The sequence below is a fragment of the Natator depressus genome, chromosome 4 (genome assembly GCF_965152275.1).
Source record: "Natator depressus isolate rNatDep1 chromosome 4, rNatDep2.hap1, whole genome shotgun sequence".
Lineage (NCBI taxonomy): Eukaryota > Metazoa > Chordata > Testudines > Cheloniidae > Natator > Natator depressus.
This window is the reverse complement of record NC_134237.1, coordinates 122,927,209-123,215,566: the sequence shown is the minus strand read 5'-3', so window position 1 is coordinate 123,215,566 and position 288,358 is coordinate 122,927,209. Positions and strand designations below refer to the sequence as shown.

General features: G+C 41.7%; 2 protein-coding genes and 1 long non-coding RNA gene across 11 annotated transcripts; 1 reads left to right on the top strand and 2 right to left on the bottom strand.

The window, feature by feature from the left end:
• Window positions 1–30,987: 30,987 nt before the first annotated feature.
• Window positions 30,988–101,204, bottom strand: LETM1 (leucine zipper and EF-hand containing transmembrane protein 1). 2 transcript variants are annotated; one of them, XM_074951827.1, is made up of 14 exons: window positions 100,929–101,204; window positions 94,734–94,791; window positions 86,202–86,655; window positions 73,185–73,328; window positions 68,912–69,049; window positions 54,569–54,772; window positions 52,777–52,896; window positions 52,147–52,278; window positions 49,099–49,278; window positions 48,273–48,428; window positions 42,469–42,603; window positions 41,535–41,725; window positions 39,455–39,593; window positions 30,988–35,540 (listed from the first exon to the last, which is right to left on the bottom strand). In XM_074951827.1, the coding sequence occupies exons 1-14, from the start codon at window positions 101,005–101,007 to the stop codon at window positions 35,391–35,393; spliced, it is 2,280 nt and encodes a 759-aa protein (XP_074807928.1). In that variant the 5' UTR covers window positions 101,008–101,204; the 3' UTR covers window positions 30,988–35,390. The 2 variants fall into 2 exon arrangements, with proteins under 2 accessions (XP_074807928.1, XP_074807927.1); XM_074951826.1 differs by having other exon boundaries at window positions 30,989–35,540; window positions 39,455–39,611.
• A 25,733-nt stretch (window positions 101,205–126,937) lies between these two features.
• LOC141985991 (uncharacterized) lies at window positions 126,938–133,267 on the bottom strand. Its single transcript, XR_012639090.1, has 3 exons — window positions 133,234–133,267; window positions 131,045–131,287; window positions 126,938–127,119 (listed from the first exon to the last, which is right to left on the bottom strand). It is a non-coding gene; the product is annotated as an uncharacterized LOC141985991 (long non-coding RNA).
• A 750-nt stretch (window positions 133,268–134,017) lies between these two features.
• On the top strand, window positions 134,018–281,700 carry NSD2 (nuclear receptor binding SET domain protein 2). 8 transcript variants are annotated; one of them, XM_074951819.1, is made up of 24 exons: window positions 134,048–134,185; window positions 137,534–137,668; window positions 153,211–153,839; window positions 180,457–180,622; window positions 188,230–188,396; window positions 188,838–189,329; window positions 209,412–209,556; window positions 210,590–210,667; window positions 212,176–212,294; window positions 214,995–215,067; window positions 216,119–216,243; window positions 231,137–231,268; window positions 237,559–237,682; window positions 238,689–238,889; window positions 241,455–241,634; window positions 243,967–244,123; window positions 250,683–250,888; window positions 256,072–256,175; window positions 259,540–259,809; window positions 260,061–260,177; window positions 266,996–267,137; window positions 267,887–267,993; window positions 271,108–271,312; window positions 279,391–281,693. In XM_074951819.1, exons 3-24 carry the CDS (start codon window positions 153,240–153,242, stop codon window positions 279,657–279,659), a joined length of 4,179 nt encoding a protein of 1,392 aa, XP_074807920.1. In that variant the 5' UTR covers window positions 134,048–134,185; window positions 137,534–137,668; window positions 153,211–153,239; the 3' UTR covers window positions 279,660–281,693. The 8 variants fall into 8 exon arrangements, with proteins under 8 accessions (XP_074807925.1, XP_074807918.1, XP_074807926.1 ...); XM_074951821.1 differs by having other exon boundaries at window positions 137,534–137,694; window positions 153,214–153,839; XM_074951820.1 differs by having other exon boundaries at window positions 137,534–137,694.
• Window positions 281,701–288,358: the final 6,658 nt, after the last annotated feature.

The following is a 288,358-nucleotide window of genomic DNA, read 5'->3' as shown; positions in this document are numbered from 1 at the left end:
GGCATTTCCTTTAACTTTTTCCTCCATTTCTTCAGTGGAAAGATAAGATACAGACTGTTTCCTTCCCACTTCCTGCCTTTAGGAGACAGGTACTTTGGAGCTCTCATTTAAAGATACAGTTTTCCATGAAGATAATACACTTCACTGAATGTAAATTTTGAGTTAGGATGACCTTTCAGACAGATTTCAAGAGTATAAATACCCTCTGAAAATAAAGTTTCCTCTAATAACATGTGCATTGTTGTAGGAATGGATGTATTGAAGGCTATCATCTACTGCAAACATTTAAGCATCTGAATATCTCTGGTCACCAATGAAGCCAATAGTCCTTCCTATGAGAGTAAAATTATTCATGACCTTTTACTGCAAACAAACACTTATGTGTGGGGATAAGAGTGTCTGTTGCACAAACAAGAAACTCTGAAACACTGAAGTCAGGATATAAACCAACAAGGAAGTTTAACATTATTTCATTTAGACCATCACTTGTGCAGTTAAGCGTTGGAGGACAGACTGTACTTCACGTTATACATTGTTTCTAAATCTTACTGGACATAACAGGTGAGTTAAGGACAAACTCAGCGGTAGTATGAATTTCCTGGTTGCCTTTTCAACCTTCACTAATTTTATTTAGAGTCATTTCAAGGGTGCTTACCCCCATCGCATGCAGGCACCTTCACAGTTCCTTTCCCACACAATTCCATTTATTTTTATTTTTTTTAAATTTACTTACTAGGAAGATTTAATTTTAGAACAATTAAGAGAGGCTAGATTTGTTGAATTAAGAGGATTAGCCAGAACATATACAGAAGCACCAACAATTTTTTTGAAAAGTTGGGGAGAACAGAGCAAGTTAGAAAGGCCAGCAGGGTTCCAATTTTTAACTAAGGAAAGCAGAGTGTTCTTGGAAGATATCGTATAGTAACAACTTCAGTCATTAGTAAAATAATGAAACAAATACTAAGGTTGTGATGCGGGGTGGGGGGGCGGAAGGCGGAAGAGAAGGGGATGACTACATATGTAGCACAATGGTTGCCCAGCCATGGTCTGAAGAACTTGCTGGGGCTTTTTTTTTTTTTGGGGGGGGGGGGGGGTGAGAGATTACAGTAAAGCTTAGAGGCCCCACCCAAGACAAATGTCAATTGTGCTAGGTGTTGTACTTTCATATAGTAAGAGAGTAACATCGCACTGGGAGTTTATGTTCAGCGGATTATTCTGTAAGGATGGCCTACATGTATACATCTACATACACATATTGCTTACTTTCACCCAGTTCAGAGCGACCTGAGTCACTTGGTAAAGCAGTGACCTGTCCTCTTTATTATTCACCACTCCCTCAATTTGTGTCATTCAAAAACTTTATCAGTGATTATGTTGTTTTCTTCCAGGTCATAGATAAAAATATTAAATAGCGTAGAACCAAGAATCCATCCCTGCAGGACCCCACTAGAGATTAATTCACTAACTGATGATTCCCTGTTTACAATTACATTTTGAGATATATCAGTTAGCCAGCTTTAAATCCATTTAATGTGTGCCATGTTAATTTTATAGCGTTCACATTTTTTTAAATCAAAAAGTTGTGAGGTACGAACTCAAATGCCTTATAGAAGTCTATGTATATCACGTCAACACTATTATCTTTAGCAAACAAACTTGTACTCTTGTCAAAAATAAGATGTCAAGTTAGTTTGACAGGATGCATTTGATATAAACCCATGGTGATTGGCATTAATTATATATTACCTTTCTTTGATTATGTATTAATTTAGTCCCAAATCAGCTGCTCCATTATCTCATCTGGAATCAGGATCAGACTGGCAGGCCTGTAATTACCCAGGTCATCCTGTTTACCCTTTTGAAATATTAACACATTAGCTATCTTCCAGTGTTCTGGAACGTCACCAGTGTTACAAGACTTACTGAAAATCAACATTAATGATCAGGTGAGCACCTCTGCCAACTCTTAACACTCTTGGATACAAGTTATCTGGACCTGCTGATTTTAAAATGTCTAGCTTTGGTAGTTGCTGTTTTACCTGAGATACTAATGAAATTGAAAGTGTGTTCTCATCACCATATGATGAGAATAGATCTGTAATTTCCTCACATACAGAACAGAAATGTTTATTGAACACTGCTCCCTTTTCACATTATTATTGATAATTCTACCATTCCCATCTAATAATGGACTAATACCTTTGGTAGGATTATTTTGTTCCTAATATACTTTAACTCTCTTGTTGTCCTTAACTCTGCTGGCCATATATATTTTTCCTTGTATCCCTTTACTTTCCTTACCAATTTTCTATTCCTATTTTTCCATTTATATTCATTATAAACTTCCCCTCTTTCCATTAGTTAATATTTATTTTTTATAGCTGCCCTCACTTCACCTCTAAGCCTGGTTGGTTTTTTTAAACCAGTATGAACTTTGATTGTGGCTTTTGGGACAGTAGTCAACCGTTCTTGAAACAATTGCCAATCATCATTTCCAGTTTTCTGATCAAATTCTTTCTCCCATCTGATTTGTCTTAATTGTTTTCAGCTTTGTGAACCTGGCCCTATTAAACCACAGTGTGTATGTGTGTGTGTGTATATATATATAAAATTATATTACATTCCAGGTCTGGACTTTATTCTCTTTGCACATTATAAATGTGAAAAAGTCATGATTACTTGTACATAAGCTACCATTAATTTTTAGTTTCATTACATAATAGCTTAATAATGAAATCATTAAAATTCATTCATGAGTCACCAATGTACCTAATAGAAAATCCTTAAAACTGAAGTCAGTCATAGGGTTTTATGAAAGTATCCTGAATTCTAGTCCAGTATCTTAATCACAAACCACCCTCCTCTCAAAGGAGAAGGCACTGGCCTGGGACTCAGGCACTCCAGGGAGAACTGACTAGGTACATAGTGCTGGCTCCCCTCCTGGTTTCCAGCTGAGAGAAGCAGCACAGACAAGAGGAAGGAAGAGAACAAAGAAAAAAAAGGAGCAAGTGTGATAAGCCACTTTCCAAAAGGATAACAAAGACTTATTGCGTTAGAGAAAGCAAAAGCTATTTAAATATCTTCATGAAATGACTATACCTTGTAAGCGATTGCTGTAGCTGCTAAAGCAATAGTAAGCAATTGCAAAGTTGTGGGCAGGGGGGTGGGGAGGGAGGAGATGGTCCAGGCAAGGGGAAGATACATAATGTGCAATAATTTTATCTCTATTATGGTATAGTCCACAGTATGAAAGAGCTCAAGAAGCCCTAATCTAGAGGATAATGGAACCAGACTTTCCAAGCAGCCACTTATGCCAGGCAAACTTGATTTAAAAAACATTGATAGACCATCTCATGAAATTGTACTCACCGAAGTTGGTCCTAAAGAGTGTTGAGTTTTGTTAATGTTTATAACGTGCTGAAATTTTGAGGAAAGGTTCTTCTACAACTGCACAGTATTCATTCACAGAGGAAGACAATAGAAATATTAGACCAAACAAACATTAAACTAAACCTGATTGTTTAGTAAACAAATTGTTGGTAAAACAGAGAGCCAAACAGGAATACCATTCACTCCAGTTAGTAAAAATACTAAAGTAAGAGCAACAAAAGAGGAAAATACATATAAAAATCCATTAAAATCTTTGCTCTGTAGGTCTAAAAAACCCCAGATTTACTGTTTTAGGAACGTATCCCAGGTCCAGAACATGCATGCTCTATTTTAAATAGAGCGGATAAAGCAGTCAACTTTAAACCCTAAATACTAGGGGTAATACCAACCAAATAAAAATAGCAGTAAGTATTTTTCTGCATTAATGCACTGCATAATTTATTAAATCTGGAATCAGCAGAAATCATGAACTTCTATGTTAAGCATTAACTACGTGGGGCAACAGTTTTGAACTAGAATTTGTACTGAGGCAAGAGGAGAGGGAGGGACCCTGAAACTGAACTGTTGCTTTAATTTTGAACTATTAATTCTCTTTACAGCACACACCAGCATGCCAGGTGTTCTGCAGTACAAATACTAGAACAAGGACCCTGCTACCAAGAGGTAACCGTGTAATTTTAGATGTGACACAGTACGTGGGTGTAACACAATAGGGAGGCAATGAGCAGAGGAAGAACAAGAGGTACCAGCAGGGTCTTACAATTACTTGTGGGACAGATCCTCAGATGGTGCAATTTTACAGACTTCAGTGGAGCTATGCTGGTTTACACCAGTTGATAATCTGGCTCTAAATTTAGTTTACTTTGTACGAGATTATCCACATTTCACAGCTAGGAAAAGCGAGACAGCTTAAGGTTGGAATATTCAAAGGAGCTAAGAGTTAAGCACACAAGGCCCATTGAATTAAATGGTTTGTCTAAAGTCACACAGCAAGTTAGCTAGAATCCCCCGTTCTAAGCCTTAACCATAAGACCTTCCCTGTCTCCCACTGTTCAAATATATTTATAGTACCTTTGTATAAAAAAATTGCAGGAGTCTTTAAAAATGCATTCTAGAGACCCAAAGAGATCATATACTTCAGTGTATTAAAAATGGCATCAAAACTACTCTTTATTACAAAATATTATGTATGCATGCTAATGAGCAGGAATCAGTTACTTTTAAAACTATGGACTGGTGGTGGAAAGCCAACTTATAAACAGGAGATCCATTGTAAAAAGTTGAGTTCCATGAAGTTTTGGTTGCTGGCTGTATCTGACAGCAAATAAGAGAGGGTGAAAAAAGTCTAAGAAGAGATGTGAGCAGCCAAACAAGTTTAAATGAGATGTTGAGGATTGGGAAGATAGCAGAATAAATGCAATTTCTGGGAATTTTTGCAAGATGTGTTGGTTTCTATGATCTTTGATTCCCCCTCCCCCCCCCCAATTTTTTGATACCGGCTATACTGGGAAAATCCTGAGATCAGCAAAGCAGTGTGTGTGAGGCTAAAGTATTTACCCAGGGGTTGGCCCAGCTCTGCAGAAATGATAGCAAATACATCATTTCCCAACAGGAGTGTGAACAGCACTCCTGACTTTTGTTACATCTTTACTGCAACTTAGCCAGAGAGGAAATCTCTCCTCTGTTGCATGTTCTTATGATGGAGAAAACTAAAACTTGTAAGAGCTTAAGTTGTCAGTTTCTCCAGTGTCCTTTATTCTGACAGACCATCCTCATTTTAGCCCTAATTCAGGAAGGTAGCTGAGCAATGAGTAGCTAAGTGCTGGAGTCAGTAGACTCCTCACCTGCACAAGTAGCTTGATCAACTGAGGCTTTTTCCATAAGATTCTTTTACTCTGTGATAGGACTCACACCTTACTTGTTTTAACCCTTACCTTTCCTTTCCCTACCCCCTTCCTGTGTCTCAGTTACCAGCCCCTGGCGGTGTGCACATCACCTGGCCCCAATCCTGCCAGTTATTCCATGCAGGTGAGCCAGCAGTGACTCGCTGATCACTCCCATAGCACCACAGTATTCGGGGTTCCCTTGACCATGTTTTTTCACTCTCAGACCACTGTTCATTTTAGCAGGGAAGGGCAATGCAGCCAGCCAGCCAGCCAGCATTAATTAGATCTATCAGCCCTGACTCTCCTCCAGCTGCAGCCTAGAAGGTTAATTGACCCTTTAGAACCTGCTCAGGCTTTGTGGGGGGGTGGACACCCCTATCACAAATACACTTAAAACTAATAAAAGAAATCCACAACATTTTCCACAAAGTGCACATTTAGTTTGTGTAACTCATTGCCACAGAGCATCATTGAGGTTAAAAGGATCAGACGTTTATGAAGGTAATGAGAACATCCAGAACTAGTAAGGATTGGGGAAGGAAAAATATAAAAATCAAAGGGAAAATTTGGTTTGGGTAGGAAAAAAGAATTTCCCCTTTTCTGGAGTTGTTCACATTATATTTCCCCAGGTTATTAAGGGCATTAGCTAACAAACACTGTACCACTTTAAAAAAAAATCCATGAAATCAAAATACTAAAAGACTGGAAAATTACAGATGTAAAAAAATATAGTTTCCCATCTCTATGTGGCCTAGTAAAACACTTGACAGATAGAAGGTAGCAGAACCTGGAGCAACATAGCATTCAATGAAGCTGAAAAGCAACACTGACAGGTTTCACTCACCGCTGGGGCCTGGGGATTAGCTCTCACCTGGTCTGGCACCCCCTTCTGTCGGTTCCTCGCACTGTGGCCCCTCTCTCACTCTGGGACTCAGGGTGTTCCCTCTTCATGACTCCAGCCAGGTCACTATTCAGTCCTCCCCTCCCGGGGGTTCAGAGTCCCCCTGGGCAAGCTGTCCCATGTTGTATCAGGCAGTTGTCTATAGTGTAGTCACTTTCCCAGTGACTGGCAGGGGAACCCAGGCCTGCCCACTACTCTTGAGTTCCAGCCCAGGGAACTGCCTAGTAACCACAGTCCACTCAATCTAATACCATGTTGCTATTTCCCTGGGCTCCTTCCTTCCCCACATCTCTATCTCCTGGCACACTTCTAACTTTACCAGCCAGAGCCTCCTCCGCTCTCAGAAGCTACTTCACTCCTCTCGGCCTCTTGCCAGACTCTTGTAGACCAGGGCAGGATCCCAGGGCCTACTCTTCCCCCTAGAATGCTTCCTTATCCCAATCTAAACTCCTTTTTTCTCCAGAGAGTGACTGCTGAGCTACTGCCTGCAGCCCCCTCTTGCTCTCACCTTGCTACCTTGATACAAGCATAGCCTGCCTCTGCCCAGCTGGGCATCATCAATTAGATCTATCAGCATTGACTCTCCTCCAGCTGCAGCCTAGGTTAATTGATCCCTTTTAACCTACTCAGGCTTGTGGGGGGTGGACACCCCATCACAAATACATTTTAAACTAATAAAAGAAATCCACAATATTTTCCGCAAAGTGCATATTTAGTTTGTGTAACTCATTGCCACGGAATATTATTGAGGTTAAAAGGATCAGACATTTATGAAGGTAATGAGAACATCCAGAACTAGTAAGGATTGGGGAAGGAAAAAATAAAAATCAAAGGAAACATTTCCAGAAGTGGTTAAGTGATGTAGGCCCCTAAGTCACTACTAGAGTGACTTTGAAAATTTTAAATCTTTCAGAAGGGATATAAACCTTCCTGCTTCAGGATGTAAGCCAACATCGGGGGGGGCGGGGGTTAGGAAGAAGCTGTCCCTACAAGCAGGTTATTTCATCACTGCCAGGTTTCTTGCACCTTCCTCTGAAATATTTGGTACTGGTGACTGTCAAACTATTAGACTAGTTGGACCACTAGTCCGATCCAGCATGGCAATTCCTACATTACTAGTTAGTAGCACGATTTTGTAGAGAACAAATCCTGCCAGACAAACTAGATAGCTTGGGGCAGGGATGGGAGTGGGATTACAGAATTACAAAGTTGTGGGGTGAGTGGCATACACAGCAGATGTCATATATTTGGAATTTAGTACAGGATTTGATACGATCTTCTGAAATCTTAGGCTCAAAAATAATTCAGTTTGGTTTGGGTAGGAAACACTGTCAGGCAGATTGAAAATTGCCCCCGGAAGACAGGGTAAAGATAAATGGCAACGTGTCTCACTGAGGAAATTGCCTAGTGGGATACCGCAAGGATCTGGATTCAGTCTGTTTTTATTTAACTTCTTCATTGGTGATCTGGAAGAGGGACCAAAGCCAGCTTTAATGAAATTCACAGAGGAGGCTAAAGGGAACGGAGTTGCAGACACCAGTTGCGACAGAAAAATAATCCCAAAGGATTTGAAGAGATTAGAAACATTGGTAAAAAAAAATATGATTCGTTTTGGGAAAAAATGCAACCTAATATACCTGGAGGAAATAATCCAAGAGGGTGGACACAATGGAAAGGAGAACCCTAGATGGCAGTAATGTTAAGAGAAGCCCTGAGGCAATTCCCATTCTGTCTCACTCAAACACAAGCCCAATAATAGCATTATTGGATCAAGGCCACATACTAGCACAGAAAATCACTTGATCGTGCCAGTGGCTGTATGGGCTGGGTGTGCCCTGACATGTGCCAGCAGCAGAGTTTTAAGGCTTGGCTGAAATAGCAATTGCAGGAGATGTTATTCCATGGTGCCTATTCCAGTATAGCGCCCTGCGTTGGAACTCTATTCCAAAACAAAAAGTCACTTTATTCTGGAAATTTTCAGGCACTTCTAAAGAGGCACATTATTCTTGAGCAAAGTTACTTTGATTCCAGAATAGAGTGTTCTTAGCAGGGAGCTATTCCAGAATAGCTAATCCAGTCAGTTTCCCCATGTAGACACGTTCTTAAACCAGGACACTCTTGGTCCATTGGGTGAGCCAATCCAGTAGGTCTGCTAACTATCACAGCTGAAAATTGCTGAGCCACCAATTCCTGGTCCCAATTAAGTCAACGGGAGTTTTGCCTTTTATTTCAGTCGAACTAGGATGTGGATAGAGCTGGCTGAAAAGATTCTCCTTGAAAATGGCTTCTTTTTTTAAAAAAAAAACCTAACTGAACATTTCCACTTTGGTCCAGATTTACTGTTCAGGTTGGGCTTTTTTATAAACCAAAAACCATTTTGTGGTAAAAGTTTTTGATTTTTGTTTGTTTAAAGCTTTTAGTTTGGTTGGGGGTAGGGGAGGTGGAGTTGGAGGTGGAGGAATAATTTGGGGAGGAAACGTAGGGGAAAGTGAGAAGTTTTTCAGAAAGTTTCCTGTGGAAAAAACAATGGTCAGCCAGCTCCAGATTTAGTCCTCCTTTGCATCATGTAGGCCCACTTGTTGAAACAAAAGCCTTCCAAAGGTTTGGACAGCCGTGTCTCACGGAGAGATGATATGAGGTTTCTCCCTATCTTCTGGCTAACACTCTTAGTGTCAGAATGTATGTTCACACTGCTACGAGAGGTTCGATTGTAGTTCAGGGTAGGCATACCCATAGCAGCTAGCATGGCTAAAACCAGCAGTGCAGCCACAGCACTGCAGGCGACACAAGCCCTTCCTGAACTCTGGTTACATACCTGCGTTGCTAGCCTATACCGTGGTCACGCCCCTGTGGCTTTACGGCTATAACTGTATAAACACCTGCATGCACACTATGGCTTTGACTAGCATAGCTAAGTAGGTTAAAAATAAGTTGAAAAATATCACACCCCTAACTGACATAGTTCTGCCTGTAAAAGCTTAGAGCAGGTTCCTGTACAGTGGAGATAGCACTTTGTTACCTCACAGAGGCGCTCGGAGGATAGATACATTAAATAAGTGTAAGGTGCTCACATAGCAAGGGCATGGGGACATATCACAGACAGACTGACGTCATCTGCTGGGAGCTGTTCTGAACGAATCTCTGTATTCAGGGTGAACAGAGAGTACAAGTATTTGCTCCAGGAGCCTGATTTTAAGGCCTGGTCGACACTTAAAAGTTTAACCAGCATAACCATGTTGATTTGGGGGGAGAAGGGGCAGCTCTTACTTACATAGCTATGCCAGTAAAAAGAGCTAGTGTGGATACAACTATAACTGTGCTTGTACTGGGGTTATGGGAACCAGAATAAGATACATGGGTATAAGCACTTTTACAGTGATCTATAGCCACGTCTACACTACAGGGTTTTTCAGGGATAGCCATACTTGTAAACCCTCCTAATGTATATAGGGATTTAGCATTACATCCCTCTCCCCCTCACTCCCCAAAGAAACAGAACCAAACCTCTGACTTAGGTCAAATTTCAGATAGCAAGTACTCACAACAGGCTACTCACAAACAGTCTAGAGACCAAGCATCGTTCACAAAAAAATAACTAGCAAGTAAGTTGAAGAAAAAAAAAAACAAACTGGTCATGGAGAATTCTCAGAACAAGAGGCTAAATTCATCAAATCTGTTCTTTGCTACATCTTATTCACTGGGTTCTAATCATGGGTAGTGCCACCTGGTACACTGCTAACACCTGGAAGGCAGATCGTTATAGGATCCCTTAAGCTTGTGTCCCTTGGAACTCGGGAATTCTAATCCACAATGTTACTTTTCAGTTTAGGAAGGAGAGATTACTTCCTCCCGGGCTTGGCATTTGAAAAGCATAACATTTATGTATTATTCATAGAAAAGGGCGACATTCAAATTCTATCTGGGTCCCAGCCACTACATTACATCTTTTTAGTGGTTTCCCAACAGAAAGAGAATGCCATTATGGCTGATGGAGTAAGGGAGGTTTTTCCTCCCCATCTGATATTAAGAAGCAATTTATTTTAAAAAGGAAAAAATTATATATCTGCACTAGGTCTATAATACACTTGAACTCTCCTTTTGTATTTTCCTACGGGGAGATGACTTACTCTTACTTGGTTCCTGGAAAGAAATTTCCTCCCCTCATAAAACACCCCAAACTATAAACCCTTCAATGAACTCCACATTAAGGGTTTTTAAAGTTTTATTTTAGCAAATCATAACAACAAACAACTTCCATTTTTATAGTGCCTTTCATCCCAAAGGATTCCAAAGTGCTTTACAAGTTTAAACTGATACACGCAAGCTATATATATGGATCATTTCCTCCTCCACATAAATGCGCCTGTCTCTAGGGTGAGAGAGCAGCTTTCTAATAGCACACAACAACTCTACACAAGACAGCTAGTGAGAGAAAGGGAAGAATACTGTATTCAGTTAAAGTGCAGAATAATCAGGTTGGCAGAATGCAATTACCAAAGTTAGAACTTGGCCAAAACACTGGTGCTTTAATTCCTCTGATCTTACAGAATGTGCCACAAAATTAATGACCAAAAAATGGTATCTACAGCACCACCCTGTCCTGTAATATTAGTCTGGGACATTGGTTTACTACTGATCACCAGTGCTCATTTCCTTCAGTACCTAGACGTTTCTTCAAAGTCTCCCTCTGCATGCTATAGGAAATGCTGTCAAGTGACTGAGGCAGCAGCTCTATTCCCTCCAAGTCATAAATGAGGTAGTGTCCTGACCTGCTGTTTCGCTGGGGAAGGCAGCCCTCTGTGTTGCTGGACCTTCATCTTTTGAGATGGTAGAAAACAGTGGTGCTGATCTCCTGTGAGAGTTTAACACCTTGCTTAAGTGGAAGTGGAAGTGGTTACAGTGCAGGATTGGGACTTGGGGGCTGGTTTCAGTTCCTGGCCTTGCCCCAGACTTCCTCTGTGACCTCAGGCAAGTCGTTGCCTCTCCATTTGCCTCACACACAGACCTGAGTAAGATGGGTCTGTTATACCTTTCTCTACTTTGTCTATGTATAGGCTTCAATCTTGGTTGGCTGGGACCTCTGGGCATGAACAGAACACAAGTAATAAATATTAAGAGTAGGGATATTTACTCAGGTTGTAGTTTGGGGAGAACTCTGGAGACCTTTCACTATGTCTACCCAAGTTTCCTTTGCAGTTTCAATTTTAAAAAGGTACTCTTCGGTTCCTACCTGTGACTACTGCCTAGTGTTACTATAGGCTGCTGAAGAGCTATTATGTTTAACCCCAGAGGGGGCAGCAGTTCAATGGTAGATGAAGTGAACTCTGGGTGTAGATTGTACATAAGTTTGTAAAGGTTGTGCAGCTCTTAGGGACATTACAGAGAGAAATGTTCTATGCACATGTAAGATCATTCTCAGATTCAGAGAGCGTAGGGCCAGAAGGAGTCATCAGCTCATCTAGTCTGATGTATAGATCACAGGCCTTTAAATTTCACCCAGTTAACCCTGTACTGAACCTATTAGCTTATGTCTGGCTAAAGCATAAACTTCCAGAGAGGCATCTAGTTTTGATCTGAAGACATCAAAAGATGGAAAAATCTACTACTTCCATTGGTAGTTTGTCCCAGTGGTTAGTCACCCTTCATTTCCATTTTCTTCATTGCATTTTACGTATACATTCCAGGAGCTTATTCTATAAATGAGCAACTGAGAATGAACTGCAATGTAATTCAGAGACTCTGTACTCTAAAGTTTGGCAGATATACCCAAAGTAACACTCCATAATCAAGGCCTTCATGGACTGGAAGCCTGAGGAGTTTGGATATGGACAATATAATTATATTTCCTTTCATTATATGACCCCATGCGGTAGATTCACCACCAGTTGTAGTCACTCTAATCTAGATCAGTGTCCATATTAATGAGGGACTGTGTTTGTGAACCTAGAATAGCAGCTACACAAATAGGGAAGAACATAAAAATTAAACCATGTATTGTTCCCCTGAGATCACAGTTCTCCACCTGGTATGTTGAATTCCAAGCCTGCTTCTGCCCTCTCTTACTTCTGTAGTGTAAACAGCCCAAGTTCATTAAGTGGATCCCAAACCACCTGCCTGAGAGAATCACATTTATCTCCCTCTAGGCCCAAACCCTTCATTTCCCTCATACAGCTGTTGAGGAGGCAGGAATTTACCCCCAAAATAGAAACTGCATGCAGCTATAAACCAGTACTTATCTGGGGGAAGACATCCCTTGTAATAACTGAGGGTATCGTTTGGATGTCACACAACTTCCTCTCCCTCCCGCAATAGCACAACCAACACCTAGATACACAGGTTACACCCTCCAACCCAACCAAGAATACCTTCTGTGTCCCATGCACAGGACACTAGTGCTGGGGCAGCGTGAGCAGAGACGGGCAAGTCCCAATCTCTACTGTATCACCTGCCATCTGTCGTCACCAGGAAGGTCAGCACTCCTGTGCAGAATCTGGATTGCTCCTTCAGCCTGGCCAGAGCTATGCCCCTGACCCAAGTCCCCAGGCCAGTCCCTTAGCCCTGTGTTAAGACTGTCGTTGAGCCTGCTACCTCCAGCGGCAGCAGCTACTACAGCAGTAAGGCCTGAGTATACGTGCATCCCCTCTCCAGCCCCACCCTATGTCAGCTGATTGGGCCAGAATCATTCCTATCCCCACCTGGGCAGATCTGAGCTTCTGTTCTGGAGTAGCATCCTTCCCCTGCAATAGGGAGCAGGCTGGCAGCAGGGAGTTGTGGTGGGATTTCCTCCCTTGAGCTCTAGGGCCAGCTCCCCACACTGATCACCCTCAAACCAGGGCTGGGGCAGACCCTTTCACACGGCTGCTGATCTGGGGAGTGGGGGCGCTATGCTGCCAAAGGGCAAAGAAACAGCAGTTTTGGCTTACTGGAGCATGAGCAGATGGCAGGGAAGGAGGTGGCATCATCCAGGGAAACTCATGATATTATACAACAATGGTTAGTCAGCGGGTACGCTGGGATGATGGATTCTCATGGTGACGAGTATTGTCTCATTGTTACCGCAAGCTCCCTTGTCTGTTTCGTGCATCCACCCATCATCTTTTCTTTTAGATTGTAATCACTTCAGGGCAGGTGCCATTTGTGTGTTCAGTGTTTATACCATGACTAGCTCAATGGGGCTAATCCCATGATTCTGGCCAATCCCATGTTTGCACTACTGCAATACAAATCATGACCAACCACAGGCATGTATATTTATATAGCAATTCTTAGCCCAAAGGCCATACAATCTATGTAAAGATCACTTCACCCATTACTGAACTGCACCCACCTTGTGCTCCTGTACCCAGCATTGGTAAGATCATTGCTAGAATGCTAAACATGGCAGCTGTTTATGGGCCTACTGTAAAGCCCACATATATCAATAGAAAGATTCCCACTGACTTCACTGGCGTTTGGATCAAGGCCTACCACCACGCAGCAATACTACACAACATCCTTGTATAGCAAATAAAAAAACTTCCAAATATATAGTACAAAATATTGCAAAATAATACTTTCTACCGTTACAAAATTTAAATATAGAAAACAAAAGTCATCTAAGAATATTCTTATAAGTTCAAGAACCACTGTTTCCTGCCACACAAGTAGTTTAAATAAAATCCTTTAATAAGAAATGTCATTCATAACTCATAGGACTAGGGTGACCAGATAGCAAGTGTGAAAAATCGGGACAGGGATGGGGGCGTAATTGGGGCTTTTTCTTAAATAGGCGTCTAATATCGGTACTATCCCTATAAAATCGGGACGTCTGGTCACCCTACATAGGGCCAATATGTAGAGTGTCACATAACTTTGTCAATTCATAGTGCTTTCATTCTGATATGAGTTTCATTATTCCATCAATCATAGCACCAGAATGAGCATAATTGCTTGAAAAAAGAAAGTGAACTGCCCCCACAAAAGTAATGAGAACAGAGTCAATTGCAGCATTTAAAAATACAATTGTAATTGGTCATCAATCAGAAAACATTCTGTTTGGACTTGATTAAGTCTTCCTAAGGGAAGCATTACTTTTTTGTCGTGAGGTTCAATTCTCTATTTTTAGATTACATTCTAGTCAATTAGTTTAGCACCTTCGCATTTGACCCAACCGTCTATTAATTTTTTTTTAAAGCCTTCCTCAATGGTACTTGGTATTTTCTGTTTGCTATACAATAACAGCATAAGTTGTCATCAGTTCCATATCAATAGTTAAATCGGTTTTGCCCTTAAATAGCCTTTGAGAATGGACATACTAGGTTTATTGCTTTACATTTTGTTTTAGCCAAGTGACCTCCCTCTTGTCATTTAAATCCTTCCGTAACATACTTCCTCTGCAAGCCCTTTCTCCTCCACCACCAGACTAAATTTTAAAAATATACATGAATCACTTAAAGGTCCAGTGAATCATATGTTTGACTGGACCCCTAGAGTCAAATAAAGGGTCCAATCCTGAAAATACTGCCAAGAGAAGTACAGTCATGAACAATATACTGAGTAGTCAGACTCTGATCCTCAAAGTTATTTAAGGTCCTAACTCTCATTGAAATCCAGATCCTTTGAGGATCCGGTCCTAAATGAGTGATACACTTGTAAACGCCCTAAGGCTAGGACTCTATATAAACTCTGTATCTTCCTCTGTTTAAGGCCAGAAGGGACCACTGGATCACCTAGTTTGACCACCTGTCTACCAGGACACAATTTCACCCTGTTACCCCTACGTAGAGCCCAATAGCTTGGGTTGGACTAAAGCATTTCAGTTCTTAAGAGACTAAACTGCGTGCCACAGGAAAAGAACCAGAGCAACCAAGGTGCCACCAGTGCTGGAGGTTGCCATGATGGCAGGGAAATGATTAGGTGGGATATGCCGAGATGATCCTAACAGGCAATCTACACTCCATACTACAGAGTAAAGTAACCTGTGCTCCTCCCCCGAGATCCCAGCCAAACCAACCTGGGGGGAAATTCCCATGCCACCCCAAATCTGGCAATCCATTAGATCCCAAGCATGTGAGCAGGACACATCAGCTGCACATCTAAGAGAAAGGATTCTCTGTGCCTCAGATGACTGGTCCACCCTGTCCAGTGTGCCATTTCCAGCTCTGGCCAATCCTGGATGGAAAAAAGAAATACAAAAGCCAGAATACATCTGGTCAGTTGGGGGAAGTGGGGGGGGGGGGGGAGGAAATCCTTCCTGACCCTGCAAGCAAGCCCTGAAATATGAGATTTGGTTATAGTCATTGCCTTAATGCAGAGCTGCAAGTGTTAGGAGCATGTTGATAGCAATGCAGAACTTCCTGTTCTTGCCACAGCCCAGGAGGGAAAGGAATGAACATGGGAATTCACAATCCCACCATATAAAAAAGGCTGTAGAATATCTCCCAGAAGCTGGATTAAAGTATAGCTTGTAGAAAGACATCTAATCTCACTTTTAAAGATACCAAGCAATAGTCAATCCCACAACCTCCCTGGTAAACTGTTCCAATGTTTAGTTACCCGTACTGCTAGGAAACGGCATCCTACTTCAAAGCTGAATTTGTCTAACTTCAACTTTCAGCCATTGGATCTTGTTACGACTTTGCCAGCAAGACTGAAAAGCCCCTGTAAGCAGTTCCACTCGCTGCCATAACACATCCTCTGGCATCAAGTCAGGGCTTCTCCTCCAGAACCCCCCCTTATCTGTCCTTCTGGGGTCTGCACCTTCCATGACCCAGCCCTCTGGCTGTCCCATCTAGTCCAGATCTCCTTGGAGTAACATTCCAAATACCCCAACAAGAGATCCTTTTGCCCCATTGGGCTACCCTCAACCCATCCTCTGGGCTCAGTCTTCAGCCCCACTCTGAGCTCTATAGTCCTTATATCACGGCTTTTACAACCCTTCCTTGGGGCTGGTAGGGGAACCCAGAGCAACCCTGTACTCTGGATGCCAGCCCAGGGAGCTAGTGTTAAGCAGCTAGGTCTGCTCCTCTGGACATGCTGCTGTTGCTGCTGCTTCCCTTGGCCACCTCCTACCTCCAAGGCCTTAGGCTGTTTCCCAGTAGCCTATGGCTAGTACAGCCTCTCCTCTGGTCTCAAGCCTCTTAACTCCTTGTTCCTTCCATAGAACACCAACCCACAGGCATACTTCACGGGGCCTTAGCCCTTTTCCAAAGACTATTACAGGGACTAACTCCCTCCCAGCATTCCTTCACTCACACACTGACCCTCTCTCTGAGCTAGTTCCTCTCTCTGGGTAGGCCTCCATGAACCTTTCACAGCCAAAGTCACTAGTGGTAACTGAGCCACCAGATCAGGATCAGCTGCGGGATAGCTGCTACCTCACAGGCAAAGCTGAGGCCAACTCCCTTTAAAGGGCCAATCAGACCTATTACAGCCCCCAGTATAAGATAGGTTTTCGATGTGAAAGAAGGGGAAATGGATTCTTCCTAAAAGTGGGGGGCCCATGAGGCCCTGCTCCCTCCATAGCCCCCCCCCCACCCTGAGGCCCTGCCCCCGGCCAAGCCAGAAGCCATAGCAAGGCAGCCTAGGCCCTTCCACCTGCCTTGGGTGGGCAGCCCGAGAGCAGCCCCCAGCCTGTGTCCCCACCCCCAGGACCCCGGCCCAGGGCAGGTGAAGGGTCCATGGCTCCCCGGGCTACTCTTATCCTGGGCCAGCCTCCAGCTTCAGGCCTGGCTGTGGGGCTGGGGCCTCGGGCCTCAGGGGGAAGAGGAGAGGCAGGAGACCAGACCCATGGCAAAAAGTGGATGGGCCTGGCCACTTTCAAACATGGGAGGGCCATGGGCCCTTGGTCCCCCCTGTTCTAGCACCCCATGTGTAAGTACCAATACCCAGTGATCAAGTCACCTCTCGCTTTTCTCTTTGAGAAGGTGAAAACGTTTAGCTCCTTTAAGCTTCACATCACTAGGCTTGTTTTCCAGCCCCTGGATGATTTTTCTGACTCCTCTTCACGCTCTCTCCAGTATTGCTACACCCTTTCGGAAGTGTGGACACCAGAATGGGACACAGCATTCTAGCAATGGTCTTACTGGTCTTTACTTTGTACTTCTACTTGATATTCCCCTTTCCTTACAACCAAGGATCACATCAGCCTTTTTTGCCACAGCACCACACAGAGCTCAAAGAGTTATCTGTAAAGACCCAAGTCCTTCTATGAGTCACTGCTTTTCCAAGGCAGCCTCTCATCCTGCCGATATAGCCTGCATTCTTGGTTCTCGGGTGTATTACTTTGTGTAGGCTGTATTAAAATGCATTTTGTTGGACTGTGACTATTTCACCAGGTGATTCATATCGCTCTAACAGGAAGCTACCCTCCTCATTATTTACTGCCTTGCCAATCAATCTCATCTGCAACCTTTCCCAGCAAAGATGTTATATCATCATTGATAAAAATGTTAAACACTGGACCAAGACCCAATCTCTTGGGGACCCCATCAGAAACAGCCCCACTCATTTATATCCCCCATTAATAACTACATGTTAAGATCAGTTAGTGAGCCAGTTTTTAGCACATCCAATGTGTGCCTTGTTAATTCTATATAATGCAAGTTTTTAAATCAAAATGTCCTGTGGTACTAAGTCAAATGCCTTGGAGAAATCCAAATATACTAATGTACATAGTTGGCTTTAGCAACCAGAGAAATAATCATGCTAAAAAAACCCCAAAACAGGTTTGTTTGACGAGACCTACGAACCGTGAAACTATGCTGAGCGGCTTTAACTATATTTTTAGTCTTTCTTTGTTAATAAAATCCCAAACTAACTGTTTCATTATTTTTCCCACAATCAACATCAGGCTAACAGGTTCCTTTTTAAATATGGGAACTACATTGGCATTTTGCCAGTCCTTTGGAATTTCCCCCATTTTTCCAGATTTGCTAAAATTAACAGTGGTTTGGAGACCTCCTGTGCTAGCTCCTTTATGACTCTTACGTGTAAGTTCTCCAGGCCTGTTGATTTGAAAATGTTTAATTTGAGCAGATGCTGCCTCACATTCGCCTTTGTTACAGATGGCGAACTTTCTGTTCCATCCACATGGGAGAAGGATACATCACCCTGCTCCATTCCACATACAGAACAGACATATCTATTGTCCATTTCGGCCTTTTCAGCATCCCTATTTCCAATTTATGCAGGGCTGAGGACAATCAGCTCAAGTATTATTTACACTGCAATCAACATGTGGTAGGCACTGCAGAGTCTGGAAAGACATGGCCTAAGATTTTCACAAGTGTTTAATAATTTGTAGGTATCTAATTTAAGCAACCTTGCAGGGGCCTGATTTTTCAGAAAGGGCTGAGCACCCACCCACTGAAAATCAGAACCCTTTTAGGTGGGTCAAATTGGGTGATTAAAATTGAGGCATCCAAAAATCACTAGTCACTTTTGAAAATCTTGGCATGAACCCTGTTCTGAAGAGTATATAAGATGCAACAAACAAAAGGGAGGAGCTTAAAGTGAAGCTGGGTTACTCTACTAAGATCAGATGGGATAGTGTAGCTCTTGATGGCCACATTAAACAGTAAGTTTACACTTCTCACGGGCACTCTGCAGGGAAGTATACCTTAGGAAGAATCAGATTGGTGAGCAGGGAATTCAACACATGGGGGAAATATGAAAAAAGAGGCACCGAAATGGGAGAAGGAAACCAATGGGGCATTGAGCCAGTAGCATCCTTGATGTAACAGAAGGGGAGATATGGAACATGATAGGAGACAGGGAGGCATGGGACACTGAACACAAAGCTACATGTTTGAACTGGATACATGTGGTGAGGGAGACACAGGAGTGGCATCAAACAAGGGAGGGGAACATACTCCAACGGGGCAGGTGGGGAAGATGATTTCAGCAGCTGTGTTTTAGGTAGACTGAAGGATGGCAAATACAAGTAAAGAGGATGTTTAGAGAGAGCATGAGGTAGCAATAATGAAGCCAAGCACTGGGAAGGGCCTGGACAAGTAGTTGGGCAGCTAGACAGGTCTGAAGGATCAGATTTCTGGTGTTATGTGGAGGAAGAAATAGCAGGAGGGTAATAAACATCAAAGTGTAGGAGCAACCTAGGGCTTTTGTGCTTTGAACACATTTAACTTCTTGGTGTCTTTATTCTTTGTAGTGACTATTCTGAGAGTCATAGAATATCAAGGTTGGAAGGGACCTCAGGAGGTCATCTAGTCCAACCCCCTGCTCAAAGCAGAACCAATCCCCAATTTTTGCCCCAGATCCCTAAACGGCCCCCTCAAGGATTGAACTCACAACCCTGGGTTTAGCAGGCCAATGCTCAAATCACTCAGCTATCCCTCCCCCCAGTCCAGTTTCATTGGAGTAATGTGATGTTATGCCCACTTACACTTTATTTGTATTACGCTCCAGGCACTAGAGCACAAATAGGCAACTACTACTAAGTGGTCATGGAGCGCCATCTAGTGAAAACAAACATTTTATCTGGCTTTACAGACTCACTAGTGGGTGGTACTCGTAGAGGACAGGACACAGAATCTATGTTAAATCTAGACAGAAAGACAAAGAGCGATTTTTCTGAGCATTCTTGGGTCACACCAGGTCATGGGTTTTTAAGCAGATTCCCCCATGACACGAATGAGTTCTGCTTAAGAACTGACAGCACAACATGCACCCTTGCATACATGGATTTATACAGCATTGGCAGTGCTTCATTTTCACGATATGGCCTAGCATTTAGGGCAGGGGAGTGAGATTCCATTCCTGGCTCTGCTCAGACTCACTGTGTAAGCCAGGATGGGTCACTTCACCTTGTCTTATTCTTCTGTAAAAGGTGGAAAATGACTCACCTGCCTGCGGGGAAAGCTCTGTTAACCAATTGCCTTAAAAAGCCTTTAAGGGCTTGATCCTACTCTACTGAAGTCAAAGGGACTTTCACTATTGACTGCAATGGGAACAGGATCAAGCTTCTGATAAAACATGCTGCATTCATTTACCTTCCTCAATATAGTTCTCTTTGTATACACAAAACAAACAAGAAGCATAGTGCTTTGATTAAAGTACTAAGCAATATAAAGTCAAATTAGGGGAGGAAAGATGGTCATGTGGTAAGCCCACTGACCTAGGACTCAAGGACAAAACCCAGCTCTCCTGTCTCTGCTGTGGATTCCTTCTGACCATGGACCATTCAACCTCTGGGCATCAGTTCCCCATCTATACAATGGGGACTATACTAGCCTAGGTCACAGGAAGGTGTGAGGATTAATGTAGGAGAAGTGCTCAGATTATTTATTTAGATTTCATGCCAAAATAAGAAGTTCCTAGTGCAGAGCATTCAGCCAGCGCTCTAGCCACCCTAGATAAGAGATTTAGGTCATGATTTTTAAAACTGACAAGTAAGCTTGGGGATGCCTCCACTTTTGGGTACCTAAACTGAGACATCTTAAAGGGTTTGATTTACAGATTGGGTCCTTTGCACTTGCTGGAAAGAAATCAGGCGCCTTTAAAGGTGTCTCAAGCTAAGCACCCCAAATTAAGCACCACGTCACTAGATACTTGTTAAAAATCCTAGCCTTCAAAAACACTCCTGTTGGAGTTACAAAATTTGGGGTAACATTTTCAAAAGCACCTAAGTGACTTAGGAGTCAACATCTCATTGAAAGTCAATGTAATTTAAGCATGTAGAAAGCTATGGGAGTTAGGCCCTTAGGACTTAGAAGCCTAAGTCATTTAGCACTCATGAAAGTTTTACTCAAATAGTAAGTATAATCCCATTCAAATTCTTGATTTGTGTAACAAATGTCACTCGGTATTTGTCCAGTGGCAGACAGTGAATTACACTGATCTTTGATATTGGGCCCCACCATTTACATCAATTATAACACAGAACCCATTCCTTGTTTCCTTACATCAAAAATGCGAAGCTCTCTGATTTCTTTAGGCTTCTCCAGCATGTATCCAACAGCTGCTGTGCCCAGGCAATCTTTGAAACAAAATTCGTTCTGTGGTTTTGTTCCATCTACTGGGGCCAGAGTTTAGGTTGAGCGCTCATCCTTAGCTTCCTTGGCTGGGGTCCCACTTCAATAGAGCTGTGCATCTTACAACCCCAATGGAGTCAACCTTGAAAGCACTGTGCAGTCAGCATGCTGACCTCCTGGCACGAGATAGAATGTAGTTTTGATGGGGTTCTGAGGAAACCACTCCCAAGGCATTTACTGCAACACAGTCTTTGCTGGTGGGATTGGAGCTGGTAACTAAGTCAGGACAAAATGGGCAGGGAGCACACAGACCCACTACCAAAAACTTCTGATCAGTAAGAAAATGAAGGGAATTATCTTGCTCCCTGGCTATTTACTGACAATACAAGCCTGACCAAGCAAAGGTCCTGAATTTCAGGCTCTCCAGGCCAGGATATGCCCCTGAAATGCACAGTGAAGCCAACCTAAGCCCCAGCGTAGACAGTGTTAGGTCGACAAAAAAATTCTTTTATCGCCTCTCAGAGAGGTGGATTTATTACAGCGAAGGAAGAACCCCTTCCATAGCTGTAGTATGTGTCTACACTACAGTGGCACACCTGCAGCACTGTGGATGAACCACTGCAGTGTTTCTAGTGTAGATGTACTCAGAGTTCAGGCCCAGAGGCTGAAACCGGTTACAAGGCAGCAGTATGCCTCTCCCCCTTTGGCTAATGAACAGAGAAGCATTGAAACATATTCTGCAGGCAAGAGGATCCAGCCCCATTCAGCCTTTGAGGATAGTGGGAAGATAGATCAAAATAAGGAGAGCAAAAAACCCAACAAAAATAAAATAGGGATCTTAGAAAAATTCTCCCTTTCTCCAAAAAGAGTAAATCTCTATTTACTGTCTAGGAGGACAAAGAACAGATTCCCTCCCAATATTTCATTGTGCCTTACCTTTGTTTTGTGTGTAGTACAGTGATCTAAACATACAGGTGGGAGCCAGGAGCTCTTGAGTTCTACTCTCAGCTATGAACGCTGACTCCCTTCCATTACTTTGGACAGACAGAATCACATCAAGTTGGAGCGAGGTTAGGAATGAAGTATTTCAGGGGCCAGTCTGAACTGCCCCTGGCATGTACATTCAGATTCAGAAGTATTTTTGCAGCTGAACACAATCCCTTTTCTTTACTATTGTCAAATGTCATTGGGGGGTACGAAAATGGAACGGTTGTGTGTTTCAACAGCAAGTGTAAACCTACTCCTCCGTACTACGTCGGTATCCAGTTAATTATCTGCCTATACCTATGTAGGCAGTGAATATATTTACTTGATACCTTTCTCAACCAAACTAAATCTTATCAAAAAAGGTAATAGTATTCCAGACTCCAGCGAGAGACTGTTGAATTGGAATTCATTTGCAAATTGGATACAATTAACTTAGGCTTGAATAGAGACTGGGAGTGGCTAAGTCATTATGCAAGGTAATCTATTTCCCCTTGTTTTTTCCTACCTCCCCCCCTCAGACGTTCTTGTTAAACCCTGGATTTGTGCTGGAAATGGCCCACCTTGATTATCATACACATTGTAAGGAGAGTGGTCACTTTAGATAAGCTATTACCAGCAGGAGAGTGGGTTTGTGGGGGGGGGGGGGGAGAAAACCTGGGTTTGTGCTGGAAATGGCCCAACTTGATCATCATACACGTTGTTAGGAGAGTGATCACTTTAGATAAGCTATTACCAGCAGGAGAGTGGGGTGGGGGGAGGTATTTTTTCATGCTTTGTGTGTATAAAAAGATCTTCTACACTTTCCACAGTGTGCATCCGATGAAGTGAGCTGTAGCTCACCAAAGCTTATGCTCAAATAAATTGGTTAGTCTCTAAGGTGCCACAAGTACTCCTTTTCTTTTTTAGTATTGACACAATATACTTAGGATTATTTAAGGCATTTGACTTGGTACCATGTGACATTTTGATTAAAAAACTAGGTCAATTTTTAAATTAACATGGCACACATTAAATAGATTGGAATACTTGTGGCACCTTAGAGACTAACCAATTTATTTGAGCATAAGCTTTCGTGAGCTACAGCTCACTTCATCGGATGCATACTGTGGAAAATACAGAAGATGTTTGTTTTTATACACACAAATCATGAAAAAATGGGTGTTTATCACTACAAAAGGTTTTCTCTCCCCCCACCCCACTCTCCTGCTGGTAATAGCTTATGTAAAGTGATCACTCTCCTTACAATGTGTATGATAATCAAGGTGGGCCATTTCCAGCACAAATCCAGGTTCTCTCTCCCCCCCCCCCCCCCGCCACACAAACCCACTCTTCTGTTGGTAATAGCTTATCTAAAGTGATCACTCTCCTTGTTGGATCATATTAAAGAAGTTCTGTGTTAAAATCACAAATGAGTTTGATTCCCCATAGTTTAAATTCCAGGGTATTACTAATTAAGAGGTCTCTTGGTTTTTGGTACTGTTTCTCTCCCTCTATGTGTGAAACTTGCAAGCTGCTAATTGTGTTAGTACATTCTGAGACAGTCTGTTCTCAAAGCAATTCACAGAGAGAGAGACTCAAAGCAATACTCTAACAACAGAAACAGCACCCAGAGGCTCCCTGCCCTTTTGTTGTATTAACAATTGTGATTAAAATAGAGATAGAGGATGTATGTGGATGGATGCTTGGTGTGGATAATAACTGAATGATCAGGGAGGTGCCAGCCTAAGAATCCAGTGTCCATCAGCTGAAGAAGGCATCAAGTGGAAATAACCAGAGGACCCCCGGAGGGCAGACTGGAATCCACCCAACAGCCTCAAGAATGGGAGAACCAAAGAACAAGATAACATCTAGCAGCACGGAGCAGTCAGGAATGTGCTATCTGCTGATTGATTCAGCAACAGCATGATGAAGCAATTCCCATAGACTGGCATAGGAAGAAATTCCTATAAAAAATAGACTCTAGAAAGTGAGAACTTTGGGGTCTGATTCTGCAAACCAACTTCCAGGAGCATCAGATGAGTATCTAACAAGGCCCTGCTCCCTCCTCATGTCCAGGCCACCTGGCCAGTGGCTTCGCATGAGCAACTCTAAGGCTGGTAACTATGATAACCTTGCAGAATGTATGTATGTATGTATGTGTGTATGTATGTATGTGTATTAATGAATGAATGTGTGAATAAATATGAGATTGAATGGAATGTTATAGCTATAACCAACTGCTTACTACGATTCTTTCTGTATTCATAATAAATGTGGTATTTTGCCTTTTTCCCTTTAATAAGATCCTGCTGGTTTTTATTTTATTGGTATAACATCCTTACAATGTGTATGATAATCAAAGGTGGGCAATTTCCAGCACAAATCCAGGGTTTAACAAGAACGTCTGGTGGGGGGGGGCGGGGGAGGTAGGAAAAAACAAGCGGAAATAGGTTACCTTGCATAATGACTTAGCCACTCCCAGTCTCTATTCAAGCCTAAGTTAATTGTATCTAATTTGCAAATGAATTCCAATTCAGCAGTCTCTCGCTGGAGTCTGGATTTGAAGTTTTTCTGTTGTAATATCGCAACTTTCATGTCTGTAATCGCGTGACCAGAGAGATTGAAGTGTTCTCCGACTGGTTTATGAATGTTATAATTCTTGACATCTGATTTGTGTCCATTTATTCTTTGACGTAAAGACTGTCCAGTTTGACCAATGTACATGGCAGAGGGGCATTGCTGGCACATGATGGCATATATCACATTGGTAGATGTGCAGGTGAACGAGCCTCTGATAGTGTGGCTGATGTTATTAGGCCCTTTGATGGTGTCCCCTGAATATATATGTGGGCACAGTTGGCAAAGGGCTTTGTTGCAAGGATAGGTTCCTGGGTTAGTGGTTCTGTTGTGTGGTATGTGGTTGCTGGTGAGTATTTGCTTCAGGTTGGGGGGCTGTCTGTAGCCAAGGACTGGCCTGTCTCCCAAGATTTGAGAGAGTGTTGGGTCATCCTTCAGGATAGGTTGTAGATCCTTGATGATGCAGTGGAGAGGTTTTAGTTGGGGGCTGAAGGTGATGGCTAGTGGCGTTCTGTTATTTTCTTTGTTAGGCCTGTCCTGTAGTAGGTGACTTCTGGGAACTCTTCTGGCTCTCTCAATCTGTTTCTTCATTTCCACAGGTGGGTATTGTAGTTGTAAGAATGCTTGATAGAGATCTTGTGGGTGTTTGTCTCTGTCTGAGGGGTTGGAGCAAATGCGGTTATATCGCAGAGCTTGGATTAAATGGATTAAAAACCAGCTAACTGATAGGCCTCAAAATGTAACTGTAAACGGGGAATCATTGTCAAGAAGTTGCATTTCCAGTGCAGTCCCACAAGGATCGGTTCTTGGCCCTATGCAATTTAACATCATCATCAATGTCTGGGAGAAAACATAAAATCACCACTGATAAAGTTTGCAGATGACACAAATTGGGGGAGTCGTAAATAATGAAGATAATACAGTATTTGGCACTGGTGCAACTGCTGCTGGAATATTGTGCCCAGGACTGGTGCTCACAATTCAAGAAATTGACTTAATTTCTCTGCACCTCAGCTCCCCATCTGTAAAACAGGGATAATACTTCGTCTTGTCTACTTGAATTACAGACTCTCCAGAGAAGATATTCTGTCTGTACAGTACCTCATACAACATTTCAATGATTTTGGCTGGGGCTATAGTTCCTACTGAGATACAAAGGATAAGGAACAGTACTTAATGATTTCTATGGTTAAGAAATCCTGGTTTTCACTTCCTATACACTATATATCACACGAGTGAGAGTGATCTCAGTTTTTAAATATTTTTCTGAACTCTGAGTGGAGTAGGAGAATGTTCGTAGTAGGTTTCTAATCCTTGTGTACTCTGCATTCATTTTTGTGTATTCCTGGATATAAAGGTTTCTCTGAAGTTTATATATCCTTCACAGGTCAAAATTCTTCTGTGGCTAATTAGCATGTAAAAGTTTACATGCACCAAATCTACCATGGTTTTCAAGTATTAATTTCTCTCTTCCTGCTGGCACAAAAGATTTCTGCTATGTGTTGTTTTTCTCTTAAGTCCAGTGTGGCAGCATTCAAAGAGATGTCCTAATTTTTACTACTCAGATTGTTGCTTAGTCAGGCCCATCTCTCAAAATCTCTGACTTGAGAAGACCTTCTGTGAGGAACTAAGTCAACTCTTGAGAACAATCTTTTAAAATGATTTGCTGGTACTTCAATATCGAAATAAGAACTGAGTAATTGCAGCCAGTTGTGGCAGAGAACGTCTGTGCTGCTTTTCCCTGCAGTTTAACTCAGACTTTGAAATGTTAAAGTTTCCACATTTAATCAGGTGATATATCCTGGAGAGGTAAGAAAAACACCACCACCTCTTCCCCTCCCTCATCCAAATATATTTGACTAAGTAATAAGAGATGTATAAGGTCCTTGTTTCACTTTGACTTCTCGGTAACATGCCTTACACGGTAGGATTAGACTTGAGACACCATCTGAAATCACTTAGGGACTATTAAATCCTTTCCAGTCAATGCCTCCTAGTTTCTTGAGGGTTTTCAGCACTTTGTCTACGTGAACTCCATAATCATTAGTCAATGTTAAGCTGGGCCCAGTCTCATCATGACTATATGAAAGAAGGAACTTACTTCCTGAAGTAAAATTGCAGAGGGATCTTCACAAAGAGTTACTTTTGACTACTGAATCTAGTTTGTGTTTCACTATTGTATATTAAACACACAATATACAAAATCCCCTCCAATAAAATCTAACAGGAGACTTCAGAACCAGCATTACCTTCCAACTGTATACACAAGTGAGCTAATAGAATGCACACACAAAAATTAGGCCAACTACATCCCTCTGTGTTTTTCCTTACATCAAGGTGTGTCCAGAAAACACTTTGTATTTAAAACAAATCTAGTTTATAGATGTAAGAGAAATGTAAAGTACTCTCTCATTTACATTGTATTTCCTACAGATGAATGCATATCTATCAGTAAAGACAATGATGGATCCAGATTTCAATGTATTTTGAGAGTATTAAAAACACCTATCATTGTTGTAATTAAGTCCTCCTCCACAAACTAAACTATAATTAAATGAAACATTATGATAAAAGCCAAAGGTGTAACTGAGAATTTGGCTCAAGAACTGTTTCATTAAAGATAAATGTTAATCCTTAACCCACCTCATCTTATGTATTTAGGTATTTTAAAACTATCTGCTGTCTGGAGACTCCTTTATCTGTTGCAATACTTTGACACTTAGGCCCCAATTCAGCAAGGTACTTTTACATTGTAAGATCTTTAGGGCAGGGTCCACCTCTTTGTTGTATTCAATGATGCCTACCAAAATGGGGGCCTGGTGCATTAGTGGAGATCCTATGTGCTACTTCAATACAAATAACAAACGTTAAGAGGAATACAAGAAGTCCCACTGATTTGAATGAGGCTACTAATATGCTTAGAATTAAGGATGTTCTTAAGTGCCATTCTGAATTGGGGCCCTAACTGCCCTCCCCCTGCCTCAATGTTTGCAAAGAAGAGCAGGTAAATTGACAATAAATCATAACAGCTCTTTCATAAAAAAAACATTTATTTTGTTATTTATTGGATATACTGTAGACTTCACAAGTTTGCCATGCTAAGTCATTATTACACTAACAGTATTAAAGAGATTACACACCGTATTTCATATTTCTGCTCTCTCTCTTTTTTACTTCCTTCCCACCTAACATTGCCAAGAGACTCATTTCGGCTTGGAACAATTTTTGACGGTCAAGTCATCAGTGTCTGGTGACAGACATTTAGCTTTTAACTACTGAATAACGGCGCTAGAAAAGAATGGCTAAATCCTGCTCACCTTACTCAGGCAAATAATCCCCCTCAAAATCAATGGGACTTTTGCATGAGTAAGGAAAAACCGGTTACCTACCTTTTGTAACTGTTCTTCTTCACGACATGTTGCTCATGTCCATTCCTTGTTAGGTGTGCGTGCGCCACCTGCTCTGTTGCTGGAGATTTCCCCTCCCAGTGGTATCTGTAGTACCGGCTCTAGCAACCGCTGGAGGCCCGCGCTCATGCAAAGATCCTGCGCCCCTCTAGTTCCTTCTTGCTGTCAACTCTGATGGTGGGGCAGGAGGGCAGGTCATAGAATGGACATGAGCAACAATCTCAAAAAACCGTTATGAAAGGTAGGTAGTTGTTTTCTGAGTGCTTGCTCATGTCCATTCCATGTTAGGTGACTCACAAGCAGTGTCTTTGGTGGTGGGCTAGGAATTCACAGGTGCGCCGATTGCAACACAGCTCTCCTGAAACTAGCATTGAGGCCTGAGGTGTTTTCTCAAGACCGCCAGTGTATAGAGGCCCAGGGACTGCAACATGGCTCTGGAGTCTTTAAGGCCATGCAGCTTTGCATCCATCTGGTCCAAGAACAGTGAGGACCCTTTTAATGGAAGGTCCTGCCCCAGCTGCTGCATCTCCTGCAACAGCCCCGAAGACTGCAGCCACGAACTGCGCCTCATAGTGACTGCCAATGCCATCAACCTGGCTGCCGTGTCCGCTGCATCTAAGGCAGCTTAGAGGGAGGTTCTGGCCACCGTCTTTCCTTCCTCCAAGATGGTTGAGAATTCCTGCCACGTGTCTTCGGCCAGGGAGTCTTTAAATCAGGCCATGGAGTCCCAAACACCAAAATTGTATTGCCCCAGCAGCACCTGCTGGTTCGTGATGTGGAGTTGGAGGCCTACAATAGAAAAAAACCTTTCTACCAAAAAGATGTAAGCGCTTTGCCTCTTTATTCTTTGGGAGTAGCACTGGCCTGGCCTGGCCCGGCCCTGCCTATCCTGCTTGTTGGCCATGGCGACCACCAGAGAGCCTGGGGGTGGGTGGGAGAACATGTATTCAAACCGTTTTGCCGGCACATAATACTTCTTTTTTGTCCTCTTAGAGATTGGGGGCAGAGATGAGCGAGTCTGCCAAAGCACCTTTACCAGTTTTAAGTACCTCCTGATGCATAGGCAGCACCATCTTGGCGGGAGTTGTAGACACCAGAATATCAAAAATGGGGTCTGTTGTCTCTGAGCTCCTCTGCCTTCCAGGCCCAGGTTGGCAGCCTTCCTCTTGAGGAGCTCCTGGTGGGCTCAAAGGTCATCGGGAGGCATGGGGATAACTGGACCCGCGGGCGTCCCACTCGGGGCAGATGAGGAGGATGTCACCGGTGGAAAAGGGGCCAAGTCCTCAGCCTCCCCTGGGGCCCTCTCAAATGTGGCTGCCACGGGGGTTTTTGTACCATGGTCTGAATCTGAGGCTGGTTCTGGTACCGACTGGGACAGGGTTGTAGCCTATCGCTCAGAGATCACCACACGGAGTGTGTGAAAACTGTCCCAGTACTGCTGGGAATCCCCACTGGTTCCCACTGGGCTGGCCACTGCCCTGGAGGCCATGGGCACGTCAATGGACTGGCACCAAGTCTGCCTGGTATGATGATGGCACCTCTTCCATGAGGGCACTGTCTCCCTCTCGGAGTCACACGAGGATCACTCGTACAAAGACCAGGGCAGTGCTGGAGAGTGAGGCCTCAGTACTGGTGAACAACTACGGGGGGCCGGTGTCTGGTGCCAGGACTCCGGTATCCAGCACTGGACCTCAGGGGACCGGTGCCAACTAGCTGGAAACTGGCGTCGGATCTCTGGTGACCGCTGCCTGGGGTCAGGCAATCGGTGCCTTTGCTGGGGCGACTGGTGACAACCTGCCGGAGACCAGCATCTTGATGCCAGCAACCTGCTGGGAAATGAGATCCGTGACAGGCTGGGGACCACTGTGCCACTGTCTTAGGTGGCTCCCCAATGGCAGGCTGGTGGTCCTTCAGTGTGGGAGGAACCGGTAGGACCATTAGATCCCTGGCGGCCCGAAAGGCTTCTGGCACGGAAGGTTTCTCACATGTGCCATGCCTCTTCTAGTCCCAGGTGTACGGGGTAGGTCCCTAATGGGACTAGGTACCATGGGCAGGGTAGCCTCTGCAGCCATACACCCTTAAGTGGATGGCGAGTGGCCCAAAGCAGGTCACATCTCGCTCCCCACGTCTCCTTGGGTCATGGAGGAGTGCCCTCTTTTGGTACACTTCTTGTGCCACTTTCCCAGTACCACAGATGTACATCGGTGATGAGAGGGTCCTGGTACTAGGACGTGCTCGATGCAGAGTCCAGTCAACTTAGCTCGGAGGCCGGTGTTAGCATGTCTTCTGCAAGCCGGGCTTTCAACCTGATACCCCTGTCTTTTTGAGTGCAGGGTCTGAAACTCTGACAGATCCTGTACTTATCTTTCACACGAGACTCCCCCAGGAACTTTAAATAGCTGGAGTGAGGATCACTCACGGGCATGCGTTTAGTGCATGCAGCACATGGCTTGAAACCTGGAGACCTGGCATGCTCCGTCTTGGGAACAACATCCCTTAAGGGGACTAACTAACAACTATAATTAACTCTTTACAGCAATGTATCAACAAAACAAAAAAACAAACCACTGGTAGAAGGCTTGCTGAAGCAAGAGAGAAGACTTTTCCAGCAACCGTCATGGGAGTAAGAGGGAACTGGAGAGGTGCAGGGTAGGCGGTGCCCCTTATACCGGCGCACGAGCGTGGGCCTCCAGGGGGTGCTATAGCCGGCCCTATGGATACCACTGGGGGGAAAATCTCCGGAAACAGTGCACCCAGAGCACGCACACCTAATATGGAATGGACATGAACAAGCACTTGAAGAACCAGTATTTTAGACCTTAGTACTTTATCTGCCCTCTTTCATCCTGTAGTTGTAATCCTGGATCCGCCATTTATCAAACCTGTGGCTGGTAACTCATCTAAGCAGCAATAAATAAGAGTCAAGTCATAAAAAGAAGCAACATCTCTGGTGTAAAAATATTACAAGTTTATTAAAACTGAAGACATTACACATTTTAATAAACTTCCCCCCAAAAATTTATATTGTACTGTGGCAAGTTTAGGACCAGTATGCTCAGAGCACAGAGAGCAAGTGACCTTTAGATAGTGTTATAAAATGGGCTGAACTCCTTAAACTGCAACAACAAATCTCAAAAAGTAGAATTAAATATGGGACTTCTTTAAAATTAAAAATATACTGCATAATTTGAAATAAATCTCAAGTTCAAAGTAAACAAATGCTTTAAAAATATATACTAAAATATCTAAAAGCGTAAGTCACTAGCAGCACATATGTTTAGATATATATAAATTACATGTAGTATTCCAAACTGCACAAATCAGAAGAGCCAGTCCCTTTCACAAAGCCTACCATTTAAGGCAAAGAGATCCATGCCTGCATGCAGCCCCAATGAAATCAACATAGCTCTGTACAGAGGCATAGGTCTGCCCACACATTTCTCTTTGCAGGATCAGAGGCCCTAGCTATACATTCTAAGCAAAGATATTTGAAAAGCATTTATATGCCAAGACCCAAGTTTAATGTTCTGTGTTTCTCCTACATGAATGCAGCTCCCTGCACACTTCAGGAATTAGTGAGGTCATCTATTCTTACAAGAAAAACAATGAATCTCAAAAACTCAGGTCTTGGGAATCAAAAAGTTTTCAGACTACTGGTTTGTAATTGAAAGTTATTCATGTATCCTGTCAGCATTTAAGATCTTGCTTTTCTTCCCCCCCCGCCGCCAATTATTTCATATACTCTTTTAAGATATTAGTTCAAATTTATAGAGCTTTATGAATTTCTTTAATGCTTTTTGGTAGGGTGTAATGTACACATCAAAACAAATGAGGCAAAAAAAGAAAAAAACTGCCTTTTTCAGGTCTGATCCAATTCCTACTGAACTCAATGGAAAAACTCCCACTACCATCACTAAAAGTTAGATGTGGCACTCAAACAGAAAAACAGTTAATATTAGTATCTTTTAAAGATGACAAGTGCTCCATAAAATTAACCTTCTGGTACTGAGCTGGCAGACAGATTTAACAATTGCATGTGATTGCTGATGAAGAGCTGAGTGAAAGTGGGTATCTGAAAGAAACATGAGCTGGAAAGAACTGTTTAACGGATGAAATATGACTAAGTTACAAAAGTACCTAATTATGTCATAGGCAGAAGATAAAGGACACACTACTTTGCTCTATTTCACTAACTCTGCTGTCAAACTGGAATTTTTTGGTAAGCCATAAGTAATAAAGATTCATATGTAATTTTCCCCCTAAATTGTTTATCAAATCAGATCGTTACCTGAACTTGAAACAGATATAACAATGATCTTACTGCTTGCCTAACTGTGAGTTTGAAGGATCAGCTTGTGTAACTCATAAGCTCATTCAAATATCATAAAACCTTTCAATAAAATTTAAACAAAATATGTAGACCTCCTGATTAAATAGTTCATAGAGGAGCAAGTTCTATGACCAGCTATTGTACATCTAAAAGCCATCAATCCCTTCTGAAGTATTTTATTTATTCTTTTGGTCTAGATAAGAGGCAGTAAAGCTCTTGATTTGAAGCCCAGTCCTGCCAAACCCCCACTCCCATTAACCTGTGTAGTTTAAAAGACTTCCATAAAACTACCCAAGGAAGGGTTTTGCATTTGGGGCCCTTGGTGATTAACTGAAGCGTGCCAACATTTTTGAGACCTGCAGAACATGCAGTAAGTCTAGCTAGTCATGGATTTGCCCATTTACTATATAAAATGGCAGACAACGCTCGCCATTAAGAATTCTAGGCCACATATCTTGGATGTCCAATATTTTTCAAAATAAATTAACACATTTAGCTATTGCTGATTTATACATGATTTATTTAAATCTCTTTAGATGACAGGGGAAACTGACATTGGTTATTGAAATCGGTGCTTTTAAATTAACTGATTCAAGTATCTCAATATATCAGTTTTCAGGTGAGTCCAAGAGGAAAAACGTTTAGCCATAAATGTATCAGAATGCATTTAATAAGGATGTTGTTTAAAAACATCCATCACCTACTTTAGAGCGCCTTTCTCATTCACTCTACCTAATATTTCAAATGAACAAAAGACACAACCAAACTTACCAGGGACAAAATGTCTCAATGCCTTGGTAAGTACAGCCCACAGTATGGAATACTGGGCAAGTTTTAGCCTTGAAGGTTATAGTCAAATTATAAATACACATCTTGAAACTGACTTCATGCCGGAATCTATACCTCACCCTTACTTAAAGGAAAGCAGATATGCCCATCCATTAAAAAAAAATACAGTAAAAGAATCGCAAAGATCATATTACTTTGTAATTTCAACCTGTCCACAGGTGGAATACAGTTTACTCAGTAAGATGCAATTACAGTGCTTCTCAGGAGAATCAGTCACATTACCCATTGTAAGCATCTTTCTTTACAAACTGCATAGTTTACAGACTTAAAAATGTTCTACAGCTGTGAACTAAACATTTTTACCCTGCTTCTAAGATTAGCTAACAAACTGTACATTGCCACAGCAAAATGTACAAGAAGCAATTCAATAAATATAATGATCCACCATGCAAGTGAGAATGCCCAAACTATATTCTTTTCCACTAACTTGGAGTTTCTATAAACATTTTAGTTTACAGTGTAGTTGTAGCCATATCGATCCCATGTCTCTATAAACATTTTTGTCATTCTAATTCAGATTTAACACAAAAAAATAAAGAATTACACTGAAATGTGTTTGGGAGTCAAAACTTTTGAAACAGTACGTAATTTTTACTATAGAAAAAAAGGTACAGACTCCATTCTCCTCCATGTACAGCATTCTAGTTGCAGGTTTAACATGTATAAATATGATAATTACAAAAATTTGAGACTATGACCTACTGGATGCAAAATGAAAAGAACACTGGTGAAAGTCATAATATTAGTATTCCTTGGCAAATTAAATCTGAAATTTCAGAAACAAGGGGAAATTTAGACTGATCAGAAAATATACTAAAATTGTCAATATTTGTGCTTTAAATCTTCAGTTTTTAAAAAAAGACATGGAGTAGTAAATCCAGATCCACTAGTTGCGAAAATTTAATTTATTACTTAATTAAAGAAGAAACTGAATAAAAGAACCAGTTAATCAGAAAGCAAACCATGTACTCAAAACATTGTTTATACCAGATATTTGGTAACACTGCAGTAAGTAAGGCCATGAGATGAACAGATTTACATAATGTTTTCTGACTGTCACGTGGTTAGTGATTTCATACCTGAGATGAAAAATCAAGAGGTAAAAAAGCCTGTTATGTTGTATACAGGATTCAGGAAGATGAGAACGAACATTTTGTTATAAACTGCAATTTTTAAAAATATATGTAAAATACCACCATTGGCATTTTCCCCTTCCAATTACTTTAGCTACTGTATTTAAATATGCACTCTCCCATTTATGTGTCAGAACACATTCTGAAAGTATGTTAAAGGTTCCTGTTTCCCCAATGCTTTAATAATTCATATGGAATTATGAGAACTGCCTTAGAAGTAACCACTCCCACTTTTCAATCACAATAAGCTTAAGGCACCCATAAAAATCATTCTTCATTGGAGGTTTCAGTTCTGCTGAATTTCTCTTTCATAAAAAAGTGACAGATAAAACAGTTGATTTAACACAAGAGATCAGAGTATGCCACATTCTGTATTAGTAAAGCAACAGTTTAGCGGACGGATATGAAGTTCAGAAAAATTAAATAATCTAAACACTTACTATTGATGCCACAGCCCCTTCAGTAGTGTCAAGGGAAAATGAAATATTTTGATGAAAGGAAAAATTTATATTAAACTATGCAAAAAGCTCAAGGAGGAAGCAGAAGAACAAAGTTGGACCTTGTTTAACGGTTGCTGATCAGATGTTTACATGATGCAAGGAAATAAATGACATTCACACACGTTATTCCATGATAGATACACTATTTATACTAATGTTTTGGAAACTATCAAGTTTCGTGATTCACTACACCACAATGATGACTGCAAATACGCGATTCCATAGCAAAGAACATGCTCTTAAAGAATCATATGGTTTTCATCTTCATGAATGATGGTAAAATCACTTGCTTGATAATAGAAATTATTTGATTCCATATTCCACAAAATATACCTTTGATTTGCCACTAGCAAACTCATTTAACAGACAAAGCATTAACATTTTTCATCATCACAGAACCTCAACTGATATATATACAGGCTTTAGTACACTGGAAGATAAGCTGTATTGGTTAAATTGGACTTTACTTCAGATTCTGAAGTTTAATTATTTACTTCCACAGCTTCTTTCTCAACCTTTTCTTTTGCCTTCTCTTTTTCTTCCAGTTTCTCTTCTTTCTGAAGCAGTGCCATAATCTCAGCAACCTGACTTGTAGAGATATCAATGTCTTCTTTGTCAATTAATTCTACCACCTACATGAACATAAAAAAGGAAATCCACAAAAACATTAATTTTTACATAGGTGAAGTATTCTGACACCCTAAATCTAATTAGTAGAGAAATAGCTCTCTCTCATAGGTCTAAGCAAAATAGAGTTATTCCGCTGGTTGCATGTGATCGTATACTAAAATCCAGTTTTACAATATTTTTAAAAATTATAAAATCCAGTGGCTTTTTGATGACTCATGTAAAGTGGCTGGAGATCTACGCTCAGTTCCTAATGAACTGTCCTTGTCAAGTTCTTTTTGCTATGGACATGCATGCAAACATTAAGGACCAGATGCACAAAAGCTTGTCCCTCAAGGTGCTTAAGCTACAACAGATTGCATTCTCTACACTAAATAAACCTAGAGTGAATCTGACCCTTAGAGCAGGGGCGTTAGGCATCGAGGCTGCTTGGTATAACTACGTGGGCAGGCCACATGACATTCAGATTCTGAATTTTCATTTTTTAAAATATTAGTGGGCCTTACTGATTGTGAAGAAAGCCTTCCAAACATGAATCGAGTGTAAACCTCATGCAGTGGTGTCTTCCTAAGGCTGCAGGCAGCCTAAAAAGATGATTCAGGTTTGAACTCTTCCATCGCACATTATCTCATTGAGGTATTTGCTCAAATTCCAATAATGACAACATTTAAAATCAGCATGAAATATTACACTGCTATTCATTTTAGTGGCTGGAACTGAAGGACACGGGGGGGGGGGGGGGGGGAGAGAAACTGAAAGTTGCCGGAGAAAAAGAAATTAAGATAGAAGAACAGGAGGAACAAGCAGGAAGAGAAACGAAGGGCAGAAATACTGGTTTCTCTAAAGCTGACTTTTTTCCGCACTGAATGATGCTAATGCAACAATAAAGTACTGAGCAAATAATACAAAATGTTCATAACTAAGGACCTGATTTACGATTGTGTTATTAGCTGTAAACCAGTGGAATTATACTGGTGTGACCCTATAATGCAGTGGTAAAGCAGACCCGATATTCATTAGTACAAAAAGGCCACTTTCTGCACTTGATCTTAGTGCAGACCTCCAAATGAAAGGAAGTGGGAAATCTGCCATGGACTGAAGATAGTACATAGTCCTAAATTTATACCCTGGCCCACAGACCATAAGTTAAATTCAGCTTTTGTCTGCTAAATGAGTGTGACACTTCTGCTTTATGTGGACTTGCTTTTACCAAAATTTAAAAGCAGGTTGTATCCTACAAGAGTGATCACCACTGTAAAAATCAACATTTACCAACAGCTAAAATATAGTTGTCTCAAACAGACTCAAATAATGATGGTGTCTCAAATACTACCATATATGTCACAGATGTGTTTTAAGACACTTAACATCTTCCTCTTGAGTAAAATCAAAGAGCATTACCAAGTTAAAAAGAATACTAGGTTTTAAAATAAAATTACTAATTAAAAGTTTTAATCACCTGAAAGCATGAGGAAAATGATGAGACAATAGCATTTTAAAAAACCCTCACTAGTTTGATTTTTTTAAAAAAAACAGAAGAAGAGCTCATTTCAGGATCTGTAGTTTTTCTGAAGTAGCTTTTTTAAAAATAAAATTTGACATATAAAAAAAAATTAGTATTATCATAGATGAACATTATTAACAAACATACGATCCTAAAGCCCAGGCAAACCAAATGCAGAGCAAAAAATCACATTTAATTTAAAAAAATTAAAAGGGTTTTCAATCTTTTTGAAGACAAAGGAAGAAAGTTAGTTATCCCTGTATAAAATACTATACAACTTCACAATGGTGATTTCAATCCACAGAGATTTAAGGATAACTTCATCTCTCGTATAACCACCTAAGTCTCTGAAGTTAATGGAATTACATCAGGAAAGGATTCAGCATTTAGTCTTTATTTAACTTGATAAATGTAGTTCAATGCAACAACAGCTCAGAGCCGCCATGAAGGAATTTTTTTAAAAAAACTGAAGGCCTAAAAGAAGTGGACTTTTACTAAAGAGGAAAAAAGGAAAAAATTTGATTCAGCAGACCAGATATTGTATTTTCTAGTCTGCTCTTCCTATATTCACTGCTATTATAAGTCATCACTTGTGTAAAGCAGAAAAATGACTTTCAAATGAACCAATCTAAATGTTTAACAAGGGTTTCAGTACATCCCTAGAGCTGCTTCCACACCACTGAAGTAACAGAAAGGAAAACAACAGGGGAGGGCCAGGAAAACTGTGGGAAGGGAGAAAAAAATGGAACACGACAGCTAGAAGGAGAGGAAATGGACAGTATTTACAGCACAACCCAGAATATCCAAAGTGCACTAAATGGGAAGCGGGCATGATGCGCATCTAAAAGAAACTTGGGAGGGTTCAGACTATTGGGGTCCCTGAAATTCTGTTTCAGAGTAGCAGCCGTGTTAGTATGTATCCACAAAAAGAAAAGGAGTACTTGTGGCACCTTAGAGACTAACAAATTTTTTTGAGCATAAGCTTTCGTGAGCTACAGCTCACTTCATCGGATGCATTCAGTGGAAAATACAGTGGGGAGATTTATATACACCCCACTGTATTCTATACTTCAATCTCTTTGGTCATTTGATTACAGACCTAAAAGTGGCGATTCTTCAACAAAAAAAACTTCAAACACAAACAGACTCCAATGAGAGACTGCTGAATTGGAATTAATTTGCAAGCTGGATACAATTAATTTAGGCTTGAATAAAGACTGGGAGTGGATGGGTCATTACACAACGTAAAACTACTTCCTCCCCTACTGTTCCTCAGACGTTCTTGTCAACTGCTGGAAATGGCCCACCTTCATTATCACTACAAAAGGTCGTCGCCCGACACCCCATCCCCCGGCGCCGCTCTCCTGCTGGTAATAGCTCACCTTACCTGATAACTCTCGTTACAGTGTGTATGGTAACACCCATTGTTTCATGTTCTCTGTGTATATAAATCTCCCCACTGTATTTTCCACTGAATGCATCTGATGAAGTGAGCTGTAGCTCACGAACGCTTATGCTCAAATAAATTTGTTAGTCTCTCAGGTGCCACAAGTCCTCCTTTTCCTTTTTGTGAAATTCTGTTGCTACACAACTCCTAAACTCCACAGGATTAAAGTTTCAAAACTGAAGAGATTCTGTAGCTCAACAGCAGAGGAGCTTCAGAGACAAACAGCTCCCTTCTTAGGACGACTCTCATTGTGCCCTGGCTTAAGAAATGCAGGGCACAATGAAGCATCTCTCATATATGTTCGTATGGTTTAGTATTCTGATATAGTAGGGAAAAATTTTGGCTAATACCAGCCTTAACGGTTTGTAGTCATTAAAAATCTCACAGCACTTCTCTTCAGAGAAGGGAACAAATACTTCCTCCCTTGCTACCCCCTTCCCAATTGCCTCCTCAAATACTATTTTAAACTGTATTTTCATATGCCAAAGCATTGTGCATAAACTCAGTTAATTTATAAATATCTAGCATAATGCTTTAATTAAAAAACAAGCTGTCAAGTTGGCTGGACAGTAGGAGAGATGGGGAGCACCACCAAAAGGCATCCCAGATGATATGCTCATCTGTGGAGGGGAGGGTTAGAGCTACAGATGTGGTTTTTACTAGGAAAGAGAACCTTCTGGTTTAAGGATGAAGAGGTGAATGCTGGATATGGGGCAAATCATGAACACATCCCCCAAACCAGTGGTAAAAAGTCTCCATTAATTTAGCAGTGGGTAGTATGAATTAAAAACAAACACAAAAGAGTGATCTATCCTTCAGATATTCTAAATCACAGCAGGATCAAAATAAAGATCTGGGCAAAGAAAACAATATGAAATTAAGTGAAAATTGTAAAATGTAGCCTAACTCAGCAGTTCTGTAAGTGTGTAATACCGGTTTTATTTTATTAAACTACTCTGCAGACTCACCTTGGCAACATCATCTATATCAATCTTGCCGTCCTGGTTTTCATCTAATGCCTCAGCAATCCTATTCAGTTTGTTCTCTGGAAACTTCTGGATTTGCTTCATCACACTAATAAGCTCGCTGATACTGATGAGATTCTCCCTAAAGGGGAAACACAACCTGTATACAGCAAACAGTTACTACAAAGAAGTAAAGAAGGAAGAGAAAAGGATAGTAAAGGACATGTAATTGTATTTTATATTGAACAAAAAGTTTATAACCTGATCAAGAATTGAAAACAAAAAAGCAGAAGTGAATTATTTATCAGTTAGAGTTTTTTAGATAGGTCTTTATCCTCCAGACATATTCACTCTTACGGTTTCCACATGCTGATTTGCACAAATACAAGAAGCCACTGACAACTGAAATACGTTTGGTAAAGTGTGTGTGCTCCTCAGCACCTAAAGACCTTTGTCCTATTCATTCAGGGAGCACTACCCTGCCTCAGTAAACAAACTTGTTTGTCTTAGCGACTGGCTGAACAAGAAGTAAGACTGAGTGGAATTGTAGGCTCTAAAGTTTTGCAGTGTTTTGTTTTTGAGTGCAATTATGTAACAAACAAACAAACAAACAAAAGATCTACATTTGCAAGTTATACTTTCACAATAAGAGATTGCACTACAGTACTTTTACGAGGTGAATTGAAAAAATACTGTCTCTTTTGTTTCTCATTTTTACAGTGCAAATATTTTTAATCAAAAATAACATGTGAGCAGTGTACACTTAGTATTCTGTGTTGTAACTGAAATCAATATATTTGAAAATGTAGAAAAACATCCCAAAATATTTAATTTAAATTGGTATTCTATTGTTTAACAGTGCGATTAAAACTGTGATTAATCATGATTAATTTTTTTGAGTTAATCGCACGAGTTAACTGTGATTAATTGACAGCCCTAATTTACACCTTCCAACCCAGGTCACACAGAGATGCAGAAGATGATGAAATCAACAATCCTTTAAGATAAGTGGTTTTTATTAGTACGGTTTTAACTCCATATCTGCCTAACCTCAGGTTTTTGGCCACAGACTGATTTTTCAGAAGGGGGAGGATGTTTCCCTGGACCATCATTAAAAATTCCTGGACTTTTGCCGATGCCATGACAATCCTGAGGCTATGGAGGTCATTGCAGTGACCAGACTCAAATAGTAAAAGTAACTTGAGGCCACAAACATTCAGCAAGCCCAGATTAAAATATATAGGCCATTCTTTGTCAGCTAAGACTGATCATCAGCTGTTTTTCCCTACAACTACCTTTAATCATGTTTGTCTTAATCTTACGATAGCACTTGAAATAATTTATATTAAGCTAGGAACTCAGTGAAGACTTAATAAAAAAGGGAATACTCATCCTTATTTAGACTATAAATTGTTTGGGGGTACAGACTCTCTTTTATATTTCTACACCAAGCAGCAGAATGAGGCCTGAAACTTGATTCTGCAGCCTGGTTGCAACATTAATCTGAGAGACCTGTGGTGTTCCTTAGTTTTGAAGGTGGGGGAGGGGCAGGAAGAGAGACTCCCACTGAAATCAGAACTGCACGAGTGTCTGAGGTTTGAATTTTGTAGCATATCTGCATAAAAAACCATTATGGAATTTGTTTGGAAGTCAGAAAGCGCGCCAAGATAAAGTGTTGGTGTATTCTGCACAAATGTAACTGAGGGCATGATTTGGCCTGCAGAACCTTTACTACCGGTGTCAAGCACAAGAAGGCAAAGTCCCAAAGAACCCATCCTGACTCAAAGCTCAGACTGAATTTGCAGGACTCGGAGTTTGGGGAGAAACCCATCTTTTTATTTGTATATTAACCAGATTTGAGATGGAGATCACCGAGACACTGAGATTGAAGCCCACAATGCTTTTTTGCAGTCACTTTTCAGAATTAAACTGAACGTCAAACTTTTGAAACAAAGTAACTTCCTTGCTATTAATTTTTTTCCAAACCAACCTAAGGCAAGAATTCATGTTTCAGCCTACCACACAGATTGATGGCGGTGAATGAGTTTTTTGAAAAGGAAGTGTGTTGCCATCATTCACTTACCCAATAGGTGGGCTAGCACCACTGTCCAACTGTCCATCCACCACCTTTTGGTCTGTCTCTAATTCATTAATAATTTTGTCAATCTGTCCAATCATTCGGTTCACCCTTTTGGTCAACCTCTTGCTTGCTTTAGACTCTTCCACCACATCCTCTTGTCCTGTTTTAGATAGCTCCTTTATCTCTTGCAAATCCTAGAGGAGATGTTCAAGCAAAAAAGCATTAATGAGAAGATAAATTTGCAACAACAAATACAGTAATGTCTAACAGAAAAGCAGGAGTCATATGCAAATCAAAAAGGTTGTATCAGGAGAGGAAGCAGTTATTGCTGTTATCAGACACATGGGAACAGTGAAATTTAGAGACTAAAAATGAAGGTTAATTTTAGACATTAAATTAACATTGTGGCTAGTTCTACATGTCCCTTACATAGTCCTAAGAATCCTCAACTGTTCCCCTCCTCCCAATTAAAAACCTTTTCATCCATCCTAGGATTTCAACCCCACATCCTTCCAGTGTCGTACAACTGGACCCGGACTTCTTTCAGCCAGCACCAACACCACTTTACAGATTTAAGAAATTGTTCTCCATTGATTCTAAGAGGCACTCCATTCCCTTCCCATATCATACTACCTCTAAAGCACAGTCAGCCCAGTGAGCATGGAGTTACGACCAGAGGCCAGATCCTCAGCTGATGTAAACTGTCATAGTTCCATTGACTTCAGCTGAACTTCAACAACTTACACATGCTGAGGATCTGACAGTCCTGCATGACAGTGTACCACACAATAACTGAGCAAGTAGGCCTCTCCAACAATTTCCAATTTGGGTTATCTCAGCACACAAAACAAACTGTTATTGTTTAAGGTTAGTTTTTCCAAGAATATGTATGGACAGAGCAAGCATATAAATAGTCCTTGTACACCCCATTCTTTACCTCACTATATTCCTGAACATCATCCTTTAGCTCCTCAAGCTCCTCCTTTTCTTTTGTTAACAATTTCTTCTTTTCCTTCAGTTTGGTGCAAGCATCACTCAGCATGTCAATCTCCTCCTTGGTTATTTCCTCACCCTAAAAAGTGAAGTATCCAAATGAGCATAGGACACATTTGTGGTTTCTTTCAGAAAAAAAATTGACACAGTGAGAGTCTGTATTCTTTTAGGTTTCAGAGCAGGTAAAATACATAGACTGATATTTTGAGATTGGTGCATGGATGTTAGGTATATTAGAACAATCGATCTACTCATTTTTAAAAAGTGAATTAAAGATAGTTTTTGTTACTGTAATTGTCCCTTAGCCCCTCAGGCAATTTCTGTGATTTTCACAGCCATATTTCCCCACTGTTTAAAAAGTGTTTCTCTCCTACTTGTTGCTGTGTGAAAGAACACAAACAGAGGAAATGACTGACAGAAGAAACAATGAAACTGACTCTATGAAAAGTTCTGAAATGCACATATCAATTGAAAAAAAAATGTTCCTTCCTCCTCTAAGCTCTTTAAATTTATAGTAACCTTTGGTAATACTTGTAAAATTAGCAGATAACACATTTCAAGACAGATGTCTGACTTATAAACTGGTGTCTTTTTAAACACCGAATATTTAAAAGTAAAAAATCCTAACCTTCAACTATCCCAAAATGAGAACACCAGAAGCTAGACTCGAAAAATGGCTCGTCACAAACAAACAGAACTAGAGAAAGGCTAGAAATCTCTTTGTCTTTATTTTAATTTCCTGGCTTCAGCTAAAGACATAAGCAAACACATTTGCATTAATCCATAAGAAAAAAATTGTATAAATACCATTTTAGCCTACAAAAGTAGCACAGGCTGTAAAGTGCTATAATTATTTGTGACATTTAGCTCTAATTGCCCATCTTATGAGAAAAGCATTTCACCCAGTTGCTTCATGGGAAAGTGCCTGTTCACTTCATCACCTATCCTTCCCCAGTTCACTGATAAATGAACACTGAGCACAGATCATAATGTACTCTCCCAATAATTAAATGATAGCTCTGACCCTTCTTGGTGAATGTACTTGCTGAGCAGTAGCACGAGGAATCAACATATTCTCCTGCAAAAATCTGCAAGAAAATCAGGCTAGAAGCTTTGCTTTTTTGTCAGATCACCATAGCTGCAATTCCCAACTTAACAAGTGGTACTTAAAGAGTGTGTGTGGGGTAGGCAAGCCATCAACCATTAATATATCAAAGTCTCTTTTGCTAGTCCATTTAACACCTTATTCCATTTCTGACAGTGAAATATGCTTCTTTATTAACTGTGTGTGTTTATTTTGGAAAAGTCATGTTTGCACAAGATTTTGAAAAAACTTTCAGTATTCCACAAATCAAGTATACCAGTGTACATTCACATTGTACATTCACATTGCGGGGAGGGACAGCTCAGTGGTTTGAGCATGGGCCTGCTAAACCCAGGGCTGTGAGTTCAATCCTTGAGGGGGCCATTTAGGGATCTGGGGCAAAAATTGGGGATTGGTCCTGCTTTGAGCAAGGGGTTGGACTAGATGACTTCCTGAGGTCCCTTCCAACCCTCATATTCTATGATTCTATGATTGTTTAGACACCAACCAGTACTGGGTTTTCAATGCTAGTGTAACTGATTTTACATCTCATTTACTGCATGAATCATATCAAAGAGCGTCTCTCTCTCTCTCTCACTCACACATCAAATAACCAGAGATCAGCTCACAAACAGTGAGAACCTTCTTCATGTCAAAAGTGAGGTTCTGGCAGTCTCTTAATTTACAAAAAGAAAAGGAGAACTTGTGGCACCTTAGAGACTAACAAATTTATTTGAGCATAAGCTTTCGTGAGCTACAGCTTACTTCATCCGATGAAGTGAGCTGCAGCTCACGAAAGCTTATGCTCAAATAAATTGGTTAGTCTCTAAGGTGCCACAAGTCCTCCTTTTCTTTTTGCGGATACAGACTAACACAGCTGCTACTCTGAAACCTCTTAATTTACAGGTAGCATCCATCTCCCTACACATTTTCAATGTAGTTTCTAAAATTTATAACATAATAAAAAAGAAAAAAGTCTCAGAGCTAAGACAAAATGACAGTCAATTAGCACAAACTCATCCATGCATGTTCTATTTAATGGGTTAAAGCAATCAGTTTAAAAGAAGCCATTAAGTTGTTTCAGAAAGTATCTAAAATTACTCATTACTCGTCTAAAACAGTAAGTTTTTGCCCCACAAAAAAATTGTCTGGAAAGGTCTCTGACCAAATGTGCCAACTCTTTTTGGGTTCCCACACCAGATATATTTCTCAAATTATTTTCATCATCATCTTCACAATCTTTTCCCACTCCAGAAACTAATCTTGGTCTCCCTTGGACAGATACTTTGTTTCTGCCACATATTTACTGATATTCACATGTAGTATTTTTGCACAATTTCTTCTTTGCTTCCATTTTAGAAAGATATCCCAGAGCATTTAAACTCTTCACACGTGGGAAAAAAGGGTATCATTTTAACTGTATGGGTTACCTTGATGCCTCTTCTAAGGAAACAAAATCCAATTAAGTTTGCTTCCCCTTCACATCACAGCCAAGATTCTTGGAACCGGGCATTATATTAGTTGCCCAGTATCACCCCTTTCCAAGGTCACAGTGAACTTCTATGGTATAGTAAGCAGTATTGTTCAGAGTATTCCAGATGAGGTTGAATCAGTACCTTTTAAGTGACTACATAATTTCTTTGTTGGAGTTATCCTGCTATTAATACAACCTTACTTATTTTCATTTAACTAAGGCAGTGATGATTACCTAAAAAGGCAATTTAAAATATTCATTTAAAAAGTTAGCAGTGATGTTGATCTGTAGGAGCACTGGTGTCCAGAGAAATCTGATCATATCTCCTGAACAACAGTAAATTTTACAATAATTAACCAAAAAAACTAAGAAATTCAACTATAAGTTAAATTTAAGGTGCGTGACTAAGTGGGAAAGCCCATATACATTATTTTACTCCAGAAAACACTTCCACAAATGGTAGAAAACCCAAACTGAGCATCACAAAATATTTGATTTTCTACAGCAAAACACAAAGCATTAATAGATCCTTAATCAGCTAAATAATTCAATTTCTAACATTAGAAATGTAAAACATGTTCCTAACCTTAATACATAGGTACCACTGCCACTTTTCAAACTTTGCAGCATGTAAGAGAATAGTAACTAGTAATGTAAGTTGTTTGAATGAACACTAACTTAATGCAACTAATATATGAAGCAGATGCTCTATGCTAGTCTAAACTGAATTAGAAAAGGCACACAAACATGCACAAAAACTACTACTGTGAATAATTTAGTTCTCAAAATGTTAAACATCAGACAAGCTAGAAAATGTAGAACATTATTTAGAGAACTGCTAATGAAGAATTCCTCAAAACAAGTATGGGCGGGGGGAGGAGGAAGAGTACAAACTATAGAGAATATACAGTCTAGAAAGTGACATTTGTATTGCTTTTAGGAAAAATAGTTTATAGAAAAGTTTCCTTAATTGTGACAAAATGCCTGAAGCCAAGAGCACAGTCACATTTTCAAACAAGATTTTCCACAGGGCAAATCTGACAACCACTGAACAAGATAAAAAAAAAGGGATAAACTAGTTGTTTGTGTGTGTATTGATCAATTCATAACTTTCCCCCTACAACTCCTTTAAAAAAATTATAATTATATTCTAGGTTTTTGGGGTTGTAACAGTTATCTTTTTAGAGAGTTCTCTGAAATGAGAGCACCGAGTTCACCATTTTGTTCTACGATAGTGAGGTTAGTCTAGTGTGCATGAATCAGTGTCCTAGCAGGTCAGTTTTCAAGATCACAGTACAGATGCCATTGATGGGGTCCACAAAAACCACTCGGTAGTATATTTCCAATATTTTCAGATTATAATAATGTAATAAACAACATATAGCATTGTTATTCCTGATTGAGATGGTCCCATTTTCCTCTTTATGAATTCAGTTCCCTCCACGAAACAGTCTGGATTTTCAGAAGCTTGTAAAATTCTTCTCTTAACATAATATATGTATATTAGGCCCAAGATCCAGCAAAGCACATATACCTAGGCTTATGGCCTGTGCATGTTTGGGGACAGTGAACCAACCATCATCTAACCCCCACACCCGTCATTTTATAACACTATAATTTAGCTATTCAAATCTTGTGTTAAGTAGCTAAACTATAAAATGGACACCCCGAGAATGTTTTCCCTTCATCTTGACAATTCCTTTGCCACAACCAGGTAAACTGATCACAAGTAAAAAGAAAAGGAGTACTTGTGGCACCTTAGAGACTAACAAATTTATTTGAGCATAAGCTTTCGTGAGCTACAGCTCACTTCACCGGATGCATCAAGGTGCCACAAGTACTCCTTTTCTTTTTGCGGATACAGACCAACACGGCTGCTATTCTGAAACCTGATCACAAGTAGTATCAGAAGTGCACAGCTACTCAAGGTAAAAGGTTTTGCTACAATTGATTCTTCGCCAAGGGATGCAATGATGAGACTCATCTCTTTAGAAAACTGAGCTGTTAAAGTAAAAAGGAAAAGCTTATAAAAATGGGAAAATACCGAGTATGGTCAAACAATGTTGGGAACAAAAAAAAAAACATTCAGTTCCCCAGGGACATTTTTAAAACTTAAGGGGTCCACAAATGGAGTCCAAAGTAGCAATTTAAAAGAAGCCAAGCTAGAGAACAAGATTTAAGAGTGGAGAGAGGGACACTTCAAAAAGATTCTGGCAAATTCAAATAAGCCTCTGGCCTTGGGTGAATTTCAATAGAGTTGATTTGGACAAGCTCCCTAAATCACTAGACCAACACCTAAATGAAAGGTGGTAAGTTCAATAATCGCACTGAATCCTGCCAACAGAAGCTGCTTGCCCCACTGAAAAAAGAAGTGAGTTTATAATGATCCCGGCATTCTTCCTTTTAGCTTAAGATACTGTTTGGCAGCTGTGTAAAGCTAGTAACATTTTAAAGTGCTCTATTCTTCCTGCAGGCTGTAAGGAAACCTGACTGGGTCAAAACTTAGCTCACAGCTGATTCCTGTATTAATGAGTTTGTTGTACATGTAAAAGATTCCAATACAAAATATTAGAACATTAGGAATTACACCATGATAGAGACAAGGGGCCATATTCTTGCTCTCAGTTACCCAGTCTACACACAGAAAAAAACATAATTGAGATCCTGAAGCTATACATACATCACTGTAACAAAGAAGTCTCCTAAACCATCATCCTAATTCTAGAAGTTAGTAATTCTTCCATCTTCTGACTATGCTCTTCAGGAAAGAAACCCATTTTTATCTTGTTTTGTCAACTGCCATACATATACTCCTGCCCAATGGTATTATATAAATAATAAACAGTAAAAATGGAAGTGCAGCGGTCAAACTTCTAAAGCCATGGCAAACAACCTCAGAACTAGGTATATCAGCTGCACAAAATGGAAACATTTTAAGATTGTGGACAGGCTTAGCAGTTCTCTTTGTCCTAGGCCTTGCATGCAGGCAATCTAAGGGTTTGGGTCTAGACAGATTTCTCTTCAGGAGGTAAGACAGCTAAAATTAGCAAGTCTGCTAAGATTTTCCTCAAACTCACTGAACTGTGTTGAGGAAATTCAGTTGCCTCTAAAGACAGTGATATTTTTATACTGGATCAGCTTACACTTTTCAAACATGGTTTTAAAACCGGTCTTTGATTCCAAAATTTACCTTAATGCCTTCTAACACTGGTGCTGTATCTTTCAAGGTCTCTGAATGCAGTGTCAAATCCACGCTAGCCAGTTCATGTTCAGTATCCACAGCTATCTGGCTTTTCTTTACATGTGCAGCAGCTGCTTCAAGATCCACTGCAGACTCCATCTCTTTCTGAATTTCAAAATCACATTCAAAAAGACATTCATTAATACAGAACAGCATCATGTTTCTCTGTTTTCAGAATCATCTCCTTAATTAGATACAGGTTCCATGACTCTACAAAAGCAGTCTGAACATCTCTGCCAGTTACAAATTGACTAATTTCAATCACAATGTCTAAGCCCATTTCATGAAAATATTAATAAAATTATGCCTTTTAAGATATGGCTTGATACAACAATAATATTCAGTTTCCATAGACAAGTAAGCCAAACACTGTTATAGCAAGTATATTCACTTTTTTTAATGTTAAATATTAGCAAATCCAACTGCAAAGGATATTTTAGGTTAGAAAAGTTTGGAAACTGTTTAAAGAAACAAAAATATCTCCTGTTGCCTCTGAGTAACAGAATCAAACATAACAGACGGAAATGACATTTTAGGTCATCTAGTCAATCCCCTGAATTGCAGGATTGTTCTCTATATTTCTTTTTCCTCTGCCTTCCATGTTTTAAGATGCCCCACATCTTCCAAATGTGCATTTTGAAGTCTTTTTGATTACAGACAAAACCCAGAATAGAGGCACTATAAAATTCCAAAAGAAACACAATGGAGTCCACAATGGGCTAAGTGTTCATGCTACTGATGCACTTAATTCTCAACATCTGGAAGTTGCACTTACCCTTGCTGCAACCTGAAGGATTTCTTTGGCTTTCTCAGCAGCTTCAGACATTCTTTCCATCTCTTTTTCTTGATTTTCTTTTCTAATGGCTTCTTCTTCCTGAAGGGTTGCTTCCAGCTTAGCTTTATTATCTACTTTTTCACCCTCAACTTCTGCTGCTTTGACTTGAGCCTCTTTGGCCTAAACAGATTGGAAGGATGACATATGAACAAACTGCTACATTTTGAATTATGTAGCTCAAAGGTCTTAACACTTCAGTGAACACACTGCCAAACAAATAAAAATTATACTACTAGTGCAGTCCACAGAGAGAATTCTGTTTATTTTGAGAAACCTACAGAGCCTTTCTACTTTGATATTGTTAAAGTTTTTCATTCTCTAAAATCACTAAGCAGCTGTGCAAGTCATTCCTTTCTCCTGTCCCCTATATGAATCTTTTTCAGGACAAAATTGTAAAGAAGTTTTGAAAACCCATTCCTTCAGAAAAGACATGTTTGGCAGAGCATATTTTTAGATTAACTTTTACCTCAGTAACCTCCCCCAACATGGTAGACCATACACATGGGAAGATGCAGTCCCTACACTGAAGAGCTTACAATCTAAGTCAAAAGCAACATCAGAAGGGTGAGGAAGATAAATACATACAATAGGAGTATAAATTAAAGCTAATTTTGATTATTAACTACACTTGTCTGCCCCCCCCCCCCCCGCCAGCTGTTCTGAAATTTTGCCTATTTCTTGTGGTATCATGGAGGAAAGGAGTCTTTTAAAAGGGATTTGAAGACAGGCAGTTCCATGAATAGGGGACAGTGCAGAAGCAACACAAAGATGGTTGTGAGACACACAGATGGTTAAGACTAGCATTGCTAACACAGTGGGAACAATGTAGTAAAAGCTGTAACTGAATAAATATTTCTATAATCACATCTTTGAAACAGCACCTACAAGTCTGTTAAAAATAAATATGTAGTCTTTAAATAAATACTGTATCAGTCTTTACTAGTTGACTTAAAACCTTGAATAGCTTAATTTTTATAAAATTAACCCAATCAATCAGGGAAAAGAGGTAGATGAATGTGACTCTGTACAAGAACTATGTGGTGTTTAGGTAATTGTGTTTGGAAAGATATGTAATAGGTTCTGTGTGGCTGCCTTAAAGATGTAATGGTCAACTGACAGAATGATAGCTACCACTGTCAGCATACCCTGAAAATGAAATGGCTTTAACATTACAGCCAGTCCTCGGACTTATGACACAATTGGTTCCTGAAAATTGAGTCCTAAGTTGAAACGTTGTAACTCGGAACCGCAATCCACTCCACTACGGGACCGAGCACCATAAAGTCGAAACCAATGGTCGTAAGTTGAATCAGGGTGTCAATTCAGAAAGGTCGTAAGTGCCGTTCGGCTTAAGGCGAACGTCGTAAAGTTGAGGACTGCCTGTACTTTCAAATGAGAACTCTTCTACTGAAAGAGACCGGATGAGACAGATCTGGCTTCCAATATCTGTGACCCACAGACAACTGAACTCAAAATTATGACTGGAGCAGCTACTATAGTGGGGACAGGGGCACTGTAGGACAGCTGATGAAGGATTGTTAAGGTTTACACAGGTCTACACTAGCACTATAGTGATAAAGTAGGTTGACTTTGGCTCTGTCTCATTTGGGGAGGTGATATTATTGTGTCAATGTAATGGGGTGCCTATGGGAAACAAATTCAGGTGTGGATACATGCAAAACTAAATTCATAACAAGACTCAGGTCAACATAACTTGGTAGTGTAGATCAGACTTTACTAAATATCTATCTCAAAGCCTGGGGACTTTTAAGGTCTTGTTTATGGAACAAATTGTCACCATGAGTAGGGAGCAAGAGAAAATATTGGCAAGATCATTAAAATGAAACCAAACGCAACCTTCAGGGATTTGGGATAAGATTATTCTCCAAATCTGGAGAAGATTAAAACGTTGTGTCTCAAGAAATCTGTGAGAAAAAAGTGACTCCCAAGATACTCGTCAGAAAGCTTAATTATAACCGAGCCAAGTAATGATGATTCCAAAGAGGAATTAGTGTGTTTTGAGAATCATGCTGATCTCCCATGACTAATTTCTAATGCAAGATTTCAGATACAGCATGCTCTTAAAGTGCTTCACTAATGAAGAGTTGGCCAGACTCCCTCTCCCTCTACAAAGCAGAAGAACAGGCAAATTTTAGTTTCTCCTGCTTACTCCAGGATTTTGGACATCAGAGATACATTTCAGTTAGGCTCACCCAATATGTTGCTCTTAATGGAAGAAGAAAGAAGAGACAGCCAGGCTGCCTCTTATTTATTTTTAACTGGAAACCAGCAGAGAAACTTGAATTTGCAGATAGAGAAATTTATACTTTGCCCAACTGTGCGTTGCACAGGAGCTTGCAGGAGTCAGGGGGTCACAATCTGCATAACTCAGACTGCAGCCACCCTCACTGTACCCATCTTTAACATGGCAGTGGAGCCTGCAAAGGCTACATACCTTAAGATCTTTGTCTCGCTCACTATGTTCTTTACCTCATACTGAGACGTAGTACTGCAAGCTTAGACCTATGGTTTTTTGCCTGTCATGCCTGTGGATTAAAAATGAATGTGCAGCAGGACACATTTTGATTTGAGGATCATTCTTTGGTCAGCCCTTCAGTACATGCCAACTTTCTGTGTGCGCTTTCAAGGTGGCTCAGAGCCTCCTGTTAAGGACAGTTAGGCTTTCTCCATGACTATGCATAATAAAAGTCTTCCAACTGCTGCCTAGTCACTCTGACCTGCAGTAGTGCATACAAAATTTTCAAATGCTGTAGCTGTTTTTGGTCAGCCAGTCATCCAGCTAAGCAAACTAATACATGTTTCATCTAAGTACATCACAGTGGCTACACTTTTTACCCAGGGCCAATACAAAGCTAACACTTAACACTAATAACGTGATTAGTACGTATATATACACAGAATGCCAGTTTTTAGAGAAACTAGTTTTTGTTGAAAGATAGTGTCCTGGTTATATAAAGTAATACATACCACACTCGCTGGTAGTGTCTGAAGTGTTGTTTTGAGCTGATCAGCTGGTGAAAGTGTATCCGGAAGATACATAGCTCTGGATAAAATAAGCAATGAAGTGGGGATTTGTTGGTCCAGGTGCAGCTCTAGCCACTGTAATTCAATAGATATACCTATACAGTTATTTTTATCACACAGAAAAATAGGCATTCCACAGCAAATTGAAAGTTACCACTTATTTTCTAGATAAAATATAATTTATACTTTTGTGTGTGTGTATTTTATACTGTATTTTTTACCATTACTAATGTATTCCAAACAGAACTGAGATCTTTAGATGAAAGCCGCTATGTACAATAAATGCCAGAGCTGCGTTCTTTTAAACAAAAGGTATACATGGGATCAAAAAGTGACAAAAAGTGGATCAGGTGTACATCAACTTTAGAACTATCTGATTAGACCCAACTCACAATTTATGAAAGCTCTATAATTTTAGTCTGATTAATGTATATTACTTTATACCTCAGAAAATAGTAACAGGTTCAGTAAAGGCCAATACCCATATTGTTCATCTATATAATATGCCTACACAGAACAGTATTACTATTTTATGATTAAACAAGTACTGAAGTGATCTTACTGGACATATACCTGTTTAAGTTGTTCCTTTAGTCGTTCTTCTGTTACGCCAAGAGCTCTCATACCTCTTGCTCTACATGCTGCCTGCAGTTCTTTAACAGTCAGACTGTCAACTCCTTCCTCCGCAATCAGCTATACAAGATGTAAAATAAACACCTCACATGTAATGAACATGTAAAAATGTTAACAGGAAAACAATAAGCACATAGATGTTTAGAATGACCAGTAGGGGCTGCTGTGATGATAAAAAATAGAGAGCCGCAATATTTGGAAAGAGAGAGTTAGACAACATTTATGTTGCACATTTCAAGCAGAATTAATTGTTTTAAAAGTTCCAGAGCTGCATGGGTTTTTGGGTTTTCTTGGTAAATATTTTAAAATCATTTCTATGACAAAGTTTACACTTATAAAAATATTTTTTCTTTCATTCTAATGAGCTACTCCTATTGTCATGAATGGTAGATACAAGCACAGATTAATGGGGGAACATACAGAAATCAAAAGATTAAAATGGTATTGTGAATGTAAAGGAAATAACCTAGTGTTAATTTACATATAGCTGAACTTTCCAAATGGATAGTCCTATCAAATCCATGCTTACCCCTTACTTCCATGGATCCCTATTTGACAGATTTTAAGAGCTGGAGAGGTGGGTTAATGAGCTATAGTTACAGGAGATGATTCAGAGCTGTACTGCCCGTATTGGTGAATTTATTAATCAGAAAACTGCAGTATTTTTCACTGACTAATATTTATCTGTCTCTAGAAGTCCTTCATAAAACAGGACTTGCCTTCCCAAAACTTCCATAATTGAAAAGTAAGTCTTCCTTCAAACACGAGTGGCTTTTCAGAACAAATCAAAGCTACTGGATTTTGGCACTTATGAAAAGTGTTCAATTAACAATATTGTTTGTGTAGGCATACACTATGCAAGCTTCTCCAAAACAGTTTTGTCAATGTAATCAGACCTAATATATTCATAATTAACATGAAACATTTCAGTTCTAGCCCTCCTGGACAGAGAGATTGCCAGTCATGGTAAAGTGTGTAGTGAGGAAAATGAGCGCAAATGGCTAGCGAAAGACACAATGAAACCATCAAATCCATCTTCCTGTGACCACACCAAATCTGAAATCGACTCTCAATAAATTTAAGATTAGTGCACTAACCGAATGTTTCCAGTACCAATGCTATACTTTGCCTTATTTTTAAAGGGCCAGCAGTTCTTTCCTAAATTGAGGAAGCTCACCTAATTTTAAGGCTTCAGCGTTTTTGCTGAAGTATACAATTAGTATTAATAAAGCTAAGACAAAAATAAGCAGATGCCTAGAAACAAAACGTTTGTATTTCAGCTACACTTGATAAGATTAGATTTTTATCCGTAAATGTTGGTAAACATCGATTTCACCATACACACAAACCAGTATTTCCATCAATAATCATTTTTAAAATGTACAGATAGGCAAAGAAAGAAATATACTGCTTAAAACTTATTAAAGTTTGATTAAAGATATTTACCATATATGTTTTGACATGTTGACATTTTATGTTAAAGATTATAAAAAGTTATTACTTTTTGAATCTCAACATGTCATTAAATAATGACTGTCTTCCTCCCCTATAATTTCCCACAACTGTGAAATTTTAATTCTACAAAAAATTTTAAAAAGCTTTAAAATAAAATTGATAATATCCACCAGAAATATAAATATAAAAATCAAATTCTGCCAAGCTTAATTATAGCATTGGAACAGATAAACATTTTTTTTTTTTTTTTAATCAAAGCATGACTAAAATGACTTACTTTGTCATCTGCTTTCATGGACCTCAACCTCATGATCAGCTGGAAGCGCAGAAAGTTATTTGTCCCGATTGACTGAAGTTCCAACAGTTTACAGAGAGCCACCAGCTGAGGCCTAGTAAGATTGTCCAGTGTAAGCTCATCTTCAAACAGTTTAGAGAACCGTAAGATCTCCTCATTACTAGGTCTTTCACCAGTCTCTCGGATCTAAGAAAATTAAAAAAAATTATCTCAAAGCAAATTTACTGGATAAATATCGCTTTTAACAATAAGTACTGTACAGTTCTTAACTAAAATATTTTGTTCCAATTCCGATTATTCATAATGTTTTCACATTGTGTATTCAGAGACAGGGTCTTTTGTCTTTCACAGCAAATAAAAGGTTGTCAACAGAACAGTCTGCATTGTGTAATCTGAATGGGTTGGTATACAAATAAATTAAGTGCTCTGATACAGTACAGCACTGATTATCTAGGAATACGTAAGCATATTTACTGGTTTTACTGTAGCTATATTATCTTGAGTGGTGACCTAAACAGATCATGAGCTAAGCAGAGTCAAGCCTAATCAGGACTTGAACATGGCATCTGCAAGAAAAACCCATGTACTACAGGAAGTGGTGATAACAACTGCTCTCTTTGATTAGGTATGGAGCCAATATGAAAGAATGTTAAGGAGTGCTGTGCTGTTGGAGGTACAACAGAAATCCTCATTTGTGATTATTAAAGATGCAACAGCATTTTTTGCACCTGATAGGTTTTCATCTCCGGTATCCTCGTCAAATGCTAAATTTGGGTAATTATCTAAATTCTCCTTACAGTTGCAAACGGATATGACATTACATTTCACTTCCTGTCCTTACCTACAATATTATCTAGTTTGTAATATTGCTATATACTGTTACCACATTCTACAGCAGAGGAGTCTGTACTTCCAAGTGACACTATTCCTGTGTACTAACAGTAATTTGAAAACCACCTGGAATCCTTCTGGATGAAAAGGCACTGTCTATTAAATGATTAACATCACATTTACAACTATATACTATAACGTCTAATGGCAGCTGAAAGTAATTTAATTCAGAAACTGGAATAAATATTCAGAGAAACAAGAGGATTTCTCAATTTTTTTTAAACTTGCTCCCAAGAACACAAACATGCCATGGCTGAAGATTCATCTTCATATAAGCTGCACTTTTTTAAAATTTAAAAATTATACATCATCCATTGTTTAATGCACTACCAGTGATATGGAGTTCAAAGAACCTTACAGGTTAATGATTCCGTTTTATTTAGAACCCTGATCATTCCATCATAGTACTTAATTAAGGCTACGTCTTCACTAGAGTACTGGGAATCCTAGTCTGCCTGACAAATATTTGAGCTAGCATCTCATGCATATTCAGACACCTAAACAAAACCTGCACTATGAAGTTTTGTCATTGAATCATCCAGCTGGAAATCTGGGAATTTGTTCATCCTCTGAGAGGCTGATAGTTTTCCAGTCATCAGATGAACTTTTATTAACGAGAGAACACAGAAATTTGGAAGGTAAGGAAGGCTATGAAAGCATCAACCTCAGGAGTGTCCCTACATTGAAGAGGCTATAAATTGGAGAGAGGGAGGTGAAACGAGAAGATGCATTTTACAATTTAAGAGTGCCCTTCTGCTCTGCTACATTAGCTTCAGCAGAAATTAGGAACACCGATCCACTACAGTAGCCTGCAAAAGGGATCTTTATAACAGGAGTATTTTCTCTTCTGTTTTAGTTTGAATTTCACCAGTTTTTATGATCATCATATCTGTCAAAGGCAAAGAAAAAACTATAGTCTGTTACTTCCTGTCAAGGTTCCTTCCCCACTCTGAACTCTAGGGTACAGATGTGGCGACCTGCATGAAAGACCCCCTAAGCTTATTCTTACCAGCTTAGGTTAAACGCGGCCACCAAAGTGTTACACAAAGAACAGGGGAAGTGCCCACTTGGAAATGTCTCCCCCACAAAATTCCCCCAAGCACTACACCCCCTTCCCTGGGGAAGGCTTGATAAAAATCCTCACCAATTTGCATAGGTGAACACAGACCCAAAACCTTGGATCTTAAGAACAATGAAAAAGCAATCAGGTTCTTAAAAAGAGAATTTTCATTAAAGAAAAAGTAAAAGAATCACCTCTGTAAAATCAGGATGGTAAATACCTTACAGGGTAATCAGATTCAAAACATAGAGAATCCCTCTAGGCAAAACCTTAAGTTACAAAAAGACACAAAAACAGGAATATACATCCCATTCAGCACAACTTATTTTATCAGCCATTTAAACAAAACAGAATCTAAACACATCTAGCTAGATTGCTTATTAGCCCTTTACAGGAGTTCTAACCTGCATTCCTGCTCTGGTCCCGGCAAAAGCATCACACAGACAGAGAGACCCTTTGTTTCCCCCCCCCCTTCAGCTTTGAAAGTATCTTGTCTCCTCATTGGTCATTTTGGTCAGGTGCCAACGAGGTTATCCTAGCTTCTTAACCCATTACAGGTGAAAGGGTTTTTCCTCTGGCCAGGAGGGATTTAAAGGTGTTTACCCTTCTCTTGATATTTTTGACACTTCCAAAATCTGTTGAGGGTGCAGAAGTAGCTTTCCCAGTTCACAAATGCATTAAAAGATTCGGGAACTCCCAAATCACACATCACATAGGGCTTTAATCAGTGGCTCCGAGAAAGATAAGTATACCACTAATGAAACACCTAAAATATTTGGATTAAGAAAAAAAGGAAAGCAGTCTAGCCTTTTATTATTCTGGTATCTACACTGTATGATGTAAGGAAAGTGAATGTGATATGAAGTTTGTCTTATATTGCAAATGATTAAGTTGTAGTGTGACAGTGCGCAAACACACACACACACACACACGGCAAGCCTTGAAAAATTCTCTTACCCATCATCACAGGGAAGTAAGAAATATCCCTAGTGAATATGGGGACCTATGTCATCAATTTCTGAAGAAGTTAACCATATTTTAAATTGCTACTAGCTTTTATGGTAGCAACGTTAACCTTCCCACTGTGAATCAATGCAGTGGTATTCTTCCTGTATCTGCAAACAAAGTTCCAGTACCTCTTCTGCTGCTCATAAGTCTGCCAAGAAGCACCAAAGAAATTAGGCAACTCAGTTTCATTATTCCTGTTCAGAATCTTGGGAGCACAAGGGAAACTGCCAAAAGTCATGCCAATTTCCTACTACTCAAAAAAGCTATGTCCAGGAGCAGAGGAAGACATTGAACTTATTTGCAAGGGAAAAAATGTAAAGGACGAGAAGAGAAGGTTACTCACCATATGCAATAACTGATGTTCTTCAAGATGTGGAGGTATATGTGCATGCTGACATTTCTTCCAGGATTCTGTCCCTAGACCTTGCTTGGGTGTGCCATAGTACATAACCTCTGGGTAATAGGTTTATGTTAAATTTGTAGATTCTTTATCTGCAAGAAGGGAGGAGCATTGCTTTTTTCCCTTGCCTTCCTCAACCAGAGCCTCTTGACTGTTGCAAGGGTGACAGTCTGATACTCTGTTCTTCTGTCAGAACAGTCTGACTTTCATAAGACAGGGTGAGGAGGCAGGAAGGAGAACAAAAAAAACCCAGCCAAAAACACGGCAGGAGGACAGAGCAGAAGGGCTACTTCTTCTTCGAGTAGGGTCCCTATGTGTGCTCCACTGTAGGTGCAGCAGTGCCTCCTGCACCTGGTATCGGAGATCTTCGGTAGCAGTGCCCATTGGGCCAGATATGTGCTCCTCCCCATCTCGCACCAGGTGGGGGGAGGGGGAAGAAATCAATATATTGCGCTGTCTGGCCCAACTGCCCTCAGTGCCTTCTCTATCACAGAGCTTATCTTTCAGCTCCAAAGCAGAGGGGAGGAGGGCAAGTAGCACCAATAGGGACACACAACTTGAAGACATTAGTTACTGCACATGATGAGTAACCTCTTCTTCTTTGAGTACTATCCCTATGGATGCTCCACGGTAGGTAACTGTAAGACCAGTGCTCCTACAAGAAAGGCTGGGGCTTCAGAGTGGCGTCCAATAAGGGCATCTGAAACTGCGGCATGGGTAACTGCAGGTGGTCGCTTTGCAAATGTCAAGGACCAGCACATGGTTGAGAAAGGCAATCGAGGTGGAGAGAGTGAGTGGAATACACTCAAGTTCCAGGTGGATGCAGCTGGTTGTGCAGTTGATAACAAAGGTGTATGAACTCTGAGATCCATTTGAAAAGGCGTTGTTTGGATACAGCTACTCCCTTCAATTGTTTGGCAGTTGAGAGGAATAAGTGTGGCAATCATCTGAAATTTTCATTCTATCAAGGTAAAAGGCTAATGCTCACCTAACGTCCAAGGTGTGTAGTGTCGCTTCATGTTGGTTGGTATGTGGCTTTGGGAAGAAGAAGGGAAGATGGATAGGTTGGGTCAAATGGAAGGAGGACAGCACAGCACCTTGGGTAGGTGTTTTGGATGCATGTGTAATGTGACCCTGTCCTTATGAAAAAGTGTGTATGGGGATATGCCAAGACAGCCCCTATTTCTCCTACTCGTCAGGCAGAAATGCTACGAGAAGTACTGTTTTCATGGAAAAAATAATGTAGGAGCACATTGCCATGGGCTCAAACAGTGGTCTGGTGAGACAGCTCAAGGTGAGGTTGGAATCCTGTACATGAGGGTAAAAGTTCAAAGGACCTTTAAAGACTCTCTTCACAAGCGGGTGGGTGAATACGGAATAGCCATCTATCTCGGGCTGGAATGCTGGGATATCAGTGAAGTATGTACGAAGGGAGCTTGTAGACAGACAGTCTAGATCTTAAAAGGTCAGGCCTATAATCTAGAATGAGTGGTAACAGGGTGTTCATTGCTGAGACATGATTGGATGTGCACCAGGATCTGAATCTTTCCCATTTTTGGAGGTAAGTATGGCAAGTCATGTCATGTCTGCTATTTAAGAGAACCTCTTTTGCTGTCTCTGAACAGGTCATTTCTGAATCCCAAAACCAGGAAGGAGCCATGCCTTCAAATGAAGGAGACAGATGTGGGCCGAATCCTCCAGCCCAATCCTGAGAGAGGAGGTACAGAATCAACTGCAACGTGATCGGAGAACATACTGTCATTTATAGGAGGTAAGGATACCAAATTTGTCGTGGCCATGTTGGGGCTATGAGGATGACTCTGGCTCATTCCACCTGTATTTTATGAAGTACCTTGAACAAGTAGTGAAAAGGTGTAGAATAGTGGGGCATCCCATATAATAAGGAAAGCATCTCCCAGAGACCCATGGCCTAGACCCACTCGTGAGAAGACTTGAGAGCATTTGGCATTCACTACTGTGGCAAAAAGATATCTATGTGGGGAAATTCCCAGTGGCTGTATATGTCCTGAAGGACTCTTATCTCTAGTTCCCACTCGTGATCTTGAGATATTGTCTGCTAGGGGAGTCTGCCATGGTTTTCTGGTGTCCAGGAAGATATGTGGCCGAAATGTTGATGTCATATTGAATACACCAGTTCCACTATTTCAGTGCTTCTGAGCATAGGGAGTGGGATCTTGTTCCGCCTTGTCTGTTGATGTAGAACATGCAGGCGATATTGCTGGTCATTACTTCTATGGTCCGATGTCTGATCAGGGGTAGGAAATGTCGGCACCCATTGTGAACCGCTCGCAGTTCTACAAGATTGATATGCATGAAGGATTCTGCGGAGGACTACATTCCCTGCATTGTGTGGGTCATAAGGCATGCTCCCCAGCCACTTAGGGAGGCACTGGTTGTTAGAACGAGGGACTGTGCTGGTTGGAGAAAAGGGACCCCATACAGACGTTTTGGGGTTGTGTCCATCAGTGTAGTGAGTCCTTGATCTTGACAGGCATGGATAAGAGTTTGTGAAGATGGTTTCTGTGAGGTATATACACCATGTGTAGTCACGCCTGCAGACAGCATATGTACAACTGTACGGGGAGATATCAGCAAACCAGTAAAGTGCCTGAAACCACTATGGCTTATTGCTAAAAGTAGCCAAGTCAGCAGGCTGTAAAGTGTCCATGTAGCAAACTCAGCTTGACCAAGGCAGGAGGGGAGGGGGTTTTGAGTGCCACAGAAAGGGCAACTTGACCCACGTCCTTCCTGATAAAAATTGTGTTGAAGTTGCTGATACATGCATTTTAGAAGAGCAGGATGTGCCCCAGGAATGTCTATTGGGGTCTCAAGGCTGCAAACTCTGGAAAAACCCACACCTCGTTAATCAATAATCAGAAGGAGCCTCTTGCTTGCCCATTGGAACTGCTTGCTTAACAAGTTTTCTTTAAGGGACCTGTCATTCTATTACTAATGTATAATAAGGGGGAAAAGTTTGAGGTAGTGGGACTCTTCAGGACTGGACTCTCCCTCTGGATACATCTTGTGTTCCCCACTGGCAGCCGCCATGCCACTCGAAAGCCACACTCAGCTTCGGTAATTATCGAGGGTTGGGGGTGTTTTATTAACCTGTTGCGGACGTGTGCAAGTGCTTGAGACTAGGTAAAGTTTAGCTTTAAGTGAAAGCACTCGTGTTGTCCTGTTTGTGCCAGCCATTTATCGGTCGGACAGCCGTGTCTCCCCTGATTTATTTCCTGACACCACCTCGCACAGAGTAAAAGTTACCCAGAGCTTTGGGCTGAAAGAACCCTGAGTAATGCAACCTGGCATGTTTTACCACGAACCTGGCTGCTGCCATATGGTCAAGTAGTTGGAAGCACATTCTGGTTCTCACAGAGGATACGAAGTTGACTATTGTAAAAATCTGTGAGCTGGAAGGCAGGCTCTGGCCTGTATTGCGTCCAGATGTTCCCCAATAAACTCCAGACGTTGTACCAGTGAGTGTCGATTTTTGTATGTTTATTTGAAGGCCGAGGTTCGAGAAAAGGTGCATCAACTTTCATATGGTGTGAACTGCATAGGGTTTGGAGGGAGCCTTGAGGAGACAGTAGTCTAAGTATGGGAATATCACAATGCCTTGTGTGCACAGGTAGGCTGCCACAACCACAAGGACTTTGGAGAATACTCGAGGGGCTGTAGAGAGCCCAAAGAGTAGTACCCTGTATTGGTAACGATGGGTCCCCAGATGAATCTGAGGAATCATCTGTGAGCAGGGTGTATAGTGATGTGAAAATACACATCTTGGAGGTCGAGGGCTGTGAACTAGTCCCCCTGTTCCAGTGCTGGGATAATGGTTGATAGTGTGACCACCTTAAAGAATTGCAGTTGGATAAACTTGTGGAGGTTTCATAAGTCTAGACTGGTCTCCACCTGCTGGATTTCTTTTGGATCAGAAAATAGTGGGAATAAAAACCTTTCCCTCTGTGTTGGGATGGGACCAGTTCTATGGCTCCCAGTTGCAGAAGGTGATTTATTTCTTCTCATAAAAGGTGTTTGTGAGAGGGGTCCCTGAAGAGAGACGTGGAGAGGGCTGGGAGGGAGGTATAGGATTATTGATTATTTCCAGAACCCACCTTGATCATCACTACAAAAAGGTTTTTTTTTTTTCCCCTCCCCCCCCCCCGCTGGTAAATAGCTCACCTTACCTGACCAGTCTCGTTACAGTGTGTATGGTAATACCCATGGTTTCATGTTTTCTGTGTATGTAAAATCTCCCCACTGTATTTTCTACTGCATGCATCCGATGAAGTGAGCTGTAGCTCATGAAAGCTTATGCTCAAATAAATTTGTTAGTCTCCAAGGTGCCACAAGTCCTCTTTTCTTTTTGTGGATACAGACTAACACAGCTGCTACTCTGAAACTTCTCTGAAGTGGTTTGCCGCCATGATGGATAAAAGGGGACTAAACGATCACCAAACCGGCAAGTTGTTAAAGATGGCTGCAGCAACTGGAATGGGCGGAGGCTTCTTGGAGCCAACCAAACCTTCAAAATTGTTGTTTCGATGAAGATGCATGAGAAGTAGCCCACTAAGGCGGCGTCTGTCTGCACTTTGGATGGGATCTCTGTCGTCTTTGTTGCGTTCCATATGACAGTGAGGAGTGAAAGGTGGAGGTTGGGATCTTGGGGTATACCGATATTTCCCCGATGTCTCATCGGCACTGGTGTATATGTGCCAAGAGAGTGGAGTCATTCTAGAGTCCTTTGGAGAATGTAGGGATTCATCAGTGTGCTCAGCAAATAGTTTGGAACCCTCAATGGGTAGATCCTCAACCATGGTCTGCACCTCTTTAGGGAATACGGAGAGGTGAAGCCATGATTCTCGTTTCATTACCACAGCTGTTGCAATGGAGTGGGCAGCCGTGTCTGCGGAAGCCAGGGAGGTTTGTAGTGCCATGTAGGTGAGAAGGTGTCCTTCAGACATGAGTGCCTGGAATTGCTCCTTCTTTTCATCTGATATGGCAAATGTTGATAGAATTCCTGTATTTTAGAATACAGTAGAACCTTAAAGATACAAACACCAGAGTTACAGACTGACTGATCAACTGGACAACACGTGAAACCAGAAGTAACCAATCAGGCAGCAGCAGAGACCAAAAATATATTAAAAAAGACCAAATACTGTACTGTATCTGTATTGCATCTTAAAGGTAGGCACATCTGGGCTGCCTGTCCCCACCCCACCCCCATGCGTGGGGTAGTCACTTACAGCTAAGACATGAAGATGCTGGGGCTGCCAGCCCAAGGCAGCCAGAGCCAGCAGAGCAGGAGCAGCACTGGGGTTGGAGCCACTTTTACCCCACCTCACCCGGACGTGGGACAAGCTTGAAAACTCAATCCGACCCAGGGAAAGAAGCTGCCTGCAAGGAAGCTTCCAGAGGTGAGGAGGGAGCTCAGCTGCTGCTGAAACCTGGCCTAGAGTGTCAGCTGCTGGATCTGGAGCCTGAACTGTGCTTTGTACAGAGTTATGAACATTTCAAAGTACTGACAACCTCCATTCCCAAAGTGTTCGTAACTCTGAAGTTCTACTGTAGTTCATATGATTGTATTTGGCCATAAGAGCTTCGTAATTGGCGATATGGAACTGGAGTGTCGCAGAATAATATACTTTGAAACCGAACAAGTCTAGTCGCTTCCAGTCCTTGGGGTGGTATTGGTGTCCCTTCTGGTGTACTGCATTGATGACCAGGGAGTTTGGAGTAGAACGGGGGGAAAAAAATTCTAAGTCCTTAGCAGGAACATAGTATTTTTTGTCCATTCACCTGCAGGCTGGCGGGATGGATGCTGGGGTCTGCCAGACCTTGACAGTGTCCAAGAGGGCCTCATTAATAGGGAGGACTATCTTTGTCCACGTGGAGGTGTGTAGGATAATCGAGCAGCTTGTGTTGTTGCTCTTTGACCTCTCCAGCAGGATCGAGAGAGATGCTCTGATTCTGTGGAATAGTTCTTGAAAGTGTCTGAAATTGCCTGCAGACATAGGAAGTGTTGGCACGATGGCCTCATCAGGGGAAGAAGAGGAGAAGTGGAGCTTCCTCCTGCTGTTTGTCCGTCATTACTGAGCCGACATCAGGTGGTTGAGAGATGGATGAGGATGGTGATAGTGCGTTTCTGGCTCTGCTTTATGGGCGGTTTGGGAAACTGTGCCAACGTGGAAGAACTGGCATGTGGGTTGCATCCATGGACGTCTGTACCAGGGCCCTGGTTTGGTTCTGGGTTCCAGATAACACAGACCAGCAGCTGATTGTCTGCATGTGTGTTCTGGATATGTGGGTAGAACAGAGTACTCTTCGTTCTCTTCCTCTTCTTCCTTGCTGGGAAAGGGTGGATTCATAGAATCATAGAATATCAGGGTTGGAAGGGACCTCAGGAGGTCATCTAGTCCAACCCCCTGCTCAAAGCAGGACCAATCCCCAATTTTTGCCCCAGATCCCTAAATGGCCCCCTCAAGGATTGAACTCACAACCCTGGGTTTAGCAGGCCAATGCTCAAACCACTGAGCTATCCCTCCCCCCAGCATCTTAAAGGTAGGCACAAGGGTGGTGCGGTTCTAAGTGGTGAAGTGGAGTAGTGTTGTGACTTCAGGGGAAAACATGGGCTATAGGGAGCTCTCTACAGAGAAGCAGAGACTCAGGCATATCAAAGAAGATCAGGTCCCTTGGATATATGAACTGCTGTGGAGCAGGCAAGCATCATCAGCACCGGTGGTTGTTTGGAAAGTGAAGGAGCTATTGGTGCCAAGGGCAGAGTGCATTCCCTCAAGTGGCCAACATATGGTACAGATGGCTTATTTGGTGCCAAGATCTTGCCTGGTGCCAAGGATTTGGTCAGTGCCGAAACAGCTGTCAGGGATGAAACACATGAAGTTGTCTTGGATGAGGCACTCGGTATCATTTCGGAAACTCTTGCACTGTGCTGCTCGGTCCTGAGAGACAGGATGTCTGCCGCCTGGTGCTGCCCATTTAGGGTCCTTGGACTTCTGTTTAGCTCCAGTACCAGAAGTATCTAGATGGTCATGGAAGCCAAGTCTCACCCCGATGATATTGAGGCTACTGACCTCGCAGGGAATGGCTTCTCTGAGGTGGTTCCTTACCAGGCAACGTAGTAGTCTGTTTCTTCCTGTTAAGGGTGTCTTCCTGTCTTGGATGACCGCGGCAAGCTGGGGTTGGACGATGACTAAGCCAGGGGTGAGATCCATGCCAGAGAGGTATCAGAGTGAGGGTCTGAAACTGGCCATAGAGAATGCTCTATGAGGAGAATATTTAGTCTGAGTTCATGGTCCTTTTGGGCCCAGGTGGTCAAGCTGGTGCAGTGGGTGCACTTCTGTGCGATGTGGACCTCACTGACGCAGCAGATGCACTGTGAGTGACTGTCACTCATGGGAAAGGCCTCTCGACAAGAGAGGCACCTCTTGTACCTGGGAGGTCCCAGCACAGTCCCGAGGGGAAGAGCAGGAAACAGGGAATGCATAAGGTAACGGGAAGGGCAGAGTAACTAAAATATTTTATTTTGGGGTTGGGGGGAGGATTAACAGAAAACTGCTAATCACTACGAATGTAAGGTAAGTTAAGGAGAGTCTCTGAAGGTTGAGGTAGAAGGGTTCTGCTCTGGATTCCGTCCCAGACCAAAGGCACTTGGACAGGACAGAACATATACAGATGCTGCCCACAGCACGAGACAGGGAGGAGCGCATATGCAGCCCAATGATCTCCAATCCCAGGCACAGGAGGCGCTGCCGCACCTACAGTGCAGCATCCATAGGGATACTACTCAAAGTAGCAGCAGCCCTTCTGCTCTGTCAGCCTGCCTCTAATTTTTTCCTTCCTGATCCCTCACCCCACCTTATGACAGTCAAAATGCTCTGGCAGAAGGAAAGAGTATCAGACTTTCACCCTTGCAGCAGTCAAGAGGCTCTGGTTGACGAAGGCAAGGAAAAAAAGGCAAAAGTCCTCTCTTCTGCAGCTAAAGGATCAACAAATTTAACATAAACCTGCTACCCAGAGGCTATGGACTGTGGAGCACCCAAGCAAGGTCTAGGGCAGAGGTGGCCAAACTACGGGAGGCAGTCAGGAAGGAGAGGAGGGGTTGGATGGGGTGGCAGTCAGGGGTGGAGGTTCTGGGGGCGGTCAGGGGACAGGGTGGGTGGATGTGGCAGAGTTCCCAGGGGAGGGAGGGCAGTCAGGAAGGAGGGGGGGCTGGATGGGGGGGGGGGTCAGGAAAGAGAGGTGGGGGTTGGATGTGGTGGCAGGGGTCAGTTAGGGGCAGCGGGTCCAGGGGCGGTCAGGGGACTGACAGCAGGAATCTGGGGGCGGGGGGAAAGAGCCCTCAGGGGGCGAGAAGCGGGGGGGAGTGGGGGGTTGGGTTTGGACAGGGGCCGGGCCATGCCTCCATACAATTTCAGTAACCTGATACGGCCCTCAGGCCAAAAAGTTTGCATGCCCCTGGTCTAGGGACAGAATCCCAGAAGAAATTGCTGCATGCACATATAACCCCAACCAAAATTAGCATGACAGAGGAGCTGAAATTTCTCAGAATGCAGCCCCTAGACTTCACTGGTGGGCGCTCCCCTCCAGCCCCCCATCTTTCACACCTACAGATTTAGTCTCTCTCTTTCAGCCAGGGCTCAAAACATTACTAGGTGAAAAGAGCTGATGAAACATCCTAGGTTACAGAGACCATTAGTACCAAAAGAATTTTAAAAAACAAAACAAAAAAACCCCACCTATACTTAACTTTTTGCGTTTCTCCGAGATGGGATAATGGGAAAAAAAAAAAAAAAAAAAAGGTCAGTTTCACTTTTGTTTATACTCCATTTCTAATCAGTGTCCCTGGCAGTCTCTTGCACATTGCAAAACATTAAAGGGGAATGTTAATTCAAGACAGTTCCCACCCCCTTTTTTAAAATCACAGAAACATTTCTACTGACGTTAGGTTCTATAAAGCTTTACATTTCAGGTCAAATTTGATCAGACAACGTCCCTTTAGTATGATGTGGTGCATCATAAACAAACCAAGTAGTGCCAAAAGATATATAGCATGTTTTATCCTTAAAAATGCAAGTTCCGTACCTCTGCTTCCCATCACAATCTGAGTGTTCCATTAGTATAGAGGTGTGTACATGAGCAAGACATTGTGTTATTAATTTTAATTGGAATACCAACAGGAAGAGAAAAGTATTTAAGTTTAAAATTTACAGAACTGATCTAAAATATCTTTGCTATGCGTTTATCTTTTACTAGCACCTCATTAAATTACTTTAATGCTGTTTAATAATGCTCCCCTTCCCCCCATTAATCCTCCTACAAATCAATTATGTACATGAAAATGATATTATCTGTTCGATAAAAGTGTATGTGTTTCCTTAAATCGGAGGCAGTGTGGTCTAGCATATAGAGCTCGGGGATGGAAACCAGTAACTCCAGAGTTCTAATTGCAGCTCTGCACTCAATCTTTTGCAGGGCCTTCACAAGTCACTTAATCTTTCCGAGTCTTGTATCCCCCTTGCACCCTGACAGGCAAACCAGGAATTCTTCCTTAACTCATGGGTGTTGCAATGATAGTGCTTGTACAGTAGTTTTATAGAGTAAAAGACTAAGTCACTACTGCCTGGCACTGGTTAGTGACTACTGACATCATTAGTTAAGGTACTCAGATGGCTCCATCAACTTAGTATTTGATTGTCTACAATCTCTAATGTATTTATCCTCACGACACCCATGTGAGGTAAGAAAGCATCATTTTACCCATGAAGAATTGAGGCAGACAGATTTAATGACTTGTCCAAGGTCATAGAGGAAGTCTTTGTCAGAAGAGCAGGGAACTGAACACCAATCTCCCAAGTCCCAGGCTTTACCACATATACTGAATCATCCTTCCTTTTCACTGTAACTATTAAGTTATGTAATCACAGCTGTCTACTGTTATTATCCCACTATCCTGCCTGTCATTTGTCTGTTTATTCATCTGTTGCATATTAACTAGTTCGTGAACTCTTTGGGGCAGGGACTGTCAAAATTTGTTTGAAGAGTGCCAAACACAAAGGGGGCCTAATGCCTGCTTGGGGACTCTGAGCACTGCCAAAACAGAAATAAATAAATGCTGCATATATTAGTAAACCCAATGGCTCAGGCAGTCTAGAACCAGACCATTTGCTCTAAAAAAAAAAAAGTGTATTCTAAAGGCCAATTCTTTTGTCTGTACAGTAATTACTATATCAGTTAGGGGTGTGGTTTTTTTATAACATTTCTACACCAGCAAGAGCCCCACATAGGCAGTTATGCTGGCAAAATAAAAGCTTTCACTAGTATAGCTTACTTCATTCAGGGAACCAGCATAAGCTATATTAGCAAAAGCACTTATGACAGCATATAGCTATACTGGCAAACCTTTTCTAGCATAGACTACAACTAAGTAGGCTGGCAAAAGCCAGTAGGTCTGCACTGATTTCTCTACTACCTCAAACTTTAAAAGTTTATCTGGCTACAATTAAGTAATTTCTAGCCAGTTGACCAGAACAGAATTTACATTTTTCTCTCACTTTTCATATTCCATGTCCCTGTGCTAGCCACCGTGTACAGTAATATGGAAGCTACTACGCATTCAACATTTGAGAATTAAAACAGAAATGCATTGGATTAAGTGAAAGTGCCACTTGGGATACTGAAGTGAGATCTCAGCACAATAAATTGTAACTGGAAGAACAAAACTTCTGCGCACCTTTTGTTCAGCATACGTCACGCACGATTCACTTAAGCCCAACATAATGAGTAAAGACAGGTGACTATGGTATAAGTAGCAACAAATTATGCCACAAGCTTACTTTTGTTCGTCACCACTGTCTATTGCTTAGTAAGATAAAAATATCAAGCTATTCACTTTTTATGTGAACAGAGTACAAGGTTATATTTTTACCTTTTGAAAGAAGGTAGAAAAATCTTTAGTAACATTTCCTTGGGCTGCTTTGTTTTTTAAGGCCATCTCCTCAATAGTGTCTTGAAGAAATTTTGCCACTTCAAGTTTCACTCTCAATTCTTTCTTCAATCTCTCCTCCTATAAAAAACAAGAGCATGTTTGCTTTAAGATGTCCTTTCCACAATTATACCCATCGAGATTCCCTTCCCCGCCACCTGTAAACCTTTCTCTGGATGAGGCTCCAGAGGTTTTTCCAATACTAGAGTATGTTAGATGTCATTACACCACAGCATTTGATCAGTTGCCATTTATTTTCCATCTATAACTTGTTTAGGAAGGACTGACTAGGCAAAAGGGAGGGGGGAGAGTGGCACTCTGTTAAAAATGGCATTACCTGTTTTGGAGTCACTAACTAGGAAGTAAATTATCTTGAATGCTATGGATCGATGGTCTAACAGACAATCACAAGATGGAGTACCAGTTTGTGTCTGCTACAGACCACCGAATTACAGGAGGGAACAGTATGACCAGCTCCTTAAGCACTTATGTGATCCAGGAGGTCTTCAATCTGAGTGACAAACTGGACATCTCAGGCTGCCAATACTAAAATGTTCTTGAAATTTCTTAAAGTTATCTATAACTCAAAAAGGTTTGCATCCAACACAGGGTAATCTGAATTTTATATTAGATCTCACCTTGACAGCTAAAGAGGAACTGATCACAGAACTAAAAGTTAGTGGTTGCTTAGGCAAAAGTGCTCCTGACTTGATTATTCTGTTTGCACATAATAAATGTAAAGTCCCAACCAGTAAAATGTATACTTAGCACTTTCAAAGCAAAAATTTCAAAAAGCTGAAAATTATGGGTCAGATCACCTGGGAGAAAATTTTAAAAGAAAAATGTGAATGATCATTGGAATACCCATTTAAGAACTTTTTACTAGAAGCCCCAAAGGCTGCAATCTCCCAACTGAGAAAAAGACTACAATGATTAAAAAAACCCAGCTTAGCTAAGTGGGAAAAGTACAATATACAGATATAAAAATAAAACAAATGGAATAAAGGAAAAGTTCATATCAAATCAATCAATATAAATGAGAAGCTAAAAAAATTTAGGAAATAGATAAGGGAAGCAAAAGACCACAAATAAATCTATGACTAACAGAGTTAAGGACAACCGGAGGGAGACGGGGAGAGGATAGGGGGCTGCCACCTGGGGCTCTTTGTTGTGGGGTTTTTGTTTATGTTTAAGTGTATCAGAGAAAAAAAAAAGAGCCCTAACAACCGTATTGGTTCATTACTAAATGAAAGTGGTAGATTTTCCAGTAATGATGCAGAAAAGGCAGACGTGATTAATAAATATTTCTATTCTGTAGTTGGGAAAAAGCCAGATAATATCTCATCATTGTAAGAGTAAATACTTTCCATTCCAACAGTAACTAAAGAGGGATGTTAAACAGAAGCTACTAAAAAGTGTTTTTAAATAAGTAGGTCCATAAAACTTGCATCCAAGAGTTTTAAAAGAGCTATCAAAGGAGCACTCTGGACCATTAAAGTTGATGTTTAACAAATCTTGGAAACTGGGGAAGTGCTCAGGCTTCAGCTGATCACCATATTTGGGATCGGGAAGGAATTTTCCTCCAGGGCAGATTGGAAGAGGCCCTGGAGGTTTTTCGTCTTCCTCTGTGGCATGGGGCATGGGTCACTTGCTGGAGGATTCTCTGCTCCTTGAAGTCTTTAAACCACGATTTGAGGACTTCAATAGCTCAGACATAGGTGAGAGGTTTTTCGCAGGAGTGGGTGGGTGAGATTCTGTGGCCTGCATTGTGCAGGAGGTCAGACTAGATGATCATAATGGTCCCTTCTGACCTTAATATCTATGAATCTATGAAAAAGTTCCAGAGAACTTAAAAAAAGAAGATGATGTTCTGCTAATATTTTTACAGGGATAAAAGAGATTAGCCTGGTAATTATAGGCCTCTCAGCAACCCCAGGCAAAATACTGGAATTGTTAATACTTTTTAAATTTTTTTATTAATAAGAGTCCTGTAATATAATACCAATCAACATGGGTTGATGGAAAATGGGAATGTTAAACTAACTTGGTATGTTTCTTTGAAACTACAAGTTTGGCTGATAAAGGTAGTAGTGTTAATGTAATATACTTAGAGTCAAAATGCCTTACAGAAGTCTACTACATAACATTTTGATTAAGAAACTAGAATAATAAAAAGTTAACATGGCACACATTAAATGGATTAAAACTGGCTAACAGACAGGCCTCCAAATGTAACTGTAAACAGGGAATCATTGAGTAGATGAGTTTCAAGTGGGATCCCAAGGGATCTTTTTGGCCCTATAATATTTAATATTTTTATCAATGATTTAGAAGAAAACAAAATTACTGATAAAGTTTGCAGATGACACAAAGATTGAGGGAATGGTAAATAATAAAGAGGACAGATCACTGAGACAGACGTACCTGCATAACTTGGTAGCTGAGCGCAAGTAATCAACAAGAATTTTAATATGGCCAAATGTAAGGTCAAACATCTATGAACACAGAATACAGGTTATATTTACGGGATGGAAAAGACTATGCTGGAAAGCAGTGTGTCTGAAAGAGACTTGAGGGTCGCAGATAAATCAGCTGAACACTGAGCTCCCCCTGCAACGCTGTGGCCAAAAGGGTTAATGTGAACCTTGCATGTAAAAACTGGTGAAAATTGAGTAGGGAAGTTATTTTACCTCTGTATTTGGCACTAATGGAACAGGAACACTGCGTCCAGTTCCGGTGCCCACGATTCAAGAAGGATGTTGGAAAATTGGACAGGGTTCACAGGAGAGCCATGAAAATGATTACAGGACTAGAAGAGATACCTTACAGCGAGAGACTTACAATGCTCAATCTATTTAGCATATCAAAGAGATGGTTAAGAAATGACTTCATCATAATGGAGAACAGAAATCTGATAGAGGGGTCTTCAGTCTAGCAGAAAAAGACAGAGCAAGATCCAACTGCTAGAAATTGAAGCTAGACATTCTAGCTAGAAATAAGAGGCATTTTACTTTTATATTTTAATAGTGAGATTAATTAACCACTGGAACAACCTACCAAGGGGTGGATTCTCAATCACAGGAAATTTTAAAATCAAGATTGGATGTTTTTTCTAAAAGATATACTTTAATTCAACTACAGCTGTTAGGCATGAAACAGAAATTAATTCAGGGAAGTCCTGTGACCTGGATTATGCAGGAGGTCAGACTAGATCACAAAGATCCCTTTCTGACCTTAAAAAAAATCTATCTATTTTATGTCATGTTAGTGCCATGTAATTCAGTCTGAATTTAATAAACCAAGGGTTTTATTCAGTGGAACAAGCCAACCTACTCTCCTCTGCATATGATACTTTGGTAAGAGCCACCACTCTTTAGTGTTGCAACTCTTTCCATTAAAAAAAAAAAAAGATTTTTCTGCCATACCCTGAAAAAAAAGGAAATATCAACATCTTTTCTTCAGCATCCTGGAGGTATGCAGAAGAGGAAGTGGCCTTTAACCATGAATTTCAATACAGTTGAAGGCTGCATTTTCTCACAAGTTCAATTTTAATTTTGATTTCCTGGCTTTTTTTGATTTAATAGATAGTTACTTAAAAAAAAAAAAAGAATTTTCACCCTTATATTACTGATATTTACTCTCAAGCTTACCTACATCTTTAAATAGGTTTGTCTGGGAATACAATTTTATCAACTTCTGACATAACAAAAAGTTTTGTAAATTGTTAAAACCGAATCCAATGTCTAAAGCACTGAGCACGCTTTCATTAGAACTACGTTAGAACTTTTAAAATACGATTCTGGCTAGGAGGATGCTATCAATATCCCAGCCAGGTTAAACAGGAATAAACTATTAAAACTGTTTTGTTAAACAGGTTTCAGAGTAGTAGCTGTGTTAGTCTGTATTCGCAAAAAGAAAAGGAGTACTTGTGGCACCTCAGAGACTAACCAATTTATTTGAGCATAAGCTTTCGTGAGCTGTAGCTCCCGAAAGCTTATGCTCAAATAAATTGGTTAGTCTCTGAGGTGCCACAAGTACTCCTTTTTTCTGTTAAACAGTTAGCAATTTGTAACCCAGGAAAATGTTAGCACCCTGCTATCAAGAAACAAATCATGGTTTTCGCCTATGAAGTTTCAACAAGGAGCAAGTTAAAATTTCAAGTATAGTTTAGTTCTTGTTAAATATTTGACTGATTCCAAGTCTATGCTGTGGTTACCTTCTTAGATTTTGTCTCAAACGTTGAAGGAAGCATACTAGGGAACAGCTTAAGGGCTACTGGAAGCAGAAACTCCATGAACGGAACGACGACGAAGACTAGGAAAGGAACCAGGCGAAAGAGATCAGCACATATCCTAAGGAACTGGGAGAAAAATGAGAGGCATTAGTAGACAAGAACAAAATTTTACACAGCAACATTAAAAACAAAAGAATGCTTAATACAGACATATTACAATTTAAACCAGAAAATGTGTGTGTTCTATGAAGATATTTCAAATTCTCAGGAACTACAGGATATGATGAGATGAGTTGAGTTGCTCCAAAGTACGGCCCACGCAGGGCTCTAGTGATCTCCCCATAGAAATCAGGGTGACGCTGTAACAGACAGAATGGGGGCAAGGCAAATGCTCTGGCTCCAACAGCAGATGTGAGGGTCCCAGGAGGTGAAAAGATGCGAGAGGGAGGAGGCGGGGATGGAGCTCTGATAGCAGTACACGCTCACTCAAACAGAGCGGTTGTCACGCAGCCAACAAGCTCCAGCTCCGCTCTCTGAATCATGCAGCAGTGGGCTGCAATATATGGCAACAGGCCGCCCGGCATTCTGGGAATTGTAGTCCCCAGATTGCTCAGACGGAGGAGGTAAACTACAACTCCCATAAAGGAGCACGACAGTTTGCTCCTGCATAGTGAACAAAGTGCCTTTTTGAAAGAGGTGGTGGTGTACTTTAAACTAGTGGGCAGCAATGGCAGGCACTGAGAGGAGTGTAGTTGTCACCACTGTCTGTCCTGGTTGCGTCTGTGTGTGTTAGAGCTGCGGCGGCTGTGCAGGTGTGTGTTTGAGTTCCCCACTTGGAGGGCAGCGCTGCACACGAGGGCCCAGGATTGTAGCCTCCTTGCCCGGAGAGAGGACGGAGATATGCCGGGGCAGGAGGCCTCTGGAAAGCTCGGGGTGGAGGGGAGCACTTCGTACAACCCTGCAGGACTGATGCACGGTGACCCATGGAGCTGGTCATAGAGCCCTGCAAATCTGCCGATATCCACTTTATATCCATGGATGCAAATATCTGCAGACCATTTTTGCAGATCGGATACAGATACAAAATTTGTATCTGTGCAGGGATCTAACAATGTGAAATAACTAGTACCATGAGACCAACCAACCTGACCTAGCTGCCAGTCCTGTCCAACATTGCCCTTTCTGACATCAGGCAACAAGCCTTAAGGTGCAAGATACGCTGCAACCACTCCAGTTAAAAGATATGTCTATTTCACCAGTCTACTGTCTTTGTTCAAACAGGGTGCCTTGAACTATTCCTTTAAAACAACCTCAGTGTCACCTCCCGATAGTATACTAGGTCACGAGCAAGCTTCAAACATAGCAAATGCATATCTTGTGAAAGATCCAACAGTACAGCACCTGTGGGCAAAGCTCAAATGCTTCAGACACAGTATCATCAAATGTGTTGCAAATAAGTGGGGCCTTCATGACTCTCCTTGCTCAATGGACATGCTCAATGCCCTTCTGTCAACTGCTGAATGATTAAGACATTTAGACTAACGTGCTTGACTTAAATATCTATATAAATGCAATCACAATAAAATAATAATAATAGGTTTCTTTTTTCTGTAAGCTACCACACACTTCAGTTCAGTGCCAGTGTTTCTACAATACTGAAAACTGGTGAAAGTATTTCCAAAGCACATAATGAGCCTCACTGTGTCTCAATAGGATTGTTAAATCTCTCACTTAAACCCTAGAAAGCACCTGAACACAGGAGACGGTGATTGTTGGTCCTCAAAGCAGCTTTAAATTTCCCTTTTTATTCATTTGTATTTCTGCTTCCGCTCCTCTGCTTACATGCATGATGTACTGGAGACTGAGTAACCAAGAACAAATTAAGTCATTTTTCCTCACCTCATTATAATTGTGATATATATTTAATTTCATTGTAATGCGCACAACTGTTGTAAACGAATCATAGCTCTTCTGGAGTGGAAGGAAATGAAGTGTAATTCTCCAAATCAGGCCGATACCTTCATGCCAGAATCTTGAACTACCTGAAAAGAATAGGTCTCCCCCAACTTTTTACTAACAGAGCATTACGTAGTATACATACACACAAGTCCTTTGTGCACTAGCTGCATGCGTGTTAATTTAAATTACATTAGGGAGTGAAAGCTTTTGCTTTGGCCCTTATGTTGATAGGCTTGTACCAGTTTTATCATGTAAGCCAGGGGTAGTCGGACCGTGGGCCAAATCCAGACCACCAGGATCCGCAAAATCTTTGTATTTACTTGTTCCTGCAATGTGAAAAATATTTCTCTGGAGTCTGGAACTATACCTTGAACAGGAAGTATATACCTCGATGAAAAACTACTGACTAAGCAATCCAGGTACTTGGCACTGTAGGTCAGTTTCTAAATCTACAATTAAAGGTTGAAGGCCAGGTCTACACTACTGACTTCACAGATAACTACAGCTATGCTTGTCAGCAGTGTGACAAGGTATAATCTCTGACCAAAATAGCTGTGCCAGCAAAAGTCCCCAGAGCAGACACTGGGAAAACCGTGCTATTGCCTATACCAGTTGTTTCGCTGTGGATGGAGGAGCAAGGTGTCTTGGAACAAGCTATAGAGCTGAAGTGCAGTTTGGCTGGTTGTCCGGGTTCCTTCCCCACTCCGAACTCTAGGGTACAGATGTGGGGACCTGCATGAAAGACCCCCTAACTTTATTCTTACCAGCTTAGGTTAAAAACTTCCCCAAGGTACAAACTTTGCCTTGTCCTTGAACAGTATGCTGCCACCACCAAGCGTTTTAAACAAAGAACAGGGAAAGAGACCACTTGGAGACGTCTTCCCCCCAAAATATCCCCCCAGGCCCTACAAACCCCCTTTCCTGGGGAGGCTTGAGAATATCCTAACCAATTGGTTACAAAAATCAAAAACCCAAACCTCTGGATCTTGGAACAATGGAAAAATCAGTCAGGTTCTTAAAAGAAGGAAGGATTTTATTTAAAAAAAAGAAAGGTAAAAATCATCTCTGTAAAATCAGGATGGAAAATACTTTACAGGGTATTCAGATTCAAAACACAGAGGATCCCCCTCTGGGAAAAATCTTAAAGTTACAGAAAACAGGAATAAACCTCCCCCTTAACACAGGGAAAATTCACATAAAACAAAAGATAAACTAATTCGCCTTGCCTGTCTTACCTATACTGGTTGCAAAATTGGAGACTTGGATTAGGATGGGTTGGAGAAGATGGATTTCTGTTTGGCCTCTCTCAGTCCCAAGAGAGAACCACCACGTAAACAAAGAGCACAAACAAAGCCTCCCCCGCCCAGATTTGAAAGTATCTTGTCCCCTTATTGGTCTTTTGGGTCAGGTTAGCTGAGCTTCTTAACCCTTTACAGGTAACAGGATGTTGCCTCTGGCCAGAAGGCATTTTATAGCCCTGTATACAGAAAGGTGGTTACCCTTCCCTTTATATTTATGACACTGGTATAATCTGCGTCCACACAAGGAGTGCTTTGCTGGTCTAGTATACCATTACAGCTATACTTGCAAAAGTTCTCCTAGATCTGACTGAAATTTCAACTGTAAGATCCTTTTGGAAGCAGCACGTGCTCAGCAACACTTAAAAGTTAGACCATTTTTATTCAGAAGCCTGAAAATTTTAAACATCCAAATTTGAAAGTTTTGATCTACTGTCTGCAGGATCAAAAGGGACTTATTAATTCCCAAAATGGAAGGTTAATGAACACTGCAAAGCTTTAAAAGTTCTAAGTAAAGGAAAATACTTGAGAGAGAGAATTGAAAATTCAGATACAGTACATATGGAATTATTTCCTTTATTCTCTTTAAAAGAATGCAAAACTCAAAATTTATGCTTATAACTCATTAAAATCTCTTTGTACATATACATCTACGTTTGTTTAAGGTGAAATCCAAATCTCCTATCCTAAGTCCAAGTATAACAATGGAGAATTTGTGCTAGTTATAATGTGGTTTGGCCCAACTGATCTCCACACATGATTAAGTTCACTAGCCTCTACAAAAGCAGGATTTTGACAGTTTTACACGAGCAATAGTTTGATTGCCCTAGCCATGTTACTATTGCTCTTAATGTGGTCAGGTTACTTGGATATCTGTTCATAATTGCTTCCAGAAAGGAAGGAAAGGGGAGGCAGAAATATAACTAATTTGTCAGTTGGTGTGAAGATAAGATTTCACCAGAGACTGTCAAGAGATTTAAGGTTTAAGGTTACATAAAATGTTTACTTAAAAAAAAAAAAAAATCCAACAGTGAGTTTTGTATAATCTGGCAGCGGGATTTTGAAACCTGTTTGACCAACCTGAAATTTTATATTAGTCAGAATCACACTAGATTTTAAGAAATGTTTTAAAGAAATAAGAAAAGCTGCATTAAAAGGGTTGAATAAGTTTTAAAGAAAGTATGTGAAAAGAGTTGATTGTCCCTTGGTTCTAATCTTATGATAATTGGTCATCCAGAAGTTTAGATGGTTAGATTACTGCATTTCAGCAAAATACTTATGTACCACAAAGCATATTTCTAGTTGACATTCCTTCACTGTCTCTAGCTCCATATAATGAAAAAACAAAGCTGTATTTTAAAACCGCAAAGAGTGCCTTTTTGTAAATCAGGCCTTTTCTACACTGAAGTTTTTTACACCAGTGTAGCAATCCAACTACTATTCCTGGGGGAATTCTGTGTCATTGTGCATGTGCAGAATTCACAGCCCCTGCAGATTTATTTGCTTCCCCGCAGAAAAATGTCTTCTGACCGGGAAGAAAAGGGAAGCCACAAGAGCGGTCACACGCCCACCCCGGCAGTTCAGGCAGGTCAGTTTGGATACCCAGAGCAGCTGGTAGATATGTAAATCACCACTGGCAGGGGGAGAGAGGGGGACTGGGCAGTCTATTGTGGCATGCTCGGTGTGGAGGGGAAGGGCTTTGGGGTGTTTCTGAAGAGGTAGGTGTAGGACAGGCTCTGTTCCCCCAGGCAGAGCCAAATATAGCAGCCTGCCTGCTTAGTGAATTGTTCCCATTGTTCTTCATGAATTCCCCAAGGAGTATAAAACAGATGTAAACATTTTAAGGCTCCTTTACATTGCCAGAGTGGTGTAAAGGAGTCTTACTGTAAAGGACAATATAACCTTAGAAATGCTTATGGTGCTTTAGGGGTTAGAACTGGTTTAAATTTTTGGAATGAAAAAATTTCCTATCAAAATGTGCTCCATGAACTGTTTGCTACTGACCTTTTTGGAAATGGCCAGTAGCCAGTATAAATTATGAGTTTGAGTCCCCAGCCCTCTCTTGCTCTTCAATTGCCTATGATGCAACACTGAGCATATCCCTGCATATATTTGTTGACTAATAACTAGAAGTAAAGGATCAATACTAGCTACATTACTATTAGACATAGGGGGTTTGGTGATTTTCTCCAATGCTCCCCACTCCCATTCTCCATCCACTGTATGGAGTTTCAATTATTTTGGTAATTTATTTAAACCAACTTGATTATATTGCATTATTTTGACAAAAAAATATGCAGAATTTTAAAATATTGTGAGCAGAATTTTTTATTTTTTTGGTGCAGAATTCCCCCTGGAGTAAACTACAAACACACTGTGTCAGTGTGAAAAAGTAACTTACAGCAGTACAAAAAACCTGTGTGAAACAAGGCCTTTCATGTGAGAGAAGTACACTTTAGATAAAAGCTTAGACAAGGAAAAAACATGGCAATGCACCAGATCACCAATCCACTGCAAGTAGCACAGTTCAATCACGGCTAGACAACAGCACTTAGGAACAACATATTCTCAGTCCGATCCTGTACAAGCTACCTAAAGACAAGACCAGTCTTTCAACAGCAGTGCTTCTAACTTTCTGTCCTGATTTGCATATTTTAACATGTCAAAAGCAGTGTGGTCCTATGAATAGGATACAGGATTTAAGACAGCTGGGTTCTAGTTCTACCATGTTAACTGAAGTTACAACTTTTGTCACTCAGTTTCCCTCTACGTATTAAACAGAGGTAATGACAATATCCAACTTTGTGAATAGTTTTAGATGTACAGATAAAAACAATGAGTACGCACTAATATTATGCATATATGCAAACTACCACAATATAGAATTTATTTTTGTTAATCTAGCAAAGATGGGATTATACCACGGATTTAAAACATTTTAGTATCCTCATCAGGAGCCTGATTTTTAGAGCTCTGCACGGATACAAAATTTGTATCTGCATCCAATCCATGATCCACAAACATGGTCTGCAGATATTAAGTGGATAGCTGCAGATTTGCAGGGCTCTACTGATTTTTTTAAAACTAGCTACAAAAAAAATGCATACAATTAAGGCAACTACATGTGAAAATGAGGTTATTTTCATATTTTGCACAAGATTACCAAACGTGCATGTAATCATGGTAGCGTGTGCAGTTTAGACAATGAAGACTCTGAATATAGCGAGCTGTGTTTTATTCTTGCTTTAAGAATAAACTCATTTTTGCCCCAAGATTCCTTATTACTATTTTCTCAAGGCCCCCACATCGCCCCAAAACCCCTCAACTAAACTACTATAAGAAGCGTTCCACTTGCTGATTCTGTCATGCAGGCTGATAAAGGGAAAATTAATACAAGTTAATCAGTACCTTTAGGCAGATTACTCTTGGGGTGCTAAAGAATGTGTCTGCATTACTCAACTGGGGTCTTTTAATTATGCCAGTTCTCAAAGAGTTAATTTTGTTTTTACAGCTTCTCAACCATTGCATGTGAAAGTAATTAAAGCCCTACTTTCTTCCCCAACAATCTTAATGCACTGAATTTTAAAAAAGGTTTTTAATTTTCTTACTGAATAAACAGGTTTCCTTTTTCCAGGAATTGAAAGCTGCTATCAAGACAGTTTTATTTCATTTGATCTATTTTTTTACAAAAAGACTAAAATATACTGCTATCCTGATGGCAGAGCATTCCAAGTTCACCTTCAGGAGTACTACACTCCTCCTCTGTTCATTATTTTTATACAATGTTAGCCACATGCCACCAACATGAGAACCAGTAAAAAGTTAAGACGACCTATTCCTAGACTTGTTTCACTTTTTGGATTAAGTGCTAGAGTGTCATGGTTTTTAATAATTTAATCCCTCTATTTTGCAATCTTAGTTAAAACATCAATGTATCACATAAATCAAAATCACTACCAAAATTTTAATCTGCTTTTTCTTTGTATAGCAATAAATACAAAACTCGTGTGAAACAACTTTTCTAGAGGTGCTTTACCTCTGCTACTCTTGGTGAGATAAGAAAATGAGAGCCTGTAGGAAGTAATGGCATGTACACATTTGCAAGGGGAAAGGGAAAGAGGAAAAAGACAACCAGAGAAAGAGCAGATTGCAATTATTTGCCACCTGCTAAAAAGAAAAAAGGACACCCCAGCCTACCTCTGTGGCAGCCAAGTGATATAAAATAAATTTCTCTTTAAAAAAAAATTTAATTCCACAGGAAAATATCACGAGGAAGATGGTACATAATGACTAATTACAAGCTACCCACCAACCAGAACGTGCCATTATTTTTGCTTGACACCTGCCTGGACCATTACTGGGCGACAAAGTGTTATAATAAATGTCTTGGGGTCAGCCCTGAAGTCAGAAAAGGCCAGAATTCTATCTACGATTCTAGTATTTCCTTCAATATAATGTGAAATTAAAAATAAAATAATTAATAATAAATAATAATAATTTGTGCTGGAATAAGACCGATTCTATAACCTAGACGGTCAATGCAGAATGTGTATGTCAATTTGTGTATTTTTAATACTTTTGTTCTCCATTGTTGTTCTTTGTGGCATCTCCTCCTCACACCTAACACCAGCTACCAAGATAATTCTCTATTTTTACCTCCATGCACGCCCTCCTTCTATATTCTCCTATTTGTTTTTGGGGAAAACATCTCTCTAAAGATTCAGAAGCACCAACATAAACTGAAATCCAACTTATTGATTGAAAACTTCCAAGCTATCGTTTTAATTTGAACACTGCTTTTGCTTTTCAAAGTGCTCTTTCAATTAAAATGTATGATTTATTTTCTTTGAAGATTTAGCATCACAAGTGATTAATTCTTGCCTCTGTAGACCATCCATCCCATCATTTAAACATTTTCTTAAATACTAATAGAAAATTACAGTTAAAGTTTAAAATAAAGTTCTACTTCAAAGTAATTCATTACTGGATGAAACTTACAACCTTGCAGAAAGCTCCTTAAAGGTGCTGCATAATTGGAGCATGGATCCACCCCATTTGTGCAGGCACTCTGCACTAAAGTGAACTTCATTCTATCAGGCATTTAAGGGCCTAACCTTGAGAAGCACTGAGCACCTTCAGAGTTGTGCCCTTAACTCTCTAAGAAAAAACTGTATGCAATTCACCAGTGTGGCAAAACATGCAAACTAGATAACAGTTTAAATTACAAAACTTCAGAGGCATCATCTCCTCAACCTAGCTGATTTCAAAAAATGAGTTAAAGTAGTAGATACTAGAGGTACCCGCAGCTGCAGCCCCCTTCTGCCTACCAATTTTTGTGATTTACACTTCCCTATTTTAAAAAAATGCTTTTCACTCTTTTTGTTGTAGGAAAGACTCACATACAAATAGAGAAAAAAAACTAACTAACTAGATTACACAATGGAAATAATGACAATGTGCCCTAGTGGACAGGGCAGTAGAATGGGACTCAAGAGACTTGGGTTCCATCTCTGGTTCTGACCCAGCTTTCTGGTTGACCTTGGGCAAATCACCTCCCTTTCTGAGTTCCCCCTTCTGTAAAGTGGGGATAATTATACTGAATTCCTTTGTAAAGTGCTTTCAGTTCTATGGATGAAAAGCACTGTATAAGAGCTAGGTACTATTACACCAGACCCTCGCTAGAATGAGGGATTTGGGATCCATGCCAAGTACCACGTTATAGCGGGGACCGCGTTAAAATGAAATTACTGTATACAGTAAATGTCACATCCATAAAGTATAGAAAACCTTAGAAAATAAACTCCTACTTGAAGGAAACAATAAACGAGAAAAAAAAAAGTGTTGCTTTATTAGAGGCTTAAAGTAGACACTACAATAAACTAGTCTAGTTTTCTTAAAAAAGTCGGTGAGTTGCTTTTGCTTCTTGCTGCTGTGCCACTTCCGCTTAGCAAACTGTAAAAGACTACGTAGCTGCATAATTTTTATAGGCTCAACATCTTGCATCTCAAACCATCTCAAAGCAGTCTCTAAGCTGGCTATGGTCGCAGTGGACATTGCAACAATCCACTTCATCTTCCTCTTCTTCTTCCACGGCGAAGGCCAATTCTTCAACTTCTGGAATGTTGTTTGGTCATACTGCCTGAAGGATTTGGTCATCCGTTAGATTTTCAGCAACAGGATAAAATTCTTCTGCTTCATCATCGCCTCTTATCCAGGACTCGATATTTTGTGGCAGAACAGTCACCCCGAGCCCAAACAGTCGCTGGCACAGCTCCTGCATCCACTCCATGTCTGTTCTTCCAACTTCCTCCTCTGTAAATCCCTCGACGTTGTATTCCTCATCAGACTGTGATCTGCTTTCTTCATTTTCTTCCAGGAGTGGGTGGCCAAACGACTCTCAGTCCCACCAAATCCAACAGCGGTTTATCGTTTCAGCGTGTAATAAATTCCAGGAATTGTGGCCAATGTAGACAAAGTCTTTTATAGTCAACTTCTTCAGGAAAATCAGTGACAGACAACTCGTTTTCTATCATTTGTTGTACCAAGTTCAGTCGATAGTGCTGCTTAAAAATGGTGATAACACCTTGATCAAGCGGCTGGATTTTGGAAGTCGTGTTTTTATGTAAGTATTCAACCCATATTTTACCATCACGGGTTCTGAGTCTTTCGGCCGGAGGATGCGCTGGACAGTTGTCTAGCAAAAGAACGGCCTTTTCTTTTAAGTGTTTTGCCCGGAAATGCTTTCGCACAGAAGGGATACATTCGGTGAAGAACCATTATTCAAAATTCTCTCTGGTCATCCAGGAATATTTGGAGTTCTTGTATGAAAACGGTAAGCAATTCACATTTATGTGATGAAAGCACTGAAACTTGCGAGACTTTCCAATGCACAATGGTTTTAATTTATGCTTGCCTTTTGCATTCACACAAAACAGTAAAGTAAGGCGATCTTTTGCCTGTTTATATCCTTCTTTTTTATGTTCATCTGTTCTGACAGCCAGGGTTTTATCAGGCAACATTTTATAATAAATTCCTGTTTCGTCTGCATTGTAAACCTGTTCCTCTGAGTAACCCTCTGCCTGTAAAATTTCCCTCAGCTTCGCAGGGTACGATTGCGCAGCATCGGCATCAGCAGAGCGTTTTTCTCCCAAAACTGCAATCTGAGAGATTTCGTGTCTTTTCTGAAATCGCCATATCCAACCTGAACTCGCCTTAAAAATTGCTGAATTCGCCATTAAGTTCCCGGTCAAATTTTTCCACTTGCATGGCTATAAGCGGACCAGAGATTGAAATGCCTTTCTGCTGTTCTTGCACAAACCACGTGTACACCGCAGAATCAAGATCGATATCATTCACTAAACGGGCTCATTTTCTTTGAAGGCCATGATCTACATTCAGAACCTGAATGAAAGTTCCAAGCTTGTCAGCATTCTTTTGCCATCCACGAAAGGTGAACTCGTTAATGCCAATATCGCAGCTAATCTTTGCCTGGGTTTCGCTATTCCTAAGTCGTTCAACAGCATCCAATTTCTCCTGCACCGAGTAAGCCTTCCTTTTCCCAGACATTTTGACATCTTTCTAAAGATAAATACTGTACCTGTAAATTTTTATTACATTACATTTGTATGGCGTTCTAGGCCTACAGCAATCGTCTTAGGGCTTGTCTACTCTACCGCTTGGGGTCCATCTAAGATAGGCAACTTCAGCTATGTGAATAGCTGACGCTCTCCTGTCAACCGTGCTTGTGCTCCTTGTTCTGGTGGAGTACTAGAGTCGACAGGAGAGCACTCAGCGGTCGATTTATCACAGGTTTACTCAAAAAAATTGTACTGTACAGTACTTAAATTTGGGATCCATGGCCGTGACCGCATTATATCTGAATTCGCGTTATATAGATGCGCGTTCTAGCGAGGGTCCGGTATTGTAACTAAATGAACTAAAAGATTTTTCTTCTCTAATCTCTTCCAGTTGTAATAATCTTACCTGTTTTTTGTGCCAACAGCAGGCAAGACTTTAAGCTGAATTCACCCCTTTAAGACTTTTTAAATATTCTTTTAGTACAAGTTGAAGACCCTGGGTCAATTTAATATATAAATCTTTGGTTCAGGGTTTTATGGGAAACTTTTTAAAACTAAAGAAACAACTCATTGTCAACCAGTAATTCACAAAACCACTAGTGCCCCTCACTGAACACATGATCCTTACAAATAGGATTAGTTTTTCTTTGAGCAACTTTCACAAGTTCTTGAAAACAAAAAACAACACCTATAAACCTTCATAGATTTGTACATGGGAAGCCAAAAACTGAAAAGAAAGAAATCCAAGAGGAATTCTAACACATATCCAGTACTGCAATACGTGACTTACATGTGCCTATAGCCTAAAAAATTATTTCAGATATTTCTTAAGTGAGTTGAAACACACGATGTCAAGACTATTTAGCTGCTTCACTGATCTGACAAAATATTTAAAAGGACATTATACCAAATACACTCTCAGTCTACCTGCCTCCCCTGTTCAGGTATAGCATAACACTGCCCTCCTGTAGGCTCTCTATTGTCATAAAGAGACAGCTTTGATTTAAAAACAAACAAACTTAATGCACTTTTTTACTTTGAAGAAAACCAAAACAAGATCATTTAAGGACATTCAATGCATTATTTGACACAAAAGTTTTCTACATTCTGTATGTCTGAGAATGTACTACTATATGTTCTGAGTCACAAAATATAACAACTGGGCCCCAGGGGCCCGATGGATAAGGCAATGGCTTTCTAAGTCAGAGATTGCGGGTTCAGGTCCCATCTGGGGTGAAAAACTACAATTTAGTTAAATCATCTCCTTTTAGGCTACATACCAAGAACCTGTCCATTTTCAGTCATTGTACTAAAAACAGTTAAGAAAATAAATCAAAGCTACAAGCCTGGTTTAAATTCAGAGTCAAGAACATACCTTCAAATCCAAGCAAAATGGGAAACATTCTTAACATCAACCTCTAAATTGTGTTAAGATTTATTCTGGTTTGAATCATAGCTCCCACAAGTGGTTCCAAGTGTTTTCAAATTAGTCTATTTTGTTTGGGAACAAATAAAATATGCATTTATCCATTTTACACTCAAAGCATCTACTATAATAGTTCAAATAGCTTGGTTTTCAAACATAACTTCTGGTAAGCAATTGGTCCCCAGTATTGCATAATTACTTTTTGTACATTAAAAAAACCTAAAAATTATATTTTGACGACTAATAAAAGATGTCCCTTTTGTAGGAAGAAATGTTTACTGTACGTTGCATAAGTGCATTAAAAATTGATATAAAAAAACTATTGAATAGAACAGCTGCAGCTTCTGTATCCATGTTCATTTTTGATATACGATACAATACTTTTCCCATCAATTGAGTGTGTCTTCACTAGACCTGCTAAATCGGTGCCACTGCATTGATTGCAACTGCGCCAATTTAGCTCCGTAGTCCTAAGTTTGGGAGACTCACTAAAATAAATTAACATACACATAAATACAGATACTGTTTATGTGATATGAATAAACCTCAGTCTTTTTTTCAATTGGCTGCATCAGATACTGGATAAAGTTCCTTTAACTAAGGATGCTAGAGGTAACTGTATTGATTCTAAATAGAAAGGAAAAAAAAAAAAAAAAAGACAAGGAACCCACTCAATTTAACCCAGGCAAGGAGTCTAATCACTCAATAGTAAATAGAACAGACTACATGTACTCATTACCTGCCTCCGTTCCCGGCGAGACAAAACGTTGCCATGAAGTATTCGCCAGAGCATTCTTGCAGCAATTTTTGTGTCAATCCATAACAATCGAAAGCCATGATAATAGTGCTTCACCTCATCCACAATCTTCTGTCCAAGAGATTTTTTAACAACCTCTACTGTTGGACTATATACAGGGCCTCCTTCTTCCATCTTCTTGTTTTTATCCTTTAAAGACTTCAGTGACTTTTCCACCATGGAGTCATCATTATGGGGATGTGAAGAATGCCACCATCGTACTGGAAGGTATTGGGGCCCCAAAATGCCCAAACTTGCAAGTGGAGTCCATGAGACAGGAGAGCTCACAACTTTAAAGTACATTTTTTCAGGTCCTTTAGTCAAACAACTGTACTGATCTTTCTTGGAGTAAAGGTAAACAGGGTGGACACTAGTGCAATATTTGAAGTGTACATTCCTTTAAGGAAGAAAGAAAAAGGCATTTAAGAGATCCAACAATATGTGCTAAAGGAGGAAGTTCTACTATATGTTTAAAATCACAACTATGAAGATCAAAAAGCGTATGTCGCTATCACTTGAAAACAGTGATTATATACACAACGTTGTAACTTACTTATAGGTTCTTTTCCTGTAAACTACTTTCAAGGGAGGAAAAAGACTTTTGTTTCAAAATTTCAAACGTGAGAAAAAACAGTGACCATAATGCTTTCAATTTAGGTTAGAAAGCTAAGTGCAGAAGTAAAACTAGAAATCAGTGAGAAGTAACTTATCTAAAGCATTTCATATCTCCTATACTCTGTGGATGGCACACAAAGACAAAGTACAAGCTGCTACGCAGGGTTAAGGGGGAGAAAGGAAATTAGTATCAGATAAACCTACTTAAAATTTACCCCTTTATCATCTCTTTACCTCTAACATTCTTTCTCCAGCAGATATTTAGTCTGCTAAAACTGCAAGCTCAATCTTATCGATGGTCTGTATAGGACAACAGACTCCTATTTCATTAACCCCTTTTGATTCCTTTCTGAAAGAGGAATTAAATGTATTCTGAAAATGAACATAAAGGCATTGTTCCAAAAGTCCTCATTACATGTACAAAATTAAAACCACTCCCTAAATGCAATCAGGTTTGTACTTTAGCACTTTTCTTACCATCTGGAACACTGAAGTAGTAAATGTAACGTTTAACTTAAGTGCAGTTAATTCTTCATTAACTGAAACTCATGCACAAAGTCACCCCTGCTAAATTATAGGACTGAAATAGCTTTGATTTTTCCCAGCTTAAACTTTCAGGGCTAGCAGAAAGAACTTTTCTTTCTACTTATAAAGTAAGCAAATTTGATATTAATCAATGAGACATGAACTGGGATTCCTGTAGTGCTGCCCTTTTTTTTTTTTTTTTTTTTTTTGAAGCGTAGAACTGTACTTTAACTTGGTATGTGATGAACTATATTGGATGATGGAATCCCCGAGAGGCAGTTGATAACCATCACAGCTCAGGATAACAGATCATGACAAATCTGTGATGGTGCCCAGGGTATGGTACTCCCCAAGACAACTTCTTCAAGCCCACCCCTGCCCATTATTAACATATGAAAATGTTTTCAAAATTGTTTAGTATAACCACTGTCCTACACTATGATTTAATATTTTATTATGGAAGAGTCATTTGCAGTTTTCTACAGTTCAGGCTAAGTTGAGTTTTGCATTTAAAGCAGGGAATTCAGCCACTGCGTTATTCTTGAAGAATAAGCATATCCTCCCAAAGATACCACCACTTACTCTGAATACAGAATGAGTTTTCTGAAAATTTATAATTAAATCTATTAGTTCACCAGTTAAAATTAGTTTTTAAAATGGGTCCTGTAAGACTTGTGTCAAACCACACTTTTGTCCTTAATGATCTCAGTAACAAAACAACAAACGCTTCAAACTTCCCATATAATTAAAACTAACCAAAATCTAATGCACAGGTGACATTTGAAGATTTGTTTGTAAGGTGTGTGGGAAAAAGAGGTTAATGGTAACCTTTTGGTGCTATTCTTTGTAACTGAAAGTTTTCTCTTCAGCACAGCTTTTCTACAGAGAAGATAAGAGATAAATAGCCTTTGACATCTTGTGATTAAGTACTTAAGATACAAAAAATAAAATTATGGGAAGTTAAATAAATTAATCCTGTGTAATTTTTAAACAAAAACAACTACCTAGCATCACTTGCAAGGTAGCATTTTTATGGAATTAGTTAAATGGGAACCCCAGGTCCCTGTATGGAAAAGGTAAATGTGGGTCTAATGAGGGATAGAAACTAAACAGCAACAAAGTGAGATGTTCTATACTCCTGGGGGAATTCGGTGCCACTGCACAATTAATGTTCTGTGCAGAATTTTTTTTTTCCCTGCAGAATTGGTGCTACGGAGATGCTGGCTGCCACTAGGGGCCACTGGATCCAGCGGAGCCTGACTCTCCAGCTCACAAATACAGGACACTGCCGGTGGGGGTGGGAAAGAGAGCTGGAGGGTTCCAAGCAGCTGTGGTTCCCAGCACATCCTGAAGGAAGGAGGTGGTGTGCAAGAAACTCCGTACAAACCTGGAACCCAGCATCACAGGCTGTTTGTCTCTCTAGATCCCTGGGCTCTGGGGGGGGGGTAGGGAGTTTGGGTATCTGGGCTGGGGGGTATCCCCCAGCTGGCCTACGGGGTAGGGGATGCAGGTGCCTGGGCTCTAGGGGAGCGCCCCATGGCTAAGCTCTTCGGAGGATGCAGCTGCCTGGGCTGGGGGGCACCAAACGGCTGGGCTCTGGAGGGGGGTGCAGGTGTCTGGGCTGAGGGGGTTTCCATGATTGGGCTCAGGGAGGGTGCAGGTGTCTGGGCTGTGGGGGCATCCTGCAGCTCAGCTCTGGAGGATAGTGGGTGCAAGTGTCTGGGCTGGGAGAAGCCCCACAGACTGGCCCTGGGGAGTAGGAGGTACGGGTGTTTGGGATGGAGGGGGAGGTGTGGGTGTCCCGCAGCTCGGCTCTGGTGGGGTTGGGGTGAGGGTGTCTGAGACTGGAGGGGTAGAGTTTTCTCCCAAGATGTTTCCAGCTGGCACGTGTGACACACCCAGATTGAGGCGCCCAACAAAAGCATAACAGAGAAACCGGAACTGGGCTGTCATAGGGGTTTCTTTAACTCTCTACTCCTGCGGGAATTTTTTTTTTTTTTAATAAATAATTTTTTATTTATTTTATTCCGTATTGTTATGGACCTACTTCTTGACAGGTATTTTGAAATATATTACCAAAATAACTGAAACTCGTATGCAGAATTTTAAAATATTATGGGCAGAATTTTTAATTTTTTGGTGCAGAATTTCCCCAGGAGTAGTTCTAACACAGATTATACATTTGTTGATACAGGAAAAGAGTAAAACTAAGTGGTCTATTTTCAACGTGGAAACTGGCTTATAGTGAGTTGTTCAAAGGATCTGGATGTTGTATGTATCTGTTTGATGTTAATGTATTTATTTATGATCTAGTATAGGAATAGAAAAGCCAAGCAAGTAAAATATGCTGATGACTAAATTTAATCAAGCTGAGAAAGGACCAAATAAAACTTGGCAACATGATGGCAGATGAAATTTAATGTAGAAAAGTGCAAGGTAACACGCATTTAAAGGAACATTTGAACTATTAATCCACATTTGACCGATTCTAAATTAAGCACTCCGACATTAGTGTTATTATGGACAGCTCCATGGAGATATCTGATCAGTGCCCAGGAGTGGTCAAAAAAAGTGAGCAAATTTAAACACCATTATCTAATTAGATTGTAACCCTCACCTTAAATACTATGTTCAATTTTGGGTACCACATCTCAAAAAGTATAGCAGGAATACAAGTGGTCCAAAAAGGACCAAGAAAACAGAGGCATGGAAAAGACTCCCATACAACAGGAAATTAAATGTTAGAATTACATTTGTAGAACACTTCGAAGTTAGGAGGTGCATGATTTTCCCTGAAGCCCTACATTCAAAAAACCAAATATATAATACCTGACTCTCCTCTCTTTGTGGAAACCCTATTTAGTTTGGTGCATAAGCAGAGGGGAGAAGAAAGGATCAGAGTGGCACTGCAGAGACAATACACTCAAAAAACAAGAACTACTGTTTGCAAATAACTCCTTTTTCTCTTTCAGGACATTGTTTCAGAGCCCCACTGCTAGCAAGTTTCTTATAATGACCTCCCACTGACCAGCAGGAGCTATGAACCCTACAGATTCAGTGATGGTACAGCTTAATCCAGAACTCTAGCTTCCATAATATATAGGATGCATCCATATAGTGCCAGAGATGGGGAGCAACTGCACTGCAGAAAATTTTACCTGACTGTATCCAAGTGATCATGGGGATGATCAGAGTTCACACCTGTCAAGGTTCCTCCCCCACTCTGAACTCTAGGGTACAGATGTGGGGACCTGCATGAAAAACCTCCTAAGCTTATCTTTACCAGCTTAGGTCAAAACTTCCCCAAGGTACAAAATATTCCACCCTTTTGTCCTTGGATTGGCCGCTACCACCAAACAAATACTGGTTACTGGGGAAGAGCTGTTTGGACACGTCTTTCCCCCCAAAATACTTCCCAAAACCTTGCACCCCACTTCCTGGACAAGGTTTGGTAAAAAGCCTCACCAATTTGCCTAGGTGACTACAGACCCAGACCCTTGGATCTTAAGAACGATGAACAATCCTCCCAACACTTGCACCCCCCCTTTCCAGGGAAATGTTGGATAAAAAGCCTCACCAATTTGCATAGGTGACCACAGACCCAAACCCTTGGATCTGAGAACAATGAAAAAGCATTCAGTTTTCTTACAAAAAGACTTTTAATAAAAATAGAAGTAAATAGAAATAAAAAAAAAATCCCCCCTGTAAAATCAGGATGGTAAATACCTTACAGGGTAATTAGATTCAAAACATAGAGAACCCCTCTAGGCAAAAACCTTAAGTTACAAAAAAGATAGACAGAAATAGTTATTCTATTCAGCACAATTCTTTTCTCAGCCATTTAAAGAAATCATAATCTAACACGTACCTAGCTAGACTACTTACTAAAAGTTCTAAGGCTTCATTCCTGGTCTATCCCCGGCAAAGACAGAATATAGACAGAGACACAGACCCTTTGTTTCTCTCCCTCCTCCCAGCTTTTGAAAGTATCTTGTCTCCTCATTGGTCATTTTGGTCAGGTGCCAGCGAGGTTACCTTTAGCTTCTTAACCCTTTACAGGTGAGAGGAGATTTCCTCTGGCCAAGAGGGATTTTAAAGGGGTTTACTCTTCCCTTTATATTTATGACAACACCAGTGACTTTTTTAAGACCCCCCAACACACTCTCCACCAAAACGTTCAAAGGGTGAGATTTGTGGAAATTTTGATCGACCAATCAAACCAGCACCCTAATGTCAGTGTCCTGTCTAGGTCTGTTGATGTAATCCTTGTCAGAGTACCACTTTCTTACTGTGTGGTCAACCACTGGCACCATCCAAAAAACTGATATTGTGAATTGGTGGAATGCAGTTCAGTACTTCCTTAAGGGCCACCATTTACAAAATACCAGACTGAAAGGGGTTATTTACCATCTGATTTTAGCACAGATGACGACTTTGTGCCAACACTACTCATGATTAAGGTTAAGATTTAGTCAAGAGTATTTTTAGTAAAAGTGATAGTCAGGTCACAGACACTAAACAAAAATTCACAGCCAGTGACCTGTCCATGACTTTTACGATAAATACCCCGACTAAACCTTAGCTGATCCTATGGTGCGGCTCTGGGGGGCTCCCGGGGCTGACAGTTGGCCCCTGCTCCAGTGGCAGTGGCTGACTGCCTCTGGTGCTCCAGCGGTCCCCAAGGCTAGCTGCCCAGGAATCAGCCACACTGGCCGCTGAAATCATGAAGGTCGCAGAAAGTCATGGAATCCATGACTTCTGCAACCTCCGTGACAGACTTGCAGCCTTACTGATGGTTGGGAAGAGTAGTGTTATTTTTAAACAGAAGCTCTCCTAGACTGGAGGATTACTAGACTCAAGCCTTTCCATCCTTCTGGTCCTTTTTGGGAGAGGCCTTGCAGGCATCACAGCCTTTGGCAAAGTACTTTTTTTCTGAACATTTCAAATCTTCTTTTCCTAGACAGATCTACCATCTTGGGCAACACGCAAAAAAACCCCTATAAAACTAAAACTTGAGTATATTACACATTACTATAAACTGGTTACAATTATTTACATAAATGACAGAGACAGGAAGACACTGGCTTTATGACAGCTTGGGCAGATGGATAGAGAGGAACTGAAGGATGAGGGTATGACAGATTGGTGTATGTAGGTATAAAAATATAAAATTTGTGACCTTCCACTGATAGCCACCTTACTGAAGAATATGACCTACATTTTGAGCATGTAACCATAGCTTCCTAAAGTTGTCAAGGACAGACCCAGGGCAGCTTCTTTTAATTCTTGATACCTCCCAGAACACAAGACATGTTTACTGTGATTGTGTTCCAATTAAGGGGGTCTACCCCAAGACAGGTGTCACAGTAGCAGCCGTGTTAGTCTATTCGCAAAAAGAAAAGGAGTACTTGTGGCACCTTAGAGACTAACCAGTTTATTTGAGCATAAGCTTTCGTGAGCTGTAGCTCCTTTTCTTTTTACCCCAAGACAATGATTGCTTTACTACAGATAGGAGTGGGCTGGAGTGAACTGGATTTTCCTAGTTTGGATCCAAGGGGCTGGAATTTCCAAGCCAACCACCTGACTGGAGTTCTGCAGCTGATTGGTGGGTTACTTGACAGAGGGGGCAGAAATCTTACCTAAGGGCAAGAACTGCTCTAGCCTCCTTCATTCTCACTGGCTGTCCATTGCCAGACAACAAAAGGACTACAAGAGAGGGCCTACCATCCAACATTTTCAGAGGCTTAGGACTCACAGGAAGGGGTGAGCTCAGATTTAGGGGACACTGTATAGGCTTTGTTGTTTTTCCTAAAAATATGTAACTCTTATATGCATTAAGAGTAAAAGTTATTGTGGCTAAGAAACTCCTGTGCAAAGCCTGTGTTCCTTGCATTACATATCACATGATCCCTGAGGGGTTAAACTATAAATCAATGAGGTAGAACTCTGGGGAGCCTAAGTGACTGGGAAGATTTGGGAGAAGTCAGCATTGGTTTTTGGGCCCAAGACAGTTGGCCCGTGGAGTCCCACATCGTACAGAAGGGCGCAAGACAGGAGGTCTTCACCTAGGCGTGTACCTTAGAAGCCCTGAGTTATGAACAGTGACTGGATTCTGCCCAGAACTAGCAGGCTTGGGAAGTGCACAGGACCCAAAGGTTGAGTGCAATAATGACCATCCCCCTTGAAGGATTCAGCCAGGACCGTAACACAGGTTACATATAGCCTTGGTCTATTGAATGTGGGGCTAAAGTGAACTGTGCTTGCCCTTTAACTATCAATAGGGGCCTACCAAATTCACAGTCCATTTTGGTCAATTACATGGTCATAAAATTTTAAAAATCACAAATTTTATAATTTCATCTATTTAAATCTGAATTTTCATGGTGTTGTAGGTGTAGGGGTTCTGACTCAAAAATGACTTGTGGCGGCAGGGGGTCGCAAGGTTATTGCGGGGGGGGGGGGTTGCAGTACTGCTAGCCTTACTTCTGTGCTGCTGCTGGCGGCAGTGCTGCCTTCAGAACTGGGCAGCTGGAGAGTGGCAGCTGCTGGCCAGGAGCCCAGCTCTGAAGGCAGAGCCATCACCAGCAGCAGCACACAAGTAAAGATGGCCTGGTATGGTACTGCCACCCTCGCTTCTGCGCTGCTGCTTGCAGAGCTTGGCCGTCAGTCAACACTTGCCACTGTCCGGCCACCCAGCTCTGAAGGCAGTGCAGAAGGAAGGGTGGCAATATCGCAACCCCCCTGAAATAACCTTGTGACCCCCCCTGCAACTCCCTTTTGGGTCAGGACCCCCAGTTTGAGAAATGCTGGTCTCCCCCATGAAATCTGTACAGCATAGGGTAAAAGCACACAAAAGACCAGATTTCATGGTCCGTGACGCGTTTTTCAGGGCCGTGAATTTGGTAGGGCCCTATCAACTATTGCTCAAAACCAACTGAGACCACTGTCGCATACACATATGTAAATGTTGGAGTGTGGACCAGCAGTGTTATGAAGGAGAGTTTCCACTTCCAGTGGTATCACTTGCAATTGATCATCAGAAGTGAATTCATTTTTTATTGCTTTCACAAAAACAGTGCTTGTTTATTCCATTGGCATAAGACAAGGAGGATAGATTGGGAGAAAAAGAAACTAAGTAACATAATAGGCATATGACTAAGGTACTATTCTTGGGCCTCACTTTGTGGCTCTATAATATGGGTTGTGGCTAGTAATTGTGTGCCTTGTCCAGCAGACTGGTAACTATGTTCCATTATGATGTATTAAAGCTTTTAGGATAGCTTGGCAGCGTTTTAAAAGACTACAAAAATAATTGTCATGTTTACAGTTACTTACGTATGGTTTATCAACCTCAGAGACACACAACTGAGACAAGCACGGTCTCCCAAGTTACCTGAAAAAAGAAAAAAACAACAACAAATAAAACAAATAATAGATTGAAATTTAGGAAGACAATTCACCCATAATGTTAATAATGAACTAAATTATTTTAAAAGGCCAATTGTTACTTCAGAAATGACTCTCGTCAGGTACAGAACGTTAGGCCAAAACTGTAGGTTGTTTAAAGGTTATACAACACTATTAATTTTTCTTCATTTTAACTTTTGGAAGTGTGTCTAGATCTGAAGAGTCCCTTCTCATGTGCAACTTCAGACCTGGAGCAATGTGCAACGCATGAGAACTAGCCAAATCTAGGCCAAGAGAAAGGAAAAAAGAAGATTCATGCTCCTTGTTGCCAGGGCATTAAAAACCACCCATATAAATATAATTGGGATATTTGCGAAGAGAACATCTGCAGCTTAAAGTACTTGGCACTGCCCCTTTAGAAAACCTTAACCAGGATTACCTGTTTAGGAAGAAAGAAAAGCATCCATTTGGATAAGAGCTGTAGACAAACAATTTTCCCCTACTGTAAAACCAGTAATAAGAATGATAGGATTACTTTTAAAATTTACAAAAAGGTTTCAGAGTAGCAGCCATGTTAGTCTGTATCCGCAAAAAGAAAAGGAGTACTTGTGGCACCTTAGTCTCTTAGTCTGTGTTCACCTATGCAAATTGGTGAGGACTTTTATCAAGCCTTCCCCAGGAAAGGGGGTGTAGGGCTTGGTGGGATTTTGGGGGGGAAAGACGTTTCCAAGTGGGCTCTCTCCTGGTTATATTTGTTAGACACTTGGTGGTGGCAGCAATAAAGTCCAGGGAAGGTAAAATAGTTCGTATCTTGGGGAAGTTTTAACCTAAGCTGGTAAAAATAAGCTTAGGGGGTTTTTCATGCAGGTCCCCTCATCTGTACCCTAGAGTTCAGAGCAGGGAAGGAACCTGGACATGAAACCTTATAAAATTTACACACCCTAAAAAAGGCTTCAGATACAGAAGAACTTACATACTATGTCTTTCTTTTTAAAATTCAACTGAAAAATGTCTATCATGAAAATAATAACTCCAAAAGTATAAGTCTGTGGTACTTAAAGCCTTGATCTTTACTGGAAGAATACTTAAGATTCTAAGAAGCACTTAAACTACTTACTTGCTGAATGAACAAGATGAACTAAGATTAAAGTGGATCGAAGATCAAACAAAACTGTTATAAATGGATTTCTGTCATGAAACAATGGGTTAACAACAGAGGTATGTTCCAGCTGAAAAAGCACATGAAACAATAATAAAATAAATCAGCAGGGAGGAAGAATTTAGTCAGAAAACTGTGACTGATAATTAAGAATCATTTAACAACAGCTTACAAGAAGCCATAACCCCACAACTGAGGAAGAAGGGTCTGCTGGTTTAAAGGGAAAGTGAAGGCAGCTGTAAAAAATTAATATATAACCAAATAAAAGAAAGGGAGGCTAAAATAGGGAAAGTAGTAGTTAAAAATTATTTAGACCAGTTAGATGTCTTCAAGTCACCAGGGTCTGATGAAATACTTCCTAGAATACTCAAGAAGATAACTGAGCCATTAGCGATTATCTTCAAAAAGTCATGGAAGACGGGAGAGATTCCAGAGGACTGCGAAAGGGCAAATATAGTGCCAATACATAAAAAGGGAAATAAGAGCAAACCAGGGAATTACAAACCAGTCAGCTTAACATCAGTACCTGGAGAAATAATGGAACAAATAATTAAGCAATCAATTTGCAAACACCTAGAAGATAAGGTGATAAGTAACAGCATCGATGTGTCAAGAACAAATTATGTCAAACCAACCTGATAACTTTCTTTGACAGGGTAACAAGCCGGGGGGGGGGAGGAAGGGGTAGATGTGGTATATCTTGACTTTAATAAGGCTTAGGCAATGTCTACACTTGCCATTTAAAGTGGAAAAAGGCCCTTTTTTGAGCAAAAACTGTGGGAGCGTCCACACTTGCCAATGACTTTTTACAGGGTATCCTGGGTCCCAGCTCAGCCTCCTCTCCCTAAACACTGACCAGCTCCAGTAGCTAAGTGTTAGAGGGCTTTCCCTCCACCTTCACACTTCCCTGGTTCTTGTCATGCAGACAGCAAGCAGCAAAAGACCAGAAGTCCAAACTGCAAACAACGCAATGTTTATTGGGGTTAGTTTCCAAGTAAGCATATTCCATAGCCCTTCGCATCAGTCAGGCTTACCTCTATGTGCCAATAGAGTCTGTTCCCCAGTGTTCTGTTCCCAGCTGTGATGCCACAGAGCGTTTGCGGCATCACAACTGGGAAGGGGGACACGGAGTAGAGCCTGCCTGTGTCCCCGTTCCCCTTTTAAATCAGCTGGTCCAGATAACTTTCATCTAAGTTTTAAAAGACCTGGCAGAGGAGCTTGCTGGACTGTTGATTTTGAATAAATCTTGGAGCACTTCAGAAGTTCCAGAAGACGGGAAGAAAGTTAATGATCTGCCAGATTTGAAAAAGGGTAAACAGGATGACCTGAGTAATTATAGGCCTGTCAGCCTGACATCAATCCATGCTGCTGATACAGGACTTGATTAATAAAAGAACTAAAGGAGGGTAATGTAATTAATGCAATTCAACACGGGTTTATAAAAAACAGATCATGTCAAACTAATTTTAGTTGATAAATGTAACAGTGTTGATGTAATATACTTTTAGGCGTCTGTAAGGTATTTGACTTGGCATCACACATTTTGATTAAAAAATTAGAATATAAAATTAATCTGGCACACATTAAATGGATTAAAAACTGGCTAACTAATAGGCCTCAAAATGTAACTGTGAACATGTAATCATCGAGTGGGTGTGTTTCCAGTGAAAACCTGCAGGGATCAGTTTGTGGCCACATGCTATTTAACACCTTTATCAATGACCTAGAATAGAAAATCATCACTGAAAGCTTGCAGATGACACAAAAAATGAGCGAATGGTAAATAAAGAGGACAGGTCATTGATTCAGAGTGATCTGGATCACTTGGTAAACTAGGCATAAGCAAACAAAATGCATTTTAATACAGCTAAATGGAAATGTATACATCTAGGAACAAAGAATGCAGATGAGGGACTCTACACTGGAAAGCAGTGACTCTGAAAAAGATTTGGGGGTCCTGGTGGATAATCAGCTGAACATGAGCTCCCAATGTGATGCTGTGGCCGACAGAGCTAACAAGATCCTTTCATGCATAAATAGGGGAATTACTGAGTAGGAGTAGGCAGGTTACTTTACCTTTGATGGGCACTGATGTAACTGATGTCAGAACACTGTGTCCAAGGCTGGTGCCCGCAACTCAAGAAAGAGGTTGATATATTGGAGGGTGTTCAGAGAATGATTAAGGATTAGCAAACCTGTTTTATAGCGATAAACTCAGGCAGCTCAAGCTTAACAAAGAGAAGGTAAAGGGGTGACCTGATTACAGTCTATAATCACCTATATGGGGGATAAATATTTACTAATGGGTTCTTCAATCAAGCAGAGCAAGGTATAACATGACCCAAAGGCTGGAAGCTGAAGCTGGACATATTCATTCTGGAAATAAGATGTAATTTGTTAACAGTGAGAGTAATTAACCATTGGAACAATTTGCCAAGGCTCATAGTAGATTCCCCATCACTAACAATTTTAAATCAAGACTGGATGTTTCTCTAAAAGATCTGCTCTAGGATTTATTTTGAGGAAGTTCTATGGACTGTGTTATATAGGAGGTCAGATTAGATGATCACAATGGCCCCTTCCTGGCCTTAATCTATGAGCGTATATGGCACCTACAGAATACCTGAAGAGTTTTTAAGTTATGCCAAACTGTGTTATTAAAGCAATTTTTACATCAAAACTCATCCAACATGAAATATTCTAATCAATTAGCATTGTGAGAAAATATTGCTATGCCATAGAAACTAGCGGTATGCCCATTTACCCTTTTGTAACTTAGTTTACAGATTAAACATATTTCCTATATTCTGAAGATTTAGAATGCTGTAGGAAGGACTGAATGGCACAAAGTAATGGTAATAAAATCCAACCTTTTGTCCATGTCAACAAGTTCAAATTCAGCCCAAATCTATCTTAGTTTTTATATCACATCCTTTACTTCAGTATCTGAGCAAAGACCAGTAACTATAAGAGACCACTATATCAGATGGCTGTTGCTGGCCAGTATGCCACATTAAAGAAAGCGTCCAATCACAAGTGGCAGCTTTACTGGCAACTTCAGCAAAGGTCATGAATTGAATTGGCAAAGCCATTTAACCTTCATTCATGGTGACTGATTCCTCCAGCTCAAGATTGAAGGTCATTGGTAAAGCATTGCAAGAAATCTTGCACTACTGTTGTATGTCCTGTGGCTAGAATACTGAAGCTTCCACAGCTATCAAGCTAGCCCCTCTCACAAATACTAAAACCAAATCTTTTTTGCAGTTAAAAGCAACTAACCCATGGGTGGGAAAACTACGGCTCGCAGGCTGCGTCCAACCTGTCAAGCCTTTTAGTCCAGCCCTCGAGCTACCACCGGGGAGCAGGGTCAGGTGCTTGCCCCGCTCCAGCACTCCAGCCGGGGAGCAGGGTCGGGGGATTGTCACATGGCTCCCGGAAACAGTGACATGTCCCCCCTCCAGCTCCTAGGCGTAGGGGCAGCCAGGGGGCTCTCCGCACACTGCCCCCGCCCCAAGCGCCATCCCTCACAGCTCCCATTGGCCAGGACCCGCGGCCAATGGGAGCTGCAGAAGCAGCGCCTGCGGATCGGACAGCATGCAGAGCCGCATGGCCGGTGTCGCGCCTCCACGTAGGAGCTGGAGGGTGACTTACCATTGCTGCTGGGATCTGTGGGTGTGGCACCTGCGGATGGGGCAGCGTGCAGAGCCACTTGGCCACGCTTCCGTGTAGGAGGGACATGCCGCTGCTTCCGGGAGCTGCTTGAAGTAAGTGCTGCCTGGAGCCTGCACCCCTGAACCCCCTACCCCCAACTCCTTGCCTCAGCCCAGAGCCCCCTCCCACCCTCTGAACCTCTCGGTCCCAGCCCGGAGCACCCTCCTGCACCCCAAAGTGCCCATCCCCAGCCCCACCCTGGAGCCCACATCCCCAGCTGGAGGTCTCTCACACACCCCTGCACCCCAGCCTGGAGCCCCCTCCCACACCTGAACTTCTCATTTCTGGCCCCACCCCAGAGCTCACATGCCCAACCAGAGCCCTCACCCCCTCCTGCACCCAACCTTCAATTTTGTGAGCATTCACAGCCCGCCATACAATTTTTATACCCAGATGTAGCCCTCGGACCAAAAAGTTTGCCCACCCCCCTGAACTAACCTGTCACAAGTTATTGACTGTTTCACAAACATTTGGATTCCTCATTTGGGAAACCTCAATCAGTTGCCAAATTCTTAGAACAAAATAAGCACATCAGATTTCATTGTACTCAATTTTAAGGCTGATTTGCTACTTGCAAGAAGTCAGTTAGGTTTTTATTTACTTTCAGGATATGTAGCTTAGACAAAGAACCCACTTTATTTGAAAAAAAGAACGCCTTGAAAACTAAAGCCAACGGCACTTTAACTCAAAGGCCAAATACAGCGGATGACAAGGCAGAGCAGGAACTAAGTAGTTTATACAAAGGAAAAAACTTCTGGGAGGTTCCAGCCACAAGAGCTAGCGATAAAGCAAAGCACTGATGACCTGCCAGCCCAGGAGCACCCCAAGGCTTCAGCGAAGAGAAATAAAGGGAGCCACGGGCCCAGGAGACGCGTGGAGGGAGGACGCCGCCCCGGGCCACTGACAGGAGCTCCCCGCCGCTAGAGATCAAGAGGCAGGATGAGATCACCAAGCGCGGGCGCCCAACAGCGTCACCCACGCGAAGTCAGGGCTGCTCAGATGACACCCGGTGATCTCTGGAAGCAGGGAAGGGAGGCAGCCTCGCCCCGCGCCCCCGCCCGCCCCGCAATCACTGTCCCCCGAACGGTCAGGCCCGTAGCCAGCTCCCCCAGCCGCAGGGCCCCGCCAGGCCCAGTGCTCCTCGCCCCAGGGCCTAGGCTGGGGACTCGGGAGCCGGCGGCTCGAGTCCCACAGACGCTGGCGAGCCGGGGCCCAGCGCTGCGGCGCCTGCCCAGCCCCGGCCCGAGCCTTACCCCACTTGGGCTCCCTGCGCAGCGGCCTGGGGAGGCAGCAGACCCGCCGGCTGCAGCTCTTCAGCAGCATGGACGCCATCTTCTCTCGCGCGCCGGTGGCTGAGGTGACGCTAAGGTTAACGTCAGGTTCCCGGCCTGGCCATGTCCCTGAATCCTGCGGCGCCTCAACGCGGAAACAGAAGCGCCGCCCGCGAGGTGACCGACTGCCGGCGATATTTGCCCCCTGCTGCTCCCATTGGACTACGGATCCCAGTGTCGCATTGCAAGCTGGGAACTCGAGAGCAGCTCGGAAATTAATAGCGCTGCAGGCTGGGAACTGTAGTTTTAGTTGTGCGTCTGTGGTGGGGAGGGGAGGGGATTCAGGCAGGTGATGGCATAACAGTAGCCTTAGAGTCAGTGGATACTGATGCCTGCCGTGGGAATGGGATCCTACCCTTTTGTAATCTAATCCATCTCAAGTGACCCCAGCTGATTAGTATTATTGCATTGTGTTAGAAGGAAATGTATTCTTTAGCACAAATGGGGCAAATCAAGCCATTTAGATCCCTCAATCTTGAAGGAAACCTGACAGAGCCCTTTTTAGGGGCTTGTGATGAGTTTGGTCACAGAGATCGCCTTAGGACTGTCACCTGATGTGCTGAAATGACCTCTGAGCCCCTTTTCCCTGCCAGCTTGGGACTCCAGAACCCTGCTTTGTTGAGGCAGATATGCTAGCTTGCTGCAAGACAGACTCAGGTTCTGGGCCATGCCTCCAAAGCTGCAGACTTTAAAAACAGTTCAGCAAGTTACCTGTCTCCGGCACCCAGACACCCAGCTCCCATTAGGATCCAAACCCCAACTAAATCCGTTTTACTCTGTATAAAGCTTATACAGGGTAAATTCGTAAATTGTTCACCCTCCATATCACTGACACAGAGATATGCACAGCTGTTTGCTCCCCCAGGTATTAATCACTTTGTTACCGGCACCCAGTGCCGAGAGGCAAAACAACAGTAGGGGTTCGTTAACTGGTGTGCATCACCCAATAATGACAACAGGGTGGAGAAGCAGAAAACTTTATTTGCAGCTGCAAACAGGGTACAGGGAGAATAGAATCTCAAATCCTGCACACAGCAGGAAGTTACACAGGCTTTTATACATCCTTTCTTCAGCATACTTATCCAATAGCAAGCTGCCCTAAGTATCCATATAGCCAGCCAATCCAGTTACCAGCTAGTTCCCTTGTTTTTTGTATCATTTGTTAAACTATACATAAAGCTGCTGTTATTCAGCATTGTTCTTCCATATCTGCCCTGTTTGGCCTTGTTTAGTTTCAGGCAGTCTGACTCTGACATATTGTTGCAGATCCTCAGCATAACTGCTGTGAGTGCCTCCAGGCAGGGGGGCCAAGGACACTTGGGCCTAGTATGCATAGCTGCTGCGAGTGCCTCCAGGCGGGGGGGAGGGGGCCCAAGGACACTTGGGCCTAGTGTGAGGGGGCTTCATCGACACTCGTGGTCTTCCATCCCCTCGAGTTACCTAGTGGCCATGCCCCAGTGTCCCCAACAATTTACTCACAAAAGTGATTTTATAAAGTATAAAAGGTAGGATTTAAGTGCTTTCAAGTAATAACAAAGAGAACAAAGTAAGTCACCAAGCAAAATAAAACAAAACACACAAGTCTAAGCCTAATACATTAAGAAACTGATTACAGGTATCAGAGTAGCAGCCGTGTTAGTTTGTATTCCCAAAAAGAAAAGGAGTACTTGTGGCACCTTAGAGACTAACCAATTTATTTGAGCATAAGCTTTCGTGAGCTAAGCTCACTTCATCGGATGCATCAGGTAATATCTCACCCTCAGAGATGTTCCAATAAGCTTCTTTCACAAGACTAGACTCCTTCCTAGTCTGGGCCCAATCCTTTCCCGTGGTACAGTCTTTGTTAGAGCCAGCAGACATCTCAGGTGGTAAGCAGGGGTTTTCTCGTGACTGGCAGCCTCTGTTGTCCTGCTCCACCCTCTTTTATAGCATCAGCACAAGGCGGAAATCTTTTGTCTGTGCTTCTCCCTATCCCCGCCTCATCAATGGAAAAGTACAAGGATTAAGATGGATTCCAGTATCATGTGATATGGTCACATGTCACTGTAAGACCCCTAGTCTCCATTCTTCCTGGGTTGGCCCACAGGTACATAAGAAGGTTTGCAGGTAAATAAACCATTTACAACCAATTGTCCGAGTCAGTGGGAGCCATCAAGATGCTAAACCACCATTAATGGCCCACACTTTGCATAAATACAATAGGAACTCAGAGTTATACTTCATATTTCTAGCTTCAGATACAAGAATGATACATGCATACAAATAGGAGGAATATCTTCAGTAGTTTATAACCTTTGTTATGATACCTTACAAGAGACCTTTTGCATAAAGCATATTCCAGTTACATCATATTCACACTCATAAGCATATTTCCATAAAACGTATGGAGTGCAACGTCACAGGGCTCTAATCACCCTTATGAGGATCAGATAGTTTAGACACAATTGAGAAGATGATTTTTATTTTTGTATATGAAAACCTGTTTTTAAAAAAATCAGCAGCAGCTTTTCCGTGAATGCAGCAGCTCTGTAAGTAGACAATGGGCCTGATCCTTCTATGACCGACGTCAACATCAAAACTCCCACAGAGTTCAGTCAGAGGAGGATGGACTCTACAGTCAGTATAGTACATTAAATTGAGTTTTAAGTGTAAACTAGGCCATAGATATTGAGTTCAAGCAGAGTGTTAATAAAATACTGCTGAAGAACAAACACTGTACATTCAACAAAAGAAATATTCTCTAATGGAAATCATATTTGATGGCATGCACACACACCGATATGTAGTATATCACTGACTGCTGGTTACAGGTACCTTTTAGAGAAAAAGATGTTGAGTATTGATGCTAGTCCTATCTACTATCAGCAGTAGCTGGTTGCTTCCAGTAACTAACTGCAACTGAGAGTTTTATCATTTTCCCCTAAGCAAGTGTAGTTACCTGCTATTACACTGCATATAATAGAGGGCATATTTCTCATAGTACTATACAGACAGATATTTAGAGAAAATGTACACAAATCATGTTATCAACAGTGTACTCTGTAGTAGTATTGTTAAAGTTTAACACCTGCGACCATATAATTATTAAAATATCAGTTTACTCCTGGCCTGCATTCCAATAATCTTTTACCACACAGTGAATAACTCTATAAAGACAGTATTAGCTGCCACACTTCATTTTGTATATCATGCAGACAGAAATAGGGAATAGCAGAAATCAAACTGTAAAATGTACAATTGAATCTGAGACTAGTTAAATATGAAACACTATTTATTTTAGGTTTGAATGACACTGAATACCTTATTTATTCTATATAGCATGGAAAAACAAAACTGTTGTATATTGTCAACAAGATGGCTGACATCCCCTTCCAGCAAGATGGCTGCCTCAGAACCAGACTCAGAAATGGTAATAAGATACGGTTTTTCAAAGCCTTGTATTTCACGGGTTATTCACAATGACAAATGCTTTTTCACCTATGAACATAGTTACTGCTGCTGTCCTGAACAAGAGAGGTGCTGTTTTTCCTTAAGTTTAATGGGAGACAAAATCTGCATTTTGCCCCAAAATGTGATCGATGATATTAGCACAGTCCCTGAATGTATATAGGAGGGGAAAATACTAATCTTTTTGAAGTCGCCTGTAACACTAGAGACTTTGCAAGTGTAGTAAATGAATGGTTAATATTTTTTAATTATTTTATATGTGTCTCTCTAAAATGAATCCTCATTCGTTTTCCCTGCAGCTTTATTTTTCCACTCCAAAGAATATGGAAGGAAGCAGTATTTGGATTCAGCCAGTTCTAAAACAAATTATTTTCAAATTTAACTGTTCCTAAGGTAAAGTACTGTTTTCCCCAGTTGAATTTATATTATTAATTATTTGGTTTTAGAGCTGGTTGAAAAATTCCAAATTACAAAATTTGTTGTGAGAATTTTTATTTATTTATTTATTTACCAGCTCTGTTTATTAGTGTGATGGATGATTTACAGACTTGTGAAAATATGGTCCCTGCTCTGCTGCAAACTAAATAGACAAAGATAGAGGGTTACAGAAAGGAACACACAAGCCAAGGGATCAGACTGAGGGGGAGATACACTTCTTGGTAGGTTCACCCCTAATGGAAAAGTCCTGTAGAATTTAATAGCTTAGAAAAGAAACCAATAGGGTTACATAGAAACATAATGAAGTACTGTAGAAAGTACTCTAAAAAGCTACAGTCTGTAATAATTTTCCATTACATTTATTGGATAGTTTAAAACAAAATATATAGAAAGTTTTAGTCTCTATTACATTCTATGGGACTTTCTGATTAATAAATTTTAAGGTCAGAAGGGTCCGTTATCATCTAGCCTGCATAAGAGAGGCCTATGCAGAGGCGATTAAGATTTATTGGGGCCTTGGGTACAAAGAATATTTGGATCCCTGGAACTGGGCGGGGCGGGGGGGAGAGGAGTCATGGCCATCCCACTTTTTAACATGAACGTAGTAGCCTCGGGCAGGTGCAGAGTGGTGGTGTCAGAGGCTGCACTTCTCGGTGGGGGAGCTGATAAGGTGATCGGCTCCCCTGCCATGAAATTCAGCTTCTACTGACAGCATCAACCTCTTCCAGGTGGGGGCCTGAGGAGGGACTTAGCCCACCGTCACCATGGTGTCATGACCCCTCCTCCTCTTCTTCCCCCTGAGGCCTCCACCCCTGGCCGAGCTGGAGCTGGGCCATGGTAAGAGCTGCCCTGGGGGCAGATGGTGGGCCAGGGCTCCCCACAGCAGCCCTGGGTGACTTTTACCACAGCCTGGCTCCAGCTTCTGGGGAGGAGGAGCAGGGGGAAGGGCTCCAATTCCGGCACTGGTAGCCCTCTCACTTCTACACAGTTTCCTGTGCTCCAGTGGGGTCCCCCAAATTGGCATAGGCCCCGTGTGTCCATGTGTTAATATGCAACTGGGCCTATGAATTTCAGCCGATAGCTTCTGCATCAAACCCATTACTTCTGATTGAATTATAGGATGTCTTTTAGAAAGATATGTCGTGATTTAAAGACTGCAAGCAATGGAGAATCAATCACAACCTACATAAATTGTTCTAATCGCTAAACTGTTAAAATTTATAATTACACTTTAATTATAAAACAGTATCTTTAAAAAACCATTTCTGCTCCTTCCTTCTGAATCTGCATTCCTTCACTAATCAGAGTTAGTGATGTTTTTCTCATTCCCTGTTTTTGTTATCCTGTTTCTTTCTATATGGCTAACAACTAAAAAAAACAAATTAAACGTGACAGGTAATAATGGCTCCTTTTACAAAGTTGTTTATAACAGTTTATGGGAAGTCCGGACAAAAGGAAATAGGCATTTGAAGAATAGCGTGCTGTGCAGGCAGCCAGCTTTTGACAACTGATACCAAACAGTGCACCGTTGATTACTTAGGCCCCAGATCCACTAATACTTATTCACGTGAGTAGCCTTACTAACATGGAGTTGTTTCATTAACTTCAGTAGGGTTTCTCTGTGTGAGTAAAGGTATTCTCATGCATAAATGCTTGCAGAATCGAGCCAATAATTTGTGTACAGCAATCTCTCTAAATATCTGCTTATTACTATGAAATATAGCCTATTACTGTATATAAAGGAAGGAACTCTGCTTATTGTGAAAATTCAGCACAGAGACAGAGAGAGATTGTTTCAAAATAGCAATAATTCATTTTATACATTTACGAAGTCCCCCAGGGGTAACATTGGCTTCAAAAGTAATAGTGTTTTCCCCTTATAAAAATGCCCAGTGACTGTTGGCCACATGTGGGGCATAAATTCAAGTTCATTCTTCCTTTAAAGAAAAACAGCCTCCAATATGTGGAGACAACGAGTATGAGAGTTCACAGATAAGAAACATTTGTCCATAAGAATAACCTATTAAATGCATGGGTTTAAAACAAACAAACAAAACTTAATAATAGGCATTTTGGAGCCTATTTTCTAAGGCAACCATCTTGTTGGAAAGGGTTATTGGTCAGCCATCTTGTTGAAAAATGATGTCATCTGTGACACTAGCATTACGTGAGCCTGGTGGAAGAGAACTGTAAACAGTTCTTTCCAACCTGGTTTAATACTGGTTTAAAAATAATAAAAATGACTACAATATTTAAACAAAACTGCTGTTCATATTTCATATTAGACCTTGGTGTTTTCGTCTGACTTCTGTTAAAGCAAACTAGGAATTGTCCAAAACAAAATACAAAACAAAGCAAACAAACTATGATGCTTGAAATGACCTAATGGGAATCCAAATTGATACTTCACTGATACATGAACAGAGCCCAGTGATGCAACAACTAAACAGTAAGTTCTCACTCTTACCTCTAGTGGGAAGTATTGTCAACTCTTGTGATTTTTTTTCCCATAAGTGATGGGATTTCAGAGTGTGTGGGAACTCATCTCACAATGACATGAGAAGCTTCAGCCCCCTTGTGAAGTTCCACCCAGCCTGAAGCCGTCAGAGTCTCTCGCCTGTGCTTGCTTTTCCCACACGAGGAGAAAGGGCAGGAGGAAGCAAAGAGTTCAGTACAACTCTGCTCCCCTCTCCCCACCTGTGAGAAACACTTGTGAGATGGTACCTTTGCTCCTCCCCTGCAGCACCCAGCCTGGAAAGGGACAGAGAGGGTGTGAAGAGCCCCTGGAGATGCTCCCCCAAGCTTGGAAAAGGGGAGCCGGGACCCAGCTGCAGCCCCCCCAATCCCAAGCTTAGGATAGGAGGTGAAAAAGCCCAGGGGAAGCAGAGGTCAGGTAGAGGAGAAAGGCTGAACTGGGGAGTGGACTGGTAGGGCTGAATTAAGGTGGGATGAGGGCTGAAGTGAGCGGGGCGGGGTTGAGGGAGGGGCTAAGCTGAGCAGGGTTGGTGGGGACTGAACTAAGTGGGGTGGGGGATGGAAGGGCTGAACTAAGGCTGTGGGGGGCGTCAGTGGGGTCAGGGTATGAACTGAGAGGAGCAAAACTCATGGGGGGACAGATGTGTGGAGTCTGGGGGACAGGATTAATTGCTGGGCAGGTGGTGAGAGCGCCTGCAACAGGGACCATCGTCACTTTCCCCAATATATTTGGGAGAGTGGGTGACACTAATTCTCACACACACGCGCAGCAGAGTTCACAAATTAAAGGACAGACCAAAAAAACCACACAATTATAGTCATTAGCCCAAAAAATCATGAGGGTTTTTTTTTGGGGGGGGGCGGTGGTTTCTGACTCATGATTTTTGATCTCTTGATGTTGGCAATACTGAGTGAGCATGTGCATGGGCCAGATGAAAGCACAGCACATGCTTATCCCAAGGGACAACATTAGACTGCATTAAACAAGATCTGACTTAAATGGAAAGCTAACACTGAGTATGTACACACAGCTTCCCAGGTTTGTGGGGGGACAGGTCATCATGGAGAGGAAGCAGAACTATGAAGGAGCTGCTCACTGTGGTATTATCCCCTGGAAAATACACATTATTTGAAGCAGATTTTTCCATGGGAAAATAATGCTGTTAACTCTCTATCCACAGCTGCTATCTATTCCTGCCCCCTTCACCATCCAACCAACCCAAAAGGTGTAGTGTGTAACCATGGACTGGGAAGCCAAATCTGGTTAGCTCCTCAAGGAATCTATATTGGTGGAACAGGATTTCCCAGTGGATCTCAAGGCATCTCCACAATCAGAGGAGGAAATCCCCTCCCCCATCCGTGTGGCTGTAAACTCTTCCCCTGAGGAGGTTTACTGAGCTGAGCTTCCTAAGTAGTTTTTCCCCATAGCTGTTATTTCCTTGGGATGGGCAGATTGCCATGTATGTTGATCGCTGTGTATCCTGTAAATCTGTCTACAGCACTATGCTTGTATGCATGGAATAACTTTACAAGCTACATTGCAGCACAGGGATGTAGAAGTATTTAAAAGTAGCATTAAGCTTTAAGGCTGCATGATCTGTTTCCATGGAAATATCCAGGTTGTCTCCTTGAATTAGTTTAACTATATAGGATTAACCTTATCTTTATTCACCACCATCCAGAAAAGTACAGTAGAAGTGCAGGAAGGTGTACTAAGTTAACACTTAAAATGGGGCAAAGAAATGACTGATGTTTTTAAAAGAATGATTTTTCATTCAGATCACATCTACAGTTTTTGGAGGAGATTCCCAGAATACAGAGGCAGCTTGCTTGTAAATATTAAAGGCAAAAGTTCAAGTTATACCTGGGTTGTAGAATTACTCTCCATATACAGCCATGTTGTGAATGGCAGCGGACTCACTTAGGCCTTGTCTGTACCAAGCAAAATTATCTGGGTATATCAGCTAAGCAGGCACTGACCACAGTTTAGCTGAAAGTCTAGATGAGGATAAACTGTGTCCTTGACCACTTTAGAGATTGTGAGCAAAACCTGCTGGTTTCCATGCTGATAGACATAAACAGTAAACAATCACTCATCACATAAGCACACTGATTTGTTAAAGTGCCAAACTGCAACATTTTTTAAAAGGTTTATATAGATTTGACCTGAATCTGCACATAGAGCAGCTGAGTGTTGTCAGTACTGACATCTTACAAATGAGCAGGGAAAGAGAATATAATTGAGAGGGTATAAACATGCATGCTGTTAAAATCCTTTCAAACTGGGGGGAAAAAATATGTTCATGCTGACATTTAGCTGTGTGTGGAAAATCGGACAGATTCCACTTCTGACCAGAAGGCGGAGTCTAAGGGAGCAAACAGAAGAGAGTAAGAGACATCATTGTGTGGAGCATTCTCATCCTAGCAACACCCTCTGCGTGAGTGGAAGAGGGAGTGGTGAAAGAACTAGAAGCAGATACTGTAGTTGAGCAAGAGTGGAGCAGCAGGGAAGGAGAAGAGGGTACCAGGCTAGATCGCTAGCAAGGAAGCAAGAATGTGGCAGTGATGACCACATTGATTTAGACCAGTGGTTCTCAACCTATTTACCATTGTGGACTGCACACAACATATATGCTATGTTGCTACCTATACATCTACCCCCTTCCCCCCAAAAAAGGTTTAGTATTTATTATATGACAGCAATACAATTCAAATCGATATAGTATCTTTCATTTCAACACTTGCAAATATCTACCACAAGCATTTTAAATTGGCAAAATTAAGTCAAAACATTAACTGTTAAAATTAATTAATTTACTGTAAGGGCAGCATGGCATGGTGTATTGCCACCCTCACTTCCGCACTGCTTCTGACGCTGTGGCTGGGCTGAGTGCCCAGAGAGTGCATCTGCAGAGCCTGCCTGCAAAGATGGGGAGCCTGGACTGCCTCCCATGCATGCAGCCCCCCTCCTAGAGACTGCCCCCCAGCACGCAACACCCACATCCAGGGACTATGTCCCAGTATCTAGCCCCCCATCCAGGGACTGCCCCCGGCCACCAGTCACCCCACCTAGAGTCTGTACCCATGCACGGGCTGCACCACCCTTCCTATGCCTCATCCCCCCGTACCCCACGCCTCTAGCCTCCTGCACCTTCATCCCTGCTGGTCTCCTACCTCAGCTGCAGGTAGCTCAGCCATGCAGCCCGCCCTGCCCGCCTGCCGCTGGGGTCACTGGACCCACGACTGTGCAAGGTGGGTGGCCTCCTGACGATACTGCTGGGCCCCATCCTGCTGGTGGGGAAGGGTTGACACTGGGCCTGATCCTGCGCCACCCCATTTTTGCACACACCCCTGCTGGCTCTGTGCCCTGGGGAAGTGCTCCTCCCACCCTACCCTAGTTACAGCTCTAAGAGTGTCACATGGGCCGCAGCTGTGTGCTGATCGGACCACAAGCAGGCCACGGGTTGAGAACCACCGATTCAGACTTTGAGAACAAAAGAAGCTTCTTTAGTGATAAAAATCTACCCATTAGTTCTAGATGATAGGAGGAAGCACTAAGCATTCAAATATCATCATCCAGGCCCAAAAAATCATGAAATTGGCTTAATAATTGTGAGATTTAAAAAGATAAGGTTTTTTTTGTTTTGTTTTTTTTTATTTGCCTTCTGATTTTTTGAGTCTTTAGGGGTCAGGTTTGCAAACTTTTATCTGCAATTATGAGGACTAGAACCCTACTTTTTTAAAGAAAGCTGATATTCTCATGTAGTCCCTTGACTCTAGGAGATGGTACTTTAAGAAAAAACACCTACTATCATGAGACTCGCAATAAAATCGTGACAGTTGGTAACACTGCTCGCAAATCCATCCTGAAGCAGGACTAGAAAAGAGAACAAATACCAAAAAAAAAAAAAAAGGGGGGCGGGAATCTAACTCTGAGACTAAAAGAAGCCTGTGGAACCCGTAGACACAGGGTCTGATTCTGCATTCCTTGCACCCAAAACTTCAGTGAAGCCATGAGGGGTGTTAGGGACGCATGGAAAGTAGGATGAGGCCTGCATACAGGAAGGGGGATGTGTGTGAGCCTGTGTTGGTTGAAGCAGCAGCAGAGATGTACCACTCCAAGTTAAGAGGATTTTCACCATTGTCCAGGGCTATTCCAGAACTGGAAAGATGGAGAAAATGAGGTACTCCCCAGAGTCATCCCTGTAGCAGTGACGGAGCGGGACTATCAGCATGAGGCAAGGAGAATTTTCCTAAACTGACTGGCAAGGACTGAGGCTGTTTGTGACAGAAGGGAGGCAGAACAAAGCCAGACTAAACATTTTTGTTAAAATTACAAGTAAGGGAAACCTTAAGTATGGTTTTATTTGCCGAAGCTGGACAGCTAAAACACTTGTCCATGTCCTTGTCCTCGCCTGTCTCAGTTACGGTTACCTCCTCCTCGCTGGCTTCCCTGATGTCCTTATCACTCCTTACCAATCAGTCCAAAACACCACAGTCAAAATGACCTTCCTTGCCTAATCAGATCATGTCACTCTTTCCTTTGATTCATTGCATGGGTGTCCCCTTATTCATCTTGTCAGGGTTAATTTTCAAATGCTAAACAACTCAGATGAAACCTACATACATCAAAGATCTCATATTTTTATCTTGTCCCCCGGACCTATCTAAGAACCCCCATCTTCTTCCATGCTCCCTCCAGCCCATGGAATGACCTCCCAATCCCCATCTGCAAGCCCTCCTTCCTCCCCCCTTATTCAAGTCAAAGATCTGCTTTTCCTAGAGACACCCTTCCCCGCAAGATAATGAAAAGCAGATTAACGAGATTTTAAAAACCACAGCAGTGCTTCCTTTGGATTGTCCAATGTGTTTTGCCTTTCTGTGTCCATCTTCTAGATTGTAAACTGTCTAGGCCAGGGGCTGTCTGGATATCTGTGTTCTGTCCCCAGCAGTGAGCACACTGTTGTGTGGCAGATCTTGCAAACACTATTATGTACACTTCACTTTACTACTGTGAATATCAATGGAACTATTTGTGCTTGCAAAGATAAGCATGTGTGCAAGCATTTGTGGGATCAAGGTCTTGCTGCTTGGCAAATAAATTATAAGTGCTAGGTTGGGCTGGAGATAGAGTGAAATACTTTATCTTTGTACTTGAGACATGGAGAAAGTGATAGGCTAAGAGGTAGGTACGTTATGGTAATTTTGAGGAGAAATCATTGGCAAGATAGGTCATGATTCAATAGCAAAATAATGAACAGGCATCACCACATCTAAGTCTTAGTGGTGTCTTGCCAGTGTCGTTTTTCTCCCTTATGTGGCTGCATTTCATGCCTTGCACACATGGGACACTTTGTCTGGCTTCTTCCCACTATCACCAACCTCTGTTCTCTCCTTTTCTCTCCCCATTGATTTTATTCTTTTGACTCTTAGTGGGTTAATAGCATGTGAGATTATAACCCCCATCTGTACCATTGCACTTACACCTGCACGCACCCTGTACAAACAATGGAGTAAAATTCTTCCTTCGGCTAATTTGTTCTCTAATTCCCAGTATTAATTCCTAGTTATGCGACCCCGAGCAACTGTCCTTTGCAGTGATACCTACACAAAATGTGACAACTGTTAAGCTGCTGGTATGCTAAGGCCACTGCCTGTCATACTGACCATTGTTTCCTTGTATTCCCTTATCTTTCTTTGTCCATCTGTCTCTTGTCTTAAGCTTTGATTGCCAGCTCTTTGAGGCAGAGACCATCTTTTTGTTCTGGGTTTGTAGCACAGTGGGGTCTTGGTCCATAACTAGGGCTCCTAGGCACTATGGTAATACAAATAATTAAATAATAATGATTTATTTTGTCTACCAACTTTTATCCAAGATGGCAAGATTATAGTCGGAAGAAGATTGTTGTCATTGCCGATAAAGACAAGACACGCTCAGTAGGCACATGTGAGGTCCCAGTGAAGGATTCACCTAGAGATAGACTAGCCAGTCCAATGCTTTGTAAGGGCTGAAGTCTGCTCTGAAAATGTGCAAAAGCTGGGAGCCCTACTGTAGGCAAGGCATCAGACCATAGCCAGCATTTTAAGCATTACCTGATTAGGGCAGTTCTAAATGACATGGTGGCAAACACACGAGTCACAACCCCGCACTTCGCTCTCATTGTTGTTACCACCAGCAGAGCAGCAAGGGTGGGAGATTTTTCAAACAGAAGCCTAGTGGAAGCAAGGCTGGAAAGGGGAAAAGTGTTTGTTCAATTAATAGCTTATGCAGAGAACACTGCAGCACTAAGCTACCCCTTAGTAGGGGTAAGGAACTTACAGTTTCCTGGACTTTCCAATCGCAGCTACCCCTTTGCATCATTTATGCAGACCACAGGCCAGACTTCAGTACCATAATCTGCCTGGCAACAAGCTACCCTTTATCTCCCCCTAGTGGGTCATCACCATGAAAACAGTGAAGATATATAAAATTGCATTCTGGTATACACAGAAATTTCTCTCTCTCTTGCTCCTGCAGCTGGCTTTTGCTTGTCAGCATCTTTTACCTCTTTTGCTTTTATGCTGTAATCTGTCTCCCCAAACCAATTCAGTGTTGTCTCATTGCCCTTCTTCCTCATTCAACATTATCTTCTCTGCTTCTGTGTTCTTGTAGCTGTCAAGTTAAGAGCAGGATTTCAGTCATCGTTCACCTGCACATCTACCAATGTGATATATGCCATCATGTGCCAGCAATGCCCCTCTGCCATGTACATTGGCCAAACTGGACAGTCTCTATGTAAAAGAATAAATGGACACAAATCAGACGTCAAGAATTATAACATTCAAAAACCAGTGGGAGAACACTTCAATCTCTTTGAAGTCGATTACAGTCGATTAGGTCGATTACAGACCTAAAAGTGGCAATTCTTCAACAAAAAGCTTCAAAAACAGACTCCAACAAGAGACTGCTGAATTGGAATTAATTTGCAAACTGGATACAATTAACGTAGGCTTGAATAAGGACTGGGAGTGGATGGGTCATTACACAAAGTAAAACTATTTCCCCATGTTTATCTCTCCCTTCCTCCCTTTCCCCCCGCTGTTCCTCAGACGTTCTTGTCAACTGCTGGAAATGGCCCACCTTGATTATCACTATAAAAGGTTCCCCCCCCCCGCTGGTAATAGCTCACCTTACGTGATCACTCTCCTTACAGTGTGTATGGTAACACCCATTGTTTCATGTTCTCTGTGTATATAAATCTCCCCACTGTATTTTCCACTGAATGCATCCGATGAAGTGAGCTGTAGCTCATGAAAGCTTATGCTCAAATAAATTTGTTAGTCTCTAAGGTGCCACAAATCCTCCTTTTCTTTTTGTGGATACAGACTAACACGGCTGCTACTCTGAAATCAGTCATCCATGTCTGACTGCCAGCATGCTGACATGAGAGCAGAGAAGTATGGCTGGGAAGAGCAATATAAGAATGGATCCAAAGCAAAGTATCCCAAGAAAGCTGGCCCTCTAAAATGGCCATCCTGTGCAGCCCTCAGATGTTCAAGAGACTTAGGAATTTGGGTGCATGGAAGCTCATAAGCCCTGAGCTAGATTTTTTTCCTGTGGTTGATTACTAATGCTTTTTATCTCTAGAAACACTGTAAAGGATTTCATGATCCAAATTTGGTCAACCTTAAAACTGAGTTCATCTGACTGAGAAAATATTCCGGATTCTATCTTGTTGCTTGATTGGTTTATTTTAAAATTTGCTCTTCTGTCGCTGTGATGGGGTGTTCACACCACACCTGAGGGGGTTAAGGTAGTGCAGATAGGGTCAATTAACCTTATAGGTTGCACTTGGAGGACAGTCTGGGCTGATAAGGTTTAATTGATGATGAAGCCCAGCTGAGCAGAGGCAGAGTGAGGTGGGTAGACAAAAACCTGTGAGGTGCAAAAGCTATGGAATCCTGTCCCTGAGAGGAGTTGTAGGAGAGAAAGCCTATGGAAGGCAGAAGAAGCCCAGGGAATGAGTAGCAAGGGTTGAAACTGTGTGGACCTTAGCTGATGATGATAGGGTCCATGGACTACTCTGGGTTCCAATGAGCAGGCCTGGGTTCCCCTACCAGTCACTGAGGAAGTGGCCCAGGGTGGGAATAGGCATGGAAGACTGTCTGAGATGGTGACTGGAGGGACTGTGATACCCCAGAAGGGAAAGACTGAGCTGGCTGGAGGGCTAAGTCATGAAGATTGAGCACACTGAGTTGAGAGAGACACACCATGGGATGAACAACTGAAGGAGGGGATGCCAGACCAGGATAAAGATAGTCCCCAGTGTACCCAGATGGAGGTGAGGTGCCACTGGTGAGTGAACTCTGTTACAGTCACCAAAAAATTAATAGCAAAATACACTAGCCATCAGGGTCATGTCTAAAGTTGACTCTGCAGCAGCAACAGTTAATTACCAAAGACTATTCCCAGAACCATACTGATGCTAATTGAGAATGATGGATCTCTCAAATATGTCAAGACAAGATGCTATAGAAATTGATTTATCCAGAGCATGTTTTCTGTCAGTGAGACTGTATTCTACCCTTGCATAGTGATGCACAGTCAAAAGACCTCATTGGTGTAACTCCACTGAAGCCAATAGAGTTACACTAGGGATAAATCTGACCCTATGACATCAAGGGTCTTGCCCTTCTGTAACTACTATGATGCTGTTCTAAGTTTAACACTACTTGAAATGCAAGGTGAAGGTGTCAATATTTGCCAAATAGAAAACAGGAATAACTGGGAAAGATTTGCTTTTCAAGCTTCTAAGGTATGACAGGAAGAGACTAAAAGAAACCGCCAACATTTTTTTATCAGTTCCCTATGTGTCTACAGAATCCTATCTACTTACTTCAGTGACAACCAATTCTTTATTGCTTTTTGCTCCTTTTATCACTAAAAAGTCATCATACAAGGAAATAGATTCTAATCCTTGTTCATCTGCAGCAAAATAGTGTTTAGTTCCAGCTTTTTACACTTGTGCAAACCTACTGAGCTACACAGGTGTCACTGGGGGCAGTGACAGTGAAGACAGTGGTGTTGCACAAAATAAATGAGGAGATTATCTGGCTTGCAGAACCTTTATTTCTGGTAGTGATGTGCAAGAAAGAAAGAGCCCAATTCGTCTGTTGGTTCCCAGGTTGTGTTGGTTGAGTTTGTAGTTAGAAAGACATACTCTTGCTTCCTTTTGAGAACATTTAATCTGGAAATCATTGTATAACTATACATATGGAAGCCTACATTGCTATACAGGCCCTTTGATTAGATTGTATGTGAGCTTAGTTTTATTCCATCATTACTGAGAGAGAGAGAACGAGAGAAGTACTGTAGTCTAGTTGCCTGAGCACAGGAATGGGACCCAAGAATTTAAGTGTCCTAATCTGGCTCTGTCGCTAACATAAATTGTGGCCTTGAGAAAGTCACTTAACCTCTTTGTGAAATGAGACACAATCTGTTGAAATGGCTATCTACCATATAGGCATCTTGTGGCGATTAATGTTTGTGAAACATTTTGAATATGAATATGAGCTCTCTCAAGTATTAGCCATTATTATAGAGGTAACAATTATGGCTCCAGAGTTAAGACTGCACCAGGATTCATTATTACATTGATTAGTAAAATAGCTATAAAAGAGTACTATGCTCTGCTCTTCCTACTGCAAGAATTTTCTTTTATTAAATGTTCTCCCTGAAATAATTCTATTTTTTTCAAAACCAACCTCATCTCTAGAATGTTATAACTTGGCAATTTCAAGGCATATTAATACAAATCCAAATGCATGTGTCATAACACATTGCAGATTTCATCCAACAGCAGAAAATGTATTCAGAATGCAATATCATCTTATCAGTATTCTAACACCATAAGCTTTCTAGCAACGAGCAGGGTATGCTCATTATAGTACAACTGAAAATGGAATAACAACGATTGATTTATATGACCCTCACTCAGCAATGTCTTAATTCTGAAATAATCTCCTAATGAAATCTTAAACATTGTGTAATGTTGATTTATTACTCTTAAAGGAAGATGCTCAGATCTATGCATCAACAGACTAAACAGCTTGTAACAGAATGGTGCAACAGATCATGAAGACTGCAAGAAAATGCAGGTTGATCATGTGACTGTGCTCCAAACATTGTCTTATGCAGCCAATCCACAAATTGGGCTGCTCTGAAAGCAAGCGAAAAGCATTATGCAGACGTGTTCTCTCAACTGCTCAGAAATCCACATTGACTATATATAATATTGGTGGGTTTAAGTGCACAGTACTAAATTAAACTACAAACCAATTGCTTACTATAAATCACAGGAAAACATTTAGAAAAATCAGTCTTTAGGAAAACTGGGCCAGATCCTGATCCCTGCTATGCCCCTTTTACAGCCTCTTTGTGCCAATGAGCAGCACAAAATTGCTATCACAGATAGCTAAGAATTCTCCCCACTGTAGCTCACTCTATATGTTATCCCCCCTTCACCACCGTGGCACGGAGTGCACGTTGGGGGGCCTTCCTTGGGGGTGGGAGGACATGGTCAGAATGCTACAGTGATCTGATGGCCCTTACCATTGAGTATTAGAACAACCATGCAAGCGATTTGAATCATTTTTAAAAAGGTTATGAGCTGAATGAAACCTTGTTATGGGTTGAGTTAAAACCTCAGTGAGATGATGGGTATGAACACACCCTTCAATTAACATTACTGTAAAGATAAGTTAATCATAATCCTCCACATAAGACAAAAGGGTTATATGAACCCACCCAGGTGTTTTGGACTGTATAGACAGAGGGGTGTTTACTGAGTTTTTGTTTGTTTGTTTGTGTTTTTGGAAGGGTGGGGGGAAGAAGAGGCAGAACACAGAACCAGAAAGAAACAGACAGCCTGAAGAAATCCAGGCAGAATCCTATAAGCATGGTGTGACCATGAGAGAACCCTAGATACAGTTTCTGCCTTGGGAGGTACTGGTGTAAGCTAAGAAACTAGTCCTTTAGTTTTTGGTTCCTCCTGCATTTGGAGAAGCAGGACTTTGTACATTCCTTGTAAATAAGCAAGACTTCATCAGAGAAAATACCAGATTCCATCAATTTCTACTCCTAACTGGGACATCCCTAGGGCTCCAAACTTTGACTAACTGCTTTGGTCAAAAAGGGTAACTATTATAACTGCTCATGAAGCAGCTGGGTTTTTAAAAAACAGATAAAATTGATATTGGTTGGGATGGAAAGAAGGCTGGGGGTTTTAGTTTTTTTATTTTGTTTGGGGAGGGGATGGGGAAAGGAATGTACTGACTCTCACAAAGGGAAACATCAACTAGATACACTGTTGGGGTGGATACCGGGGTCTAAGTTTGTTGCTTATAGCAAAGTAGAAACTGTCTGACTCTCTTTTATGTATTTGTTGAAAGGAAAAAAGAAACTGTGGGTGAATCAAAGTTAGGATACTTGTTCTCTTTAGCGATATGTAAACCGGTCACAAGAGTAAGATAAAACAGAACGTTGTGTATTGATAGACACTAAATACTCTCCTACCAGGAAAAGATCTCCACCAGCCCTAAATACAAAAGAAAATAAGAAAATTACTTTTATTCATTACTTAAATAGCACTGTAAGTGAATATGGCACATACCAATGTACATGAATACAATACGGCTAAACACAGATTCTCGGCTCTGTAAAACACTATCTAAAGCCCTGGTTCTGCAAACACTTACGTGTGTGCTTAACTCTAAGATGGAGAGTTGTCCACTGAAGACAATCCCATCCTAATTTAGCTGTTTAAAAAAAAAAAAAAATCACAAAAGCACCCCAACCTCTCAATAGTGCACACGTAAGTCAGGCCACTGCAGCATCCTTTGTGTGATGCGGCCTTTGGAATGTAATTAATGAGACAAAGTGAACGAGTGTCTAATATCCAGGGACAAACACAGCTACAACACTGCATACAATAACATAATTAATGATTGTGCTAGGAGGTGCTGATAAAACAGGGACATATATCTTCCAACCTACCACCTAAACACAGTGAAGAATTGGAGAGTAGAACCAGAATTTATTATTATGATCATCAACAATGATTAACAGTATCTACTAACCCAAACAGTCCAGATCCACTCATTGGGTTGCACCAGCTTCTGTTGAAGAAATCCAGCCTGTGGGCCAGGAGTGGTGGAAAGACCCCAAGGACTAGAGGTACAGCAGCATGGCCACTAGCAATCCCCACTCCACTAGGGGACATAGAGCCAGCTGAAGAAAACCACAAAAGGGATGAACTATCTGGGAAGGAGGCAAGAACATTCATTACCCAATTTGGCATGTCTTCTGGGCAGCCTCCAGTGGCAGTACCACATTTGTTGCCCTTCCCTATTCGTTGATTTCTCCTCTGGCACAGGTCCTGGGTGCACAGAGGTGCAATTTTCACCCATGTCTCTACAGGAGTGAATCTGACCCAGTTTTGATAAAGCAATGTCGATATACGCAGGGTCTGAATGAGCTCTCCCCTGATGAACTGGAGGAAAAAAACTTCATGAGCTGATCATATTTGAATAGACACACTTACTCTGCCTAGGTGCTTAGCAGATGGAACTGTTTTGGTTTTGGGTTATTGCTGATTATGTACTATATATATTGTATTACTTTTAAAAAAAACCTTTGTACTTTGGGAAAATTTAAGCACTATACCCAGATGTACAGACATTCTTTCCTTAACCTGCTGTGACAGGGTCGGGCCAGATGGCTACAGGAGAGTAATTTTTTTTTTTTTTTGAAGCAAAAAAAGGTATTTTTTTTATTTGCATAACACACTTACAAAACAAAACAACAGCATATGCAATGTGTAACACAGCAACCAATCACAATTGTTTTCTCATTAGCTTCAGGAGAGGGAAGTGTTCAAGCTTGCCTGGGCTCAGAGCAGGGGGCTTCCTCAACCCTCATGATCTTCCACCCTTCCGAGTTACCTGGCGGTCCAGAGCGAGGGGGCCTCATCGACTCTCAAGGTCTGCCACCCCCTCGAGTTACCTGGCGCCACACCCGAGTGTCACCAACAATTCCCTCCTCTGAAAGCACCCAACAAAAGGGGCAGGCTATGGGGTGGACAACCCGGGGGGGGGGGGAGCACGTGCACCCATGTGTGAAAGGACCCCTCTAAGGTGGTGCTGTCCGCAGCAGCAATGGCTGGGGCTGGGGTCCCTTACTCTCTCCCCCAATCAAAGGATCAAAACAAAGGGAGCCGGATGGGGACACCGAGTAGAGAGCCTTGGACAGCGCCCACTACACCTCAAAAGCATCAAGGGAGTCGGTGGACGCCACCCAGAGGAACTCCACCCGGATATATGAACGGACCGAGGATTGGAAAACGGCCCCACAGTCACAGGAAACTCCATTGGCCAACCTCCTCTTTCTGGTTTTATAGATGGCCGTTTTAGCCAGGGCCAGGAGGAGGTTAACTAGGAGATCCCGCGACTTTGTGAGGCCACGGATGGGGAGTGCATAAATAAAAAGATGAGGGGAAAAATGCAACCAAAAACATAATAAAAGATTTGTGAGGAGCCGGAACAGGGGCTGCAGCCTGGCGCACTCCAAATATACGTGCCCCAGGGTTTCCCTCACACCGCAAAAGGGACAAGTATCTGGGATGGGGTTGAACCACGCCAAGTACGTGCCCTTGCTCACAGCTCCATGAAGGAGCCACCAACTGATGTCCCCGACGGGCCTCGGAACCAAGGTGGAATATAGGCTGGCCCACCGGGGCTGCTCACCCTCCAAAGGTGGCAGAAGGTCTCGCAACTTTGTGTCGGGGCGGGACACTCGGATGAGGGCGTGAAGGGTGTGGAGCACGAGTGTGTATAGATGTTTCCTTGGCGCGGTTTGGAAGCATACCGGCTGCAGTTCATGCAGCCGGCTCGCCGTAAAGGAGTGAGGAGGTCGATTGGGTCTGCGGGGCAGGGGTCCAATTAAAAGGTCCGGCGGGCCTGGGGTAGAGGGTGGGCGGGGCATGCCCTCGAGCAGGACCCGATCGAGGTAAGCTCTGGCAGCGGGTGGCAAAGCAGCCTTCACCTCCTGAAGTACGCGCCGGGGGGTACAAGGTCTGGAGAGTCCCATGCGCCGAGCGAGCGTCAGGGGATCCAGCCAGTTTCCCCGGTCGTAGTCCAGGAGGTCTGATTCTCGTGACTTCTGCCAGGATCAAGCTCTGGCGCACCAAGAGGGACTCCGCCACCTGCACACGGAGCTGGGGGTTGTGTAGCAGGGGCTCCGCGAGGAGATCTGCCCCCTCTGTGGCCGCCACGGACCTGGTCGTTACAAACCATTTCTACCAGGAGGAGGTCCTGGTAGAAGACCAGCAGCCCGGAAAGGTCTCGCGGAAGACCTCCCGGACAGAGATAAAAGAGCTGCCGGTCATATCGGAGCCCTCGGATGCGGCGCAGGATGGCGTGTGCCAGTATGCTCCACGCCGAACTGCCTGCACTATAAAGGAGCCTCTGTAGGGCCTGGAGGCGGAAGATGCAGACCTGAGTGTGCAGACACTTCAGGCCCTGTCCTCCTTCCTTCAGGGGTAGATGAAGAACCCCTACAGGGGCCCCGTGCATTCCTAACCAAAAGAACCCCAGAATCGATGTCTGGAGGTTGGTCAGGAAACCCGGGGCCGGGACCAGGGTGTTGAGCCGGTACCAGAGCTTGGACATGACTAGTTGATTAAGCACCAGCGCTCTCCCACGAAGGGAGAGACATCGGAGTTGTCCCGTCCATTTCCGGAGCCGCTCTATCACCCCGCCCTCTAAACAATCAGGTACCTTCTGGAGACAATTAAGACAGGCTGATTAGAACACCTGCAGCCAATCAAGAAGCTGCTAGAATCAATTAAGGCAGGCTAATCAGGGCATCTGGGTTTTAAAAAGGAGCTCACTTCAGTTTGTGGTGTGCGTGTGAGGCGCTGAGAGTAAGAGGCACTAGGAGCTGAGAGTGAGAACGTGGACTGTTGGAGGACTGAGGTGTACAAGCATTATCAGACACCAGGAGGAAGGTCCTATGGTGAGGATAAAGAAGGTGTTGGGAGGAGGCCATGGGGAAGTAGCCCAGGGAGTTGTAGCTGTTGCACAGCTGTTCCAGGAGGCACTCTAGACAGCTGCATTCCACAGGGCCCTGGGCTGGAATCCAGAATACAGGACGGGTCCGGGTTCCCCCCAAATCCTCCCAACTCCTGGTCAGACACAGGAGTCATCAACCTGGACTGTGAATTCAGAAAAATGGCCAAGCTGAGGGCTGCCGTGAAGTTCCAAGGCGAACAAATCCGCCAATAAGTGCAAGACCCGCCAAGGTAGAGCAGAAACTTTGTCACACTGCATATATCATTTTAACATTAGCATTTAACATTAATAACAAATTTTAAATTTGAATGCAGGGGTAAGGAAATGTTGTTATCCTTATTTTATGAGTAAAGGGCAACAGAACTGTACTTAGCATGCCCCAATTGAGAGGTCACCTAAACAGAATCTCACTTGCTAAGTGGGGGTTAGAGATGCCAAACAAATGCCAGTGAAAGAAAGAGGGGGTGAAAAGAGATGCTCCTATCTGGTGGTATGGACTCTGCTTAAAGAGTCTCAGACCAGGTCTATACTACAGATCTTTATCAGTATAACTACATTGCTCAGGAATGTGAAAAATCCACATAGTGACATAGTTATACCAACCTAACCCCCTATGTAGATAGCACTCGGTCAATAGGAGACCTTGTCCCATTGACATAGTTCCACCTCTCAGGGAGGTGGAGTAACTCCATTGACGGGAGAAGCTGCACTGCTGTATGTGAAGACAAGCCCTCAGATACCATTTGACCTTCTCCTCGCCAGTGTTTGAAGACATCTGTTTAGATTGATTAGAGATGAATCACTGATGAGCAGGTCTAGGGCCTAAGCCTGAGACCTGGTGTGGGAACAGACCTTAGCTTAAATAAGGTATTTTATACACACCATCACCTAATGTCCGAACAGTATAATACAGTTTTTAGCATTGCATTACAACAACAGTGGTGGCAGAGAATGCAGTGGCAGAGATAACAGAAGCAATAAGCCAGTTGCTGAGGCACATGGTAGCAGCAGAAATGTCACTTGATGCCCGCCCCCTCTTTCAGGGAAGGAAGGTGAACGCAGCATGAGGGCAGTTCTGAACTCTGGGTCTTTGCTGACCAAGGACAACCAACTGTGAGTGGAGTGCCATGGAGGGAAAGAGGAGTGGTATGTAAAAGGGACATTCATTCATCAGACTTTCACACCACAATGTGGGAAACTGAGGCAAAGGACACTACCCAACATACTGTGTGGTGAGTGTTTGCTTATGGTTACATGCATGATGCTTTCGAATCATAGTTATGGTGCTTTTGCAAATAAGGGTTCCTTTTCCTTTTTAATAAAAGTGTTCTTTTTTTATACACAGACTCAGTGCTTGTGTGCCAGGAAGTATTGCCTCTTAGAGGTGCCCAGGCATGGTGTTTAGTTTTCCCAGATTACTAGGTAGGATCTTGAGTCAGTTATTAAGAGGCAACTCCTAGGTATTGAATCCAGCTCTTGTTGCTGCCAACCAACTGGCAGAATAGTAACATCCATTAAAATTTTAAAACCCCACTAGGATGTTTTACAAATACCTGTCCTGTGAGGAAAGTGTTTATAACCCTAGTTTGTGAGGGTAGCATGAGAATAAATAAAGTAATGTTTATAAAGTAAATGTTATATATGTGCTCATTTTTATCATTATTGCACCCTTAAAACAGAGTGGATATCCGAACTGCAAGAAAAGCCAGGCTTGTGAATAGGTAGAAAAGCGAGACGCTGATTTTCAGAGGTGCTGAGCTCCCACAACTTGCATAGGAGGGCACTGAGAGCTGTGAGTACTCAATGCCTCTACAAATCAGGCCTAAAAGCATGGAGATGTATGAATGGAGCCGTCCCAAAGGCAGCCAGAGATTGAAGGATTTGCCCCCGGAGAATGCGTGAGTGAGAACTCAGAACAAACCTGTAAAATACCAGTAAAAGAATACTTGATACAGAATACACATAGTAAACAAGTATATTTGTAACAGAATGATTTTTTGAAAAAATATTTTACTCATACCTTTCAAAGGAGGAACAGAAATAGGCAGCTGGAGTTACAGGAAGTTTAAATGTGATTTCTTAAATGGGTAACTTATTAAAAACCATTAAGAACAGAAATTGCTTTCTATTGTTTTTTAACTTTGGAATTATGTAAAGTGTGGCACTTTATATAAAGCATGTTCTATATTACATATAGTCACAGTCACAATTACATAGATGTCTTCACTTCACTAGAAGAGCAGGCAATTTTATTGTTTCCATCTTAGAATTCCTGCAAAAGAGTTTTGGTGAGTTTTAAAGAGAATGGGAGTTGGAACAGGCCCAATGAATACAAGTAGCAGCATTCAGAGGATGCATAGTTATCATTTGAAGCTAGTCTCGAATATCTCAGTCCTGTGATCAGTGTGTTACATGAGGCTTGGGCTACTGATCAGATATCTGGTCTCCTCTTACAACTTTAACCTGATCTTCTGCACATAGTGCAGAATTTCATTTGAGCTTCTGGGAATCGTTCTATTACACAGAAAATAATTTCCCTTGATTCTATAACCTTAGTGAGAGTTGTAGCAAACTGGCAGTTCTGTCCTGCCTCAGACTCTTTTTGCCCAAAGAGAATACTTTTTAGATGCTGCTACTGCAGTTCCTCCCTGAAGTTGTATCTTGCTTCCACGTCAACCAGGATATAGCTCTACCCAGTTTCTTTTCCAATCTTAAGCCAGAAAAAAGAAAAGCGCCCATTCCCTCAACATGCAAAACAGAGAAATGGCCTTCTGTAGTCTTTGTATACTCTGCTGGGGGCAAAATTCAAAGCATTAACAAAGAATTCTTCCATCTATCTAATGACAGGTTTCAGAGTAGCAGCCGTGTTAGTCTGTATTCACACACAAAAAAAGAGTACTTGTGATACCTTAGAGACTAACAGATTTATTTGGTGCCACAAGTACTCCTTTTCTTTATCCATCTATCTACTGCATCTCACTAGTTATGGAAAAACCTCTTCTGTCACTATAAAAGTGTCTGCATTACAGCACTGCTGCAGCACTGCATGTGTAGCGCTTGTAGGGTAGACAGATCCACAGTCAGGCCAATGTGAAAAGGAATTGGAGAGAAAAGGCAGAGAGCAAAAGGAGAAACCAACAGGGGAAAAATGATAGAAATGGATAGAGAAAAAGAAAGAGATCACTCCAAACTACACTGAATCTGAATCACTCCAAACTACATCTGAATTTCTGCCTCACGCATCTTTTAAGGATAAAAGGCTTTCCATTGTCCCACCTTGGGGGTGGTGTGATGCCCACCCCCTCAGGGGGTAGCTCCAGCAGAGGATCCAGATAACCAAACCCGTTCAGCAAATGCAACATAAATTTGTTAGTCTCTAAGGTGCCACAAGTACTCCTCGTTTTTAGCCAGATACTCTGGCCATTACAGAAGAGTTGAGAATCATGACCATACCCCTTTGGGTTGCTAGTGCCAATGAGGGTGATAGGAGGAACTGCAATCGTCCCCAGAGCCTGTGTGAGGAAGAGCAAGGTGTGGAGTCTTCTTGTGCACTCTCCTCCATAAGCACCCAAACAGTGGCTGGGCACATTGTGACTCTAAAACTTTTCCTCTATTGAAAGAACGAGGAGAACTTGTGACAAGCACTCCTCGTTCTTTTTGCTGATATAGACTAACACGGCTACCACTCTGAAACCTTTTTCTCTATTAAGTACATTCTTAACTTTGACAGTAATTAGTTCTGCTGCTGGGTAAATGGGGGTGAGAGGCAATTTTTTTTGTAGTGGTGTATTTATATCACATGGCTATAGATTTGGAGTTACCAACACAACTATCATGCATCCGACAAAGTGGGTATTCACCCACAAAAGCTCATGCGCCAATACGTCTGTTAGTCTATAAGGTGCCACAGGACTCTTTGCCACTTTTACAGATCCAGACTAACACGGCTACCCCTCTGAAGCTTAATTATCATAAAAGGTGCCTGCGGGTCATTCCTGCAGCCTCTTACAGAGAGTGACCAGGAGCATAACCTGACTGGCTAACTCACTGCAGTTTTGTTGTAGCTGTGTGTGTCAGTCCCAGGATCTCTCTCTAATGTCCTGGGACGGACACAGATACAACACTCCACCTTGTCTCTCTAACTCACTGGAGGCAGATTAGTAGCCACCTATGACTGAGTGCTAAAATCCTAATCACCAGACAAGGATGGCTGGCAATATGCCTGCAGTGATTTGCAAAGAACAGGCTATGGCATACCTACTGTCATTGAAACAAACCAATATAGTTCAGAGGATTTAAAAACGTCTAGGGTGAAGATGGGGATAGTAACATTTGGGAGGGAAGGGAAGAAAAATCCTACTTTATTCAGTAGTCACAGCAAGAGGGAAAAAGTGCCAGCAGCGGTGACCTTTCTACGGTATGGCCTACGTTCTCAAAAATGTCTGCCCTTCCACTTTGGGTGCCTAAATTTAAGATATCTTGAGCCAGATGTGATAGGTATCCACAGTTCCCATTAAAGTCAACTGTTTATGGAGGGTCTTGGTACCCCTGCAGAACAGGCCATAGGCATCTCAAATTGGGCCCCCAAATATTGAAGCACCCAAACATAGTGGATTCACTTGAAAATGCGTGCCAAGACATCCTCCTAAGAAGAAAACAAACAGATTGAGAGAATGAGCAGCAAACCCTCAAAACAGGAAATTGATCAACATAACTACAACCAGTTAAATCTGATCATAACGACTCAAAGAACAATTACCGTTAACAGGGCAATGGCATGCTTAAAAAGAGGGAAATTAACCCTTACAACAGGTATACTCATCCTCACCATTCAGCAGTGAGATAGAAAGGATGAACATATTTGCAAAATGAAGAGTTGCTCAACATCATTAAGGATTGCAGAAGATTGTAAGACAATAGTATTGTCTTACAATCTATTTAACCCTTAAAATGTTTTATTCTTTGGCAATGGTATACAGTGGAAATACTGGTAGTCTCTCTTCTACTGATATAAAAAAAGCAAAATTTTTCTCAATTACTTGTACGTGGAATTCACCCTGACTTATTTATTGCTAGACAAATACTATATTAAAAAGAAATTAAAAGTGAGCATATATGTGTCAATAATTTAAAGTAAAATAATTATTAGGCTGTAATTATCAAAACTACTGTTATAAATCCAGGAAATCCAGAGTTAAGGTTAAATTTAAAATAAATCCACACAAGCTACAGTATAGAAATGCTCAGTTAGGGCACCTAAATGGTCTTTTTTTTGTCCTATAGTGATGCCATGTAATAACCATTTTGATTGTTAATGCAAATAAACAATCATATGCAGTGTTATTTATTATTAGAGAATATTATTTCAGACTGAAGAAACTTTCAGTTATTAAGAATAATAGAAAAAAACTACCATTATTCCTATGCATGAGATAAAGGTGAATTTTAACTATATGAAATGTTTGAAGAGTATGTGTGATCTCACTGAGATCACTTGAGACTATAAAAAGATTTCATACTTAATGCTAAATTTCTTAAAATATTGATTTCTGGCTGAGTAAAGTGAGGTCTTACACTAGTTGGCATTTCTCTGGCTGTCATATGATGACTTAACATTGCACGAAATTATCCCGAAGTGTACCATGGCCTGACCCACTCCCTCTGCACCTTTGTAAGGGATGGTGCAGTGTATATACAATTCCTTCTAGTGGTCTCACTGTGGCAGTGAAACTCTGCACCACCCATAGCATAGACCAATTAATTTTTTTAACGTTTCCAGAAAAATACGCAATCATTACATTTGTTTAAATCGGTTACTTCAATTGAACAAAGGAATACCTAGCGTCATACTGTCTTTATACAGTATAGCCATAAAACTGAAAGTAAGGAGTAATGAAACAGCAGATACTAACAAACAAAAGAGTAATTAGCAAATGAATGCTATTGCCTACTCAAGTCAGAGACCATTTAGCTCCAATGATCTGTTCTGCCACCAGAACATCAACCTGTTTTTAAAAAAAAGATTGGCTAATTCAGAATCATAAGAAATGCAAATGAAAGAATGAAAACACTGAGAGCTCTGATCTGGAAACTACAGGAACTTGCAACTACTGAAAACAGATCAGGGGCCTTTTGCGTCAAGTATTTTAACCCCACCATTGAAAAACATACATACTATGCATCAGATTTGATTGACAATACCAAGAGCTTCTTCTGCATTGCTCTGTGTAGTGATTTAAACCTGTGCAAAGTGAGTTCAAAATTCCTTTGAGCTCATTTTGCACAAGTGTAAATGACGATACAAGGCAGATGGCAGTGGAGAATCAGGCTGAACATCTATTGTGTAGAGAAATGGAAGGATTTGCTTGTATGATATAAGCGAAAAAAACAGACTTTTCTTTTTAACATAAAATGTGTTGCATTCATTTATTAGGCAAATGGATTATATATTATCTAATCTACATTAGAGAAATTTGCACCAGTGTTAACTACACCTATGTAGACATATTACACAGCTGTGAAGTGGGGCTTCCATTGGTGCAGTTTACTCATATACCCAGATTACAGCCAAACTATACAGATGTAATTAACACTGGTGCAAATTTCTCTAATATAGACCAGGCTTATGATTTGAATAAGTGCATACAACATTTTTGTTATAAGAAGTATCTCTCTATCTTCTTGAGCTTATCTTATGAAAGTAAAATCCTTTCACCAATTCTTATACTGACAGAAGAGGGGGGAAAAAAACAAATGTAAGAATCACATTGACTGTAATGATCTTGTACATTTTAATACGTGCAGAATAAAAATGTGATTCTCTTGCATATAAATCTAGGTCTATGTCTGCAACTTATTAGTGTAACTGAGCACAGAATTTGCCCCCAAGAGTAGGTAGGCAATTTATTTGTAGAATTCCACTTACTGGTAAGTAACCTAGTTTTCCCACTTCAGTGTTTTCCTGCGGGAATCACCAGTGTGTTTCATCTCTCAAAAAATAATATAGTTTGGGAGTTTTATATTTCCATGTAACATTGTACAAAACTGAAGACACAAGAAAAGATGAGGAAATTCTATGTGTAAATACACAGATTGGGAGCATGGCAGTTTTGTTAGGGTTACATTCAGACTTCCATTTTAAGCCCTACTTTCTACTCAGCTGTAATAATTTTAATTTTGGAAGAAATTATTTGACTGAAAACATGCTATTAATATATGCTAGGAGACCTTGAAAATTACAAACAAACCCTTTCAGGTGGTACTTAATCCAAATTTAGCTATATTAAAATTTTACAACAGTGTCATGTTTCTTTGGCCACTTTTTTCTCAGCACAGGAAATGTTTAAGAACTCCAAATTTCATACTCGTAGGCAGGGCTCTATACACTTGAGCATAGGGTAGTTTTCATAGAAAAGTCATTAAAAAAAGTTATTAATGAATCTTCATCATTATGGACAGGACCCCTCCAACCACTTTGAAATTAAAGCTTTAATTGTTGGGTGATTAAAACTTTAATCACTTGATGATTAAAGTTACCATTACTAAGCAATTAGCACTTAAAGTTTTAAGTGCTAACCACTTAACTGCTAAATGCATTTCAAGTGAAGATGTACCATTAAACACATCTGTAAAAACTCCCATGAACATTAAAAGCTATAGAAATACAAAGTTAAGAGTTATATAAACTAGTGGTTCTCAACCTTTTTTGGACCAGGACCCATTTGTAAACATGGATGATCAGGCCTGACCAGTGAATAGCTTAAGTAGAAAATATGCAACTGTTTTGGCCCCAACATCCTTATTACCCATTACGCAGCATCATCATCCCCTCCTACCTGCTGCTTTGTATACGCAGCCTTAGCCCTGTCATGAACCTTGCAATTGCTGTAACCTCTCCCCTGTTTACTTCCTCACCCATGGTTTGGTGCTCTGTGCATCCTCCCCAGGAGCAGGGTACCAGCCCGCAGCAGAGCGCAGACCCAGAGCCTCCACCTCTGCATCCAGTTCTCTGTGGGGTACTGAGCCCAGCTGTCCCTGAGCTGTCCAACTTTACCAACTTTTCTGGAAAGGCCAAACATGGTGTGCCAACCCCCCAGCTTCGTAGCAAGCCTTGCTCAGCCCCCAAGAGAGCCCAGTGATTCTGCTAGCATGTGCATGGGCAGTTCCGGCCCCACCACAAGCACCCAGTGTGCAAGGTGAAGTTTGCATGGGCACATGCAGGGTGCCAGAGGGCCAGGTGCAGTGGCTGCAAAGGCGCCCTGCACAGACTCTCCCCTTTACACAGCTCCTCTGGGACTCTAGCCCTTCGGGACTTTGCTTTTCAAGGCAGGAATAATCCCCCTTCCTACCCTGAAGTGCTTACCAGCTGCCCCAGGTCAGGAAGGAGCTGCTTGGGGGCAGCCTCCCTCTCAGGGCTGCTGCAGCCCAAGGCCAGGTGATGAACCCAGAGTGCTGAAGTTGCCCAGCAGCATTTGGGGAACAGTGCTAGGGCTGGGCAGAAAACCTTGGCAGCTCCCTCTTGCCTGTGCTTGCCTTCCTCCCCTGCAGATTTCCATCTCCTGCTCTCTCACCTGCTTCCCGCCCAGAGTTGCAACATGTCCTCTGACAAGAGCAGTGGTCCGCTTGCAATGCAACTGGGTGCCAGGAGAGGCCACCACGCACATGACAGAAATAGGCGGGTGGGCCAATAGTCCCTGCTACATCCCTTTCTGAGGCAGTCAGCTGCGGGGGCAGGGATGTGAGACCCCCGCTTTCCAGTGCAGTCTTTCCCAGAATTCTTTGAGCGTTGCATTCGATTGGCTAATCGGTGGCACCTGCGTATTCAAATAACTTCATTGGCATGCATAGTGTTAACATTCAGTGAAGCACAAACAGCATCTATTTAAAAAAAATTAAATGAAAAATATGATCTATTTTTAAAGTTTGGTTGCAACCCTTTTATACATTCTTGCGACCCACTTTTGGATCGTGACCCATAGGTTGAGAAACACTGATATAAACCACTGACACCAACCTTAACATCCAGTTCACAGACCATTAAAAGAGGTAGATTCTCCTTGACTAGCAAACATTAAGGCCCCAATTCTGAAAAGACCTACAAGGTGCTTAATGTTATAACTTTGCATCTGGATTTATGTTTCTACTTGAAAAACCAATCCAAACTTACATCAAAGTCATAGATTTTAAGGCCAAAAAGGACCATTAGATCATTTAGCCCAGCAGTTCTCATCTGAGGGGGAAAATGCATCCAACTTTCTAGGGTGCATTGGCAAGCCTTCTCACTCATTCACAGGATCACAATGCCACTCATTCCAATTTGGCACAGCTGCCTCGCCAACATGAGGGAGGTGGCGGCTGGGCTAACTTGAGTGAGTGGTATTGTGACCTGGCACAAGGGTTGTAATGCCTGTTCATACTCTTCAATGCTAATATTGAGAAATACTGTCCTGAAAACTTTGTGGCTATTAAGGTATGCACTTTTAAAAGATTTCCTACCCTATTCACAGCTAGACAGCAGTATCAGCAAGACTGATTTATTTAAAGTAGAATCCCTTTTATTGGAATCAACATTTTAATGACTCCAGTTCCATCTTGATTACATTGGAAAGACCCATTTTATGAGGAGGAGGTGCCTCCTACTAAAATAAATAAAAAAAAAAAGGCTGAGAACCCCAATCTAGTCTGACCTTCCGTATAACACAGGACACAGAATTGCATCTAGTTATTCCTGTAGTGTAGTTCTTACATGTTTTTTCTCCCTGTCAAGCTTTTTCTTTGAGTTTAATGGGAGTTGTGTATGACCTTTTAAATAATAATATAAATTTGTGCAAAATTTTACTTACAATTCCCACTGAGTTACATAGCAGCTGTGGGCTCTCAGCAGCTTTGAAATTCATGTTGCTTTTATTTAGGTCTCTAAACTCAGGCAACCAAAGTTTGAAAATTTTGACCTGGGATAAACAAGTATTATGTGCTTTGCATCATGAAGTTTGATGGTTTATTACATTAATTCCTGTTTTGAGGTAATGGACATATTTATGATCTGGTATCAAGATTAGCTTTGTCTCCAATTATATTTGTTTAGTTAGAGGTAGAATTATTTTGTACCACCAAGGAAAGAAAAGAAAAGAAAAAAAAAAAAGATAGCCAGATATGCTTATATAGTACTGTGATAGGCAATATGGATACATTTTAGATAGTCATGAGTGGTTAAAATGTCTTGGATTTTTTTAAAATTAGTTGTACGGAAGGCCAGAATGTTTCTAATCTTTGTAGGAGTTAAAGTTAGGTAATACTGTTTTTGTGTACAATTCTCAAAAGAAACTATGCTATGAATGCTAGGGTTCATTCACACTTTGCAATTATTGTGACTGTTAGGCCTTGTCCGCACTAGGATTTAAAAGGTGATGTTAGCCCTTATTTAATATGTTTTAAAAGTCTAAGGTAGGGAAGTAGGGTTGCCAACTCTGACTGAAGTTATTCTGGGAGATTTCCCCCTCCCAAACATGAGTCATTTTCTTAAAATATCCTATTAAAATCTATCTGATTGCTTTCAATAGTCACTGAGAGATTGATACTGATGCTGGGAGACTCCAGGCCAATCCATGCTGTCTTTAAGGTGTTAAATAGGTCAAGTTAAAGCACAGGGACAGACTAGCTAACACAACATCCCACCTTTAAATCCTAGTCTAGACAAAGACAAAAAGGTAGAGTTAAGGTTGTTTGGATTCGAATGATGGAGACGATGCCTTCTACTTACTATTTACACCCAAATCCTCCACAGCTGTAGACTGATGTCTAAATGCTTGGGAAAGGCAAGGCCTCAGGTATGAAATGGAGTGAATTTATAACCAAGGGTGAGAGGCAGCAGAGTGTTTATGACTATTGATCTACAAAAGGATCCAGAAAAGGAGGAAATAGTAGGGAGGGAGCCAGAGCATCTGCCCTGGCAAGCTGAGCCGTGGGTAGCCACAGGGACGTTTAAAAGGGAAAGACTCCCTCCATCCCGCTGCAGAGAGGGAAACACTGTATGGGACTCAGCGCAGCCGCCGCCCAGAGGCCCAGCTGCCCAGCCTGGACAGGGACGGCAGCGCCTGGGGCCACCCCTTAGCGCGGTTTGAGGGCGCAGGAAGTGGGGGGGGAGGCTATGGGGTGCTGAGGGGAGTCGCTCTGCCTTTGGCGGGCGGGGGGTGAACGCGTATGGGGGTTTCACAGGGGCAGCTCCTCAGGTCTATTGAGCCGTGACTCATGAGGTAGGCAAGACACCGCCCCTCCCCGGTTCTCGGGAGTCCCCACCCCCCCGCACTCAGGGGTGCCCTACGGCAGCTTCCCTATCGATCCGTCCTCCAGGCCCCCGCCGTTTGCAAGCAAGGTCCCGTTACCGCCTGTCGCGGGGGCTAGCGGCCCGAGTCAGAGCCTGACCCCGCTCCCGGCCGCTGGGCTACGTCTGCGGGCGGTTCCGTGCGGGGGGATTTGAAACAGCCGCTCCAAGGGCCGCGCGGCGGCGGCATCCAATCAGCGGCGGGGATTTTTCGCGCTGGTTCTGGCCGGAGGAGGGGGCGGGGCCGCCGCGCAGGATTCCCGGAGCCGCCGCCGCTGCTGCTGCCGCCGTTACTGCCGCTGCGTCTTCTCGGCTGCCGCCGTTCGCGGGTATCGAGCCACCGCCTCTCTCCTCGCCCGGCTCCTGTGCGAGAGGATGCGCCAGAGTACAGGTCAGCTGGCCGAGCCCGGCCGGTGTCCCTGGGGCGGGGGGAGGCCCCGGGCACGCTACCGCAGGCCCCGGCTGGAGGCGGGAGCGGCGGCGAGGTTGCCTTGCTTGCTCGCAGGGATGCTGTGCCCTGGCCCCGTGCGCTGCCGTGGGGAGGGAGGGGGAGCGGCTGGCAGCGGGGGTGGCCCGCGGCGCTGAGGCGAGGAGGGAGGGCCCCCAGCTTCTCCATCACCCAACGGCGTTATGCCCCCGGTCTCCCGATCCTCGGGAGAGCCCAGGTTTCCCCCGCTTAGCCGGCTCTCCCAGCCTCCTCCTGGGCTGAGGGGGAGGCTCCCCCAACCTCCCCGGTCCCTCTAGCTCAGCTCCCGCCTCCGGGTGGCTCTCGGGGCCCCCTGCAAGCACCCCCCGGCTTCCCCCCCAGCGCCTGCCCATCCTCCCGCCGGAGGCTGCAGCGGGATTATTGGTGTTAGCTGGGCCTCTGATTCTTGGGTGTTGGAGGAGCGGAAAGGGGCAATGCCGAGACTGGAGTCCCGGCTGTTGCTGCTTCATTCTTTTTCTGGTTACCCCCCACCCTATCTCTTCATCGCTGCTGCAGGAGGCGAGAGAAAATATGACGGGATGGGGTAAGGCGCCTGTCGGTGTCACCTCCCTTCCCAGGGTGAAAATCAATCAGTGCAATATATATGCACGCACACACAAATGGGAGAAAGATCTACTCGAGGCTTTAAAATACTTCGTTAAATGGTGGTGGTGGGTATAAATGTACCCCCCCCATTGCACTGACTAGTGTGTGGTGTTATCATCTGAGGGCTGCTACTGCTGCCTTCCCTGTGGGTAGAACTAGGATTCCATGGCAGCAGGAGTGAGAGAGTAACTCTGGAAATGTATGGAGGGGGAAGCCATGTTTGATTTATTCCTCCACCAAAGACTGGTGTGATGATCCTTATACTTACCCCTGCTGCGGTTCATTCCGGACCTGTATGGGAGGCGAAGGCGATCCCTATTAGAGACGAGGAAATAAAATGTTACTGCCAAGACTTACATGCTCATTGGCTCAGTCTTTATTAAGTATAAGAGGATAGGTCTCTCGTAATTTGAATTGATACTTGTGTGTTAAAAGGGGCAGTGGAACTTGTATTTCCAAGGCCATAGTCATAGCTCATCCGTTGTGGGTTATAGCTCTGGGAGTGGGGGAGGGAATTCACCACACTTCTTGATTTTATTTATACTTGGTTCTTTCAAAATATGTCTGCTAAAAGGAGGGGCAAATACTATCAAATGTATAGGAGCAGTAAATAGATATTGTATTAAAACAGATTTAAGGAAAAAAGGGCCATTTGCTAACAGACCAGTTAGACAAACATGAGGCAGGTATAAGGCACTGCCTGTTTCTTGAATATTTTCCTATTGCTTTGTGCATTAAAATTGGTTTATAATTATTCTTAAATTTAAGATTGAATGCTGCCTATGCTGAATAAACAGGGTCTCTTATGAAAGGGAGATTGAGTCTTTTCAAACCTAAGACAGCAGCCCCATAGTGTAAGTTAGCTATGAAGTGTTTGTGTGGATTTTGCAAGATCAGCTTGCTGGTAGTTCATGTATCATTGTTGTGCTTAGTAAAGGTCCCTTAAATGTGGGAAATACTATTAAATCTGATCAAATAAATTTGCTCTTCTTCAGTATCTAAATACTGTTGTAGTGGAATCTTTATAAACTAATTGTTGAAATTATTATTTATTGTGGTAGTGCCTTGGAAACAGAACAAATGTACCTGAATAAACTCTCCAGTACCATTTAATGAAATTATTTGACCTGTTGGATGTGCTTGGTGAATAAAACTGCTTTGGAGCAGTACTAGTCAGTGCTCAAATACGCACTAAGAACTAAAATGTGACTTATGTTGGATTTATGTGCCAGTGTAGAGCCACAAGGAGTGTTGATGAAATTTTTTAGGTGATATTAATTTATAATTAAATAGTCTTCACCTCTTGGGTAGAAATAAGTTATTTCTTGTTAAGAATATGGGAATAAACATTCACTGCCACCATTACACTCTCTTAGAAATATGCAAATATTGACAGGTTAATAAAACATAAATTTATCCAATACCTTAATTAAATGGAAATGTCAAAAAGGTATAAGTACCGTTTTATTTCCGGTAATTGGAGTGTAGGGGAAGTACTAATACTGACAGTTCATAGTAGTTTTTAGAGTTGAAATTAGTCAAATTAAAAATATAACTATATTTAAACTACTCTCAAATAACTAAGAATCCAACAGTAATGATGTTACAGAAAATGAAAAATGATAGTGTTTAATATCTTTACAATCATGTAAAATTTCTTTGTCTTGGTATCATTTCAAATATCAGACTATTACCTTAAAAATTGTGTTAGGCCTATGAGACTCTGGCTTCTAAGACATGGGGTTTAATTATTTTAGGCTGGGAACTTAAAAGGGGCTATGATGTATCTTGCTTAAAAGGCTTACTGAGTTCTAAAATTATGCATTCAACAAAACAGTGCAGGCCTGAAAGAGAGAGCTGTTACTATGTCCCATTGTTTGTGGCTCATTCACTTCTCACTTTTGCTTTGAATGTATTGTGTTTCTTTCATGCCACTAGTATTAATATGTATCTAAATCTAGGCCTCAGTCCTGCAATCTGATGTGTGTGGACCCTTGTGCTCAAGTAAAAATACTTTATTGGTACTCCATAGAGGCAAAAGGCTCCACCTGCCTTGGTCGGATTGCTGGAGAGTTGTGTATGCTGTAAATATTATAGCAGCCCTGCCATCTCCAGTCATTTCTTCTTTTTGATGCTTACATAATTGCACAACAGAATTTTAAATTTAAAGTATAAATATTAAAGACTTGCAAACTTATGCAAATTGCAGGCATTTCCTCCACAGAACTCTGTAAAGCATCTGACTTCTTATAGGGAAAAAACTCAAATCCCCAGAAGAGCTGAGCACTGCACTGTGGAACGCTTCTTAGCTGGTGCCAATGTAAGCAATATGCATACCCTGATATTCAAGAAGTCTTTCTAATGGAATAAATTTGGTATTCAATAGAAAATTTGACTGTTGGCGTATTTGTCTAAGCTTTTGTGCCACACTCATCACTGTACTATCCTGTGCTTATTTAAATCTTTTAGCTTCATTACATTTTTGTAAGGAATAACAGGCTAAGACAAATGAGATGGCTGTGTGGCTTGGTGTATGTTCACCTGCGTAAGAGATCTGAATGTATAATTGTCTTTTATCTTTTGACCAATGAAGAGTGGACATATTTAGGCAGAATAAAGTGGATAAGCACATCTACTTTTCTAACAAACATCTTATTTTCTTGTCAGTGGAGTGGCTTTGAAGCCTATGTGTGTCCTCACCGAAGAAAGCTTGACATCTCTGCTGTATAGTTGGCGAAGAGAAGGTGAAATATGGCACCCAAGGATGAATGGCCAAATGGGGAGGAGAACCAAATTAAAAATGTACATATCTAGCAAATTGTGAATGGGTGGGTTTCATTTTGTAGTTAAAGTAGAAAATGAATAGTTGGGAGGCCTTTGTGATTGACAACAGAAAGAAAACGGAAGAAAAGTGTATTGAAATGTAAGAAACGCACCTTCAATCCATAGAGATATTGTCAACTTCAAAATCATACTTCTCTCACTTTTTTAACCTATAGTTATTACAAGTAGCACCTAAGATAAAGTATAATTATACAAAAATCAATTATTTTTATTTCAGATTACTTTGTGCATTTGACAAAAATTGAGAAAATAATAAAAATGGGAAAATGTGATAGTAAAAATTTTAAACTACTTTTAATGTTTTGTTTGGCTGACTAGATTTCAAGTTGATAGTGACCCTTTTGAAATGAGCATATAGACTTTACCCTATTAACGTAGGGAAACTTAACTTTTTTTTTTTTAAAGGGGGGCTGTAATATATATGAAATTTTAAGATAGGATAGGTGGCATGCACTTGCAAACTGAATGCTGGGCTTTGTGTCATGTGTTCCTATTCTATACCCTACATTCTCAAAACAAAAAGGACAGACGGACAAAGTACTGAGATACCCAAGAATTATGGAGTGCAGATGTCTTGCACATCTCAATACCCTGTGCCTGTTGATGATAAATGAATGCGTACAATGTGCATCAGTGTGCTCACCATCAAATATCTTACCTGATAAATGTCAATTTCAATGTTAGGGTTACGAAATCAGTGTTTCTATAGTGTGTATAAAAAGCTACCTCTTACTATGAAGGGAAAAATATAATAAGAGTATCCAATAAAAGAATAAATATTTTAAATATGTTTTCTCTTTGCCATAAACCAATAACTGTTAACTGTATTGCACCAAAAGTAAGTCTTCTGTGGTTGTGTTTTTTAGTGATTAAAAATAACAAAGTTGTATGGGAGTTATTTAGATAGGCCATGCTATAATGGGCCATAACATTGAATGTAGACATTTTAAAGCATCTGCCTGAACATTTCATAGCAGTGTATTCTGTAATTACTTTAACTGGCTAAAAGGTCTGGAAAGGTGACATGTTAGCTTATACGTATTTCAAAGCTTTCTAATGTTGGGCAGAATTCCTTAGCCTTGGAGCACAGTTGACATATAAGCACTGGTGTTTGACATAATTTGAAACTAAGCAATAAACTATATAGGTGGTTAAAAGAGTGTAAAGTTACAAGGTTTCCCCAACAGGTTGTTGTCCTGTTTCTATTGTTTTTTCCCCCTACACTTCAACTATCCTTTCTTTAACTTAACATAAGGTGATGTTTGGTACTAAAAATCAATTGAACTTCCACTTCTGTAGCACAGACTGTAGCTATTTGGTGTAATTCCTCCCATTACAAACATTGGAGGGATGGGAGGAAAGCGAAAAATTATATGCATAGGGAGGTATAAAGCATCAGATGGTAGTCATATTAAAGATACCTAGATAGAAAGCCAAAGGGCTAATTGCCCCCATAACTGATTTTTAAAAAAATTTTTTTTTAAACTGCATGCTCTCTCATGGTGCCTACTTAAGAAATAGCTACTAACTGAAAAATACAGAAGTCTTTTCTTAAGTCTGACTATTTAAACTTCTTCATAAAGAACTCTTAATCAGGTTAAAAGGACCTTACATAATGGCCTTAGAATCTATAGCCTGCTTTGTGTGTCCGTAGAAGCTACATTCAGTTTGTCTGCTGAGTGAAGTCTTTAAAGTAGCCACAAGTTTGATGCCTCTGTTATCTCAACAGAGAAACTGGCCCGCCTCTGAAACTTGCTTCAGTCTGTACCCCTTGTCAGAATTTTTTGTGGCAAGCTTATGTTAAGTATTTACATCTCCAGTCAATAATTAAAAACATACACAACAAATTACAAACTTACACTTGAAAACAATAAACGATGTAGTTTTATTCAACATTCGAAGTACTGAGATCAAGATTCCATTTTTCTTTTGCAACAATTGATAATATCACAAACAGAAAAATGAGCATTATCCTTTTGTCTTCATCCTGTCTGTGTTTTATAATGAACCAGTGTTCAAGGAATAGAAGATGAGGGCTAAGTAAGATCTTTTAAAAAATAATATTTAAAATCAATTTGAAATATTATGGAAAAACTGATGTGATAGAAGAATAAAGGAATTGACTAATAATTTTAAGAATCCTGGTAAACAAAGCAGTACATGCACATAATCTCCTGTCATAGTGTACAGACCCTGAATGATTTACTGCCAGGTTTGTGATAAGTAGTGAACAAATGTTCTTTGAAATGTTATTCTAGTGTGTATTAGTTTGAGGAGCAAAGGTTTGAGATCATGAAACTTGCCACCTTGATGATATACTATTGAAGCACTGTCCACACTGGCATTCAGAAAAGGCTAAATCAGAGTGTTATCTCTATAGAAATGAATGCCCAGGTTATAGTCTCATAATGGAGACAAGAAGCAGCATATAAATCCTTAAGAGATCAAAGCCAGTATGGGCCTTGAGGAACAGTACAGAATATAAGGTTAGAATATGGATCACTACACTGTAAGTTCAAAAATGGTAGCACCCACAAACTTTGAATCAAATACTTTAGAAAAATTACAGCTCTAATTGAAGAATTTCCTATGAGAAATATGGATTGCCAAAAGTTGTGTTTTGGTAGCTTTTATGAGTGAACTGAAAACACTTTTTTTTTTTTTTCCCAACAGGCAAAATACTGCTGAACAAAAAACTGAGTATGATCAGTATAGTATTTGGGTTTTATAAAGGCATAATATAAAATCCCTGTGTAAGCTTCGAGATACTTCATTGTCAAAAGTTGTCAGGCATCACAGATCTTAATCTTACTGGGGTAGGATCTTGAAGCAAGTTCTGAAGAAAACGTTCTCAGTACTTGTTAATGGAAATCAGTTTTACTTTCTAAATTATCCTTTTTGCTGATGTAACCCATACTGAAAACAGACTATCTTAATAATGTATTTACAGATTTGCCAAACATTAGGAACAAGAGAGGAACAAAGTGTAGATCCACTACTTAGTGGGGAAGGAGAGCTAATAATGGACAGCACCAAGAAGTGTGAGATGTTCTGCTTCATTCTCTGCTAAAAAGGTTAATTGTGTTAACGCAAGGGGAAGGAATGTACGCCAGAATAGGGGAAGAAGGGGTTAAAGAATATTTTGATAAGTTAGATGTATTCAAGTCAGCAGAGCCTGACAAAATTCACTCTCAGGTCCTTACAAAACTAGCTGAAACAATCTCAGAACCATTAGTAATTATCTCTGAGAACTTACGGAGGACGGGAGAGGTCCCAGAGGACTGTAGAAGGGCAAACATAGTATCTACTATTTATTTAGGAAGTTTTGACCAGTTGACAAAACCTTGCCATATAAATACCAGAAACAAAGCAATCATTACAACAATTAGCTTTTATTTGAAGAGACATTATAAAGGAATATAGTCAGTGCTTTCTATTTACCAGAGTATTACCATATTACAAAGTGAGCATCATTACAACACGTGTGTTGTTTCTGGTGGCTTTATTAGATAGTGAAATCTCTATACACACATTTAACAGACCAGGCATGTATGTAAAATGTTAATATTTAAAAAATAATTGGACAGATGTGCTGGGTTTTTGCAAGTGAATGTACTTTGCCTGAGTATTGAATAAAAGGTAACCATGTATTTATCTGTCCTCTGCCTATTTTGCTGAGTACATAATTAGTATGTTAACTTTTCCATTACAACTTCCTGTAGTGTGTGTGTATTTAATTTTGAACTATTCCTCTATGGTTGGACTGTTTTATTTTCCCTGTGAGAGGCTCTCAGTAGTTGAACAACTCATAGTATCTATCTTGAAAAACAGGAACAAAGAGGACCCAGGGATTTATAGACCAGTCAGCCTAACTTGGGTTCCTGAAAAGGTACTGGAAGAAATGATCAAACAATTAATTTGTAAGTACCTAGAGGATAATAGGCTGAAAAGTAATAGCCAGCATGGATTTGTCAAGAACAAATCATGCTAAATCAACCTAATTTCCTTTAACGATAGGGTTACAGGCCTAGTAGATGTGGGGAATAGAGAGGGGAGAAGCAGTAGGTGGGATAGATCATGATTTTGGTTATGCTTTTGTCACAGTCCCTTACGGCATTCTCATAAGAAAACTAGGGAAATGTGGATTGGAGATGAAATTACTGTAAGGTGGCTTAACAACTGCTTGAAGAACCATACTCAGAATAGTTATCAATAGTTTGCTATCAACTGGAGGCCATATCTAGTGGGATCCTGCAGGGGTCTGTCTTGTCTGGTACAACTGTATTTAGTATTTTCATTAATGACTTGCAATATGGAATGAAGAGTCTGCTTATAAAATTATGGATGACTCCAAGCTGGGAGCGGTTGCTTGCACTTTGCACTTGCACATTCAAAATAACCTTGATAAATTGAAAAATTGATCTGAAATCAACAAGATGAAATTCAGTAAAGAAAAGTGCAAAGTACTACACTTGAGAAGAAAAAAGATCAAATGTACAACTACAAAATGGGAAATATCTGGCTCGGCAGCAGTACTGCAGAAAAGGATGTGGGGATTATAGTGAATCACATATTGAACATGAGCTAACAATGTGGTGCAGTTGTGAAAAAAGGTACTGTCATTTTGGGGTGACAGGCATGTCATATGTAAGACATGGAAGGTAACTGTTCTGCTCTTCTTGGCACTGGTGAGCTCTCAGCTGGAGTTCTGTCCCATTCTGGACACCACACTTGAAGAAGGATATGGGGTATTACAAAGAAGATGGTGATCAGTTGTTCTCTGGGTCCATTTGAATGTAGGACACAAGAAGTTATTGGCTTAATCTGCAGCAAAGGAGACTTAGGCTAGATATTAGGAAATCTTTCTAACTATAAGGGTAGTTAAGTAGTGGAACAGGTTACCTAGGTAGGTGGTGGAATCTTCACCATTGGAGGTTTTTAAGAACAGATTGAACAAACACCTGTCAGGGTGGTCTCAGTGTACTTGGTCCTGGACTACTAGATATCACTTTTCTTATTGGTTAGTAATGAGAGGTAAGTATGTTTGTGAATTTGAGGTACTTGTGTAAAAACCTACTCTGTTCATGTTGACAAGTATTAGAGAGCCCCAGTCAACAGGCTGATGGAAGTTAAGCAATAGTAAAAGAACAAGGGGGATAATCAATTAAATTATTAGAGCAGATTTAAAATTTATAAAAGGAAATGCATACACAATGTGTATTTGCCATTGGAAATCCCTGGTACAGGATGTTACTGATGGAAAATGCTTAGATTCCAAGAACTAAGCAAATAAAAATGTCATCAGCAGTTGCATAACAAGACATGTATTAGGAGAAGGAGCTGCACCAATAGGATAACTCAGGGGTCCCCAGCGCGGTACCCGTGGGTGCCATGGTGTCTGCCAGGGCATTTTTGTGCACCCGCAGGACACCATGCCGCTGAGAAGCGTTGCCGTTTCTTGGCGGCATTTAGGCGGCAGAGCTTCTTGCCACTGCTTCTTCTCGGTGGCGGCATTTCAGCGGTGGGGTACGGGCGCCTGCCGTAGTCTTCTGGGAATAGCAGTATGCTATTCCCACAAGAAATGTTGGAGACCACTGGGATAACTAATTTGAGATTAAATTTGTCTGTCATCCAAGGACCGGTAGAGGTTTAGCAATATGACAGACACAATACTTGGAGCCCTTGTGAGAGAGTCACCTCATTGAATTCACTAGCGATCTCTAGACAACTGGAGGAGTGTCATTAGTAGGCTATATTATCCAACCCTCCTTTGCTAGAGAAAGGGCCGCTGTCATGTGGTGCTATTGTGGATGCCCAGAAAATAAGGGAAGCTTCAAGTACAGTCTTGAAAAATGTAGCATATACAGTTATTTTGGGAGGTTATGGTGGGGAGAGAGAAAAGAGACTTCATAGTGTTTATCAGGTGCTGTACCCTAATAAGAAATCCAGTGTAGTTGCTCCCATGTAGCTTTGGGTGGCCAGAAATTAGGGGGGGAAATGGCATGCTGGTGTTGCCACCAGAATGCGATGCTTGGATCCTTCAGGAGATGCCCACATCTTCAGTATATGCCTTGTTTGGTATGAGTATGTGGTCAATTTGAAGTTCCTTTGCTGGGCTGGAAAAGAGTAGTTCTCCTCACTCTCTTCTTGCTGTGTGGGAGTGATTGGGAGGTTCAGCTGTTTCACTATAGGTATTTAGAGAGGAGATGGGGCTCCTCTTTCCTTCCTTTGTTTTGTGGTCCGCTCCCTGGATTATGCTCGTACCACTGTTGCTGTCCAAAGTCTTTCCTTTCTCTCCAGTATGGAGAATCTGATCAGTTTCAGTCAAGCTTCCTGTTGTTTTGAGCAGCAGGAGTGAAACTCAGAAGACTTTCTTAAGCAAAGTGAGAGAGAACTCTTCTTCCTCGTGATTTTGCAGAGATTATATTTAATCTTTCCTATCACACACACTTCCAGTTCCACCCCCAGCAGTGGTTCTTTTGTTGCAATTGGTCAGGAAAACTTTGGGCAAAGTGACATTGATCAGATTTGTGTAATTATCTTTGCTGCACCAGAAAAGCAGTGTTAGTACTTGCAGAAGAACCCCTGCTTGCCATCAGTGCTTATTGATTCTGGGACTTAGTGTGGTCCCTCCTGTCAGTATAAGGAAATTAAGTTTCCAGTTTCTCCTTGCTTTTCATTGTGGGAATAGGTCTTGAGTCTCCTGAGTTAGGAGGAAATCTGAGCACTCTTTCCCTTTCTCTCTCAGGAAGTATCATCTTCTTTTTATAGCTTCCTTACTTAAGCATAGCTGTTGTTAGGTTACTGAGACATGTAGCCTAAGAGGCCACAGCTGTCAGCTCCTTCTCTCCAAGCTAGGCAGCTCTGGCAGTCACTTAAAAGGCTGTTTTTTCTCTTGTCACATAGAGAAGGGTTTCAGCCCCTTTTTTGTTCAGGCAGGGATAAGCTACATGTAAACCTTATTTCTCTTAAATGAAAATATACTTTCATATTAGGGTTTGAAACTCTGCTCGTTCTTTAAAAACAAAAAATTGGGGCCAGAACTGTATTGCTAGAAGTACTTTCAATATTGCTTAGTACATCTTAGCACTTTTGATGAATAGTTACTGTATATGTGCATATATTGGCCATTCAAATCTTCTTTTAAAAAAAGTACTAAAAGATTTAATCTTTCTATGTAAATGCAACTTATAAAGAGAGTTTGGTAAACTTCAGTGTCTTATGCCTTCATAAGATTCAATTATCCCAGTTTTTATTAAGTTTTTTAATATAACCGGGCATTGCATCTCAAATACATTAGTGTTGTATGATTCTGGTTAAGGATGAACTTTAAAATACTTGCATTTAGGTGCCTATAACTTTCTTAGAACTTTGGACAAAAGTTTCTCATGTTTGTTTTCAGACAAATGGCACATTTCTTTTTTTGGTAAAATTTGTTTTGACTGTCTTATTTATCAGTGTGTGTCATGCTCTTTAAGTTTTTAATGCATTGACTTGCATTTAGATAACTCAGATTATATTGAAAACATCAGTCTTGCATATATTTAGTATTCAGAGGGTCGGATACTTTTGTTGTGACATAAATTTGGGTTAGAAAGAAATTGGCCAGTCTGGTGGGTTTGTTTGTTTTTTTTTTTTCTGCGGGGGGTGTGTGTGTGCAAAGTAATTTCTATTGAAGTTAGCAGTAATTTTGCCTTCCTAACAATTGGGGAACGAGGTCCTATGTTAAAAATGTCCTAAGCTGCACACTAGTGCTGTACTGCAAGAAACATGAAAGTCTAAATGTTTCTTTGGCATCATGATTTTATATAGAAGAGAATCTGAACGAACACGTGTCCAGGATATTCAAATTTAGTATTTAGAAGAAGGTCTTATCCCATCCCTAATCCTTTTATTTATACATGAATCATGTATGGATTCATTTAATTCTGATCTGAGAACAAGCACAAATTTTGGATGATTTCAAGATGGACGAAAGAGGAAGAGAGAGAAATCTCTTAGGATTACAAAACTAGCTTCATCTTATGTTTTCCCTCTCAAAAGACTTCCTACAGAAAATCTGCCATCTGTTGGCATTTTTCAACTTCAGTTGAAAGCCTGATTTGTAGATGATAAAGGTGGTGTTTGTGGATAAATGTTTTTAAAAGTTTATACACACTGATATATTAGAGGGCAGGCAATTTTTGTGCTGTTCATCTTAGAAGTTTTCCTGAAGCTTTTGAGGAAGTTCAAGTGAAGTTTTCTTTTGATAACTTTCTTCCATTTCCTTGATTTGGCAGAAAAACAATCCCACTTGGCTAGCTCATAATTTCAGTGACACAGAAAAAGCATCTCTGAGATTGCTGCCAAGGTGGTAGAAAGAAATAATAAATAATACCATATAAATGCTCTTAACAATCTGGACAGTAAAACACAGGAATGTGTTTTTGACATGCAGAATAACCACATTTGGCACCTGACTTGCTGTCATATAATAGATGCTCAGCTAGTTAATAAAACTATTAAAATATACACAAAATAACTTACTCCATGTATGTAGAAACATTCCATTAATTATAAACGGTATATACAAAGCCCTTGCAAGAACATGCATTTGTCCCATTAAAATATCCAGAGACCTGTTTCTCTGTCCAAATCCCACTTAAAACAAACAAAAAACAAAAAAAATCTCACTTCATTCAAAGAAAATGGTGTGTTCAGATACCAAAAATGGGTTCCTGTGAAAATAAGTGTCCATTGTTTTCATACAGCAAACTACTAGGCCCCGGACTTTCCTGTCTTTCCTCCTTGCTGATGTGCTTGGTGGGTCATTGGTCAGTATCATATTAAGGCATTAACTTGAGCTTATTAGCTATTACTGATGTTTGTTTCAACCTCTCCAGTCTTCCTTTTCTACTCTATGCAAAGCACTCCAAGTTAGAGGTTGGGCTTGTAGCTGTGCTTGTACAACATGGTTTTCCAACAGGAGCAGAGTGATGGTAACCCTAATCACTGTATCATATTATATTCCTTTAACATTGCTCAATCGGGTATCTCTTTCTGACCATCTCATTTCATTTAGTATTGTTACACTCTCATTCATAACCTCTAAGATCACAGCATTCCTGATGTATCTGCTACTGTTGACCCTCTCCTGTCCCTCCTTTTCTTCCTCCAAAATGGATTCTGTGGTCACCTCCCTCAAGTTTTCTTAATTAATTGTTCTTCTCTCCATTATGCACATTGTTACACTTAACTCCATCCCTGGCTAACACCTTAGATCTTGCTTCCTTGCTTCATCTATTCCTTAGCTGCTGAAAACCTCTGAATGGAAACTGGACACTAAGCAGATGATTATGTAGTGAATAAAGGTCTTTTCTTTAATTTTCTTCCATTTTTCTAACCAGTCTTTCCCACCTCTCCTTTGAGTTCAGGGTTCACACACTTTGCCTCCTGTATGCTATCTTTTGACTTTCTCCTTCTCACCTTTTATCCCTATGTGCTGACTTTCTCAAGGCTTGTCTGCTTGGTGCTATAATGCACACTGCAAAAAAGGGAGGGAAGATTTCTAAAATGCATCCTGAGCTCCCCTCTCCAGAAACCCCCAACAACCTGCAGGGTGGATTGGATTTAAATCATGATTTAAATCACTAGTCCGGAAGACTCAATTTAATCATGGTTTTCCACATAAAAGTGCGTTCTTGTTGGTTGTTATAACCTTAATACATATTCTTCACAACTCAGAGATAGATGTAGGTTTCATTTTTAGAAGGTATGCACTATACATTTTTAAAGTGATTTATTTTGAAAACTTTCAAATTAGTCTTACAGCTATAACAGAAAATGAATGATTTTTTGGTTATTTCATTTACCAACAGTAATTGAAGCAGATATTTATGAAGTCATTGGGAGGTGAACTATCTCCAATTCAACAGGTTAATCATTAATATTTGGAGGATTTTCTTGCCATGCTCTATTCGGAGGAGAACATCACCAAACAGACATTTAAATTGTTTTATTTAACTAAAACAACAACGTTAAGTATTCTGGATTTTTTTTCTTTCAACAACAAACATATAATATTTTAGCAAAACAAGCATATGTCCCTTGCGTCTCACATTTATCTCCAGACTTCTTCTCCTTGTCCAGATCTATTCCACCCCCACTAATCTGTTCATTGAACTTTTTGAAACTTTGCACTTTTAGAGAGAGGTAAGGGATTGACTCTTTGTACACAAATTTTCAGAGTTGACAATAGAGTTGAGGTCTGTTATTTCTCACCTCTCTCTCTCTCTATTTATTTATTTATTTATTTATTTATTTGAAACATTTTTGCTGTTAACAAGCATGTTACCTCTGGAAACACAAATCCACAGTTTGAAAACTGCAAAACTAATCCTCTCTGATGGTATCTTCTAGACTGAGCACTGAGTCCCATTGGGTCGATAGAAAGATTAACCTAAATAATCTATACAGAAGCCTGTGGAACCCTGTAAGATTGGAGCCCTAATCCATGAACTATTGGAACTCTTTTTTAAAGAACTTTTGTTAAACATTACATGAAAATATTGTCTCATACTATAGAATTAGAATTTATAATCCCTATTCCATGATATATCTTTGAGCTATAATGTATCTGAATTAAAACTACCTTTAGATAGGTTTTTTCCTCAAAAAGCATTTTATAAAAAAAAAAATCCAATTTAAATTTTAAAAAATCTGATTTTTTTTTTTTAAAATCATTGATTTTTATCCACCCTGACAACCTGTCCTTGAACCTGTGTGTCTCTCAAGCTACTCTACTGTCTGTGCTGTCTCCTTTCCATTTGCCTCTAAACTGGTTACAGTGACTTCCTTTTGTCTAATTCACTCCTTGATCCAATATACACTTTTTGTATAAAGTAAATATTGAGAGAGACTGACTCTGTATTACTCTGGTTAGGACACTCATGAGATGTGGTGGGCTCAGATTCAAGTCTTTGTATTGTGTCTCCTGTGTCCCATGTGGAGCACTAATCACTAGGATGAGTGCATGCTGTCTAGGTTTTGAGCAGAAATTCCGTTGTGGACCTAAAATGCTGTCCTGATGAAAGTTTGGTTGAAACTACTAAAAGCTTTGGTTTCAGAGAATTGGGATTTTCTGATGAAAAATTGTTTCATCGAAAATTCCCAAATTGCTGTACTTTTCAACCCTTTCTTCCAGTTCTTGCAATATTTATATTTAAGTGGTGTGATGATCAGAGATCTATAGTTTTCCCTCTGCTGATGTGCATAGGCTTACTAGAAAGACAGCATAGTTTAATTTGATTATTGAAATAATTTCAAGCTGTCTGGTTTTGTAGGTTAAATTTCTTTTGTCAGATGACTTTCTAGTTTAGAAAAATAAGTGAGAATGAGAATCCATATGTTGTTAAAAGAAAAATGTTAATGAATTAGTAGTGAGAATAAAGACAACGGGGTTGTAAAATACAAACCTCTTAATCCAATAGGCTACACTACATAGTTGTTGATCAGATGTTTGATTAGTCACCAGAGGGAGCTCTTAGCTTCATGAAGGTCTCTGTATATGGCAGATTTTTCAGAGACCTTTTTAGTATGCTAAGGCAATTTAGATGTTTAAAATAAACTACTGGCTTTTTGTGCTATAAAATTAGACTAAGAATTTGGGTGGGAAGTACAAGATTAGTCATAATATATCATTCATAGTAAAAATAAGTGCTCAAAAAGGAAACATGCTCATTGCAATAACTTTAAATTTCATAGTTTATTCTGTGATGGTTGTCTCTTTACAGTGAGACTAAAAATCTGGCTAAATTCACTATTTGGCTAAAATCATTATTTTTTGTAGGAACAATTCATGCTAAAAATTCCATTGAATCTGAGTATGACAGACTGGAATTTACTAACGTGAATTAGGTTTTCCGTTTCATTTTTCTGTCAAAAATTGAATCACTGTTTTTAGAGGAGAGTTTCTGTCATGGTTTGGTTTTGTGTGTTTTCACAAATTTCCTGTACAGTTACCAAGTCTTTAAATTTGCCTTGCAAATACTGCTTGCAGCAGCACTAATCATTCTAATAATTTATCAAGTACTATACTTAATTTGTTTGTTCACAGTAGTGCTTTCCAAATTGTCAGTTTCAAACATCTTCCAATTATACCATTGGGAGTGTGCTTCTGTAGAGGAGCACTCTAGGGATAGAAATTGATGTGTAGCTTTAGGGTTTACCTACACGCATAGCGGTGCAGTTGCAGCGCGTCTGGTGAAGACGCTCTCTGCCAATGGGAGAGAAGCTCTCCTGCCGACATACGGCTGTCCCTGCAACATAAATTATGCCAACATAAGCTGTAGTGTAGATATACTCTTCACACTCTGTCACTTGGAGTCGTGCAGTGAGAGAGGTTATGGAGTATGAAATGGGGTGAAAACACAGCATTTCCCCTGACCTTAGGTGAATTTAACTTCCTGATTAATATAATTATTTTTAAATCTTTACACATGGAGTTTGCTTTTTTTAACCTTAAAAATTCTGTTGCCATCCAAATCTGTACTGATTCTCACATCTCTCCTTCATCTTACTCCTGACACTTCTTTCTGGGTGTCCCACTACCATCTTATTTACAATGAGAATTTATCTTTTTGGATCATGTAGTCCATCTAGTTCTTTGACTATAGTAGTAGAATGATGACTGTTCAGGTAGGCATAATTACAGTAGATTATCTGTACATTGGATTTATTCAAGAATGCTATAGCTTTTTAAAAAAGAAGTTGTTTAGACACAAGAAATGGCATTCCTTTGTGTAGCCTAAATCGGGGTTCTCTCAGCAAATTTTTTGGTGGCCTCAGAGTGCGGCCACCAACACTTGCTGGTGGCTGCTCTGAAAATTTTTCCTAAAATAATTTAGGAAAAACAAATAAATATGTACATACACATGTCCAAATCATATTAACTTACTTATGTAGGGTTTTTTTTCCAGACTCAATAATAAAAATAATGTACAGTGGTCTCTATTCTTTACTGGACCTAAACGGAATAAAAACACAAATAAGGTGCTTTGCACATTTTTGTATTTTTTGTTGTTTCTTTCGCTTCTTTGGTTGCTTACTAGCTGGTAAGTCTGCTGGTATGAAACCTGATACTTGTATGTTAATATCACTTTTTACAGCCTCCAAGCTAGCTACTAAATCTGCTGTGAAAAGTGATATTAACAAACATACAAATATCACTTTTCACAACAGATTTACTCAACCCCAGCAAGCCCAGGGACAAATTAAGCCCTGGATTGGGAGGTGCTCCTCCAGCATTTGTGTCTCCAGAGGGGGGCCTTGTGGGAGGGGCCACTGCTTTGTCCACCCCCCCAATCACCACCCAAGAGGCTGTGGCCACAAGAAAAGCCTCTGGTGGCCACATGTGGCCATTGTGGCTGCATTTGAGAAACACTGGCCTAAATTATCTGTGCAAAAGGCCTCCAGTCCTTACTGTCTTTATTTTTGCTAACTCTGGTATAACACTGACGGAATCAGAGCCATCTACAACAAATAAAACAGTAAAAATGTGACTCAGCTCCACATGTAAACTGGCGAAACATCCCATAAAGACAAGATTTAGAGAAACAGTTTCTTGATACCTTAAACTATTGTTTCAGGGAACAGCTAGCTCTGCAGCACACAAGAGGAAAGGCTGTTCTCAGTGTAATCCTAAGTAACATAAGTAATAGTGACCTCAGTATAACTCAGCTCAACATCTTTGAGGAAAAAATCCCACTGAAAACTAGCACTATGGGACAGAATGTCACAAAGGAGGTATCCGCTGTCATGCATAAGTCCATCATTAATTGATAAGGGTTTGGACAAAAGTACTCTATGGTAGACCGCTATTCAGTGGTTGCCTATTATGGGTTTTCTTGCACCTTCTTTGAAGGTATCTGATACTGGGCTAGATGGATATGATGTGAATCTAATCTGATCTGTTATAGCAGTACCTATTTGATTTATGTCAAAGCAGAACTTGGTTACCTTGTGACTAGATATTCTAATTCCATTCTTCATGAATTCATAGCTGTGTTGTGCTTTGCCTGTATTAATTATATATGAATCTATAATTAGAATTCTGATCTGGGTCCCGCTAATGTTAAACTATGGTGTATGCATATAGAGTAGCGGTCCCAAAACTGTAGGGTGGCCCAGGCCAGCCCCCGGGGAGGTAGGGAGGCAGTGCCATCTAGCCCTTCTCCACTCCCAGCTCTGCACCCGGTCCCAGCCTTGGCCCCTGGATGTGGCTCTGTTCGCAGCCCCACTCCCAGCCCTGACGCCAACTGCAGCCCCAGCTTCGGTTCTCTTACCCCTGTCCGTGTCCACCCCCTCCTACCCCTTCCCCCTTGGGGGGTGTGGCCTGGCTCTGGCGAGGGAGAAGGGGTGAGATGCTGAAAAGTTTGGGGACCACAGATATAGGGGTTTATGCTACAATAAAAGTATCTATTTCCCACTGTTCTCTAGAAAGAGAGAGAGAGAGAAGAGTAAAGCCGGTGCAGATGGTTTGCCTGATGCTTTCTGTTTGAAAATGTAGGGGTTTTAACACTAAAGTATGCTGAGTTTTCTTTTTTAAATTAATTTTAAAAACATGTCAAGATCAGATTATGCAGCTGAAACTGCATTTGTGTATAAAATTCTTCAAATCTCCTTTGTTTTGGGGAATGGATGTAAAATCATAATTAAAAACCTCATTTTAGCTATAGGTTGCTGGTTTAAATTTTGCAGTTTGGTCATTGGCCTGAGGGAAGTGATCTTATTGGCATCCATCCAGTTCCTAGTGGACAAATATCCATATCATAAAACCACCACCGTAAGTGGAATTAATTACTGGCAGTCTTAGCAGAGAAACCAAGGGTAAAGCATGAGGAATGATCTACACTTTTTCCCTAGAGGGTGGTGCTTTGATGGCAGTGTTGGCCACCATTTGCAATGGCCACTAGTTTGTCCTTCCACTTCCCGTGGTGTATCTGTTATGTGAATACACAGGCAAGTTGAGTCTATGGGACTTTTTAATCTGGCACACTTTACTAGAATTAAACAAATTTTTTTACATGGTTTTGTTACTAATACCATGTTATGTCTAAACTTTTATCTTTACACACTTTATAATGTTTTTGAAATAAATGGAACTGCTTGTGTAAAATATATGAGAAGGATTTGGGCTGTAGATGTTTAAAATTAATACTCTAAAATCACTTTGTTTTCCTATTTGGACTTTGTTAGAGAATGTTCAGTGAAATTAGAATGATTTATCGTCAATTACAACTTGTTAGAATTTTTGGTACTTAAGTACTGGCAATAAGTAATACATATTACAATGCTTAGGTTGCATATTCTGTAGAAAGAAATCTACATTTTAAAAAAAGAATTATGTAGGTTAAAACCTTACAGAAGCAGCTTTAACCAGACACTAAAAATGACAATCCTTTTAGCATATTCTTCTATATTTCTGTATTAAAAAAATCTTTTTTGTTTTTGTTTTGTTACAGCAGTGTAAGACTGGAAAGATCTGGGCTGAATGGACTTTAGCATCAAAAGAAGTTCTCCTCTGTTAACTCGAAAAATTGTTAACCACATAAAAATGAAGCAGGTACCAGAGATCCTTGGAAATGCCAATGGGAAAACGCAGAATTGTGAAGTGAATCGTGAGTGTTCTGTCTACTTAGGCAAAGCACAACTTTCTGCCACTCTGCAAGAGGGTGTCATGCAAAAATATAATGGCCATGATGCTCTTCCATTTATTCCAGCCGATAAATTGAAAGATCTAACTTCTCGTGTGTTTAATGGCGAGTCCGGGGCACAAGATGCCAAGCTGCACTTTGATCCCCAGGAAATAAAAGGAGTTGGAACACCACCCAACACTACTCCTATCAAGAATGGCTCTCCAGAGATTAAGCTGAAAATCACTAAAACCTACATGAATGGAAAGCCTCTTTTTGAATCTTCCATTTGTGGAGACAGTGGAGCAGCTGTGTCCCAGTCAGAGGAAAATGAACAAAAACCAGCAAACAAGGAGAGGAGAAATAGAAAAAGAAGCATAAAATATGACTCCTTACTTGAGCAGGGTCTTGTTGAAGCAGCGTTAGTATCAAAGACTTCAGGCCCCTCTGAAAAAAAGGTAGTAAGTGTTTTTTGTTTTTTTTTTGTTTTTTTTTTGTTTTTTTGTTTTTTTTAAATCTTTTTGCCACTAGCCTTGTTTGTTAATCAGATTATTGCCGCTTGACCAATGAACGTACCAGGTATTTTTATTTCAAGTATTTTGAGTATGCACCTTCCCTCAAACAAGTGAGTCTTGTTGATGTTCTTAAATCCAGAGCCATTTAGATCTTTGGACCTTCACACTGTGCCAAGTTCCTAATACTCTGAATGTTTTCTGGCTATTACTCTTCTATTTTCCCTGGCTTCAAATGAAGTTGAATTACATAGACAAATTTACTTGAAAAGACAAACTTAAAGACAAAAGCTTTCAATGGCTAATATAGAATAGTTAGTCTTGATTTCTCTATACAAACATTTATTAGCAGTATGGCCAAAAGAAAGATGCTACTCTTTTTTTAAAAAATTCTTTTCAATTAAAGGTATAAAATTAAATGATTATATATAAACACTGAATAAATGATAGCTTTATTTTCTATCAAAGCCATGTTTGGGTCCTCTTTGCTGTCATCCTGGGCTTTAAATCTAAATTTACAAGAACTTTTATATTTTGTTTCCTAAAAATTATTAAATTAACAGCATGAAAAGATTTACAAGTAATTTTTTTTTAAATTAGTATCAATTGGACTATTTTCATAAGTATCAGGAATGTTAGTCGTGTTCATCTAAGAAATTTTAGATCTAATATACAGGATGAATAATAAACATTAGCCCTAAAACATTTCTAAGAATTTTTGCTGACCAAAAAGCATAAAATAGCTTATTGTGCTATACAAGGAAGTACATAAATGTAGCTAAATCTACCAAATTAATACTTGTAAATTCAGAGACTTAAAACTTTAAATTAAAATGTTACATTTCTCCAAAATACTATGTTAAAATGATCTCATTAGAAAGTTATTTCCAGCTACAGAAAATGCATAAAATGGTAAAATAAGACTGTAACTGGTATCTAACAATTAAGCACAAAGTAAGCACTGAATGCAATCTATCTTCTTGGCACAGTGATCGCCGTAGTTGTTTGGGACAGTGGGTCATGAGCCACTGATGGCTTTGAGTTTCTAGAAGTAGATTTGTGGACCACTTGAACATATTCAGCAAGCATCTCTGTCTGAGAGAACCAAAAAATCTGACATTTCTTTCTAGTTGTAGCAGACCAACTGATCGCTTTTCTATAAACCATCTATACACAACACTTTGTGTCTATCAGCTGTAAATTTGGCCATTGGATCGTTTCCCCTGCAAATTTTGATTCTGAAGTGATCCATTGATCATATTTGTGGATGACATTAAAATTTGATGTAGCAAAGCCAGGAGAACAGAACGAAATTGTAAAGTGACCTGGAGAGATTAAGAGCACTTCAGGCAACAAGGAACAGAATACTTAAGCTGGCTGGAATGGTTGCAGAAAGGAGTGGCTCCTCGTACAGTTGAGCCCAGAGTCCCTTTTTTACTTGTCTTCACTTAACAATGCTTCCCATATTTAGTAAGCTGCCAATTAAATGTGCTGTTTAGTGTTTACCCCTTCTTACAGATAATTTAATGAAGATGTTCTTTAGGGTACTGAAGAGATGAGTTTTCTTTAACATCAGCTTGCTTCCTTCTCATCTCTCAATCAAATGTTACTGTTTTATAGCGTGATTCCTTTTAAAACATATTATTTATGGTCCATAGTTCTGTTGTCCTACTGTAGGTTTTCTGTTCTTGAAATATTAGATTCATTATTCTATTAGGAACTGAAATTGGATTTTTTGAGTAGTTAACTGTCAATCACTTGCTTTAAAAAATTTTTTTTAACAATGGTATACTTCCTTTTTTCCAATCTGGTTCCACCAGATCCCTGCCACTATTGTCCATGTATTAAAAAAGACTGTGGTTCAATAAGTTAGCTTGCTAATACCCTTAACATCTTATGCTGAATATCTAGACCAGGAGTTCTCAACTTTTTTTCATAATGTATCCAAATTCCATTCACATTTGTGATTTCCTTAATCTGTCATATTTAAAGCCCAATAACGTTCTCGTACCAACCACAGCAGTTGTTGAAAAGTAACACTAGAAAAGGATAAGTGGCACGTTAGAGACTAACAAATTTATTTCAGCATAAGCTTTCGTGGGCTAAAGCCCATTTCATCAGATGCATGCAGTGGAAAATACAGTAGGAAGATATATACATACATAGAGAACATGAAAAAATGGGGGTTGCCATACCAACTCTAACGAGAGTAATCGATTAAGGTGGGCTATTATCAGCAGGAGGAAAAAAAACTTTTGTAGTGATGATCAGGATGGCCCATTTCAAACAGTTGACAAGAAGGTGTGAGTAACAGTAGGGGGAAAATTAGCATGGAGAAATTGTTTTTAGTTTGTGTAATGACTCATCTATTCCCATCTTTATTCAAGCCTAATTTAATGGTGTTCAGTTTGCAAATTAATTCCAGTTCTGCAGTTTCTCGTTGGAGTCTGTTTTTGAAGTTTTTTTGTTGAAATTTGTTAGTCACTAAGGTGCCACAAGTACTCCTCGTTCTTTTTGCTGATACAGACTAACGTGGCTACCACTCTGAAACTAGAAAAGGATTGCATTTTTAGTTGACTTTAAGGTAGTGTAGCAGATTCAAACAAGGGGAGCCAGCCCCACATGACCAAATGGTTTTTGTGGACCACCAGAAATTGCTCCACAGGCCACTGTTGGCGTGGAGACCACTGATGGGGAATAACTCATGTGGACCTCACAATGAAAATATATTCAAATTTTCCATGTATTCCGTTACCTGCTTATAATCAGCTATAAAAAGATCTATGTTGAACTTCTACAGTTATTTAATGTATGTACAGCACTTCACATTTTCCAAGTGCTAGATAAGTGCCGGCTGCTTGTTGTATAGAAGGTCTTGGAGGAAACAGATTGAACTGCTAAGAAATTACCCTGTCTGGTGTTGCCCAGATAAATGGGACTTCAAAAGCAGTACTTCCCAACCATTATTTATTAACTACTGTTCAGAAGGCAGCATCAGAGCATCATAAAAGCAACTGGGCCAGATCTCATCAACGTTGAGATAATACCATTGACTTCAATGGAGCTATGCCAGTTTATATCAGCTGAGGATTTGGCCCAGAGTATTTAACATAAAGTGACCTATCATGCATATGCAAAGTCCAAATGATTGCTCTGTGTAATTTGTGGAGAGGCTTCTGATTTCGTCACTGGTACTGTGACCTACCCCTTGTTAGAGTCCACCTTTACTGTTGCAGAGTGTTTAAGACTCTAGGCTTCCCTAATAACTTTCTACTAAATAATTTGCTTTTCTCAAGGCCATCAAGCCTTTCTTGGTGGTTCCTAAGAAAAGCAACCTCTTGAAATAATGCTTCAGTGCCCTTTTTTTACACCATGGCTATGGAATGTCTTATGATTTTGAGGATTTAGGCACAAAGTGGCTATGGTTACTTGCTGACTTAGGTGGAACTGAACCAACACCTTAGGTAAGAAGTTAACAGTTGGTGGTTCTTCTAGTAGGGTCCCTATGGGTGCCCCATTGTCGGTGTGTCTGCGTCCCTCTGCTGCTGATCAGAGAACTTTGGTAGCAGTGTCCATTCAGCCCATGCATGCGCTCTGCCCTGGCTCTGCCGTGAGACTAAACAGTGTGCCCAGGTGAATCCTTCTCAATTGCCCTTGGCTGGAGATGGAGCTTTAGCTGTCTGTTCGTGGATTGTTAACTTTTTTTAGAATTTGCAAATTTTTAGCTTTCTTCTGAAGCCTCTTTTCTTTCTTTACTTTGTTTACATTTTTATTTGGCTGTTGCTAAAAAAAGAAAAGACTTTGTTCTTTCATCAAGCCTGGTTGGGGGGACTCCCCTGGACATGGTATGCCCGGCTCCCTGGGCTTCAAGAAAAGTCTCAGTGGCAAGTAATCTATCCCTTTGATTGACGGACACTCTGTGTGTCCTCTGCCTGGGGGAGAAACACATCCCACAGAAGTATGGTTTGTGTCAGCAACCGAAGCCCAGATCCAGAAAGGACAGAGAACTGAGGCTTAAACTCCTGCTCATGGAGTCAGTCCTTCAACCAACCGAGCCATGGTGGGAGACCTCACCACAACTCTCTGCTTTGAAGGGAGGTGAGCCTAAAGGGACACCCGCCAGCCATTCACATAAGGCCTCTAAGAAAAGGTCCGTGAGTCCTCATAGTGAGCCCCGATCGACCCGAAAACAATCAGTTCAATCAGTAATCCTGGGTACTGACAGCACTGTAACCGTCTAAATCCAGTACCTAGGATTCATGTGGTATTGTCTTGATAGAGAGTGTCGGATTGCCTAAGGACCCAGTGGGCAAGAGAAACAGAAAATCCATCCTAGGGAAGGCTCTTGCAGTATGGACATCAGTACAGCCTGTGGTACGCCAGGCACTATCAGGTCCATATCACTGGCTTCTTTGGTACGGGCATCTTGGCAGCGACAACCACCGCTGGTACTGACGCCTTTGGCGCCACCAGACTTCAGTGCATGACAGACTTTTCGGTGTCTAATGCTCCAGTACCGAGTTCACCTGGTGTCTTTGACTTGCCAACAACCTCTGCCGTGCACCACCCTTTTCGTCTTTTGAGTCAGAAAGTGAGCAAGAGGATGTGGTCTCCCGCCACTCTTCTCACCTGCTGAATGATGCCCAATTTCACTGTGGACCTCAGTCATATCGTCATCCTGATCCACAGCCTCCCTGGTTTGGTCAGCTGTCGTACCAACCACTGCATCCTTTTCCATCACAGTGGCCCTATTGGGATCACTGGCAGGCTCAAAGACAACAGACCTCCCATAGTCCCAGTGTCACCTATCCGCAACCAGGGAGACACCCTCCTTCAGCTGCTGCTTCAAAGGCATCTGAACCCCCTGATCAGGCAAGAGAGAAACAGGAGGCTGAAGGTGAGGAGATTACCCCTCAAGCCCATTTCTCATCATCCTCACCAGATGAGACAGTGATGTCCCCTCTGCCATCTGTGGCAGACTGCTTTAAACTGTTGCAGGACCTGGCACAGTGGGTATCAGAGGCACTAAAGATACTACTACAAGAGGTGACCGAGTCACACCACAAGCTAGTGGATATTTTACGTTCTTCTGCCTCATCCAGAGTAGCCCTCCCTATTAACGAGACACTCTTGGACCCTGCCAAGATCATATGGCAGCCCCCTGTGTCTGTCCCACGGACATGCAAGCAGGCTGACAAAAAAATATTATGTGCTGGCGAAAGACTGTTTCCCTTCTCCCACCCACCTCTCAATTTGTTCATAGTGGATGCGGTCAACTCAAAGGGCCCCCAATTTAAAACCACCCACTGTGACCCGGACTGGAAGCACCTGGTTCTTTTGGGGAGGAAAACATACTCCTCGGCTGCTCTTCAGTTCCTCATTACAAACTATCAAGCCTTAATGGCAAAATACAATTACCAGAATAATTTGAAACTGAACTCTTTTATAAAACAGCTTCCTGATTCGCATAAGGAACAATTCAAGGCCATAGTCAAAGCAGGCCAACTGGCAGCTAACACATCTCTCCAGTCTGCACTTGATGCAACAGCAGCACGCTCCATTTCTACTGCCATCATGGAGACCAGCCTCTGCTCTAATGGGCATATGAAGGAATGGGACCAACTGCCAGCACCAGTAATTCTTTATGCAATGTTGTTGGGCACCACTAGGATGATCACTGGTAAGACTGATGTTTGAGGAAAAGGAGGAAAAATCTAAGCCAGCAAGAAATCTAGGGATTGTGGTCTGCATCTACTATGATGTTTGCCCATGAGGCTTTCAGATCCATGTGGGGAAAGTCCCAAACCTCTGACCTCAGTTGATATATTCTGGGATTGTGTCCTAATTTCCTGCTCTGTGGCTGACTGTGACTCTGCCACTTGATTCTTACATTCAATGCTCCAGCAATATTTCACCCAGTGGGAAAACTGCAATATTTTCAGATTCTAAGGCCGGAAGGGACCATTGTGATTATCTTGTGTGCCCTCCTGTACTGCACAGGCCATAGAATTTCCTCAAAATAATTCCTTTAGAAAAAAACATCCAGTCTTGACTTAAAAATTGCCGGTGATGGAGAATCTACCATGACCCTTGATAAATTGTTCCAAGGATAAATTAGTGAGAATAATTAATGCCCTATTTTCAGTCTGAATTTGTCTAGTTACAACTTCTAGCCTTTAGATTCTGTTACGACTTTCTCTGCTAGATTGAAGAGCCTATTATTAAATATTTGCTCCCCATATAGGTACTTATAAATTGTAATTGTCACTCCTTAACCTTCTCTTTGTTAAGCTACGTAGGTAGACTCGAGGAGCTCAGTTAGTATAATGTACTATTTTGTAATGCCCTTGCTTTGGGTGCTTTCCTGGTTAGGTAGTGAATGGTAATGACATCAACCATCTGTGGTTGCTGACCATGTGCAACAGAGCTTATAGCATTTAGTATAGACAACTTTGTATGGATCCTTTCACCTGTAAGTAATGTCAGGCTGGATAAATTCTTGCAATTCAATTTCAGCCTCCTCAATTCAAGATAAACACTTCATTTTCTGGTGTCAAATGTGGTATTCAGTTAGAGCAGATGTTAGGGAGCTCTTGTAGCACCACAGCTGTGGTAGCATACATGCAGTACACAATCATCAGCCATATGTAGCATGGGGAATAAAATCCCAGATCTTAATCCAAATCCCCCTACCCAAGGTTTTAATCACAGAATGAAGTGCAAATTTTCTTTTGGTAGGTGGTAGTACTAAACCTTATTTGATGTACACTGACTAACAATTAGAAGAAAGGTCTGGTTCCATGTGGGAGTGGTGAAGACCTGTAAGCCACTGTTACTCTTCTCCTGATGTTAACTTGGCCAGATTATCCCCGGAAGTTGAGAGGATGATAGACTTTTGGTCTTCCTCAGAATTTTCTCTCCTCCATTCATCCATCTGTAACAGTATGAAAAGGTCTTACTGTCATAGAGATATGTCCAGTACTGCAGATACTTTGAAGATGTGATAGGTTTTTTTGGTTCTTGGGTTGTGGAAGAGTTTGTGTACTTTACTCATACTGTTTAATGCAGTTTCCCAGATTGTGGTTGTTTTCCCCCCAAACCTCCGCCCCTTAGTGGCCAAAGATGTAGCTTGCTGTGAAGAGGCACTTACTTCATATTTTCAAGGTTAACCATGCAGTCTGTAGAAATTTTTGAGGGGTAAAGTGTTCCATTCCTTTCAGAGGTGGTAATTTAGATGCCAGTGTTGGTACTTGAAATGTTAGCATTGTTAGCCATTTCACTGTTCATCAAAACAAAGAAGAGGAAGTATATTATACGGATCTACACAATCTACTCTTGAGTGACTGCTCATTTTGGGTAGGCCTTTAACAACACACAGCAAAATTTAGGCTGAGTGTAATAGATTTAATTTTCCTGAAGCGGGGCTCAGCTTTCAAAAGTTTGAGGAAATTCTGGTTTCGTGGATGTATTGTGATAACTATTGTTTTTGTGAATGCATCTAACGATTGTTAATCTAATAGGCTTCTTTTATAAAAGGTTAACAATAATATGCTGTCTAAGTGGGGTTGGACTTCGGTTTCTCTGGAATCCTTCATTTGACCAGAAGGAATCAGTACAAAAGAGCATTGTTAATGACTTCACTAAATTCTGAATGTGTTGGCAGGAGAGTTAGGGTTAAAGTTTGTCCCTGAACTGTGCACTAATCTAGGTCACCAATCTAGGAAACCAGTTCTATTTTGGTCCCTTTTGACTATTCTTTCTATAACCACCTTAGGTTTTGCAGGTCTCTGTCTCCTTTTTCCGGCGCACCGACAGTGAAGGATCTTACCTATACTGTTCTTGTATTTTGTGCTTCTCCAGCAAAAGAAGCAGAGTGAAATTGATCTGAGGATCACAAGATGTTGCATTCAACTGCTGCTCTTGCTTGTACAGTACTTTAGGCATTAGCATTAAAGACAGGATCCTTCATAGAGAGGTTCTGGAATTGTGTAGTTAAAAAAAAAAATAAAGGGATAAAATGAAGGATGGTTCTTAGAGTGCTTGTCCATATATATTCCACTCTTGGTGATGCATTTGAGCTCCATGCTCTTGATCAAAGTCTTTTAGCCACCAGTGTCTGTTGAGATTGTGCTGCTTGTGCACTCATGCACATGTAAAACACCACCCCCCGCCCCGAAGGCATAAAGGGTGGAATGGGGTCAGCAGGCACTCAGTTTCTTCTTTACTGTCTGTGACTGTGAGGCAGAATTGAAAGCAATGTCCCTGTCTCTTGCACTCTTGTGATTTAAAACTGATTTTTATATGTAGTTGCCTATTCAGTATAGATTACTAGTTAGTTTAGGATAGCTTTTCTTACTGGGTTTCTGTTCTTGGTAGTTTTTCTTCTTTCATTACCTGGTACTAGGCTTCAGCCCTTACGCCTGCTCAAAAATTGCTGGGATTCAAATACAGTTGCTCACATGGGAGGCAGTCCCCCTCTGTGGTAGACATAACAGGTGCATGTTGTGTTTGGGTGAAGGACATATCAGTGCCAAATGCTTGATTTGTTGTTCCTTTTTCTAAAAGAACCCAAAACCTAAAGGAAACTCATTTAGGCTCTTTCTGCAGGACAAGTTGATGAGGCTGGCCTCTGATCCAGGTAAGCAAGATCCACCTGGATCTGAACAGTCCTCCACCAGAAGTGCTCTGTTGACTGAGTGCTATGATCTCCTCTAGAGTCCCAGTTCCTTAGAAATATTTCTCTCCTCCTTCCACGTCTAAGCCTTTTTCATCAGTAGAAAGAGGTATTATGCAGCTCCACTCTTGTAAAGGCCTTCATCTGAGGAGACTCTTAGGCATGGGCCACCCCCGGCTCCTCTCACAGAGGTAACACAAAGCCTGATGTAGGTCCTGCATTCCAATTTCTGTATACCAGTATTGGCCAAGGAGCATCCTCATGTTCTCAGCTACGGCCTGCTGGGCACTTGGTACCAAAGACAAAGCCTCCTGCTCCAGTTCTGATGACCTCAGTATCAACCTTGTTGGCATAGTCTACTCTGGTACTGACCACGGTAAAATTCCTGCTTACGGTACTGACAATCTCAACACTGAGATTCAAAGTCCTGGGAGATCTGCCTTCTCTGAGTCTCCACTGTTATGGACACAGTGAACATTCTCCAGAAGTACCAACCATGGATATTTCTCCAGCACTGAGTATGTCTGTGATATCTGAAATATTTTCCCAGCTCAGATCCTGGGACTCCGATGAAGTCGCTGCCTCCACTTAAGGTGGAATAGTTATTCTTCTTTGAGTGGATCCCTATGTGTGTTCCACTTCACGTCAGCATGTGCCTCTCAAGCCCTTAATCAGAGATGTTCAGCCTGCACATGTGCCTTAAATTGCCTCATACAATATCAAGGTTGGAAGGGACCTCAGGCGGTCATCTAGTCCAACCCCCTGCCCAAAGCAGGGCCAGTCCCCAATTTTTGCCCCAGATCCCTAAATGGCCCTCTCAAGGGTTGAACTCACAACCCTGAGTTTAGCAGGCCAATACGCAAACCACTGAGCTATCCCTCCCCCCATTGAGTTATCCCTCCCCGCATGCCACGTCATGCCAGACACCGAGGCTATGTAGGGGTGCATGAGTGAACCATCTTTGTCAACTACCTCAACCTGAGCCAGAGCCTTAGCGTGTCTGCCTTGAGCATTCCTTAGCCCAGAGATTCTCAGTCTTTTTCTTTCTGAGGCCCCCCCATCATGGTATAAAAACTCCACGGCCCAGCTGTGCCACAACAACTGTTTTTCTGCATATAAAAGCTAGGGCCGGCTTCAGAAGGTAGCAAGTAGGGCAGTTGCTCAGGACACCACAGGGGGCCCCACAAAGCTAAGTTGCTCAGGCTTCAGCCCCACGTGGCAGGGCTTGGGGCCCTGGGCTGCAGTCCTGTGTGATGTGGCTTTGGCATTCTGCCCTGGGCCCTAGTGAGGCTAATGCCAGTCATGCTTGGAGGACCCCCTGAACCCTGCTCGTGTCCTGTCCAGGGGACTCCAGACCTCTGTTTGAGAACCACGGCCTTAGCCTCTTTTTCCTTAGTTAAAATAATCTAGTAGCTGGTAACATAGTTGTTCATATAGTTATAGTTAGTTTGTATAGGGGATTGTTGCATTGTTTTTGTTCTCTCCTCTTTGCCCCACTAGGAGACTTTGTTTTCTTGGAAGGACATGCCTGGCTCTTTGGGCTCCAAATGCTGCCTCTCCTGCCAAGAGGCTACTCCTGTAAGTGAGGGGTTCTCAACCTTTTTCCTTCTGAGACCCCCCCCCCCCCCGAAAATATGTTTAAAAACTCCACGGTCCACCTGTGCCACAACAACTGTTTTTTTACATATAAAAGCCAGGACCAGTGTTATGGGGTAGCAAGCAGGGCAATTGCCCTATGCCACAGGGGACCTGCGAAGCTAAGTTGCTCAGACTTCGGTTTCAGCCCTAGGTGTCGGGACTTGTTTTCAAAGTGGAATAAAATTTTTATCCTTTCTGCTGAGATGCAGTGTTACCATGGTTACCAAGATACCTGCTCATGAAGGATTTGTGCAGTAGCAAACTGGTGATTTAACAGCCTTGTCTTCTAAAAATAGAAACCGTTAAGAAAATGCTACTTGGCTACTGGAAGCTAAATACTGCAACAAAATTAAAACCAGGAGAAACAAATGTATGTTTGGTATAAAGTTCAAATTTGAGCAGCATTTGTGTTTTAAAAATATATCGTTTCATGGAATTCTCGTTGTCACTTCTTAGTCACAGGATGATGATGGAGCAGCTCTCCCCTAGATCAAAGTTTTTTGAACCTCTGAAATGGTGGCAGCTTATTTTGACACAAGTTTTTGTGGGTCCTTTCCCCTGAAGAACTTACAGCCTAATCAAGAAGAGGAAGTGGATGAGATATTCTTCAAGTAGGTACAAAGATTAGCTAGCACACATGAGCTGGTATTAATAGGGGATTTTAACTTCCCAGATATGTGTTGGAAGATTAATACAGCAAATGTAATATGTCCTGCAAGTTCTTAGCATGTTTTCTGATTCAGAAAGTAGTGGAAATTAGACGGTCATCCATTTTGAGTCTGGTTTTGACAAACAGGGATGAATTCATCGCGAATGTGAAGGTGGTCAGGAACATGGGGTGAAGTGATCATGATCTGATAGCATTCAAGATCCTAAGGAAAGGAGGACATGAGAACAGCAAAACAAGGACACTGGACTTCAGAAAAGCCGCTTTCAAACAACTCAGAGAAATAGTATGCAAGGTCCCATTGAGAAACCAGTTAGGAAGAATAGGAGTCGAAGTTGGCTGGCAGTTCCTAAAAGATGTAAACGAGAGGCTCAACATCAAGCTATTCTGATGCAGAGGAAAGACCAGAAGAGTCACAGGAGACCAATATGGCTGCAAAAGGAGCTTCTTAGCTATCTAAACATCAGAAAGGATACATACAGGAAATGGAAGGAGGGGCATGTCACCAAGGAAGTATACATGGGAATAGCACCAGTGTGTAGAGACAAAATCCGCAGAGGAATGAGTTTTAACATTTCTTGCCGGTTATGAGACAAGAAGGGGTTCTACAAAAATAACAGACAAAAAAGAAAGATGGTGTATGTCCACTGCTCAGTGAAGATGAGCTGGTAATGGAAGATAAGGTGGCGCTGCTCAGTGCCTACTTTGCTTCAGTCTTCACACAAAAAATAACTCTGCTAGTCTGATCACATGTTATCATAGACAAGTAAGGGGACGGGATGCAGATCAGGATAAGTAAAGAACACATCAGAGATCTTCTAACTAATTTGACCGACTTAAGTCACAGGGCCTGATGCTGAAGGAATTAGCTGAAGAAATCTCTGAGCCACTGGCAATTATATTTGAAAACTGATGGATGAGAGGTCCTGGAAGACTGGAAAAGAGCTAATAGTATCCATCTTAAGAAGGGGGAGCCAGGGAACTATAGACCAGTCAGCCTGACCATGATACCTGGGAAGCTACTAGAAGGATGTATAAAACATTCAGTTTGTGAATACTTGCAGGATGACGGGGTGATCACTAGCAGCCAGCATGGATTTACTGAGAACAAATCGTGCCAAACCAGCTTGATTTCCTTCTTTGACAGGGTAACTGGTTTGATAAGGTGGAATGCAGTGGACATAATATACCTTGACTCCAGCAAGGGGTTTTGATACAGTCCCATATGACATTCTCATAAGTAAGCTGGAAAAAATGTGGACTCGACAGAACTACCATTAAGTGGATAAATAATTGGTTAAACAACCGCAAATGAAGAGTAATATTAATGGAATGATGTCACTTTCGAAGGAGGTCTCAAGTGGGGCTCCACAGGTGTCTGTTCTGGGTCCAAACATCTTTATTAATGACTTGGATGTAGGAATAGAAAGCATAATGATCAAATTTTGGCAGGGGGTCGCAAACATTTTGAAGGATAGGGCTAAAATTCAAAAGGATCTTGATAAATTGGAGAACTGGACTGTAGACAATAAAATGAAATTCAACAAAGGCAAATGTAAGGTGCTACACTTAAAAACGAAAAAACCAAATGTGCAAATACAGAATGGGGGATAACTGGCTTGGCAGCAGTACTGCTGAGAAGGATCTGGGAGTTGTGGTGGATCACAACCTCAACACGAGTCAGCAATGTGATGCTGTTGCAAAAAAAAAAAAAAAAAAAAAAAAAGCAAAAGCAATTTTGGGTTGCATTAACAGCGATTCATAGTATGCAAGTTACAGGAGGTTATTGATAGCTTGTCGCTGGTTAGTCCTCTGCTGGAATACTGTGTCCAGGTTTGGTCACCAATGTATAGAAAGGATGTAGAGAAACTGGAAAGGATCCAGAGGTGAGTGACAAAGGTGATCAAAGGGATGGAATGCCAGCCCTATAAGCGAAGGCTGAAGGAACTGGGTATGTTTAGTTTGGAAAAGGGGGGACATAATAGTGGTCTTCAAGTACTTGAAAGGCTGCCATAAAAAAGATGGAGAAAAATTGTTGTTCTTTGAGTGCTTGCTCATGTCCATTCCATATTAGGTGTGTGTGCTCATTTTCCGTCAGTGGTGTACGTAGGGGACTGGCGCCCTCAGGAGTGGCGCACACATGCTGTGATACAAGGCATGCCACCAGCTACCCCCACCCTCCATTCCTTCTTGCCGCCAGTGACGGTGCTGGAATGTCTGCTGCTTTGACTAGCTTTTCACTTCATTCAGTGTGCGTCTCAAACTTTTTTCCCTGTAAAATATTGTATATAGTTAGTAGTTACCCTTAGTGTTAGTTGCTCCCAGACAGGACTCCGGCCTAGGGACCGGGCATGTCCCGGTCCCCAGGCTTTAAGCCATGTGATTGTTGTAAGTGGCCTGTGCCCATCAGTGACCTTCATGTTAGTTGTTCAAGGTGTCTAGGCGAAGGACACACAAGTGACAAGTGTCACATCTGTAAATCATTTAAACCACAAACAACAAAGGAGAGACACATCCTGATGGTGCCGGGGACCATGCCAACTCTGGAGTGGAGGTCTGACTCGGCCCCAAGCACTGTAGCATCGGTGCGGAGCTCCCCGTCAGGGCCATCTACAAGCTGACAGTGATCCCCGGCCAAGAAGCCCAAAAGGACCACGTGGGGAAGATCTCCTCCTTCCCATAAGGGAAAGAAGAGGGCCAAAGGAGAACCAAGACCTGTACTGGGCTGCTCAACGCCTCAGTCAGGGAGTAAGCCTCCAGCTCAAGTCAAGCAGTCTAGCCCCACTCATACTATGTCTGCCACACCGGACAGTGACGAGGGCCTCCATCAACTAGAAGTCCCATCAAGCACAGGAGATCCTGACGCTACCGGTGCCACCCACACCGGCTCTGGCAGTACCCAAGTCTAGGGGTAAACCTGCCTTAGGACTGTTCTGCGTGCCCCGCCTCAGGGCACCATTCCCAATCGCAGGGGATGTTCCACCAGCACTCACCTGCACAGAGCCGTCATGCCTCAGAAGTAGGGAGGCAGGCTCAGAGAAGCCCTCTTTGGTCTCTGGACCCTGGGCACCAACAGCGGGATTCGAGGTGAGGCTCACTGGTAATCTGGCGCAGACCTGTGGAGGCACGCACCCCCCCATCATGAGCGTCGAGACAGACCCTTTGTGTCTCCAATGCCTCGGCACCAGTCATGCAACCGATCGGTTGCACAAACCCACTGGTCACTCGCCGGCACCTGTTGCCAAGACACGAATCTGCACGGTCTGTGAGATCCGGCGACCAGCCTGCTCCTGCTCTCAGGCCTGCTCTAGGTCCTGGTACCAGTCGAGCCGCACAAGTCGTAGATTGCTGGTCTACTGACGCCGATATACCGAAGATCCTCAAGGGCCCATGTGAGGTACTTGTCTTGATTGGACAGGTCGACGTCGAGGCACAGCAGCCAGCACTGTTTTAACTTCTGCGTATTTCTAATTTATTTTTTTAACATAAGTCTCATGGCCTTTATTATGCATAATAAAGTTGGACCTTTATTGTGCATCAAGATCTGTGTATTCTGTGGCTCTCTGCTAGAAACTTTGGAAATACTGCAGGAGCTTCAAAGATTTCTTTTTTTAATGGAAGTTTTATTGAGTAAAACAATAAACACAGATATTTATATTCAGTTATTTAATATTCATTTTTCAGTATGTCATGGGTTATTTTTCTAGGTTTCAAAGTTGATATGCTCTTTAATATGATTGGGATTGTTCGTACCTCATAGCTGTTTTGGGCTATCTACAGACTTGGGAACTGATCACTATATTAGTTTTACACTCATTTATAAAGTTTTCTTCACAGCCATGAATGCTAGAAACGTGCAGGTTTTTAAAAAGTGCAAGCTTGAGGTCTTGGGGAACAATTCTATGGCAAGGGATAAATTCTGCAACAAATTCACCAGCTACAAAATTAGGCAGGGGTAAAAAACAGGGCCCTCTATCTCTCACTTTTTAAATTGCCTGTTGTCTAAAACTAAACATGTTTATAAAAAAAAAAAAGTCTCTCCTTTAAAAAAAAAAAATAAAAAAATAAAAATTCTAACCGTATATATTGTATTGTGTGTCTTAAAAATGTTTAAGGAAGATTTCTCTGGGCCTGTATTTTTGTTTTTGTTTCCATCAATACAGATTTTTCATTCAGATCAAATCTCCTTTCTGACCTTAAAATCTACAAATCTATTATCTGGTCTGATTTCCTGTGTACCACAGACCCTGCAATATTGCCCAGTATGAAGCCCATAATTTATGGTTGATCTAAAGCAGGGGTCTGCAACCTGTGGCACGTGTGCCAATTTTTACTGGCACGCTGCTGCCAGCCCCACTCAGCCCGCTGCCTGCCTGGGTGAACAGAACCCCAGGCCGGCAGCGGGCTGAGCGGGGCCTGCGGCCGGGACCCCGGCTGGCAGGAGCCGGGGGACGGAATCCCAGACCGGTGGCAGGCTGAGCCACTGCCAGTCTGGGGTTCTGCCTGCCACCCCACTCAGCCCGCTGACAGTCTGGGGTTCTGGCTGCCGGCCCCTTGTCAGCTGGGGTCCTAGCCATCGGCCCCGCTCAGCCTGCTGCTGGCCTGGGATGCCAGCCCCGCTCACCTCGCTGCTGGTCTGGGGTTCCAGCTGCCCGGCCTCCTGCCAGCTGGGGTCCTGGCTGCCGCCCCACTCAGCCCACTGCCAGTCTGAGGTTCCGTCGGGGGGCCCTGTAAATGTAAAATTTATTACTGGCACAGGAAACCTTAAATTAATGAAGACTTGGCACGCCACTTCTCAAAGGTTGCCGACCCCGATCTAGAGCATGTCTCTTAGAAGGGCCTCCAGTCTTGATTGAAAGACATTGTGATGGAGAATCCTGACCTCCCTGCCATTTTAGGAATTGGCTGGCTTTAGCCCTGCTTGGATACATGAACTACTTTGGATACAGATGTCTTTTGTTCCCATACTTGTTTTTGTGTGTTGTTGTTGCCACATGATGATGTAACATCACATTCCCATATAATATCATTACCCTCGTGGACAAATTTGTTGATTTCTCTCCTCCTGTTTTCATCTACTTTAACAACTGTCTCTGACTAACTGGATATCCAGTACCAACTCTCTTTGCTTGGTGATGTTCTTTGCTGGGAGTGACTAGATTTCCTGCAGCATCTCTTATACCTAGGCATAGCCTTGTGCATTTTGTGGTCACAGAACTTGCTGTAGAATCCACTCATTGTTGCAGAATTGTGCTCCAGAATGTAAGTGTTCTCGTGTGTGTGTGTGTGTGTGTGTGTGTTTTGTTTTTAAATGATTTCTAAGCTCTTATAGTTAGGAAGGTCCTTTCTAAATGTGAATGACAAAGTAATGACATACTGGCTTTCTGATGCTGCAGTCAGCTTGAAACAATAGTTGTAAGGTGTCAGCTGGCCCATTCATATAACTTATGTAGACTCTGAAACCTAAGGACAATTTAGATGTTAGCATTGTTAACTATGTCACTGCTCATCATTTTAGAAGAAACATTCAGACAGTATATTTACTCCACAATCCCAAACTACCTTTCATTCCTCTCTTGGTGTAAAAAAAGCTTTATTCGTCCCTTACTGGCTACTTATATGCTCAGTTTCCTCCCACCTCCACATACTCACAAGACAACTTAAATCATAGAATCATAGAATATCAGGGTTGGAAGGGACCTCAGGAGGTCATCTAGTCCAACCCCCTGCTCAAAGCAGGATCGATCCCCAGTTAAATCATCCCAGCCCGGGCTTTGTCAAGCCTGACCTTAAAAACTTCTAAGGAAGGAGATTCCACCACCTCCCTAGGTAACACATTCCAGTGTTTCACCGCCCTCCTAGTGAAAAAGTTTTTCCTAATATCCAACGTAAATCTCCCCCACTGCAACTTGAGACCATTACTCCTTGTTCTGTTACCTGCTACCACTGAGAACAGTCTAGATCCATCCTCTTTGGAACCCCCTTTCAGGTAGATGAAAGCAGCTATCAAATCCCCCCTTAGTCTTCTCTTTTTGAAGACTAAACAATCCCAGTTCCCTCAGCCTCTCCTCATAAGTCATGTGTTCCAGTCCCCTAATCATCTTTGTTGCCCTCCGCTGGATTCTTTCCAATTTTTCCACATCCTTATAGTGTGGGGCCCAAAACTGGACACAGTACTCCAGATGAGGCTTCACCAGTGTCGAATAGAGGGGAACGATCACGTCCCTCGATCTGCTGGCAGTGCCCCTATTTATACATCTCAAAATGCCATTGGCCTTCTTGGCAACAAGGGCACACAGGTGACTCATATCCAGCTTCTCATCCACTGTAACCCCTAGGTCCTTTTCTGCAGAACTGCTGCCGAGCCATTCGGTCCCTAGTCTGTAGCGGTGCATTGGATTCTTCCGTCCTAAGTGCAGGACCTAACTTCTGTGATAGTTTTATACATTTTGATACAAACATTTGTGATACTTCCAAAATTTAATATATATGAGCAGAATAAAATAGTCTATCAAAAGTCAAAGAAAAACTAATTGGCATTATTACTTTTCAGATTATCCAAATTGCAGAATTTCCAGTCTCTTGCACAAGACTACTGCAGAAACTAGAAGCCCTTGCCCATAGGTTAAAGGTGCAGCTTGGCATAGATTACACATGTCCACATGTTTATGATCATTTTATAAAGTAACATTTTCTATCCCATTGACATCCTGAAACAGAATTCTCCTATTTGGGAGTTGGACCAGATCCAGGTTAATACAGTGAGTGAAGTGTTACAGATTGGATTCTTTACTCAACTGTAGCGTTAACTACATAGCGATGTCATCAAGTTGCAAGCTGTCATGTTTCACCTTTTCTGGGTTGAGAAAAAATAGCTAGTGATGTCACACATTCTTATGGATGAACCATAAGAATGGCAGTGGTTGCTTATCAAATTTCTGAGTATAAAAACCAAGGTATTTGAAATGTGAAGGACTAGGGGAGAAGGTAATTTAAAATTACAACTTTTACTTTTGAGCCCTCTCCTGCCCGTTTCTCTTCCATCTTTTTTTCATAAAGCTGGTACCCTTAAAGTATAACTTTCCACTTCAACTTAATTGTGATTATGAAGCAACTCTGTTTCTCTTAATTAAGAAAAAATGAATGAAAAGCAGCCCAGCCGCTTTTCAAATCAAAGGCTTCTCTTGGAGATTTATCCAGGAAGCAAGGTATATCTCTTTTGGGATTAGATGTCCACCATACCAGCTACTGGCCATCTGAAAGTGCTGCAGGACTTGCCAGTACTGGGACAAAAGAGGCCCAGCGGGCAGCCATCTTCTGTATACTCCAAGCATCCTATTATCTTATGATTTTTCCTCAAGTGCTTGCACTTGTCCATTCCAGTGTAGGTGTATGTGTGCCCTGAGCACAGCTGCCGGAATTTTTTCCCCAGAGGTATCCATTGGATCTGCTCCAGTGTCCTCTGGTGCCACGGACTCATAGCGCTGGTATAAAGGGCCCCGCCGACTCTGCTCTCCTTGTGTTCCTTCTTACTGCCTATGACAGTTGCTGGAACCTCATTGCTCAGGCAGTCCTCCTAGTGGTTGTTTCTCCAGGTTTTTAGTGTAAACAATTGTTTGTTTTAGTAGTTTTTAGAACTTAGGCAGTTTTGGATGCCCCCACGCTTAGTGGGGTTGTCTGCTTCCGTGGTGCTGGGGCATGCCTCGGTCTCTGGCTTTCAAACCCTGCGCCTCCTGAGCTATATCTATGCCTTTGAGCAACCCACATCCGAGCTGTCTCAAGTGCTTGGGGAAGTTCATAGGAAAGATGCCTGCCAAGTCTGCAGGGACTTAAGGCCCCAGACCAAGAAGGACTAAGCTGCACGACCGAAGGTCCTCTTCCTGGAGGCAGCCTTAAGACCTGCCTCAGAGCCGTGCTTGGACTCCGCACCTAGTACCTCAGCCTTGGTGCAGAGCACTCTTCCAAAGGCTCTGGACTTTCGGCACCAATCTTCTTCCCCGGTGTCTAAGAAGAAACACTGTAAGCAGCAAGAGAAGAGCCAGAGTACGGAAGGCAAAAGGAGATGGAGAGAGCAAGACCCGTGTCGGGCCATTCTTCATCCCTGGCACTGCATCATCAGGTGCCTGCAACTCTGGTGCCGCAGCAAGCCCCTTGGACACCTACTGGGAGCCACCTCTGAGCAGACAACACACCAGCCAGTTTGCAGTGCTGTCAACCCATGAAGTTTTTGCAGGGGCCAGGGACCTTCTCAACCTACTGGTACTGGGGTCCCTGGAGGATCAGGACTCAGGTGCCACTGAGCAACAGAGAGTTATCACCCAAACCTCGACCGGTGCTGCAGCTGCCGTCCAGGGGAAAACCCGTGTTGTCAGCCTCAGGGTCATCTCGGCGATCTTCTGTGGCATGGAGTGGCAACACACACTCTCTGCACCGCAGCTCCTCATCTCCGTCTTGGAGGTTAGAGCGCCCCCAACATCACGCAGAGACACTAAAGACCTGGACTCTGGTACCGAGCACAGGACCAAGCCTCTGGAGAAAGCCCCACAGGCTGCTGTACGTGTCAAGGAATCAACAGAGGCTCCTCAGCCCATTTTAGCCGCCTCATTCTCCTCTCTGGACGAGGTGATAGTGAGACCAGGAATCTCCCCTCCACAAGACTACCACATGGCTTACCAGGACCTGTTGAAGCACGTAGCTTTGAACTTGGGAGTCCAAGTGGAAGTGGTCATGGAGACAACACAGTCTCCTGAACATTTTGTCACCGGTGGGGCCCTTTAGAGTGACTCTACCACTTAATGAAGCCATCATGGTCCCAATCAAGGCTCTGTGGTAAACCCCTGCTTCCCTCCCTCTGACAGCAAAGCACACAGAGTGCAAGTATTTCGTTCCCGCCAAAGGGTTTGAATTCCTTTTCTTGCACCCTCCCCTGGGATCCCTGGTTGTAGCAGCCGCCAAAGAAAGGGATTGCCAAGGACAGGTGGGTCCTAGCCCAAAGCAAAGGATCCAAAGAAATTGGACCTGTTCAGACAGAAGGTATATTCCACATCCACTGGGGGCCTGCAGCTCCGCATAGAGAATTAGCAAGCCTTGTTGAGTTATGATTTTAATATGTGGGAGTCCATGTCATAATTCAAGGATGTACTCCCCCAAGACTCCAAACAGTTTTCCTCCCTAATTTGAGGAGGGGAAGACTGGCTCATGCCTCTCTGCAAGCAGCCCCGAACGCTGCTGATTCAGTGGACAGATCAATGGTGAAAGCGGTAAAAGTGCACAGGAGTTTTTGGTTGCAGTCCTCAGGGCTCCCTCATGAGGTGTGACAGACTATTCAGGACCTCCAAAGGCAACTTTGAAATTCCTGGGACTCTGTGTGCCAGCAGGGTTAAGGAAGCAGTATTATAGGCCACAGCAGAAGGGCTGTTACTCTTCTCAGCCAGCCAGATAAGACCAGCAGAGGAGAAAGAGCAGAGGGTTCGGGCGCAGACCTCTTCCCCCATGCTTCTTGGCAGGTCCTGCAAAGTCTGGCCCCAGACATTCAGGGTCTTTGAAATACTCACCCTCTTTCAAGTGCTTGTTCGTGTTTATTCCATGTCAGGTGTGTGACTTTTCTCCAAGGGTATCCATAGGGCCAACTCTATTGCCTCTGGAGGCCCGTGCTCATGCAGCGGAATAAGTGGTGCCGCTGGCCCTGTGCCCTCTCACTTCCTTCTTACTACCCATGACAGTTGCTGGAACAATATTCTTTTGTGCTTCAGCAGTTTCTTCCATTGATTTTTTTTCCAAACTCTTGTTGTAAATAGTTGGTAGTTTTAGTAGTGTGTCAGTTAGTTAGTCCCCTTTCAGGACTTTGTTCCCAGGATGGGGCATGCCCTGGTCTCCGGGCTTCAAGCCATGTGCGTCCTGCACAAAACCTATTCCCACAAGTGATCACCACTCAAGTTGTCTAAAGTGCTTGGAGGAGACCCATGTAAAGGACAGGTGCAGGGTCTGCAGGAGTTTCAGATCCCGCAGTCAAAAAGACAGGGACATTAGATTGAAAGCTCTGCTTATGGAAGCCACACTGAGACTGGTCTCCAAGCCGAGCCGCTTGGACTTGGCACCGAGTACATCTGCCTCGGTGCATAGTGCACTCCCGGCATGGGCTCTCCCAACACCACTCTACCTCCCTGCTACCAGCAAAGCAGCACAGGAAGTATGCCTAAAGGAGACCAGGAAAGCTTGGGGGCGAGATGCGACCCACATTTGGGCCACTCACCAGCCCCTCAGAGGCATATGCCTGTGGAAGCTATGCCACCCACGGTACCTAGTCCACTTAGAGATCCTCCAAGTACACCAGGCACTAGTAGAAGCAGGGCACACCTGAGGGAACCGTCCATGCCAAAAGCACCTCTGCTGCTTTTCTAGCATAAGTCCCAATTCAGGATATCTGCAGGGCAGCAACCTGGTTGTTGTTTCACACGTTCACAACACACTATTCCATTTTCAGCAGGCTAGAGACAATGCTAGCTTTGGGCTCACAGTTTGTTAATCAGCTTGAACTCCAACCCCACTTCCTGTGCAACTGCTTGTGAGTCACTTTCATTGCAGGCACTGAAAGAAAAAATGGTTATTCACCTTTCTGTAACTGTTGTGCTTTGAGATATGTTGCACATGTCCATTCCAAAACCTTCGTCTCCTCTTTCAGAAGCTGTTGGCAAGAAGAAACTGAAGGTGAATGGGGTCGGTGGGGCCTTTTATACTGGTGCTATGAGCACGTGGCCAGAGGGCGCTGGAGCTGACCCAACGGATACCACTAAGGGAAAAAATTCCAGCCGCTGTGCTCGGGGCGTGCACACACCTACGTTGGAATGGACATGTGCAACAAATCTGGAAGAACAACACTTAGATAAAGATTAGCAACTTTTATCCTGTCCCAAAACAGAAGAAAAGAAGTTTCTTCTGCTGTCTTCTTCCTACCTCCCTTAAAGGAGGAGGAAGGATCTAAGCATTTTTCTTCTGCAGGAAAGGCCAGTAACATCTTACTCAGGTGCGCCTTCTCTGCTCCACTCAGATAATTGGCAGAAAATTATTGGTGAAGATGAGCAGGGCAGTAAATTGTGCCTTACCTGTCCAGCTACAGGAGAACCTAAGGTACTTGCCCTGATACTCTGGGGGGGAGGAGATGGTCTGAGCCCAGAGTGATGTGTTAACTTTGCTCCTCTCAAAGGCAAAACAGTGAGACCAATTTGGGGAGAAGGATATCTCTGGTAGTCTCTCACTCTACACAGGTCCTTCTCCTTAGCAAAACAGGGAGTACACACTGCTCAAATTCAAGCTGCTTCTGCTTCAGTTGCTAATGTACTGGCTGTATGCCTATAAGAAATTAGATGGTAAGTTTGTGTCAAAGTACTTGAATTATTTTTCCCATACAAAATAAAATCATCTGGAAATAAAAGTTTTTACCTTTATTTTATTTTTGTGGACCCCCCCCCATGTGCTTTTAAAAACACAAAAGCAACTTTGCCATTCTTCAGTTCTTTGTCAATATACTACCAATTTAAAAAACAGATTTTTGTTTAAGGAAAAACAGCTCAACTAAAATGTGAACTTCACGTATCCTTATCTCTTATATCAGAACACTAGGATTCCACAGATGTCAAGAATTTCGCCTCGGTAGCAGTAGGAATATTCATTATCATGACAGCCCTTTAAATACAGCCCGGTAACCATCTGAATGCCCAGACTAACTAAAATAGCATTAAGCTGGAATTATTAGGATGGAAATGAGTTAGACAGCTTGTGCCAATAATGTATGTTATGTCTTAGGAGGTCTTGTAGAATTGCTGTTAACAAATATTACTCTGCTGTGCTTTCACACTGTTTTTTCCACTGATGTGATGTTAAAGAAAAGTCCTGGAGTGTTAGTTAAATTTATTTTAAAAAACTACAATGAGCTATACAGATCATCCTTAAAGATACCATTACAGGATTTTGACTCTTGGGTCTTGTGCCTTCAATCAGACTTATACAAGAACTCTTTGGTCTTTTTTTGGACCTCTGAGGCACCTATACGTTTTTTGTGGACTGGTCTACGCCTCACCTTTGCCCAGCCCCCTGACCATGCTCCAAGAAGTGCTTCCAGAGGCTTCAGAATATTCTAGACCGTTCTTTTTCCTTTCTGTAGTCAGTGAAGCAGCTCTCTGTAAGAGCTGCCCAACAATAGCAGCTCTGGCTCTTGTTGCTCACTGCTGTTTAGGTGGACATGAGGTATCCTTTATCTATTCCCCTGGGCTATATCTACTGGCTGCTTAATACTCTAAGGCTGGGGCCATGTTTATACTATATGGGGACTGTAGTGGCATAGCTACAGTGCTGTAGCTAGTCAGATAGTGTGTACACAGCCTACAGTGATGGAAGGAGTTTTCCATTGCTGTAGGAACACCAGCTCCCCAAGCAGTAATAATTAGGCTTATGGAACCATTCTTCCATTGACCTAGCTGTGCCTACACTGGAGGTTCGGTTGACATAGTTACAGCACTCAGGGATATAGATTTTTCACACCTCTAAGCACAATAACTGTGTTGACCTAAATTTTTGGTATAGACCAGGCCACAGAATCCTGTGCATCTGGTGCCTTTTAAGGAAGGGCAAACTAACTACCTTGTAATTTTACTTTTGAGATACTGGATACGGTTGTCAAAAGCACATTAAGTTCTGCTTTTAAAGATTATTAGTAGGGCCCTACCAAATTCACAACCATGAAAAACATGTCACTGACCATGAAATCTGGTCTTTGTGTGGCTTTTACCCAATACTATACTGGTTTTACAGGGGGGAGACCAGCATTTCTCAAATTGGGGGTTCTGACCCAAAAGGGAGTTGCAGGGGGGTGGGGGAGGACAAGGTTATTATAGGGGGGTCATGGTATTGCCACCTTACTTCCACGCTGCCTTTAGAGCTGGGCAGCTGGAGAGTGGCAGCTACTGCCTGAGGGCTCTACTGTTCTGCAGGCCAGCAGCTGAACTCTGAAGTGCAGAAGTAAGGGTAGCAGTACCAGAACATGCCCTACAATAACTTTGCAACCCCCCCACATCTCCTTTTTGGGTCAGGACCCCTACAATTACCACACTGTGAAATTTTAGATTTAAATAGCTGAAATAGTGAAATTTACTATTTTTAAATTCCTATGACTGTGAAATTGACCAAATGAACTATGAATTTGGTAGGGCCCTAATTATTAAGCACTTACATCATTTTTGGAAATGGGTATTAGGTTTGTAAATCAGTTGCTTTTGAGAATTTTATCCATTATCTTTCAGGATTGCTATCCATCTACTTATTTTCAAATATTGAAATTGTATATTCTGGGTATTAACTCTTTCCAGCACCCGTTCTTTGGAATTTTGTACACATGTGGCTTTGATGTAATTTTTCATGTTGTTGTATTTAACTGCTAGGGAGCACTTTTTATTTCTCTCTTTTGAAAACTATCTGCTGGAATGTTCCAGGTCTTCTGAGATTTCTGGAGTTGAAGCATCCTCAGTGGGAGGGAACACTTGGGGCCGTCTTACAGGCCAAAAAGCTTGAGAGCAGTGGGAACACAATTCTTACTGGAGGTATGGACTCAAGAGAGTTAGTCCTGAGATCTTCAGAAAAGCTTAATTAGAAAATGAGGAGCTATCCCGTTCATCACATGAAGGGTTCCCCTCCTCCCAACCCTGGAAAGCTTTTCAAAAATAAGAAGCGTTAGGCATTATTTCACAACTAGACCAAAAAAAAAAAATCAATAGTTAAAAAGTTAAGTATCATAATCTAAAATCATTATGGTGTAGCTAAGGTTTGATAATGTTTGTGTTTAGGAAATCATGTCTTAGTCATAGATTTTTTTTAAAGCCAGAAGGTACTATTCTCATCTGACTTTCTGTGAATATCCTGACTTAGTACTACATCTCAAAACACTAGGCTACTTAATTCAATTTTAAACACCCTAGATACTTCATCTCATCTCTTCTCTCCCTTTTTGCTCAATTCTACAATCTAAAAGCCTAGAGCCTAGAAATTTTGGTCTACCTTCTGAACATTGGAATGGTGCTACAAAAGGCTAATGATGTCACATTTTACATAATTAAATAGTAACAGACCACTAGAAATGTGAATCAAAATGTAGCGTTTCTTTAAACATAGCTTTAATTACTTATTATGCTAGATTTAAAAACGTGCACTAGATCTACACGCCTGTTGATACCGAATACAGGAAAATAATCTATTCTGGATAAAGTGAAAAGTTAGACACGGTAGAAATAAAACATGTAAAGAAAGGCTTATGCCAGCATGTGAATAAATCTGTCTTTATTATAACTCGACTATACTATGATATGGCAAACCTGTTAGTATGTGTGACATATAGTTACAAGGGGGAAATTGTTTTTAGTTTATTCTAAATGCTTTGCAGTTAACTTGGCAAAGAGCCTTAAACCAGAAGTATTTATGCTTTCCTCATATTATTTAAAATAAATAGCTTTGGGAGGGACCAGCTTAAATTCTAAAGATTTTACTTCTACCATTGAAAGCATTTTTTAAAAAAGTGACTAGCAAAAGGGGAAAAAACGTGTAGGCTTTTGCTGTAGTTTGATGTTCTGACATACGAAGACGACCTGATATATAGGAGGATTCTTTTTCCTTTTGCTTAGAAATGTAGGTCCTACGTCAGCTGGAAGAATCTACAGTAGTTTTTTTTTTAAACTTCATTTGACATGCTTGTCTTAATATTTACTAAACTTTAGTGAACAACACTTTATACAAAGAAAGACTGTTGAAGATTTCATATCCTGTACTCTTCATTTAGGGTGTTAGAGCTCACACTGAACATCCCTGGGTATATTTACATTGAAGCCTGGAGTGAGCTTCCCAGCCCACATACACAATCTCACGCTAACTCAGCTCAAGCTAGCATGCTAAAAACAATAGCATGGATGTTGTGGCTCTGGTGGAGACTCAGGCTAGCCACCTTAACTCAGACCCAGGGGACTGGGTGGGCTTGAAAGCCTGAGCTACTGCCCAAGCCACAATATCCACACTGCTATTTTTAGAATGCTAGCTCTAGCTGAACTAGCACAAGTCTGTCTATCTGGGCTGGGAGGTTTGCTCCTAGTTGCAGGGTAGACATAGTCCTTGATGTCCCAGAGGTCATCCAGTAAAACCAGGAAAGGACTAAATTTTACATTACTGATATTTCAGAGGTTTAAAAAAAATAATTCTGCAACCAACCAAAGTTCAGATTTTATTATATACAGAAAGGAAGAAAGAGAAACAAACAAAAATGCAAACAGTTTAAAAAAAAAAATCCTTTTTCAATACCCTTTCTAATACATGTGAAATACTATCTATTTACTACCCTTTCAGGCAAACATTATTGCTTTCTCTTCTGCCATGCTATTTTTTGTCACTGCTATCACCCCAATCTGCCTCTTTCACACAATAAAATTTACTTTATAAGCTGTGTTAGTTGATTAATTAGTATTTCTTATGTGTATGCTATTTAATTAATCAAGGTACAGTTTTGAAGGGGGAAATATGATAACACCGTGTATGTTTTCTTTTTTTAAAAGACTCCTGCTAAGAAAGATTCAACTCCAAGTACTGTGAAAGAAGACAAAGTCCATGTGTTGAAGTACAATATAGGGGATTTAGTGTGGTCTAAAGTGTCTGGTTACCCGTGGTGGCCATGCATGGTTTCAGCTGATCCTCTTCTTCATTCCCACACTAAACTAAAAGGTACGTCTTCATTGCTGCACACATTTTCATGGACACAGAGACATTAAATTCTGGAAATTTCATTTCTTCATTTTGTCCATTCAGATAAATTGAGAAACCAAAATCCTTTGTGCTTCAGTACTTGTCTATGCTGCTTGTCAGTTAACATCTTACTAGCTAGTAACATCAGATTGCACTGGAAAGAAGTGGTGTTCTGGGGAAGCTTAATTTAAACGGAAATTGGAAAAATAGTTTAGGGAATATGAAGGTAACACTTTCGATAACAATGAATTAATAGAAACAAAGGACTGAAGTAGGAGAGAAAATTCACAGTATAGCTTCTTATTTTGAAACTTGTTTTCAATATTTTAATGTTTGTGTTTTCAGTTAAATCAAAGAGAAGTTGATGTTACGTCAGCAGTGAACAGGATAAATTCTTTTAGTGTCAGTATAATTATTTGTTGCTGCTTTTCATCAGGGCAGGAACATAGGTAAGGCCTTGCCTTGTAGCTTTTCTTATCAAACAATCTTTTCCCCGTGAAGCAAAAAAGGAAATCCTGTCTGCCTGCTAGAAGGATGGGTGGCTGGTTTGTCTCTTCCCTTACGTTTTTCATTATGGAGTGACCAGTTCGGGCTCCTCTCTAAAATCCAGACAGTTTTATCAATCTCAAAACGGGTTGAAGTTTAAAAAAAAAAAAATTCTATGGATTTCAAAATGAATTGGACAACAGGTTTCAGAATGATGTCACAAAAATTGTAGGGTTCAATAGAGTTTGAAAACATTCTAACTTTTGCTACTGTTCAGCAAGTTATGGAAAGGAGGAGAGAGAACCTAGTTTTACTAGGCTTCCTAGGCTGAGTTCTGGTGACCAATTTTTAGTAGATTACAATATATTTGAAAAGTATTCAAGTCTCAGTAGAAACATTTCTGTAGGTTATAAATTTTCACAAGATTATATGGGAGACCTCAGGGAAGATTTAAAAAACTGGGTTTGTTTAATCTAGAGAAGAGAACACTGAGGGGACGTAAGTTTTCAAGTACATAAAAGGTTGTTACAAGGAGGAGGGAGAAAAATTGTTCTCATTAATCTTTGAGGATAGGATAAGAACGAATGGGCTTAAATTGAAACAAGGGCGGTTTAGGCTGGACATTAGGAAAAACTTTCTAACTGTCAGGGTAGTTATGTGCTGGAATAAATTGCCTAGGGAGGTTGTGGAATTTCCACCATTGGAGATTTTTAAGAGCAGGTTAGACAAACACCTGTCAAGGATGGGCTAGATAATACTTAGTCCTGCCATGAGTGCAGGAGATTGCACTAGATGACCTCTCGAGGTCCCTTCCAGTCCTATCTGTGATGTCAAATGGCTGCTGGAGGCCTGTATTTTACATTATTGTTGGGCAGGGGGGGAATAGCCTTTTTTCTTGCACAAAGAGATGTCAAGTTTAAACAGAGAACTAAGATGTCTTGCCAGTAAAGAAGGAAAAGTTCTTTGAGTATGTTTTCAGCATGGATCTCAGATTCCACTGTAGGCGTGCATACACCTGAGATCAAAATCTTTTGAATAGCAGTTTCTGTCAGGGGTGCATATGTCCTGTGCAACCTCATGCTTCTGGGTAAGAGCATAAAAAGCAGAGCGATCACAAACTTCCTTCTTACCACTCAGGCAGTGAGGAAGAACACGAGTGCCTGACCTGCTACTCTCTTGAGAGCTTGAACTTGATTTTATCTGTTGCAGAGGAACTTTACCTTCACATTTCCATTTGCTTTTTCCTCCAGTTGGACAAGTCAGTCCCCTCTGTATACATTCTTACAGCAGAGCCAGATGCTTTGTGTCCACTACCACGCTTCGTGGTGGATAGTAAGTCCTAAGGGTTCAAACCCTTTGTTTCTGCAAAGGACTGATTCCTTGAAGGATGGACATAGCTGATATTTCTTCTACCTAGGAGAGAGCCACATGCCAGATATATGGTCTGTGCACAAGTCCTTGTCCGCAAGGTCTGCAAATCCAGGGGATGTTCATGGTACCACGTGTTAGTAATCTGTGCAGGTCACTTCAGATCCAGAGGTAATTGACTATCAAAGTGAGGCTGAAAAAAACCGCATCAGCCAGCACTCCCTCAAGCAGGCACCACACTCCAGGTTCAGTCAGTGAAAAGGCTAAGAGTACAGTGACCAAGCCAGATTTGGCAATAAAGCCAGCACCAGTTCCTCATGAAAAGGTGACTTGGTGAGACACAGGTAGATGGAGCCTTAACATAGCTCCAGACAAGGACAGTCCCAGAGGAAGGACTTGAAACAAAACTCTTCCTATGTCCTCCACAAAAACTGGAGTAGCATGTGGGGTACAAGAATAGGTACTGACCTTGATTCCCCATGACTGTACCCTGCAGAGGGCTGTGTTACAGCCTGGAGAACTCAGTGTCCCATGTGGAGACATCTCTTGCACTGAAGTGATGACTGGCACTGGAAATATATCACGATATGAGACAGCCGTTTGAAGAAGAGATCTACTCCTCCTCTTGTTGAGCCACTCCTTTTCTCCAATGTCTAGTAGAGCTCCCTCTCCCACCTTTGAAGAGAATCACTAGGGAGCACAGTAGGCTACCCTAACTGAGACATCCATCCATGAACGGCATTGGGCCAGCCAGCCTCAACCAGGCCAGTATTCCTATAGCGTGCCACCTTGGCTATATTGGTCTTACTTTTGTCGCAAGTGTCTAGGAGCAAGACCGTTCAGACATCCAGAAAGAGGAGGCGATACCCTTCCCTAGTGGCATCAGTGGCTATACCACCAACACTTGAGCCAGATAATAGCTTCTGAAAACATGAGGCAAACGGAGTGACAGTGGCAATCCCCATCTCTACCCAAGGAGTCATCCTCATCATGAGATGAGGCATTGGCACTAGTCTTCATGCCAGCAACTGACAACTTTAAAGTATTCCAGGACCTCCTGTCCCACTCTGAGAACATCACATATGTTGAAGAAACACTCATATAGAAGTCCCATTGTTTTTTGATGTCTCAAGCTCTATAGCTCTGACCATGATCTCCTTTCTTATCAGCAAGATGTTCTTTGAGCTGGCTAAAGGACTGTGACAACCCCCTGCCATTCTTCCTCCCACTTCCAAATGAGTGGAGAAGAAATACCTGGTGCCTCCAAAAGACTTTGAGAACTTATGTACCCATACAAATTGAGGGTCGCTTGCTGTGTTGTCACTGCAGGGAAATTCCAAGTCCACAATGGCATAGTTAAGGACAATGATCTTTAAGAAGCTGGTCTTATTTGGATGCAAGATACATTCCTTGCCATATGGAGCTCCAGGCTGTGAGCTACCAGGATATGTTTGCAAAACAACCCTTTCCCATCTGGGAGATGGTCATCCACTCCCTGTTAACTTTCCTTTCCTGCAGGAGTTTTATCAGAGAGGTCCAGATTGTTGCTAGAACATCTTTGCAGACCGTTATGGACACATTTGGCACAGCTACAAGATTGATGACCATGGCTGTCAAAATGAGCTCGGGCTCGTGGCTTCAAGTATCTGGGATACCATACAAGGTAGAAGCCACAGTAGAGGATTGGCCCTTTGATGGAATGGAGCTCTTTAGCCAAAGAACAAAGTACTTATTTCCTTAATGATTCAAGGCCATCCTATGGTCCCTGAAAACCTATACACCTGGTCTCTATAGGAAACCATGGATAGAGGACACTGTGGTACTCCCATGGTTGAGAGCCAGACTGCCCACAAAAGAAAAGGTCCAGGTATTCCACGCGATTAATCCAACACCATCTGAGGGACCAGATTTGAGGGGAGCATAGAGAGTCACATGTGCCAATCCAGAGCGTGTTTCCACCTCCATGAACCACCTTGCCCCTTTTCCACAGCACCTGGGTGTTCATCAAAGCTGACAAATGGGTAGTAGACGTCATTGACCAAGGCTACCATATCAGTTTCTACTCCTTACCCCAATCCACTCCCATCTCTGCCTCAGCTGGAGCACTGGTTTTGGGGGGAGAAGGATAGCTCAGTGGTTTGAGCACTGACCTGCTAAACCCAGGGTTGTGAGCCCAATCCTTGAGGGGGCCATTTAGGGATCTGGGGCAAAAATTGGGGATTGATCCTCCTTTGAGCAGGGGGTTGGACTAGATGACCTCCTGAGGTCCCTTCCAACCCTGATATTCTATGATTTCCCATCCTTTTTCAATGATTCTTCTCATGAGAGCCTGTTACAAACAGAAGTGGCCTTTGCTTTATCTAGGAGCCATAGAAGAGATACTTACAGAGTAGAAGGGAAGAGGCTGTTTCTCCTGGTATTTCCTTATCCTGAAGAAAAAAAGGGGTATTTATCCTATCCTAGACCTGAGAAGGCTGAACAATACATGTGCTACCTCAGATGCAGGATGATAGTGTCTGCCTTTGTCATTCCATCTGTGCAGATTCAAGACTGGTTCGTGGCTTTTGGCTTACAGGATGTTTACTTCCACACAGCCATCCACCTGGCCCACAGGAAGTTACTAAGATTCACAGTGGGCATTAATCATTACCAGTACTCTCCATGGCACTGAGAGTTTTCACAAAGTGCCTGTGAATAGTAGCAGCCTATCTGTGAAGGAAGAGCACTCATATCTACACCTGCCTGGACAATTGGCTGATCGGAGGTGTATCTCAAAAGGAGACAATGGCAAGCTTGAAAAATGCCCTTTTCCTGTGTTAACAGCTAGATCTTCTGCTGAACTATGAAAATCATCTTATCTCATCACTAAGGATAAGATTGTAACGGAAGTCACAGATTCCGTGACTTTGAGACCTCCATGACATTTTCTGCTTCAGCCCTGGGGTGACTGGGCTGGAGCTGTCAGCTGGTGGGGTCCCAGAGCCCTTTGGTGGTGGGGGCCTTGGAGCCTTCCCCTCCCTTGCAGCGGGGCTTGAGCTCTCAACTCCCGCATTCCCACAGGTTTCTATGAATTTTGTTTATTGCCCGCAACCTGTCCATGACTTGTACTAAAAATAACTGACAAAATACTAACCCTGTTAATCACAAATGATAGTTCATTGGGGTCTTCAACTCCACATCAGTGAGAGCATACCTTCCCACGACAGATTCTTGTTAATGCAATCTCTGTTAATTGGGGTAGATAAACCTGAGTATGATGGTACAGATGCGTGTGGGGCTGTTTGGGCCATATGTCAGTGTGCATGCCACTGGCTAGGCTTCATCCTGTGACTCTGGCTCATATCAAGTCTGTACTCTGTATATGAGCAAAAAAGTCATGGTTCCCTCTTCCCATCATCACAGAACTGAGGTAGTAGCAGGAACCCAAGAACATACATGGAGGAGTGCCAGTGTCGGTTCCCTTCTTTATAGTGACTAATCACGGCTATGTCAGGGAAGAATTGGGGAGCCAACTTGGACTACCTATGAATACAAAGGACCTGGCCAATAGAGGACGTGAAGCTTCCTGTAAAGGCTCTGAAGCTCAAGGCCATCAGGCAAGCTTGCATAGCCATACTGCCTGTTCTCCTGAACTCAAAAGTGCAGATCCTGGTGGCTAATATGTCCACAATGCACTACATAAATAAGGAGCTATATGCTTTTCATTCTTTTGGTCTGGAAGCTATTGAACTGTGATCATGCTGCCACTGAAATGGGATAACCCTAATGGCTCTTCACCTCTCACAAGATAGCAGCAAGTTGGTAGATTTTGTGAGCAGGCAGTCAGTTACCAGTCACGAGTGGTCACCGCAGAGGTCCATCATTGGAACAGATATTCCTTCATTGGGAAATTTCCAGAGTAGACATGTATGCCACCAACAACAATACCAAATGTCAGAACTCTTGTTCCAGAAGGAGCATGAGCCTGGATTTGTTACTGGACTCCTCCTTTCTCAATGGTCCCAAGGCCTCCTTATGCCTTTCCACTGATTTCTCTGCTTCTCAGGGTGATATTCTAGATTGAGACATATCAGCCTCATGACTCCCTACTGGCCATGGCAGTTTTGGTAGATGGATCTGGTATGTATGTCCATCTAACGTCCGTATAGCTCCCAGACTACCCACATCTGATTTCACAACACCACTGCCAGATACATCAACCAGACCTCAAATCACAGCACAGGCGTTGGCTGGTTAAGTACCATGGACAGAGACTGTTCCCTGTCAGTCCAGGAAATCCTGATAAAGAGCAGGAAGTAATGAGCCAGAAAGACTTACTTATCAGAATAGGATTGATTCTCAATATGGACGGCCCAGCAAGGGCTGGACCCAGTGCAGGCATCTGTACTGAAGTTCCTCAACTACTTATTGCATTTTAAAGAGTTGGCTTTTCACTTAGTTAAAGGTCTGTCTTGTAGTGATCTGTTTGCCATTGCTTAGTGCAGTCTTTTTCAATCATTTCCAGTGGTGTCCAAGTTTCTGAAAGGGCTCTTCCATACTTACCCATCAGTTAGAGAAGCTACTTCTGTTTGGGATCTCAGTATAGTTCTCCTGAGGCTCCTGGAGCCACCCTTTGACGATCTTTCAGAACGCTCCATCATCTCACTCTGAAGGCAGTCTTCCTAGTTGCAATCCTGTTGGAGAGAAGAGCTAGCAAGCTATAGCAATTTGTTTGATTCTCTTTACACAACAGTCAATAGAGAGAAAGCGGTACTGAAACTTCCCCCAAAATTCATCCCAAGCTGGCCTTGGAATTTCGTCTGAATAATTGTTTACCTGTCTTCTTCCCAAAGCCACAGTTCCCAAAGCCTGCAAACTTAACTTCAGTTTAATAAAAGATTTGTGTGTCATATGGGTGTAAGGAGAAACTTTCTATCCAGACCAATAACCCAGCGTTCTCTAGTTAAACTTATCCTACCTTATTTATTTTTTAAACCAAACATTTTATTGTGGGAGGCAAAAGAAAGAGCCTTTCTAGCCTCTGTTTAGATCCTCTAAATTAATCTTAAGGTTAACACCTGGTTTATAACAGAAGAAACTGATTTTAACCCACTTATCTGGCACCCAAGTATGTATGTCATACCTCTGGTTTTGAAGAGATCACCAAGTGCTATTCATTCAGTTACCATGTGACCAATTTACCCTTAACGTGTGTAGATAGATCAGCTCTCTGCTCTAAGTTTCCTTCCACTCTAAGTTTGAGTGCCTCAGAAACATTAATTTAACCTCCAAGCATTCTTGAGGGGAGAAAAGTTAGAACTATGCACATTTTGTAGATGAGAAACTGGGATATAGAGACCAGCTTATTTGTCCAAGGTTACACAAGGAGTCTTTAGCAGCGCTGGGAAGAGAACCTAGATCTTTTGAGTCCCACTTTGGTGTCTTAAGCATAAGACCAACATTCCTTTTTCCAAAATAAATGGCCAGCACAATGATCATACTGCTGCTCTACCTGCGTCTGAGGGTTCTGTTTGGATTAACATAGGAATTGGAGTAATTTCTTTTACATGAAGCTTCATAGATTAGCTTACTAAGAGAGTCAAACTGTTAATCGGATTTTAGAATGAAAACTGGACAAACTATATTTGTCATTGCTCTGCATGCTGCAATTTACTGAAGGATTTCAAAGTGTGAAAGTATTATAAACCAAAACCAACCCAGTAACTTGTATAAACTTACTGTTAAATTTTCAGGACAAAAAAAGAGTTTTCGTCAGTATCATGTACAGTTTTTTGGTGATGCCCCAGAACGAGCTTGGATATTTGAGAAGAGCCTTGTGTCATTCAAAGGAGAACAACAGTTTGAACAATTATGCCAGGAAAGTGCAAAACAAGCCCTCATTAAAGCTGAGAAAATAAAGGTAAGAGGCTACATCCCCCCGCCCTCCCCGCACACCCCCACCCCACCCCTTTTTTTTTTTTTTTTTTTTTTGCAGCCTTTTTACATTGTTATAGAAATGTCATCTGGTATCTAACCGCTGGAGAAACACAATCTAGAACACTTTCATGACTGCTTGTTTTGTAGCATCTTCTAGTTTTGCATTTCACATTTAAAAACACAGAATACATGATGGCTCAGTGAATGCTCATTACTTTTTGCAAATTGACAAATGTCACTGATTCACGCACAGAAAGATTGATTTAGTTCTTCCTTTATATCAGGACCATTCATACAGATGCCACTGGAATATTTGGAATATAGACATACTGTACACTCAGTCTTCTTCTAATTGTTTTTAATTAGTATTGATGTTTTGTAATAAAAAGTAAATGTCTCAAACTGGCTTATATTCTTCTTGCAGATGTTAAAGCCTGTTTCTGGGAAACTGCGACCTCAGTGGGAGATGGGCATTAAGCAGGCTAGTGAAGCATTAGGCATGACAGTGGAAGAACGGAAAGCCAAGTTCACCTTTATCTACATTAGAGACAGGCCTCATCTTAATCCTCGAGTGGCAAAGGAGGCTGGTATTGCTGTGGAACCGTTAGAGGAAATAGATGAGTCATCTTACTCGAATGAAGAAACCACTCGAAGTCTGAAATCGATGAAGGAGTCTGGCATTCCTGGCAAGAGAAGGAGGAGGACATCAAAATTGCTTGCGACTAATGATGCACAAGAAAGTGGTCAGTCAGGGACTAAGAATACTACCCCCCAAAAGGCATTTGAACAAGGAGAAGCCAAAAGAGGGATAGGCTCTCCCATCAGTAGAAAGAAAGCTGCAGCATCCACTCCACGAAGCAGAAAGGGAGATGCAGTGTCTCAGTTTTTGGTCTTTTGTCAGAAGCACAGAGATGAGGTTAGTTTTTTTTTGTTGCGCGAATAAGTGTAAGTGTTGTTCTATTTGTGTTCTGTTTTTTACACACATAGAAATCTCTTCCCTCTCTTAGTTGACAGAACACCTGAAAAGTAAGTTATATTTTTTTACAATGGCAGCCAAAACCTACAAGGAATTCCACAGATGTTTAAGAAGCTAATCCCCGTTTCGAAGAGTTTCTAGTCTAAAGACACAGACAAAAAGTGGTGATGAGGTTAAGGAAGGAATAAACATAAAATAAAGTGATTGTGATGGTATGTTTTGTTAGTGCCATTGTTTTAGTGCCATTTTTTATTAATTTACGTTTAAATATTTATCCCCTACTGACCTTTTATTTAGTCATTGTTAGTTCCTCTTTACATTTATTTTTAATGCGTAAACTTATGTTCCCAAGTACCCTTTCTGGCTTTCTGTTTATCCTTAACCCAACCATTCCCCATAAGTAAGTGGATTTATTCAATACTACTTGTACCCTTGTCTTCCAGTTTCCCAAATGCTCTGCTTAGCTACCTAGGAGGGAAGGGAAATTGCAATCTTTCACCCCACCCCACAAAAAAAAAGCTCTCAACAATTGTCCAAAGTCTGTGGAGGTCTGTAGTCTAATAGGATGTGGACAAAGGCCCTCCTTATACCCCTCTGGAGTAAGGATGATCTTGTGTTTAAATGATAATCTTGCCCAGCATCCCATAGGAAGTCTGGTGGAGCCAAAAATGAACCTAGCTCTCCTGGCTCCTAGGCTATTGCCTTAAACACATGAACATTATGTCTCTTCCTGCAACCCTCTTCCTCATTCTGTTTGTTCTGTGCACTGAATGAGGCAGGTGTCCTCTAGGACAAATAATAATCTCTAATGTAATAAAGTTTTTATTATATTATCATAACGTTTTATTTGACAGTTTTTTAAATGTAATTTCCTAAGCTTTTAAAAAATCAAAACACAAATTCCACTATGTGGAACCATATTGACCATCTGCAGTATGGGTCCTCACCAGTGCTTGATCCCAGGACCTTTATAGATCTCTACCATTTAAGATGAGGGAATAACTGTTAACAGTAGTAGGTTGTTGTCCTCTGTGTGGTCTAGCCGCTAGAGGGGAACATGACACACACTTTCCTAATGGCTTAATCAGTTATTTGCTAGGCAGCCAAAGAATGCTGGGAATCCGAATTTCTGACTCTGGAGAGGAGAATACTCTAGTGCTTACAGGCAGCCTAATCAAGCACATAGATTTGGCACATTCATTCTGAAAGGCTAAGGGGATGAGTCTTGGGTCTGCCATATTAGACAGCTGATTTCTATTTCCAGGTCTGCTAGAAATTCCCTTGTTCAACCTCTGTAAAATGGCAGGGAGACATATTACTTTCCTTCCTCTTAAGGTTAGGGTGTGTGCCCTTGCCCAATAATAATAGGCTGTAAGGTGAATGAAATTAATAGCAAATCGGTGGAAGAGCTGAGACTACAACTGATGATCTTCTGATTCCCAGCAGAGCCCACATTCCCATAGACTAAAAGATATTTAGCAGCTGCTGCTTTGTTTGTGTACCATCTAGAGCAGTTTAGGGAATGCCATGGCGGTGTATAGGAAGCTCTGAGGAGATGGCAGCATGCTCAGTACAGCTGAAATCTTCCAAGATTTTAGCAGCAAGCAAAAGCTCTACTTAGCATGTGTAAATTATGATTATTTTTTTTTATCATCCCCCTGACTTTTATAACTTGAACAAATCTGGTTAAATTTTTCACCAGAATAACAAAAGCACTCCTCTGACTTTAGGATCATCCTGAATGAGCATGAGAAAATTTAACCAGACAGTTAAAGTTCAGCAAAGTTTTATAAGTAAACTGAAAACTGATTTATAAAGGAAATTGTTGGGCAACCTTAATTCTCTAGATGTTGCTACGAAATCTATCTAGAGTAACCTAGCAACCAAATGGTTTTGGAATCCATTATACTCCAATATTACAACCATTTCTATATTTAGAGAAAGCCAACTGGGTTTTGAAAGCTTTTGATAATGGGATGAAATAATCTGCAGTTAGGAACATCTGGATTACTACTCTTTGAATGCTCTTTGAATCAGAAACATATTAAAAACAAACGCCCCCTTTCAAATAAAGCAGTTCTTCTTGGAGTGTTAGTCCCAATTGTATTCCACTGAGGGTTTACGTATGTGCACCATGTGTCCGAAGCTGGAGGATTTGAAAGAAGTAGTGTCTGTTAGTCCATGCATGCGCCCTTGCTTTTCCTCATGGTTTCATCTGAGGTGATAAAGGGCAGGGCGGACCAACCGCATATTCTCACCATCACATGGTCTGGGTCAGCATTATAGTGTGCGTATATATAGAGCCCTACCAAATTCATAGCCATGAAAAATGCCTCACAGACTGTGAAATCAGATCTCTGTGAAATCTAACTATTGTAGGGCAAGGGGAGGGACAGGGCTGGGGGCATCCATCTGGGTGTTCCTACCGTGCCCTGGGGTCCAAGTAGTAGTCCCGGGGCTGGAGAGGAATGGGACTTCCTCTTCCCCTACCTGGCCGCTCTCAGACCCACCTCCAGGTACCTTTCCTGGCTGCAGGAAGTGCTGTGGCTGCACTGCCTTCAGAGCCCAGCTTCAAAGGCAGCACAGAAGTAAGGGCAGCAGTCTCATGGACCCCCCCCCCCCGGTCCCCCAACATCTTTACGACCCCACCCCCACAATCCCTTTTGGGTCAGGACCCCCACAGTTACAACACTGACATTTCAGATGTAAACATATGAAACCGTGAAATTGACTGTTTTTTAAAATACCCCGACCATGAAATTGAGAAAATGGACCATGAATTTGGTAGGGACTTATGTGTATAGTGGGTTTGTTTTTTTGGGGGGGGGGGTGTGTGTTTTTTTTGTAATGTTTAGCTGTTTTTACTCATTTTAGTAGTTATTTAGAGTTGATTTGGGACTTTTAGCGGGAATCTGTTTATTTTTAAACCCTCCACCCCGTACCCATGCATGGGTACTGGACTATGCCAAAGATCCCAGGCTTTAAAATCTGAACCTTCTGCCAGCTGCACCTTCTGCCCATGTTCCTTCTTGATCAGCAACAAACATCAATGCTGGCTCTACTGCTTGGTAGAAGCCCACATTTCATCCTGGTGCAGAGTCTGCCAGTCCTTCCCAAGTCATACCCAAGAAGGCTAGGATCCCCGCCTCAAAAAGCACTTCATGGAAGTCGCCATGAGACCTCAGTCAGACCCAGGCCAGGAAACCCGGCGCATGCATCAGCCTGAGATAGCCAGGAGTGTGTGTCTGGTTACATAGATAGATTCCGACTCCAGTGATACCACCACTATGGACCCCATGCCAGGGCCTAGTCAAGAAGTAAGGAAGCATTCACATAAGCATGGCATTAAGTCTTCCTCTAAACCGAAGAAGGGAGATGCACCTTCCAGGAGTTCCAGCAATGGGGAAGCAGTGTGCTCCAAGACACACAAGCATTACAAGAAAATGCATGTACCAGCAGATCTGCCAGTGCAGGTACCAAGCCATGACATTGTCAATGGTCTCCGTTAAGGTATGGGACCTGTTGGCTCTGGGGAAGTCCACCGCTCCGGCTATGGAAAGGGTGCCGTTAATGCCAGGGAGGTCCGGAAAAGTGCCAGAGGCACACAAATTGTTTGCCCTGAGAGAACTGTGATCTCCATGCCTTCTACTTCCATCCACCTCTGGGGGATCAGATCTCCCACCCAAGACATACCACAGTCTCAAAGCATCCTTCATCACATCCTGCAGTGGTCCACACGCTTCCACCAGTTCCAACAGTACTGCCAATGGAACCGGGGTCTGAGCTTCTGTGCTCAGAGGATTCGGAAGAAGCACAGGGTCAGCCCATCCGTTACTGCCTCTCCGAGTACCTGAAGAGACGGTCTACATTGTGGCAATATCCTCTTTTCCAACCACAGAGGAGCCACTGATTCCCTACACCCTGAGGCCTTGTGCAACACCCACTGGATCCATCATGCTGGCCCAGTTGGGGATCCAATCCCCAATACTCACCCTCCGAATCTGCTCGTCCTGCAAGGGAGACGTCACCTCTCTCTCCATCTAGAGCACCCTCAATTAGGTGCGCCAAACTGATCATGGAGGAAGAACTGCTCAGTCCAGTTCCAGTGCATAAGCGCTTTCCATCTTCCTCATCAGATGCTGCAGTGACTTCAGCTTCCTCTCACGCCCCAGGTGACTTTCGGCAGTTCAAACATCTGTGTAGCGTGGCAGGTGACCTTCACGTCGCTCTGGAGGAAGTTCAGAACACGCAACATCAGCTCCTGTACATGCTTCAATCTTTGGTATCAGGTAGGATTGCCCTGCCAATCAACAATTCCATTCTTCAGCCAGCTCAAACAGTTTGGCATACTCTGGCCATGTGCACGTTTGCCCCCAAGGGGGTAGAAAAGCGATACTATGTACCAGCTAAGGGATCGGAGTTTTTTTTCCTCATTTCACCCACACCTCCCCCGCTCCCTCCATTCCCTTGTGATACAAGTTGCAACAGAACAGTCCAGACAGCAACACCCACGCTCCATTCTGGCTGATAAGGAGAGCAAAGAGTTGGACCTTCTGGGATACGAGGTCTTCTCCTCAGCAAGCCTCCAGTTTAGGATTTCAAACTATCAAGCATTGCTTGCCAAATACGACTTCTTGAATTATCACAAACTGGAGGATTTAGTTGAGAAACTGCCATAACAAGATGAAACCCAGTTCCAGCCCATCTTGGAGGAAGGGAAACTATTAGAGAGGACAATGCTTCAATCAGCGGTAGATGTGGCAGACACTTCCTTATGCTCGATGGCTGCGGGCATTTCATGTGGAGGAAATCATGGTATCATTGCTCTAGTTTCTCCAGGGAGGTATAAAATACTATTGAGGACCTCCCTTTCAATGAATCTCATCTTTTAAATCAGAAAACAGATGATTCCCTCCACACCCTAAAGGATTCAAAAGCCACACTTCTCTCGCTGGGTATCTACACACTTGCACCCAATCATAAATTTCTACCAACCACCACCCACACAACCGTACAGGACTTCCCAGTTTTTCCACCATACAAGCCACCACGCAAATGTAGAAAGATTCAACAATCTCACCTTCAAGTCTGCCTTCACAGCCTTCCTCCTCACACATGCAACCCTTTCAGAGAAGATATTTCTGAGGAACATTAGAGAGCTGTCAACTATCCCACCGTTCGGGGGGTCGGCTAGCACTCTTTCTACTAGCTTGGAGTTCAATAATGGACAAGTGGATGCTAAATATCATCCACTATGGCTATATGATCAAATTCATAAGGCAACCTCATCTGCAACCCAATCTCTGGCACCTCTTCAGGGACCACTCTTACGACAGCATGCTCACCCCAGAGGTGGACTCTCTTTACTGCAAAGACGGGTGATAGAGCAGGTTCCTCTGGACTATCTAGGGACAGGCTACTACCTACTTTCTGAAAGGCAAAAAGAAGGGCAGTTGGAGACCAATCCTGGATTTCTGTTGTCTCGATCACTTCATATGAAACTTGGGTGAGTGGATGGTCACCTTAGCAGCCATCATTCCATTCTTGGAAGGAGGCATGTGGTTTACAGCTCTCGATATATAGGATGCCTATTTTCACATCCACATCCATCCGGCCTACAGGACCTCAAACAATTCCTTATAACCATAGTAAGGAGTTGCTTGAAACTCCTAGGATGCATGTCATCTTGCACATATGTAGCACAACATGTGTGACTCAGATCTCTCCAAGCTTGGGTAGCATTTGTGTATCAACAGAGCAGGCACAGCCTAGACAAGGTAGTTACCCTTCCACCGGGGATTCTCAAGTCTCTTCATTGGTGGCTCAACCCACACTTGGTATGTGCAGGGATCACTTTCTCCAGACGCCATCACTCCCTGTGTCTAACCACCGATGCCTCAGCATGGGGTGAGGGGCACACCGTGGAGAGCACAGAATTCAGGGCCTCTGGTCTCTGGAAGAGCTGATGCTTAACATCAATGTGAGGGAGCTCAGGGCAGTCCAGCTGGCATGTCAGGCCTTTCACCCTCTCCTGGAGGGCAAGTGCATATCTGTCCTGACAGACAATACAACAGCGATGTTTTATATCAACAGACAGTGGGGAGCATGCTCCTCTCCCCTGTGTCAGGAAGACCTCAATCTCTGGGAGTTCTGCATAGCACACTCCATACTCTTGGAAGCCTCCTATCTCCCTGGCTCTCAGAACAAGCTAGCAGACCATCTCAGCAGGTCTTTTCACAATCACAAGTGGTCTGTTCGCCCAGACATAATAAACAATATCTTCCAACGGTGGGGAGTTCTTTAGATGGATCTGTTTGCCACAAGGGGCAATAGGAAGTGCCTACAATTCTACTCCTTCCTGAACCACAGCCCAGGTTCGTTGGCAGGTGTGTTTCTTCTCTCCCTCCTACACAGTTGGTTCACAAGGTCCTCCTCAAGATCCAGAGCAACGGAATCTCGGTGATCCTGGTGTCACTGGCCTGGCCATGTGAGCATGGTACACCATGCTACTGGAGCTATCGGTGGATACTCCAGTCATTCTACCGTTAGTTCTGGACCTCATCACTCAACATCACGGCGGTCTTCAGCACCCCAATCTCAAATCTCTCCACCTCACTGCTTGGAAGCTGCATGGTTAAACCCGCTAGAGCTCACATGCTCAGACCCCGTTGGGGAGGTTCTTCTGGGTAGCAGAAAACCTTCAACCAGAGCTACTTACCCAGCCAAGTGGAAAAGATTTGTGAATTGGTGCTCGCAGAGCCGTATTGCTCCGACACAGTTGTCAATCCCCTTTATCTTGGACTATCTCCTAAAGCTGAAACAGCAGGGCTTGTCTCACTCCTCGATAAAAGGTTCATGTGGCTGCCATCTCAGCTTTTCACCGAGGAGAACGTGGCCGCTCCATCTTCACTAACCAAATGGTGTGACAGTTCCTCAAAGGGTTGGACAGATTATATCCTCATATTCAGCGTCTCACCCTGGCTTGAGGCCTTAACCTGGAACTCTTGAGACTGATCGGGCACTCGTTCGAGCCCCTAGCGACATGCTCACTACTCTACCTTTCCTATAAGGTGGCCTTTTTGGTTGCAATAACATCAGCCAGAAGGGTGTCCGAGCTCAAGGCTCTCACATCTGACCCTCCATATACCATTTTTTTTACAAAGACAAGTTGCAACTGTGACCTCACCAGGCATTCTCCGGAAGGTGGTCTCAAATTTCCACTCCAACCAAGACCTATTCCTTCTGGTCTTTTCCCCGAAGCCTCATGCCAGTAGCTGCGAGCAGAGGCTCCACTCTCTGGATGTGCAGCATGCACTGGCATTTTATACTGAATGAACTAAGCCGTTCCGCAAGTCGAACCAGCTGTTCTGTTGCAGTAGCAGACAGGATGAAAGGCCTCCCAGTGTCCACACAAAGGATATCATCATGGATTACATCCTGTATCCAGGCTTGTTATGAGCTGGCAAAGGTCACTGCCCCCGCTCTGATTGCGCACTCCACCAGAGCTCAGGCATTGTCAGTGGTCTTCCTGGCCCAGGTCCCGATCCAGGAGATATGTAGAGCGGCAATGTGGTCCTCAGTCCACACCTTCACTTCCTGTTACTCTAGATCACCCAGCAAGCCAGGGATGATGCAATGTTCGGCAGGGCTGCGCTTCAGTCAGTGATTCCAGGAACTCCAACCGCACCTCCTAGGTAAGGCTTGGGAGTCACCATATTGGAATTGATATGACCAAGCTTTCAAAGAAGAAAAAACGGTTACCTACCTTCTCCATGTGTTGCTTCTATCCATTTCAAACCCACCCACCTTCCCCTCTGTCGGAGTATCTGGAAAGAAGGAACTGGGGAGGTGGCGGGTTAGCAGGGCCCTATATGCCATGCCATGAAGGTGCAACTCCAGGGGGCTCCAGAGCCGACCCAACGGATGCTGCTAGGGGAAAAAGTTTCTGGTGACACCTAATTGGAATGGACATGAGCAACACATCTCGAAAACAACAGTCATGAGAAGGTGAGTAACCGTTTTTTCAGGATGATGAGCCTGGCTGCTGTAATCCCTTCAGTAGGGACAGGAGGTAGGTTTTTGGCTCTTGACCTACAAGGAGTTTATTTCCACATAGCGATAAACCCATCTTACAGAAAATATTTACACTTTAGTGTAGGAATGATATCAGTACAGAGTACTTCCCTTTGGCGTTTTCTTGGCCCCAACGGTGTTCTTAAAGCTCCTACTAGTAATCAATGTTCCCTCTAATTTTTTACATCCGTGTGTGGAATGACTTTTGTTATGTGCACCAATATGGAGGTGGTGTGGTGGGGGTGAGGCCGAGGGGTTCGGAGTGTGGGAGGGGGCTCAGGGCTGGGGCAGAGGGTTTGAGTGCGGTGGAGTGAAGGCTCTGGCTGGGGGTATAGGCTCTGGGGTGGGGTCAGGGATGAGGGGTTTGGGGTGCAGGCTGCACCGGGCTGTGGCAGGGAGAGAGGACTTCCCCCAGCCCTCTCTCGCTGCAGCAGCCCGGGGTCGGGGGAGAGGCCCCTTTCCCCAGACATGGCAGCGCTTAGGCTGGGGCTGGGGGAGAGGCACCTCTCCCTACCTGTGCAGCCCTTGATAGCCTGCTGCCCAGCCCCGTGGCCACGCAGCTTAGAGGGAACTTAGTTGGTAATGGCCACTTACCTTCCTCAGGATTTTAGTCTTCCTGTACCTTGACACCTGGCTGCTCAGTGGTCTGTTCCATGAAGCAGTACTGTCATCCACTCAGACGGCCCTTTCTCTTTCCCAAGAATTAAGCTCAATGTAAGAAAGTCCATGTTGACCCCTGTACAGAGAATAGAGTTCATTGACAGCCAGGGCATACCTTCCCACGGACAGATTCTTAACTTTATCAGATCTAGTCAGGACCATTCAAGGGAGTCCTCGAACTTCAGAAGGAAACTGTCTGAAACCTGTCTGAAACTTAAAGGTCTACTTAAAGGTCTCACAAGATCTCAATTCAAAGCAGTGGCAACCTGTTCTTTGCTTCACTTATCCATGAAGACTACCTTTTTTTAGCTATCACGTCATCTTGTAGAATCAGAGAATTTGGGGCCTTGATATTAGATAGGAATTGACCTTCTATGTAGATGGGACCAAGTAATTTTGGAAGTCTGTTAGACTGCTCATTTCCATCACAAACAGATCCAGGAGGTCTCTGCCTAGAGACTGTCAAGGTGGATCTCTGTGTGTGTGGTTGCTTGTTATGATGTAGCTGGTGCTTAATCCCCACAGTGGGGTGGATGCGTTCCAGTGTCCAAGGTATGTAAGGCTGCTACATGGTCATACAGTACATACATTTTCTAATCACTGTGCCTTGATCCATGCCTTTAATGCAGATGTAGTACTCGGTAATTCAGTCCTGTCTTCAGTTCTGGACTCAATTCTGAAGGTCCTTCCTCCCTATTGGGAGTCATCTGAAGCAGAACACCCATACAGATGCTACTTGAAAAAGAAAAGATGAGGTTACCCAGCCTGTGCAGTAACTGGTTCTTTGATATGGGTGCTCCACTACGTGCCCTCCTTCCCTTCTGCTTTGCACTGTTCTCTGTGGGACATTGGATGGAGAAGGAACTGAGGGCAGTTCTGCGCAGTCCTGTGTAGCTTCAGTGTGCGATATGAGGATGTATATGCTGCATGTGCAGGCCTAACAGACACTGCTATTGGAAAACCTATCAAGGGTTCAAGAGGTACATGTGCACCTGAAGTGGCGCACCCATGGGAGGGACATTTTGAAGAACCACGGTTACTGCACAGGATGACTAACCTCTGCTTCCCCATTATAGTTACCTATAGACGGTAATCAAGTCACCCTTTAACCTTCTCTTTGTTACGCAAAATAGATTAAACTCTGACATAACAAACAACGTAACTCATAACAAGGCATGTCTTCTAATCCTGTAATCATCGTTTTTCTTCGAGTGCTGTCCCTGTGGGTGCTCCACTCTAGGTGTCTGTGCGTCCCAGCACCATTGATCGGAGATCGTAGCAGTGCTTGGTTGGGATGCAGGTGCTCAGTTGGTATCTCCTGTCTGATTGGAATCTTCCTGAGCACATGCGTCCTGCACCCCCCTCAGTTCCTTCTCAACCGTCCCCGGCTGAAGACGGGACTTGGGGCAGTGCTACTTCTCTTCCCTGGTCTCTGTAGGAAAAAAGTAACAAAAAATATAGAAATAGTTACATCCCAGTTGTTTCCCTTCCTTTAGTGTAGTTACATAGTCAGTTACTTAGCTTAAAAAAAAAAAAAATTCACTTCAGACTTGTCTCCTGCTGAGACACTCTCCCCTGTTCACAATGCCAGGGGCTTCAGGATTCAAAAAGTGTGTTTCCTGTCAGGACTCCATGCCACGGTCCGATGGGCACTCACATTGTGGGAATGTGGGTTTCCCCGGTGCACTTCACACAATGTGCCTCCATTGTACGAGCCTCAAGTCAAGGGCTTAGTGTGACAGGGACCTGCGGCTTAAAATGCTTCCGTTGGAAAAATCCCTGCAGCCGCTTTCGGAGACGGGGAAAGTTAAACCCGCTCCTACGTGCTCCCCAGCCAGATCCAAGCCAGTGGGGAATGTTGCTTCACCCTCTTTGGAGCAAAGGCAAGAAAGGACTCTGACAAGGGTAAAGGGTCTCTTGGCTGACAGTGCCACAGGCAGGCGCCTCAGCTCTTTCTAAAGTCTCAGCTGCGGCTTCCGCAGAGGCAGGAACCCGACCTCCCGTACCGGGAAGGTTTCTGCGGCGCTGAGCGCCTCAGCGCTAAAAATAGCCTTGGTGCTGGCTGTGCACTCTGCCCCGGTGCCGACAAGGACGTCCTCACCGACCCCCTCTGCGCTAAAAATAGCCGCGGTGCCAGGAAGAATGTCATCACTGAGCCTGCCTCCTACTTCAGCATCAGCAGCAGACCTCCTGCAGGGCACCTCCAACAGAGCCGTGGCACCGCTGACACTTTCACTTACTAATGCGCTAGAGCACAGTCCAGGCTCAGCACAGCCCAGGGAGCAGGAGCAAGAGCAACAGTTCCTCACTCAGTGTGACTTCTCAGTGCCACCTGAGCCTAACTCTCCACTCCTGGATATGCAGGGCTCACTCTTCAAAAAGTCACTCTCACCACCTAACTGGCTACCTTCACTGACAGCGAACCCGATATACAGCAGCAGGCGGAGTTCTCCCCACCTGCCCCTCCTCCTCCACTGGAACCTCAGGCTATGGTCCACAGCCACCAGCCTCAGTTTCCCTACTTTGCCCCCCCGTGGACGGCACCTGGGTTCTCCTACCCTATGCCTTGGCCACATCCTCTTACCACTCCCTATAAATGAAGCACTCTTGCAACCAGCTGACACTCTCTGGCAAACTCCAGCTTCTTTATTACCTACCTACAGAAAGGCCAAATGTAAATACTATGTTCCTGCTAGGAATGCTGACTTCCTGTTTTCTCACCCACAACCGAACTCTCTCGTCATGGATGCAGTCGCACAAAGGGCGAAACAGCCACAATATCAGCCCACCCTGCAAGACAAGGGCCTAAAACGCCTTGACGTCTTGGGTCGCAAGGTTTACACATCCTCCACTCTACAATTCAGAATTGCAAACTACTCTGTACTCCTCGCCAGCTACGACTTTGATAACGACAATAAACTTTTTGAATTTGCCTCCTACATTTCAGAAGATAGGAGAGCGGACTTTAAATCAACTCTGAGAGAGGGCCAATTGATTTCCAGAACGGCCCTACAAGCCTCTGTAGACACGGTGGACACAGCAGCCCGTACTATTGCAACTGCTGTGGTTATGATCTTCATGGCTTTCTGCATCTGGCATCCCTAAAGATCTGCAGACCAAAGTGGAGGACCTCCCCTTTGATAAAGACAAACTGTTTTCCCAAAAAACCGATGAACTACTTCATACCATGAAAGATTCTGGTGCAACACTGCACACCCTGGGTATTCACCCATCTCTTCCCAGGAGACAACGATACAAACCTTACCAAAGACTGCGCACACAACAATATTATCGGCCTCAACCCAAACCATATGACTTAAATAGGAATCGCTGTAGACCCTCTAAGCGCAGACAAAATCAAGCTCAAGCAACCACCTTCCACCCATCCGGGAATAAAAAACAATTTTGAAACGTTGGTCGAGGGTCTGCGTGACCACCCCTTGATTCCACAGCCTACTTGCCCATTTGGCCACCGCCTCCAGAGTTTCCAATGCCTGGCAGCATATTACACAGGATCTCTGGGTCCTCGAAATAGTTCAGTCCGGTTACTCTATCCTATCCTCCTATCCTTCCCCCTTTCCCGTCCCTCTTCAGGGACCCCTCTCACGAGCACCTACTTCACGTAGAAGTGGCTCACCTTCTCCAGCTAGGCTCAGTGGAACCTGTGCCGACACAACATCGAGGGAGAGGGTTCTACTCCCATTACTTACTGACCCAGAAAAAGACCGGGGTATGGAGGCCTGTGCTAGATCTCTGCCAACTGAACAAATTTGTGAGGATACAAAAATTCAAGATGGTCACACTGGGCACAGTAATTCCTGAACTGGTTCACAGCCCTCGACCTACAGGATGCTTATTTTCGTATATTAATTCATCCAGCTCACAGACACTTCCTACGATTCACAATCGGTCATGACCATTTTCAATACAGAGTTCTTCCTTTTGGCCTCTCCACAGCGCCAAGAGTCTTTTCCAAAACTCTAGCCGTGATCGTGGCTCACCTCTACAAACATGGATCACGCTTTTCCCCTACCTGGACGATTGCCTCATCAAGGGCAACTCCTATGGCGAGACACTTCAAGCTACCCGTTTCGCCATATCCCTTTTTCACAGCCTAGGCCTCCAAATACACATCCAAAAATCCACCCTGACACCTACACAACAGATCAAATTCATCGGAGCTCGTCTCGACTCAATCCAGAGCAGAGCCTTGCTCCCATATCACAGATTCCTTGCTATCACGCAGCTCATACACAAGCTCTCTATTCGTCCCAGGACACAGGCAAGAATCTGTCTACAGCTCCTTGGTCACATGGCAGCCACCACCTTCGTGATCCAATATGCTAGGCTGCACATGAGATGTCTTCAGGGCTGGCTCAATTCCAATTTCAAACCCAACAGACACACCTTAGGGACGCTGCAGACTCCTCCTCCCAATGTTCTAGCTTCCCTACATTGGTGGACAAGACCAGAAAACCTCTGCACGGGGGTTTCCTTCCAGCAACGATCCCTAACGCTCATGCTCACCATGGGCGCTTCCCTAATCAGTTGGGGAGCGCATCTAGGGGGGCACAAGGCGGATGGTCCGCATCAGAGACGCACCTACACATAACTCTTTTAGAGCTCAGAGCAGTGAGGCGAGTATGCCTTCGCTTTCTTCCCCTCATAAAGAACAAATCTGTTCGGGTCTTAACAGACAACATAGCACATATGTACTACATCAACAGACAGGGGGGAGCCCGATCACATTCCCTTTGCATGGAAGCCATCCGACTATGGAATTGGTGCATACAACATCAAATACAAATCATCGCTTCCTACCTACCAGGCTGCCAAAACACTACTGCCAACGCACTCAACAGACACTTCTCAACAGAACACAAATGGGAACTTCATCCCGCAATACTTAAACAGCTCTTCTCCCTCTGGGGCACCCCATCAATACACCTGGGTTGTGGCAAGGAGAATTGAAAATCTCGGCTGTTTTGTTCCAGAGCGGGACTCGGGACCGCATCCCTAGGAGATGCGTTCCTCATCCCGTGGAACAGCTCTCTCCTCTATGCCTTCCCAGCAATCCCTCTGCTACACAGTGTTCTTCGGAAGATTGTAGCCGACAAGGCCTGGGTCATCCTTACAGCCCCAGCTTGGCCAAGACAGACGTGGTATCTTTACCTACTCCGCATGTCCTCCCGTCATCCACGGGCTCTCCCCAACAGGCCAGATCTCCTTTCCCAGGCCAACGGACGGGTTCTTCACCCACAGCTCCAAAAGCTCCATCTGACAGCCTGTTTCCTTCATGGTTTCAAACCCATGAACTAGCCTCTTCCGACCAAGTCCGATACGTCCTCCTGCACAGTAGAAAAGACTCCACTCATAAAACTTATCTGCAGAAGTGGAAGCATTTCGCCCTCTGGTGCTCACATAATCACTTAATGCCCAATACGGTGATCTTCCCTAACATTCTAGACTACCTCCTGAAACTAAAACAGGACAGATTTTCGCTCAGCTCCATCAAAGTACACCTGGTGGCACTTACCACCTTCCATGACCTGTTAGAAGGTTATTCACTCTTTACCCATCCCACCATAAAACGATTTCTCACTGGCCTGCAAAATCTCTACCCTGAAATTTACTCAGCGGCAGCTACGTGGAATCTTAACCTCGTTCTTCATGCTCTCATGAAACCTCCATTCGAGCCTTTGGCTACCTCCTCTCTTCTCCATATGTCCATGAAGGTAGCTTTCTTAGTTGCAATAACATCAGCAAGGAGAGTAGGTGAAATAAGTGCCCTGATGGCCCATCCTCCCTACACAATCTTCTCCAAAGACAGTCACTCTAAGACCACATCCTAAATTTCTCCCTAAGGTGGTATCCACTTTCCACCTTAACCAACCGATATACTTGCCTACTTTTTATGCCAAACCTCACAAGACTCCACACAAGACATCTCTGCATACTCTCGATGTCAGGCGAGCAATCGCCTTTTACTTAGATAGAACTAAGCCATTTTGTAAATCTCCACGGCTTTGTCTCCATCACCAAAAGATGGAAAGGTACGGCTATCTCTAAACAACATCTGTCCAAGTGGATCTCTGACTGCATCAGATCCTCTTACCGTATTCAAAATATTCAACCGCCCGAAGGCATTAGAACTCATTGCACTCAAGCTATGTCGACTTCTGTTGCCTTCCTATATAACGTACCCATTTCTGACATCTGTAAAGCGGCTACAGGGTCATCTGCACACACATTTGCCAAACACTATGCTATCACGCAAGATACCACGGCAGACACCATAATTGGCCGTACAATACACTCTACAGTACTCACTGTCGCATCTCCAAAGTCCCACTGACCATAGTGGGTACTGGTACACATTCATCTAGAGTGGAGCACCCACAGGGACAGCACTCGAAGAAGAAGGGGAAGTTACTCACCTTGCAGTAACTGAAGTTCTTCAAGATGTGTGTCCCTGTGGGTCTTCCACTCCCCACCCTCCTCCCCTCTACTTTGGAGTACTAGTATAATCGCTCCACGGTAGAGAAGGAACTGAGGGGGGTGCGGGACACAGGCGCTCAGGAAGTTTCCAATGAGACGGGAGATACCAACTGAGCGCCTGCGTCCCGACCAGGCACTGCTACCAAAAATCTCCGATCAATGGTGCCAGGACGCACCGACACCCAGAGTGGAGCACCCACAGGGACACACATCTCGAAGAACTTCAGTTATTTCAAGGTGAGTAACTTCCCCTTGTGGCTCTTCTCTGAGCCCTTTCCAATTGATTAACATCCTTCTTGAATTTTGGGCGCCAAATTGGACACAGTATTCCAGCAGCAGTCGCACCAGTGCCAAATACAGGGGTAAAATAACTTCTCTATTCCTACTCAAGTTTTCCCTGATTACGCATCCCAGGCTCACAGTAGCTCTTCGGGGCACAGCATCACACTGGAAGCTCATGTTCAGTTGGCTATACAGCACTGCCCTTAAATCTCTTTGTGTGTCTGCTTCCCACGATAGTCCCCCCATTTTATAAAGATAGTCTATATTTTTTGTTCCTAGATGCATACATTTCCATTTAACTGTATTAAAACAGATTTTGTTTGCTTGTGCCTAGTTTTATCAAGCAATCCAGATTGCTCTGTATCAGTGACCTGTCCTCTTCATTATTTACCACTTCCTAATTTTTGTGTTATCTGCAAACTTTATCGGTTTCTTCCAGGTAAGTGATCAAAATGTGAAAAAGCATATGGTTAAAACCAACCCTTTCGGGACCCCACTGGACACACATGCACTTGATGATGATTCCCGGTTTACAATTATATTTTGAGATCTATTAGTTAGCCAATTTATAATTCATTTAATGTGTGCCATGTTAACTTTATATCATTCTAGTTTTTTAATCAAAATGTGTAGTACCAAGTCAGATGACTTACAGAACACGATTATCTTCTCAACCACACCTGTAACTGTATTTTAAAAAATCAAGTTAATTTGATAGGATCTATTATCCATAAACCTATGTTGATTATCTATATTACCCTCCTTTAATTATTTTATTAGTAGAGTCCTGTATCAGCCATTCCAGCATCAATCTTGTCCAGCATCAATATCAGGCTCACAGGCCTATAATTATCCAGGTCATCCCATTAACCCTTTTGAAAAATTGACCCAACATTAGCTTTCTTCCAGTCTTCTAGATCTTCCCCAGTGCTCCAAGACTTACTGAAAATCAGCATTAATGATCCAGTGAGCTACTCAGCCAGCTCCTTTAAAACCCTTGAATGCAAGTTATCTGGACCAGCTTATTAAAAATGTCCACCTTTAGTAGTTTCTGTTTAACATCCTCCAGAAATAACAGTGGAATCAAGAATATTCTCATCACCATATGATGAGGCTATATTATGTTTTTCCCCAAATACAAACCAGAAATATTTGTCTTCTGCATTACTATTGATCATTCTACCATTTCCATCTAGTAATGGATCAATACCATTCTTCTTGTTCCTAATATATTTTAAAAAACAAAAAAAAAACACATTGTTGTCCTTAACTTTGGCCATTAATTTCTCCTTGTATCCCTTTGCTTCCTTGTCACTTTCTGCAATTCCTAACTTCAGAATTATATTGATTACTAATCAACTTCCCCTTTCTTCCATGCCTTATATATTATTTTTTATAGCTGCCTTTGCTTCCTCTCTAAAACAGGTTCATTTTTTGTAACCAGCAGAACCTAGTGGGATTGTGGCTTTTTGTGCAACTAATAAGGTATTCTTACGTGATTCCCAGTTATCACTCAAGTTTTTTATTAAATTCTTCTTTCCAGCTGAATTAGCTCATAATTGTTTTCTGCTTTGTGAAATTGGCCCTCAATTATTGTGCCCAGGGATTGGACAGTAGTTGGAGTAAACTGCAAGGTCAAGTGATGGCTGCTTGAATATTGGGCCACCTATTGTGTTTTTCAAGGAGTTTGTTAGGTGGGCTTCTCTGAAAGGGAAGCATTGACTATTTCCATTGGTAGTGGGCATAGTTATTCTATGCTGGTTTTTACTAGAAGGGAGGGGCATGGATCTCATTCACAAACTGTGGCTCTAAAACTTTCCTGGGTTGCTTGAGTTTTGGTATATGTAGGGAGGCCAAACTCAGTAAGGGTGATTTGGTCGATGATACTCTCTGATCTGGGGTGGAATTCTTGTTACTGATTATCACCATACATGTTCAGTTGATCTCATAATGAAATATGCTGACAGCTCTCAAGAGCAGCCCATGCTTGGGTCTGATGTCTGGGCTATGCAGTTTGGGTTGATGAGAGCTTGTTCAAAACAGAGAATAGCTGTGCTGGACATAGCTCTGCTGGGTCGATTGCGGAGGAATTTCATACTTGTTTTGTACCCTTTATTGCAGTGGTGCATTCCTGTAGGAGTGATATGTGCTGCTGGCAAATGGATTCAGAATGTGCTTTGTGCTGCTTGCACTCTTTCTGCTTCTGCACTTGATTTTGTGAACCTTAATTATCTCAGGGGTTTTGGGCTGGTATCAGTAGTACTGGATATCATGTGATTGGACCGCTGTGCTAACTCATTGACGCTTTGGCCTTGTATTTGTGTGGCTTGTTCTTTTAGGTTAAGTTGAAAACCTGGAGAGTCCCTGGGAGTGGACAAGCTTGGGTTGTTCACTGTGCTAATGGGTAGGAAGGAAGGCTCTGATCTTTGCCTTGATGAGGTGGTGGTGAGACCAGGAAAGTGAAACGTTGGCAACGTCTCCCATATCTACTCCTGAGCTGAAGATAGGTTTAAACCTATGTCTAGTTGCATGTGTAGGTGCAGAAACTTCCAGGAGAATCCCATGGTTTTCATGTAAGCCATTAGATCAAGTACTATTGTATAACTTGCATTCCATATATGGAGATTGAAATAACAGGACAAGGAATTGGGGAGATTCCAGTACTATTGGGCAGTCATTCTGAGTTCTTCCAGGAAGTTGAGAAGGTTTCTATATGGACCTCTGTACACCACTAAGCACCCTAAGTGTATCTTGTCCTTCTCCTCATAGATCATATAGGTGCACTCAAATATTTTTGTCTTGGATGGGATAAATATTTTTGTCTTGGGTGGGATGTCTTCTGCAACTGAGATGGTTGGGAAACAGGACTGCTACTCTTCTCTCTCTCCCCCACCCCCACCAGTGTCTGTCTTTGTCCTGGGTTGTATAGAGCAGGGGTTCTCAACCTTTTGTTTATTTGTTTGTTTTGAGGGGCCCCTCACATGCTATAAAAACTCCAGGGCGCAGTCTCCGGGCTTCAGCTGCCGGGGCGGGGGATTTGGGGCTTCTAGCTTCAGCCACAGGGCGGGGTGCCCTCAGGGCTCTGGACTTCAGCCACTGAGCAAGGAGGAGGGCTTGGGGCATTAACCCTGTGGAGTTGGGAGCTCAGGGGCTTCTGTCTCTCGGGGCTCCCAGCTTTAGCCCCACAGGTTGGGGGACTCAGAGCTTTAGCCCCATGAGTGGCACCGCGGCTCGGAGCTTTCAGCCCTGCGAGAGCACTGGGGCTCGGGGCTCTAGGTTTCAGCTGCGGGGCCCTACGGGGCCCTGAAACCAGCTTGCGGCCCCTTTGGGGCTGCGAAACACTGGTATATGCTGTGGGGTGGGGTATGTTAGGATAGGGTTAGAAGTGACATTGAACCAAATCTTAGTGATGTAAGCAAGGCTGGGTGCTTTACTGAAAATAAGATAATGAATGGTGCTGGTTTTATTGGTGGCTGATCTTGTGTTCATCAGCAGAAAAATTGGGTTGTTGTTTCCTTCTCCATTTAGTGATTTTACTGTTGGAGAATGTGGTTTTAGGGGCCTAGCCTTCGGGTTTCTCCTAGTGTGTGTGGTGCTTTTGAGGGATGCCTCCTCAGACCAGTGATAGCTGGGATTTGGGAGGATGAATAGTACTCAGTCTAGAACATCTGAAGGTGGTTATGATTCAGTTCTCAGACCAGAAGACTTGCATGATTTTAAACCACATATTTGATATCACTTTAGTATCCCATTTAATATTTTTAAGCTTTTAAATTTAGTATCCGCTTTTCCAATTTTGTTAAACAGACTTCTCTATGCTACCTTACTTTCCAAGAGTATACGATCAAATCAGGGTCACTATGCTTAAAACTCAAATGTTTTTGTATCCTAAGGATACCTACCACACTTGGGCTTCTTCATACTTGATTAGATTAAACAAAGTTTAAAAAGAAAATACAGAATGTAATCTAAAATATGTAAAGTGGTCTGGGAAAATGTTAACTAAATTATTGCCAGCACGTATAATAATGAATCTATCTGCCAAACTACTTCTAAATACTTCTAATTAGTTTAGTGGAATCTATGAAGGCCATCACTTGTTTATTCCAGTAGTGTTCACCTAATTTTTTTATTGTGGTATTTATTTAAATTTTGCTAACTATGAAATTACAAGGATTTTTTTCAATGATGTGGTTCGTCCGTACTCAGTATTCTGAATGTTAAAAGGGGTCCAAGTTATTTTTTTAGAATTATTTACTGTACTTCATAATTCATGCTGCTGAAATCTGTGTTGCTAAAACCTTATTTTTAGGGATAAATGGGATATGTAGGGATAAATGGGATATGTAGGGAATCTTCCAATCTGTACTGTAGTAGTTCTTTATGAATATAGTAGAAATTTTAAGTGGGTTTCTATGTATTAAACCACTGTATTAGAATAATACAAGTGTGTACAGCACTCTTTTAATGTTTATCTCTTTAATGTATGCACCATTTTTGCATAAACAGGTGGTTGCTGAACATCCAGATGCTTCACGTGAGGAGATTGAAGAACTGCTTGAATCGCAGTGGAACATGCTTAGTGAAAAACAGAAAGCTCGCTATAACACAAAGTTTGCCATAGTGACCTCTCCCAAATCTGAAGAAGACTCTGGTAAACGTAAAACTGTGCTAGTGTACTCTAACTAAATTTGATATACATAGTGATGTTAAACTAAGCACATATTTGAGACCTGTAGGGAACACAGCTATCATTGTTTTCTGGTTTTAATTCTTGGTGTTTGTGCCAATAGGAAAAGAATGCCAATGGTTACAATAAAAGCAATCCATGAAGTCTACATTCCTTGCTCATTGTTCTACAAAGTTGTTATATGTAAACATTCTACTGTTTAGAGATTGGTGGTTTCTCCTTCTTCTTCTGCCCATAAGCAGTTGCCATTATCTTCACTGCCCACTAAATGTGGGTGGTGGGAATGGGAAAATCAGACATTTTTGTTAATGTAAAAGTATGGGTTAGTTCTTAAGAATAGTTTAAGAAGTGGTTTATAAAATATAACCAGTACTGTCTTTTCTTTATATATATATATATACACACACACACACATTTTTAAAAAAGTGTTACCTCATAACATTCATTAGCTCAGGAAGCAAGTATTCCAAACTTTATTCTAAACCTTTCTTCCATTTTGGCATTTTTATTGTGGTGTACTGCAAAGCTTTTAGGACAGCATAAGAAATTGCAAGATAACTTTTTTGCTGTTAGCTAAGATTCATGGTCTTGATAAACAACAGTTTATTTAGAATTTTGATATGATAATTTGAGTTCTTTGGAGTAGCTTCCTTGAGAAGGAAGAATGGAGGGTGTGTGGCATTTTCTTGACCCTTCTCAGTCCAGTTATAAATGTCTGGTATACATAGTGTTTTACAGCACTATAGGAAGGCCTGTTGAGGAAGTATTTGAAGCTACCAGGTGCTGCTTTGGGCAGTGACAAGAATGAGAGGGAGTGTGTGAAAGATCGTCAGATTTGGAAAAAGAAAACTGTATAAAAATGGCAGTCAGTTTTGTTATCTTTGTGTGTGAAATAACATTTTGTGGAAAATTGACGAACTTTTTAACAATTTTAAGTGTCAAATATTTGGATATCCTTTTTTTAAAAAAACAACAACAACATTCTGTATCTCTCAAGGTTCATCATTGAAGAATATTGGAGAGGCCAAACGTAAAGTGTTTCAAGACTCACCTAAAAGGAGATCAAGATCCAGAAGTAATTGAAATTTGTGTTATGTGCAATTAGTTCATCATTATAAGTAGCTATTGAGTGTACCTTTTATGTAATCACCCACGTATCATAACCTCTTTATTTCTTCTCAGATGTTGTCGTCTTTAACTTTAGAGTTTTAATGGATCCCAAATTAAATATCTAAACACTGTAGTACCGAATTTTGTTCAACTTCCTCAGTGTCATATTGCAAGAAATGTAATTGGAATTGTACCTGTACCAGGTGTTGCTAGTACATATCTTTGTGTACATTTTCAGTTCTCTATAAATGAAAACATGTCAGTTCAATCGTTCCCCCATCCAGACCTTACCAGAAAACGTATTGGGTTTTTTGTTTTGTTTTGTTTTTTAATGCTGGCTTTTTGTAAATAGCAGGTTCTCCTGGAGCCATTTTAATTTAAGTTTGCAGATTCAGAGCTGCGTTGAATTTAAGATAATAAAGTCCTAAATCAATTGGATGTAGAAAAAAACCCAATTTGACAACTATTCTTATTTTTAAGGTTGCTGCCTTTATTTGAAATATTTATCAGAAATCAGTTCCCATCGAAACAGCACACTTCTAGCTGTAGAACAAATTTAAAATGGTACTTTTGTGAAAGATTTTTAGATAATAAATTTATGGTCTGGGACTCTGTAATTTCTCCATGTTAAACATGCAACGTGGCCTCTCAACTGGAGAGTCAATGTTAAGAGTAAATGTACTAGGTCCCATCATGCATCATAAATGAACCAGACCTCTTTCTAAGCCATTATCATACCAACTGTACCTCAAAAAGGTAGATAACTAAACTTAGTAAGTGGCTATGTAGACCAGTCACTGACCTTTTGTGTTTGAGCTTTACATTGAAATTAATCAAATGAATTATGATGTAAAGAATTCATGTACAATAAGTTAAGTAATCTTATTAAATCTTCTTTAAGGTTTTGGTTCACAAAACAGAAGTATAATGGAGTTTTTAAGGCCTTCTATACACTTGTATGTTTAAAGATAGGAATTGCCATGCAAGAAAAGGCCAATGGTCCATATGATGGGTGATATCCTGTCTCTGACAGAGGCCCCTTAATAGATGTCTTCAGTCTCCAGTACCTGTATCTATATCCTTGGGAAAACTTAATAAAAGAATGAGGAAGACATTAAAAACTTTTGTTCAGTGGTAAAGCACAGTTATAGCTTTATAGAACAGCTCTATTTTATTTGATAGGACACAAATGTGGAAAATTACATATTCAGATTTTAGACTAGTGCTTATGCAGATGGATCTGTCTTACTAAATAAGTTGATTGATTAGCAATTGGGAGTTTGGATACATTTTAGAACTAGCATTCAGTAATAAAAACTGGACCCTAGGCATCAAGGGTTAATCAAATTTGTTAACATTTTTAATCTTTTTTTAAAATAACTTAAAAGAAATATAATTTAGATCAGTTTAAGATAATTTCGAAGTGAGCTTTAGATTTTTTTCATGTAAGTTTCCCCCATCCCCCACCCCAAGGTAACTTACATGGAAATAAAAGAAACCAAAAAAAGAGGACAAAGGAACCTTCAGAAGATTTTGAAGTTCAGGAAGCACCTAGGAAAAGACTCAGGATGGATAAACAGAATAATCGGAAGGTAATTATATCATTGGTTTGTTTAAGTCAATTATAGCAGCATCAATCACTCTGCTATAGTTAAGTTTGTCAGCATTTCCATTTTCAGGATTTAATATTTACTGGTTTTTAACTGCATCAAATGAAGCAACTGTAAAAATGTCTGTTTGGATGCACTTGTTAAAAAGATTTTGTTAATTTAGTGTTGAGGTGGAGACATCTGAAAAGAGGTCCTTGCTAGTTATTTGAACCTAGCTGAAAAAATATAGTAATAGAATTCAATTCCCAAGGGCAAGGGCTCAGCCCACTGGTTTTCTTGCTTTACAATTTCATCCCTTTACTGTGTGTCAAAATGTAGAGATGTATATGTGAATGTTACCACCATTTGTCTGAATCAAAGACTGTGTCCTTAAAAATAAATAAAGTACAAATAAACACTTCTAAGAATCAAATTTAAACCTGTAAAGCAGTTTAGGCTAGCATTGTGTCCTGAACTCCAATCTGTTATATATACACTGCAATTTCTAAATTTAACAACTTGTTGTTCAGATAGCAGGCCTTTAACTCGCTCCTCTTCAGTCTCTAGCTTGTTTGTCAGAATTAGATCATTCTCCTTCTTCTTTGAGTAGTGTCCATATGGGTGCTCCACTGTAGGGACACAGACACACCTACAGTGGACCACCCACTGGGGGACACATCTTGAAGAACCATCTTTACGACACAAGGTGAATAACTTCTTTTATAGACTTGCCTAGATCACTAGGGATTCTGTTTATAACAGTGAACCCATACTTTGCAAACATTTAGGCGTGTGCTTAACTTTTTGCATGTGGGTAGACCCAGCAAACTCTGTAGGACTAATCTTATGAAAACATAAGCACGTATGTAAGTGTTTTCCAGATCAGGCCTTAGTAATATAGTATATGAAGACTTTTTGTAAAATAGTGTTGTGAATCCCCTGGGGGAAGGAGCATTGTGATCCAGTGTTTAGTAAGTAATTTGGGAGCCCTGAATACATACGTGAATGCTCTTGTTATGCCTTTAGCTCCAGAAGGTCTCAGACATAGCAGAATGGTTGCTTTCTTATTACTTTGTATGAATTGCCTTTTACCCGTTTCCTCCTCTTAGAAACCTAGAGTAGTTCCAGCTGTCCACTTTATCACCATAAACAATTTAAAGATCACTTAGCTGTCATCCACCTATGGAGTGGTGAAGAGCATTGAAGCTGCACTTCCCGTTCTTTAGTTTCAACTCAGTGGCAGATTTTTAATATCCTCTGTCCTAGGGAGTAAGAAGCTTTGGGATTGATCATGAACCTTTGCTCCTTGTGAAGGAGCAGTGTGTTGCTATTGCTATTCTGTGCCCTTAGTTATTCTTTATGAAATTAAATGTTATAGAACGAAATGATTAGGTAATAATACATATTCATAGATTCTGTCTGAAAAATTTGTAACTTATGGCGCATATAGAAATCACATCGGCACAATGGGAGCTGTATTAAAGGAGCATAAATATGTAACACAAGCAAGGACACTTTCAGTGAAGAGTGAATCAGACCATGGATCCTCAATCATCTTGTTAAAAAATACATCAAGATATTTATTAACCTGATGGAACTATAGCTTCTAGTTGTCTCAGTGATAGGAAGTTTATGTAAACACAGACTGACTTATTCAGCAAAGAATATGGCTTATGGATAGGCAAAACTGCTGTTGGTTTCCATTAAGGTGGGTTTTTTGATCCAGCAGGGCCACTTCTTACTCTGTAGTCTGGCATTGAGGTATTCTACAAAAGTTTACCAGCTCAACGATGGATTGACTGAGGAAAATCAATAAACACTTAAGCTTCCTTTAGAAAATCAAAATATATTTGCAGTTGGGTCCTTCCATAATGCCCGTCTTGTTGATCAGATCTGCATCAATTTAAGGTTAAGCAACGTTGGCTACTATTTGCATGATTTACTACCTCAGTGGATCCATAGCTCATAGTTAAGATATTCATGGCAATCCCTGTTGCTTAAGTAATTAAGGGAGGTGCCCTATTTTTGACCAGGTGCAATGTCCACAGTCAAACAGCTGAATGTAAGTTCCCAAATTTCTCAAAATACTTCTTGGCCTAAAATATTTGACAAGTTTCAGTCTGACACAAATTTATGCAATATCAATATTCCATTGAAAATAGTATTTTATAATGGAAATGCTGGCACAACCTTTAACAATAACAGTGCAAAAAAATGACACTGCTACAAGTAGTGACGTTGACGACAAGTATCCGAGACTTAAAATTCAGTGCAGGGTTGATCCTCAAACTTATATATTTCTGCTGCAGTTACGTTAGTAATGTAAAGGTTTTAACTTGACCAGTTTGGACAAAAGAATATTAAAGCTGACTGAAATGCTTTGTCTTCATATAGCATTTTCCTTTTCATGCAGGGGTTCGTATTTCAGTTTCAGATGGATAGGTTAGACATTGAATATCAAGTTGGGGTTTTTTGTTTTTTTTGACAGTTTTATAGCCTCTGCAGTTGGTGGTTTATAAAAAATAAACATGCCTAAAATGGAAAGTTACCATAGCTGAATTACATTACAATATAGACCAGGATGTTTGCAAAGACATTGTCTTTCTAATAACAGAAATCCAAAAGTAATTGCCACCTTTATCCAATCACTCATAAATTAGGAGTTTTTTTTCTTTTTTCTTTTTTCTTTTTATTTTGTGACAGAGGGAGACAAGCAATGACAAAACAGCAAAAACAAAGGTCACAGAAACCTTCTCTTCACAAAAGAACCAGTCAGGTAATGTGGTCAGAATAAGTTTTAATTAACTTTTTCAGTTAAATCATTTAAACTAAACAGGTTGTCTGAGACAGCCATCTAAACTTTGCTGAAGCCATATTGAGTTATATTCATTAAACCCCATTTTGAGGGGTTGCACTCTTTTATGCACTGCCAGCATTTTGCAGTACTATATTTGATTGAAATTGTGTATTGCTGATTTTAAAGCAGCAGTTCTGAAGTTCACCATTTGATGGCACCAAATTAAAACTGTTGCCCATTGATATTGTAAAGTAGCAATATAAACCTTGCTGTTCAAATGCATGATTAATTATACATTTATCCAATAAAATAAGTGTATATAGTAAATAGTGACCATCAAACTTAAATTCATGTGTGATTCAAGAACTTCTTTATAACAATTGGTTGATGGGAGGCAATGTGGAGAGTTGAGAGGGAGTTGTAAAACAATCTTGTGTGCTAAATGGTTCATTGATCAGATTTGTTAATCATGCACATGTTTAAGGTAACTTTTTTATAAGAACACAAGAACACATGTATTTAATTCTTACATTCAGTTTCAAAAGTGTTAATACACTGCAAAAAGATCTAAACTAATATACGTGGTATTGTTGCTATTTTTAGTGTAAGCATCCAGTTCCTTTAAAAATAACTTTTTTTAAAAGGGGATGTTAACAAAGTGAATCTGATTTTGCTGAGATCATATAGGCCTTCTAAGTAATGTTTGAGCAAATTAGTGTTACATCTCTTTTTAAAAAGTCATAAATTACAGAGTATTGTAATTTAAAAATATTTAGCAAGCTCTTTGGGAAATTTTTAACAATATTTTTAGTACATATTTGTTTAATTGGAGATCTCTTGAGTCTTCAAAACAAAACGCATCATTATTTCAAAAACTTAATTGTGCACTGCTTACTCAGTACTACATAGGCGCCCAGAAGACATACCTACACAATTCCTTCCCTTATCTGAAGGAATATTTTAAATGGCTTCAGGGAGATAACGTTTTAAAGTTCCAAACTTCACTTTGTAAACCAAAATTATTTTACAGCAACGAAAAATCTGTCTGATGCATGTAAACCACTGAAGAAGCGAAATCGGGCTTCAGCAGCAGAATCTTCAACTCTTGGTTTTAGCAAGAGTTCATCTCCTTCAGCTTCCTTAACTGAGAATGAGGTAAAAAAAAGTGGTGTTCACACACAGCCATATAGTTACAAAAAGTATCAGGTGTAAATCTTTTTTTAAAAACACAGAACAAAAAAAAATAACATTAAATTCTCTAACCTTGCTCCTAGATGAGTTACAGTTCTGGCCTCTGTAAAACCTGTTAGTGTGTGTATTGCAAATTCATTTATTGTAACAAACGTCCACTTAGGGACTCAGATATTGTGTTTTTTAAATGTATTTACCAAAAAAGTTTTTGAATTGTAACCCTCTCTTAGAAGCAAAGTAAAATGCCAGTGTGTTGTGTTTTTTCTTCCATGGATTTTATTTAAGTGTCAACTATGTTAATTACATTGTGTAACAAAACTGTCATGTTGCCATAGGTTTTATATTGAAGCAAGTTTCTTGATCCTCTGTATTTGGTCTACACCAGTCTTGGACGGTTTTCTGAGCAGTGGCCTTTATTCTCTCAATCTTTTTCGATCTGTTCAATTGGGTACTATTTCTGTGGTGCAAATAACTTAATCTCCAGCATACTTAAACAGGCAGTGAAGGATGTATCTTTTTGATATTTACTTATCATAGTCTTAGGTCTGCCTATTTGGTATTGTAACTCTCTCAATTGACATAAAATAAATTAAGTGTATATTCATATACAATAAATGGAATCCATTCTACCGGTCATCTGTACTGTTAAAACAAACAGCCAAAGAATGGTAGCATGAGAACAACCTATGCACGCTGTTCTAAAGGGGGTTCCAAACACTTAGCAGGAACAGACATAGGCAACCTCAGAAGTTCATATTTAAAAAGTCAAATGTTAAAAAAAAAAATCATGAAGGTTTTAGGTTAGTCAAAGTAGAGAATTAGTGTTTTGTTTGCAAGGCAATAGGACTTCAAGCTGCAGTTCCTTTCACTTCTCCCATTTCACTGTTTTGTTGAAAATCTAAGGTGCTCAGATACCATCATGAGTGCAATATAATATAATATCTAGACTGTTTTCTGTAAATGGTTTATTTTTACAAATTGGAATGATTGCACATTAACTGCTGTGTATAGTTACTATGACTTCAAAAATGTCATCCCCCCCTCCCAAAAAAAACAATAACGACAAACAAACAACAACGAAAAAATACAACAACCCTCAGGAAGGAATGCCTAGGTAATACTAGTTCTCATCTTTATCTGAATCAGCTGATTTCCTTCTTTTGGCTTAAGCTTTCCACTTTTTTGGGGGAACAGTTGAGCCTTTCTGCCTAATGCTGTATGTGTTTGTGGAATTTGACTTGTCAGCCAGATCCACGTAAGGAGGAAACTGTCAATCTGTTTGGTTTAAAATGTACGTCTCTTGATGTTGTAATCTGGGAAGACATGTTCTCTGATTTCTAAATATCAATTAAAAAAATTCACTGTCCAGAGATCTTTTTTCAAAGGCTCAGTTGTTTTAGGACTTAAGAAAACCTAGGGTCAAATTCTGTTTCCACCTACAAATGATTGTGAGCCAAATTGTGCAAGCTCATGGGCTGAGTTGGAACCTCTCTGAAATCTCCACTGCAAACTCTGCACTATGCATTGCAAATGAGATAAGAGGAAAGGAGGAAGAGCAATACACACTATTGCCAGAGCTGTGCTTACACAATACAGGTTTGCAAACAAGGAAGTGAATTATTTTAATGTTTTCTAAGAGAGGTTGAAAAGAAATTTGACAACTTAACATTACTTAAAATAAACTTTTCACAAACAATGGAGACTTCAGAATAATAGTCGGTCATGTGCTGTGTCCTTATCTGGTGTAAATCAGCACTGACTTTAACTTATACCAACTAAGGATTTAGCCTAGTGAGTTTTCTATGATGATAGCTATTATGCCAGTAAAAAAGGAAAACATGCTAGGCATTTGCTTTTGAATTTATTAGTGATTCTTCTGTGAAACAAAATAAGATGTAAATAAACTTCGGATCTTGTGGGTGGTTTAAAAAAAATGTGTAATGTTACTTTAGCGGTTGCATGTTTGGCAATGTAGACATGTGGCCTAAGGGTGTTAATCAACAGAAAAATCTCCTGGTTGTTAAAGGAAAGGGAGCGTTCAAAAATAAATATAAAACAAAAGATGAGGTGATTAAGCAAATTGATATTCGTTTTTATGTGAGAGTGGTGCAAAGCTAATTGATAGGATGCAATTCTTTTATATTAAATATATTTGATCTGCTTTATATTTTTTGTGGTCACTTTTATAGCTTAGTGTTGAGTTAGACATTGTCTTTTAAGGTGGATGAGAAAAATAACACATACCCTGCTTATGTATGCACACACATTCACATTCACAGTGCAATGTGGAAAAAATTCTAGCCTTCTTGCTCTTTTCAGTAAATGACTGTAGATTGATTCCAGGATGGGACCAGATTCAAATACAACAAAATACTTTTCTGGGATTGTTGGAAGCTGCATTGAGCCCTCTAACATTTGTCTTCATTGCTACTAATTTTTATGAAGGAAGTATTTTAGTTTAAAACAAGGGAAAATAAACTAGTTATATTAAAAGGGACTTTTAAAAAAATTCTGTATAAAATTCACATGAATAATCAATTAAGTCCAAGATTTTCAAGTTAATAGTGACTTTGGGTACCTAACTTGAAATACCTTAAAGGGTTTTGATTTTTCGGAGAATAGATGCTTAGACTTTTGAAAGATCAGGCCCTTCAAGGTGTCTTAAGTTGAGCACCCAAAATCACTAGTCACTTTTGAAAATCTTAGGCTGCATCACCGGACGAAACTTAGTTTTTAATTCTTTTGTAGTTAATGTAGATCAACACCTCAGAAATAAAACTACTGATGAATCTAATTTCAGAGAGAAGTAGTTAATTTTCTGTATATGCACTTTGCATCAGAAATGTTTGTCTTTATATCCCGTATGAAATGTTATTTTTGAAGTGAAAGTCTTAACGAATTACCTATTGTGGAATAGAATTAGAATTTTATTGTAACACTGCAAGGCTATAAAGAATGAGAAAAGTCTTGTATATTATATAGAACAAACTGGTATAACACCATGAAAGTTTCATGATCTTTATGAGAAGACATGTAGTTATGTCATTGATCTCTTTTTAGAGGATAAAACAAGTGGTGTTTAGTTTTACTTTTTGGTTCTTTACATAAAAAATGGAGTAATGGGTAAATTTTTATGTATTGCATGTTGGTTCCCTTAGAGTGCAACTGTTTTGTTTTTGTTTTAAGCTCCAGGCCCCTAGGACTGGTAGATTACTGGCACACATCTTTCAATGTGTTTGCAATGAGGCATACCTTTTTCAACATTTCAATCAAATTTGATGGATATAGATTGCATTCAGTAAAATGGGTAGACTTTTTTTTTAATATTTCAAAACAGATAAAGTATCATCTTCATGCAGTTTAAGGTATAGGTACATTCCCAAATGCTGACATGGAAAAAAGCGTAAGAAGTATGGGACTTAGCGTATTGTAAGTTCTTAGCCAGGCTGTCATTTCACGCACATGGGAACAATGAATTGAGTTGGCCATCATACAGCATTTTAAAGAAACCCATGAAAGGGTTTTTCCCATGCAAGGAGTTTAACAGTATTATATTAATACTGCATAGTAAATTCTTTGTCCTCTTATGGAGAAAACTCTTAACTTAATTAACACCCAGTATCAAACAAGGTGGGTTTCTGTTCATAACTACAACATACAATGTTTAGAATGACATAATGTTCCAAAACATCAACTTCAAGTTGTACTGTTTTTGCATACAGTAAATAATTCTGTCACTATCAATTTGTGGCAGATTTGTTATATCATCTGTTTTTACTGGTGTTAGCAAATACACACACAATGGAGAAATCTTAAGACAAGGTAAGATATTTGATTAAGAAGACAATCCCAATAAAACATGTGCAACTTATAATTAAAACACCACTTCAATTCCATTTATCTACACAGCAGTCTAATTTTACTATAGTATACAGATAGAATCCTCAAAATACAATGATTAAAAACGTATAAAGATACTATCTTAGGAGGAGAGATCCCAGAGGATAGGGAGAAATGAGTTCACAGGATTTTGAAGAAATTACTGTGCTAAAGAAAAGTAGTTCAAGCTGTTCTTGCAAGCCTGGAAAACTAAAATCTGTATTTCTAGCACTGTTTTTTCTAGCTATCCTAGATAATCCCCTCTGCAAAACAATATTTAAGAATAAACCAAAATGAAAAATCATTGGAGGCCCTCCACAACCTGTAAATCCAATGTCTACTGGAGTTTTTCTTGTCTTTGTCCTGTGCACATTAGCAAGAAATGTTTGCGGGCGGGGGGGATTAACTTTTTGATATTTTTTCCCTATTTCATGCCACCAATAAACATCTGAAATGGGAGATCATTGCAAGTAACAGAATTTTAGTCTTTTACTACTTAACATCACCCAAGGCCTGCAGTAACTGAAGAGACCTGCGTTGCCTGCCATACCTTACTGCTTTATTTGGATGCTTTCATGTTCACATGAGGAAGTTCTAAGCTTGAATGTTGTTCTTTGGCAACACGTTTTTTAAATAGAAAATTGAATTTCTCATGTATTATTCTCATCTTGTAAGCTCTTTGAACTTCCAAAAGTTGAGATTCTGTTTATTACATGTTCACATAATGTAGGTTTTTATTCCGCATCCATCACCAGGGTGTCTTGAATACATGTATGCAATCAATAATATTAAATAAAGTTCCATAGTTGTTGTTTATAATCCAGGAATATTCAGCAATGCATACCTTATCTGAAACTTCAAGCCACTGCTAATGATAAAAGGTGAAACATGTCCTAGACTTTTTACTATCATAGTACCGTGTACACTTATGGCACAATATATTTAGAGAATAACATACCCAGTTTAACAGTTCGGGCCAAAACATAAATCTTCAGTTCAGGATCTCCTATACTGAAATAAAAGAAATTTTAACCATAACTCAGTTGGCTCTGTCAGTTTTTCTGTCTCTCTCCACAATAGATTTTTATCTTCTGAATACAGTCTGTCATTTGCACGTTGAGCTATGATATTCCCATATTAGTTTTACTTAGATTGAAAAACCACAATAGTTAAGAGTTTGAAAAGGTGAACAAACAATTAAAGTAGGTTCTTTACCATAGAAAACCTAGTTTTGGTTTGTCAGAAGTCTCAAGCCTGGTCTACACCTAAAAATTAGATTCACCCTGTTACATTGTTTAGGGCTTTGAAAAATTTTGTGCCCCATGCAATGCCGTCAACCTAACCCCCTTGTAGACTCAACTGGAATTTTTAAGGTGACCTAGCTACTGCCTCTTGTAAAGGTGGATTGCCTACATCAATAGAAAAACTCTTTCCATCACTGTAGGAAGCATCTACACTACAGTGGCACAGCTGCAGTGCCGTATGTGTGCCACTGTAGCGTAGACATACCCTCATGCTCAAGTTTACACAGAAAACTATTTCCTGGATTACTATGACACAGAAATCAAGTCTTAGAAGTTGCTTCAGGGCTTAAAGGGTGGATGTCCTTAGTCTTAAGAGTCGTGGAAGTGAATAGCCAGCTTTCAAGTCCAGACTTCCTGAAACAACTTCTAAACCTTGATTTCTGTGTGATCGTAATCCTACTAATGTGTTTGTAAAGGAGAGGGAGGCTGCCTGATCGAGGATGCCACTTAAGCCAGCCCAGTGTCTTGAGAAAACTCAAACTGTTTAGTGGGGAGATGGGGGAGGTCCAGGGATGTCTAGGGAAAGCAAGGCATTTGAGTTGGTCTTGTATGTAATTCTGTAGAAATGATTTGTTTAACAGACAACAGTAGGAGCAAATGAAACCTTTTTGACATACCCTGTTTTCATTTTAAATATCCATTTATTAAAAAAATGAATTTGCTGAGTATTTTTTTAGATTGCTTGTGATTCTAAACATCAGTGCTTAGTTAAAATGGGAAATTGGGAGGGCTGGCTTTTCTGGTACTGGGAACGTTTTTCTTTAATTTCTTGGATAGCTGTCTGATTATAAAATGCATAAGCACAATGTTAGAAGATGATAAAAGCAAGCAATACGTAACTAGGAAGTTGTGACTGAACATGTCTTGGGTACAGTGTGAGATCTAAGGCCACATGCTGTATAGCATTTGGGGAAGTGCTGTTACACATGCACAGTGTTGGTATTATAACAGGCATTTTATGCAAAAATTAAATAATAAAAACATGAAGGGTGAGTCTAAGGAAAAAATAGTTGAAACTAAAATTACACTTCTGGTGGCTTGGAAATCTGAAAGGAGACTGGCTATGTGAGGGGCTAACTCTACCTTGGATTCCATTCTGTCTGTGTATCAAAGGTGGAAAACAAATAGTAAAAACATAACTAACATTTTTACACTTTAAAATGCTGTTTGTTTTGAGCCTTACTATGCTAGAGAGGATTTGCATGTTTCTGGGAAAGCTTGTGTAAGTCAGGGCGACAAGAAGGAAAGGTTCATAATACTAATGCTATGCACAGAAAATGTACTTAACCCTTCCTAGCTCTGCATTTGCTAACACATGATGGACAATATTCAAAACTTGCTTCTGTTTCCTTTCATATTCTTGCATCAGCAAATATTTGCGTTTTTTTTCTGGGCCATTTAAAACTAAGTGATGTCTTGGTTTTGGGGGTTTTTTTAAGGAAAAATACATGGACAATGAGACATTCAAGAAGGCTCTATAAATACATTTTTAAAAATTCTTAAATTTGTAGATAATCATAAACCTAGGACAAAAAAATCTTAATGTTTAATTTTTTAGGTTTGTTGTAGGCTAAGGGCCAGCTGAGAAAAACAAATTGCATTTTCTTGTCTTCCTTTTATTTTATTTTATTTTAAATTCTTGGACTGCAGATTGGATAAGTGCAGCCTTCTTTTGCTTATCATTCTGGTACCTAGAATTCCTATACCCTTCTCTCTCTCTCTCCCCCCCCCCCTCCCCCAACCTATAGCATTTGATGGTTTTGCATTGGCCCCTTGAGGTTTTTGTATTTAATATTTGGAGCTAACTGTTTAAAAAGTAGTATGTTTTTCTGTAAAGAAGTGTGTATGTGGAGGGAGTGTATGTTGCACATGCTTTTTTGTTTTTTTTGTATTAAATGAAACTTCAGAAATAACTTACTTTGGTACGTGCTCATTTGAAACTCAGGCTAAGATTTCCTGTCTGCGCTGCCTGACTGCTTATCACAGCGTGGCTGGAGGCCAAACCGATTAAATCAATATGTTCAGTTCACTTTATACATGAGAAATTCCTTTGTTCAGGTGTGGAGCCCATGTTAATACTTGGCATACATCCACTTAGTTATTATGTGAAGTGGGTGTGTGCAGATAACCTTAATTTTAAAAGATCATTTGCTCTAGTTCCCTATGGTATGGTGAATTGGCTTGCTGCTCCATCGATATCCGTTAAATACAATGATGGAACTGGCATCAGATATTTGATACAAAAACATTGTGATAAATGACACTACTTGTAAAAGGAATTGCTTTATCTCAAATTTAGATAAAATGCCTAACATTCGTGTGGTATCTATTGCAGTGTCATAAATACTTATCCTCTGAGCCAAGACCCTTCTGATGAATGATTTTTAGTTGGTAAAATAATTATAGCTTGCAACTGATAGGAGTTTTAAATTAAGAAAATTGAAAAAACTGACTTTTTTGTACATAAACACTACTTTTAATCCCCCTTTCCCATTTGTTCCAGAAGAAAACACACTGCCAAACAATTTCACTAGACACATTAAAATTAGAAAAACTGACTCCAGAAAATATACACTGGTTCTTGGGCCTTAAAGTTATCTCAGCTTGTAAAGACAAACACCTTATTTCTTCCTTCTTCACTCTTCCCTAGTACCCCCCCACAAAAATTGAATATGAGCATACCCTCATCTCTTCAACATCTGTTTTCTCAGGAAGGAAACTGCATTAGTCCACAGAACTGTTTCATTGTTTTGTAAGGTCCATTGAGGTTTTATTGTGCATTATTATGTACTCGTTCTGCACAATGCTGCTCGGCCAAAGTAATAGAATACTGTAGAAAATATTGGGCCAATATTTGCAAAATTATACCCATAAATATGGACTAATATGAACCAAAATTTAGGGTCTGTTACTGGTTTAGTTACAATAGGTTTGTGCATCAAATACTGTGGTAAACAAAGCATTCTTGTTATGTAAGGAAACAATAGTGAAGAGAGCTTTTATAAAAATTGTTTATGTAGCTTTCTTAGAAGTATGTTTACCATTGACAAAGACAGTCCACTAGAACTCTGCCTTTGGTAACCCTGCAAAGGACTGTAAGGCAACTGAAAGGTGTATTTCAAAAAAGGAGGGTGGAGGGGGAAACTTCGTAGGAGATGAGGCCTGAATATGCTCTTTCGTACACCAGTATAAATCTGCAGTAACTTCACTGAAGAGAATGGTATTGCACTAATACAAAATGTGTGGGAGAAGAGAATCAGGCTTACTGATGACATGCTTTGCTTGATTATATACTATCATGTTTTATATAGCTTTACATAACTTTCAGTTGCTGAAAATTAGGAGAAACATGGCAATATTAAAACAAAATATTTTATAAATGCATCTGAAATTCTGCTTCTTTCAGTTTGACTCAGTACTACAAAGTCTGTCAATAACAAAACTATGGAGAAATTAAATTTTAAAAAGCAATGCACTTAAATTTCTTGAATAGACTCACTTTTTTAAAGATCTCATGTACTTAATATTTAGTGTATAGTATGCACAGGGAATATGAGATCTTCAGGCACTAAAGGAGAATTTGTTACTCCTGCAAGTGACTTAATTGAATGATTAATGAGGTCATTGCTATTTAGGTGCCGAGCAAAGTCCCAAAGTAAAATCTTGGCCCAATGGAAGTCAGCAGCAAAACTCTCACTGACTTAAATAGGGCCAGAATTTCACTCCTCCTTTCCCCCAGTTTCCAGTGAAGAAATTATATATTTGATTTCTAAAACTCCCTCCCTGTCAATTGACTATAAATCATTTGCTGCTTTGTCAATACTATGCTGGGTAGATGCTTCAGAGGCTGTCCTTCCTAACAACTTGGGAGAGGAGGGGAGTTAAGGAGAGACTGATAAAATCTTTTACTGATTACCCTATAGCAACTGTAAGTTTTGATAGTACTCATGTTTCTATATAGGTTGATGACTCACATTTTATTGTGTACACAATGCACAAAAGAGTAATGGAACACTGAACTTTTAAGTAAGGCCACATTGAAGAAAACTGCCAATTTTTACAATAAATATTTTAAACAAATGTCTACATTGACTTCAGCTTATTTTCCCATTAGTGGGGTTTTTTTTTTTTTTTTGGTTTGTTTTTTTTTAAGTAGTACTGAGTGTGTGAGGAGGAAAATATTCCTTTGTAGGTGTTAAAGGACACATAATAAAATTAAAATTGCAGGCTACCCATAACTAAAAATATCTGGTCTTGCCACTATGAGTGATAGTCACCCTCAATTTTGATTGAACATCAAGAAAGAGAAGTTAATTGTACGCAATTTATGCCTTATTAAGGAGATTACTCTACAATTTGTATTATGAATACATGCTCATTTAGTGGACTTGGGGTAAATTCTAGTAAATAGGAGCTTGCATTTTAACCCTCCACAACCCACCCATCAAAAAAAGTACTAAATATGCAGAGCAGTGCAATCTAGAAGCTTGCGCTTGATCTTTTGCTTGATGCTTTCACTATGAAATATTTTAACAGACACATTAAAATAGTAATCTTCTTACTTATGTTCCACTCTAGAGGTGACTGCATTACAGTGAGTGAACTGATCCTTAATTATACTTTTGTTAGTTTAAAAAAAAAACACTTTTGGATTAAAAAAAAGTGCTATGAAATTCTTTCATCACCCAGATTAATCTGAATCCTTCCCACAATATCAGACATTGCTTAGGGCATGAGCAAGGCACTGCCATCTCTGTCTAGCCTGGGTCACACTTTGCATGTGTCCCGTATGTCAAGTCCCATGAGTTTTCACTTCTCTGCTTGGCATAGGGTTTCTTTCAGTTGGCTCCTTTTTACATGTACCTCCTGCTGCCCAATAGCATGCCTGCAATAGCAGACACTTTTTGGCTTTATTCTTAATACATGTACCAGATATTTCCATCCTCTTTTCTGGATAACTTTGGAGATAGGAAATTGTTGAACTCGCTAACAAATCTTGATGAGATGAGAGCTAAAGAATGTGAGAACATAAAGATTATGATGTGGCAGATACTTGTGAGATTCTTTACATATGAGAGGTTCATGAAGCATGGTTATGAGACACATTTCTCCACCTTCAGAATGACTTCCATCTACCATCTTGCCCTAAGTGGCAGCAAGACTGTTGTTTCATAGCAGCAGCCCACATGAGGCACTTGGAGGCTTTGGTGCAGAGTGGGATATAGGGGTATTGTTACTGACTACATATGAGACTGATGAGTTTGGAGAGAAGCTTCGATGGAATTGGATTGTTGGAGAGATTACTTTGTGGAAGTGGTTAATAGTCATGTTTGGGTGAGTGTTTCGTTAGGTCTTTGCAGTCTGCCCCCAGTTTGGTAGCTGTGTCCTTTCAGTGACTATGGGCAAGTCTACACTGCAAAATTAAGTTGACTTGACTTACAGCCACTGCAATAATTAAATCATTTTTGCATGTCCACACTGTGCTGCTTGTGACAGCAGTGCAAATCCTCACCTGAGCACATGCACTGATTTAACAGTAAGTGAAGGGCATTGTGGGGGCGGCTTCTGAAAGGCAGCAACAGTTGATGTAAGCAATGTAGTATCTACACCTTACTACATCAACCTAGGCGCTATGCCTCTTGCTAAGATGGAGTTAAGTCGGCGTAGTGGGCGAGTTACATCAATGGGAGCTACATTTCAGTGTAGACGCTTAGAGTTAGGTCGACGTAAGCTGCCTTACATCGACCTAACTCTGTAACCTAGCCCAGGCTTACCTTAAAGTGACAGGGTTGAACAATGCTACTATGCATTGAAAACATGAAGCACTTGGAGGATAGAAAGAGGGATTATGGGAAGCTCTGCCTGTCAGTTTGTATGGTAGTTGTGGACGTAAGCAAGTTATGTGAAATTGTGTTGTGGACATAATGAAAAGCTGATATGTTTGATTTTAGTTCTATTAGCTCTGGTCTACACTTCAAAGTTATGTCAACGTAAGGTAGCTTACGTTGACCTAACTCTGTATGCATCTACACTAAAATTTAGCTTCCACCAATGTTACACACCCACTGTACCGACTTAATAACTCCACCTCCGTGAGAGGTATAGTGCTTAAGTCGATATAGTTAGATCGACGCAGTGTTAGTGTGGACACAATGTTGCTTACATTGACTCTTGCTGCCTTTCAGAAGCCGTCCCATGATGCCTCACACTGACAGTTAAATCGGTGCAAGCGCTCCTAGTGAGGATGCTCACTGCCGACACTAGGAGCACAGTGTGGACATGCAAAAGCAATTTAATTACTGCGGTGGCTGTATGTCGACATAACTTAGGTTGTCTTACTTTTGTAGTGTAGACTTGCCCTTAGTTTCGTGTATTGTTATACTATACAGGTATAACAGACCTGATCAGTGGACACTGTAGGGCCATTGTTGATGGGTTTGTCTCTGTTCAGATATATGATACAGTCTGGAAAGGTATTTGAATGGTGGTATAGTTGTGCTTTTTTTTTTTTTCTTTTTGGTTCTGTGTAGGTGGTCTCCCTCAAAACTAGATTTGGCTGAGAGTGTCTATGTTATGTTAATATCCCTGGAAGGTGGTAAGATGCCTTTAGTATTGGTATAGACTGTAGATTGCCTTGTTACCCTAAGTGGGCTGATTGTCCATCACCGCAGTTGCATGGAGGTGCGTGGGTTGATCCTTTCTGGTGGTGCCAGTGTTTATGCACATGACTGTTGTATTTCAGGGTCTATGCTGATTTCCTTTTAGCTTCTGGGTTGAGTTTAAGGTATAAAAACCCAAATAGTTTAGCACTTGTCGTCTGCTGTTTTGACATTGAAATATTTCATAGATTACAAAGCCAGGAGGTACCATGTGTGGTCATCTAGTCTGACCACCTGTATAACACAGCCTATAGAGTTTCCCCAAAATAATTCTTAGAGCATATCTTTAATTTAAAAAAAAAATTCAGAGAAGGTTTTATGCTAACATTGCTCTGGCTTAAAGAAAAAGGAGACTGGGAATGAGGAAGGCATTTTCCAGGTGAGGATTCTGGAACATTCTTACCCTTTGATGCAGCAGAGGCTATGTTAATCTTTAAAGCACACTTCACCACTCATCTCTCAAGTTTTTGGGAATGCTTTTTGATGATCTTTCTTTGGGGAGCAACTAGTATTGCTGTATTTTATTAATTTTACATTTGGTAGTTTGTGGGGTTTTTTTATTGTTAAATCATATAGAGCAGAGTTAGGTGCTCTGAAAGGAATCAAAACTTAACAGCTCCTGCATGTTTTGTTTAAAAATGATCAATTTGAGCCATCTGTAATGTGAACATACTAGGAGGTGAAAAAATGGGAATACAAAACGGTTTAAATACTGCTCATGCAAATTAAAAATGTGATTATCTTAAACATGGTCAGCGTGTCAGATAATTTAAACCAGGATGGAAATGGTTCTGTATTGCCACAAACTCCAAATACTGTCTGTCTCAAACTCATTTTTCAGTAAATGGCTGCTGCTAGTGGTGCACTCAAAAATTTCATTTTCAGCTTAAAACTATATGAAACTAATTATTTTAATTGATTGATTACTTTTCTCAGAGAAACAAAGTTTCCTTTAACTATTTAAATGCTGAGATTTTTAAAACTGCTAAACAAAATTCTTCAGTGTTTTGAAATGGGGAAAAATCCTTTAATATGTGAGTATAGATGTAAAACACACATACGCAGTCCAAGAGGATTACAAGGACATTGTCAGACTATGTTTTTGTCTTTAAAATTACCGTTTTTAATTAATTATTTGTAAAATCCTACAGCCTTTCTGGACCTCAATTATAAGAAATTTCCTGTTATCCAAATCAGGATCATCTCTTACATCAGTTAACATTAACATTCATTCAGTTATCCAAAACTGTATCTGAACATATTCGAAGAAACACCTTTTCCCCTTCTCCTCCCTCTCTTCCCATTGCAATATATGGATTTGAGCCTTTGTGTAAAACTTTAGAAGTTTGAAATAAAATGTCCTTGCCTACCAATTTTGTCTTTCTGCATTTAGCAAACCGCCCCCTCCCCCAAGTTTCCAGGACCACAGAAACTCTCTACAATCCAAATGATCATATTTACAACAGTTATAGTAGGTAAACATTTTGGGCCTTAGAGTGGAGACATCTCTTACCTGTTTGAAAGCATTTACCAGTTTTAGCAGTCTTCTCTGTAGAGCAAATATCTTTTACAGGTAGAAGTTGCAAATAGGTAGAAATATTTTAAGTGTGAACACTGTGTAGATAAGCTAAGATAATATATAGATATCTGGGTTTAAAAAATGGGTTTTTTTCCTAATTTTTCGATGATTTAAACAATCAGGCCTAGGGATCACCCTGCTCTAGGGAGCCAGCTGTGTCACCAGATGTAGAGCATGTACCCTAAAGAATAGGGTTTTTTTAAAAAAAAATTCCAGTTACATCTGAGAGATGAGCTTGCAGGTGTTTTCCTGTCACTGTATTTCACAATGGTAAATTTGAATATCTGTACCATAGATATCAAAAGGGCTTTAATTCCTGTTTTTGGAATAGGACTAGAGCATTTAGGAAGTCAGCTGGATGTTTTGTAGCTATTGGAGTCAGCATAAAGGGCCATTTCATTTTCATGGAATGTCTCCAAGAGAATTCATTTGTGTATTGAAATATGTTAGCTAGGATGACAAGTACCCGAAGTCTTCAGCTTCGCTTTAGTGTAGGGCTAAAGTGGCATTGATAGCCTGCCTCCATAATGTTTTCATTGTAGAAATCTTCAGGAATGCTGCACTACTGTTTTGACTTGGCTTCTGGGTCTGATGCTTACTTTAAGAGGACAGTTTTGCAGTCCTTTTTATTTAGAAGTCTTCACAACATGCTCTTCACAACTGCTCTTCTGGGGTGAGGGAGGAATTGATTGCTTGTTAGACTCCTGCTGGTAGGAATATGCAGAGGCCACCCTGAAAAAGGGGGTAAAATGTTATAAATAAAGGTGATTCTGAGAGTGTTGCCTCTGCATATTCACTCTACAGGCCTACCTACCTTTCCCTTTTCCTTGGAGCTGTGCACTCATGAGACTGAGATTTAGTGGAGCAAGTCACGGTAGCTGGGGATGTCCTCACATGTTCTAGGCGGGGCACCAAAGTTCAGTTTTATGAAGTGATGTTTCTTCTGTACCAGTGGGGCAGTGCTTTTTCTGCAAGGTATCGAAATCTCAACAGCACTGATTATATGAGTCTAATAAGTGTGAATTTGCAGACAACGTTCTTCAAAGAAACACTTACTAACATGTGTTTTCTTTGCCTTAGACAACACATTGACCATTCATGTGCATATGGTACAATCTGTTACCTTTGACTAGTTATAATAGAAAATTGATTCTAAAATGGCATGCAGCAAGAACTTGAGATTTTTATCTACAGTATTTGTTTAGTCTGTGAAAACAATGGTTAGTCTTTTTTATAGGGCATCCACCAACATGTAACTTCAGTTTTTTAAGAAAATTTACTTTTGTGGTGGCAAAGCAAATAATAGTCTGACACAGTCTTAGTCTAGACTTTCATCTTCATGTTTCCTTTTAGTAACTTTCTCTCACAAAACTGATTACACTCAGCCATTTTCCTCTGTGAATTTGATAGATTTAATGCATACATTTAATCTTCAGATCTCGGATGGTCAAGGAGATGAGCGATCAGAGTCACCTTATGAAAGTGCAGATGAGACTCAGACAGAAGCATCTATATCATCCAAAAAATCTGAGCGAGGAGCAGCAGCAAAAAAGGAGTATGTGTGTCAGGTGAGAGACATTAGTTAGTCATTTGTTACTGTTGGATTTTCTCTCTAGAAACATTTTTTTTCTTAAAGATACAAAACTGAGACTGGAAATAGGGTTTTGGGGACTCGGGGGGAGTTAATGCTTCATCCGAGCCTGGATTATTTACATCTCTTCAGGGAGGAATAGTTTAGTGATATGAGCACTAGACTAGAAGAGAGGGATTGTTGAATTCTAGTTTATTGCTCTATTTGACCATGGGCAAATCATGTAGCCTTTCCACTTTAGTTTCCATAACTGCAAAACAAACATAATACCTTTCTCAAAGGAGGGCAGGTAACTAGTTAGTGTTAGATTGTAAACCCTACAGCTCAGAGACTTGTCTTTGTGTGTGTGTATTTGTAAAGTGTCAGTGACTACCACAGTGAGACCCGGATTATGGCCTCTGGGCACTACTGTAATATAAATAACACTTTAATGATGGTATTGGTATAGTCAGGCTTTTTTTAAAAAAATTAAATGCTGCTACCAGTATTTAAAAAGGGATCATTATTTGTGAAATGAGGTAGCGTACATCAGGGAATATCTGGTTTGTCTCCAAGGGCCAAATAAGCAAATTCTCTCTCTATCTGACTCTTTACATATAGTATAATGAAATTACATTTATTTTAAAATGCTGAGGTGACTAATCACTTAAACTGTGCTGTCATTAGAGCGTGGTAGTTTCTAGTAGTTCTTCGAGTGGTTGCTCATGTAGATTCCATTTTAGGTGTGTGTGCGCCCACGTGCACAGTTATCGGCAATTTCTGCCTTAGCGGTATCCGTTGGGTTGGCTGTGGCGCTGGTGCAATTATCAGGTGCTACCAGCCCTGCGCCCTCTCAGTTCCTTCTTACTGCCCGTTAAGGTTGGTTGGAGCACCTTGTCTTGCTTTGCAAGAGCAGCAGCGTTTGTCCATTGACTGGTTTAGTGGTGGTTGTACGTAGTTTCATAGTTAGTTAGTTGATAGCGTGTGATAGTCAACAGAGTCCCACTTGGGAGTTTACCCTGAGCGGGGCATGCCCCGCTCCCCCGGCTTCAAGCTGTGTGCGTCATGCAGCAGGCCAGTGCCGATCAGCAATCCGCACGATAGCTGTCTTAAGCGTCTGGGTGAAGGCCACAGGAAAGACAGGTGTACCATCTTTTGCCTGCGGACCCAGAAAGAGCAGGATATTCTCTTGAGGTCATTATTGATAGAGGCTGCTCTTCATCCGGCATCGGAACGCTCCACTGCGGCACCCACACCCAATGCTTCAGCCTTGGCGTGCATCGCCTGCATGTTCCATTTCGCCCACGCCAAAGAATAGGCTGAAGAAAAGAAAGCCCTCAGCACCAAAGGAGAGAGGGGCCACGGGCAAAGGACTTGTGTCAGGTCATGTGCCTGCTATGGGGCTTCATGGGGGTACTGTAGAAGTCGGACCCACCAGGGCCCCCCTTCCCACCGCAGGCAGCAGCAGGGGTTCCCAGCCAGTGATGGGGCCTTGAGTGTCCGAAGTGGTCCCAGTGGCTAAGGTGCAAGGCCGACCGGCTCCACAGGTGCCGCGACAGGTGACTGATACGGCTCCGCTTATGGCACCAAAGGGGAAAACCACTGGGGTGCTGCAGCATAGACTGGTGTAACAGCCCAAGTTGCTGGATCGCAGGCGCAAGTCCCTGTTGCTGTGACCTCGAGACCCAGCACAGCAGCCTGTCTCGCCAGCCAGAACGCCTAGATCTCCATCAATATCCCCTTCTACTAGGCAAGGGACTCCGGTTTCGTGGCGCGGCTCCCTGTACTGACGACCCTCTGGCCATAGGTCGCCTAGATGCTGAACACCCTCTCCCAGAAGGTCTCCTTGTCATTGGCCTCTATCCTGGAGGTCTCATTCGGGATTTCGACGTCATTCGTGTTCGCCTTGGTACCATTCCTCTGGCAGGCGGCATTACTCCTGTTTCCCCTGTCGATTGCTTACCAGGCTCAGTAGGCAGACCTAGGCCTCAACGGACCCGCCATGGTCACCGGAGGGACAGTAGTCAGGGTCAGACTGATTTTAGCCCGTTGTCAAGACGTGGCGACTTCCCTTCAACTCAGGAGAGCAAGGTGGCTCCGGCCATGGTTCCAACACAGCAGGGGCTGTGGCCCCCCCAAGTTACCATACTGGAACCCGTGGGAGGTGCCGATGATGCCGGTCCAGTACTCCCAACCCCTCCTGGCTGCATTGGGCCAGCTGAGGTACTGCCAGTGCCGCAATCAGAACACGGTTCCACGGTGGAAGCAGAGCCCGTGCACCCATACCCTGGCATTGAGGGAGCCCTCCCCTGACAAGGGAGGGGGTGACACCATCTCTCAGGTGACACAATCGTCCTTATCATCCCCAAATGAGGCGGTGGCCAGACCCTCCCATACCAGAAGTCCCCCGGACGATTTTAAGGAGCACCAGGCCCTCTTTGAACGGGTGCCTGAAAATCTAGGTCTGCAGATTGAGAAGGTCACTGAGGAGGCAGACAGCCTCTTCAGTGTCATCTCAGCCACCACACTGGCAAAAATTGCATTGCCCGTTCACCCAGGTGTGCTCAAAATAACCAAATCAGTGTGGCAAACCCCTCATCTATTCTGCCGACGTGAAAGAAAGTGGAAAAGAAATACTATGTCCTTGCAAAGGGCTTAGAGTATCTATACACTCATACCCACACAGCATCATTGGTTGTGTCTGTGGTGAATGAAAAGGACAGGCAGGGTCACCCCTGCGGAATGCCAAAAAATGAGGTCAAAAGACTCGACTTATTTGGCAGGAAAGTTTATTCGACAGCCAGCTTACAGTTTAGGGTCTCTAAGCACCATGCCCTGCTGGGACGTTATAACTTTAAGCTGTGGGACTCCCTTAATAAGTTCACGAAGGCCCTTCCACAGGATTGTGTCCAAGAGTTTGCCGCATTGGTGAGCGAAGGCATGGTGGTGGCCCGGGGAGTCTTCCAGGTGGCCTGGGACGCAATGGACTCGGCTGCTAGGGTGGTCTTATTGGCAGTGGCCATGAGATGTAGCTCCTGGTTGCAGGCTTCTGGGCTGTCCCAAGAGATGCAGACCACAATCAAGGACCTGTAGTTCAAGGGTTTGGTGCTCTTTTCTGAGCTAACTGACTCTAGGCTCCGTGGGCTCAAGGACTCCCGAGCCACGCTCCAATCCCTGGGCTTGCACACCCCTCAGCAGTCCAGGAAGCCGTTCCATCCTCTGCCTCTTCCGACGCAGTCTAGGTTCTGCAGGGCTCCCAGGTCTGGCTTCTACAGATGGAACGGACAAGGACAAAGGGCCTAAGAGGCTACACCTTGCAGTTTATAGCCAACCATCCCTCCCACCCTCCTTCCCCATCCCTCTTCAGGGACCTTTCTCACAAGCAGCTCCTCATTCAGGAGATCGAAAACCTCAACCAACGTCAGAGAACTCAGGGCTGTTTGACTAGCCTGCTGAGCCTTCTACCTCATATACAAGACAGCGTGGTTCAGGTCCTGATGGACAACATGATTACGGTGTTCTTTATCAACAGGCAGGGCCGATCCTGGTTGTCTGCCCGTTGCCAGGAAGCCTTCTGGCTCTGGGACTTCTGCCTACATCACATCCATCTCGTGGCTGCTCACCTTCCAGGGTCCAAGAACGCTTTGGCAGATCGCCTCAGCAGGACGTTCTCTTCTCACCACAAGTGGTCCCTTCATCTGGACGTGGTCAGTTCCATCTTCCGCAGGTGGGGAACTCCCTGGGTGGACCTGTTCGTGTCCAGGCAAAACAGGAAATGCCACATTGTCTTCTCGACTGGGGGCATGGACAGAGGAACGCTGTTGGACGGCTTTCTGCTCCTGTGGTCGGAGGTTCTGATGTAAGCCTTCTGTCCTGTGCCGTTGCTACCCAGGGTCCTCATGAAAATCAAACAGGACAGGGTAAGGGTCATCCTCAGGGTGCCGGCGTGGGTGCGCCACCATCGGCTGGACCTCTCAGTGGTGACCCCATTCCAGCTACTGCTCAAGTTGGACCTGTTGTCCCAGAACCATGGCAGTCTTCTGCACCCAACCTGGCGGTGTTATATCTGACAGCTTGGCTGCTGCGTGGCTAAACGCACAGGAGCAGCAGTGTTTGGCCGAGGTTCGGTGCATTCTATTAGGAAATAGGAAGTCCTCCACCAGAGCGAACAACCTGGCCAACTGGAAACAATTCACCTCTTGGTTGCAGACAGGTGTTCATCCCGAGCGGGCTTCGCTGCAGCTTATTCTGGACTACATCCTGCACCTTAAGTTCCAGGGCTTGTCCCTCTCATCGATCAAGGTCCATCTAGTGGCCATCTTGGTCTTCCACCCGCCGTTCGAGGGCAGGTCAGTTTTTGCTCAGGCTATCATGGCCAGATTCCTTAAGGGCCTAGAGTGCCTCTACCAGCATGTCAGGGACCCCGTCCCTCCGTGGAACTTGAATCTGGTGCTGTCGCAGTTTCCAGGTCCTCCCTTTGAGCTGCTGGCTTCCTACTCCCTCCTTCTCCTCTCCTGGAAGGTTGCATTCCTGGTTGTGGTGATGTCGGTCCACCAGGTATCCGAGATTCGGTTGTTCACCTTGGAGCCACCTTACATGGTCTTGCACACGGTCCAACTAAGGCCGCCCCTGGCGTTGCTTCCCAAGGTAGTCTCATTCAAGTTTCATTTCGAGCCAGGACGTTTACTTACCAGTCTTCTTTCCGAAGCCACATAGGTCCGAGGAGGAGCGCAGGCTATATGCCCTAGGCTTCAGAAGGGGCTCTGCCTTCTATATTGACCAGACCAAGCCGTTCCGTAAATCAACACATTTTTCGTCATTGTGGCCGACAGAATGAAAGGTCGCCCTGTATCCACTCAAAGAATAGCTTCTTAGATCCCTGCCTGCATTTGCTTCTGCTATGACCAAGCGAAGGTGCCACCCCCGGCGATTGTCACCACCCACTCAACCAGGGCACAGGCTTCTTCGGCAGCCTTTCTGGCCCATGTGCCTATCCAGGACATCTGTAGAGTGGCCACCTGGTCATCTGTCCACACTATTCCGTCCCATTATGCACTGACCCAGCAGGCCTGGGATGATAGGCTTCGGTAGGGCAGTGCTGCAAGCCGCTAAGCTGTGAACTCCGAGCCCACCTCCGTGGATACTGCTTGTGAGTCACCTAGAATGGAATCTCCATGAGCAAGCACTCAAAGAGAAAACAACTACCTGCCTTTTCGTAACTGTTGTTCTTTGAGATGTGTTGCTCATGTCCATTCCATTTCCCGCCCTCCTACCTCTCTGTCGGAGTTGCCGGCAAGAGGGAACTGAGAGGACACAGGGCCAGCAGTGCCTGATATACCAACACATGGGAGCACCATTCATACTGGCCCTACAGATACCGCTAAGGCAGAAATCTCTGACAACTGTGCACGTGGGCGTGCACACACCTAAAATGGAATGTTTCAGAGTAGCAGCCGTGTTAGTCTGTATCCGCAAAAAGAACAGGAATACTTGTGGCACCTTAGAGGCTAACAAATTTATTAGAGCATAAGCTTTCATGAGCTACAGCTCACTTCATCGGATGCCCCCCGCTCTCCTGCTGGTAATAGCTCACCTTTCCTGATCACTCTTGTTACAGTCTATATGGTAACACCCATTGTTTCGTGTTCTCTGTGTATATAAAATCTCCCCACTATATTTTCCACTGTATGCATCCGATGAAGTGAGCTGTAGCTCACAAAAGCTTATGCTCTAATAAATTTGTTAGTCTCTAAGGTGCTACAAGTACTCCTTTTCTTTTTGCTAAAATGGAATGGACATGAGCAACACATCTCGGAGAACAACAGTTACGAAAATGCAGGTAAGCGCTTTTTATTCATGTGCCAATGCTGACAATTCAGGCATGGAAGTATCACAAGGCCTAGCATGTTAAGTTAATGATTCCTGGTAAGGAGAAAATAAGGTTGCTTTTAACCTTACATAGTCTGCAATTTCCACATGTAGGAAAATTGTTTAAAATCTTTTTGTATTTATTAGATTGAATCTACATTATTTAGCGCTATCTGTGTATGTGTGTGTCTAGAGGGCGTGCATGTAAATATTTTGTGTTTACTAAATACATCCTAAATATTTGTAGGAATGGAAAAAACATTTCTGCTTGGAAACTAGATAATCTGATGGTTGTAGAAGTGTCTTTTCCTCCACTTCAGATAGGAAGAGTGAGAGGAGAAGTGGGTGAGAGAAATAATGAAGAAAATAATTAATCCTATGTGCGCATTTTTAACCCTCAATACTTTTCTGATTTAAAAGCTGTGTGAAAAACCAGGTGATCTCCTGCTGTGTGAAGGCCTATGCTTTGGAGCTTTTCATGTAAGCTGCCTTGGGCTCCCTGGAAGACCAGCAGGAAAATTCATTTGTCGTGAATGTACATCAGGCAAGTCTTGTCCACTTCTGTTAATAAAAAGCCATAGTAGTCATATCATTTGTCCTAACAAATCTTGTTAGCTCAGAGTATGTATATCTGAAGGAACCATTTTTCTCCTGGTGCCAGGCAGGATGGGAGCTCACATTACCATTAATTTTGTCTCTTCATGTAAGTGCTAGAATATCCAGGTACCCAGCATTTTTAGTTGAAACTACGTGCACCCTGAGCTAGTTTAGCATGTGCAGTGCATAATCATAACACTTGCAGAATACTTGTCATCATATGTAATTCCAGAAGACTCAAAACCTGTGGAAAGCATAAGAAGTCCTACAATCAGGTAAAAGAAGTAGGTTCAACAATTCCTGTTCTTTTTTTTTGGTCTGTTTTTCCCCTTAATCTTCTCATTTTTCAATCTCCTCTTCGTCCTATAAAAAGCCTAACTGTATTTCTTGCTATTAATCTTGGTTGCTTTTTCTCCTGTAATAACTACTGCTGGTTTATAATACTTAAACATGACTTAAAAATTATTATAGTCCTGTTGCATCTTCAAACAGAAAACATACTGAACCTTGTTGAAGAAAACTGTGAAGCATAATAATGAAGTTTTCAAGACCTGGTTTTCAAGTGGCACAGAAATAAGCTTCATAAACTTTCTCACATTGTAGGCTGATCTTAGCTTCTGCAGAATCACAGGCAACCGATGTTATTGACTTCATTGTTAAAAACAATTGCCCTTATTGTACTCCTGTGGTAGTAAGAGGTTCGTTAAATAAGAATATGTAAGCAAGTCAGTGATTGAGGAGTTGGAGTTTAACTGTGTACAATTTAAACAGTAATTGATTTATATTGTAGTTATATTTTATTTGATTTGTTTTGGGATGGGTAGATTAGAAGCCCTTTAATTCTCAAAGTCATAAAGTTATATGTTCCCCCCCCCCCCCCCCCGCCAAAAATAGCCTAAGTACAGAAACTCAAGTAAGAAATAGGATGTTACTTTTCTTACTTTTATTTTTAGGTGTTCACACGTGTTTTGTGTGTAAGGAGAGAAAGGCAGATGTGAAACGGTGTATTGTATCCCAGTGCGGTAAATTCTACCATGAAGCTTGTGTGAGAAAATTTCATCTTACTGTGTTTGAGAACAGAGGTTTTAGATGTCCTCTCCACAGCTGTGTGAGCTGTCATGTTACTAACCCCTCAAATCCAAGAATATCAAAAGGTATTCCTTCATTTTTTTCAGAATTTTTTAATGAACTTTGAGTTGCTATTGTTTTTGTTGTACATAAAGAATTAAAGGTACCTCTGCTAATTGAGCTATTAATCTTGTTCAACTCATTGAACATACTTTATTATAGTGATGTGGTAGGAGAACTCTGGTTATAATTAAAGAGGCGCTTTCACTCAAAGCCCTAGTTATAGTTTTCTGAAAAAAAATTATCTTCAGATTTATGTATTTCATGATGGATCCCTGATCAAAAGTAATTTTTTTCCTAAGTTGAGTAAAATTCCATATGGCTGCTTCTTCTTTATGTACTTATTTTATCTATAACAATAAAAATTAGGGCTGTCAAGTCATTAAAAAAATTGATTGCACAATTAATCACACTGTTAAATAATACAGTGGTCACAAACCGGTTGATCGTGATTGACTGGTCGATCCTGGAGACTCCCAGTCGATTGCTATCTCCAGCCACTAAAAGTCCGGCGGTGTAGTGGGGCTCCCTTCCTGCCCTGGCCCCACGCTGTTCCTGGAAGCGGCCAGCATACCTCTGCAGCCCCAGGGGAGGAGGGGGAAGGGGTCTCCGTGCACTGCTCCTGCCTGTAAGCACCACCCCTGCAGCTCCCATTGGCCAGGAATGGGGCCTGTAGCCAATGGGAGCTGCAGGGGCAGTGCCTGCAGAGGGGCAAGGCGCGGAGCCACAGACATGGCCCGTCCCGTTCCCCTCACATACACACCCAGGGGTCGTAGGGGCACGTTGGTCCCTTCTGAGAGCAGCGTGGGGCAGGCAGGGAGTCTTCCTTAGCCCCGCTGTGCCGCCAATCGGGAGCCGCCCAAGGTCAATGCCACCCGGCGGGAGCCTGCACCCAAAACCCCTGCCCCAGCCCTGACCCTCCTCCCAGAGCCAGGATCCCATACCCTCTCCTGCACCCCAACTCTCTTCCCCAGCTCAGAGCGCCCTCCTGCACCCAAACTCCCTCCCAGAGCTTGCATCCCTCACCCCCTCCTGCACCCCAACACCCTCCCCCAGGCTCAGTAAAACAGAGCAGGAGACATACAATTCTCCCTCCAAAGAGTTCAGTCACAAATTTAATTAACGCATTATTTTTTTAACAAGAGTCATCCACATGGAAGCATGTCCTCTGGAATGGTGGCCAAAGCATGAAGGGGGATACAAATGTTTAGCATAACTTGTAGCTGACATTGCAAGGTATTTACGTGCCAAACTGCCATGCGAACGCATGTTCTCACTTTCAGATGATGTAAATAAGCAGCCAGCATTATCTCCCCTAAATGTAAACAAACTTGTTTGTCTTAGCAGTTGGCTAAACAAGAAGTAGGACTGAGTGGATTTGTAGGCTCTAAAGTTTTACATTATTTTGTTTTTGAGTGCAGTTATGTAACCAAAAAAAATCTACATTTGTAAGTTGCACTTTCACGATAAAGAGATTGCACTACAGTACTTGTATGAGGTGAATTGAAAAGTACTATTTCTTTTATCATTTTTACAGTACAAATATTTGTAATAAAAAATAGTAGTGTAAAGTGAGCACTGTCAACTTTGTATTCTGTGTTGTAATTGAAATCAATATATTTGAAAATGTAGAAAAATATCCAAAAATATTTAATACATTTTAGTTGATTACTATTGTTTAACAGTGCGATTAAAACTGCGATTAATCGTGATTAATTTTTTTTAGTTAATCGCGTGAGTTAACTGTGATTAATCAACTGCCCTAATAAAAATGTTTTTTTTTCCCACCTTGATAATTCAGAACAACTCAAGAAGGAGTGTGTGCTATGTGTAAAGTAGAAAAATGGTTGGAAAAAATGTTAAAATAGACTGAAATGCCCTAAGGCACCTATGTAGTATACCACTTTTATTACTGCTTCAGGCCCCATTCCTTCAGCACTTGCATATATAGTCTTGTTAATGTTAGCTGAACTACTCATACGAATGAGTACTTACGTGAGTAAGAGTAGCAGAATTTGCCCTTTAGTATGTGCTAATTGCAGATCTCCACACATATATTCAATATTGTGTGTATTATCTGGAAAACTACATGTAGAAGTACACACATAATTATCTGTCATTATAAGTATTCTTACTTGTGCCTTGTCAAGTTGCGCCAGTCATGTGTCAAAATAAATACTGAAAGGTAGACATCTCTTTCCTAAACAGCCTAGAAATTAAATATGACAGATATGGGAGAATGCAAGTGAGAGAGCGTTGGGAATATTTATATAAATAATATAGTGCAATGAAATGCTTAATTTGGAGACCCTTTGGTGAAGCTCTTCACATTAGAATGTTACAGTGCCTTTAATTCAGTGTGGGATCTCTTCTTCCTTAAAAGCAAAACTCAGTGCAGAAAAGCTGCATTAATTCAATATTCTGATTGAATTTAAATGCACAGTTTTTAAAGATAGTGTTTGTCACATTTTGTGTGTATGTCTATAGGCTACATTATGCAGCAATAAAACACATTTTTTTTGCATGATATCTGCAGCCCAATTAAATCGCAAGTTAAGAAAGATAACATAGAAGTATTCTTCTTTTGCTAGGCAAAATGATGCGGTGTATTCGCTGTCCTGTCGCTTACCATGCTGGAGATGTTTGCATTGCTGCAGGGTGTGCAGTGATCACTTCCAACAGCATTGTTTGTACCAATCATTTCACTGCCATGAAAGGAAAAAGTCATCATGCGCACATCAATGTGAGCTGGTGCTTTGTGTGCTCAAAAGGTAAATCGATATACAAATCTTTATTTTATTATTTTACTAAAAGTATAATCAACATCTAAATATTCATTTTTCACTTTAATGTATTTTATTAAGATATTTAAAGAAAAACACCAGACACATGGTGTAACTTCAGATTTCTTCAAAGTGTTGTTGAAGGTGTTGGAGTATCTTGTTAGCTGCAGGTGTCATGAAGTTTTTTAGGTTTTTTTACTTGACTTTGTCCAACTACCCTTTGATTTAATTGTTAGGCAGAGAAGCTTAATGAGTGCAGCCAGTGTGCACAGTGCTGATTAGAACATGGAGGAAGCAAACTACCACACCTGATGACAAATTAAATAAACACTGTGGAAGCTTGTTAAGCCACAGTTTGCTTAGCTTCCCACTTGAAAATTCATGCACACTGTGACAGGGTGCAACCTGGAAATGTAGTATGTCTCACCAACCTGGGCTTCCTCTCACACTGTGACAAGCTGCAGACCTCCCCAGGTACTGCACTTAACACAGACGTCCAAAGGCAGGGACACACGCAGCTGCATTACATGAATACTTTTGCTAGCCACTCATGAATCAACAGTAGAGAGGCTCCAGCCAATTCCCCACACATCCCAAGCCCTACGACCCAAGAACATAAGAATGGCCATACTGGGTCAGACCAACGGTCCATCCAGACCAGTATCCTGTCTGCTGACAGTGGCCAATGCCAGGTGCCCCAGAGGGAGTGAACCTAATAGGTAATGATAAAGTGATCTCTCTCCTGCCATCCATCTCCACCCTCTGACAAACAGAGGCTAGGGACACCATTCCTTACACATCCTGGCTACTAGCCATTTATGGATTTAACCTCCATGAATTTATCTAGTTCTGTTTTTAAACCCTATTAAAGTCCATAGCTGTACCATCTTGCCCTGGTCAGAAGGCTGACCAGTGTAAGTTTATTACCCAGTCCACCACCTCAATGTGGAGAGGACGTGCACCAGCTCTTGCTCCTGAGTAGATTTCCCAAGCACTTCAAGCAAAACTCACTGTTTTAGGTAAAATATAAAACAGATTTATTAACTACAGAAAGATTTTAAGTGACTATACGTGGTAAGCATACAGATCAAAGTTGGTCACCTAAGAAATAAAAGTAAAATCGCAATCTGAGTTCTATAAACTAGACAGGATATGAATTAAGTAGTTTCTTACCCTGATGGTATAGTTCCTTAATACACAAGCTGGGATTCTCCTTTCCAGCCTGGAACCACCTCCCCAGTTCAGTCTTTGTCTCCAGATGTGTTTCCAGGTGTTGAGTTGTGGGGGGAGAGAGGAGAAATGATGATGTCACTTCCCCTCCTTTATAGGATCCTCCAGCTTGCTGGAAAGATCTTTTGCTATGAGGTGAGTCAAGTAGTCTCCATTGTCTACGTGTTCTTTCTGAGAGGTCTCCATCGTATATAGTTCCTGGGGTAGTCCTTGTGCGCATTTATGCCCCTTACTGGGCCATCAATGCTGTCTGGCTTCTCCATTGTTGTACCTGAAAGGCTGGCTGTGGGTGTTTCCCAACATATTTCAGTCACACACACATATAGCAAAACTTCATAATTTCTCATACAATGATAGCACATACAATCTAACCAGATATTAATGTTCAACAGATCAAGACTTTTAAAATGATACCTCACAAAGCATGCTTTTCACAAAACACATCATAATTATATCACCATGGTGAATATGGGGTTGCCAGAGTGTTGCTTTGGGGTACCGAATGTGACACATGCAAAATAGTGATGTGATATCCCTCTCCTCGATAAAATTTTATTGGAAAAATTCTGTAGATACTAATTTTTATTAAAATTTTACATACTGTTAAGCATCGTCATAAATTAAAATGGAATTGTTAAAATGGAGTAATTACAATTTGTGATGCATTATCCTAGCTTTTATTTTACTGTTAGTTCACGTGCTAATTTGTGAGACAAGGCGGGTGAGGTAATATTTTTTATTGGCCCAACATCTGTTGCTGTGAGAGACAATCTTTCAAACTTACACAGAGCTCTTCTTCAGGTCTAGAAAACTCACTCAGTGTCATAGCTAAATAGGACTATAAAAACACAGCATATTGCTAGTTTGTATAATTTAGTAATCAGAGTTGTCTGTTCACCCAAGTTAATGAGGATTTCTGTGGCTTTTTCATATGAATGGGTGATATCCATTTGTTGCAGATCAGTATGTTCTAACTAGTTTTTTTTAAAATGTAGTATGCAGTTACATGCTATTGTGATTTAAATCAGACTGAAATGCTAAACTTTTTTTCCCCCTTGAAACTTAAACTTTCAATCTTTTTTTTGTACAGGAGGAAGCCTGTTGTGCTGTGAGTCATGTCCTGCAGCGTTTCACCCAGACTGTTTAAATATTGAAATGCCAGATGGTAGCTGGTACTGCAATGACTGTAGGGCAGGAAAGAAACTCCGTTTCCAGGATATCATTTGGGTCAAACTGGGAAATTACAGGTCTGACTAATGGACTTACATTTTTTCATTTAATATAAATATAATATAAAATTACTTTTGCTGAAAGTAACTTGAAAACGAAGTTTTGTGTGTGGAAATCTGTTAAACTAGGGGGTTGCATGCTTTGGTGCTTTTTGAGGCCAAGGTCACTGCATGAACCAAGGGTTCCTTGCCCGACTCCTTTTCTCCCCCACAACTGTTCTATGTGCTACCCTGTCATCCTCTTCTATTTCAGGGACTCCCAGCAACTAGGGGCTCTGTGTGCCCCTCAATTCTCTGCCCCCCCTCCCGGCCAGGAGCTGTTTATCCCATGCCCTTTTCCCCCATACTCTTGTGACTCATTCTCCCCTTGCCCCATGCAGGGGCTCTGTGTGTCCCCTCTCCGTTACCAGGGATCCCCATTTCCCCCATGCTAGGAGCTGTGTGTGTCCCCCATTTCCCTTGAAACTGCTCCTATCTTAGCCTACCTGTGTCTAGACTAGAGTGTCACCCACTGCTTCTGTAGGCCAAGCTCATGGCACACATCAATAGTTCCTTGTATCCCTCTCTCATTTGAGTGACGTTCCCTATTGTATTCCACTAATGGTTATGCACATGCACCCTGAGCTTTTGAAAATAGTATTGTCCGTTGGTCCGCACATGCGGCCTTGCTCTACCTCATGGTTTTGATTGAGGTGATAAAGGGCAAGGTGGACTGACCAGACCCCTCAGTTCCTTCTCGCCACCATATGGTCCGATTCAGAGCGTTATCTATTCTCTAGTCTCTTGTGACACACTTTCCTCAATACAGGAAAAAAAGACTGTTTTATGCTTGTATACAGTTCAGTGTTTTGTTATTTTTGTAGTAGTTTTAGTGTTAGCAGTAGGTTTTAGGATTTTAAGGACTTTGGGGTACTGTTTTACTGACCCCCTTCATTCCCCAGCACCCACGCTTGGGTACTGAATTATGCTGAAGACTCCAGGGTTCAAGATCTGCACTTCCTGCCCTCGCTCATTTTTGATCAGTGACGAGCACCAACGCTGCCTTTACTGCTTGGGGGAAGTCCACGTTGTATCAAGGTGCAATATCTGTCTCTCCTTCCCAGCCCATACCTAGAAAGGCCGGGCTCTCCGCTTCAAGAAGCAGCTCATAGAGATCGCCATGAGGCCGCGGTTGGATCTAGGCCACGGAACCCCCCTGTACATCGGCTTGAGCAGTCGAGGAGCACGCCTCCTACTGCGGAGTCCCAATCTGGTTCTCCCAGTGGTAAGGACCCCATGCCAGGGACTAGCCATGAGGCAAGGAAGCATGTCATAAGCATGGCAGTAAATCTTCCTTAAGGCCCGAGAAGGACTTTGCATCCTCTAAGTCATGGAAAAGCAGTGCGTTCCCAGGCTCACAAGCATGGCAAGAAGTCGCATAGAACGCTGGACCTGCTGGTCCCAGTTACTGAGCCATGTGCGCCTTCTGGATCGGTACCACCAAAGTCACAGGAATCATCGGTTCTGAGGCAGTTCTCTGTTCATGAACTGTTTGTCCTGGATGAGATGATATCGCCACATCTCCCAGTGCATTTGCCTCATAAGAGACCCCACTCCCTTGCATTGGACTTGCTGCCTTTGGATTGTGTTCCTGAGCGCACCCCTGTGACTCACTTGGTTCTGACAGCACTGCAATTCAAACAAGGCTGTGACTTCTCAGCATTGGAGGACTGAGATGGAACACCAGGTCCGCCTCTCCTGTACCGCTGACATAAATACCAGAAGGTTTAACCTACTCAGTAGCAATATCCTCTCTTTCCTCAGCACAGGAGCCACTGGTACCCCATTCTGTGTTGTCAACTGCCGGATCTTTCTGGTTGGCTGTACTGTCTTGGCCCCAATATCCCCCCTTCAGAACTTTCCCCATCCAGCTGAGAGGAGCCCCCCATCTCGCCACTCGGGCCTTCATCTAGTAGATGTTCAGAACCAGGGTTGGGAAGATGCACCGGCTAGCCTGACTCCGGTGCCGCCGGATCTGGAGCTGTTCCCATTGTCTCCAGATGCAGCAATGTAAATTCCTTCCTCCCCATCCTAGCCAACTACCACCAGTTCCTGGAATTGATACAGAGGGTGGCTGATGCCTTCCACATTTCACTGGAGGAGGTGCAGGACAGCCAACATCAATTACTTGACATTCTTCATGCGTCGTTACCAGCTAGGGCGGTGCTACCAGTCAACAATGCCATTCTTCAGCGGGCACGCACTGTCTGGGATACTCTGGCCACTTGCGCACACACCTCGAAGGGGGCGAAAAAAGATATACTCCTCTAAAAAGGATCTGAGTTTCTGTTTTTCTCACGCCTCACCCAATTCTCTGGTTATTCAGGCTGCTACTGAATGGGCTAGGCAACAACACCCACATTCCACTCTGACAGATAAGGAGGATAAGAGATTTGACCTCCTAGGTCATAAGGTCTTTTCTTCAGCCAGCCTTCAGTTTCTCATCTCTAATTACCTGGCATTACTGGCAATATATGACTTTTTGAATTATGGCCAGTTAGACCTTGTGGACAAGCTTCCCCGGCAGGATCGTACCTGCTTCCAGGTTATTTTAGAAGAAGGCAAACGGGTCGGCAAGACAACGCTCCAGCCGCAGTAGATTCAGCGGACACATTTTTGCGCACTGTGGCCACAGGAATTGTCATGAGGAGGATCATTAGTCTCGTTTCCCAAGGGAGATACAGAACACAATTGAGGACCTCCCTTTTGATGAATCTCACCTCTTTAACCAGAAGACTGATTCCCTGCTCTCCCTTAAAGACTCTAGAGCCACCCTGCAATTGCTTGACATTTCTACACCAGCTCCCAAGTACAAATTCTATTGTCCACTCCAGCACAATGGTTCAGAGCTCCTCAGTTCGTCCATCTGAGCCTCCCCATAAGCACTGAAATATCCAGTGGCCCCATCTGCCTGGTCCGTCAGCACAGTCTTCGACATCGCACACTCCATGTTTGAGTAAGCAATATTTCTGGGTGGCTTTTAAGAGAGCTGTCAACCACCTTGCACCCCACAGTTATCCACCCTCTTTGGGAGCTACCTAGCACTCTTTTTCTACCAGTGTGGAGTGAGGTCTTGGATGTCATTCGGATATGGCTATACAATCATGTTCATGATGCTACCTCCATCCATATCCCCTGTCCTGATCCCACCTTCGAGACCACTTTCATGACAGTATCCTCGCCCTAGAGATGGACTTCCTCTTTCAGAGAAGAGCAATAGAACCTGTTCCCACAACCTTTCAGGGTGCAGGGGTCTTCTCTACCTATTTCCTGGTACCCAAGAAAAAGGGAGGATGGAGACCAATCCTAGATCTCAGTCGTTTCACACACTTCATACACAAGCCAAAGTTTTGTATGGTCACTCTTGCAGCCATCATAGCCTCACTAGAAAGAAGCATGTGGTTTATTTCTCTCGATATGCAGGGCACTTACTTCCATGTAAATATCTATCTAACCCTTTCTCTACTTGGCCACAAGATGGCGTGCACATACATCACCCCATTCGCTCACCTTCACTTCTGCTGTCTACTGCTGTGGCTACAGAGAGTCCATTCCTGAGGCTCCATTTCATGGACAACCTATTGACTGTCCCCCACCCCCAAGGTTCTTTCCTCCCTTTGGTGGTGGACAGACCCAGCTCAGGTGTGCACCGGGATGTCTTTTCTTCTGTCCTCCCCAAGCATGACGCTTGACAGATGGGGTGCCCGTGTGGGCGAACACATTATACAAGGGAGTTGGACCGTTTGGGAATCCAGGAAGCACATCAACATCCTGGAACTTCAGATGATGAGAGCAGCATGCCATGCATTTCTCCTCTCCCATCTGCTCCCGTCATGTTCTCATCATGTCAGACAACACCGCCACCATTTACTACATAAAAAAGCAAGGGGGCGTAAGGTCACCAGTGCTTTTTTGCAGAAGCAGTTCTCCTCTGGAAATGGTGCATCGCACACAGTATTCTGTTGTCAGCGGCTTATCTCCCAGGGACTCAGAATATGATTGAGGATGCTCTCAGCAGGAATTTCATGGCCAACCACGAATGGGAGCTGCACGACTCTGTGGTCACGGTCATTTTTGACCATTGCGGGACTCCAAACAGGGATCTTTTTGCCTCCCACGCTAACACCAAATGCTTCCAGGACTGTTCCAGGGATGGGATTGGAGCCTGTTCCCAAGGTGATGTCCATGTCATTTGCTGGTCGAATCATATCAGTTATGCCTTCCCCCCCATCCCACCCCCATACCCTTCGCCCCAGGTCCTCCACAAGATTCAGCGGGAGAGAGCCATGGTCATCCTGATTGCCCCATTCTGGCCTCACCGGTTCTGGTTTCCCCTTCTTCTCTGTATGTTGAAGCATCCTCCATTTCCACGACTGACGTTCCCTGAACTGCTCACACAACACAATGGCAGGATCAGACATCCTGTTCTGCAGATGCTTCACCTGAGAGCCTGGTTTTTGGATGGGCATCTTCGCTAGAATGAGTGTTCATCGGCAGTACAAGACATCCTGTCGAGTAGCAGGAAAGGGTCCACGAGGCGGTCCTACCAAACCAAGTGGAAATGTTTTGTCTCCTGTTCCCATGAGGCCGCAGACATTCGTCTCCTTTTAGACTATCTCCTGTCCCTGAAGGCATCTGGACTCACTCTCAACTCCATTAAGGTATACATAGTGGTCATTAGTGCTTTCCACCCCCCTGTGGAACGGCAGTCTGTTTTCCTTAGCCCATCGACTGCAAGGTTCTGAAAGGGCCTCATCTGAACATATCCTCCTATTCTCCCTATCGTTCCCCAGTGGGACCTTAACCTTGTCCTCACAGCATTGATGAAATCGCCCTTCAAACCTCAGGCCTCATGCTTCTGTTCTCTTCATGAAAGTAACCTTCCTGGTAGATATTGCCTCTGTGAGAAGGGTGGGTGAACTGGGGGCCATGATGGCAGACACCCCCCACAACCACCACATTCCATAAAGTTCCACCACATTCCATTTCATTCCATGAAATTTCCCTGCCCTTGCATCCCAAGTTTCTTCTGAAAGTTGTTTCTGGCTTTCACTTCAGCCAACCCATACGCTTACCTTCCTTCTTTCCGAAGCCGCACACCTCAGTGGAGGAATGGTTCCTTCACCCCTTTGATGTCTGTAGGTCCCTGGCCTTTAACCTGCAGAGGACTATTTGTTGCTATAGAGGAAAGGATTATAATGCAGGCCAGCTCCACTCAAAGGATTTCTCAGTGGGTTTTGGGGTGCATCACCCTGTATCGATTATTGGGACTGTCTCCACCTCTTGGGGTATGAACCCACTCCACAAAAGTGCAAGCATCAACTATATCCGCACTTCACAATATACCACTCATGGACATATGTAGGGAGACCACGTGACATATGTAGGGAGGCCACGTGGAGTTTGGTACTTACCTTGTCTTCCCATTATGCCCTGGTGCAGGACTCTGCGATGGATGCCTCATTTACCGTGGCTGTTCTCCTTTCCATAGTTCTGTCATCTTCCTCACACCTTCCTCCTAATTAGGTACTACTTGGCAATCACCCTCAGTTAAATACAATAGGGACAATCACTCTAAGAAGCTATTTACCCATAACTGGAGGTTCTTCAAGATGTGTGGTCCCTATCTGCATTCCAATAGTTCACTCTTTACCCTTTGCTATGCAATTTGCAGCGAAGGAACTGAGGGTGCGGTCGGTCCACCTAGCCCTTTATTGCCTCTGTCGAAACCGTGAGGCAGAGCAAGAGTTCATGCGCAGACCAAGGGACACTACTACTTTCAAAAGCTCCGGCTTGACTAGGGCACATGCGTATAACCATCAGTGGAATATAGATAGGGACCACACATCTCAAAGAACCTCCAGTTGCAGGTAAGTAACCTCCTCTTCCCTCCCAGGGTCTTTGTGTGCAGCTTTCATATCCCCCTCTATTTGAGACATATGTAAATATGCATTAAGATTGTATAATCTGTAGCTGGCTAGATTATATCTTTTCAGTTTGGAAGAGAAGTCTTTCAGGGTGTCAGCATTTTAAACTCCATTGGAACAATGAGTAGAACTGAGTTTGAGGGGCAGAGTGTTTTGCTGGAAGGTATTAATGGAACCATCAACCAGTTCTTTGATCTATAGACAATTAAAGACCTGGTTAAAGCTGTTGGTTTTGTTACTCAGATGTGAGCAGCTTAGTGTCCCCCAGTTTCTCCTTGTTGGTTTTTGACTTTAATCAAAATCAATAAGGTGTTCTACCCATTGATACCTAGAACATTCCTTGAAATTTGAGAATTGATTGGATGCAGTGTTTAAAATGCCACTGCACTGAGAGCAGGGCCACTTTGGGGGGGAGTAGGTTTAAAACTGCTCTATTGTGTTTTGTTGTCAAGTGACTTGCACCCTTAAATCTTGTTCTACATGACACCCTATTCACAGTCCATTAAGTAATAATAATTGATTACTATTAAGCTACTGTTGCTAAATTGTCTTTTGGAGGAAGGTTTAACTAAAATGCTGTCCTTTTTGTTTTATTTGCACTTCTGTGATAGATGGTGGCCTGCAGAAGTTTGCCATCCAAAAAATGTTCCCCCAAATATCCAGAAAATGAAGCATGAAATTGGAGAATTTCCGGTGTTTTTCTTTGGTTCTAAGGATTATTACTGGACACATCAAGCTCGTGTGTTTCCATATATGGAGGGAGACAGAGGAAGTAGATACCAAGGAATTAAAGGAATTGGGAAAGTCTTCAAAACTGGTATAGAGCTTTAATCAAACAATAATTAATCTTGTGGAGTGTATGCTTTGCTTTTTTTAAATAGGATACTGAGCCCAGGTCTGCTTATGTAGTATCTCACGTCACAATATACAACAGGAGAATTGTTCAGAACGCTTTAGTTACTATTATTACGCTGAATTAAAAGCTTTGTTTCTGAGACTTCTAGCAGAGTATAACCTAAGCAGTGCATTGACAATTTTGCTTTTCTGATAGGCAAGCCTTAAGCATAAATGACCATCCACAAAACTTTAAGAAAATCCTTTAAATATATTGACATCCTATGAATAAGGAGAGTTTTAACCCTGCTACCTCCTTTTGCTGTACACAGTACTTTACAAGGATGTGTGTATAACAGAATGCTGTAACATTGAAATACAGCAGAGGCTTAAAAGCTGATAATTATGAAGTTAGAATAAATACTACTTACTTCACTCATGCAAAGCCATTTTACATTGGCAGTTAATCTGTGAATCTGATCGTTCTTCAAGTGATGGTTCCTACACGTATTGCACATGTGGGTACACATATACCTGAGTCTGGATGCTTTTAGCAAGTAGTGTCCATTGGTCTCCACATGCATAGTTGTTCTCCTAGTGCTCAAAATCAAGAATGTAAAGGGCAGTGCAGACCAATGCCTCTCCTGTTCCTTTTCTTATTGCCACACGGCCTGAGTTGGCATCCTCCATGTTTGCTTTGATCTTCCTATACTGTGAACCTATGAATACAATTTGTAAATAGCTTTTAATAGTTTAGTTTTTTAGTGTTTTCATAGTTAACATAGTTTGTTCTCCCTGTAAAGAGGGACTGGGGTTCAAGAATTGTCTCCCCTGCTCCTGTTCCGTCTTCTTCAGCAATGACCACCAGCGCTGCCTTTATTGCCTTGGGGAAGCCTATATCGCCACCAAGTGCAGCATCCTTCCCTCCCCTCTGGACACAAGCTCTGGTGTCAAGGCAAAAATTATTAAGCCTAAGAAACTCTCACAGTTGAGTAGGGGATGAGAACATAGGCAGGTACATATCTGCCTCTAATAGAAAGGATCCTTCCCCAGTCGGTCAAAGTCAGGCAAGTTCTCGTGAATGGGCCCTAAAGAATTAGTTCCATATAAACCTAGCCAAGAAGGAAAGGTGTGATACTAGCTTCAACTCCACCCCACAACCTAATGAGCAGTACCTAATGATTCCATCTGGAAGTTCAATGCTGGGACCCCATCTGATGGCTCTGATGTTCTCCATGAGGTTTCCCCTAACATTAGACCACCTTATGATCTGATCCTCTGGTACTTTTCTTAGGAGTCCTCAAACACCAGGGAGGGACTGAAGCCTTTACCTTGCTGGAGGAGATATTCACCTTGTTCGGCACACAGTCTCCCTAATATTGGGTCCAGCTCTTCTTAGAGATATCCCTACACCTGGGAAAAACATCTTGAGGGGAAGAGTATCCTGCCTTCTTGCAACCACAACCCAGAACATCCTCCCACTGGTACTGTCAACATCATTGATCGAATAGGAGCCTATCATTTCATCAAGAAAAATCTGATACTACAGATGGGGTTTCTCCCCTAAGAGAAACAAGCCCAGTCGGAGGCCAAGGATAGTATTGGAACTATCCGCTTCATTCCAAATATGGCTACACAGGGGGCTGCTGGTACCCAGTGCCTTGAGGCCTCCCCCTCTGGTTGAGCTTTCTGGTCTTAAGGAAGCTTGTGGGATCCATACAGCAGGCACCCTGGATCTGTGCAGGAAGCACACCGACCCTCCGTTCCCAACTGATGCCAGTTGGCTCCATCAGAATTTGAAGACGAGATAGCTGAGCTGGACCCAAGAGTTCTGATGGTTATGTTGTCCTCCTCACTGGGTGAGGCGATTGCATCCTCATCTCCCTCTCCACCCAATGACCACAAGCAACCAGGAGTTGTTGCAGAGGTCTAGGACACACAATAGGCCCTACTGGACATCATCTGGCTCTTCAAGATTGGCCCTTCCAGTTAACCAAGCCACTTTGGAACCCACCAGATCAGTATGGCACACCCCTGCCTCTTGTCCCATACCCTGAAGAGAGCCTGGAAACAATATTTTGTGCCATCTAGTGGGGAAGAGTTTTTATTCATTCATCTGGTGCCCTACTCCTTAGTGGTGCAGTTGGCTACAGAAAGGTCCAGGGTGCAGTACTCCAAGACTGCTCCATTAGACAAGGTCACTAAATGCCTCAGCCTTCTGGGTAGGAAAGTATTCTCTTTGGCTAGTCTCCAGTTCAGAGTTGCTAACTACCAGGTGGTGGTAACAAAATATGGTCTCCTAAATTATGTCAAATTTGCAGACTGTAAAGACAGACTTCATAAACTCCCATATGAATCCACATGTAAGAAGCTTCTTTTCTTTTTCTTCCTTTATGCCACTTTTCCTGGTAAGGGTCGCGGTGGCAACGTGGAGAATAGGGTGGGCCAGACCCCCCTTTCCTCAGCAACAGGTTCAATTTGCTGGAACTAAGGGTGGTCCATTGTGCCTACAGTGCATTCCTCCCACTCATCTGATCTCGTTATAGCCAGATGATGTTGGACAACATAACTGTCTTCTGTGTAATCAAGCAGGGGAACAGGATACCTCCCCCTGTGTATATAGACAGTCGACCTCTGGAATTAGTTAATCAGATATTACATCACTCTCTCACCAGCATACCGATAAGGTCTCAGCAGACATTTTTCAACAGACCTCAAATGGGAGATTGACGATTCCTTTTTTAACGAGATCTTCAGCTCAAGACATGGTATTCGGATGGACATCAGGTGTACAGCATTCATGTTCAATAGCAGTTCAATCCAGTGTCAATCAGATCAGGAAGGAGTCTGCCAGGAAATATTATTCAGCCAAATGGGAAGCATTTCTCCTCCTTGGTCACATCATCAGTTGTTTCCAGAGTTCCCTGCTATCCTAGTTTACTGATTGACCCTTAAGACATCAGGTCTCTTTATCAGTTCCCAATGGGTCAATCTGGCAGTAATCAGCGCTTTTCATCCTCCTATTGTGGTATCAGTGGATGTTGCTTATCTGTAACTGGAGGTTTTTTGAGATGTGTGGTCCCTATCTGTATTCCATTACCCACGCGATAGCCAGATTTGCAGTAAGAAAAGGAAGTGGAGATGTGTCAGTCTGCATTGTCTAATTATACTCTGTTTGGAGCACAAAGAGAACTACTACTTGTGTGTGGACCAACGGACGCGGCTTAGTAAAAATTTATGGATTCAGGCACGTGGAGTACATGTGTACCTAGAGTGGAATACAGATGGGGAAACCATACATCTCAACCTCCCATTACAGGTAAGTAAACTCTAGTTTTCTTCACTTGCAGTGTAAAGAAAATTGTTTCAGCGGTCTTTGCATATTAGTCATCTGTGTAAATACCCATGTATGTTAGCTTTTGAATGTACAAGAATGCATTCTGTGAAAAACAGTTCAAGCTGGTTGGGTGGAGAAGATACAGTCTTGGGTACAAAGTAAATTGTGTCATTTATAATAAATACCAGCATAAGCTTGGCACACCATCTGGAGTGGCTCACGACAGTAAGTGCCAGCCTCAGGGCAGACTGTCAAGCCCAGGGCAAAACCCCCAAACTGTTATATGTTCTGTAATTGAATTTCACCAACCCAGAAACAAGTGTGAACTCCTAAAGTACTATAACACTCTTACCGTGGAGTCACAGACAGTCCCCTTGGGTATTCCAGTCTATCTTGCTACCCAGGAACGCTGGACCTTGCTTACACCAAAAATCATATCAATATTCAGGTTACTCCTATTCCCAAAAGACTAGTTGCTTACCCCTGTCAACTGTACTTCAGATCTCAAATCAAAGAAAATGCTTGTAGCCAATCCTATAATTGACTAAAGATTTATTAACTAGGAAAAATAAATGAGAGTTATTTACAAGGTTAAAACAGGTAAAGATATACACACACAAATGAAATACAGTCTCAGGTTCCAAAAGTTGGTTGCAGCTGCTATAATATACATGCTTTATATGTCCTTTAAGGCTAACCCAAGCTAAACGGTTGGGGACTCCTTGCTTGTGCTTAGAAATCCTTGCCCCTCAGAGTTCAAGCAGTGGATGACCACAAGTTTCTTCTGGTCAGGCATTTTTATTCCCCTCCCACAGAGTTCAGACTGACAGAACACAAGTGTCTGAGCTGTCTTGTCTTCATGTGAGTGGAAGGGCAATTGACATAGTCTTCATCCTTTTATGTTACACAATGGCTCATTTGATTTCAATGGACCCTCTTTTCTGCAGCCTCAGAATTTTACAGTAGTTAATGCTTCTTTCCTGTTGGTGAGTTACAGAATTATAGAGATTTATAATGCAAACATTTGCTATTGCTCTATAACATTGGGTACAGATAAGTGAAACTAATATATGCGGCATCCTACAAGCAATAAAGTCTAAACACATTCTTCTTACTCTGATATCTATTTGAACAATATTAACCAGACTGGTTTCCAGCTATGCATTTGTTAGTGTTGATTGGGGCCTGGTGCCATGGCACATCTGCCAGCATCACAAAGCTAAACCAGAATTTTACAACCACTACAATAAAATCCTTGTCTCAGATATCATACACTGATTAATCGTGTAAAATTCTCATGGTTCTAACTGCTCAAAGTCAATCCAGACTGGATCTTGAGGATCTCAGCTGTTTACCTCTAACCTATATTCCACTTTGAATTTAAGATCATACTGTTTCTTCTGCTTGGAATGGAGGGTGCAGGACTTCTTCCAGAATGGATATCTTTATCTTTTAAATTGGATTGTACATTGTGGCTGCATAAAGAGACAAAGAACTCTACTCTTACTGAAGCATCTCCATATCCCCCCTTAGGAAACAGAGTACTCATGTTTTACCTTTCCACTCAGCATTCCCAGTATGTCACTGAACTAACCCAGTTGTTTTTATTTCTTACTCTTTTATTTTAGCAATTCTTATAATATCCTTACTATAGAGAGGCGTTTCTATACAGATACTTAGATTTGTTTCTGTAGAAGGGGATTAAAGCGTCTAGAAGGAGAGGTAGAAGATACTATGGGATTAACTAAATAAAAAAACCAGGAGGGGCATGGCGGGCTACAGGGAATAATAGTCTGTCTACAAGTTCTAATGATATAACTGTTTTTTAGCCTTGCAAGAAGCTGAATCTCGATTTCGAGAAATAAAACTTCAGCGAGAAGCCAAAGAAACCCAAGAAAATGAACGTAAACCTCCACCGTACAAACACATAAAGGTAAGGTTTGAGGAACTCTGCTGTGGAGGAGAAAAAGGTGGACAAATTTGAAGTTGCAGAATTTATTTTGACATGTATGAATATTGAACTTAAAACAACTTTTAAAAAAATGCATTTCTCTTAATATTTGATCTCTAGCAGTGCCCTAGGGAATCTAGTCTAAATTGGACACAGTTCATGATAAACTCAGTGAAGGGCCAATCTTTGGACCGGGGTGCAGATATCTTTGGAGAATGAAAGAAATAATTTGATCTGTCTTTGGGGAAAATAATATTGAAATGTTGGTGTGAGCAGCAGTGTTTTGTTTGGATTTGATGGGCAATGTGAGATGGGGATACCACAAAGGAGAAGGTTGCAGTTGAGGCAAGAGGTAACAATCAGGACTTGGAGAAGGATCTTGGTGATAAATTTAAAAGAGATGACTTTTCAAAATCTTGGAGAGGAGAAAGATGCAGGATTTAAGAAGAGCTATGAAGGTGGGGAAGAGATGAATCTGACACTGAAGCTACAATCCTGAGTAGCTGAGAGGACAATGGCAGTGCCTACAATTAAGAGGAGGGAATGAGAAGAGAGCTTAGGAGGAGGAATAAGCCTTTTTTCATCATGCTAAGTTTGAAATGATAGCAGGACATCTAGAAAAAGATTGAACACAGGAAGAGGTCACCATGAGAGATGCAGATTTGGGGGAAGTCAGCATGTAAATTATGAAGCTGTGGGAGCAGTTGTGCTCGCTCAGAAACAGAATTGAAAGCGTCTGGAATGTTTAAAGTAGGCATCTGAAAACAGAATTGGGGTTGCTAACTAGTAGTTGAAGAGAAGACACTGAAAGATTCGATGGAAAGGTAGGAGGAAAAGCAAAAGAGTATACAGTCACAAAAACCTGGGGAGAGAATGATCATCTCTGAGGAGCAACAGGTGGATTAAGGAAATGTACAGAGAAAAGAGGTACTTTATCTCACTCCTTGTGACCAAGTTTATGACCTTAGTGAAAACAGAAAAGGTCACTAACAAAGTGAATTTTATATTCAAAGATAAGAGCCTTCAGTTAACAGAAGAAAAGGGTCGTATTGGTCACCTAAGGACAAAAACGACAGATCCTAAAGACAAGAACGAGAGATGGCAAAATATATCAAGGAACTCTATAGTGATGATAAGCCTGAAAAACCTCAGCTAGATGTGACTCAAGTAAGCCTGCCAGTAATGGATGATGAAATCATGTCATAAATAAAAAGACTTCTGAATGGAAAAGTGGTACATTAGGATGGAATACCGATTGAATTTTAAAAGCATACGAGATACAAGCTTGAAAGGCCTGTCAAGAGGTAATGAAGAATATGTTTATGACAGGAGAATTGCCAGAAAACTTTTTACAACCTCACTGTATACAAATACCAAAAAAGACCAACACTGTGGATTGTAAAGACTACAGAACAATCAGCCTAGCATCGCATGCTTCTAAGATACTTTTGTGAGTTGTTAAAGACCAAATACAAGGAAAGATTGGTAAGGAAATAAGTGAACAATAATAGTGTCAAATATGGAACAAGCACAATAAATGCCATTATGAACTTGAAGCTCTTATTAGAAAGATCCGTTGATGGGGAAAATAGTATATTACGTTTTATTGACTTCCAAAAAGCATCTGACAGAATCTACAACTACAAATTGCTCAGCATATTAAGATCTCTGAGATTGATGGATATGAGCACCAAATAATAAAACAATTGTACTTGAAGCAGAAGATAAATATAATGGGAGATTAAAAAAATAAAAATTTGAGAGATCAAGAGAAGAAAATGTTGTTTCATGTTACTGACTTTATTCAGCATTTATTGAGAGTGTTTGATTAAATGAATCAAAGAAACATAAGGTATTAAGATGAATCGATAATGGGCGAATTGCATTTGCTGTGCAGATGACAGTGCTTTTGGCTGATTCTGATGAAGTTCATAGAAGATTATATATGAATATGGTCTAGAGTTGAATGTGGATGAGACAAAAACTATGGTGGTATACAAGGATACTGGGAAAATGTGCACACTTTCAAGTGAATGATGCAGCTGTACAGCAAGTGAAAAATTATTCCAATTTAGGAGGTGGCATTACAGACCATGAAAATAGGGATACTGAAATCAGCACCACAACAGTAAGACATTCTGGAAGAATAAACATCTGATGAGAAGGGACATAAATCTAAAGACTAAATTCCATCTCTCTTAAAAACTTAGATTTGACCTGTGTTAAATCACAGCTGTGAAATATGGGCATTCAAACAATTGATAATTTAAAAAACTACAATCCTTTGAATTATGGTGTTGTAGAATAATTCTGAAAATATCATGACTAGACAGCATAATCTGAGAAAAAGTACTGGAGATGATTGGAACTGAGCAAATGCTGGTCAGTGATCTTATGAAAAGAGACAATTTAAAGAGCATGCTTTAGGAAATTTAATGGTTCATGTATGTTTTATGGGCACTGGAAGGTAATGTTGTGACGACAGAAGAAACATGAGGCAGAAAAAGATGATCTTGGATGGACGATGTGGTATCCTGGGTGTATCAGAAGGACTATTCATTCACAAAGACATTAGAAGAGGATAATACAGAATGGGCTACCCTGGTTGCAAACCTCCAGAAATGGAGATGCTATCTAAGGCCTGGTCTGCGCTGGGGGGGGAGGGAGGGGGTCAGATCTAAGTTACACAACTTCAGCTACATGAATAATGTAGCTGAAGTCGACATACTTAGACCTACTCACCGCGGTGACTTCACTACTGCCGCTCCCCTGTCAACTCTGCCTGCTCCTCTCGCAGCGGTGGAGTACAGGAGTCGACTGGATAGCGCTTGGGGTCAATTTATCATGTCTAGACTAGACATGATAAATCGACCCCAACTGGATCGATTGCTGTCTGTCAATCTGGCGGGTTGTATAGACATACTCTAAGAAGAAAAACAGTTTCAGTGGAGTGAAGAGTGAAAACTGGATTACATGGGGGTGTTTCTAGACAACACAGTCAAAGAGCTCTGAGGCGTTTGAGAAGGGTGTGATGGAGAAGAATTTGGATAAATAACTAGGATCAGGAGGGTATTAGACCATGTTTGAATATAAGTGTAAGGGAATGGAAGAGAGGGAGTGAGAGAGGTCAGTAGCTGGGATGAAATGGGACAAGAGTTAGAGATGAATCAGAGATATGACTAAGTCCAAGACTGATGATGGAGAGCATGTAATGGGTTGTGAGATGGGGAGGAGAGCTTGTACTGGATAAACTCTTATACTTGAATATATATTAACCTATAAATGTTTTTTTTTTAATCTAACAAGTGTTTTAAAATAATATTTGAACTACTTTTGTTTTATTCAGGTGAACAAACCTTGTGGTAAAGTTCAGATTTATACTGCTGACATTTCTGAGATTCCCAAGTGCAACTGCAAACCCTCAGATGAAAACCCTTGTGGTTTTGATTCTGAGTGTCTAAACCGGATGCTAATGTATGAATGTCATCCACAAGTTTGTCCAGCTGGAGAACGGTGCCAAAATCAGTGCTTTACCAAACGCCATTACCCTGAGACAAAGATCATCAAAACTGATGGCAAAGGGTGGGGTCTGGTCGCTAAGAGGGACATAAAAAAGGTAGGAATCATGACATTTCTCAGTTCCTGATTATGGAATATTAATTTGTATAATTACTTTGGGGGATATTTTATGTTGCACATAAAAGAAAAACATTTCAATCTTTATCTCTGAAAGGAATTTATTTGCTCAATCGTGAACATCAAAATAAAAAGAGAACTCTTCATTCCACCCTAATGAAGCATTGGTAGCTTGTGACGCTGTTGGTGTGCTTGGTATGTTCATACTAGTGACATTCTTCTATCCGTCAGGGAGAGTTTGTGAATGAATATGTTGGCGAACTAATCGATGAAGAGGAGTGTAGGGCAAGAATCAAATATGCACATGAAAATGACATCACTCACTTCTATATGCTCACTATTGATAAGGTACAGTATTCTACAATTTTTCTTATTTGAATGTAATTATAATTTTAATACACTTTTGACTTCCTTTCCTAAGAAAAACAGTATGGAAGATAGTAGGCCAGAAGGCTTGACCTATCAATTATGCTTTGGTTTGTAGCCTCACACTCAAAATTCTTTTCACTTTGTGGATGTTTGCTTTATTCAACACTTAGAAAAGAGGTGATAAGCATTTCTGGAAATGTCTATAGAAGATTCTTGTCATTTTTACTTTCTTGCCTGCAGCAAAGCACAGCAAAGATAAGCATATACCCATTTAAAATCATAGGGGAAAATTTATACGTTTGTTAGATATAGTAAGTCTGTGAATTAAAAATTAAACAGGTCACTTGAAAGGGGAGGGAGGAATTGTAACTGGCAGGGTAGTTCAGGTTTTTTGGTCTTCTAATCTGAGTTTTCAGCCATTACCTTTGTCCTTTTGTTTAAAGCAGGGATCTGCAGAAAGACACCCAGGAACACCATGCTCTTTTGTAGAAGCTCTTTCCAGAAGTACTGTCTGCATATTGCTCACTTCCAATCATCTTCACTATGCATAGTACAGTTCTCTGTGTCTCTGCAGATGCTCTTACTTTGTCCTGTAGGATTTAGTTACTATCAAAGAAGTAGCTCATCACCTAATGAAGATTAAGCTATAACCATCCAGTTACTTTTCAGAGTAACAGCCGTGTTAGTCTGTATTCGCAAAAAGAAAAGGAGTACTTGTGGCACCTTAGAGACTAACCATTTATTTGAGCATAAGCTTTCGTGAGCTACAGCTCACTTAAGGGGTAAAAATCGAACACACCACTACATAGTTTTAACTATCAATACTGGAAATTTGTAATTGACCCTTGATGTAGCCAACAGCCTGTGGTCATTAGAGTCAGTTTTTCATAGAATCATAGAATATCAGGGTTGGAAGGGACCTCAGGAGGTCATCTAGTCCAACCCCCTGCTCAAATCAGGACCAATCCCCAATTAAATCATCCCAGCCAGGGCTTTGTCAAGCCTGACCTTAAAAACTTCTAAGGAAGGAGATTCTACCACCTCCCTAGGTAACGCATTCCAGTGTTTCACCACCCTCCAAGTGAAAAAGTTTTTCCTAATATCCAACCTAAACCTCCCCCACTGCAACTTGAGACCATTACTCCTTGTCCTGTCATCTTCTACCACTGAGAATAGTCTAGAACCATCCTCTTTGGAACCACCTCTCAGGTAGTTGAAAGCAGCTATCAAATCCCCCCTCATTCTTCTCTTCTGCAGACTAAACAATCCCAGTTCCCTCAGCCTCTCCTTATAAGTCATGTGTTCCAGACCCCTAATCATTTTTGTTGCCCTTCGCTGGACTCTCTCCAATTTATCCACATCCTTCTTGTAGTGTGGGGCCCAAAACTGGACACACTACTCCAGATGAGGCCTCACCAATGTCGAATAGAGGGGAACGATCACATCCCTCGATCTGCTGGCTATGCCCCTACTTATACATCCCAAAATGCCATTGGCCTTCTTGGCAACAAGGGCACACTGTTGACTCATATCCAGCTTCTTGTCCACTGTCACCCCTAGGTCCTTTTCCGCAGAACTGCTGCCTAGCCATTCGGTCCCTAGTCTGTAGCGGTGCATTGGATTCTTCCGTCCTAAGTGCAGGACCCTGCACTTATCTTTGTTGAACCTCATCAGATTTCTTTTGGCCCAATCCTCCAATTTGTCTAGGTCCCTCTGTATCCTATCCCTACCTGCCACCGTATCTACCACTCCTCCTAGTTTAGTATCATCCGCAAATTTGCTGAGAGTGCAATCCACACCATCTTCCAGATCATTTATGAAGATATTGAACAAAACCGGCCCCAGGACCGACCCTTGGGGCACTCCACTTGATACCGGCTGCCAACTAGACATGGAGCCATTGATCACTACCCGTTGAGCCCGACAATCTAGCCAACTTTCTACCCACCTTATAGTGCATTCATCCAGCCCATACTTCTTTAACTTGCTGACAAGAATACTGTGGAAGACCGTGTCAAAAGCTTTGCTAAAGTCAAGAAACAATACATCCACTGCTTTCCCTTCATCCACAGAACCAGTAATCTCATCATAGAAGGCGATTAGATTAGTCAGGCATGACCTTCCCTTGGTGAATCCATGCTGACTGTTCCTGATCACTTTCCTCTCGTGTAAGTGCTTCAGGATAGATTCCTTGAGGACCTGCTCCATGATTTTTCCAGGGACTGAGGTGAGGCTGACTGGCCTGTAGTTCCCAGGATCCTCCTTCTTCCCTTTTTTAAAGATTGGCACTACATTAACCTTTTTCCAGTCATCCGGGACTTCCCCCGTTTGCCCGAGTTTTCAAAGATAATGGCCAATGGCTCTGCAATCACAGCCGCCAATTCCTTTAGCACTCTCGGATGCAACGCATCCGGCCCCATGGACTTGTGCACGTCCAGCTTTTCTAAATAGTCCCTAACCACCTCTTTCTCCACAGAGGGCTGGCCACCTACTCCCCATGCTGTGTTGCCCATCGCAGCAGTCTGGGAGCTGACCTTGTTCGTGAAGACAGAGGCAAAGAAAGCATTGAGTACATTAGATTTTCCACATCCTCTGTCACTAGGTTGCCTCCCTCATTCAGTAAGGGGCCCACACTTTCCTTGACTTTCTTCTTGTTGCCAACATACCTGAAGAACCCCTTCTTGTTACTCTTAACATCTTTTGCTAGCTGCAGCTCCAGGTGTGATTTGGCCCTCCTGATTTCATTCCTACATGCCCGAGCAATATTTTTATACTCTTCCCTGGTCATTTGTTCAATCTTCCACTTTTTGTAAGCTTCTTTTTTATGTTTAAGATCCGCAAGGATTTCACCGTTAAGCCAAGCTGGTCGCCTGCCATATTTACTATTCTTTCGACACATCGGGATGGTTTGTCCCTGTAACCTCAATAAGGATTCCTTGAAATACAGCCAGCTCTCCTGGACTTCCTTCCCCCTCATGTTATTCCCCCAGGGGATCCTACCCATCAGTTCCCTGAGGGAGCTGAAGTCTGCTTTCCTGAAGTCCAGGGTCCGTATTCTGCTGCTTACCTTTCTTCCCTGTGTCAGGATCCTGAACTCGACCAACTCGTGGTCACTGCCTCCCAGATTCCCATCCACTTTTGCTTCCCCTACTAATTCTTCCCGGTTTGTGAGCAGCAGGTCAAGAAAAGCTCCCCCCCTAGTTGGCTCCTCCAGCACTTGCACCAGGAAATTGTCCCCTACATTTTCCAAAAACTTCCTGGATTGTCTATGCACCGCTGTAGTGCTCTCCCAGCAGATATCAGGATGATTAAAGTCGCCCATGAGAACCAGGGAGTGCGATCTAGTAGCTTCTGCGAGTTGCTGGAAGAAAGTCTCATCCACCTCATCCCCCTGGTCTGGTGGTCTATAGCAGACTCCCACCACTACATCACTCTTGTTGCTCACGCTTCTAAACTTAATCCAGAGATCCTCAGGTTTTTCTGCAGTTTCATACCGGAGCGCTGAGCAGTCATACTGCTCCCTTACATACAGTGCTACTCCCCCACCTTTTCTGCCCTGCCTGTCCTTCCTGAACAGTTTATAACCATCCATGACAGTACTCCAGTCATGTGAGTTATCCCACCAAGTCTCTGTTATTCCAATCACGTCATAATTCCTTGACATCACCAGGACCTCCAGTTCTCCCTGCTTGTTTCCAAGGCTTTGTGCATTTGTATATAGGCACTTGAGATAACCTGCTGATCGCCCCTCATTTTCAGTATGAGGTGGGAGCCCTCCCCTCACAGATGTTCCTGCCTGTGCTTCCTCCCGGTATCCCGCTTGCCCACTTACCTCAGGGCTTTGCTCTCCTTCCCCCGGTGAACCTAGTTTAAAGCCCTCCTCACTAGGTTAGCCAGCCTGCTCGCAAAGATGCTCTTCCCTCTCTTTGTTAGGTGGTGCCCGTCTCTGCCCAGCACTCCTTCTTCATGGAACACCATCTCATGGTCAAAGAATCCAAAGCCTTCTCTCCAACACCAGCTGCGTAGCCATTCGTTGACTTCCACGATTCGACGGTTCCTACCCCGGCCTTTTCCTTCCACGGGGAGGATGGACGAGAACACCACTTGCGCCTCAAACTCCTTTATCCTTCTTCCCAGAGCAGTGTCCGCAGTGATCCACTGAAGGTCATTCTTGGCAGTATCATTGGTGCCCACGTGGAGAAGCAGGAAGGGGTAGCAGTCCGAGGGCTTGATGAGTCTCGGCAGTCTCTCCGTCACATCGCGAATCTTAGCCCCTGGCAAGCAGCAGACTTCTCTGTTTTCCCGGTCAGGGCTGCAGATAGATGACTCAGTCCCTCTGAGGAGAGAGTCCCCGACCACCACCACCCGCCTCCTTCTCTTGGGAGTGGTGGTCGTGGAACCCCCAACCTCAGGACAGCGCATTTCATGCCTTCCAACCAGCGGAGTCTCCTTCTGCTTTCTCCCCCCAGACGTATCATCTGGTCCACTCTCCGCAATGGTACCTGTGGAGAGAACATGAAAACGGTTACTGACCTGTGTCTGTGTTGCTGGTACCTGGACATTCCCCCTTCTTCTTCTGGAGGTCACATGTTGCCAAGCTTCTTCACTGGCCTCTGGGCTCCACTCTGCAACTTGCTCTAAATCTTTAGAGCTTTGTGCCCATAGAAGCATATCCTGACTTTTGTCCAGAAAATCCTCAGATTCTCGTATGCAACGCAGGGTCGATATCTGCTGCTCCAGACCTTCGATCTTCTCTTCCAGTATGGATACTAGCTTGCACTTTGTGCAGACAAAGTCGCTTCTGTCCTGTGGAAGAAAGACAAACGTGGCACATCCTGTGCAGGTAACAACAGCTGAACCCCCATATCACCTTCCTACTATGAGCTTCCTCAGAGAAGCTGGCAAGATGTAAGCCTCACTGGGCTCACCCCAAGCGAACTCCCAGGCAAACTCCTGCTGTGTGCTGCTCTGCTGTTCCCCGCTGCTCTGCTGGTTCACCGCCGCTCAGCTGGTTCGCGGAGCTCTGGCTATTTTTAAACAGCCAGGCCTCTCTGAAACAAACAAACAGACACCCCCAATACCCGCCCCCTGCAGGCTACCACCCAATCAGGCACTCGCTCAGGCTTTCAAACTGCCCTCCCAGCAAACACACACTCGGATACTCACTCAGCAAACACGCACTCAGATACTCACCAATCCCAGGCAAACTCCTGCTGTGTGCTGCTCTGCTGTTCCCCGCTGCTCAGCTGGTTCACCGCCGCTTCAAAAATATCCATACATTTGCGTGCCCAGCATGTGCATGCAGATGTGATAACTGTATGCAAATGACCAGTTAAGCCTGTAACTGGCCATTTGCCGACAAAGTTACTAGATTTACACACACACAGTCAGAATAATTACACACATGCAATATAAACTGGCCCTAAATTACAAGGATGACGTTTTAATAACGTCATTTAAATACTTTCCTTTTCTGATATGTTGCTTTTGAAATAACAGCAGAATGCACCAAATTAGTAAGTAATTTTGCCTCCCAACTCAGTAAAGTGCAACATAAAGTCTTCGTCCGCTGCCCAGCTTCAAAAAATTAAGAACTCTGAATCTATTATTCCTGTCTTAAACTATTGTTCTACTTGAAAGATATAATGGTACTGTGTTTTTCACATAAGTTTTTCATGGGTCTGATCTCATAGGATGCTAAAAAACTTACCTAAATATAGAGGACTCTTAAAGAGCTCTTCAAGGAGTCATGTTTTCAAAACTATTTTGGGCTACTTTCATTATTTCATTTTTTTATTGTATATGGTGTCTTTGGGGTTGTGGAAATTAAAAGACCACTGGGTGTAAGGATGCAGTTGCTTAAAGACAGGTTTCAGAGTAGCAGCCGTGTTAGTCTGTATCCACAAAAAGAACAGGAGTACTTGTGGCACCTTAGAAACTAACAAATGTATTAGAGCATAAGCTTTCATGGGCTACAGCCCACTTCATCGGATGCATAGAATGGAACATATAGTAAGAAGATAGATAGATATACACACACACATACAGAGAAGGTGGAAGTTGCATATCTATCTATCTACTTACTATATGTTCCATTCTATGCATCCGATGAAGATGTGTATATATACATACAGAGAAGGTGGAAATTGCATATATGGAACATATAGTAAGAAGATATATATATCTTCTTACTATATGTTCCATTCTATGCATCCGATGAAGTGGGCTGTAGCCCACGAAAGCTTATGCTCTGATAAATTTGTTAGTCTCTAAGGTGCCACAAGTACTCCTGTTCTTTTTGCAGTTGCTTAAAGACAATTTACTAAACATTTTTTTTGGCTTGGACAAGGATTTTTTTTTTTTTTAAGAAGTCTGTGAGGAACTTGTAATGCCTGCAAACAAGTGGCTAATTGACAAATACTATTTAATACGGTATTTTCAAAACATAAGTGTTTCAAATATAGAGTTAAAGGTAAACTGATTAATTTGGTTTTTTATTTTTTGAAGCTTTTACCTGTATAAATCAGCATGCTCACAAGCAAACCTATCCTGCCATGTGACTGTGATAGATGTTGGAAAAATGTGAGCAAGATCATGAGTATTGCTTTGGGAGTGTCTCATTCCAGTTTATGAGAGACACAACAGTTTTCAGTACAACATGTAAAGTTGAAATGTTTGCGTGCTTTTGGGTGAAAAGAGCATTCATATCCTTCAAAAATTACATGAACACTTTAAAATAACTTATGTAATTTCTTCTGATGAATAAAATTTTCATTTTATTACTCTTTAATTTCCAGGACCGTATTATTGATGCTGGCCCCAAAGGAAACTATTCTCGTTTTATGAATCACAGCTGCCAACCAAATTGTGAGACTCTAAAATGGACAGTGAATGGAGACACTCGTGTAGGCCTGTTTGCTGTGTGTGATATTCCTGCAGGTGTGTATGCTTGTGTTTTAATACATGAAGTTTAAACCTACTGCTACATAAATCTTTGTTGAATTTCTGTCAAATGAGACTTGATGTGAGACAGTTATGGTTTGATTTAACTGATTAAATTCAGAACAAGTGTTCTTCAGGGAGCTCAGTTTGTTTTCTTTTCATAGAAAAGAGAATGTGGATTCATTCATTTCCTTTAGTAAGCTCATCCTTATTATTGCACCTTAGAAAACCCTAGAAAAGGATGCTTTTTATTATTGCTTATTATTTGTATCATGGTAGCTCCTACAAGCCCCATTTAGTATTGGGGTCCCACTGTGCTGTGCTCTTTTACCAATACATAGCAAAAGATGGTCCTTGTCTTAAAAATAATTTTGTTCTTTGAGATGAGATTTAGCATGTGGGTGTAACAATCAGAGTGGGGAAGGGAGGATGTAACAAACAGTAATAAAAACATGTTTACACAGGCCAGCTGTGTGCACACCTGGATGGTTTCACATCAGTTTATATAAAATGTATAATTGAATAAGATAAATATTAGAAGTCTGTACTGGACATCTACCTAGTCATTATCAATGTTTGTGAACTATACAGAGGGAAAAATAAGATGTCTGATCAGAGACCAGACACAAAAATGGGAGAAGCAGAGTAGAACATTAACTTGTGGATTAACTGTTGATGGATTTTGTTGTTCTGTATTTCTCATTTATTAAAGGGAAATGATAAACAGTCTCTTATCTTTTGTTCAGGGACAGAGCTGACTTTTAACTACAACCTTGACTGTCTGGGCAATGAAAAAACTGTCTGTAAATGTGGTGCCCCAAACTGCAGTGGATTTCTTGGGGATAGACCAAAGGTATGTAAAGTGTAGTCTGAATTTAAAAGTATTATCCTTCAAAACTAAAACTAAGTTAAAAATATTGTAAGTATTCAAAAATGCATGTGGCAGTATGTATGTTTGAGTATATGGGAGTTGGAGGGGGGTTATATTGTATGAAAACTTTAGCGAATAAAGTAGCATCCTCTAAAAACGATCAGAGATCTGCTCCTGAGATCCATAGCAATTGCTATGGGGGAAATAGTACCATATATCCCTTCCTCTTTCTGAGGGGGGTGTGTGTGTGTGTGTATGCATGTATGTACATTATGCTGTCCACTCCCTTCATGGGAAGGTGTGAACATTATGTTGCCATCAGATTTTCTATGCAGAGGTTCAGTGGGACTGGTGAGGTTTCTGCTGCTGCTTGCCTCCCCTTTGAGGGGTGCTGAAGACATACCCCTACCAGGAAAAGACTGAAGATTTTGCCATTGGATAAGAGAACCTCTCCCTCTCAGTCATCTCTTTTATCCCCACATATCCTAAAATATGTGACACGGGAACTGATTTCCTGAGGGAATTTCCTCAAAACTTTCTAAGCACCCTGAAATTTCTTCAGGAGACATCCCCTTAGTAAAACTTAACTTCTCTCTATGTAGAAGTGGGGAGAAGCTGAGTTGGCTCAGCTATTAGGGGAGAGGCATTGATAGACCAACTGTCATTAGATCCTGAAATCAAGTGGAAAACATAGGTAGGAGGAGGCATAGCGAATAGCCTTCCACTGTTGCATGTCTCCTTTAGAGTGTGGCAGAAAGGAAAGGATGTTAGAAGCAGTCAGAAATTGAGCTGAGAGCTCAGGCTATTGGTGATTGAGGAACTGGCAAGAGCACTGTGAGTGGGGGGTGGAAAGAAGATGCTGACTTTTTTTTTCTTTTTTTAAAATCACTGCAACAAGCTTCCCATGTCAGTTTCACATTTTGAAATGTATCTTCATAAAGAAAAAACAATAGACTTTCTTTCTTAAAATGGAAGTTTAGGTCTCCAATAGTTGCTTGGCCCCTTTTTAAAGTCCACCATAGCCCAACAGGCCATTCTGACATTATAGTTTACCAGTACTTCCTCCTCTGAAAATTATAATTTTGTGCACTAGATTTCTCAAAGTTCTTTCAATAAAAGCCCATATGAATTTTTCTGAACGAGCAGTTTTGAAGTATTTGAAATGTAACTAACATCTGTGTTTTTCCTATACTGTATACAGGAATGGCATCTTAATCACCTCAAATTTGGTCAAAAATTGTAATCTGGGCACAGGCCAAATGCAAAAATGAAGTGAAAATAATCTGTATTGCAGTTTTTAGGGGGAAATGGCAGAGGAAAGGAAAATCAAGCTCCTAAAGGAAAGAAAGTTTCAACCTTAACTATGGAGAGGCTACTGTCTAATATTTGGTCCTTGATATTGCTCAATGCTAGACGCTTCAGAGGGAGGATGTAAAACCTCCACAGTGCCCCTAGTTATACCTTTTTAGAAGGGTTTTTTCACTCCAGCTTGTGATCAGCTCACACACAGAACCCTGCAGAAATTAAACATCACGGGTCAGTTTTAGCAAGCTTTCTGGTTTGCTTGGTAAGGTGGGCTTATTTGAACATGTTTTAATGCAGCCAAATGTGAGGTTATATGTACAGCCAGGATCAAAATATGTAAGTCCCTCATGGGAGATAACCATCTGAACATGGGCTCTCAGTGTGATGCTATGACTGACAACAAATTTGATCCTTGGATGTATAACCTGGGGAATATCCAGTAGAGATGCAGTATTACCTCTGTGTACAACATCAGTGAGACCATGGAATAATGTGTTAATTTCTGGTGTCCTCTCTTCAAAAACATTTTGAAAAACTGGAAGAGGATCAGGAAAGAACTGTAAGAGTGATTTGAGGTCTGGAAAGCCTACTCTACAGTGAGAGACTAAAATAAGCTTGGTCTATTTAGTTTATCAAAGAGAAGATTTATAGGTGACTTGCTCATAGTCTGAGTGGAGGAGATTCCTAATAGTAGAGGAGCCTTTAAGCTAAAGGCATAACAAGATTCAGTGGCTGGAAGTTGAAGCTACATACATTCATATTGGAAATAAAGTACAAATTTTTAACAGTGATAATAATAAATCATTGAGACAGCACATCTTGGAATGTGGTGGATTACTATCCCTTGAAGTCTTTAAATAAGATGGGATGTCTTTCTAAAAGATATGCTCTAGCTCAACCAGACATTAATGGGCTTAATGCAGGAAGTACTGGATGAGTTTACGTGACCTAGATTTAGCAGATCAGATTATAAAATTGACCATTTTTGCTTTAAAATCTGAGACTGTTGTAACTTTTTTTTTATAGCTATCATAACTGCAGATGTTCTCCTTAATTCAAGTGACTGTCTAAAAATATTTTTATGCAACATACAATTAGCTGGCAAACTCACTGGCTAGGTTTCTAGGCTGTTGCGGCAAATATATAAGAAAGTTTTGAATTTTTTAAATCCATTTTATTTTTCTTGCCTTTTTAATATTGAGTGCTCCTCTTGATCTTATAACATGGAAAGGATTATGTAGGAATACCCACTTAGTTTCTCGATATCATTTATTTTATATGCTGCCACTCTTCTGCTTTGTAAAATATAGTTCTAACATTTTTTTCTATGTATTCTTTTGGTACTGCTAGAAAAACTTGACAGCCCCAGAGACTGAAGTCCTCTATCCACCAAACATGCACACATGGGTGGCAGTAAAGCAGGCTTCTTCATAGTGTCCTACTAATGCATTGTCTCAGCTTTGACTTTGCAAGGACATCATCTCGGGATAAGAGGGTATCCCAGTAGTGAATCAGACCTTGGCCTCCCTGTTGTGACTACCCATGAGGAAGTCCGTTAATGCCAACATATGGGAACTGGGAGCCCAAACTGTCTTAATCTCTTCTAGCACAGAAGCCTTGCATGCTGCAATCATCCTTCTTTCCCTTCTTTGGCCCTTTCTAGTACTGCAACTTAATTTTTTAAAGATCAAGTGACCAGATGTGTTTACCTTTTTAAAATGTTTCTTTCTGAGTTATTTCCAAATATTTTTTCAAAATTGGGATCTAAAAACTTGTAATTTCCTTCTTTAGAATTCTTCCACTAATTCTTCAGAGGAAAAAGGCAAAAAGACCAAAAAAAGAACTCGGAGACGTAAAACAAAAAGTGAGGGAAAGAAAGAGTCTGAAGATGACTGTTTCCGTTGTGGGGATGGAGGTCAACTTGTGTTGTGTGACAGGAAATCCTGCACTAAGGCATACCATCTCTCCTGTCTTGACTTGGTGAAACGTCCTTTTGGTGAGTAAAGCATTTGTGAAGGGTGGGGAAGGAAGGAAGCTATATATAATAAACTACTGTCTTGAAATATGTCTCATACAGGGCTTGCAAAAATATTCATTTATACACTGCACCTTTTCAGGACTGTCCCTGTTCTGAAATCAAGGGCTTTTTGTTTTTATAGTCAGTGCTATATTTGTAAATGGGGTAGGAGTCCTTCTTGAAGATGAAGATCTAGTAGTACACTCTCTCATGCCTTTCTGAGAAAATTACCTTTAGTTTAAGGAACCCAGGCAGTGGCACTCATGTCACTCAATTAGGCCAGGGTTCTGCTATCACACAGAAAGTGAAATCATCCCCAGAAGAACTCATAAACCCAGATAGTTCAAAGATGCATATGCTAAAGGAAAAGCAGCAGCATCTGGGCTGAGGTAAGTACAAGGACTTTTGGAGTGGTGGGTCTCAAGTTCTGTCTCAAATGTGGTTGAGTGAGGTTTGTTACAGATATCTGGTCCCAGAACTGAACCTGCTACGTGAAACATGAAAAGGAGAAGCAAGCAAAACCTGTCTATTCAAAGCCAAGTAAAATTATGATCAAGCCAATCTCCCAGAGCACGAGGGGTTGGGTGAACATGGAGTTGGTGATGTGGGAACTCTGCCTGTGACCAAAGCTTGGAATGAAGGGACCAGTTGTACCAGAAGACAATTGGTGCCAAGACACCACAGATACCAGTTGCTGAAAATGTTAACACTAAGGATGATCTAAATCTATTCAGTATCTTGGTGCAGAGGAGGGTCATTTCATGGTTTTACCTTAACTCCAAGGAATAAAAATACCCTTGAACTCAGTAGACCTACTGTCTGCACTCATTGTTTCTAAGGGTATGTCTACACTACGAAAATAGGTCAATTTTATAGAAGTCAATTTTTAGAAATCGATTTTATACAGTCGATTGTGTATGTCCACATTAAGCGCATTAAGTCTGCGGAATGCGTCCTCACTACTGTGGCTAGCATCGACTTACGGAGCGGTGCACTGTGGTAGCTATCCCACAGTTCCCGCAGTCTTCACCACCCATTGGAATTCTGGGTTAAGCTCCCAATGCCTGATGGGGCAAAAACATTGTCACGGGTGGTTTTGGGTACATGTCATCAGTTGCCCCTCCCTCCATTAAAGCAATGGCAGACAATTGTTTCGCGCCTTTTTTCCATGCAGACGCCATACCACGGCAAGCATGGAGCCGACTCAGCTCAGCTCACCATCACTGCTGCTGTTGTCCTGGGTGCTGCTGTCAGCAGAGAGTGCAGTATGACTGCTAGCTGTCATCATCCACCGCTTCCACTGCAGTTCTGCTCTCCTGCTCTTGTAAATGAGCTCAGTCTCGATAGCAAATTTCTCCATGTTGTCGTCATCCACCGCTTCCTCTGCAACTCTGCTCTCCTGGTGCCATGAATCCACCTCGCAGGTCCTCTCGTCGTTCTGTATAAATATCTATTCTCGTGGCATCCGTTGTCATCTTCCGCTGCAACTCTGCTCTCCTGCAGACACCATACCACAGCAAGCATGGAGCCCGCTCAGCTCACCACTGATGTTAGCATTGTAAACACCTCGCGCATTATCATGGAGTATATGCTGAACCGGGCTAAGAGACGCCAGCATGAGGACGATTTTGATGAGGACATGGACACAGACGTTCCTGAAAGCACGGGCTGTGGCAATTGGGACATCATGGCAGCAGTGGGGCTTGTTGATACAGTGGAATGCCAATTCTGGGCCCAGCAAACAAGCATAGAGTGGTGGGACCGCATAGTGTTGCAAGTATGGGATGATTCACAGTGGCTGCAAAACTTCTGCCTGCGTAAGGCCACTTTCCTGGAACTCTGTGAGTTGCTTTCCCCTGCCCTGAAGTGCAGGAATACCAAGATGAGAGGTGCCCTGATAGTTGAAAAGCGAGTGGCGATAGCCCTGTGGAAGCTTGCAACGCCTGACTGCTACCAGTCAGTTGGGAATCAATTTGGAGTGGGCAAATCTACTGTGTGGCTACTTGGATCACAACAGCCCCATGTAATCATTGACGTTCTGTTATCAAGGGTAGTGACTCTGGGAAATGTGCAGGATGGCTTTGCTGCAATGGGTTTCACTAACTGTGGTGGGGCGATAGATGGAATGCATATCCCTATCTTGGCCCCGGACCACCTTGCCAGCCAGTACATAAACCACAAGGGGTACTTCTCAATGGTGCTGCAAGCACTGGTGGATCACAAGGGACATTTCACCGACATCAGTGTGGGATGGCCGGGAAAGGTGCATGACGCTCGCATCTTTAGGAACTCCAGGCTGTTCGAGCAGCTGCAAGAAGGGACTTACTTCCCAGACCAGAAAATTACCGTTGGGGATGTTGAAATGCCTATAGTTATCCTTGGGGACCCAGCCTACCCCTTGCTCCCATGGCTCATGAAGCCGTACACAGGCAGCCTGGACAGTAGTAAGGAGCAGTTCAACTATAGGCTGAGCAAGTGCTGAATGGTGGTAGAATGTGCCTTTGGACTTTTAAAAGCTCGCTGACGCTGTTTGCTGACTAGGTAAGACCTCAGCACAACCAACATTCCCATTGTTATTGCTGTTTGCTCCATATCATCTGTGAGAGTAAGGGGGAGACGTTTATGGCAGGGTGGGAGGTTGAGGCAAATCACCAGGCCTCCGATTTTGAGCAGCCAGACACCAGGGTGATTAGGAGAGCACAGCAAGGCGCGCTGTGCATCAGAGAGGCTTTGAAAACCAGTTTCATGACTGGCCAGGCTTCTGTGTGGCAGTTGTGTGTATTTCTCCTTGATGCAAACCTGGACCCTTTGTTGATTTTAATTCCCTGTAAGCCAACCACCCTCCCCCCTTCGAAATAAAGTAACTACTGTTTTGAAACCATGCATTCTTTCTTAATTTTTAAAAAAGGGGAGATAACTGACAAGGTAGCCCGGGTGGGGTGGGGGAGGAGGGAAGGACTAGGCCACACTGCTTATTGTAGCCACACAACAAATCAAACTGTTTGAATGACAGCCTAAAGTTGCTTGGGCCATCCTCTGGAGTGGAGTGGCTGGGTGCCCGGAGCCCGCCCTCTCTCTCTCTCCTCCCCCATCCCCTCCAGCGTTCTTGGGCGCCTGGGTGAGGAGGATATGGAACTTAGGGAGGAGGTCAGGCGGTTGTACAATGGATGCAGCAGGGGTCTGTGCTCTTGTTGGCTTTCCTGCAGCTGCACCAGATGCTTCATTATGTCCGTTTGCTCCCTCATTAGCCTTAGCATCGCCTCCTGCCTCTGCTCTTCTCTCCTGCCTCTGCTCTTTGTGCTCATTTAATGCTTTCCTAGCCTCTAACACTGAATGCCTCCATGCATTCAGCTGTGCCCTATCAGTGCGGGAGGACTGCATGAGCTTGTAAAACATGTCATCGCGAGTGCGTTTTTTCGCCTTCTAATCTGCGATAACCTCAGGGACGGAAATGATAGGGGGAGCCTAGAAACATTTACACCTGGGGAGAGATAAAAAGGTAGAGTAAAATTTTAATATGTTGCATTTCTGAGAACAAAAGGGAGTCTCTCTTTCACAGTGAATTAAGCAATTCACAGCAGACATCACATGTACTTTAGGTACAAAGTCACATTTTGCCTTTCATATTGAGCACCTGCCGGTATGGTGACACATCACATATGGCTGGGCAACAGAATTCGGTTTCCATGCAGCCATGGTAAGGCAAAGGGTATGCGGGGTTGGCTTCTTACGCATAACATGTGGGAATGGTTTCAAACTGCAGCTCCATCCTTTCCCATAGCAAGCAATGGGTTTGGTTTCACATTTAAAAGGAGGGGTTGTGGTTTTCGGTGGATGTGCAGCAGGCACCTCCACCCACCCCACCACGTGTCTATTCTCTGGGATGATCCCTTTTAGCCAAGCGCAAACAGCCCAGCATGAACGTGGTCCTTTTACTGTTCCCTTACAAAAATTCCCCTATTTCATTCAGGTGACCATGAATGATATCACTCTCCTGAGGCTAACACAGAAAGATATAGACTGAATGTTGCTTGAATGCGACCAAAACCCAGGACCATTCACTGCCATGCGTTGTGCTGCAATGATTCCAGATTACTTTCAGAGTACCTCCAGGAGAGCTTCATGGAGATGTCCCTGGAGGATTCCTGCTCCATCCCCAGACATGTGAACAGACTTTTCCAGTAGCTGTACTGGCCACGAATGCATCCCAATTCTTCAGGGCAAATCAGACATTAAACACTATTGCGTTTAAACCCTGTACTGTAGTTACAAATGTGAACTCACCAGAGGTGCCTTCTCCAGCTTCAGGGTCGGAGATCCCGCCTTCAGCGGGTATTGACTCCAGGGTGATGAAAAGGTCCTGGCTGCTGGGGAGAACGGATTCACCACTTGCCTGCTGCACGTTCTCCTCCTCCTCCTCCCTTGCAGGTGTCCACGGACAGTGGTGGGGTAGTGGTAGGGTCCCCTCCTAGCATGGCATGCAGCTGATCATAGAAGCGGTATGTATGGGGCTCTGACCCGGAACAACTGTTTGCCTCCTTTTGTCTTTTGGTAGGCTTGCCTCAGCTCCTTGACTTTCACGTGGCACTGCTGTGTGTTCCTGTTGTAGCCTCTGTCCAACATGCCCTGTGAGATTTTGGCAAATATATTTGCATTTCTTCTTTTTGAACGGAGTTCGGCCTGCACGGATGCTTCTCCCCATACAGCAATCAGATCCAGTGTCTCCCTTTCGGTCCATGCTGGAGCTCATTTGCAATTCTGGGGGGACTGCATGGTCACCTGTGCTGCTGAGTTCGCCACGCTGACCGAACAGGAAATGAAATTCAAAAGTTTCTGGGGATTTTCCTGTGTACCTGGCTAGTGCATCGGAGTTGAAAGTCTGTTCTGAGCGGTCACAATGGAGCACTCTGGGATAACTCCCAGAGGCCAATACCGTCGATTTGCATCTGCACTACCCCAAATTTGACCCAGCAAGGTTGATTTTAGCACTACTCCCCTCATCGGGGAGGAGTACAGAAGTCGAATTTAAGAGCCCTTTAAGTTGACTGAACGGGATCGGTTGTGTGGACGCATTCATTTTTAAATTGACCTAACACAGCTAAATTCGACCTAACCCCATAGTGTAGACCAGGCCTAGGTTGATGTTCCAGCTTACGCTGCCGGGGAATTGAATACAAGATGGAACAGCTCTGGGAGGATGATTTAGCATGAGCCTGCTCAACACAGTCTATCATGCAGGATGGCGTGTGAAGTTCATGTACATCTAGTTGTTCTTTAGGCCCTTGAATCCATCTGGCTGCTCACTGCCACTTGACAGATCAATTCCAGGAATTGGATGTTTGTTCCTTCAGACTAGGGTGGATAAAAATCAATAATTTAAAAAAAAAAAGTGCAATTTTTTAAATTTAAATGAGATTTTTTGATTTTGTTATTTGAATTATAATTTTTTCTTTTTTAAAATAAGCCTGTTTGAAATTAAATCTGAATTTAATACGAATTATGTTAAAGACTAAATTTTTTATAATCTCTTAAAACATTTAAAATAAAAAATAAATATGTTGAATTCATAACTCTATCGAAAACTTTGAGTTATAGCCTGCTTTTCTATATAAAAAAGAACTGGGGGAGGTGGGAATCTAACTGTTGACCTACTGTGCCATATTTATAAAGCTTATGTAATTTAGGGGACTTCCATTTTCGTGAGACTAGGAACTTTTGCTCCAGTCATTTTCCCTTAGACATGTTTGAACATTTTCCCAGGCTAACCTGAAATAATTAGTTTTAGTTTAATTCACTAACTACAGTTAATCCCTCTATTTAGTAAATCATTTAGTTGTAAATGTGAAACATATTTTGGACACCAACTTCTCTTATCAAAACATTTAAGGTTGTTTTGTTTAATAAAATAATTGTATATGCTGTTTTATATGTTCAGTTGAATTCCAGTTACTGTCATAATGCAAATTATGAGCAAAAAGTTAATTATCTAGTAAACAAGTAACATATCATTTACCATTTTCTAACATAATAAAAATATACAATTAATAGGAATTTGAAAATATTAAGCTATATAATTATAGTTATTTTTTTGCTAACTAAGAGGGTACACTATGTACCTGTATCTAGTGTAAAGATTCTATTTAGTTATAAATCAACATGTTTTAATGGTTATATCAACAAATGAGAATGCACTTTCTTTAGAAAATAACGGAAGTACAAATGGAAAAGTTGACTAAAGTGGATGATTTAAATTGAGGCTTTCCACTTGGTGATTTAAACAGCAGATTTAAATCAATCCACCCTGCTTCAGACAGTTGGTTCCAGAAGACAATGCTGACATAGCCACTCCTGGAAGATGATCACTTTCCTTGTGGTTGATAAAAACCTTGCACATTGGTTAAAAACCTTGCACAATGAACACTGATCAAGAATGTGCCCCTCCTGTGCCTGACTGTCTTGGTTGTTATGGATATGGTGCTATCCAAGGTGGGCATGGAATAGGAACTAACACAGGACTGGAAAAGACCTCCTGTGCATAATCCCATTTATAAATTTAACAAGCTCCATCTGAAAACTAGTTAGAAGTTGTTTGCCCCCACTACTCCTATTGGAAGACTACAGAAAGTCACTCCTCTGATGGTAAGAAACTTTCTAATTGCCACCTAAATTTATTCATGGCCAGTTTATAGCCATTTGCTCTTGGTTCAGTACTGTCCGTTAGCTTAAATAGCTTATCCCCTCCTGCGCTTTATCCCCCTGATATATTTATAGAGAAAAATCCTATCCCCTCAGCAAGGCTAAACATCCAAGCTTTTTCTATCTCCTCTTGTGAGACTCACCATTCCTCTGATCATTCTACTAGCTTTTCTCTGCACCTATTCCAGTTTGAATGAATCTTTCCTGGACGTGGGGAGCAGAATTGTACCCAGTATTCCAGATGAGATCTTATCAGTGCTTTGTTCAATGGCATTAATACCTCCCTATTTCTACTGAAAATAATTCACCTCATACATCCTAGGATCATATTTGCATATTTTCTGGCCACATCATGTTGGTGGCTCATGATCATCCTGTTATCAATCAACACACCCAGGACTTTTTCCTCTTCTGTTATTTCCAACTGATTAGCCCCCAGCTTATAGCAGAAATTCTTTTTCGTCCCTAAGTGCATGACTCTGAGAGAAATTCTAAACTTTCTGGAAAGTGAGCAGATGGGGATAGCAATGAATGCTGCTGAATCTTGCTTATTGCCTACTATGGTTAGAAATGACTGAGAGGTGGTTGGAGCTGTACCACATAATATCCTGAAGTAGAGTGCTGAGGACATAGGGTGTCTACAGATCCCCCCAGGACACTGCAAGTGGATAGTTTCAGTGGTATCTGCATCACCTGCAATGAATATCCATGTAAGAAAATGCTCAAAGAAGAATTAATTTTCCCTACATTTAACTCTGCACCACTTGTTTGTTTTTGTTTTTGGTAGTCAGAAACTTCAGAAAAGGGAAAAGAGAGATGTGCACACAGAAATGTGACACAAAAATAGATTTAGAGATGTCTGTCAGTTTGGTGCTGGAACTTCTGGGATGGATAGAGGTTTCCATATACCACAAATTAAGCAAAGCAAAAGAGCAACAGCATGGAGTTCACTGACTTTATTTGATTTCCACATGAACAGAAGTTCTCATTAGAAGGCAGAAAGCTTTTACTATACTGGACTGGAACTCAGAAGATACTGCAAGTAACCCCCTGAATAATTTATACTGATTTGACTCTGGTGCTGTTTAAGTAAAATGGGGTCAAGTGTGCTGTTCAATGCAGTCTACTGAGCTTACCTAAAAGTACTCTACTATTTTGCTTTTAACAGAGTAATTAGTAACAGTTAAAATCTCCAGTTATATTTTTTTTATAACTATCCACTTTTTTAAAGCAAAGTCAGTATTTATCATGCAGACATTAAAACACTAAAGTTATACTTTGCCTTTTTGCAACATGAAGTTTATTCTCCTGTTAACAAAGAAAATCTCAATTTATCTAATGTTCTTCCTCTTTAATTACAGGAAAGTGGGAGTGTCCTTGGCACCACTGTGATGTTTGTGGCAAGCCTTCTGTTTCTTTTTGCCACTTCTGCCCAAATTCTTTCTGCAAGGAACACGAAGATGGGACAGTACTAAATTCTACATTAGATGGACAGTTATGCTGCTCTGAACATGTTCTTGGGGTAGATTCTGTTGAAAATCAGAAGACTGAGAAACCCCCCCAAAAATTGACCAAGTTGAAGCCTAAGAGAAAGCGAAGAAACAGATGGATGAGAGCTGAATGCAAATAATAATGAACTGCAGTTTCTACTGCCAACACTATCTTGTAGATAAGTTGTGAATAGGGCCAGGGAAGGACACAATTTTACATATATTCTGTAAAGGTTACATTTGGGTGAAAAGCATTTTTTAATCGACTGAGCCAACCACAGCAGTCTTCTGCTGCATCTGCACTGATAACGAACTATGGCATACATAGTTCAGAAATTTTTCAGGACAAACCAAACTTTTTACTCAGCATTACAGTTACACTTGAATTTTACAAATGTAAAAGGTTCCCTCCAATGTTTTTCCATTTGGAGGCAAATTAAAATCAAACCAGGTAGGTATATAAACTTAGTTCTTGAGATAGTATTTGCCAGCCAACAGATGTTTAAAATAGTGTATCCTTGAAAGATGTTATTAGTTCTCAAGTTGTTTTAAATAAGAAATGGCTTAGTATGCAGTCCCAAAGAGATCTGCTTGCCTTGTATTCATTGTGGAGGAAGTGCTCGAGTGCCATGCACAACCCAGGAGAATATCTCAGTATAACCACAGACTTTACAGTTTGTTCTTACTCTTAACAAAATGGCTGTCTAATTGGTTTTAAATATCCTTCCACCAAGAAATATGGTGCATGGTGGAAAGAAGCACACTGTACTAGCAAGGGGAAACCTTGCAAGAGATTTTTTTCTGTGCTCTTTTTTTCCCCTCTATTTAATTTCAGCTAAACAGAAATACACTTGATCTTGCAGTACTATACAAATCCAGAGTTAAGTGATATTGTCTTGCAATCAAGGCCCAATATTTAGGATAATTGTGTTTTTAATTTTTAAAAAAAGCTGTTTTTTCTCAAATTCTGTGACCATTTTTTTGTTCAGAGGCAAACATTTCTCTGCAGTTTGCAATGCAAACACTGCATCATGTTAGTGCAAAAAAACCAAAATATGAAATGGAATAGTCAGTTAAATGAAAAAGCCAGGAAAAAATTTAAAAGTAAAATAGACTTTAAACTAACACAAATGACATAATTAAATATAAAATTTAACCTGATTGTGTTCCTTTTTCAACAGCTTTTATGCAAATGACTACTTGACTCAGATAGGGCAGATTACTTGAAGTCATTTCTTACTGGTTTAGGAGTTCACCACCTGGCTTTTTACCACCACTCCATTATTTCAGCAAAGCTGGTTCAATTTTTTGACTCCCATAAGATTTTCAAAATTACAGTATACATACATACACTATTTAGGCTAAATGGAAATTATTATAGAATTGGGGGGGGGTAAAGAAAAATATCTGAAATTTTACTTACTATTTGATGCTATTTTTGTCTACTTGCGATATGGTTAGGCAATGTTACAAACAGGTTTTGACTCGTGCAATCATAACTCAGCCCACATAAATGCAATGTACACTCCTATGCCCATTTAATAATTTTTATATGTTCTAGCTTAGTTTGCCTTTAATAGTGCGGAACCTCTGTGTAGCTCCTTTTTAATGAACCATAGCTATATCATAAAAATGTATATTTTTTTTCAGGGCTTGATTGCAGATCTAGCTTTAATTATTGAAATCGACAGCTGTTCCCCGTATATGAAAACTTTGTGACTGTCATTTTATTAGAAAATTTTAATTGAAACAATTCTAAAATGTATCTTTACCCCATGGTGAAATCTGAAATCTTTTTATTTTTGTTTTGTGACTGAGCAACTGCTTTGTTTTTTTTTAATCAAAATTTATAAACACTGTTGGAAGGTTAATTCTTCCTTTTTCAACTAATCCTTTGCTTGAAGTAACACAGTTCAGTGTAGGGAAAAGTGTTACATTAGTGGTTATGAGATTTTTACTTCACTTTTAACAAATCAATATACAAAGAGTTGCACATGATGTAAAAATTGAAGGTTTCTCAAATTTGTCTGTGAGGAACGTTCTTTCTTCTGAGGTCCATTCTTATATTGCCAAGGCTGAAGCATAGACAGGTACCTAAAATGAAAACCAAAAAGGTATGCTGTATATTCTTTCAGGATGGGGAAGGGAAGTTAGATATCTTTTGAAGGGTAGAGGGGAGGGAGCAAAAGCAAAAAAGTTTTTCCTGATCACTTCCAAGCAAAATGAAGGAATGTGGCGTAATAAGAATGAATATTTCAATATTTGTTTTCTTTGGATAAAATAACCTGTGAGGAAAGGTTTATAAGTATACTTTTTTAAATAAGTTATTATAAAACTTACCTTGAATTCTAGTACTTTAAAATTTTTATATTGTTCATAGGTTTGTAGCTTTGTATCACCTCATTGCTGTACTAGTTCCAGTGTTGGAATAGTTGTGGTCCTGTTCCTAATGGGCAGATGTCCCCATCACAGAAACCACCATCAGAACTGGTATTGTCACCATTGCAGAGACCAAAAACTGAATGATTGTGGAATCTGCCAATTTACCTTCTTGGTCAGGTTCTGAAACACATTAGTGCAGCAGTGTGCACTACTACCATTCATGCTGTGCTTGTCTGTGGATAAATAAAGACTTCAGTCTCCATGGCTGTCAGTTCCAACACTTTTTCAAAATTTAGAGAGTGATTTCCTGCTGTCTGTGGTTTAATCTTTCTACTTTCTTCCCAATCCTAAATTATTTGGGCCAATAGTTACCTGCATCCCTGAGAAGAATAAACTCTAGAGCCTGCTCCTCTAGATGTTTACTTAAAGTTAGTTAAATTAGTTAATTATTGAAAAACCTATTCCTTCTATTGATTACTTACTCTTGAAATTGATATCCTTTTCAAATATGGGTCAAATTCTCCCCTGATTCATATCCCATGCAACCTTACTGAGCTCAGCAGGGTTGCTTTGAATGCAGCTCAGGGTATAACTTAGTCTGTGGTTCAGTAAGATATTTTAAAACATCTTTTTTCATTAATACTTTCTACACCTTAAGTCTTAAAAAACAGACGGTCTCCTGTAAAGGGACACAAGAACCTTTAGTAGCCAACATCTACAAAGGTTGGGCATCCAGTTGTAAAGTACTCTAAATACCAGTTGCAACATAAGCATGTCATGAAATTATATCAGAATGTTTACATTTCATCTCAGCCACTGAGGTGTATAAGCTAATTTTTTTCCAGTGAATTGTGCTACACTTAAGTCGGTATACAATAGGCAAATTAAAATAGGTTGTTGCTTCCTGATCAAATGAGAGACAGTATAGAAGTACAGTTTCAGTTAAAACATATCAGAAGTATTTTTATACAGTCTGGAAAATATAATCAATTGAATTGCATTGCTGGTTTGTTCTGTAGTTTGCATTCATGGTAAGTTTTTAGGGGCTTTTATTTTAATAATTTTAAATACTGGAGTTACTTTAGAGAAGTATTAATGGAGATATTCTATATTGCTGAGTCATTATTCCTTGACAACCCTTTGAGAAATTTCAGTGTCTTATTAAATATTAAAGTTCATTCCTAGTTATCTTATTTTTGAAATTGCCAGAATTTTTGAAATTCTTGTTTGGAAAAGTGAATATAGTGCAGGCTCTGTTCTTACCGTAATCTTTTAGAAAACAATTAAATGGTGTATATTGTGGAAATACGTGAGTGTATTGCTGTATCAGTAAGGCTCGAAAGGACTGTGGCTTCATAATGAAAATTTATGCTTCAGGATTTTTTTTAAAAGGTTGACGGGAATTAGCACCATTTTAAGCTTTTATCTAGGTATTAGTGGTTGTGCTTTAGACTTCACTGTTATGTCTTTCAGTTTGTTATAGGCAGAGCTGGCAGTGTAGCCCAACACTTCCCATTATAAGGAAGAATTTGCCTATTTCTGTAGTCAGTTGCTTATAACTTTGCAAAACTTTAATCATTTTCCATGCCAGGTTACTGTCAGGCTAATTTTTATATTTATTTTTTTCTTATATTTTTTAAGTTTCAGCGAAAATGGTCAGCTATTCCCAAGAACAAGATTAGGAAAAATTATGTTGTTTTGCCCATGTTGGAAAAAAGATTTTCACATTTTTTTTTTGTTGAGAAATTTGCACATTCATTCTCTGGAGCAGGAACTTCAAATTGGATATGGAGGGGTAGCCTTTGTGTCAGGAATGTGCCTTTTGCTTTTCCCATGAAAAATCACCCAAATTTGGCCAGGTCATAAGCCTTTGAAAGATTTCCTATTGCTTATGCTCAGTAGAGAGTTGTTTGAGTTTGGCAGCTAAATTCTGTGCAGATTGCATGTACTGAGCATGCTTCATCCCAGGGTTGCAGGGACTGAACAGGAGAACTACCCTGCAATTGTTCCTCGTGGCTGCTGCTGTTGACCAGGCATAGGATCTGAGCAGGGAGTCCATCTCCCCTGAGCTTTCAGTGTCACCCTGCTGAGCCCAGGCACTATGGAGGAGGAATTGGGCCTATTCAAATGCAGAGGGGGGACAAGAGCAGCCAGACCTGAATGAATAGAGGAAATTGGGACAAGCACCCTTGAGAGAGTAAGAGACTGGGGTGAGGGGGCTGATCAAATGAGCAGTAGTGGGGAGAACTGAGATTAAATAGAGGTGGGGAGGACTAGGATTGTGAGTGGGTGGAGGGAAGGTGAGATGAGATGGGGATGGGGATGGGGAAAACTGAGATTGTCTGGGCACAGAGCCTGCTGGGGAAACTAAGATGCAGAATTGCAAATAGATTTTTATACTATGATACTTAACAACGCTGGATGCATAATGTGTACCAAAGCTCTCCAAGTTCCCAGTCCTGTTTCATGAGGTTGAATTCCTACTCTAAGGATCTGTGAAAAGCATTGTTTTAAATTTTTTCTATATTTTTCTAGTACTTAAATTTGAACCAGCTCCATTTTATACCTACACAGCAATGTCAAATTGTCACCACTTTTGTTTCACATAAGTTTTTAAAGATGAAACTAGCCATATTCAGACTCTTAAGTATATTGAGGTATTTTATACTCTGAATTGAGTACTAATACTTGAAAAAAGTGGAAAACAAGACTTGAAACAGAAAATAATTGAGCAGAATAACATTGACTATTTTCTATGTAAAACTGTTTTAAACAAGACTTTCTTACAACCCATTTGAAATGTTTATTGTATGAACTAATTCAGTATTTCAGTTACTTTCAGGTTCAGGCACTTAATATGCATACCTCAAGGATTTTTCATTTCAAGGAAATGTAATAGTTGTGTAATATTGTAAGAGTAAATACACTCGTGGGGCATTTTCTGAACTTGACCATTTTTTAAAGATAGAAGAATCTTAGGACAACTAAGTATACCAACACTTCACTGGAGTTACTGTGTTGCTGCTAAGCATATTTATTTATAAATAAATAAAAGCATATTTATTTATTTATATAAAAATGCTTAGCAGTAACATAACTTTTAAAATTTATATATAATTTAAAATTAATGGAAAATTTATTTTTAGGGCTATAATATAGATCTTTGTGGCTTTGATATAAGTTAAAGGTTTTGTGACTCTTGGAAAAGAAAGGAATAATTGTAAAGGCATCTGGCCAAACTCTGCTCCAGTCAGAATGATTGTGAATTAATTAAATGTGTGCCGATAGATAAAACTAGTGCATGTGGAATGTTGCTGTTTGATGATGGCTCTTTTGGGAAAAAATGCATCACCTGACATCCCTGGTTCCAAAGCAATTTCTCACTAAGGGGTCATTCCAGCTCCCTATAGTCCATCAAAATATTCCCATTGACTTCATTAGGAGTTGGGTCAGGCTCTAAATATGAAAAACTGTGCCTGCCTAGAACTGAAGAGCTGTAAATCTGCTCACTTATACTTAGCGGCAAAGAGTCCTGTGGGACCTTATAGACTAACAGACGTATTGGAGCATAAGCTTTCGTGGGTGTAAGCTTTTTGTCGGATGTATTCACCTACGAAAGCTTATGCTCCAATACGTCCGTTAGTCTGTAAGGTGCCACAGGACGCTTTGCCGCTTTTACAGATCCAGACTAACACGGCTACCCCTGATACTTGTCACTTATACTTAGAATCCTTATTCCCATTTGCAGTGGCTAGTGTATGAAAAATCCGTACTTTTTTTATTTTACAGTGCTCCAGTGTCTGATGGGCATACTACAGTAACATATAAACCAAGGTCTTTGCCCCAGTGAGTTTACAATCTAATTTACAATGCACTTCAGGCGGCAGAATCCAAAAATGCCTCAACTGCCCTGCTCTAATTTACTTGAAAACAGAAAAGCTCCACAGTTCCTTCCCATGTACTTGAGTCATTTGGCAATGAGTCTGGCATGCTTTCTGGCTCCTTTTCTTCCCTAGGGCAGAATCGGGATTCTTATAGGTGTTCAGTGCCACATTACTTCTCTGATTATATAGGAGAGGATGAGGACCCAGTATAGAACCAGGCCCTTACTCCTGACTGAATTGAGCTAAATTACTTGTAAAATCTGTTCATTGACTAAAAACTGAGATGGTTAGAAGGATGCAATCAACTTATAAATTCAGACACCAATATTTTAAAACTTAGTATTGTTAAAAGTAACACAATGTGAGAGACCGGAATGTGGGTTGTGGTGACTACTGCTTGGAACAGGAGTTAATCCTAGTGGTTATTGCAGGAGTTGGTAGCCCGGAATAGAAGTCTAGGGTCAGAGCTGGAGTGAGGGGTCAGAGCTGGAATCAGAGTTGAGGGTCAGAGCTGGGTTCCCTGGAATGAGGCAAGTCTGGGTTCAGAGCAGGAAAAAGACAAGAGCAAGGCTGGGGACAAGTAAGCACAAGAACTAATGCAGCTGTGGGATAATGCTCTGAGCAGTCATTGACCTAATGCTGCTGCTGGGCTTAAGTGTGTGCCTCTTGGTTCCTGTAGCCAGTTAGGCAGTCTGGACAATGAGGTGAATCTGCTGTGAGTCCTCTGTTGCTCAGTAAGGAGGTGGAGCTAGCTGATCCCAGGCTTAGTTGCAAGTGTTAATTCCTGTATACAGTGGGTGTCGCTGTGTTGGTCCCAGGAGAGTAGACACACAAGGTGGGTGAGGTAATATCTTGTATTGTGCAAACTCTATTGGTGAGAGAGAGAAGCTTTGAAACTTACACAGACCCGAAATATTGTATCCATGACAGCATGTTGCATATGTTTACCTTTTGTAGTCAGATAGTGTGTTGTGTTTTATGTGGGTCTTTCATACACCAGCAGGGTTTTTTTAATATGTGTAATACACAGCACATTTTTGTAAAATAGATATATACAGAAAGGAGAACCCAGTATTCTGAGATGATAGAACAGCAATACATGTGAGGAGATGAAAGCAATTTCTTCATACACAGATGGTTTGGAAAAATTAAATACTTCACTGAGAGAGACTACACATGGTAAAGCCTCGACACTGACGTAGTTGGAAGGAGTGGTTTTTGTGAAATTCATTCCGTCCCTACAAAGCTTGAGTAAAGTGGGGCTGAGTGAAGACAGATTCCATCCCCAGTGCAAGAGGTAACACGGTTAAAATACAATCCCCTATTCCTCCTGCAACATATGGTCTGGAATAGTTGCTGCGGCTGCTTTATATGGGGTGCCTATTAACTGCATCCATGTACAAGCATGACTTATTGCCCTCTCAACAGTGCTGCTCTGTCAATGTATTTAAAGTAGGTGAAGTACACCTTTGTGACGCAAAGGGAGGGCAGTAACTTCCCACCAGGGCTGTTCTGTCCATTCCTTAGGGCTTTTGCAAGACAGCTAGCATGGGCCCTCTAACTGTATGAATTCCACCCTGGTAGAAAGTGACAATAATGCACAAAGAATGGTGGCATTACACCATGGTTGAAATCCTGGCCCCACGGAAGTCAATGGGAGTCTTACTTAAATAGGATTAGGATTTCTTCACCTCATTCTTACACAGAAAGAAATTACTTACACAGTTTTTAAAAATCACTTCCAGTAAAGGTGCATCAACATGCTTTTTTCTTTGGAGAGAGGTGTCTCATGAGGATGGGTAGATTAAAGAATGGTTGCTGTTAGCAGTGGCTGAAGTTTTCTGTACAATTTGGGACAGATCAAATACAGCACTGCATATGTTGTAATGACTGATCAGTCATCACAGATAGGGCCATTATTTTGTCATAGGCTTTCCAGTAACAGTATCTAGTACAGTTCTGGTTGGTCCTATGACAGATGCGTAGAAAGCTGCTTTGAATTACTGTAGTGCTTCCCAACGTTTTCTGAACAGACGTCTGATTGAGATGGAATAGAGGAAAGACCATCGCCACCTCCTCACACTTTAGTTGTTGTATCTGCTTTTGTCTGTCTGTTTTCTCTCTTGCTCCTATCTTCTTATCTTGTATTTTCACCTTTTGGGTATGTGTATGTGGCCAAAAAAAAAAAAAAGACTTTTCTCAGTAGTGAGTCTCAGAGCCCAGGTCAACTGACTCGGGTTCACACTTGGGGGCTAAAATATAGCAGTGTAGATATCTGAGCTCGGGCTGGAGCCTGGGCTCTGAAACCCAGCCGGGGGTGCGTGCTGAAAGCCCAAGTCAGTTGACATGGACTCTGATATTTGCTGCTATGGGTCTGTTTTTGCAGTGTAGACATACCTTTTGTTGCTCCTTCTCCCCAATGCTATGTGCAGTTCGGTGGCTCTGAGGGTCTGCTTTGCATGTAGAGCTGAGTGCCAGGAAAGAGGAGGAAATGACTGTTGGGCTGCTTGCCTGATGAGGGAGCCCTATAATAGTGAGCAGCTTCTGCAGCCAGTTCCACTGGGGACTAGCAG

Excerpts from the sequence above, each read along its gene's own strand:
- LETM1 (XM_074951826.1), bottom strand. The coding sequence starts at position 101,007 with ATGGCGTCCATGCTGCTGAAGAGCTGCAGCCGGCGGGTCTGCTGCCTC. Across the intron at positions 69,050-73,184 it reads TTGAGACAAAATCTAAGAAG|GAGGAGAGATTGAAGAAAGA; the intron begins GTAACCACAGCA and ends TGTTTTTTATAG. Across the intron at positions 35,541-39,454 it reads ATATAGATGATGTTGCCAAG|GTGGTAGAATTAATTGACAA; the intron begins GTGAGTCTGCAG and ends ATGTTCATGTAG.
- NSD2 (XM_074951819.1), top strand. The coding sequence starts at position 153,240 with ATGGACTTTAGCATCAAAAGAAGTTCTCCTCTGTTAACTCGAAAAATT. Across the intron at positions 188,397-188,837 it reads TTAAAGCTGAGAAAATAAAG|ATGTTAAAGCCTGTTTCTGG; the intron begins GTAAGAGGCTAC and ends TTCTTCTTGCAG. Across the intron at positions 267,138-267,886 it reads TGTGTGTGATATTCCTGCAG|GGACAGAGCTGACTTTTAAC; the intron begins GTGTGTATGCTT and ends TCTTTTGTTCAG.